We start from the raw sequence: 281,875 nt of genomic DNA on the forward strand, positions 1-281,875 counted from the left end.
CGGCAGGTCCGAAAGGGCTGGGAACGGTCGGAGGACTGTCCATCACCAACACACTACAAGTTGGTTCCAGAGGCATGCAGGGGGTTGGGCTGTCTCTCTCCACTCACGCTCACCTACCCTTGGCGCGGGGTCGTGCCAGGGGCCCAAGGGAACACTCTCTCTAAGGGGCACCGCTCTCCCAGCGCTTCTCCGTACCAACACCATGAGCTGGGAGACACTGTTACATTTACAGGGCTTTGATTTCTACTTTTACTGTGACCCAGAAGTTTCCTCCTGCTCCTCTGGGCTTCCAGCTCAGTTGGGACCAGCACGGAGATCCTGGCGCCAGGAGCCTTCAATCACAAATTACCGGGGACCTTTATCTCCCCTCCCAGCTTTCTTTACTCTGCATCACTGCAGTGTCAGACCTGGGCTGGGGGCCGTGCACCAGGGCTCCCTTCAGACCCCTGCAATCATGGGCCGCCCCCCATCCAAGCACGCGGTGTCACCCCTCTCCCCACACACAATTAGAAATGATGCATTTATAACACTTACGAGCACATGTATATTTACATGCACTGCTGTGGTGCCAACCAGAAGACCCTGCAAAACAGACGCTTGGAACCCATAGGGTAGTAGGCCTACGGCAGCGTGGTTAGGTGTATTTATTTATTTAAAAAATATTCATTACCCTCCGCTCCAATGATCGCAGCAGGGTACAGATAAAACATACCTAATAAACACAGGTAGGCTTGGCCCTCAGAAAGCCAGGAGTACACTGAATTACTATTACAATGTACTAAATGTCCCAGATCAACACACTCTCACATGCTCAGTTATCCACACACACACATCCATTCATAAGCTGCCCCTTACATGTTAAATCATAGACATACATATGCTTTCACATGTTCAATAACATACAGTCATACTCTGTCTCACATGCTTAATCCTATACACACAGACAGACACAGGTTGATCCCTGTCTCTCACATGATCAGCCACTCACACACATCCATTCATAAGCTGCCCCTTACATGTTAAATCATAGACATACATATGCTTTCACATGTTCAATAACATACAGTCATACTGTCTCACATGCTTAATCATATACACACAGACAGACACATGTCGATCCCTGTCTCTCACATGATCAGTCACTCACATCCATTCATATGCTGCCACTTACATGTTAAATCATACACCTACGTATGCTTTCACATGTTCAATAACATACAGTCATACTCTGTCTCACATGCTTAATCCTATACACACAGACAGACACAGGTTGATCCCTGTCTCTCACATGATCAGCCACTCACACACATCCATTCATAAGCTGCCCCTTACATGTTAAATCATAGACATACATATGCTTTCACATGTTCAATAACATACAGTCATACTGTCTCACATGCTTAATCATATACACACAGACAGACACATGTCGATCCCTGTCTCTCACATGATCAGTCACTCACATCCATTCATATGCTGCCCCTTACATGTTAAATCATACACATACATATGCTTTCACATGTTCAATAACATACAGTCATACTCTCTCACATGCTTAATCCTATACACACAGACAGACACAGGTTGATCCCTGTCTCTCACATGATCAGTCACTCACATCCATTCATATGCTGCCCCTTACATGTTAAATCATACACATACATATGCTTTCACATGTTCAATAACATACAGTCATACTCTCTCACATGCTTAATCCTATACACACAGACAGACAGACACAGGGTGATCCCTGTCTCTCATATGATCAGTCACTCACACAGGCTCTGGATTTCATCCTGCCCCCAGGTGTGCTGCAGCGTGGGGAAGGAGGCCTGTGCGTCTCGGTATGGGGTGGCCACGCTGCTACTCTTCATCGCTGCTCCTGTAGGCCCGGCTGGGCTGGGAAGGGATAGGGGGCCGGGGTGGAAGGGAGGAAAGGGGAGGAGAGCGATGTGTATTTTTGTGGCCCTGCTCTTCTTTGCCGGGGGCAGGGAGGGATCAGAAGTGTAGACTGCGCTTTTCTTCATTGCCGGGCCGCAGTTTTTGTGGCCCCCCCCCACAAACCGCGCTACTCTTTACTGTCAGGGCAGGAGGAGGAGGCCGATGGTTTTCCCTCGACGGCGCTCCTGGTGGATGGCGCCTATGGCTGAGGCTGGGCGCTTGTTGAGACGCAAGCAAGCTGCAAGGTTGAGCAGCAGCTGCCTGTAACCCCCGCTGTATGAACCCAGTGTCAGCCTTGCAAGGAAGCAAGTTACCTTGGAGCCAGCAGGCCTATCCCCGTGCACAGACAAATGCCACTGGTATTCATTTACAGTGCCAAGGAAATGAGCTCAGCAGGATATAACTGGAAAGTGAAATCATGCAAAGCCAGCAGCGCGCTCTATGCGCTATTTTGTGCCCATGGTGGTGCTAATCCCTGTACAATTATTTTAATGTGAAGTAAAAACTCATCCCTTGCAGTTCCCATGTTGTCCTGAATTCTTATTGCTACCGAATGCCTTAAAGCATTGCCTGCTCAGAAGTAGGAAAGGCGCAGGAGACAGGGTGCTGAGGAAAAGTTTGCAAACTCCAGTAAGCATTATACATCCCTTTTTTACGGAAACAAGCTTCTTCCTATGTAATGATAACTAACAGGGCTATAAATGAAACACTTCTGTGTTTCTTGAGCAGGGCAGTGCTTAAGCTATCAGGCAGACTAGGTGATCGCCTAGGGGGCTGTCGTCTGGGGGCGGCAAAAAGCAGCCGCAGTGCCAGCCGCATCAGCTCTCAGAGCCTCTGCCTTTCCATCTTTTGTGCGCTGAGATACAGGGGCCAGATCCAGTCCTGCAGCATCCGACGGAGGCAGCTCCTGCAGATCTGTCTTCTCCATATGCACGGAGAAAGACCCTGAGAACCAGACCTGTCTGTGACTCTTGAGGACAGGAATTGGTCACCCACCGGTCTAACAGGAGCTGATTTGTTCCCAGGGCTTAGCACCTGATTGGCGGCCTCCTCCTCCTGCTCAGGGAGGACCTGCTGAGGCTGTGGCCCTCTTTGTGTGTATATATACATTTTTTTTTTGTTTGAGTTGTGGGTGGTGTTACCAGTAACTTGGGCAATTTAGTTGAACCTGTTCAGTGGGAACTTGTTGGGTGAACTTCCAAATCGTTGTTCTTTCTGTGGTCCAGCATAGGGTTTCAGCCAGCTTGTGCAGCTTCAATTTGTATTTTTTATTTTTTTTTAACTTTTGAAGCACTGCACTGTGGGATTTGTAGGCCACACTTCCCTATCGCTGTCAGAGAAATCTCAATCCCAGCACTTCAGCGAGAAAGAAAAGCAGGCTTCTGGAATATACCGGAGTTCTTCGAACCCTGCCTCCCCACTGAAAGAGCTCCGAAGAGGCCCAGAGAAGAACCAGTTATGTGATCCTGTTTAAAAAAACAAGTTACCCCCTCCCCTTTAGCCTGTGCTGCAGGGAACCGGAGGGGAGGGGGTGAGGCTGGAGCAGACTGAGAGAGAAAAGAGCTGCTCTGCTTTCCAATACAGCCCCTCTCCTCCAGTTATTTCCCCTCCCCTCCCAGGCAGCTGCAGGGAACAGGAGGGGACGGGGTGAAGCTGGAATTGGATGGCTGAGCAAGGAAGCGTTCAGTTTCTGTCTGAAGAGTTCTGCTTTTAATTTGTGGTTCCTCAGACTGCATTTGGTGAGGGTCTGTGTGTGTGGGACAGTGTGGTCAATAGAAGACTTGCTACATGGGCGATGAGTGTGTGACAAGATAAAATGGTTCCCTTCTCCAGTGAACCTGCACCTATGAATCCACCTTTGAGACGCTAAATGCTTTCCCTCCTTCACCCCTCAATACTTTATTGTTCTTGAGCAGACTGTAGGTCCCTGCAAGAGTGGCTGCCTCGCCTGTGAGTCTGTACACGGAGCCTTGCGATGCACCCCATCGCTTCCGGATAACTGATTCTGGGGCGTCGCAAGGCTCAGAGTGTGCAGGGTTAAAGGACCGCCAGCGCTTCCAGCGCCAGGCACAGCAAATGGAGTGGCACGGCTCATTCCCATAGGATATTGTGGGGGGGTTCCTAGAATGGGACTTTTGTTGACGTGTGCATAAAGGGTTTGCGGATTCCCGCCGCCGGGTTCGCTTGCGATTGGCCAGGAATGCGGGGCCTGCGGGGAATACTCGCACGGCGAAGCAACCAAAGTCCCAGCTTCATTGGCCCTACTGCGCTGCTGATCAGAAGGGCACAAAGGATGGGAAAGCTGCGGCGGCAGAAAAAGTGAAATAAGCTTCCCGTCTCATCAGCTCCAGGCGCAATGCATAAGTCCTTCCTTGCAAGCCAGGACTAAAACCTGGAGGCCTTGCGCACCGGAGCTGATTGCTCTCCGTCTTGGGCTGGCAGGCCTGCAGTGTCAGGAGTAAGGCAGCTCACGGGATCCCCGTGTCGCATGCATGCAGCACCTTGTAGCACTAGATAACTGGGGTTCTAGGGCCTGGTGGAATATTTCCAGTGTTGCCTTCTCATAGATGAGCTGTTGCTATTTTTTTTTTTTTTTAACTCTTTATTCTGACAGAAACACCCAAATGCCAGACTCTGCACTTTTTTTTTTTTTAATTTTGCATTGAATCTTTCTGCCAAAACACTCCAGGCACTCCTGGAGCTTTCTTAGGTCACTTCTCATGCGGTCTTCTCCCTCAGGAGTGTCCGCTCCGATGCACATCTTAGGGTCATCCACAAAAAAACGTGTTTTCCTTCTAAGCCCTCCGCAGCATGGCTCCTGAAGGTATTAACAAGGATTGGCTCCGGAGGGGCCTCACCAGTCTCCACGGGGTGACGTCCATTTACCACCACTCAACCACTTCCCGAATTGAGGTCCACCACCTCCCAGGCTGCTGGGTTTAATTACAAAGTACAGTTATCAAGAGGTTTGAATGCCATATCCAGTGCCTCTGACCAGATATGTCTGACACAAGCTCCCTTTTCGTAAACCCAGTCCCAGATTTCTGTGTTTGAGAGAGGCGGAAGCAGACAGACAGAAGGTGAGAGGTGAACAGAGAATTGAGTTAAAAAAAAGCTAAGGGTGATGATGGAGTTTGGCCAGTGGATGTGATCAAGGAGGTATTTCAAATGAATTGGATGTGATTATATTTATTTATTTGTCATTAAGGTTTATAAAATCACATCTGCCACAAAAACTCAAAGCAACAATGCACAAAAAAAAGGAAGATACAAAGAAGATAGTAATGATGTTCATGAGGCAGCAGCTGAGATTCCTATTTCACATAATCGGATACTACAGAGTGAGAACGGATTTCCAAAACCACTGAATGCGTCCTGCATGAGTCTCACAAGTGCAGCCATAGAACAAGAACACAGGCTGAGCATTGCACTTCGATATATCACTCCGCAGTATTTACATGCGTGAAAACAATGACTCTTAACTAGTCACCTGAACGAGTATGAGCCAGGAGCTGCAGAGTAGACACACAGACACACACACACACATTATGTGAGGGGAGTCACAGAGCACACACACACATTATCTAAAGGGAGTCACAGAGCTCACACACACACACACACACATTATGTAAAGGGAGTCACAGAGCTCACACACACACACACATTATGTGAGGGGAGTCACAGAGCACACACACACATTATCTAAAGGGAGTCACAGAGCTCACACACACACACATTATGTAAAGGGAGTCACAGAGCTCACACACACACACACACACATGTGAGGGGAGTCACAGAGCACTCACACACACACACTATCTAAAGGGAGTCACAGAGCTCACACACACACACACACATTATGTGAGGGGAGTCACAGAGCACACACACACACATTATGTGAGGGGAGTCACAGAGCACACACACACACACACACACATTATCTAAAGGGAGTCACAGAGCACACACACACACACATTATGTGAGGGGAGTCACAGAGCACACACACACACACACACACACACACACACATTATGTGAGGGGAGTCACAGAGCAGACACACACACACACACACACACACACACACATTATGTGAGGGGAGTCACAGAGCAGACAAACACATGCACACTACAGCAGAAGGGATCCTTGTCATATGGTGACCTCTATCACTGGAGGAACATTTTAATAGCACAGAACACATTCTGAGCTTCTTCTTCCATTGCCACCCTGCAGCAGATGAGCAAAGAAGTGAAGAAATGCTTTGCTAGTTTGTAAATATAGCGCTTTATTATGGATATTAAACTACGAGAAAGCATCTCATTATCCCCAAATGATTCTGGAGAAACCAAACATTCTGGACAGACAGCAGCGAAAACTTAGGGAGAAGAACCAAGCTGAGAGAGCTGACGGGCTCAGAGCCAGGAAGCAGGAGCAGGTTTTACTTGTCTTGGGGTTGTCCTGAAGCTAATTGAATAATTATGAGGAAGGACCTTTTATTTTAAAAACAGAGCTAGAATAAAGGAAGAATTGCATAATTAGTTACTAATAATAAGGAATAAGAGGAGAAAAAGGGACTTACTGTGAAGTCAGAACACATGCAGAGTCACTGACAGAGGCAGGGATTAGAACTTGCATCCTCAGGGCTCCGAATTCTTATCCTCAGAGTTGCAGACAGCAAATCCTTGGTGGGGGGGTGAATGTGAGCAGCGCTTTATTAAACGTGCTGCCTGCCCTGGCGCAGGGAGGGGGGGAATGCCTCTGTGGATCATCCACACAGGAGAACGCTGAAGCTGACACTGGGGCTCCAGCTCTCGTGCATGCCTTGGACGGCCCCCAGTGTTCCAGGACAATGCTCATCTCTGAGTTCTTCTTGTGTGCACACCCTTCTCCAGCCTTTGCAGTAAACCTGTGCACACATCCAAACCCCCCCCCCCCCCCCCCCACCATCTCACCCGGAATCCTTTTAATCAAAACTAGTAAACAAATTCATTTATAACCCCAACACGCTGAGGTTCCCAGTCTTCTCCCCTTATGGTTGGGTAAACAACAATTAGAAACCACTAGAATTTTTTTTTTATCATCTTGAAAATTGGTAGTAAGGACCTACAAGGTCATGGACTTAGTGGGATAAAAAAAAAAAAAACAGAACGAGGACCATTGGAGGGATCAGGCCCCGGAGGGGTCTCCGGTGTCAGCTAGTTTTGCTCCCATTGCTTACAGAGATTTATAATGAATTTGTGTGTGGGGAGGGGAATAGGGTTAAACCTGTTCGGGTGGTCTCCCTCCTCAGCCCCTGTTGCTGAGTCATAAAAGAAGGGCAGAAAGTTGCAGTCACTGGACAGCAGCTCATATCCTTCCATGCATGTTTAAGGTGGACATCTAATTTAAGTCACCCACCCTGAGCAAATTACAGGAATCTCAGGTGTGATGGACGGGTGGTGTGCAGGTTAACCCTTTCCCCCCCCAGGCCCTGTCCTCCTCTGGTGGTACAGCAGTGCGCAGGTTTCCAGGAGCCATTTTGGGTGCGGCCTGGAAAAGCCCGGAGTCTTTACAGGCCGCGATGCCCGTCGTTCGGCCGACAGAAGAATTCTCCACAGGATGTGGCGGGACGCCAGTTTACAAGACCAAGTCACCAGCCCAGGGGGCGCCAGTCTGAGAAAGGGCCTGTGCATGGTCTCGGAAACCCGTGTTACCCCGACGTCTGGGGAGAATTCTTTCCAGCGGCCCAATAAAGGGGACTCCAGGCCCAGCCTGGCTACGGGAGCTCGGCACTCACAGAAGAAAAGCTCGTAATGCCTAAAGTCTTGCAGTACTAAATCCAATACCTTCCTGCACATAGGGTTACCACCTCACCCAGGTCAGTCCAAACAGGTCAATCCAGTCCTGCCCCACTGTATGTTTTGTGTTCTAGTTCTGATTTCCCTAAGAAAATCAAGAACTAAATCTACCTCCATGCCAGTTGTGGGCAAACCCACAACTAGAGCAGCTTGTTTGGGTTGCGGTGGCAATCCTACCTGCACAGGGTATACAGTAGACTCTGTAGCACCTAAGACAGGCTGGGCCAGTCCTGGCTTTACTACATCATATGCATGGAATGCATGACAGCTACACCTCCCAGCATTCAGTGGGGCAAAACCAAGACCAGCTGAGTCTGTCTCATATATCATAGCATCATTTGGTAACTCTATACTTGGAACTTATTTCCTCAATGCAGTCATGATCTTCTAGATGTTTACACCCAAGCTTTTAGCCACTGCAGGTAGCCCAGCCTTACCCATCCAGAACCTCTTGAGTCTCTTCCCTATCCTCACCTATGGCCTTACGCAGCCGGGCCCAGAACAAGGGCTGCTCCCCAATATTCTCTGTCCACTCCAGGTAGGTCTTCCTCTTGACAAACCGGGCCATCTGGTGGTAGCGGGAGAGCTTCTCCATAGAGAGCTTCTCCAGAAAGACCATGATGATTGTGTTCTCCCTCTCAACCATGAGACGGTAGGTAGCCATGCGCATCTCCATGGTACACCAGTGGCTTTGGAGATAATGATGGCTGACCAGGCAGATGGTTCGGCGGCTGCGGTAGATGCTGTCCACGATATTATCCAGAATGTCCTTTCCCAGTTCAAAGTCCCGGCCATGCAGGCAGACCTTGAAGAAAGGTGGTCCCTGCTCTTCCAGGTTGGGCAGGAACTCATGGACCACCCAGTGCTCATCATGGCTGTTATAGGAGACAAAGATGTCAAAGTCATAACGCTGGTGCCCATCCTGCCTACCTCGGTAATTCCACCAAGTCCTCAGGATATGCAGCAGGTAAAAGAGGTACCAGCGGACTTTATGATAAAAGAGGGTGGCCAGGATGAAGGCAGCTTGAATGGAGAATGTGCCAATGAATAAATAGTACTCATTCTGGGAAATGCAGTCCCTCTCAAGAAAGTAGAGCCAGTCCATCTTCAAAGTACCAAGAGAACAGCTAATGGCACCCATCTTAGGACTTCTCACTTTAGTGTGGGTGGCTAACCAGCTACCAAGCCAGGCTTGGCCACATGAGCATTCCAGATGGACATTTATCAGATAGAGGTATTTCAGTCTGTCCATGCTGTCAAACAATCCCTCCTGCAAGGTTTTCACCTCTTGGGATTTAAAGACCAGGACCTCCAGAGAGGTTAGGTCTTTGAACATAGAGGCTGTGAAGTGCTCAATGCCCGAGTCCTCCAGAATCAAGGTCCGGAGCCTGGTGAGGTTGCGGAAGAGCTGGTATGGGAAGAGGAAGTTTTTTTCAAAGTCCTTTCTCAGGTCCTTTAGGTGGAGATGCCGAAGTTTAGAGAGATAGGGTAGCGTGTCATTCAAGGGGCTGGAAACCTTGGTGAGGGGTATTTCTGCTGAGGAGCTGTAATATACCCTTTGCACGCTGGGGAAGGATCGGAGTCCCATCTTGAAGCTTTCAATTGATACTAATGGTAAGCAAATCACTTCATGATTGCCCTCCAGGCGGAGCTCCTTCACTGATTTAAAAGGAGATAGCTTGCAGGTGGAGATGACTATCTTAGGAGCCTTCACCTCTACCATCCCAATGGTGCTACAGTTCTGCACGCATCCAATCTCAATTTTGGAGCCCTCCAGTTGGAGCTTGGTCAGGTGAGGTTGTGAGACTTGGAAGATTCCTATTTTTTCAAAGCTTAAGGAAAGTTCCTCTAACAAGGTCAGAACCTTAAAGGAGTCATTGTGGTTCTTTAGCTTGTTGCCCTCCAGATCCAGGAGCTTCAGGACTGGCAGATGCTCAAAGTAGAAGTTCTCCAGAATAAAGAGGCCATTAGATTTCAGATTAAGGACCTCCAAATTGTCCAGACCCATGAACACACTGCTTTTGAAGTTCACGATGTGATTTGAGCTAAGGTCCAAATAAATCAGGGCAGGGAGGCAGGAAAGCTGCTGAGCACCGAGGTCCGTGATCCAATTGAGGGAGAGATCCAAGTGGGTGAGGTTTCTGAGAAGGATGGAACCTGATTCAGAAAGACACAAATCCAATGTCTTTATCTTGTTGTCCCACAGAACTAATATCCTAAGGCTTGGCAGCTTCCTCATCAAGGGGCCAGAAAAGCTTTTCAAGAAATTGCCTGACAAGTTGAGGGACAACAAGCCAGAACATCCTTCTAAGGACTCAGTATCAAGATGCCCAATGAAGTTTTGGGCTACAGTCAGGTTCCTCACCTTGAGATGTGCCACCACCTTGCAGATATCCATCAAACTCATATAGTCTTGGTTTTTCATGGCATTCAGAGATAAGACCTCAATTTCCTCAATCCCAGACTGGAGAAGCTCCTTAGCTTTCAAGAAGGTGGCATCTGCTTTAAGGACCTTGAGATGCTTGAAGTTGCATAAAGAATCATTCTCCACTTTCTTGAGGTCATTACTAGATAAGTCCAGGGTGGAAATGACTGGAGAGAATCCCATGGCCTGCAAGGGAACCCTGGTTTCAATACAGTCCAGTTCTCTAGTGGCAATGATGCCATTCCTCCTCACTTCCAGGATCTCCAACATTGTGAGGGATGCCAAAATGTTGGTTAAGAAGGACAACCTATGGAATTCATTCCCCGAGAAGGATGCAGCCTGCAGGGTCCTTAGTGGCTTTAAGATATTGGGCTGGAAAGCAATGTTAAGAAAGACATTCTCCAGCTTGAGATGGGTCAAGTTTTCCAACCCTTCAAAGACCCCATCTTCCAGCTGTATGTGCTTATGGATGTCCAGTCCTCCACGCATCTCCAAATATCTCAGGTGGACGAGTCCCTGGAAAGCTCCACTTAAAACAAGGAAGCTTCCTTGTAGATATAGGGCTGTGAGGTTGTCCATTCCTGAGAAGATGCCTTCAGAGATGTTCTTCACCAATAACTCAGTGAAACACAACGTTTCCACATTTCGCGGCACCTCCTTTAGGATGATCTCCCAGTGATTTACATTACTGCATCTAGCCAGGAGCCCCGAACCTGTGGTGGAGAAGCCGGGGCAGGAGATATCTAGAGTTTCATTCATGCCCTGCAGGCTCTGCTGGAAGATGTCACAGCTGGTGGTCACCAAAGCATCAGAGAATGCTACCAGGCTGAGAAGAAAGGCAGAAAGAAGAGCAGTCCACTCCATGGCCATCTCTTGAAGAGAGAAGACTGAGCTGTCAGCCTGAGCTACTTCAACTTCACAAGCTCCTAGTCTGTATATAATTATCTTCCCCAATCCCTGTTCCTTCATGCTCTTTGTGTAAATGTGGAAGTGAGAGAAGATGCGGAGTGTATAAAGGAAGGAAATAGGCTTGTGGTACAAGGAGGTGACTGTGTTAAACAGCTTTCATGTAACTGAGGTCTGGGTAAATGGTCAGACTACTGAAATGATTTAGGGTTTTGCACAGGCTGGCCAGCAATAGCTCATTCAAATGAAGGGTTTCCAACTCAGCCAAACAAGATCCAGGCCTGTTGTTGCGTCATTGAATACCTGGACTTGTAATTCTGACTGTCTCATTGATTTCCATGCATGCATGTTTGGTCAACCTTGTCTGAGTCGGTAACCCTAGAAGGGCCACCAAGTGACATTTAAATAAAAGGAAAAAGGCCCACACAGAGTGGGAAGAGGGGTCCACCTTAGAAAATGCAGGAGCAGCTGCAAATGGGCCCCCTCTTTCTTGGGTTCCTTGGGTAGAATTTATGCCCCTGTTGGGCAGCTATGTCCGACAGATGTGGGAGCCTAGGCAAGGCCGGTAAAAGGATATTAGGCGCCCGCCCCCGACCTCATTCACTCAGACAGGCCCCCCTCTCTTACACCCACTTAGGCTTCTTGTCTCATTCACACACACACCCCCTTACACAGTCTCTCTCTCACTCACCTCTCTCTCACTGCTCTCTCATACTCGCACAGTCCCTCTCACTCACACACACAAACAGAGGTGCCACTCACGGCCCACCGAGTCTCTGCCGCTCAAGGCCCACCATGGGCTGCGAGTGGGATAGACTACACTGACGGCGCCATATGGCTTCTCTTTTCCACCCCCTAATGACTGGCACCCTAAGCGGCCACCTAGTTCGCCTATTGGGAAGCGTGGGCCCTGGGTCTAGGGACTTTATTGCCCAGCAGTGCGCCTTCTGCACCACCAAACGGAGCCCCTCGGGGTCCTGACGTCCACACAAACGCAACAGCACCCCCAGCATTTCCGAACTGCTTCCCAGGCATCGTGTGCAAACAATGAAACAGCTGCACTAGGGATGGCCCTTCCTCGGGGGTTTGCTTCTTCTTTTTTTTTTATATTTTAGGCTTATCGATTTATTAGGCTGGTGACATTTTTTGGTTTGTTTGTTTTTCAAGTCATTAGTCTGCCAAGACTCTGGAGCTGGGGCACTTTCTGCATAAGATCTTCTCTGTTTCAACATCTCAGGGGTTGGGGAGCCAGGTTAAAATCCGCCCCGCCCCCTGCCTTTCCAGTAGGGGAGAGTGTAGAAGGAGTAGAGCTGCTAATTCGAAGGCTGATTTTTCTTCTTTTCCCTCCACTGGATTATCTTTAATATTCTTGATATACCGTAATTCCATAAAATATCATCAAGGCGGAAGGAGTGCTGTCCAGCCTTATGTAGCTGTCATGCGATTGTTCTGTATCTATGTATATGTTGACTGTGCAGTACTTCTAATAAAGAAATATTGGAAAAAAAAATATCATCAAAGCGGTTAACAAAATAATTAAATGCATACAAAAATCAATTCATATAGAGCAATAAATATAACATTTAAAAAAAAAGATAAAAACAAATAAAAAAAAAAATAACACTAAACAACTAAAACTAAAAAAATAAAAATAGAAATCTGTACATCATTATCAACCTGAGAAAACAGTCAAGCTTTAAGGCTTTCACGAAACTACTACCTGTAGTAGCCTTTTTCTTCTGCACGAAGAGGCTTTTTTAATATAATGTGCATGCGCTTGCCTCGCGATATAAAATGTATACGGATGTGGGCGCATCCCCCACGTGTGTGTGTATATGGGCCTCCACACGCTTGTTTCAAAGTTACAGTCCCTGGGTTTTAACTCTGAAATGCTTCCAGATAACTTTTAAAAGCATGATCACTCCGGTAAGAAGAAAAAGAAAAAGATTTCAGAGCTGCTTTGCTGTAATCCCAGATCCTGCAAACAATTGCATTGAGAACAACCAGTGAAGAGAATCGAATGCAGAAAACAGATCTAAAGAAATAATAATAGCTACTTGTCCAGCCTCGGCCTTTGTACAGATTTCATTAGCCAACGCCACCAGAGACATTTCCGTGCTAAAACCAGGCCTAAAATCAGACTGTCTTGGATGCAAAGCTTTCATTTTTTAAAATATAAAGTTCATAAATTGACTGTAGACCACTCTTTTGCAATACTTTGAATAGCCAGGGTTTTATTCTGGGGAAAAAAAATCAGCAAACTCATCAACTGTCAGATCCTCTGTTATGTAAGTGGGGTTGTTTTTTTTACTTTTAATTGATGCGTTGTTTTATTATGTTGGGCTTTGCTGAGATCCTTTTTGGCTTGGCGGAATTTAGATGACAGATAATAAATAAACTCAATTGTAGCTGTTTTAACATTCCCAGCTTCTTCTCCATCCTCCTCTTTTAACCTTTTTCTTTACAGTGACTCTCTAAGTACAATCCCCCTTCCCTCTTTCTGGCAGGGGTTGCATTTTTACCTCCATATGAAGCCTTGGGGATGGGGGGATAGGAAGCCTCAGGGACACAGACTGCTGCAGAGAGAGTTAGAAAGAGACAGCTAACCAAGGAGGCCTGGCAGAGGATGAGAGATGGCTCTGGACCAGAGGTGCTGAGGGGCAACAGCTAAGACTAGAGTTAGGGGCGGATGAGAGAGAGCCAGAGACTGGGGCTGGGAGAGGAGGAGAGAGAGCTGGAGACTAGGACTGGCAGGCTGTGGTGAGTGTCAGGCAGGCGACTGCTGCATGGACTTATCTGAAAGTTTATTTCAGCTGTATTACCCCAACCTGAGTGAATTTTCTATCAAGAATATGAGTAATATATTATTAGGAATAATAGTAATAGAGCACCTGTGAGCCACCCTGTGTGATAAAACAAGGACAGCAGACATACAATAGGCAACACCATTAGGAGGACTTCCTTGTCTTAAACCTAACCTCCATGCCCTCAACATCCTGAGAGACGTGAGGGCTCGGTTCTCTCGGTGATACCTCGGGGATGGAGCTGCAGTAGAATTTAATTATTTAGAGGAGATTCCCTACCATCTGTTGCACTGCCCCGAGTTAGGAAAAGTAACAGTAAAGAGTGGATTAGTTAAATTTGTGAACAGGAGATACAGAGCCTGTCACCTCTAGGGCACTGGGGATGGGAGGGCTCAGGGGATGGGCACAGGGATACAGAGCCTGTCACCTCTAGGGCACTGGGGACGGGAGGGCTCAGGGGATGGGCACAGGGATACAGAGCCTGTCACCTCTAGGGCACTGGGGACGGGAGGGCTCAGGGGATGGGCACAGGGATACAGAGCCTGTCACCTCTAGGGCACTGGGGACGGGAGGGCTCAGGGGATGGGCACAGGGATACAGAGCCTGTCACCTCTAGGGCACTGGGGACGGGAGGGCTCAGGGGATGGGCACAGGGATACAGAGCCTGTCACCTCTAGGGCACTGGGGACGGGAGGGCTCAGGGGATGGGCACAGGGATACAGAGCCTGTCACCTCTAGGGCACTGGGGACGGGAGGGCTCAGGGGATGGGCACAGGGATACAGAGCCTGTCACCTCTAGGGCACTGGGGACGGGAGGGCTCAGGGGATGGGCACAGGGATACAGAGCCTGTCACCTCTAGGGCACTGGGGACGGGAGGGCTCAGGGGATGGGCACAGGGATACAGAGCCTGTCACCTCTAGGGCACTGGGGACGGGAGGGCTCAGGGGATGGGCACAGGGATACAGAGCCTGTCACCTCTAGGGCACTGGAGACGGGAGGGCTCAGGGGATGGGCACAGGGACACAGAGCCTCTCACCTCTAGGGCACTGGGGACGGGAGGGCTCAGGGGATGGGCACAGGGATACAGAGCCTGTCACCTCTAGGGCACTGGGGACGGGAGGGCTCAGGGGATGGGCACAGGGATACAGAGCCTGTCACCTCTAGGGCACTGGGGACGGGGAGGGCTCAGGGGATGGGCACAGGGATACAGGGCCTGTCACCTCTAGGGCACTGGGGACGGGAGGGCTCAGGGGATGGGCACAGGGATACAGAGCCTGTCAGCTCTAGGGCACTGGGGACGGGGAGGGCTCAGGGGATGGGCACAGGGATACAGAGCCTCTCACCTCTAGGGCACTGGGGACGGGAGGGCTCAGGGGATGGGCACAGGGATACAGAGCCTGTCACCTCTAGGGCACTGGGGACGGGAGGGCTCAGGGGATGGGCACAGGGATACAGAGCCTGTCACCTCTAGGGCACTGGGGACGGGAGGGCTCAGGGGATGGGCACAGGGATACAGAGCTGTCACCTCTAGGGCACTGGGGACAGGAGGGCTCAGGGGATGGGCACAGGGATACAGAGCCTGTCACCTCTAGGGCACTGGGGACGGGAGGGCTCAGGGGATGGGCACAGGGACACAGAGCCTCTCACCTCTGGGGCATTGGGGACGGGAGGGCTCAGGGGATGGGCACAGGGATACAGAGCCTGTCACCTCTAGGGCACTGGGGACGGGAGGCTCAGGGGATGGGCACAGGGATACAGAGCCTGTCACCTCTAGGGCACTGGGGACGGGAGGGCTCAGGGGATGGGCACAGGGATACAGAGCCTGTCACCTCTAGGGCACTGGGGATGGGAGGGCTCAGGGGATGGGCACAGGGATACAGAGCCTGTCACCTCTAGGGCACTGGGGACGGGAGGGCTCAGGGGATGGGCACAGGGATACAGAGCCTCTCACCTCTAGGGCACTGGGGACGGGAGGGCTCAGGGGATGGGCACAGGGATACAGAGCCTGTCACCTCTAGGGCACTGGGGACGGGAGGCTCAGGGGATGGGCACAGGGATACAGAGCCTGTCACCTCTAGGGCACTGGGGACGGGAGGGCTCAGGGGATGGGCACAGGGATACAGAGCCTGTCACCTCTAGGGCACTGGGGACGGGAGGGCTCAGGGGATGGGCACAGGGATACAGAGCCTGTCACCTCTAGGGCACTGGGGATGGGAGGGTCAGGGAATGGGCACAGGGATTCAGAGCCTGTCACCTCTAGGGCACCGGGGATGGACTGGACAGAGGGACACAGAACCCTTCACCTCTAGGATCATGGCCGGCAGGTTGGTGGTGTCCAGGCTCTGTCCACTCTCCTCTGATATGTACCTTAGCAATGCTACCCTCCATAATCTAACTGTTTGCTGCAGTCTGCCCTACACAGCAAGAGATGAAAGGCTTGTTACGTTCATCCATCTGTGAGTAAGTGTCCCGTGGAAGATGCCAGTTCAATGTGTCACTTTTGTGTTTCTTGCAGGGCACTGCAGCCTCGGTGAATTCCATATCGAGAAGTAAGGCTTACTTACGCTTCTGTTCAGAGCTTCCGTATGTAAATACCACCTGTGATCCAAAAAGAGCAAATTACATAAGTCATAATTCCTTTGCCACCTTAATGATTGCAGTGTAGCTGATCTGCCCTCTTGTGGTACCTACAATGTGCCTTCATTATCTCTTTGTGCAATGTAAATTATCATTATTATTGTTTTTGGGTTTTTTACCGATAAAGCTGGCTTTGTTAGAAATTAAGAAATCTCTGCCGCTCCCCGGGTTGGGTTTTGTGATAGGACAGAGTCAGCACCCACAGCATGTAGTTGGGGGGGGGGGGGAGGGGGGGTGTCATTCATGGTCATTGCTCAAGGGTGACATCGAGTGTTCAGATTCAGGACTCGTGATTTGTAAGGCCCGGCGTGTGGCCCCTTGGACAAGAGGGTCTGTCTGTTGCTGTAATGACCAGTCTAGGCGCATTGGTGAAAGGCGGGGTTATAAAATGACCAGGGGAGGGGTGAATTCCCAGGAGGAAGCTGCGAATGAAGGCTGGTGGCCCGGGTTCCCACTGAGCTGGAAGTACAAAGGGAGGAAACTGCCAGGACAATTAAAAATAATAATAAAAAAATCACTTCCCTGCTTTCTCCACCAATAATGGGATTTCCCTTCCTCCCCTCCCTTTCTTGTAGACAAACCCCTCTGTCTCCCTGTGGTGGGGGGGAGGTAGGGCATACCTGGGGACATTTGATTTCCAAGTCACCCTGAGATTGTCCAGCATTGTGGGGGGGGGGGGGGGGCAGGGGTTATGCGCACAAACTTTCTCCCCTCTTAAACACACACACACACTCGTACACACTCCACACACACACACTCACACACCCTCCTTCACACTCACATACACACACTCCTTCACACATACACACACACACACACACTTGTACACACTCCACACACACACTCGTACACACTGTACACACTCCACACACACACACTCACACACACACACGCACACGCACACTCATTTTCACACGCCTTGCATTCCCATAATTACATGCATGCCAACTTCTCTCCCTCTTCCAAACACTTGCCCACTCACATACACTCACACACACTCGTACACACTCCACACACACACACTCACACACCCTCCTTCACACTCACATACACACACTTCTTCACATACACACACACACACACTCCTTCACACACACACACTCGTACACACTCACATACATTCCTTCACACACACACACTCACACACCCTCCTTCACACTCACATACACACACTTCTTCACACACACACACATACTCCTTCACACACACACACTCACACACGCAGTCGTACACACTCCACAAACACACACTCACACACCCTCCTTCACACTCACATACACACACGTCTTCACACATACACCCACTCACACTTCTTCACACACTCACACTCCTACATACTCCTTCACACGCACACACACATAACACGCTCCTTCACACACACTCACTTGTCCGCTCATGCTCACTTCTCCCTCTCACACCCATGCTCACTCACACTCTCACTTCTCTCATTTTCCTTCCCAGGCACACATTTTTCACACACATTCACTCATTCTCTTTTCCCACCCTGAACCCACCAGCAGGAGCCACCTCCTCCTTGGGACTTTATGGCTGATGAGTTGCCTTCTTCTTCCAGGCACAGGTTGATGCTGCCCCTCCCCCCTTCCCGCCGTTTAAGCCAAAGGGACTCTTCTCTTCTGCCTTGCCCACTCAAGCCTTTTTCTGCCTATGTGGGCCAACCCACAAGATCTTCTCTCCTGTCCCGCACAGGCCATTTTACAGGCAGCAGCAGGGCACCCACAGTTTTCCGCTATTGGCCCGGAGAGATGGAAATTCCTTTAGAATTCCAGCGTCTCCCGGTAAAATTCGGAGAGTTCCCAGGTACAGAGGTCAGGCAGGGAGAAAAAAACGCAAAGCTGATCACAGCCAAGAGGACTTTATTTTCTAGGCTAGGTAAGTCCAGAGAGCATCGTTTGTATTACTCTCCTCCTTCTGTTCCCCGAGCTCTCACTCTCTCTCTTTCCAGCTCAAACTCACAAATCTCCCCGAAGGGCAGGGAGAGCACAGAGATAATCCAGCCTAGGAGGTAAGGCCAGGTCTCCTTTAGCATCACCCACTCTCCCACTGCAGCCTGAGGTAAGGACAGGTCTCCTTTTAGCACTGCTCACACACTGCTTTCCGTCTCTGTTAACACCTCGCACTGGCTTCTGGGCGACCGGCAGGCAGTAGGATCCTGGGGGGGAGTTGGGATGGGGGAGCAGGGCTGTACCCCAGCCCCTGTCCCGGGTCCTTGATATTTGGAGAATGGCCTGCAGCAAAGACGGTGGGTGTGGGAGAAAGAGGCAGAACAAAGAGAGGGGGCAGAGAAGGGACAGACTCCTTTATCCAGGCACAGGATCAGAATTCTAATTGAGCACCTGCTCCAATAAATGGGGGATTAGCTGGGAGAAATGTCCGCTACTCTAAGACAGGGTGAGCCTTTGTGGACTCTTCTGTCACTGGACAAGCTATTGCCTTCTTTGGATATTATGGTGATTGTTCTTTCAAGCTGATTCTTGAAAGGATTTTAAAATATATAAACACATCATAAAGAAAAGCCTGGGCGAGAGAGAAAGAGAGAGATTTATACTTCCTGTCTTTATCTCTGTCTCCAGCTCTCAGCTGTCAGTTCAGGGGTGATCGCAGGTGCTGTGTAAAGGGGAGACCTGCCTCCAGCTCAAGCTGCGATCCTGTGTCCTGCTGTATAAAGGAGACCTGCCTTCTCAGGCTGAAGGTGAGAAGGATTTCGCTGTCGTCCCCCCCCGTTCACAGCTCCTGTGACAGGAGGAAGCAGGGATCCATGGTGTCTGCGAGCCCTCTCCAGGGACTCCCCTCTTTGACTGCCAGGGCCGAGCAATTGTGTTAGCTGAAGGTCATGCAAGGTCAGAGGTCGTGAGGAAAACGCGTAATCATTTACAATCAATGGGCTGACTTTTCCTCTCGGCGCCTTGACATTGGATTTTCGCCGTGTACGATCGATGATGGTGGGAGGTGTGGGGGACTCGCAGGGATTATTACAGGAGTACCTCGAGCTAATGCAAAGGATTTTTCAGCGGACTTGGCCAGATTATAACAGAATCATTCTCCCCTTTAATACCCCTATTCCAGTAGGGGACAGGGCGCTCAGGGTGTGCTATACACAGATATTCCCCAGAGAGGGAACTGCAATTAAATCTATGGAAGTGTTAAGCAGTAGTAGTAAATCTGTGTCATGGGAGAAGGACGTTCATAGGCTGGAAAGTTGAGAGATGGGGGGAGGGGAAGGGAGCTAAAGATAAATGTGTGAGTGCGTGCTGTGTATGTGGCTCTTTCGAGTGCTTTTCAGTAAGCTGGTGCTGCAAGTGTCTCTTATTGTGTAAGAGGTGCTGTGGTCTGCCTTTATCCTTGTGTATTAGTATGTGATGTTGTATGTGGGAGCTATCTCCTGTGTATGCTGTGCATGTCAGAGATGTGTGTGTGTGTGTGTGTGTGTGTGCGAGAAAGAAAGAGAGATGTGGCTCAGGAAAAAAATTAAATCTCTTTATGACTCAAACCTGCAATCTAAATAGTGGCCACCAGATGGTGCCACAGTCCTAAAGCTGAGGGTGTTTCCTTTTTTTTTTTTTTATATATATATATTGTGGTGACTGCATGGGCAACCCTGCCCTGGATGGGGTGCAATAATTATTACACAAGCTGAAATCCTGCAAAATATTTGCCCTACTCACCATCCTCCCCCTTCTCTTACCCTCTCTCCAAACCCTTTACCTTATTCCCCATGTCATTACCTCCTCCTCTCCCTCCCCTCTTACTCTTCTGTGCCCAGCTGCCAGCTTCTGCTTCTCGTCTTCAGCTGGTGAGGGGCTAGGGAGTCCCACCGGCTCTGCTGCTCTGCCACTTGCTCCTCCCTCCTCTCTTCAGTTTTTTGTTGTTTTTTTTGGGGGGGGGAGGCTCCTGGGGGACCTTTGCAGGGTTGTGAGGGAAAGGGAAAGAGGACTGAGGATCAAGAGTGGGGAGTGAGGGGGTGGAGAGAGGAGAGGAGCAGCAATCAGGTTGTGGTGGGAGAGGGGGGAAGGGGGGTTGTAAATAACACTTGCAAACCCTGGATGCTTTGTGCCCCATCCAGCTCTCCTAGTTACAGCCCTGTTCTGTCAGGCCATGACCGCCTAGGGGACCACAAGCACCCGTAGTGGGACACAAGGTGTCACTAGGGCAGCACTGGTGGTGGAGCGGCAGTGGGTGCTCCCCAGGACCGATCCGGGACGTTTTGTCTGGCGCCGATGGGATGCGCAGCCCTGTGCGGGGTGCAACGAATAGTTTATTCCGCTCTGTTCGTTCATGTGTTTCCCTGATGGGTTCTGGCTAAATGAAATGCCGGCTGCTTCCTTCCAGCTGCTCTCCTCTGCCTTGGTGCTGGGAGTCCCGGAACATGTGTTATGGGGGGGGGATGCAGGAGAGAGCCTTTAGGAATCGGAGGAACCACAGGAGCTCTGCCAAGGTATCACATAGGGGTGGGGAGGGAGAGTGTACTTAGTGCTTTGTTTGTTCCTGTGGTAATTGTTTGTGAACCTCTGTTAGTGCTTTGCTTGTATTAGTGAGGTTTTCGATGTGTGTGTGCCTGTGTTAGTTGTTTGTGAACCTCTGTTAGTGCTTTGCTTGTATTAGTGAGGTTTTCGATGTGTGTGTGCCTGTGTTAGTTTGTTTTCTAATTCACCACCTCCGAAGGCTTCAAAGGGGCATGGGATAAACCCTGTGGATCCCTAAAAGGCTTAAAGGGTGGGAATGAAGAAAAGAGCGCATGGGGGTAACTTGCTGGTGCGGCGGTTTCTACCCTTAGCAGAAGGCATGGAGATTACTCCCCTTAACCAATAAGCCTTGAGGCTTTTAATGCAAATGCAACATTGTTCCTCGCTTAGACAGCAGGGGGATAAGAGGAATTGGATTCAGACGACAACCGAGGGCCCCGACTTCCATAGTCTGGGATACTGTTACGCGGACATAAGGAAAAAGCACAGGACTGCTTCTACGGCCAAGTCCTACAGGAAACGAAGAAAGCGTGCATGGGGGTAAAGTGCTGGTGCGGTGGTTACTCCCCTTAACCAATAAACCTTCATAATGTTGATGCAACTCCAACCTTGTTCTCTGCTTCGAAGGAGGAGGGTGGGGGCTGAAAGGAAAGAGGAATTTGGATTCAGAGGCGACCAACACGAGCCCTGACTTTATTACAGTCTGGGGCACTGATACTCAGATATTAAGGAAAAAGCACACAGGACTGCTTCTAGGGCCAAGTCCATAAGCGAAGCAGGGCAAGCAGCACTGACCGATGCATGGGGGTAACCTGCACGGCACGGCAGACATTAGCAGGGGAAGCTTGCTGGGCAGACTGCACGGACCATGGGTCCTTTTCCGCCGTCACTTCTTTGTTTCTGTGCGTGTATGTGTCTGTGTCTGTGCGAGTGTGTGTGTGCGTGCTTATGGTTCCTCTCTGTGGGGATATTCGAAGCCTCCCCTCCCCCCTCCGCCGGGCCCTGTGTTATTGATGGTGGCAGGAGGCCCGGGGCTGGGGGTCTCAGCTGTCACACACCCTGCCTCTCTGCCCCTGCCACTCACTACTGAATTATTCACCAGGGCTGGCGCTGCTGTCCCATATATCACAGCCCATTCCCCACCCCTTGAATAATTTAACAACTTTAGCGCCATTAGGGGAGAAGCAGAGGAGTGGGGGGAGGGAGAAAGGGAGAATCTCTGATGGTGTCAGAAAACATCTTCTCTCTGATTCAGATCCAGGAGCCTTCCTCTGCATGACAATTTGCCCAAGTGTTGCTTAAAAGGAAGGGATTAGAAGGGACAATTCCCAGGTCCCGTGTCCTATCTTAGGTCAGATCACCGTTCTGGCCCACCTATTTTGCTATCCTGGCTGCTGTTTGTCTTCTCTGCACCCCCACCCACCCCTAGGATTTCTAAAGAGCTTCTCCTGCTCCTTCTTTTGTGGGAATTCTGGTTTTCTCTCTCAGCTCTGGGAGGAGGGCATCTTGCACCACACAGGAGGAAATGGGCTTCTTAGTCTCGTTTTCTGGCATTACACTGCATGCAGAGTCCAGCTTCTTGGTGTTTCCAGTTCACTTTCTTGTCTGCATTGGGTTTCTATTTCTGATCTCTGGTCTCTTTATTCTATATTTGCTGGGGGAGGGGGGGGATCTGGTGTGTAACTAAGATGCAGTATCCTTCTAGCATGTATTTTCTGTCTAGGGATCTGTAGCAGTCCAGTGTGTTCTGTTTTCCCCAGTAGGAGGTGTATTGGTGTTCTAGGGCATGTTGTAATATTTGCATTGCCATCTTTTCCTTTGCTGGGTTCTGGTGTGTAACTAAGATGCAGTATCCTTCTAGCATGTATTTTCTGTCTAGGTATCTGTGGCAGTCCAGTATGTTCTGTTTTCCCCCAGTAGGAGGTGTATTGGTGTTCTAGGGCATGTTGCAATATTTGCATTGCCATCTTTTCCTTTGCTGGGTTCTGGTGTGTAACTAAGATGCAGTATCCTTCTAGCATGTATTTCTGTCTAGAGATCTGTAGCAGTCCAGTGTGTTCTGTTTTCCCCAGTAGGAGGTGTATTGGTGTTCTAGGGCATGTTGCAATATTTGCATTGCCATCTTTTCCTTTGCTGGGTTCTGGGTATTAGTACTGGATTGGTGTGGCAGGTGCTGAGTGTGCTTCTTCTGGGCTTGTGAGTTACTTCACAGAGTTCCCGGTAATGGAGGGAGTTTGTGTCTTTGGGATTGAGAAGACACCAGAATCTGAATAGTCTTTTCTGCATGGTGAGTGGGAAGGGGAAGTGTCCCAGTTCTGCTCTGCATCCATTATTGGGAATGTTTCTGTGTGCATGGCGTGTCGGTTTGCAGAACTGGAGGGGCAGGGTTTCTACTGGGAGGGTCTGTCCCATTCTATGTAGTCTGGGACTAACGATAGACCCCAGACCTCATTCCCGTATAAAAGGATTGGTTGAATGCTAATATAAAAATACTTTTACTGGCCAGGGCTTTCTTTATTGAAAGCTTGACTCTCGCTCTCTCTTTCTTTGGTTTGAGGTGATTCTTGGAACCTGCAGTAGTGCATGAAAGGAGAAGTGTCGGGACTTGCCCCGGTCTTCTTTGGAGATTTTATGTACTCTGAGCAATACACAGATATCCTCCCATCAGCTCAGAAGACTTTAACAGTCACATCACAGGGGACCCTTGCGCCGAGGCGGAGTTGGCGTTACCTGCAGGTCCTCGCCGTCAGCAGGCGGACTCAGACGAGTCACAGGCCCAACTGGAGCTTCGCCTTTAGCAGCTCACATTCCCCTCTGGGTACTGGGGCTGGCAGGTCTTAGGTGGGGCCTCTGCTTGTGATGAGATCTATGGACGTAGCAGGGTCTGGCAGGTCCAAGAGTCAGGCCAAGATCAATATCAAGTATCCATCCAAAGGGACCAGGAGGGACTGAGTGGCAGGCGAGGAGCAGAACACTGAAGACGTGAAGAGGACAAGGGCTGACGAACAGACAAGGTCCATGGAGACTGAAGTCTGAAGACACAGGACGCTGGCGGGGACTGCGATCGAAGACGAGCTGAAACTGGAGGCAGAGGAATGAAGCTGCTGGCAACCCACAGCACTAGAAGCAGGGTGACCTGTCGCCGAGGCAAAGACTGCAGGCAGGCCTGGGCCTTTTGTAGGCCTGCCTTCATCTTCAGGGGCTGCGGTCCCTTTAAAACTCAGAGTGACACGCACACGCGGGCCTATGGAGGCAGCGGGGAGACAGTGCTGGAGCGGTGGCGTCGGCTGCGTGCTTGGGAGCGGCGGCAATATTCTCCGGCCAGGGGCTGGAGGTAAGAGCGGCGGTCCGCAGGAGTGGCCCGCTGACCACCAATTGCAACAGGGACACGGAACCTATCACCTTTAGGGCACCGGGGATGGGCGCTCAGGGAGGGAAGGGCTCAGGGATAGAGAACCTGTACAGAGGCCCCACTCTTTGTAATCCTTCTGGTCCTTTATAACAGGGAACAGCCGGTATCTGTCCCACACTGACCTGTGACATTTCACACTGTGGAGCAAGATCTGACAGAGCAGTATTCACTGCTTGGTGCAGGGGGGAATCAAGGCCCCTCTGTTCCAGGTTTCTGGCAAGAGGTGTTACAGGGGCACTCAGTCTCTGCTGTTTCATGGCAGCTGTCACAGGAACACTCAGCCCTTCTGCACAGTCCCTGCTGTTTATTGGCAGGATGTATTACAGGAACACTCAGCCCTTCTGCACAGTCCCTGCTGTTTATTGGCAGGATGTATTACAGGAACACTCAGCCCTTCTGCACAGTCCCTGCTCTTCCCTGGAGGGTTGTCTTACAGGAACACTCAGCCCTTCTGCACAGTCCCTGCTGTTTATTGGCAGGATGTATTACAGGAACACTCAGCCTTTCTGCACAGTCCCTGCTGTTTATTGGCAGGATGTATTACAGGAACACTCAGCCCTTCTGCACAGTCCCTGCTGTTTATTGGCAGGATGTATTACAGGAACACTCAGCCCTTCTGCACAGTCCCTGCTGTTTATTGGCAGGATGTATTACAGGAACACTCAGCCCTTCTGCACAGTCCCTGCTCTTCCCTGGAGGGTTGTCTTACAGGAACACTCAGCCCTTCTGCACAGTCCCTGCTGTTTATTGGCAGGATGTATTACAGGAACACTCAGCCCTTCTGCACAGTCCCTGCTCTTCCCTGGAGGGTTGTCTTACAGGAACACTCAGCCCTTCTGCACAGTCCCTGCTGTTTATTGGCAGGATGTATTACAGGAACACTCAGCCCTTCTGCACAGTCTCTGCTCCTTCAGAAGCTCATCATTTCTCATCAGCGTTTACATATGGCACGCTTTTCTGACCAGAGAGCTCTGCAACATGTCGCAGCCAGCATCCCAAATAAATAAAAGGCACGGTGAGGTGAGCCTAAAAACATCACAGAGATACATCACAAGTGCACCAGAAATGAGATAAAGCAGAGAAGGACATGGAGTAAAGGAATAGAGACTCGCAAGCTTTACGTCAATGATACTCAGGTTTTGTGTCCCTTTGGAAATCATTTTGGGAAGCCGCATTCGCACTCTGTCATCGGTCAAATGCTGGACGCTACGTAACAGGTTATTGAGACTGCACTCCTCATATTATCCAGGCAGTCTTTGAATACAACGTTTATATTCCACGGGTGCCCCTCGCTGATAAAATCATGCACCCACAATTCGGGAGATCTTTTAGAAGCCCTCTCAATGCTTGATCATATCAGTGCAGCCTTTTGGGTTGTTTTTTTTAAGATTTGCGTGTTGCGTAGATGAAGTCATTCCTATCACCTAATGCTTTCCCAGTCACTCTGCTGCAAGCATGGATTTTCCCCCACATTCGTCGGCCTCTCTGATGAATTCTGTTCCAGCTTTCCACATCCTCCAAAACTGCACCGCTTGCGTTCTAACCGATATCAACCCATGCCACTTCATTAAATTGCACTCAACTCACAATTCAGTTCTGGAATTCAATGCCAGAGGATGTGGTTAAGGCAGTGAGTGTAGCTGGGTTTAAAAAAGGTTTGGACAAGTTCCTGGAGAAGAAGCCCATAAACTGTTATTAACCAAGCAGACTTATAAGTACATTTTCAAAGGGCTGCGCACGCAAAAATCAAGGGTTACGCGTGTGACTGGGCCTTGCGCACGCCGCGCGCATTTTAGAACAGGCCCAGCCACGCGTGTAACCCCTGTTACACGCAGAATTGCTGGACCCTGAAAAAGGGGCGGGCCATGGGGGGGCGTGCTCTGGGCGGGGAGGGACGGAGGCCGGGAACCGCATGCACACGGACGTGTGTGTGCAGTTTTGAAAATCGACCCCTTAGGGAATCGCCACTACTTATCACTGAGCGATAGCAGCATGGGATCCAGGTACTGTTTGGATCTTGCCAGGTACTTGTGGCCTGATTTGGCCACTGTTGGAAGCAGGAGACTGGGTTTGATGGACCCTTGGCAACTTTTTGTGTTCTTATGTTATGTTATGGCTAATTAGAAATACCTTTGCTCAAGGTTGCTCATTTAATAGAAACTAGAAAATGAGCATTTTCTGAAGGAGAGACCTCTCCTCCGAACCTTGCTTCCAGCGCATATTTGTCTCATGGTAGATAAAGATGGCTTTGGGAATGTGCGATTCCAGCAGGCATTTTATGCGCTGTTGTAGGTTCTCTGTGCTTGGATGGAGTCCATCTTCACCCAGGCGTCCACCTGTGCTGATAAAAATGGGGCCACCTGTTTGTTGTTTGTTGCATTTCTAATTTTGTTGCTTGCACATTTTTTTATGGATGTTTTTACTGTAACCTGGCTCCAACATTGTACAGAGCGGGATAGAAATCTTTTATAAAAAGGGGGAATTGGATGCTCAGACATAACAGAAAAAGCACGGGACTGCTTCTATGGCCAAGTCCAAAAGCAAAGCAGGTCAGCTTTGGCAGAATTTTCCTGAAGGCTCCTCACCCAGCAAAAATGTTGCTAGCAGTGACTTTTTATGGGTTTGACAGCTGCTTGTTTTATGATTGTAGATATTTCTAACTTCATCCTAAGGATTATTTATTTATTTATTTATTTGAAGGTTTTTGTATACCGACATTCGTTAAGAAAACATCACATCGGTTTCCATAGAACAATAATTAGCCAACAGGGCTTTACAATGAACTTGATATGATAAACTGGGGAGGGGGAGAGCAGGGAAGGAGAGGGGAGGAGGGGGTGGGATTAAAGTGGGAGGGAGAAGACGGGTAGGCTGTACAAATATGTTAACATAAAACATGGTTAAATACAATTATAACTTAGGGATTAGGGTTAACTGCACGGACTACCCTTAAGAGAAACCTGGGGTGACCTACACGGCGCAGTAGATGTCACCATGAGAAGCTTGCTGGGCAGACTGGATGGGCCAGTTGGTCCTTTTCCGCCGTCATTACTATGCATGTTACTCCATTACTATAAATAAACAGGGCCACCGTGTTAGTGGAGAAATCCTCCCGTTTTTGCCGCAGGGTTACAATGACCAGGGAGCACAGCTTCCGAAGTAGGGGCCACCTCCAGGAGCTGGGTGTTCAGTAGCTTTCTGAAAATCTGGCAGACTGGGGGCTAGTCTGATGCTGGGCGGCAGAGCCGAGACCCAGCCAGAGAAGGCTTCCTGCCTGGCTGGTGGTCCTGAGGCACAAAATGGAATCGAGAAAAGCGTTTTTTACTCTCAATGGAGGGAACAGATCATCCCCTGTCCCCTCACCTCCTCCTCCCTGCGAGAAAGAAAAGCCAGTCTTATCATAGTAAGAGAGACACAGGGCTGTTAGTTTGTTTTGTGTGATGCCCATTACAACATCTAAAGGTTTCTCCTCTGAAGATTGCACCCCAAGCACAAAGGCATTCATTGTCTGCTTCTAAGTTTCCGGGAATCTATCTCCCATTAGGATCCCGGATGGTGAAAAAGGGAGAGCTGGGGACAGAAATGGACGGATCCCCTTCCCGCTGTGTCCCCTTCTGCTTGTGTGAAGGACAGCTCGGCCTGTGGGATGTGGCATTTAATATTCCTTCTTCCCCACGCCACCTCCAGCAAAAAAAAATAAAAAAAGGTTACAAATTAGATGTAAAATGAACTTCAGATGATTTATGGGTATGAGGTCATATTCCTTCGAACATAATCGTAAATCCAAAGTCCCGGCAAGAGCTGAATCATTTTATTTTGCCAGAATACAGAATATTAGAGCCTTCCCCAAAGCAGATCTGAGGTGGAGGCCGTCTCTGTCCTCGCCGTGGCCACCGCCTTTGAGCAGCGTCTGAACGCGGGTCGCCTTTCGAGGGTGGCCCGTCCCATAATCTTCTAAATGCGATGAAAGAAAACGCTTAGGCCGTCCGTCAAAACAGCGTCCTGCATGGAATGACGGCCCCCCCCCCCCCCCCCAGCAGCGTTTGTGGACGGCGCGCTCCCGGCGGCTACGGGGAACACAAAGGCCGCTTCGGAGACCGCTGCTACCCTAGAAAACAATAAACATTGGAAAAACAAAGCTTGCTGGGCAGACTGGATGGACCTTTCGGGTATTTATCTGCCATCATCCACTGCTTTGGGAAGTTCTGTTTTGGGGGATTATAAAGTTGCAGGTGCAAAAAATTGGACAAAACAACTCCAGAGCCAGAAAATCAGCGGTTGGCAGGGGAGGACTGACCATGACAGGAGAGCGCCCAAGGGCCCACAGCCCTCTCCCCGAGCTTCAGATGGGTGCTTGAGGGGCCAAAGACCTTTAGTGCCCAGGGGTCAGATCACTGTCAGTCTGTCCCTGCCTGATGCTCCTTTTACTTTCAGTTATCCCCCTTCTTTGTATTCTGAACTGCTCTGACTCCTCAGGTGGAACTCAGTGCTTCAGGATTTCTTGTGCTGCTTTTATTTTTTTTTTAATAAACCAATTACAGGAAGGCTAAGTTGGCAGAGAAGGGGCCATTTGTGCCAGCTTACGCCCATGAGCTGTTTCCTTGCCAGATTCCAGGATATGAAGAGTGACGTGCACGGGCAGAACATTCTGGCAACGTGGGAAGGCTTTCCCCCCATGTTCCTCCTTTGTGGTGAGGGCCTGGGGAGGGGAACCACTCCCACCCCCCCCTCAGTAGGGAGATCCGGGCGTGAGCCTCTCTCTTCGGTACCCGGGTAGGGGCCCCACTGCAGAAAGCCGAATCTTTGCGGGTCTCTTCTCCCCTTGCTGTGCCAGAGTCCTCGTCTCTCCTCCCGTAATCGCTCGATCCCAGGCCCGAGGCGGCTGGCGGCGAGTGGGAGACGAAGGTTCCCGATTCGGCCCCAGTCGGGAATCCCGGGGCCGGACCAGACCACACCGTGATCAAATCGTGCCTCGGCCATCCTGACAGAAAGGGGCACTGGCAAGGGCCTCCCGGGTGCTCCCGCCCGGGCCACCACGTGTGTGTGTGCTGGGAGGGGAACCTGGGATGGGATCCCAGGCCTGGGCTGCCGGCGCTGTTCGGACCTGCACAGCTCAGAGAGGATGAACAGCAGGCTTGCAAAGAGAATCTGGATGGGGATGCCCGCACCCCCTACCCGCTCCGATAGTAACAGTGGGTTCTTGAGGTTTATCAGGCCCTGGCTGTAGTTCTAGAAGTGTCAGCATAACATAGAAAAAAACCCCCAGCTTTTGTTCTTCACCACTCGTTGGTGCTGTCCCTGGCCCGGAGAGCTTAGACATTGAAGCGTCACTGCAACCGTTTATTGGTCAGATTTGAGACATTTCCAGCCCCGTGACCGCTGTTGCTGTCTCCTCCCGGCCTGTTCCCAGGCCTGGAAATGCTTCTGTGTCTAGGGAGACAGAGAGGTAGGTAATAGCAGGAAAGGGAATTATTAACTCCACCGCTGGTTTAATCAATGACCCAGACTTCTGGCCGCGTTCCTTTTGCCACTTGGTGTGGCAGGCTTCTTTTTTTTCATGCAGGTCAAGTGATTCCTGCATTATTGTTTGCAGAAGCCTACGGTAGTTGTATAAATGCATTTTTATTGTTTGGGTGCTTTATTGGTTACGTGTGTTTGAAACTGTAATCCGCTCTGAGGAAGCAGCGGACAATAAGAACTTTAATAAAACAAAATACAAGGAGCTCCGCGTGAACCCGAGAACCTATGGGGGCAGAGGCGGGAGCGGAACCCGGGCCGGTCAGCACAGTCCCAGCTGCTATGCCCAGGGCAGGACTGGAGCCTGAGCCCTAGGAGAGCTGGTGGGAGCAGTGGGATTGAAAGCTGGGTCTAGCCCAGCATCCCAGCTCTGGGCACTGTGAGCAGCGCCTGGCTCACCACCACCCATCAGCCAGCACCAGGCGCAGGGCCGGAGCGGCGGGGGAGGGGGCGGGGCTCCTGCCGCCCAGCCATTACCCAGGAGCCCTCTCCCGCATCTCATTATGCAAATGAGCCCGGGTGGCTGGGCAGCCTCGGCGCGGCTTCCCCCGGAGTCCTCGCCCTCGCCGGCTTTGCGCCTTCCGTCCTGGGGGGCCGCTGGACTTTGAGCTCGGGTAGGGCTCTCCTGCTTTGCGGGGTTTGCTGCAGCGCAGGCGGTAGCTGGCATGGGGTGAAATTGGCTTGGCTGATGAACTTTGGGAAGTTCTCGGCCGGGGATTGGGGCTCATTCGTAGGGGGGGGGGGGGTCTTGTTTGGAGCGTTGCATGCGCTTCGCTGACTCCGGAGCGGGGATCGGAAGGGCAGCGCTGGAAAGCAGGGGGGCAGATCCTCCTCCTCCCTACAGCATGATCGCCACTCTTGTAAGTCTGACTTTTCTCCCCCCCCCCCTTTCTCAGTTTATTGCCCCTGCTGCCCCTCTCTCGTTCAGAAGTTCCAAGTAGCTGGCTTTTGCCCCTGCTTTCCCCTCCTGCCCCCTCAGCGGTTCTTGTGTCTGATTTTTGCCCTGCTTTCCCCCGATGCCTCTTGTTGTTGCCCTGCTTTCCCCCGATGCCTCTTGTTGTTGCCCTGCTTTCCCCTCCTGCCCCGATGCCTCTTGTTGTTGCCCTGCTTTCCCCTCCTGCCCCGATGCCTCTTGTTGTTGCCCTGCTTTCCCCTCCTGCCCCGATGCCTCTTGTTGTTGCCCTGCTTTCCCCCGATGCCTCTTGTTGTTGCCCTGCTTTCCCCTCCTGCCCCGATGCCTCTTGTTGTTGCCCTGCTTTCCCCTCCTGCCCCGATGCCTCTTGTTGTTGCCCTGCTTTCCCCTCCTGCCCCGATGCCTCTTGTTGTTGCCCTGCTTTCCCCTCCTGCCCCGATGCCTCTTGTTGTTGCCCTGCTTTCCCCTCCTGCCCCGATGCCTCTTGTTGTTGCCCTGCTTTCCCCTCCTGCCCCGGTGTCTCTGGTTATTGCCCTGCTTTCCCCTCCTGCCCCGATGCCTCTTGTTGTTGCCCTGCTTTCCCCCGATGCCTCTTGTTGTTGCCCTGCTTTCCCCCGATGCCTCTTGTTGTTGCCCTGCTTTCCCCTCCTGCCCCGGTGTCTCTTGTTGTTGCCCTGCTTTCCCCTCCTGCCCCGGTGTCTCTGGTTATTGCCCTGCTTTCCCCTCCTGCCCCGATGCCTCTTGTTGTTGCCCTGCTTTCCCCCGATGCCTCTTGTTGTTGCCCTGCTTTCCCCCGATGCCTCTTGTTGTTGCCCTGCTTTCCCCTCCTGCCCCGGTGTCTCTTGTTGTTGCCCTGCTTTCCCCTCCTGCCCCGGTGTCTCTGGTTATTGCCCTGCTTTCCCCTCCTGCCCCGATGCCTCTTGTTGTTGCCCTGCTTTCCCCCGATGCCTCTTGTTGTTGCCCTGCTTTCCCCCGATGCCTCTTGTTGTTGCCCTGCTTTCCCCTCCTGCCCCGGTGTCTCTTGTTGTTGCCCTGCTTTCCCCTCCTGCCCCGGTGTCTCTGGTTATTGCCCTGCTTTCCCCTCCTGCCCCGGTGTCTCTGGTTTTTGCCCTGCTTTTCCCCTCCTGCCCCTCAGCAGTTCCCGTGTCTCTGGTTTTTGCCCTGCTTTTCCCCTCCTGCCCCTCAGCAGTTCCCGTGTCTCTGGTTATTGCCCTGCTTTCCCCTCCTGCCCCGGTGTCTCTTGTTGTTGCCCTGCTTTCCCCTCCTGCCCCGGTGTCTCTTGTTGTTGCCCTGCTTTTCCCCTCCTGCCCCTCCTCGCCCTCCTCAGCAGTTCCTTTGTCTCTGGTTATTGCCCTTGCGGGGCGCCCCCCCCCCCCCCCCCCCCCGCCTCTCCCTCTCTGGTCAGCAGTTGGGAAGTGAAGCTGGGGGGAAGGGGTATGGGGGGGCATAGGCACGTTTGGGAGTAGATCAGTTTTGAGGTGCGTTGAAGGGATGGTAAAAGGTGTGGGGGGCTCTAATGAGAGAGAAGTTCACAGGAGTCCCCCCCCATTTCATTCCATTTCTCTCCCGCTGGTGCAGAGCTCGGCTTCAGATTCCAACAGCAGCTCGATGCTCCCCAAGGCGCTGGGATAATGGCAGCAGCTTGGCCCTCCTGACTCTGAACGCAGCAGGTTGTTCCAGCATGTCTTCCCCCCACCCCCACCCCCTGCTCCAGGCAGGTAGCTGTTTACGTGGCTGGCAAGCCGGTGGCTCCGGATACCAAATCTCTTCCTCTTTCTTTCTCCCACTTCCCTGTCTTCTAGCTGTTGGGGCCCCTCCTCTCTCCTGGCGACGTAATCCGTCTCCTTGTCCTGGCACGTCGGATTTTGTTTTCTTTTTCCAACCTGGGCACCTGTGCGGCGCCAGTGGAACAGGAGGCCGAGGGGGGCGTTTCTATCCAGCAGCTGCCAGTGCGGTCGGGGGCCCACGGTGGCGGTTCGTGGGCATTCAGGGCCGATGCAAGAGTATTGGTGCCCTAGGTGACTCTTCGGTCATTCATACTCCAGCACAGTGCTCCCTCCTACCAGTGGCAGCGGCTCCAGCATGGCGCTCCCTTCTTTGGTGGCACAGTACCCCTCTGGGCCTCATGCTGGCGAGATTTGTGCCACCCCCCCCAAAACTTGGGCCCTCTAGGCAACTGCCCCCTTTGCGTAATGGAAGCACTGGCCCTGCAGGCGTTGGCTCCAGAAAAGCAGCCAGAGCTTTGTGCTCCAGTGCTGCTCTGCAGTATCTGGAGTGTAAACTGCAGCTGGATGTGGGCTGGGAGGTCCTGGGGGGCAGCTGAACGTGTGCAGGAAGTGCCCCAAGGGATAGCTTGTTCCCAGGGATATCGGCTGCAGGGGAAAAAAACCCACCCCAAAACAAAACACATCCTGCGCTTTGTGCTCCAGTGTCACCTTGCAGTAACTGAGTGCAAACTGTAGCAAGATCTGAGCTGGGAGTCCCAGAGGCGGCTTCACAGATAATTTATAGAGCAGAAATGTGATCGGGTGTTTCTAAAGCACCCCGCTGATTCCCTAAAACTGGCTGCTAGAGCTTCTGAAGGTGTTTCTAAGGCTCTCCCTGCGGTTTTTTAGGGCTGGCCCTTCCCCTGGAGGAGTTCTGCAAAATTCCACCTGGTTTGATTATCAAAATCATACCAATAGAATCACTGCCTTTGAGTGATGATTAATTTAAGCTGCAAGATGGGAAAAAGAGTTCTTACTCTCAAGAGGCAGAATAGTTTTCAGATTTCCCCCAGGAGGATGGTAATAGTGCGCCATAAGCAGGGCTTCAGAGTTTGGTGGATTTTCTTTGAGCGATGCGCGGTGTCCGGGCTTGTCGCTACGCACGCCAGCAGTGGAAGGAAGTCGTGCTGCTGCAGCTCTTCCTGGGGGTCCGCTGACTGCGAAATGCAAAGACCTGATTCCTTAAGCAAAAGGCAGTCCAGCACTCTCCCGGCCCCATGCCAACAAACATATCTTCTCTCTTCTCACTCCCCCAGCTATCACCACTCAGTACTCTCCCAAGTCGTTCCTGCCAATGCTATCGTGCCCTTTCCTCAGGATTCTCCTCCCCCAACATTTTCTTTACTCCTTACCTCAGCTTCATCTCCCCCCACTCTATCCTCTCCAACATTCTTCCCACCGACAAAAATCTCACTTCCCTACCCCCTCCCCAGCTCATCATCCTCAGAGATTCTGAGGCTACGTGATGGAGCTTTATAATGTGGGTCTAATGCTCTTCCTGAGGGTACCTGGGGCTGTAGGATGGAGCTTTATAATGTGGCTCTAATGTTCTCCTTGAGTGTACTTGGGGCTGTATGATGGAGCTTTATAATGTGGGTATAATGCTCTTCCTGAGGGTACCCGGCTCTGTATGATGGAGCTTTATAATGTGGATTAATGCTCTTCCTGATGGTCCCTGGCTCTGTATGATGGAGCTTTATAATGTGTATCTAAGGCTCTCCTGAGGGTCCCTGGCTCTGTATGATGGAGCTTTATAATGTGGGTATAATGCTCTTCCTGAGGGTCCCTGGCTCTGTATGATGGAGCTTTATAATGTGTATCTAAGGGTCCCTGGCTCTGTATGATGGAGCTTTATAATGTGGATTAATGCTCTTCCTGAGGGTACCCGGCTCTGTATGATGGAGCTTTATAATGTGTATCTAAGGCTCTCCTGAGGGTCCCTGGCTCTGTATGATGGAGCTTTATAATGTGTATCTAAGGGTCCCTGGCTCTGTATGATGGAGCTTTATAATGTGGATTAATGCTCTTCCTGAGGGTACCTGGGGCTGTATGATGGAGCTTTATAATGTGGATTAATGCTCTTCCTGAGGGTACCTGGGGCTGTATGATGGAGCTTTATAATGTGGATTAATGCTCTTCCTGAGGGTACCCGGCTCTGTATGATGGAGCTTTATAATGTGGATTAATGCTCTTCCTGAGGGTACCTGGCTCTGTATGATGGAGCTTTATAATTTATTTATTTATTTAGAATTATTATATACCGACATTCTTGAAAAAAATATCAAATCATATCGGTTTCCATTTTAACAGAACACTCGCGGCTAAGGCGTTACATTAAACAAGGCATCAGATAAATAGAAAGTAAATAATAAATCATAAATGGAACAGCGAACAGCATTAATAGGCGTAACATAAAATAGTAAATGGAACAGTGAACAACGTTAATAGGCGTAACATAAAATAAAGCGTCTACTAGGGTAACGTTAGAATAGGCGTAACATAAAATAAAGCGTCTACTGGGGTAATGCTAGAAACCTATGGATTAATGCTCTTCCTGAGGGTACCTGGGGCTGTATGATGGAGCTTTATAATGTGGATTAATGCTCTTCCTGAGGGTACCTGGCTCTGTATGATGGAGCTTTATAATGTGGATTAATGCTCTTCCTGAGGGTACCTGGGGCTGTATGATGGAGCTTTATAATGTGGATTAATGCTCTTCCTGAGGGTACCTGGGGCTGTATGATGGAGCTTTATAATGTGGATTAATGCTCTTCCTGAGGGTACCTGGCTCTGTAGGATGGAGCTTTATAATGTGGATTAATGCTCTTCCTGAGGGTCCCTGGCTCTGTATGATGGAGCTTTATAGTGTGTTTCTAAGGTTTTCCTGAGGATCCCTGGCTGTGTATGATGGAGCTTTATAGTGTGTTTCTAAGGTTTTCCTGAGGATCCCTGGCTGTGTATGATGGAGCTTTATAGTGTGTTTCTAAGGTTTTCCTGAGGATCCCTGGCTGTGTATGATGGAGCTTTATAATGTGTATCTAAGGCTCTCCTGAGGGTCCCTGGCTCTGTATGATGGAGCTTTATAATGTGTATCTAAGGCTCTCCTGAGGATCCCTGGCTCTGTATGATGGAGCTTTATAATGTGTTTCTAAGGCTCTCCTGAGGGTCCCTGGCTCTGTATGATGGAGCTTTATAATGTGTATCTAAGGTTCTCCTGAGGACCCCTGGCTCTGAATGATGGAGCTTTTGTAATGTATATTTTATTTATTTATTTTTATTTATTTGACATGTTTTGTATACTGACATTCGGTTTCACCATCAGAACGGTTTACAGTGCTCGTGAAATAACATTGGTTACAGAGGTCAAAGCATCAAAATGTCAACAAGAAGGAAAGTTTTGGGGTTTGGTTCTTAGTTGAATACATATAAAATAATTGTTATATTTTAGCAGTCTACTGTCACAGCAGTGTTCATACTTGTGGTAGTAAGTGAAATTAGTTCAGTTGCACATTGTCTTAGGTGTTCGGATGGTGGGAGTTAATTAGTTGATTGTGGTATGGAGCGTTTTTCTTGGTGTTGGGTTGCGTGGTTAATTGGTGGTCTTGTTGATTGAGTGAGTTTGAGTAGGCTCTGGTGAAAAGCCAGGTTTTCAAGTCTTTTTTGAAAGTTTTGATGTTTGGTTCATTTCTTTATTTAAAGCCATCCTGAGTGTCCCTGGGACTGTGTGAGAGGTTTATAATATGTATCTAAGGCTCTCCTGTAGGTCCCTGGAGCCGTGTGATGGAGCTTTATAATGTGTATCTAAGGTTTTCCTGAGGGCTCCTCGCTCTGTATAATGGAGCTTTATAATGTGTATCTAAGCCTCTCCTGAGGGCTCCTCTCTCTCTATGATGGAGCTTTTGTAATGTGTATTTAAGGCCATCCTGAGTGTCTCTGGGACTGTGTGAGAGTTTGATAATATGTATCTGAGGCTCTCCTGTAGGTCCCTGGAGCCGTGTGATGGAGCTTTATAATGTGTATCTAAGGTTCTCCTGAGGGCTCCTCGCTCTGTATGATGGAGCTTTTGTACTGTGTATTTAAGGCCATCCTGAGTGTCAGTTTGATAATATGTATCTAAGGCTCTCCTGTAGGTCCCTGGAGCTGTGTGATGGAGCTTTATAATGTGTATCTAAGGCTCTCCCGAGGGCTCCTTGCTGTCTATGATGGAGCTTTATAATGTGTATCTAAGGATCTCCTGAGGGCTCCTCGCTCTCTATGATGGAGCTTTTGTAATGTGTATTTAAGGCCATCCTGAGTGTCCCTGGGACTGTGTGAGAGTTTGATAATATGTATCTAAGGCTCTCCTGTAGGTCCCTGGAGCTGTGTGATGGAGCTTTATAATGTGTATCTAAGGCTCTCCTGAGGGCTCCTTGCTGTCTATGATGGAGCTTTATAATGTGTATCTAAGGATCTCCTGAGGGCTCCTCGCTCTCTATGATGGAGCTTTTGTAATGTGTATTTAAGGCCATCCTGAGTGTCTCTGGGACTGTGTGAGAGTTTGATAATATGTATCTGAGGCTCTCCTGTAGGTCCCTGGAGCCGTGTGATGGAGCTTTATAATGTGTATCTAAGGTTCTCCTGAGGGCTCCTCGCTCTGTATGATGGAGCTTTTGTACTGTGTATTTAAGGCCATCCTGAGTGTCAGTTTGATAATATGTATCTAAGGCTCTCCTGTAGGTCCCTGGAGCTGTGTGATGGAGCTTTATAATGTGTATCTAAGGCTCTCCTGAGGGCTCCTTGCTGTCTATGATGGAGCTTTATAATGTGTATCTAAGGATCTCCTGAGGGCTCCTCGCTCTCTATGATGGAGCTTTTGTAATGTGTATTTAAGGCCATCCTGAGTGTCTCTGGGACTGTGTGAGAGTTTGATAATATGTATCTGAGGCTCTCCTGTAGGTCCCTGGAGCCGTGTGATGGAGCTTTATAATGTGTATCTAAGGTTCTCCTGAGGGCTCCTCGCTCTGTATGATGGAGCTTTTGTACTGTGTATTTAAGGCCATCCTGAGTGTCAGTTTGATAATATGTATCTAAGGCTCTCCTGTAGGTCCCTGGAGCTGTGTGATGGAGCTTTATAATGTGTATCTAAGGCTCTCCTGAGGGCTCCTTGCTGTCTATGATGGAGCTTTATAATGTGTATCTAAGGATCTCCTGAGGGCTCCTCGCTCTCTATGATGGAGCTTTTGTAATGTGTATTTAAGGCCATCCTGAGTGTCCCTGGGACTGTGTGAGAGTTTGATAATATGTATCTAAGGCTCTCCTGTAGGTCCCTGGAGCTGTGTGATGGAGCTTTATAATGTGTATCTAAGGCTCTCCTGAGGTTCCATATAATTTGGTTATGGGACAGTGGGTGGTTCCTAATTGTAAACACATGTTACTGGCTTGGGGCATCCCTCTTTAGGCTATTCAGTGATAGCCTATAAATCATCTTTGGCAGCAGGACATATGCTACATCCGGGTCTGCAGTTGCTGTGATTTTAACAGGTGTCAGATGGAGAGGAGCCCTGGAGCAGGGGGCAGGGTCGGGCCGGCTCCTCCAAGTTCTGAGAGAGAAAAGGGGGACGTGTGTGTGTGTTTGTGCGGCAGAGCAGCTGTCCGCGCACAGCGGACTGGCGAGACGGCATGGGTTTATGTCTGTTTTCCTACGGGGTCCCTATCGGCGCGATGGTGGGGTTGTGCATCAGAAAACCCAGCCCGTGCCACCCTCTGCCGGGCCCCTATCCTATGCAAGCCCCTTAAACCAGCAGTGTAGTCCAGCGGTAACAGAGAGCTCCAGGTTCCAATCCCACCTCTAGCAGCAGTGGCACTGGGCTGCCTTGATCTATCCCTGTATGGCAACCTGAAGCTGTACGCCCTGCAGTCCTGAGATTTTTAAGGCTTTTGTGACCTGATCTCGCGAAGAGGCCACGAAGAAGGAGGTGAGTTGGACTCGGGCAGGCCTTTTTATATCCATGGAGGTGTGTGCTGGAGGGGAGGCGCGCAGCCGAGTTGCCGCCACGGTGCTAAAAATACTTCCGTAAATAAAGTGCCGCCTGACCTTTTGGAAGCTGCTGGCCGGGACTTGGTGGGGGGGGGGGTCCTGCGAATCGGGAGAATAAGATCTTTGTTTATTTTTAAATCCGCTCATAGCAGTCTTTGGTCTGATTGGACGGTAGACTTTCTTGGAGCCTTGTCACCCACGCTGTCAAAAAAACCATCCTAATGACCTTTTGCACTGGATTTAGAAGGCGAATTTGCTCCTTGCTGGGATCCACCCTGGGCCCCCTCTGTCACGTAGAGGTTTGAAGGACTTTTCCAGCAGGGAAAGGACAGCTAATCGTGAAGTGATGTGTATTGAAAAATAAGTATCTGGTTTTTTTAAAGGTTTTCTCCGCTGCATTTAAATAATAATGCTGAGCTACGTCAATGGCACATTCCTTAGCAAGCCGAGATAGCGGGCATGAACCGGGCCGAGACTTAAATGCAGGGCCGGTGCAAGAGGGTTTGGTGGCATTGGCTCTGGCACGGGCCCCCCCCTGCCGGCAGGGGTTTTTGCCGTCGCCCCATGGAAGCGCCGGCCCTGAGCAGATGGCCCTCGTCCTCCTCGGTTGCCATCGGGTTCTGGGTTCCCGCGACCCCTCTGCCGCATTCTTCGCTTGCTGACGAGGTCTGGCACGCACCTGTGCTAGGAGAGCCACGCGTGCAGGAGCGGCGTTCCCGTATTCCTGCCCCTCCCCCCCTCGTGGTGTGCTCCGTGCGCTGAAGATGTTTAAACGCGCACAGAAACCTTGCGGGGCGAGCCAACCAAACCAGTTGGCTCGCCCTCTTGAGACGAGAGTGGGGACATAAAAGAAATACCTCTCTCTGGGGGTTTTCAGTCATCCTGTGGAGGCCTTCAAAATACCTGGGAGCAGGAGGCCAGGGTCAGCATCTTTTCCCGCAGCCCCGCCAACGTGGGCCTGCTTCAGAGGCAGGCTCCCAGCTAGAAAAGATATGGCCGAAGACATAACAGAGAGGCGTCCCCTCCCGCCCAGTGCCTGTGAGGGTCATCGTCCGTCTGTCCCCCCCCCACACACACACATCTATGCCAGCTGCAGTGTTCTCTCTCTCTCTCTCTCCCTCTCTGCATCACCCGCTCTTATCGTTGCTGGCACATTTCTGGCATTCCTCAGTGCATCGCTGTAGGGATTCCTGCTGTCTGTGTGGGAGACGAGGCCTGCACGCACAGATCGGGCCCAGTGAGTGAAAAGCGCCAGTCTCGCTCGGTGGCAGAACGATGGGCCTGGTGGAGGGAGAGGCGGACGGCTGAGCGATTGCCTTGGCATGCTCCCCCCCCCTCCCCCCACCTGCAATGCCCCAAAAATAGTGACGAACATCCTGTAAGCGGGCCTCGTGCCATCTTGGAAGCAGGCCTGGATATGTCGCCCCGCTGCCCCTCCGGGGCTTCCAGTCCCTAAATTGTCTTAAAATAGCAGGAAAGGTGCATGAGAAGGGCCGTCCTGCTGGGTCAGACCCCAGGGTCCATCGAGCCCAGCATCGCCTGCCTCCGGCGAGTGCCCCGGCGGATCCCAGAAAGCGTCTCCAATTCTTCGTCCTGGCTCCCGGGGATAGCGATGGCTTTCGGTGGTCTGCCTGACCGATGTTAATGAGTCGCCTTCACCACTGGACTTATTAAACCGGCGCAGTATCCATTTCCCAAAGCTTCACCAGTTTTTTCCAAAAGAACTGATGGATTCCCCCTCACTCCACGCTCACCTCAGCACACGTTCCTCTCTTTTTTTTTTACAGTCCCTGCTACTTAACAAGATAGAGGTTACTAACCAGTTGGGTAGAGGTTAAGGATCAAATCCATTCAGATCTCAAGGTCACACTTGGTCCTACTTGTTCGTTATAAATATCCATCCTTTAAAATGCTAACGGTCTCCCAGTTTGTGGCGTCGAGCGCTGCGTACGGGGTGAGGTGCACGTTTTCTCTTGGCCGTAGCTGCATCAAAAGTCCTGTAAATGCAAGAGCAGGGGAAAATGCACTTTTACGGAAGGCAATGCCGCCACTGATAGACTATCGGGTGCCCTGGGCTTACAATTTAACCAACGCTCATCCCAACAAAAGTTTTAAAAACCCTTCTTGAAATGGCTACATTTTTAAAATGTTCTTGTATTTTTTTCTACCAATGTCTTTTTTTTTTTTGTTTGTTTGTTTTGGGTTTTTTTTTTTGTCACTTTCAGAAATGACTTCTTGAAAAGCAGCTGACGGTTGTTCTGATAACTGCGCACTTCCTGGGACTCTTCTTATTAAACTGTAGAGGTATTCCTTTCCCAAAACGTCCATCGGTAGTTCCCCTAAAGAGCTGGTGCCTTCCCCTTGACTCCGCGGGCCTTGCTCGAGAAGATTAACCCTACGCTGCCGGCAGTAGCCTGTAGCCACGCTGTGCTGGCAGGGCATTTTGCTTGGCACGGGCAGCGGATTCTGTCAGTATCCCAGATCGCCCCTGGAGCCCTTTTTAAAAATTGGCATTACCTTGGCCACGCTCTGAGACTGAATGTGTCGGGGTTAGGAGAACCTCAGCAGTCCATAGCGTGATGTAGTGCGTAACATGGCATGCGTTCTAGCGTTGCACTATCATCTGATCCAGTGTCTCACAGAGGGGTTCAGGTTTGGGAGGAGGTGCAATTCGGGCAAGAGGGAGTCGTGAGTTCTAATCCCTGACTCCGCCACTGATTCACTGTGTGTGACCTCGGGGGCAGAAATAACCCGGCCTGCAAGCTCTTTGCACCAGGAACCCCTTGGCATCAGTAAATGGTGCTGTAGGCCTTCCCCCTGCACCTGTTGTGGGCCTGGAGGCCCGGCCCAGCCGCTGCCAGACCAGGAACTGGAGCAGTGCCCGTAGTGTGGGGGTGGTTGGCTTCTTGTCCAGAGGATGACAGTACGGCTTGTTTAACACAGAAAGGCGCTTCTTCTCTCAGCCAGCGGCTGCGCACACCGTGCATCCGCTGCGTACGCAGAGGGTGCCAGGCCCCTGGTGGGGGGTTTTTTTGTGGTGGTGTTTGTTTGGCTGGGGGAGCATGAAAGGGAGGTTGGGGCAGCCCTCGTGTTCTCTGCCTTTCGGCTGCTGTTTGTCGACTTTTGGAAGGGAGCTGGGCACAGCTGTCGGGGGAGGAATGGATGGAGTTGGGGGGGTGGAGGGTGAGCGCTGCATTCCTGTAGAGCAGCCGAGGCGTGAATGCCAGGCATGACCTGTGCTCCACATCCTACAGTGACTGGGTGGCCCACGTCCTACGGCTCGCTCGCCTGCAGGCGCTGGAGGGGCTAGGGCGGCCCATGCTCTCCTCCCAGCCATGGACGTCTCCTTCCCTGCTTGGCGTTACAGAATTTGGAATGATAAATTCACAAATTTCCAGGGTGGAGGTTGGGACCCCAGAATTGGTTCAACCTATCTCCGAGGACCTGGAGCTGCCCGGGGAACCTACCGGAGAGACGGCGACAGGGTGGGGGCCCCCGCGTGTCTGCTCAGTGTCTCGGAGGAGCTGCCGGGGGGGGGGGGGGTGAGGTGGGGATAGAATTAGCCGCAGACAGGCCGCAGGCTCGTTTAAAAATGTAAAACCTTGTTATACTGTAGCCTATAGCCTGCCAAGGAGAGGGAAGTGACTTGGGTTTGGAGATGATGCATGAGTTGACCCGTATCATTTTCTATTTGGGATAAAACGCCGCCCCTCATTTAATGTTTGGGTACTTGCCAGGTTCTTATGGCCTGGATTGGCCTCTGTTTGAAGCAGGATGCTGGACCCTCGGTCTGACCCAGTATGGCAGGTTCTTATGTCCTTATGCTTCTCCTGTACACGAGTTAACCTCTATCACTTTATGTTAAGGATAAATTGCCCATTCCCCTCGCTTGCCCCCTTCACGGGTATGCTGTATCGCTTTATAATAAGAATAAAACGCCTGTTTCCCCTCACCACAAAGTAACCCCCCCTCCCCCAATGGATTGCCAGACTCTGATAAGTATCACTTGAGTCGCACCTCTCTGCTCCCACTTCCTTTCCCTCAGAAGCCTATTCCTCGCTGCAGGAAGCGTTAGTCAGCACTGAGGGGGCTTTCTCTTGCTTTCGCTTCCCCCTACACAATGTTGGCCTGTGATTGCATGGGAGCCAACAAAGCTTTCAAAACGCTTAAAAATTCCTCCGGTATGTGACCTGTACAATCCCTGCCTCTGTGTGCGCTTCCTCTGCCCTGAGTCACAAAACTCCAGTCAGGAACAAAAAAAAACTAAACCCATATGAGCCACTGAGTCAGGGAGAGAGGGGAAGGGGGTTCAGGTGTCATTCTATCCTGTTTAACCAGAAGTGCAGGTCATTCTCTCCCTAAAATCCTCCTTTCACTGTGTAGTGGGCCGTCACATAGTGAGAAATGGTGGAAGCGGTGGGATTTCCCCTCCTCCCCTAGCCCTGTCCCAGATTTTGCCTTTTCTGAGGATATAATTCACTCTTGATCTCAGCTAGTGACCTTTAGGGATCCACTGAGCTTCTGTTACGGCAGGGCAGCCGTGACGGAGCCTTGAACTGGAGGGGATTTCCGAGATTCCAGGCGATTCTCAAGGGGGGGGGGGGGTGTCCAGTGGCTGAAAATAACTTTTTTTTTTTTTTAAATGAGAGGAGCAAAGTGTTACTTACAGGTGCTGCTGCAGGGGGGAGAGTTTTAGAGCATTTTTGGAAGCCTTTCTCTGCACCTGGACATGGTAATGCAATGCCAAAGGCGGTGCAGCCGGAGAGTGGTAGGAAATGACCCCCTTCCTGGAGAGAGGGAGCTTTCCTGGTGGTAGTTTTCTCCCCCCAAAGAGGGATAAATGGCAAATCCCACAGCTCACTGGAGGATGAGGAGGGCTGTAGCACCCAGAATCAGGACCAGGTCCCAGGCCTCCCTCCAGTGCCTCCGGGTCAGTCCCGCGGTCTCTGGGAACTCCTCCCCTCCCCTCATCTTGCAGGCACTGGGTCCAGAGCCTCTGTATCCATGCTCATGTTAGTTGCCACTTCACCCCCCAGGCAACCTGAGCAGGCTTATCCAGTCCTGAATTCCCTTCTCCCCCCCCCCCCCCCCCATTGCATGCTGGGACTTGCAGTTCTGACTTTTCCCATTGATATCATTGAGTCCCAGCATGCAATGGGGGGGAACCAGGCCCAGAGCGGCCTGCTAATGTTGATCTAGGGTGAGGCGGCAGCTCTTTGTCTGCCCTTAAGGTATGTGGGCAATTTCCTGGAGAAGAGACTGGGGTGGGCTGCTCCTGATTTTGTCTCTTTGCATTCTTGTCCTGAGTCCTCTATGTACAGCGAGGCACTGGGAATTATAACCAGGACTGGTTCGGTCAGGGGGCGGCTAAGCAGGATGAACTTTCTAAAGTCTCTCCCCAGGCCTCCGTTCCATCTGATCTAGCTGAATTAACCAGCCCACATCTGTCTTTTTTGCTCACAGAGATGGTGGTGGTGCTGGCCCTCAGTCCTCACAGCCTCTGAGAGAGTTCTCGGACCCAGCATGCCAGCCTCCTGCTTCCTCCTCATCCTGTTTGTCTTCCTCATTCCTCTAAGAGTTGGCGGGGAGGAGCCAGAAGAGCCCCACTTTGATCCGGGTGAGTTGGTGTCAGCGGTGGGATCGGTTCCTGGGTCTGCACTAGGCTGTCACACAGTGAGAGCTGGAGGTTGGGTCTGTGGGGGTCACAGCTTTGGGCTGTAAGCTTTAGACTGTTGCATGCAGAGTGTTGCTGATAGCAGTGGGATTGGAGTCTGGGTCTGCAGGTTTCACAGCTCTGAGCTCTCAGCCCTACGCTGTCACACAGGGAAAGATGGTGGGAGCAGTGGGATTAGAAACCAGGTCTGTGATTTACTTTTCCTTGCCACTTCTACCCCTCACATGCTGCTTTGTTTCATCCTCAGGAATATTGTATGTAATGCTTCTGTATATATTTGGTAGGGGGCAGGAGTGTGTTTGTTTTGTGGATGGGGGAATAGCCCTATTCGTAGAAAGGCTGTGATGTCCCCCGCCCCTAATCCTGGTCCAGACACAGAGAGTCCCTTCAAGTCCCTGTCTGCAGCACTGCAGGGGTTAAGTTGATGGCCTCAGCTCGGAGGAATGCTCTCCATCCCGTCCCGTCCCCCCCTTTTGCCCAGCGCCTGGAGGGCAGCTGTAACAGGTGGGTGTGAGTCTGGAGCCCCCAGTCCTTTCTCAGCTGTGGGAAGAGGCTCTGGGGGGGGGGGGGGATCCCAACACCAGGCACAGGGCTGGTGATGGTGGGGGAGTGCACTGTATAACTGTGCAAAGGGTAGGATAGACAGGAGTGATGCACCCAGCTTTACACGTGCAGGGGAGATGGGGACACTGCTTCATGGTAAACTCGTGGACATCCCTTTCTCTTTCTGGCAGCCCTCTGCCGCTATGCCCTGGGGATGCAGGACAGGAAGATCCCGGACGAGGACCTCACAGCCTCTAGCGCCTGGTCCGACTCCACCGAGGCCAGGCACAGCAGGTAGGAGGAAGTGGTGGGGGAGAGGAGGGATCCCGGGCGTGGGGGATTATTAACGGGCCAGGTAACTCGCTTTTATGTTTAAATCTTTTTGTCTGTCCCTTCGTTCCAGGCTGGACAGCAGCGATGGGGATGGGGCCTGGTGCCCTGCAGGCCCTGTCTTCCCCCACAACACAGAGTTCCTGCAGATCGACCTGCGGAGCCTCCACTTCATCACCCTGGTGGGGACCCAGGGCCGGCATGCCGGGGGCCATGGCAAGGAGTTTGCCCACTCCTATCAGCTGCAGTACAGCCGGGACGGACTGAAGTGGATGAGCTGGAGGGACCGCTGGGGGAACGAGGTGAGGAGAGGAGAAAGAAGGGGAGAATCTGTTCTACCATAGACTAATGCCCACTTGGGAGCAGCAGGTGGGAAGTGACTTTTTTGTTGGGGAAATATCGCCACCTGGTGGTAACATGGAGCAGCGTCTGCACTGGTATTTGATGACCCTGGTTTGACAATACCGTGACTCTGGTCGCTGACCGTGGCTGGGAATCGTAGACTCAGTGTGATAGTACTGGGACTGTGGCCACCGACCATGGATAGGATGTGATGCACCCCAGGTCCAGTATGGCACTGCTGCTTTCTTGTGGCCTCAATGTATCTTATTGCTATAACGGAACCTTTCCCCAGGTCATCGCAGGCAATGACAACACACACGAGGTGGTGCTGAAGGACCTGGGCCCCCCCATGATTGCCCGCTATGTGCGTTTCTACCCCATGGCAGACCGGGTGATGAGTGTCTGCCTGCGGGTGGAGCTCTATGGCTGTTTGTGGAAAGGTGAGTGCCCCCTCCGGGCCTGCATGAACGCAGCTGGGGAACGTAGTCGGGGGTTTTTAGTTAAATGTTGCTAGCTTCCTGCCTTGGGGTACTTTGTCTCCGTCAGATCCTGACTTTGTTCTGACCATGGCTATTCCTGGGACATTGGAGTATTAAATCGCACACATACATATGTGCAATATTTCTATGGGAGAGGGAGGGAGAGTGAGAGAGAGAGAGGTTTTGGTCCCGTCTCCCTCCTCTCTGTGGTGTCTCTTGTTTCTTCTTGTGTCTTGATGCGCTGCCTGCCTGTTTCTTGCTCCCCTCTGGGCCCTAGATGGTCTGCAGGCATACACTTCCCCGCTGGGACAAATCATGCAACTCCCTTCTCAGTCAGTCAACCTGAACGATTCCATCTACGACGGATTCACAGTCTCCAGGTAAGAGCTGTCTTCCATTCTCACGCCTGCGCTATTTCTGTCTACGATGGGGGTAACACAATCTGTGGTTGACCCATTCTCCCACCACTTGTCTCCCTCTCTTTCCCCGTTGGTGATGACATGACCTGTGGCTGCTCCTCCAACCCCATCCTGTTCGTGGTGACATGACCTGTGGGTAACTCTCCCCCCACTCACCTCTCATCTGTCTGTCTCTCACTATTGATGTGACAGGCTGCAGTACGGGGGTCTGGGGCAGTTGACAGACGGGGTCCTGGGTGCCGACGACTTCACGCAGATGAAGGAGCAACGGGTATGGCCAGGGTACGACTATGTGGGCTGGAGGAATGACAGTTTCAGCCAGGGCTTCCTGGAGATGGAGTTTTCCTTTGACCACCTGAGGACTTTCACGTACATGAGGGTGAGTGGGTGTCTCTCTGTCCTGGTGTGGTTGTGGGTCTGTGTGCATCTTTCTCTGCTGTAATAGGGCTGTCTCAGGATAGCGTTACATGAGTTTGTTTTATCTGATAGTCTACCTTTCCCCCAAAGTTTGTCTCGAGGCGGATTACGACAAATCTGAAAGAACAGTGGCAATAGAACAGCTTTACATCTGAAACAAAGTTTGCACGTATAACCGCAGTCTCTCAACTTTACTGCTAATGTTCTAGTTAGTGCCAAAGGGAGCCACCTCCTGCAGTTCATGGGGTGTAATCTTTATAGACAACAGACCAAGATGCACTTGGAAAGTCTTCTTAATCAAGCTGGAGGGACCGCTTGTGATTTAACTACTCTGAATAATCTTGTATCATCTGCAAATTTGATAACCTCACTCGTCGTATTTCTTTCCAGATCATTTATAAATATATTGAAAAGCACCGGTCCAAGTACAGATCCCTGAGGCACTCCACTGTTTTCCCTTTTCCACTGAGAAAATTGCCCATTTAATCCTACTCTCTGTTTCCTGTCCTTTAACCAGTTTGTAATCCACGAAAGGACATCGCCTCCTGTCCCATGACTTTTTAGTTTTCTTAGAAGCCTCTCATGAGGGACTTTGTCAAACACTTTCTGAAAATCCAAATACACTACTGTTAGGACAGTGGTTCGCGGGAGGGCCCCGCAAGCTGCAGCATGTTCTCGTGTCTCTCTTCGTGTTTGTGTGGCTGTCTCTTTTTGTCGACCCCCAGCCTGTATTTCCTTTTTGGTAACCCGTTTCTCGGCTTGGCTCCTCCGCCCCACAGGTACACTGCAATAACATCCACACGCACGGCGTTCAGGCCTTCCGCCACGTGGACTGCTCCTTCCGACGCAGCCTGCGCCTGCCCTGGGAGCCCGAGCCCACGGGATTCTCGCTGGCGCTGGACACCCGGGACCCCAGCGCCCGCACCATCACCGTCCCGCTGCAGGGGAGGAGCGGCCGGTTCCTGCGCTGCCACTTCTACTTCTCCGACGCCTGGCTGCTCTTCAGCGAGATCTCCTTCCTGTCAGGTGACCTCTTTCTTCAGGCTGGAATCTGTGTGTGTGTTCGCGGTTAAAGGAGACCTGTCCTTATCCTTGGGCTTTTATTTCTTTGTTTTGTATGTTGACAGACGTGGCGGACTCCTCTGACGTGGCCGAGGCCAGCCAGTGGCCCCCGCTGCCAACCCACCGGGAAACACCGGGCGCTCCACAGCTGGAGGAACCCGGCTCCACGGGGGACATGGAGCTGGAGGCTCCTGCCGATGGCACAAACCTCACTGATCCTGGTAAGCGAAGGCCTGAGCGCTAACATTCGGGTGCTGTGGGTAGTTTCCCGCCCTTAGAGGGCTCACAATATTAGGGGGTTTATTTTCTAGCCCCTTTTTTTTCCTCATTTTATGTCTATGGAGGGGGATGTAGCTTGCCCCAGGTCACAAGGAGCGGCAGCAGGATTTGAACCCTGGCTTCCAGGCCTCCGCTCTAACCAGTGGGGACGTGTGATCTAAGGAGACCTGCCCGGGTGACCCTCCTGAGACCCCAGAAAAGGGGGGTGGGCTGGGGGTTATCTGGCCTCGCACAGATCTCAGTAGGAGGTGCCAAGCTGTGTCCGGGTCACTGTAACCTACGCTGTTAACCCCACTGTAGTGCAGACGAAGGGCACAGATGGTTCATAAGGGCCCGCCCAGGTCACCCGCACTGCACTGCTCAGAGCCGGGACCAGGGCTCCGGGCTGTCATCCTTCTGGAGAATTGAGGGGTGGAGGGGGGAGATTGCAGACCCTCTCGTCCTTATACTCTCCACCCGCCTCGATCTTCTCCACTTTCTCCCCCCCCAGATCTGGACCCGAAGGTTAACCTGCCCATAGCCAAGGATGAGAGCAGCAACGCTTCCATCCTGATCGGCTGCCTGGTGCTCATTATCCTGCTGCTGCTGGTGGTGATCGTCCTCATCCTCTGGAGGCAGTACTGGAGGAACCTGCTGAGGAAGGTGAAGCACCGATGGGGGAGGGGATCTCAGGGCTGGGAACAGCAGGGAGTGCTGCAGGGCAGGAGTGGGGTGCATTGGCACAGCTGAGTGGGGCTCGGTACAGTGACAGGAGGAAGGGTGCGGGTCGTCATCACGGCATGGCCGCCCCTCTCATTTCCCCCCCCCCCCCCTTCCCCTTCCTGCAGGCCCAGCATCGTATTTCCGATGAAGATTTGACCGTGCACCTTTCGGTCCCCGGGGACACCATCGTCATCAACAATACCAGAACTCCCTGGGCCACGCCCGACACGCCAACCGCTACGAGCGCATCAGCTGCGGGGAGACGGAGTACCAGGAGCCCAGCCGGGCCCGCATGAAGCTGCCGGATCTCCCCCCTGGCTCCGAGAATGCAGGTGAGGCAGGGCTGGGGGTGGGGGGAGGGGGAGAGAAGAGGCCAGTGCTGCTGACAAAAGCTGCAGGACAATACAGCGTGAGTAAAACCAGGACCGACTCGGCCTGCCTTGCGGACTTGGAGTCAACAGCTGACTTTACAAGTCTGTTTTCAACATCCAATCTCTCCACCCCATCCTCCTCATCCCATGGGTGTGTGTGTGTGTGTTTTGGTGAGTGCCTGTGCATCCATTCATCGTACGTGTGTGTGTGTGTGTGTGAGAACATACATGTTTACCTGGGTTGGTGTGTGCCGCTGTGCCTGGGTAGTCGGCATGTGCACCTGCACGTGTGGCGGTCTCACCCCATCTGTTTGTCTTCCCTCCTTTCCCCCCGACAGCTCTCCTGCTAACCAACCCAGCCTATCGGCTCTTCCTCACAGCATACTCTCAGCCAATGGGAGGCCTCGGCTGGCTGCGGGACCAAGCTAAGCCAATCAACACCCAGGGTAAGAGCGGCCCCCCGTCAGCAGAGAGAGAGAGAGAGAAATGGAAATCAGGAAAAACCCCGGCCTTCGGGATTCTTTCCCTGCTTAGCACCAAAAGCTGCCCCTCTGGTCTTTCCACTGAACCAGGTCCTCTGCGGGTGGCTTGGTCTAAGATCCCAATTCCGGTGCCGTGCCGGGATTTCTTCCGAGCCAAATTGGGCCCTGTCTGGGGGGATTTATTTTTGTTTTTTTCCACCCACAGAGGTACAGCTAAAGGAGTTTTGCCTGTTCCGAGCTCGGAGTAAAACCCGGAGCCTTATTAACCTTGTTCTCCACACTTTAAAAACCAAAAAAGAAAAGTCCTGATTTCAGTGGAGAGATTGAAAGACCATCCCCTCCCTCCCTTCCTCCCTCCGAGTCCCGGGCGTGCGAGCAGACGTGACCTATGATAGATTTCCGTAACGTTCTCCCATCTCTGATTTTTAACCCACGCTCTCCTCCTCTTCCTCTCTCCCTCTCTGTCTCTGATAAGACTGCTCTTCCTTGGCCCCCCCGCTACATTAAAAACTGTTCCTCTTTCTCTTATAACAGCACCTCTTTATGGGAAGGAAAAAATTGGCACCCGAGTAGGGATCCTCCTAAAGAGGGAGCAGGAACAGGTCCCTCTTGGCACAAATTTTCCCTCCGCCAGCTGCATCTGTATCCTCCCCCCCCCCCCCGGCTGCTTGCGACTTCCCCCTCCCTAAGTTCTTCCCACAGGGGGGGGGGGTCCTGCTTTCAGTCTCGTTTTGTTGCTGGATATCTCTTTGTATCTGCCCCTTCCTCCCTTTTTCCTGGTCCAGTACGTGGAGGCGATTACACGGAACCGGATCCCCTGAAGGTGGCGACGGCGGCCCCTCCCCTGCCGCCGCCGAACAACGTCCCGCACTATGCCGAGGCCGACATCATCAACCTGCAGGGGGTGACGGGGAACAACACGTACGCTGTGCCTGCCCTGGCCGTCGATGCCCTGGCCGGCAAAGACATCGCTGTGGGGGAATTCCCCCGTGCCCGGCTGGGGTTTAAGGAGAAGCTGGGGGAGGGGCAGTTTGGAGAGGTAAGCCATACCTGGGGGTGGAGGGAGCAGAGGGGGAGTGTGTGGATTTGGTGACGGCTGTCGTGGTCTCTGTTTCCCCGCTGACCTGTTTTGGGATCCGGGAGCTCTTAAAAGGGGGTGATGGGGCTGGGGGACGCGTTTTGATAGGGGATGAACTGAAGGAGTCTGCCTCCCCCCACCTGCGCTAGCTTTCCAGTCATGTTTAGCTTACTTGGCAGATGCTAAGGATCAGGGAGAACCAGCCCATGGTGATCCTACTATAAACTAATTACTTGATGATCAGACTGAATTAGAGAGGCAGAGAGAATGGGAACGGGTAACTTTCTGGCTGATTCTCCGACCTGCTGTTTTACTAAAGATCAGTGATGCGGGTGATTTACCCGGCTAGCGCTGAATATCAGCACCGCACCTCCTGTCTGCACCGCTCTCTCTTTTAATCGAGTGCATTTGTGTGCCTTGTGCTTTTCTCAGCAGGAGTTTAGCTGCTCAGAGGAGGGGATAGATTTATTCAGTTAAGCGGGTGAGTCTTTTGGAAACCTATCCCCAAGCAAATTCTGAGCCTACTGACTCGAGGAGGCGAGTAACACCGAAGAAAAACGTACGTGCCGGTCGGGAGGTGGGGGAGTCGAGCTTCAGAGTTTGTTACGAGCTTTGTGATGATTTGAGCCCAGGAATTCACTGATCCCAGGGAAGGATTTGGGGTGTGTGGGGCTTTGGGTGTCATCTCCTGGCCGTGCTGCAGGCTGCGGCTCAGTCTGTTTCTGACTGGACTGTGCTTTTCCTTGGACTATTTCTTCTAAAGGGCGAATAGCTCTCAGTCTTTAGATCTTTCAACCCTAGTTACCTGATATATGTTTTTCAAAAAGGGGTTAAGGCCTATGACGCAGTGCTGTCTCCTTCAATAAGATTTGTTTCCCTGCTTGCCTTCCGGTCCCACCACGCTCAGGTGCACCTGTGCGAGATCGACAACCCCCAGGACCTGCCGAGCCTGGAGTTCCCCTTCAACATTCGGAAGGGACGTCCGCTTATGGTGGCCGTGAAGATCCTGCGCTCCGACGCCACCAAAAATGCCAGGTGAGGAGACCCTCGGGAGCGAGAATCCCATGTCGCATAGATATAGTGAGTCCCCAAAGAGCTTACACTTAAAAAGGGGACTCGCCCCTGAAGTCCTGCACAGAGAGCCCAGGGCTTGGACTCCTAACCGCTGCTTCCCAGCCTGCTGCTCTTATCACTCGGCCTCTGTCTCCCAATCCCATTTTCTACACCTCCCCTGCTAAGGGATACTCCCACGCTGTGAAAAAATGACTTCTCTCAGTTTTAAGTGTGTTTGATCAGATTTAGCTTCTGCCTTCTGGTCCTCCCTGTATGTACTGTAATCATCCTCTTGTGCTATCAGACACTCAGTAACCCTCAGACTTCCTAATCTCTCTCCCCATATAATAAATGTTCCATTTCCTTCCTTGTAACCAAATTGCCCTGCTGCCTTTTGCCTTGGCTGGGATTCTTATCCCTGTCCCCATAGGAATGACTTTCTGAAAGAAGTGAAGGTCATGTCGCGTCTGAAGGACCCGAACATCATCCAGCTGCTGGGGGTCTGCGTGCGAGACGACCCTCTCTGCATGATCACCGAGTACATGGAGAACGGGGACCTCAACCAGTTCCTCAGCGGCCACGAGATGGAGGACAAGGTTGGCGGCACGGCCAGCAACGCTCAGGGCATCAGGTGAGTGCCAAAAGCATCTGGGGGGGGGGGGGGGGGCACTGCCGACAGGTGCCACCATGTTTAAGAACAAGATGAATTATTACCGTGTCCTTCCCCAGTGCAAAAGGCTGTCGGTCACATTATCGCTTCTGAGGTGGTAACATCCCTCCTTACAGAACCCGGCTATCGTACTTCTGTAGAGCAGGGTCACCAGATGGCTCCATGCTGCCTGGGACGAGCTCATCCGGCCCTGGTTATATCCTCCTTGCTTGCCTGGACTTACTTTCCCAGCATGCAGTTGGGGTGTGTGTGTGTGTGTGTGTATGTATATATATATGTATGTATATATATATATATAAAAGCAGGGTCAGTCCAGGCTGTGTTCTGGGTCCTGACCGGTGGGTTTATGGATTAGAAACAGGACCTTATCCTGAAACTGAGGTTACACCATGTCTCTACCATCGGTTGCTTTCTGTATTCTTTATTTTGCCAATGTTGTTGGAGGATTATCTTTAGTCATCTGAAAGGGCTTACTAGTGAGTGAGGTTGCAGGGCCAGATGGTTTCTTGCTCACGTGCTCCCGTCCAGATCAGCGGCCATCGAATTCTGGCCCGAATGTTGAAACCAGGCTTAAGTTAGGGGTGAAGCCGGGTTTGGAGAACGCCCTCCCGAGGATTTCATTTCCTGTGAATCTTGGAAGAGAACAAAAAGTCACAGGAGCGAACCGTGTGAGAGAGCGTGCCGGGGCAGAGGGGCTTTAAATTGACCCTTTAGGGGCAAACGTCCTCCCCCATCCCACGTGCGCTCTTCGTACTGCGCGGGTTTTCTTTATCCGCCGGTAATTCTGGCCTCTTCTGTGATTTTTTTCCGCCCTGGGGCGGGAGATGCGCCAGGACTGAATCTGAGGGGGGTGGGGGTGGGGTCCTGGCCATGCCGATGCTTGGAGGGGTGGGCGCAGACACTCCTGCCCTTAGAAAACTTACATAGGAAATAAACTAAAGCGCATTAGAGTTTTCTTTACAAGCAAATCAAAGAATTTTGTTAAAAAGCTGGCACAACAGTTAAAAAGGCTCGGCAGGGTCTCTGCCCATCAGCCTTAGCCAGCGCCCTCTCTTCCCATGTTCTGGCTTTCCGCTGAACTGGAGGTGACGGTGGCGCCTTTTTGAATCTTGTGGGGCTTGTTAGGCTGTGACGCCCAGAGCTGCTGTTTTTAGAGCCGGATCTCGGTCCTCCCCTATAGATAAGCTCTGTTCCTTAACCATGCATTTAACAATAATATATTTCCCTGCACAGCTACCCGAATCTGATCCACGTGGCGACTCAGATTGCCTCCGGAATGACCTACCTGGCTTCTCTGAACTTTGTGCACCGGGACCTGGCCACGAGGAACTGCCTGGTGGGGGAGAACTACACCATCAAGATCGCCGACTTCGGCATGAGCCGGAACCTGTACTCGGGGGACTACTACCGCATCCAGGGCCGGGCCGTGCTGCCCATCCGCTGGATGGCCTGGGAGTGTATCCTTATGGTGAGCAGCTGACCTCCTTTTAAAGCAGCAGAAAAATGGCTCCCAGCTACTCTTCCCTTGTTGATGAGGGTGGTGTCCCTTCGGAAGACCTCTGAGAGGGGAGGCAAGCACTGGGATGTAACCAGTGGTTAAATGAAGTGGTGTTTTCATTACTGCTTACAGTTAGCGGCTTACTGGTCCCTTAAAGGTTCAGCTTCAGAAACCATGGCGGGGAGGAGGGGGGGTAGAGCTCCCAGTGCCTCTGCCTCTGGATTCAGCAGAGTGAAGGACGGGGGCAGGAAGAAAACGGGGTAGATGCTGCGAAGGACCAGAGGGCATCGGAAGCCTTGGGAGGCTGTTTCCAAGTCCCGCCAGCAGACATCTCCCCGGGGACGCTTACCAAGTCACGCGAGCTGTAAAAGACAGTAACAGACATTGGGCTCAGTCTTCAAATTGCCTTCTGCGCCTAAAACTATGTTTGATGCAGAAACGTGGCATTTTCCAAACTCGGCGGAGGCCCCGTGTGCGTGCACGTAGGTTACCCGCCCCCCCCCCCCCCCGGCACGTGTTACACCCTGCTTGGAGCAGGCGTTCGTTTGTGCGATAACCCGAGGAGTTTCAGAAGGACCTTGGGTGTGAACGCTTTCTCTTTAACAAATCCTCGGTAGAATTAATCTGTAGTCTCCAATGTCCCTCCCGCAGATGGCACCCGCCCCTTATGGGCAGAATTAGGAGCACATTTTACCTGAGCTCAGTTGAAAAGCAATGCAAGCCAGCGTTTACACGGGGAGAAGATTAGCCTAGAAAGGAAAAGAAACCTGAATCCCCCCTCACCTGAGCCGAAAGAAGGTTTCCCTTCATTCGGAGAAGGTCCCGCCTCCTACCCATACACCAGCTCCGGGATTGGGAATTAACTTTCCTGAATGCGGTTTCAGGCAAGGCGTGGTCTGTTGGGGGTGCTATTATCATAACCTGTGGGCACCTTTAAACGGCCTGAAGAGTTCTTGGGGAAAAGAATCCATCGGCTTTGTTCATTTCCTGTAGTTTCTTACAGCCTTGAAGTACCACGCTGCGCTGTGTGGGCTCTGAAACGTCTTATGTGGTTGAGCCTGAGAAAGCTCATCCTTTCCGAGCTGGTTCCAGCTGCCGCTTGGTCCAGCCCAGCCCCCTCCTTCCAACCTCTGGAGGACTCATTGGCTGGTTGGGCTTTTGCCCATCGCTTTTAATTTACCCGGTCAAGTGATGAGACTGCACGGGAGCTAGGACTCCTCTCCTCCTTATACAGTTAAGTACTGTGTTCCATCTTTAACCCCAAATATCATTGGCAACCCAGCCACCATGAGCGGAAGGTACTTATTCTGCTAAGGGCAGGAGGTGGGTTCTCCATCACTGGAAGGTTTGATCCCTGCTTGGGAGACAGTTGCAAAGGCAATTGACTGACTGACTGTAGGGAACGTGCAGCTCTCCCCACATATACACGATATTACACGTGACGTTTCTCCAATTATCTGACCTATCCTCTCCTTGCAGGGAAAGTTCACCATGGCCAGCGACGTGTGGGCCTTCGGGGTGACGCTCTGGGAGATCCTGATGCTGTGCAAAGAGCAGCCGTACAGTCAGCTGACCGACGAACAAGTCATTGAGAATGCAGGAGAGTTCTTCAGAGACCAGGGCAAGCAGGTGAGCCTGGGAACCGCCTGTCTTATCATTCCTCCCCCTTCCCTTTCTAACAGCCTCAGAGACCCGGCATTGTAGCAGATGTACTGGGAGGAATTATAATAGCATGCAGATCCTAGCATTACACCAGCAAGCTGCTTTAGGAAAGGACTGAGGTGGACTGGCAGAGCTGTGCGTGTGGGGGAAATAACCCTGCCCATAGCACCCTCCCCGCTATGTGTGAGCAGAGTTCTCAGTAGTGGAAGAGCAGGAATGATGTGCATTGGCAGAGATGTGGGTCCGTGGGGGGGGATCTCACTGCCAGAACAGAGCTGTATCTGGGCATGGTTCTCAGTAGTGGAATAACAGGGGGTGCTGCATGGCAGGATTGAGGTGCATGTTTCGGGGACACTGAGCCTCTTCTCTCTTCATTGGCAGATCTACCTTGTCCGCCCGCCCGTGTGTCCTCAGGTGCTCTATGACGTAATGCAGCGTTGTTGGTGTCGAGATTCTAAGGACCGACCCTCCTTCCAGCACCTCCACCGCTTCCTGATAGAGGATGCATTAAACGTGGTGTAGCTGGGGGTCTCCTCCTCCTGGCGACGTGACCCAGATGACATTCAAGATCTGGTCTTCACTAATATTTTGGCGGGGTGGAGGCATAGAAGGGGAAGACCCTTCAACTTTGCTATGTCCTTTCCCTTGGGTGATTCCCGAAGGCTCAGGGGCGTTGTCTAAGATGGTGAGGGAGGAGATTCTTCCACTTGTGGCCCTCTTTTCTAAGGTCTTAAAGTAGTGATCTTTGGAGGAACAAGAACATTATTGTAGAATCAATGTACGTACTGGAGGTCTTCCAGGAATGTTTGAAGGTGCTTCAATCCCCCTGGGACAGTCAAGGGATGGAAGGTACTTGGCTGAAATATGAAGCTGGTGGGTGGGAAAGAGAGGGGAGAAAATGGAGATGTCATCCCACCAGATCCTTGGGGATTAACTGGAATTAAAACTACTGGATTCACACTGGGCATCACTGGATCATAGATTTGGAATCACTGGATCATGGGCTGAGAGTGCCTCTATCTCATTACCCATCAGCTTTAATCTCTCTTCCATCTCCTCTCCCTGGATTCCAGCTGCTGAACCTCTGTAATAATGACATCCTGAGATGCACTGAGCATGCTCAAACCCAGCCAATAGAAGGAAGGAGCCCCGGCAGTCCGCACTTCTGATTGGTTCCTTTGAGCTCACTGGGGGTCAGCATTCCTTCTTGATTAGCTCACTTATTTTGCTCTTGTGGTTTTTACACTTTTATCTCCTCCCCCTTCTGTTGTGTCCTGTGGCCCCGTAAAAACCTCATAAAACAAATTTAGTAATGAGGTCGGGGAGCCAGAGGAAAAAAAGTCCCATAACTTGTGTGGCATCTCTCAGGTGGGGGAGGGGGGGGGTCCTATCGCTGGCGATGGGGGTTGCACCGAGACCACAAGAACAGGAGGGGAGGGGAGCTGTTAAGACCTTTAACTAGTTTTTGCATTTTTATCACTGGGAACAAAATGGGATTGAATTATCACAACTGGTTGAGGTTATACTAGATAGTCTTTTTTTTTTTTTTTTTTTGTCTTCTGGATCACAATCAACTGATCGACTTTGGCAATCCTCAGACTTACTGTGTAACTACTGAATGTAACTCTAGTCCTATCAGGAATTGCAACGTTCACTGCACTAACATTGAGTGGTGATGTATCCTGCTCTAACACAGACTGGTGACCATCTCCCCTTGTCCCCCAGCATAGCCCACTTTGACCCTGCTCAATGACCCCCCTACACTAATCCTGACCGATGACTCCCCCGGCGTACTCTGCACTGACACTGGATAGCGTTCCCTTACTCTGGGAACTGCCTTAGCACTCCAATCCTCTCCAGCCATTTAACTGCACATATACAATAAATATTTGTAATGTAGATAGTTGATCTGATCGTCTGTAAAGAATGCAGGTTTTTAAGGGTAAATATTGTGCCGATTAGCTGTGTATATATTTAGGTGGTGTGCGTGTGCGTGTTTTTGGGTCACTGAGCCTGTATCTGACTTTGGTAATGGGTTTGGTGTCTTACACTGCCTTCCCTTCCCAGTTCTGTAATAATCTGAGATTTGTACATATTGGAGAAGATTTAGACAAAAACTGAGATTTTTACATTAATATATGAAACAGCTTTGTAGATGAATTGTCTTTTCCTTCTTAGGTTGTTAATAAAAGTCTGCATTTTCTCACTGTGGTCTCTCTGATTTTACTGTGTTTGCTTTATTTTTATTTCTCTTTATTCATGAATGTCAATGGGAAAACTACATAAATATTTGAATTTAGTATGTTTCTTGAGACATTCAATTTGCAATGTCTAATAGATTATCAGATTCTCTGCCTTGTTGACATTCTTTATACTGGTGTGGGGGGGGAAAATGTTTCGTTTTTCATTTCATTTTGTTTCATTTCTGTTGTAACTTGAGCTAAATATTTTTAGCTCACATAAGTTGGGCAATTTTTGAGCTTTGCATACAAGTGTCAAGCCAAAAAACAGGACAATGATCTGAAATTAAATTACCTATTCCTTCACTACTTCGATCATTAAATAATGATTCAGAGATGAAGATATAATCAATTCTAGATCTAGTTGGGTGAGTTTTGGCATAATGAGTGCAGTCTTGCTCTTCTGCATGGAGCACTCTCCAATTATCAATGAGTGAAAAAGTGTCACACAAAAAAGGAATACCATTCCCAGTTCCTATTTGCGAGCAGGCACCCTTACAGCATTTATCTAAATGATTGTGCGTAGAGTGTTTTTGACCCTCAAGCTCTGGAATTTGTTACCAGAGAATGTGGTTAAGGCCATTATTTGGATAAGTTCCTAGAGAAGAAGCCCATAAACTGTTGTTAATCAATAAGGAATAGCCACTACTAGGGTTCAAGTCCCACTGTCGCTCCTTGTAACCTTAGGCAAGTCACTTTATCCGCTGTTGCCTCAGGTATAAAATTACATTGTAAGCCCTGTGGCGATAGGGAAATACCTATAGTATCTGAATGTAATCCACTTTGATGTACACTTTGACGTGTCAAAAAGTGGAATGAAAAAATCTAAATAAATACTTGTTGCTGGTATTAGTTGCATGGATTCTCTTTAATGTTTGGGTACTTGCCAGCTACTTCTGACTTGGATTGGCTACTGTTGGAAATAGGATATTGGGCTTGATGGACCCTTGATCGACCTAGTATGGCATGTTCTTATGTAACTGCTGATGCCCTGCGAGGCACAGTGGTTTTCCACCAACTGGGCTCACCGCGGGGAGGGAGTGCCCCAATCACGGCTGCCCCAACAGGGACAATTAAGAGCATCTCGCAGAGGGTGGGAAACTACTGAACCCTATTATCTCCAGAGGGAACAATACATGAGAGTGCACCACCTGCAAAGCAAACACAGCGATCCCAACTACGGGGAGTACAGTTCCAGCACTGGGCAAGACACTTGCTCAGCTCATTGCCTCCATTCCCTTGAGCGAGACCCATTCCGACAAATCCTCTACTCAAGTAGCCATCCTGACAAAGATGTAAGCACTTTCTCCTGCTTATGTGCCCTTCTCTCCAGTTAGAAATTGTTTAACCTATCCTTTTCTAACAGCCTAGTTCCACTTTCCCTGTTATAATGTAACTTTTTGCTTTCTTTGTTAACTGGTTCCCCCTAGGTTATTGTAAACCGGTACGATAAGACCTTGTCTTGAGTATTGGTATATTAAAAGAATTTAAATAAATAAATAAATAAATAAATGTCGGGTGGGACATAGCCGGAATGAGAATCCCACCTAAAGAGGGAGGAGCCTCCAAAGGAGGTAAAAGGAAAGAAAAATTGAAAAATCATTTCCATAGCACTTTGGGAGATGAGATCCCCCCTCCCCGCCTCAATAACTGCCGCCTTGGTCCTGCCCTAACCAACTTATGGGTTGCTGGTGGCATTTCAAATGCAACAACCACGCCTGCACCCAGGAAGACCTCCCTCACTGGTCCTGGCCTCGGAATCGGGCTTTGATTCCTCCCATCTCATCCGCCATGGCAGAGCGGGTGAAAGAAAGCCCCCGGACCGGTCTCAGGCTCCTGTGGGGCCTGGCACCCCTCGCGCTCTCTTTACTGCACCGTCCTCGCTCACGTCCGCCCTATTTGGTTGGGTTTTGGGAACCTTTTCGCTATAACTAAGGACCCTTCCTAACTCCGACCCTTCAATGGTCCACTTTTGAAACCTATATTCTGGGGGGAAATACATAAGCCAGACGGCATGAAAAGAGGGTTGCGTTTCTTTAAATGTCCGACGATTCCCGTTAGAAATGGAAGTAAAGGGGGGGGGGGGGGGGGGGAGATCCCGCCCAGGCCGTTTCCTCTTCCCGCAGCCTCTGATTGGCTGCCTCCCCAACGCGTCATTACTCTGCGACTGCTGCCGAGAGACAAAAGGGGCCTCAACCGCCCCCTCCCGAGCCCCTAACCAGCAACGGGAAGTGGGCGCAGTCCCCTAGTTTGGCAGCCCTGAACCTTCCGTCTCTAATAAAGGAGGTTCGTCTGCTCCGGAGCTTTGCGGTGCTTTCTCGAGTATCTTCAAAACTGTAAAGAGCAGAAAAACCAACAAACTCAGTTTCCCAAGAAATCCCTGCAAGCCTCAGTCCCAGATCTGCAGAGGGAGAGCGGAGGGGCTTTATCCGAGATCACCCAGGAATCAGCCGCACCCCCTTCTCTCCTATTCATCTTTCTCAGCCTCTGAGCAGGAACAGGGAAATCTCCAGCCTGAATCCCTCCCCGCAGCTGCAGAATTTAGAGGGAAATGTCTGCCCTGCTCTCTGATCCGGTAAGAGATTCTTCTCTCTCCCCCTGTATACAGGACACCCGCACTTAAAGGGAAACTTATCCTGTGCAGCGCCTGCAGCCTCCCCTCCTCACAGCACAGGGCAAAGATCTTTACCTACAAGGGAAGGTTTGAGTTCTGCTCCATCTGAGATCAGCAAGAAATTAGGAGGGAGGGGGCAGCATGCAGACTTTCTCACATGTGCATGCACACATACACACTCATACATGCTGTTGCCTACTCATAAACACACTGGCTGATGTACAGAAACACAGACTCTTGCAAGCATAAGCACAGTCTGTTTCACCATTTCAAATCCACAGATGATCTCTCTCTCCCTTATCCATACACACTTTGTCAGTCACCTTTCCAAGCTCTGGCCCCAGCATTCCACTTTCCTGCCCTGACACACAACCCACCAATCTCTCCCTTCCACTTGTATAGCAGCTTCTGCTGTTGCTACCTCAGTCTTCATCTAGCCCACATTTTACTGATGCCTCCTCCTCCTGCTCAATCAATGAGCCCCTGAGATTTCCATTGTTTCTCTGGGGACCAAGTAATCTATTATAAAATATTGGAGATTTAAGAGAACAGAGCTGTCTTCATGCTATAATCTACTAGACAGCTGATCTCACCAACAGTTTATTTTTATGCACATGTAATAAATAGTCTTAATTCTGGAGCCATGAGCAAAGTCAAGGATGTAGCCCACATGCCCCCTTTATTCTTATCTAGGCCACTCTGAGCAAGGATAACGTGACCAGTTTTCACAATGCATGATCCTTCAATAATGCACCACAATAAAAGGTCTCAGGAAACCCAATACAATCCCACCCACAAAAATACCACTACCACAATCTGTGGGGGTTGGAAGACTAAACATAACACCTCTTGCCAGTTCTTCCCTTAAGCTTCATCAGGCAGGTAGTCTGCAGCTTCAGTGATGATGGTTCCCTGGGAAATTGCCCAAGTTATCCCATAGGTAAGACCCCTAATGATTATAATGAAGCTGGAGGCAGAGGGGCTGAGGGTGTCCTGTTTGCTGTTCCAGGCATTGGTCACGTTCAGGGACGTCGCTGCTTATTTCTGGGAAGTGGAGTGGGACATTCTGGGAGAATGGCAGAAGGAGCTGTACAAGAAGGTCATCAAGGAGATTCACAGCATCCTCATTTCGCAAGGTAAATCCTGCACTTACTCAGAAGTTGTGATTCTTGGCTAGGAATCAGAGAGGGAAATCCATCCTCCCGTTTTCCTGTGCCAGCTTTTGTTGTACAGAGAAGAGAGACAAACTCCAGCTAGGTTTGTACAAAGCAATAACACAGAGCAGCATCTCTTCTGAGGCCTGTAGCAGTGGTGTCTCTCATCCTGGGCCCTTGAGAACCACAGCAGCTCCTCTTGTACTTTGGATGGCTTCAGGAACCAGGTCCTAAAGTTTAGGTGGCCATGGGACTTGGCCCCAGGGATTTTTGCAGCCCTAATAAAACAGCAGCACCCTTCCTGCAATGGGTTATGGGTGTTAGATTGTAAACAAGGCATATATGTTAGCTCTGCACTAGATGCCCCTGCTGTACAACGTGTAACCCCCTTCAAGTTGTAATCAGACACTGCAGGTCAAATACCCCCTTTTTCCCTCTGACTGGCCTCTCTATCCCAGGACTTGGGTTTTCCTTTCTGGCTGGGATGACTCCTCTTCAGGAGGACATGTGCTGGCAAAGAAGAGTGGCAGCCGCATTGCCTCCAGCCAGGAGATTCATGAACAGAATTGACCGTACCATATTTAATCTTGATTCCGTGCGAGCCTGTACCTGTCTCACCTCACACAGCCTGTATAGGTAAATACACGCCCTGCTCACGCACGACAGTTCATATGAGACCACGCCCCCTTCAGGCGTTTTGGGGGGGGGGAGGGGTTGTAAACCTCTTTGAATTAACACGCATGGTCACGGTTTTACTTTGGGTACATCAAGCACTTGGTGAGTCTGAGACCACTTGTCCCTGGGATTTTTACACTTACTAGGTGGGGGGCGGGGGTCCTGCGATTGGCACGTATGGTGGAGCTTGCATGGGTGCCGCGTACACTGGTCAGAGCTCGCCTCCTGGCATTCTGCATGGGGTCTTTTTGGGGGGGGAAGGACTGTAGCGCACTAAGACTGAAAGGTCTATGCAGCGTCATCTCATCCAACCGTAGGTCAGTAACCCTGTGCCTCCAAGTGATGGCGCGATCCTCCACCATGCTTTTTCTGAGTTTAATATCGAACCTGAGCCACTCCCACCCACCAAAATTCTTGTGGCTGCGCGCGATAGTATCCTAGTAGTGAATCACACAGACTCGGCTCGGGTTGTTTTTTTCTCCCCAACACTTATCCTCATAAAGATACAAAAAGCAGAAACCCACTGATTCCTAGATTTAATGCTTGGTTTCTTTGCTTTTTCCTCCTCTCCCGAGGTCATCTTTGGTTTTGCCATTTTCCCCATCCTGATCTTAGATCAATGCATTTCTTGCTCCAGGTCTTTTTCTTTCATTTCTCTGGAACTCTCTGAGTGAAAGTGTTTACTCCACATGGTACTTTTTACATGGAGCTGACCCCCACCTGGTTATGCCTTGAAGGCCGTAGAAACTGATGGGAGTATTCCCTGTACGTACCTGGATCAGTCCAGACAGTGGGTTATGTCCCCAATCCAGCAGATGGAGTCAGCACAAGCTTTGAGGGGGCGTATCCATATATACTACTACCCCCTCTGCAGGAGTTCAGTATCTTCTGACTCCAGCAGATGTGAGTAGGGGAATCAGGCTTCCCCTCCTTTTCCTTTTTCTTCACTTTCTAGCTTGATTATGGCTTGTTGTTGTCTTTTTCTGTGGATCAAGTTTGTATTAAGTTTAAAAAAAAAAAAAAAAAAAAAAGGCAGAGTTCTTTCAACTTCTGGGGAGTGGCTTCTCTTCCTTGTCTCTTCTCTGCGGCCTTGCTGTTTATTTCTCGTTGCAGCCAGGGGTAAGTTTGTTTTTTTTTTTTTTTCCTTTGTACTTTTTACATGGAGCTGACCCCCACCTGGTTATGCCTTGAAGGCCGTAGAAACTGATGGGAGTAATAAATTACCTCTGAAAGGTAAAAATGAAAAATCTTATGAAAGATTCATGAAGTGTCACAGTTCGGGGAGGTGAGCCCTTGGGCCGCAGTAGGATTAGCACAGCTAGGTTCATGGATCAGGAGCCGACAGGCGGCAGCTGAGGTGTTACAGGCTACGGCCAGGGCGGATCAAGTCTAGGCAGAAATGGAAGGCAGGCTGAGGTGAGGGCAGGCAGAGCTCAGGCAGAGATGAGGAGATAGGCTGAGGGCAGGCAGAGACCAGGAGAGACGCTGAGGATCAGGCCAGGCAGGAGGCAAGGACTGCAACAGAAGTCAGGAACAGGAGGCAGGGTCAGAAGCAATGAAAACACCTTGGCAGAGGACTTTACAAAAGTGCCTGTTGCACTGAGCTTCCTTATAAGCCTGGGGGGTGCTGTTGTCATCAGCGGGTGCCACAGGAATTCCCGGCGGCTGGGCCTATAAGGCTAGAAGTCGCTGGCTTGTCGTAAGTCAGATCCGCAGAATGGAGCATGCTGCGGGAACCCTGTTGGAGCCGGCGAGGTATTTTGGTGAGCAGAGGATTACATGAAGCTTCTCTCAAACTTCCGCACATACCTAGCAGCCTTACTGTTAAGCAAGGAACTTAAACGCTGTGGCAGCTCATCTCTAGTCCCATGCCAATGATATTTCAGATTTATAGGAAAAGCAAATTGCTTTTTCATATTCAGATCTGCAAAATTATTTTTGTCTGACCAGATCTCAATAAACACACCGTAGTATAACATCTAAGATATGGGGAAACCCCTTTCCTCCCTCGTCATTAATTTGTAAGGTTGTAACCTGGCTCTTTTACATTGTCACAAAAACTTTATACACACATCATCCATAATTTTAAATAACGCCAGAGGCGACATCTGTAGCACATAGGACCTTCTTTATTTATTTATTTATTTATTTATTTATTTGAACATTTTTATATACCGGCATTAGTTGTGAACATCATGCCGGTTTACAGCAAACGGGTTAAGCTTGGAAATTACATTTTAACAGGGAAGTCAAAACTGGGAGAAAGGGTAACAAGAAGTAGATGAGAAGAGAAAGGATAACAAAACATGGTTCCTCAATGTGAGGCGACATGACAGCAATTCTACTTTACAGTGCTAGGGGGCGCTCCATGCAATGCAGACAGACAGCAAGGGGGAAACCTGAGCTGAGCAGCTCACTGGTCCTCCCCCTTCAGGACTTTTACAAGTATAGATTGGAATTGGAATTATATTATTTTTTATTGGCAGGATATTCAGTTCTGAACCCTGATGTGATATTCAGGATTAAGAAGGAAGATGAGAAATATTGCACTCAACCCTGTGAGCGGGAGGGAAAAGAAACCATGAAGGACCCCAGCGAGAGTAAGTAAATGTTCTGCATTTAAAGGCTTAGCGTTTTCAGATCCCAGGAGATGGGGCATTAACCTCATAAGATGTAAAATCCCGTTCCTAATATAACATTAGTAGGTCCTGGGTGACTCCTTCTAGCCAGGTTTGTTTTCTCATCCCAGGCCTTCCGGTCGTAACGTCTGTGTTCTCACTGAGCGTTAAACAAGAGGAAGATCTGCCCTCCATGGAGCCTCCTGAATCAGAGATTCCCCCTCCTGTAACAGGCGAGTATCCGACTCCTCCTTAGGTCACCCGGTGCCATTTTGTATTTCAGCGTTGGTGGGGCAAGAAGCTGTCATTCTCTCCCTGTTTCCCTACATTTGGATAAGGGGAGAGGGGCCACTCGATGGAGGTGAGGTTAGGCTGGCAAGGTTTTCATCCTGGTCTGCGGTGAGGTTGAAGGAATGGTGGGCGTGGAGGGGCGGTGTGGGAAAGAGGACACCGGTCACAGTAAGCAAGCTTGCTTTTCTATGCCTTTGAGAGTCTTCTGGAATTAGGCAATTTATAAATAGAACATAACAAATAAATACATTTTCCAACAGGCAGCCGAGCTTACAGTCCTAACCCTACCGTGGAGATTCTGAAAATGGAAGAGCCTCATGTCCGTGACCACTTGGGAAGAGCTGTAAGCAAAATATTCATTTTTTATGATAAAATCCTCCGTGCAGTTCCCCACGTGGCCCTGTGATCACCAGCTTTCCTCTCTCCTCAGATTCTTGGGGCTCAGTCTCAAATCTGTCTTGCTCAAATTGGATGAAAATGCCAGGATGGAAATTGCAGGAGTCTGTTATGGCGAAAATATGGTTAAAATGAGCTTTGCTGACCTCTGATAGCCGTCTGCACGTCATCCTGGAGGTCTGAGTTTCTTTGCTCCACCACTGGGTCCTGTTTGCTGATCACTGCCAACTTTATCCTCCAAAGCTGAGAGCACAGCGGCGATAAATTCGGTCGCTACTGCAGCGCTCAGCGGCCTGTTTTTGGCTTCTGTGCTGCTGTCTACCTCTTTGAATAAGACAACGCTCATTCTCTTTACATTTTTTTTCATGACTCCAGCAGTCATATTCTCATAAAAGTTCATCGATTGTTGAAGCCAAGGATCCTTATCTGGAACTATTCCCCTAGTATCCTAATTTACGGCTTAGATTGAGAGGGTTTAGGTGGCTGGGCCAGGGAGCAGAGAAGGTTCACATCTTTCTCTGTTTGCAACTTTTCAGTGCAGGTGAAACATAGTCCCTAGCTCCGAGGCCACGCCAAATGGTAAGAGTCCTGTTCTGCACCAATTGAAACGTCTTCATCGCGCCCCGAGGGAATCCAGATTATACAGAATTGCAATAATCCTAGCAGAGCTCAGCCACCAGCGCCTGTACCACCGATGATAGGTGAAAGAGCAGGATACTGTCTAAATATTAGACTTCAATAAGACGCTTGTCAGCACTTTTTCAAACAAAGATATGACTCAGAATTTAGTTAGAACAAATATAAATTTAATATTTCATATCTTTGGAAGCACAGATGCCAACCTTGCAAGACAGGCAGAGCAACACTGTGTCTTACAATCTCTTGTGAAAGCTGTTATTTTATACTTTCAACTATACATAGAAAATGCTTGTGAGAGGATCATTCACCAATTTGACAGTGTCATAACCTAACCTCCTCTTAACCTGAAAAACAACCTCCTCCCACCTTAAAAGTTCCTTTGTCTTAGCATTGCTTTGATGCACTATGTTTTCTTGTGATCTTCTGTGTTTTGTAAATAGATTGGTCTGTGTCCTGTTGTTGGTTCCAAGCCTTTAATTAGTCTTGACCTCCGGGAATCTCCAGTTCACCTGCAATCTTCAGTTCACCTGCTTCTTTCAATGAGATAGGAATCTGTGAGAACCAAGCTTGTATTATGGTTTAGATATTGCCATTGATAACCTCCTGGCCTTTAATTATAGGCTTTGCAGAGCCTACAGGTTTCTCAGATCTTTCCAAAGTCTTGAATCTGAGGTCAGTCAAAGGTTCACTGTATCCCAGCAGATTCAGTGTGAAGCAGACAGCTAAGGATTCTGGTACCAGCTGAATGAACCAAAGTTCTGAACCAAAATCTTCATTATATCAATGCTGGTGTACTAGATGTAGGTCGCCAGAAGTAAACTGCACCACGTCTGAAATTTGTCCAACCAGAGAATGGTCAAATATCCCTTGATCCCAAAGTTTTGGTCCGAGGAATACAGTGCAGTCTTAGATCCATTCATCTCGAATCTGGAAGTCCACATGGGGATCCACCAAGCTTCAGACTTGCCACTATTTTTTAAATTTTAGTCCTTTTTTTTTCCCCCCCAGCCAGCATGTCTTTGGTTCCTCTTCACCCTCTCCTAAAATTGGATAGACAGTCTGGATGTCATCTGCATAACCACATGCCCTTAATGACAGGACAGAAGGGGCCATATATAAATATGAAACTGGATCGAGCTCTGTGGTACCCGCTGCATCGTAGGTTCCAGGGGGCAGAGCCGTGCTGACCCGTGACCTCTCATTTATGATCTGCCTTGTGCAAAGTTAAATCATTCCAGCACTCTTCCCTGAATCCCCCTATCTTGAGTCGGTCTACTTCTAATTAATGGTTTACTGTATTAAATGGGTGGTCAGATCAAAGACAATAATCGCCATTCCTTGACCCTTACCTCCTGTCAAGTACAAATCATCTAATAAGGATACGGACACGTATTATAAAGAAGCTGCAGGGAGAGGGGCTGAGAGTGTCCTGTTTGCTGTTCCAGGCATTGGTCACATTCAGGGACGTCGCTGCTTATTTCTGGGAAGCGGAGTGGGGCATTTTGGGAGAATGGCAGAAGGAGCTGTACAAGAAGGTCATCCAGGAGATTCACGGCGTCCTCGTGTCAAGGGGTAAATCTGCCTTTTCTATCATCTCCCTCTAGACACGTTGCAGGATGGGTATTGCCATTTTATCAGGGCTGGACAAAAGCTCCTTTCCAGGTTCTGTGAGTACCTAAACTTTAGGACCTAGCATCTGATCTCATCCCAAATCCAAAAGGTGTTGATCTGGCTCTCCAGGGCCAACCTGGTGGGAATCTTATGAGGTCAACATTCAAAGCCATTTAGACATCTAACTCGCAGGTTATCCATTTAAATGGCATGGATTTGAATATGGAGCCACTTATCCAGCTAAAATCTAGCCAGATACAAAGATTTGGGGGAGGAAAGTTATCTGGCTAAGAGATCCAGCCTTGGGTGGCCGGATAACTCGCTACTGAATCAGATATTTTCAGAAGGGAGCCGGCTAAGTAGTGCAAAAATGTAAAAATTAAAAAGGAAGGAGCCTGCAGGAGCCTCTCCCTTCCCCCACCTAAATCAGTGTAAAGTATTGGGGAGGTTGGCCGGCCTGCATCGTCTCTGCGGCCTCCAGACCCGCCCCCCAATACCCAAACCAGCTGGATCGGGGAACTAAAGGAGAAGCCTAGGAGGCTCCTGAATAGAAAGGGCTCCACCAGAAATCCTCTGAGATTCAATTTTACTTGCGTCTCAGGCTGCAGCCGTCTCTTCTTGGCAATCATTGTCAGGCAAACCCCCCCCACCACCCCCCGGGGTTTCCCAAGTACAGTTCTGAAATGTAATTTTACTGTTCTTATTGCCAGGCTATTCAATTCTGAACCCTGATGTGATATTCAAGATTAAGAAGGAAGATGAGAAATATTGCACTCAACCCTGTGAGCGGGAGGGGAAAGAAACCATGAAGGACCCCAGCGACAGTAAGTAAATGCTCTGCATTTAAAGGGCTTTCAGTTTTCAGACCTAAAATCCCTTTCCTAATATAATATCAGCAGGTGCTGGGTGACTCCTCCTAGCCAGGTTTGTTTTCTCATCCCAGGCCTTCCCATCGTAACGTCTGTGTTCTCACTGAGCGTTAAACAAGAGGAAGATCTGCCCTCCACGGAGCCTCCTGAATCAGAGATTCCCCCTCCTGTGACAGGCGAGTATCAGATTCCTCCTGGGCGTCTTTACTAAGGTCAGCCGGAGCCTTTTAAGAGACCACTGTCCTCTCGCTTGCCACCATTGTCTGTTTCCCTGCTTTGGAAGGCTTGGGCTGGGACTGGGGCTGCTGCAGGGGCGGCCAGACGGGATCATGCGAGGTGAGAAATGATGGATTAGGGCAGATCAGTGCCCATTCCATGTTTCCCTTCCTGCTTTCCCCGTCCTCCCACGGAGCAGACCTCGCTGTACTTGACAGTGCTGACTGCGCCGGAGCTGAGCAGGAATCTGCTGTCATTAAAACATTGCACGGTTGTTCCTTTGAAGAGGTTTGAGCTCAGAAGCAGTCCTTAACGGATAGAAAGAAAAACCTGATTGCGCTGAGAGAGCTTTTTCTTCATCACAGATTCAAGCTGTAGGTTGAAGAACTGTTCAGAAATGTTTTGGAAGTTGACTACACCGTGTACCACAACTTAATTTTGTCAGTCTGCAAGGACAAATGTTTTGAATTGTGACACTTTTTTTTTTTTTTTTTTTAATGATTTATTTGACATCTAAAATTGCTGCTATTTCAGCTACATTTCCGGCCTTCCTAATTTGCCGGAGTCCAAGAAGATTTAGTGGTCTTGCTTTGACACGGCTTGCGAGATCCTGAATACAATCTCTGTGCTGAGCCCTGCCTTCTGTCCTGTGAAGGAGCAGCCCTGCACCCTCTCTTCAAGCTGTACGGGACCTGACATCTAGCTTGTTCCACCTTTTAAATCCCGTACAGGAAGTGAGCGTTCTGGGCAAGACCCTGCTGGCATCCAAAGTGTTCTGGCTCACGCCGCCAGCTGTGGAACGTGGGTATAATAGCGGGTGGGCGTCCTGGAGCAGGAGTCTTCACCTGAAGCAACCACAGTTCCCTCCGAGGTGAGCCCTTGTGTTCAGGTGGCCCGCCATGTCTTTTCAGGGGCTTTGCAGTCCAGAGGGCTGGAGCGTACTGGGCGTCCATGGCAGGACCACAGCAGGAAGGCAGAAGGCTAGAACAGGAAACCGGAACCAGGAAGGAAGCCAAGCAGCAAGATACACAGAGCGAACGCAACGCTGGGCTGTTGAGCCAGCAGAAGTGTGGCCAGTGGGGCTTCCTTAGATACTGCGTCTGTTAGGAGCCACACCTAATGCTGGTCCAATAAGTGCATGTTGAGGGGGAATGAGCTGCGTGGGCTGAGTGACCAGCACAGCAATTCCACTGCCTCCTGTTCGTTCTCGCTTTTTTTTCTTTAAACAAGCTTTAAAACTGCATCCACCGCTGTAACTAGCCCCGGAACAGAAATTCAATATTTCCCTGCATCCGAAATGCAGAGCTGCCAGCGGATCCAACACTGCCTTGTGGGTGATGAGGGATCTGGACCACCAGCCATACACCCGCACGGAATCTTGGAATGAGCTGCCATCAAGGATTACCAACCCCCCCTGCTTGTCTGCCTCAGGGCCTGGTGGGGCCACCCCCCCCCCCCCATTTATCTTCTCCCTTTCTTCCTTTTTATATCATCCAGACTGCAGGTTTTACACCATCTGCTGAGAGAGAGAAAAACTGAGGGACTGCTGGTGGCACACGTGGTTAAGTAGCAATGCCAGTGAAACTCTCTCTGTCTCCATCTGCTGGCAGGGAGGCAAAACTCCAGAGTCTGGACTGATCTGGGTACGTTCAGAGAACTGTCTGTTGCTTCTTCAAAAATTGCACCATTTACTTCTGTTTTATGGGGTCTGCGATTCCCCCCTGATATTCAGGGAAAGAATCTGAAGCTGCTTAACCATGAATACCTGGAGTATCGCATACAATACTCAGGAGCTTTCTAGTGTTCCCATCTAAACAGGCATCTCCCTTACCATTAAGACATAGATAAAATCTGTATAACTTAGGAAAAATGCAAGAGTATGTGGTTGGTTTTTACTAACCACTCCCCTCCCCAAAATCCATCCCAAAATAACCAACTCTGCAACTGCCAAGCTAAGCCCCAAAACAACCTGTAAAAAGCAAGATAAAAACTCAACTTCCCACAACCGGAAGCCCCTGTGAGAGGTTCCCAGGTACTGCGCCCGCACATTCCGTTGTGACCCTGAGCAAAGGACTCCCCTCCCCCACCTTTCCTGAACTGCCCCATTCCAGGGGCACCTCAGCCAAGCAAATGCAGACCGAACCACTTTCAAAATCAGCAGGTCCGCGCGTGGCCCTCGGCCTGCTGTAAATGGGGGCGTGCACATTTACGCTCATCCTTTCCAAACTCAAAAGTAGGCCTGTAAATGGTGTCTCCCCCCCCCCCCCCCCCCCCCCCCCCCCCCCCCGGGAATGCTTCTTTCCTATACCCTACATGTGCGCAGGAAATCACTTCCACATCTATTTTTACGTTCGCGAGCCCCAGGGCACTTTTTCTAAAAGCCCATTCCCACATGTAAAACTGGGATTTTACATAAGTAAGGCAGAACATAGTTTATGATCTGCTGCAGCTGGATGGAAAGCTTTCAGTTTGGGGGAAAGATCTTGCGACAGAAATTCTCAACACATTTATAGAGTAGCAATATCCACACCACATCTTTTTTGAGGATCATGCTCACTTCAGTGGTAAAATGATCAGAACACTTTTTTGTTAGATATCTGATGATGATCAGTACAGCAGCACCCCTCATTTAGTGCTTAGGATCACAGCATCATTCTGAACTCAATTGCATTGAGAGATGCTCTTGGGGTTTTCTTCTAAGCATATTGTAACAGGTTTTTTTTTCCTATTACAGGGTCCCCCAATGTGAAACCAGACATTTTAATTCGATTTAAGCAAGAGGAATTAAAGACTGAGCCCCAAGGTTCTGAGGATGGAGGAAACCTGAGGATCATAGGTGCATGGGAGGAGCTGCATGAAGCAGGTGATGTAACTTGGATTAAAGCTGGTGATGGGCTGAGCCAGACATTTCTCACGAGGATGCCTGCTCTACATCAGGCAAAGCAAGAAGGAGGCATTAAATTGAGGCTCCTGAATTCTAATCCCTGTTAGGTGGATAACTTGTCTGCTGTATTTTCATTATTTCTGCTTTTCTCCTTTCATTTTCCAATCTCCCTCTCATGCTCTGCCTCTTCCTCTATGCAGCAGTTCCTTTCCCTCTCTCTCGCCTTTTTTCTTGCCCTCCCTTCCCTTCATCTTCTTTCATCACTTGCTGTCTCTCCTCCCCATCCCATCCCTCACTATTTTTGACCTCGCTCAGAGCTGTTCCAAAATACCAACTCTTCCTCACTCCTGCCTTCCAGCCAAGATGGCCACCTAAGAAATGGCAGGATGGTGGAGCTCCTGGGCCCAACTACTTTTTGCCTGTTTCTCCACATTTCGCATCTTTTTTTTTTTTGTCGGACCTTTTGCTGGAGCACTCCGCTAGTGAAACGGCTGTGCTGCGTTGTGTCTGTTTACTTTACAATGTCAGTAAAGGTTACTCAGGGGCTGCATGAGAAAAGTTTAAGCCTGTGGAAACTAAGATGGTGACGGAACATGACCTTCCCTTAATGGCTTTCAAAGACGGCTTGCTTCAAGAAATTTCCAAGAACGTTTCTGCCACGATGGATGATCGATTGAATAAATGTCAGTGCGGAGCAGCGTACTAATAAAATCGACGTCACCGATTGGCTGCGTGGGACATAACGGCCACCCTCACCACATAAGTTGTCGAAATGAAGCAAGAAAATGTGCTTTTGGAAGCCCCTAGTGAAGACCAAGAAAACATTTACTGTGTGCAGTGGAGTATTTCAAATTTTCCATATAAAGGATGAAATTAATTATGCTTTGAGCGGACAGGTCTCCAGCAGGGCGTTGCACAGTTTGTGGTTAGAGACTCTAATCTGAGTAAAGAGACAGGAGGTGAGGATGAGATGCGCAGAACCAGCAGAAGAAGATCAGACATGGTCTGTTTCCCTTCTGTTCTTGCACTATGGCCCCCTGTTCCTGTCTGCTAGCAACACCACATCCTGTTATGTGTTATATGGAGCCTTTGCCAAGCAAAGGTATTTAAATAATCATATGGGGGATATTTTCCTTTATATGCCCTTCTCTAGTGCTGAAACATTAATGGTCTTGTTCATTTTTATCCAACAGATGATGGAATGAGGAACAAAAGTGAGAGGCAGAGTACGTGCGATGGGCAGCAAACGGAAGAATGGAAACATGAAGACGCCTCCAGAAACAGCCCAGATCCTTCAGCTGAGTGGAAAGGAGGTATCAATAGAGTGACACCATCCATGCTGAAAGAAGAAGCCCAAAAAGGAGAGACACAAAACTCATGTACTGAACAGGGGAGAAATTCCATTTACAGCCCAGATCTTGTACAAACTCAGAGACGTGATGGAGATAGACCATTTCACAGTGCTGATACCTGGGGAAACTTCACCACAAGCTCCCATTCCATTGATCACCAAGAAAAGATTGAATGTGAGAACAAGTTCACAGCAAGGTCAAGTCCCAAGTATATCCAGCAACTTCATAGAAGAGAGAAAAATTGTACAAGTACTGAACGTGAGAAGAGAGCTAAGGAAACAACATTTATAGCACATGGAACTGTTCACAGGCAAAAGAAACCTGTGAAATGTTTTGCCCACAGACCTGAGCTGGAAAGCTATGAAAGAATTCACTCAGCAGGAAGATCATTTCAATCTATTGCGTGTGAGGAAAGTTGTATAAAAAAGTCAAATCTGAGGAAACATAAAGAAATTCACAAACACGACAAGCCTTTTAAGTGTCCAGAATGTGAAAAAAGTTTTAGAAATAAGTCTTGGCTTACAATACATCAGAAAAGTCACAAAGGACCAAAGTCTTTTAAATGTTCTGCAGCGAATAAATATTTTACTAAGACACATGACCTACAACGACATGAAAGGAACCACATGCCCCATAAACTATTTACATGTTCTGAATGTGATAAATCTTTCAGTTGGAAAGCCAACCTGCAACAACATGAAAGGATCCACAGGAATGAGAAACCATATACGTGTTCTGAATGTCATAAATGTTTCAATCTGAAATCTAGTCTCAGAAAGCACGAAAAAATACACACTGGTGAGAAGCCATTTAAATGTTCTGAATGCGATAAATGTTTCAATCGGAAGGCTCATCTACAACGACATGAAACAGTCCACACAACTGAAAAACCATTTAAATGCTCTGAATGTGACAAATGCTTCAGTTGGAAAGCCAACCTCCAACACCATGCAAGGATCCACAGGAATGAGAAACCATATAAATGTTCCAAATGTGATAAGTGTTTCAGTCGGAAATCTAGTCTTAGAAATCACGAAACAAAACACACGGGGGAGAGGCCCTTTAAGTGTTCTGAATGTGATAAATGTTTTAATCTAAAATATATTCTTAGAAAGCATGAAAAAATACACACTGGTGAGAAACGATTTAAATGTTCTGGTGAGAAACGATTTAAATGTCCTGAATGTGATAAATATTTCAGTAGGAAATCCAATCTGCAACAGCATGAAAGGATCCACAGGAATGAGAAACCATATAAATGTTCTGAATGTGATAAATGTTTCAATGTGCTATCTAGTCTTACAAAGCACGAAAGAATACACACTGGTGAGAAACCATTTAAATGTTCTGAATGTGATAAATGTTTCAATGTGCTATCTAGTCTTAGACAGCACGAAAGAATACACACTGGTGAGAAACCATTTAAATGTTCTGAATGTGATAAATGTTTCAATGTGCTATCTAGTCTTAGACAGCACGAAAGAATACACACTGGTGAGAAACCATTTAAATGTTCTGAATGTAATAAATGTTTCAATTTGAAAAGTATTCTTAGAACCCATGAAAGAATACACACTGGTGAGAAGCCATTTAAATGTTCTGAATGTGATAAAAGTTTCACTCAGCGAACGGATCTCAAAAATCATGAAAGAATCCACACTGGTGAGAAACCATATAAATGTTTTGAATGTGATAAATGTTTTACTCGGAAATACTATCTACAAATGCATGCAGTGACGCACAGAAATGAGAAACTATTTAAATGTTCTGAATGTGATAAATGTTTCAGTCATAAAACACATATGCAGCAACATAAAAGAATCCATAAGAATGAGAAACCATTTAAATGTTCTCAATGTGATAAATGTTTTACACGGAAAGCCAATATGCAACAACATGCCATGACCCATGGGAATGAAAAACCATTTAAATGCTCTGAATGTGGTAAATGTTTCATTTGGAAAGCCAATCTGCATCAGCATCACAGAATCCACAAGAATGAGAAACCTTTTAAATGTTCTGAATGTGACAAGTGTTTCAGAGAGAACCGAAATCTTCAACGGCATGAAATGACTCACAGGAATGAGAAATTATTTAAATGTTCTGAGTGTGATAAATGTTTCAATCTGAAACATAATCTGAGAAAGCACAAAATTATTCATACTGATGATAAACCATTTAAATGTTTTGAATGTGATAAATGTTTTGTTCAGAAACACAACCTGCAAAAGCATGCAGAGACTCACGGGAATGAGAAGCCATTTAAATGTTCGGAATGTGATAAATGTTTCAATTTTAAATCTGATCTTAGAAAGCATGGAAGACTCCACATTCATGAGGGAAAGACTACCGAAATTAAATTTAATGGCCAAAGTTAGAATAAGTAAAATGAATTGGGCCATAATTCAAATTAAGGAGCCATCTATTGATATTATGGATACAAATCAGCCACAGTATTGTACAGTAAAAATTATCACTGAGAGAACCATGCCCGTAAGGATAAAAGGCCAGAAGAACAACAGAAAGATGAGAACTTCCACTTGCAAAAATGTAGAGAGGAGAAAATTAAATCATTGCATACAGAGGTATCCATTGTTAGACGTATACCTCAAAGGCTCTTGGATGATGAAGTACTGAGGAAAATCTAAGACATAATCCTAAAATATGCTGCATTAACAGAAGATCTTAGCTTCATATCATTTAATGATAAATTGAAAACACTGTGACGATATGAAGAAACCAGAAAGAGGAAACAGCAAAATGAAACATTTAAAGAGGATCCAAGAGTTCACTTGGGCAATGAGATAAAGTGGACTGTAAGAGGTGGCCTGAATGGGAGAGAGAGAGACACCCATTGTAAAAGCAAATTTTTGGTTTACTAAATCTGGTAAATATATGGTAAAAATCAGTCAAGACAAGTAGCATCACAGCATATATTACACAGATCAATAAAAGTAAATAGGGTTGCACAAATAAAGATAGGATTAAAGAGAGATATTGTACAAAGAAGATACAGGTTTATAAGAGATACCTCCTTCACAACTCTCGCTGTTGTGAGTCAACATATCTGTAAAGAAACTAAGAGCCAAAGCAGGCCAGTAGCCCCTACAAAATGGCTACTGGCGCTCTTCCATGGATCACTAAAGACACTTAACTGTACTTAATTTTATACACTCCTGTCTCGCTCTAATCCAGGGTTTGCAAGTTTAGTTGCTCTAATTAAAACTCACAGTTCAACAGGATTTATGGTTCTGCTATGGCTTGTTCGAGACATCCTGTGCCTAACTCCCAAAAGTTTAAGCACTGGCCTTATCAGTTAGAAAAACAGATGTCTCCTGTCTTAGCTCAGCTTGTTACTACTAGGCAGACTAGAGAAGAAAAACAAAAACAGGCTATGCAGCAGTTCAGTTGTGCACCATATATTGATCCAATTTATTAGTTTATTGATGATTGCTTTGTTTCACTATTAATCCCATCTTCATGTCATAAAATCTTCTGGTAATCTAAAATAACTCCCTAAATAATTTTATACATTCCACCCACCAATGCTTGGAACAAAGAAAGCACCCAAAAGCTTGTCAAGAAAAATGTGGATTTCTGTGATGCCTTACGTTATATTAGCAAAGCCAACTTAAATTAGTTTTTCTGTACTACTTGCATAAAAAAAATATCATGTATAGCAAATACATGCTCTCCTTCGTGTGAGTTCTCAGCCCTTGGTTTAAGTGGGGCTCTGTATATAGTAGTGGGCATAAGATGAACAACAATGCTTTTAAACTCATAATAATGAAGGCCACTCCAATGCAACATGCAAATCCTATGAGGAAATAGATTAGTACTTTTGTTTCTCATCCTTTAATCTGTTCCCATAAAGATAAAATAAAACATTTGCTACTCTGGTTCTGCTAGCCAGTCAGGGGCAGATTATAATTTTCTTCTAAGTGCTTGGTTAAATTTAAGAATTATAGGGGTACGATCAGTAACCTCTCCATCACACTGATGACCAAATGTGGTCTGGAGAGTATGACATAGGCCTCCTTGTGCCATTAACATCAAAACCAAAGCCAGTCTATGATCTTGGTAAGTATGTTATTGTAATTCCACTGTAAATTTTAAAAATAATTCTAAAATTATGGACACTTTGACCTCTAAGATTGTTCAACCTTCATAAAATACAGTAACACAGTATGTTTCTCAGTAAGTTAAGCATAAAGCTACATGCTAATAACTAACTCATTATAAACAAATCATAACTGTATGATGGTATTTTTCTCAAAAGACTCTTCCCACAAATGCAAACATGAGACATTTTTACGGGATGGAGTTTAGTATGATTCACTGATACTGAAGTACCTCAGTGATTTCTGGGTACTGCTGGAATACCTGGTTATGATATTGAATGGCACTAGCACAAATATTCGCAGTTGCAGCTTATAGGTCTAGCTTGTATGTACAGAGCAAAGAATCTGGGATTAGTATTACTATGTGTACAGATAGCCATTATGGCTAATGGTATGGAGGCATTCGATGATATATCAAACATGGGGTGGTATAATTAGAAATATTAAGAAAGGTAAATAATATCTCAAGAGTTAAATTCTGAAGGATTACTATTTCATGCTTACTACACATATGTATTTTACTATAATTATCATCACATGTGACATTTGTGAATGATTCTATGGCTAAGCATGTAAAATGAAATATAAAAAAAAAGTTAAAGCAAACAAACCAACCAGTTTCTTGTGTAGAATATTCATAACTATAACCATAGCAACAGTCCCAAAAAGTAGTAAGGCGAACACAAAATGTGCAGTACGGATAATCTTTTGTATCTGTGCTTGCATTAGGTCTTCTGGAGCAACAGATTCATTCTGATGACAAACAGGCAAGGAAACCCGCATAATGTCCCAATGTCTTTCAGCAGTGCCTCATGCCTAGTACAATGAGGGATAAAAGCACAGGGTAAGAAATCCAAGCTTTAACCCTATCAGTTTCTTTGTACACAGTACTGTTCCACATCTATTCAATAGTTTAAACACATATTCTAAACTTTTTCTCAGCATAACTATTATCAGACTAATTTACATTCCTGCACCATAAAGACAAAATCAATCTCTCTCTCTAGGCCAACATCCAGCGACAAATCTCTTCACATAAACATTTTCTTATTCTGCAACTTACAAGTTCCTTCACTAAATAAACAGTATCTATAATATTTCACTGCTATGCTATCAGCAGCACTTTGAGTTATTTTATTACAAGCTATTATTTCAACATCAGATACTTTGGTATTTAAATGATTGCACCAAGGATCAGGTAACGCATCCCGTAGATCAGTGGTTCTCAACCTTTTTTCGGCCGGGACACACCTGACAGATGGTTCTCACATGTGTGACACACTGAACATGTGACCATCACGGGGCAAAATGTAAATATACATTCTGCATCCTCAGGAACCCCCTCGACCCCCAAAAATGGGTGCAAAGCAGAACTAGGGCATTACCCATACAACTCACCATACAAAAAAAGATATTCTGGTTCTGATGACATCTCAGTAAAAGCAAAACAAACTCTCTTTACTGGCAGGCACAATACCCCGACCTTATGAAAAGACAGTAATTTACTACTACAAATATTTAACCAGGCCTTAAACACTAACACACCTACTATTAGGAAAACGGAGCAAGCCAAGCTGCTATAGATAGAAACCCACTTAGAAACAATTGTAAAACTATACTAATAAATGTTATAAAATAGCTGATGAACAAAATAACATCCAACAATTAAAAACTCATAAAAATGATTACACATTGTCCAAATATCAATAAAATATTTCAAAACAGCAGCCACATCCCATAATACCCAATAATTAAAATGGCAGTCAATCAAGAAAAATAAACTTTAAAAAGCCACTTTTACTTACCCTCTCCAGCAACTCTCCTCTCCTTTTCCTTGCAGGCCAAGGCCAAAGGCACTCACCAGAAGCAGCAGTGGCTGCTGAAGCTCTGACCTCACAGTCCTCTTCCTTATGGCCCACAACCAGTCACAACCTGTCTCACACAGACCAGTCACCTCCCTAACTCGTATCTCTTCCTCACACAGACACCAGTCACCTCCCTGACCAGTCTCTGTCTCTCTCACACAGACACCAGTCACCTCCCTGACCAGTCTCTGTCTCTCTCACACAGACCCAGTCACCTCCCTGACCAGTCTCTGTCTCTCTTTCACACACACCAATCACTTCGCTGACCAATCTCTGTCTCGCTCTCACAGAAACACATCACCTCTGACAGTCTCTCTCTCAATCACACACATGCTCTGTCACTTACATAGAAGCTCTCAATCACACACAAATGCTTTTGCTCCCATTCCACCACACACACACACAAAGCTGCCACTCACACACCCAGGCACCCATTCTACCACACACACACAAAACTGCCACTCACGCACTCAGGCACCCATTCTATCACACACACACACACACACACACACACACACACACAAAGCTGCCACTCACGCACCCAGGCACCCATTCTACCACACACACACAAAACTGCCACTCACGCACTCAGGCACCCATTCTACCACACACACACACAAAACTGCCACTCACGCACTCAGGCACCCATTCTATCACACACACACACACACACAAAACTGCCACTCATGCACCCAGGCACCCACTCCACCACACACACACACACACAAAGCTGCCACTCATGCACCCAGGCACCCATTGTACCACACACACACAAAGCTGCCACTCATGCACCCATTGTACCACACACACACAAAGCTGCCACTCATGCACCCATTGTACCAAACACACACAAAGCTGCCACTCATGCACCCATTGTACCACGCACACACACAAGCTCTCATTCATGCACCCAGGTACCATTCTACCACACACACACAGAGCTGCCATTCATGCACCCAGGCACCCATTCTACCACACACACTCATGCACCTATTCTACCACACACACACTCATGCACCCATTCTACCACACAAACAATCTACCACACACACACACACAAGCTCACATGGAGCCTCTTCTCATTGTTTGGCCCAATATGCCTGGCCTCCGCTTATCAGTCACTGCTGGCCTGACCTCCAGCGGCATGCAACGTCTCTCCAACCGCCTCTGGCGGTGTGCAGGGTCTCTCTGCTCTTCGTCCCGCCGGCCTGGCCTCTGGCGGTGGCGCACAGATCACTCTTCAGCTGCTGGTGGCGGCGCGCAGCGTCTCCATTCTTCGGCCCCGCCAGCGGTGCACAGGTCTCGCCAGTCTTCAGTCGGCGGCGTCACAAACCTTCCTCTTCCTCCTCCTGAGCCCATGGAATGTAAATCTGGGAATTCCCAGAAACTGGAGCTGATAATCCTGAGTGCGGTGCTCTCTCATCCTGCCTGGCACTGAGAGGATCCTCAGAGCTCTGTAAGTGCAGAAGAAAGGCTGGAGAGTGCTGGTGAAGGTGTATGGGTGAGATTTATCTGCATCGTAAAATGAAACTTCCCCTGCCTCATAGTCCAGGAGAATCTCTACTGCCTGGGGTCTCTCACTCCCAGCCTGGCACTGAGAGGATCCTCAGAGCTCTGTAAGTGCAGAAGAAAGGCCGGAGAGTGTGGGTGAAGGTGTACAGGTGAGATTTATCTGCATCGTAAAATGAAACTTCCCCCTTGCCTTGTAGCCCAGAAAATCCCCACTGCCCGGGGGTTCTCGCTCAGAGGGAGCCGGGTCTCAGAGGAGGTGAGGCCCCAGTGTTCCCCTCCAGTCCACTGAGGCCTCAGCTGCATTGCCAGTATCCCTCCCCAGGTGATGGTGTGATCCACCCCTTAATCCTCACGGAGCCTCTGCACACCCTCAGCTCCCAGAACACCAGGTTCCCCCCTCCCTATAATGTCTCCCTGTGCCCCAGGATACAGAAATAAATATCAAATCTCTGGGGCCAGTGGGACAGGTTCTGTCTTGTGTTTCCTTGTCTGACACTTTTCCCATACTGAGACAGAACGAGCCAGGGAGACATTAATAAACATGAGCGCACACTTCCCATTGGTTCCTCACACACCCAGCTTTCACTCTCATTTGTGCCTCACACAATTCTGACCCTCACTGATTCCCTGTACACCCCATCTCTAATCCCCATTGGTGCCTCATACTCCTGCCTCTAAACTTCATTGGCTGGCTTCTGAGTTACTTTGTGTATGAGAGGAGCTCTGTTATTGGCTGCCACTAAACTGACAAGTTCAGCCTTACCAACAATCCTATTGGCCAGCTGGCCTCCAGTAGACTCCATTCACCCTATTACGGGATAAGCTAGTTAAAGGCAGTTTCTGATTGGCTAATTGACTCCAGGGGCTTCCCGTAACACACAACCCTATTGGCCTCCCTGTGTCCTCACTAATGTTCTCTTGGGTTGAGCCCACCGGTTCTGGTGGCTGGCAGGACCTTTTTGGCTCGGTGAGATGGTGGAGGCGATAGACTGTGTTGGTGGCCGGACTGTGGTCAGGGCAGGCTGAGAGCAAGGTGAAGTCCAGCTCTGCTCCGAGGTCAAGGCAGGCAGAAGGCAAGCGAAATAGAGGCCTGGTCTGAGGTCAAAGCCAGTGGAAAGCAGAAGTGGGAGTCAGGGAACCAGGAGACAGACAAAGATGGACCAGGCAGGAGCAGAAGGGGAACTCACAAAACAGCCACCTGGACTAGGGCAGGAAGCAGGTTGGGCTGTGCTGAGCAAGTAGCACTGCTGCTAAGAGCAGGAGACCTGCCCTGGGGGTGCCGGCCTGCAGGAGCGATGAGGTTGAACTGCCCTGCCGCTGGTGATGGCGCCGCAGCCAGGATCCCAGCATGGATGACAGAGAGGCCAGGTAGGTGAGGCTGACTGAGGGCCGGCCCCACAGTCAGGAATTTCTTGTATCCTTGTTAGTTTTCAATATTGGATGCTCTTTGGTAATATTTTAGTGATTTTTGGGAACATTTAAAAAAAAAATTATGAGTTTCATAACTGAATGTTCTATTTGACTGCTGTTTTGAAATATTAATTTGTAAGTGATTTTTTTTTTAAACCTCCAGAGGACTTTGTATACCCTTTTTCATGTAAAGTATTATTATAAATACTTCATTTGTAAATGTGTGTGTGTGTGTGGGTGGGAAGGGTTGGGGTATGGGCACCAGACTGTAAGGTTCACCTATAGGGTGCTGGGTATCCTTGCACCAGCCCAGAGAGACTGTCACACACCCAGACCCACACCATTCCCCCATCCCTCACTTGGGAAGCAGGTGGGTAGGGTTATCGGGAATGTGACCGGGTTGCCAGCTTCCTAGAAATATTGCTCTATCTGCCCCGCCTCTGGGAAATCTGACCCTGCCTCCCCCTTCCCCAGGGCGAGACTCCAAGGGGCACTCACCCCCTTTGCCCTCTCACTGATTTGATCTGCATCGCACCTTCTCTTCCCTCACCTCAGGCAGCAGATCGCCTCGAGCCGCCCCCGAGTTTGAAGGCCCGCTCTCCAGAATTGTTCGCAGGTCTCTTATTCAGGGACAATATCACCTCCGTTTTTTTCTGCTGACTATTCCTCTCCCTATGCACCCAAGCAGTTTAATTCCCGGCTCTGCCACCCTCTGTGTGACCTAAATCAGGGACAGAGATGGCAGGGAGGATGCCGCTGGCTCTGAGGGGGAAGTAGACCAGCTAAATCCAGTTCAGAATATGGAAGAGGTCTCCGATCTACATCTACTCCACGGGTAGACCCAAAAACCAACAGCCCTGTCAGAGTTGTTAATGCCCCCTTAATAGACCTGAAAGTTGGGAGTGGATAGGACAGAAAATAAAGTTATTAGGGGTGAAACATAAACCCACACAGGCACACACACACACTTGGAAATTAAAAGCTAAAATATTTCAGGAGATACAGGACCCATTCTTTGAATAGCAGAATGCACTTTCATTACTGAGAGATGGTTGGGGAAGGAGGCAGAGTCTTCGAGATACATTTTCTGCATCCTCTTATTTGCCTTTTCTATGTGTCTGTTCCGGATGGGATTGTCTCTTATGTACATCAGGACAGCGCTGCATGCATCCAGTAGTGCCTCAGAAATTATTAGTAATTATAATAATATTTACAGTGCCCAGTGGGATTCAATCACAGTAATTCATGCTCTGCTTGCATTATTGTAATGCCTTTTATGTGGGGCGACCTAGGAGAAGCATTCACAAGCCCCAACCGGTGCATATGCTAGGGCCAAAATGAACCCTATTGTACAGGGTCTCCAAGGGATGCCCATACGTTTCATACACCGGTCAAAGTGCTGGATTTAGCTTTGCAGACCTAAATGGACTGGGCCTCCCTCATGTGCCTGTGTGGGTTTTGCAAGCAGCACGAGGGGTTTCCTTTCATCCTAACCTAGATGAGATTGATCAGACAGCAGGGAAAGGCTTCTGCCTTGTCGCTCCACACCCAGGGAATCCCGGCCTGCTGGAACTTGTAGGTCTCTGATGTATGTATTTATTGCGTATTTGGCTCATGCGTTTTCAGTGCTGGCAGAAAGCGAGTCACATTCAAGTACATTAAGTATGTTCCCTGTCCCAGGCGCTTCTAATCAGAGGCAATGGAGGCTGATGTGACCCACCCAAGCTCATAGGCAGTTTGAGGGGCGGTTGGCTGATCCTGTTCTGCTGTTGGCAGTAGTTTGGATTTAGTATGTTGGTAAATGTAATTTTAATGACCGTATTTGATTTTTAGTGAGCTTAAATGGGATGTTTCGATTGCTGTAGTTTTGATATAGGTACTTTCAGGCCGATGCAATAACGGTGCAGGGAAAACGGGTGCTCTGGTCCGGCGTTAATTTCTGAGGCTAAAAACGTGCACGGGGGGCGCTCATTTGTATTGAATCGGGAGAAAATAGCTAATAGTCTCAACATGCATTTGCACGTGATGAGTGCCATTAGCTTCGGGGGGAGGGAATGTGCGTTCTGCACACGTTAATCCCCTTAAGGCATAAGGGGTGGTGGACGCGTGTCTAAAACGCGCTTCCAACCACTGTGCTCGGCTGACCACACTGTATTACATCGGCCTGCTAATTAGGAGAAAGCCAGGCTATCTGAAAATCAAATGAAAAAACAGGAGATCTTGCAAGCCTGAAGCAAAAGATTGCGCCTTTAGCTGAAGGTGAAGGGCAATATATATTGAGAAACCTACTAGAGGCACAGGTATTTGATGCTTTGGTCTATAAAGAAGTTGTTTACTTGGTGAATACTTTGTTAATTAGTTTGCTGTGTTGTTCTTTCAAATGAATCGTATTGCCCATATACCACTTGTTAAAAAGATCCCCTAATAACCTTTCAAACCAAGCTTATAATATCACATATTATAATAAGATAAATTTTCGTTTTTTCCCGCTTCTATTATGTTCCAAGTTTTCCCCCACGTATTCTGTCCCAAGTTTTATGCCCTGTTCTATGTAATTAGCATTCTCATGCTTGTTTTTCAGTTACAATGTAAACCGAGACGATATGCAAATGTTGCATGAATCCCGGTATATAAAAATGTTAAATAAATAAATAATAAAACCTTTGAAAAAGCACAGGTGTACTGAGGTACTCTTGTGTGCATAAGACGCTGCTTGGTGCAGGAGTGCTTCTCATTGCAAGGTTAGGCCTCACTGGTGCGTGCTGAGCACAGACAGAGTCCTAGATCCAGTGTGAGGCTTGCTGCATTTATGCATAGGTCAGATCATAGGCAGCAAAACGGGGAAGCTGTCACAACTCTTTAAGTTGCTGTGCTGCGAGCCTCGGCAAGTACCATCTTCAGAAGGCATCACTGCACTCACGCTGCTGCCATTACAGGCCCTCCTTCTCAGCAGACGAGCACCCAGCTCAGAGCTGCTCAGTTCACTGCAGTAAGGTAACTTTTAACATGCTTTGCTACGGCAGAGGGACAATGGAATGGCAGGCGCGGGATGGGTTCTTCCAGTAGTTACGGCCTGGTCTGGGCTGCAGCAGCTCAGCAGAGAAAACATCTCGAGCTACTTCTGCCACTGTCACTCTTCAATAAAGGCACGTGTAGAAAAGCGACTTTGAAGCAGTAAACTAAACAGCTCTGAACTGGGAGTCAAAGCAGAAAGAGCGAGCGCTGGCCATTCCCGGAGCAGGGCCACAGATGCAGAGCCATGACCCAACGGGAGCAGCGTGAACTCCTTTACTGTTTCTGGATGCTGAAGAGGGTACAGCTGAGCCAAAAACATGAAATCAGGAGCAGAGGAAATGGATTGCTGCGGTCAGGATGTGTTTTACTCTGGAGCTGAGAGCAGAATACAGTTCTTCGTTTAATGATGTCAGCCTACTTGAATTAGTACCTCCCACCCTGGCTCCATGACCATATTTTCTTTAACAAATATGTTTCCCAAAGATCTTATTGGTCTGGACTGTAACCTCTATAGATCAGAGATGTACATCTAGTAGTGCTGTAGAAATAATAAGCAGCAGTAATCTGCTATCAGCTCCGAAAAGCACAGGAGAGAACGCCAGATAAAAATATTAAAATAGTTACAGCTCGACTGCTTGCTTAATTGGGTAGTACACTTCCACACGGAGCTGTTTTTTTTTTTTTGTAGTAAATCTCCACAAGATCAAACTAACTGCCTTCAAAAGATAATTTGTGTTAGAAACAACCAAATTCTGGTGTGGAGGAAGGAAACCAATTCTCTTTTCGCTGTGAACTGAATCTTATCTGTATCCAGAAAGTGCATTATCAGGAAGACGCACAGCATATTCAAACTCTAACCCCCTCCAAAAAATGACATTCCCTAACCTCCGGGAACAGAACAGGATTCAAAGCCCAGACAGAACCCTCGACTGTGTAATGAGTGGATCGGAGCTCAGGCACCAAAACATTACAGCTGGGTTCCCTCTACTCAGGCATTTGCTTTTCAAAACCCGAACAGTTAACAATTATCAGTTTAAAACAAAAACACAACCCATAATCTATTGAATATCTTTTTAATAAAATACATATTAAAATCCAGTTATAAAATGAACAAGGCCGTCACGGTGGCAAACACTGTAAAACAGAACAGTAGTATAAAAATAATTTTAAACCACATTATTAAGCACATACTATCACATTAATGCTTTCAGTTCTATAAGATCTGTTGTCTGCCACCTTCTGACACAAGATGGCCTAAAGTTATATCTGTAAATAATGCAGCTATCGTTTTTATCAAAATGTAAATAAGTCCTTTCAATGTCCATCACAGTCTGTTTAATCCACCTCCTCAATGGTGGGACCGGTGCTAGAGGTGCCTCGGCGGGCCTGAGCCCCACAGCTGGCTCCTGGCATCCCACCCTGGTAGAGTTTGCTGATGATGGGCGTACACACCTTCTCCAGCTCTTTCTGCTGGTGCTCATACTCCTCCTTCTCAGCCAGCTGGTTGCTCTCCAGCCAGGAGATGGTCTGGTTGCATTTCTCCAGGATGCTCTTCTTGTCTTCCTCACTGATTTTGCCTTTCAGGTTCTCATCCTCCACAGTACTCTTCAGATTGAAGGCATAGGATTCCAGGGAGTTCTTGGCAGAGATCTTCTCCCGCTGGGCACTGTCCTCAGCTTTGTACTTTTCTGCATCCTGCACCATCTTCTCTATCTCCTCTTTGCTCAGCCGGCCTTTGTCATTGGTGATGGTGATCTTGTTATTCCTGCCAGTGCTCTTGTCCATGGCAGAGACATTCAGGATGCCATTGGCATCAATATCAAAGGTGACTTCGATCTGTGGCACGCCACGAGGAGCAGGCGGGATTCCAGACAACTCAAACTTGCCCAATAGGTTGTTGTCCTTAGTCATGGCTCTTTCACCTTCATACACCTGGATCAGGACACCAGGCTGGTTATCCGAGTAGGTGGTGAAGGTCTGAGTTTGCTTGGTTGGAATGGTAGAGTTGCGTTTGATGAGGGTGGTCATCACTCCTCCTGCTGTCTCCAGACCCATGGACAATGGAGCCACATCCAGGAGCAACAGATCCTGCACATTTTCAGACTTGTCCCCCATCAGAATGGCTCCTTGCACGGCTGCACCGTAGGCCACGGCCTCATCTGGGTTGATGCTCTTGTTCAACTCACGGCCATTGAAGAAATCTTGGAGCAGCTTCTGGATTTTAGGAATGCGGGTAGATCCCCCAACCAGAACAATGTCGTGGATCTGAGCCTTGTCCATCTTAGCATCTCTCAAGGCTTTCTCCACCGGCTCAAGCGTTCCTCTGAAGAGGTCAGCACACAGCTCCTCAAAGCGAGCCCTGGTGATGGACGTGTAGAAGTCGATGCCCTCGTACAGGGAGTCAATTTCAATACTGGCCTGGGTACTGGACGACAGAGTCCTCTTGGCTCTCTCGCAGGCAGTCCTCAGCCTCCTGACTGCCCTCTTATTTTTGCTAATGTCCTTCTTTTGCTTCCTCTTGAACTCCTCCATGAAGTGGCTCACCATGCGGTTATCAAAGTCTTCCCCTCCCAGGTGGGTGTCCCCCGCTGTGGCTTTCACCTCAAAGATCCCATCATCAATGGTCAAGATGGAGACATCGAAGGTACCCCCGCCCAGGTCAAAGATGAGGACATTGCGCTCTCCCCGGCCACTCCTGTCCAGGCCATAGGCGATGGCAGCCGCTGTGGGCTCATTGATGATCCTCAGCACGTTCAGGCCGGCGATCACCCCGGCGTCCTTGGTGGCCTGGCGCTGGGAGTCATTGAAGTAAGCCGGCACCGTGATGACCGCATTGCTGACCGGGTGCCCCAGGTAAGCCTCCGCAGTCTCCCTCATTTTGGTCAGCACCATGGAGGAAACCTCCTCCGGGTAGAAGGTCTTCGCCTCCCCCTTGTGCTCCACCTGCACCTTGGGCTTGCCCCCTTCGCTCAGCACATGGAAAGGCCAGTGCTTCATGTCCGCCTGCACCACGGGGTCGTCAAACTTCCTTCCGATGAGCCTCTTGGCATCGAAGACGGTGTTCTGGGGGTTCATGGCCACCTGGTTCTTGGCGGCGTCTCCGATCAGCCTCTCGGTGTCCGTGAAAGCCACGTAGCTAGGGGTGGTCCTGTTGCCCTGGTCGTTGGCGATGATCTCCACCTTGCCGTGCTGGAACACCCCCACGCAGGAGTAGGTGGTGCCCAGGTCAATGCCGATAGCCACTCCTTTGGACGCAGACATCTCGGGTCTCTGCTCTGTGTCGGGATAGGCGACTGAAGACGATGCGATCTCAACAGCTGAAAGCTTTTCTCGGGCTTCTCTTGCTGACTGCTGCTTCCCCGGCCCCGTCGTCTGCTATATATAGAGCCGGCTCGTGCAAGGGGGCGGAGCACCGCTGACAGGGTTCCTCCTCCGCTCTCACCGGGGCTTAACCATCAAGCCGGCAGGGTTGGCCAATCAGAGCACAGCATTTCAGGACACCCAGCAACCATCGGGAACATTCGGGAAAGGTCTGCCCGCACAGGCCAATCAGAGCGGGGTAGAGGCGGGTACCTCCCACCCCCTTCTCGAATGTTCAGGAAGCGACTCTACCTCTTAGCCAATCAGAAGTTGGAGGGGGCGGCCACGTCCCGCCCCTTCTCGAAAGTTCAGGAAGCGTCTCTACCTTTAGCCATTCAGAGCTGGGAGGAGGCGGCTACCTTCCCGCCCCCTTCTCGAAAGTTCAGGAAGCGTCTCTACCTTTAGCCAATCAGAGCTGGGTGCAGGCGGCCACCTTCCCGAAAGTTCAGGAAGCGTCGCCCCTCTTTAACCAATCAGAGCTGGGAAGCTTCCGGCGTCTTCCGGGCGTGTGTGAAAAGAAACCGATGGCAGCCCTGAGGACCCACAGCGGGGGGGGGGTCTTCTGACCCTGCTTCCCGGCCGTGAGGAAGTTACACATCTATCCCGCTGCAGGCAGAGGCCGCCGGCGTGTAAAGGACAAATCAGTGGCACTGAATTTTCTCTGCTGCCTGCGAGAGCTGGGGGAGGGAGATAGGGAGTCGGAGCCGTAACATCCCCCAACCAGGCCTCTTACTGTGCATTCTGTCCCTCGAGCTTCCCAGGGGTGGGAATCCCCACTGATCTTCCCCCACCTCAGCGCTGCCCAGGGGATGAGGAGAGCCTTACCCCAGCACAGAACTGGGGTGTGTGAGGGATTGGGGGCTCATCTATTAAGTCTTAACCCCCATGGACACAGACTGGGAGAAAACCTTTAGGGAACAGGCCCACAGATTTGCTAACGAGACACTGTTGAGCCCAGCCTGGCCCATTTTCATTATGGGAATCTTGAAACCAGCAATGCAATTGCTCTCATTCTGTTGATTGCAAAGCCTCTCGTACACGGTTCTCCCTTGCCGGGGCTTTTTCTTCCAGAGAAGTTTCTGTTTTTGTCTCCTATCGCCTCCTCCAAGAATCTGTGCCACTCTTTTCTGTAAAGCAAGATTTTCCCATTTTTGCTTCTTCATCTATTCCCCTCGAACGTCGTAGCATGAGTGCTTGCACTAAACTGTTTTTTTTCTTGTGCATGATTTAAACCTTTTGAGGTATTTGAATGTCTCAATCCTCTGTCTCCTCTCCTAAATTCCTTAAATCTGCTAGAGATGCCAGTGCAGAACCCGTAGCCTACTGCTATGAGCTGGCTGGCCCACCTCCAGAAAAGCAGAGCCTGCTTCTCATACATATAGCTAACTAAAATTAACTTTGCAGATTTTGTTACTTTTGGGCCTAGTCTGTTATCATATGTTACAATACATTCTTGCTGAGTTTCTTTGATCTGGTGATCAGTTTTAGAGTTGAGCATTGCCAGAGGTCACGTGAACCTTTTTGGCTGGGGAAGGACAGGATAAGGAAGCAAAAAGAGCATGAAGAGAGGAAATAGTAAACGTGAGAAATCTAAACTCGCTCACACAGCGCTGCCACTGCACCGAATTCCTGCCTTGCAGCACCCTTCCTATTCCAGTACTGAGACCCATACGCAGAGGTTTGCCTGTACACCTCACCCCTAGGCTGCACCTGCCATTGCAGCACGAAACTATACCTTTGCAGCATCCCTGGTCCCCAAGCAACTCGGGGCCTGGAAGACCTGATTCAGGACTCATAGTAATGATTTTCCACAGTGCCACCAAGCACCTGGGCTGGCCCGACCACCCATACCTTTCTGCCCATTCACACCTACTGATCCACTACACCTCACTCCTGCCCTGCACCACTCCCTGCTAATCCAGAGACCATTCCCCCCACCCCCCTCAGCTTTGCCAGTGCATCTCAAACCACATAGTGGAGAGCTAGAGAGAGGAAAAGAGAAATCGCGGCTTGCAACTGTACATTAAAAATGCATGCAAGTAATAATAAAGTGCTACTAGACCTATAAAGGTTCTGCTGCTGTATCAAAATAAAAAAACAAACCTGGATATGACCCAACTGCTCTTATGTGCCACTTGGTGCATGCACTTGGGATGACAGAGATCATTCTGCTTTATGGTGTATGTTGACTGTAATCCCCGCAGCTGTTGGATCAATGGAACAGAAGTTGAGGTCTGTGATTATTCCACATCCCCCACCTCTGTCTAGACAGCTGAGGTCACCCTGCTGGCAGCCTGGGTGGACCTGATCTATTTGCAAAATGCCTAGAGCCCGGGCACCTGCTCAGGTTGTGATCCTGCCTGCCATGTAAAGGAGACCTGCCGTTCCCCCCCAGCCAGTGATCCTGTAAGCCATGTAAAGGAGACCTGCCATTTCCCCCAGCAGTGATCCTGTAAGCTGTGTAAAGGAGACCTGCCGTTTCCCCCAGGCAGTGATCCTGTAAGCCATGTAAAGGAGACCTGCCGTTTCCCCCAGGCAGTGATCCTGTAAGCCGAGTAAAGGAGACCTGCCGTTTCCCCCAGCAGTGATCCTGTAAGCCATGTAAAGGAGACCTGCCGTTTCCCCCAGGCAGTGATCCTGTAAGCCGAGTAAAGGAGACCTGCCGTTTGCCCCAGGCAGTGATCCTGTAAGCCATGTAAAGGAGACCTGCCGTTTGCCCCAGGCAGTGATCCTGTAAGCCATGTAAAGGAGACCTGCCGTTTCCCCCAGGCAGTGATCCTGTAAGCCGAGTAAAGGAGACCTGCCATTTCCCCCCCCAGCAGTGATCCTGTAAGCCGTGTAAAGGAGACCTGCCGTTTCCCCCAGCAGTGATCCTGTAAGCCGTGTAAAGGAGACCTGCCGTTTCCCCCAGCAGTGATCCTGTAAGCCATGTAAAGGAGACCTGCCGTTTGCCCCAGGCAGTGATCCTGTAAGCCATGTAAAGGAGACCTGCCGTTTCCCCCAGGCAGTGATCCTGTAAGCCGAGTAAAGGAGACCTGCCGTTTCCCCCAGCCAGTGATCCTGTAAGCCATGTAAAGGAGACCTGCCATTTCCCCCAGCAGTGATCCTGTAAGCCATGTAAAGGAGACCTGCCGTTTGCCCCAGGCAGTGATCCTGTAAGCCATGTAAAGGAGACCTGCCGTTTCCCCCAGGCAGTGATCCTGTAAGCCGAGTAAAGGAGACCTGCCATTTCCCCCCCCAGCAGTGATCCTGTAAGCCGTGTAAAGGAGACCTGCCGTTTCCCCCAGCAGTGATCCTGTAAGCCGTGTAAAGGAGACCTGCTGTTTCCCCCAGCAGTGATCCTGTAAGCCATGTAAAGGAGACCTGCCGTTTGCCCCAGGCAGTGATCCTGTAAGCCATGTAAAGGAGACCTGCCGTTTCCCCCAGGCAGTGATCCTGTAAGCCGAGTAAAGGAGACCTGCCGTTTCCCCCAGCAGTGATCCTGTAAGCCATGTAAAGGAGACCTGCCGTTTCCCCCAGGCAGTGATCCTGTAAGCCATGTAAAGGAGACCTGCCGTTTGCCCCAGCAGTGATCCTGTAAGCCATGTAAAGGAGACCTGCCGTTTCCCCCAGGCAGTGATCCTGTAAGCCGAGTAAAGGAGACCTGCCGTTTGCCCCCAGCCAGTGATCCTGTAAGCCATGTAAAGGAGACCTGCCGTTTCCCCCAGCAGTGATCCTGTAAGCCGTGTAAAGGAGACCTGCCATTTCCCCCCCCAGCAGTGATCCTGTAAGCCATGTAAAGGAGACCTGCCGTTTCCCCCAGCAGTGATCCTGTAAGCCGTGTAAAGGAGACCTGCCTTCTCTCTAGGGTGTAGTGCTGCATAAAGGAGACCTACCTTCCGCTCAGGCCATGCCACAGGGCTTTTTAAATATTACATTTATATTCCACATTATAATAAAAATGCACCCCAGCAATGAATTAAAGAGCTGTGGTCCAAGGTTTCTGCTTTATTTAACCCTTTTCAGATTTATTTACAAAAAACTCTGCCCTTGCTGGAGCATCAGGAGCAGGCCAGGCACAGCTGGAGGAAGGTTTCCCCACTCATGCCACAGCTCTTACCCTGTCATGGCCTCCTTGCTATCCGCCCCCCCCCCCACCACCACCTCTCTTCCTCCTTCTATGGAGGTTTCTCCTTTTTCTCAGATGTCCCTCGGCGAGACTGGGTGCTGTAGTTGCACAAGCAGCAGTGTTTGTGGGGGGGGGGGGGAATGCAGTCTCAGGAGCTGCGGCCAGTGTCCCCCCAGGCTCAGAAGTCCCCCCCTCCCATCACAGCAGACTCTCAGGAGCTTTGTTTCTGGCGCTTCCAGAAACGTTTGACATCGGCGTGGCCCCCGGGGGTCACCACCATCACCCTCTTGCTGGGGTTCTCAAAGACCAGGACCCCCAGGTCCCGGGCGTAGTTCCTCAGCAGTTCAAAATCCACCTGAGATAGGAACTGATTGTAGAGAACACCTGGAGGGCGAGGGGGAGAAAGCAGAGAGGTGAAGTTAGAAATAGTATAAAAGGGGAAAACCAACCCAGATATATCCTGCCGCCATCCCCCCCCCCAGCTTCAGCAAATCATATCCTGCCTTACGCACTCCCCCATCTGCTGTGCTTAAACAGAAACAAGGCTGACAGCAGGCAAAGACCAGGAGGTCCCGTTAACCGCATTCCTAAAGTTTACGGTAACATTCCCCCGCCTTCTGCCGCTCGCTCACCCTCCGAGAAGCGCAGCCGGTCCCTCTCCAGCTCCCACAGGCGGATCTGGTCCGTGACGGTGGGGGGCAGCACCGGGGTCTGACAAAAAAAAAAAGGACAAGACAGCTTCAGCTGAGCAGGCAGCACAGAGGGGGGGGTTAAATATCAGGGCAGGGAGGGAAACCAGGGAATGGGGGCAGAAAATGTAAACGACGGCTAAATAAATAAATAAATGCTAGGCAGCCCCTCCCCCCTGTGCATCAGGTAAATCCCAGGAGAGCAGAGTCCTGCGGCTCATCTCCAAAATCAAAACATCATGACAGATTACCAACAGGGCTCTTTTTCCATTCCTCAGATTGCATCATTAAATCGATCATCGACCAAGTCTAATTTCTTATGGAATCGTCCCTTCCCTCATCACCAGGGGCAGATAGGGTCCAACATTATGGAATGACCACAGAGAACGCCCAATCACCCCCCTAAACCCCAACAAGAACTGCTTACCCCCACCCTCCGCCCATGACCCCCCCCCCCGGCGCACAGCTTTTATCCGCTGGCGTCCTTCTGCAGCTCCGTTAAAAGAAGCCGCCTGCCCCTCACCTGCTTCAGCATCGCCGGGTGGGCTCGGGTCCTCAGGAAGTGGATCACCTGCAGGCGAAACCCAATGCACGAAAAGGTCACGGGGGTCGGTCACGCGTGCGAGCGAGCTCCAAACTCTTAAAATGAAACCACGCTGTTCAGATCCCGCTTCCCCTTCCGTACACCCGGCGCCGACGTCACCGGTTTGGCGGGGGAGGGGGGGCAAATAAATAAATCGACGTCCTCAGCCCGCGCTGGGTCGGCTGCTGGAAGGAGCTTAACATTTTGGGGGAACGCGCCGTCTTTCCCAGCATGTCCGAGGTTGCTCCTTTTAAGATTTTAGCGTAACAAGGCTCTTATTACGATAAGAAGCCCTCTCGCGCTTTCTAGAAAGGGCAATTGGTACCACGGCTAAACACATTTTTCTTGGACTATCTTAACATTTCGTTTTTTCAGAAGATTTCTAAAATGTCTGAACTCTGGGCCCTGGTTTCCAGCTCTGCTGCTGATCCCACCCCGCCCCGCTTATTTACCTGCTCGGCCGTGATCCCGTTGGCGATGGCTTGCTGGACGCTTTCCCGCGTCACGTGGGCCACCACCAGATTGGGGAAGCGATACAGCATCTCGGAGAAGAGGGCGATCAGTGCAATCTGCAGCTCCGACTCTGGGGGCGGGAGGAAGAGAGCGAGCCAGCCACAGCATGAACAGGCATGAAGAACCGCAGAGGGGCTCCCGGGACGGGAGACAGCAGCACCCCGTGTGAACCACCCCCCCAGATAGTCATGGCATGGAAACAGCACGGACGGCTGAAAACGGATCCCAGGGAGGAGGCAGCAGCAAGCCGAGGCACCCAGATTATGAATACAGCACAAAGAACTGAAGAGGGAGCCCAGGGGAGGAGATAAGAGAGCCCTGGAACCCTCAGTGAATGCTGAGGTAAGAACGCAGGGTGGCAGACACAACAAAAATGACCACTGACTTCTGACCTGTGTAGGCATAGATCCTGTAGTTGGTTTCCACGATTATGAAACCCTGGTTATGGGTGTCCACCGATGTGCCGGAGATGCCAGATGCAAGATTAATGGCCAATCGGGTGGGGTAGAACCGGCGAGACTTTCTCTAAGGGAGTAGGACAGGAACGTATTACAATACAAAGAACAGGCACAGCACAGGCAGCGGCGGTGCAACCTTACATATAGCACAGACCCGGCACAGCACAGGCAGCAGCGGTGCAACCTCCTCACGCATACCACAGCACAGGCAGAGCACAGGCACCTGCACAAGAGCTGGTGACAGCCGGCATCCTCACCCTCGGCTGCCTCTTTACCTTTCTCTGGAAGACCAGGCCGAATTCTCGGAGGTGCTGCAAAAAGGTGAGAAGAGAGTCTCCCATTCCTTCCACCGAGTAATCCTGTAAGGGAGGGGAGAGAAAACATTATTTTACACAAATAAGCGCTCACAGCCATCTCGCACCCTTCTGAGGAGACCTAAAGTATAAATAAACGAGTACGCACTGTGCGCCTGGCGGGTTATTACTGTTTATCGCGCACCCTAGGAGGGCAGCTCACCTTTCCCAGGGTGGAGAAGCTGAGCTGGAAGAGGAAGGAGAGAATTTCCACCAGGTCCATCCCCCGAGTCTGCAGCAAGGTGGGAGCAGGAGAGAAAGAATGGGTGAGAGATTAGAGCGGGGCTTCTGGAAGCTCTCCCTGCCAGCCCTACTGAGAGGAGGAGGAGGAAGCAGCGTTGATAGCCGAGGGGGGGGAGGGTCTGCTGTGCTTTCCCCAGGGCAGGCCTGAAGCAACTAAGTCTTTCGTCTGCAGCCTGCATTTTCTACAACTTTCAGGAGGAGAAAAAGTCACTGGGCGATGTCTGCCGATCCTTAAATTGTACTCTCCTTAGGCTCTCAGCCCCCTTCCCCTCCCTGTCTCAGCCCCCTTTCACGCTCCCCCCTGCCTCCCTTTTCTGTCTCTAACTGCTCCTCTTCCTTTCCCCCACTTTTCAGGAGTAAGCTGCCTCTGGCCGAGGTAGGAGGGAGGGCGGCCAGGAGAGGGGGCGCAGGGGGCCGGCAGGAGCCAGTCTCACCTCGGCAGACTTGAGGTACTGCAGCATGAAATACCAGAGCTGGGAGGACGTGTCCAGGAGCAGGAACTGGAAGCCGGCCGAGGAGATGCAGGGAGACTCCCCAGGCTCACTTTGGGGGGGGGGGGGGGGGGGGGGAGAGAAAGAGATCAGAAACCAGTAAATACCATGAGACCCCGCTCTGCCGTCGCGCAGCACAACCCTTTTACAGGGGGAACCCAGCACCATCTATCTGCACCCCCCACCCCCATAGCACCCGCCGAGCCGCCCCCGTCAGCCTGCCACAGCCAGTGAACTCCCAGCCCCCAAGGGACCCCCTCCCGCCCAGCGGGGCCACGTTACGAGAAGTCCCGCAAGAGCTCAAGAGATGCGTCCCAACGTGTTCATCGGTATCGGGGATGGCAAATAAGCCTCCAAGATTCTCAGGGCGGAGGGGAGGCCCTTGTCATCCCCGTCTCTGCAGGTCACTCACCTCTTCATAAGGCCGGCCTGGATCAGGAGCTGCGCTAGATCCTGGCTCACAGCAGCGCTGGGGGAGCCCACCATGAAATGCAGTATCACCTGGCATGGAGAGAAGACGACAGCGTGAGGAAGAGAGGGTGCGAGCGAGAGCGAGAGAGAGAGAGAGAGAGTCAGATCTGTTGGGGGGGGGTCAATGTGAGAAAACACGAGGGAAAAAAAAAGAACGGGCACCAAAACATTTTCTTTTCTCATGCACTGAAAATCAAGTTAATTCCCAAGGCAGCAAGTTAATAGTACGGTATGCAGATTTAATCGGGAGTTTAAAAAGAAAAAAAAAAAGGGTGCTAACCTGGAAAGGTGCTCGCCACCTTATTAGCAGGCAGAACCATGGTTTGTACGCACGAAGCTGGAAAGGTACATCAGATGGGCATAAAAGTGGCCTCAGCTGAGGCTAGGGGTGGGAGATAAGTTAGCAGGGGCCTGGGGCAGAGTCGCTCTGGCTCGGGGGCCCCCTCCCCCCTCCTGGAAGCACACGTAACCTGGCCTGGTTTTCAGGAGATCCATCACGAGCGTGCACGAGGAAGATTTGCAGGCACGGGAGCTGCTGCGCGTGCAGAGCGATCTGATGCACAGTGGCTGTGATCACCCTGAAAACCCGAGCGACCGGGTGTGCCTCCGGGAGCGGACTGGGAGAACGCTGGCTTTCGTCCACGGCTTTTCTGCGTCAGACGGAGCAACGGTTTAACTCGCACGTCTGGGGCTCGCTTTACGTCCACGGTGTCGTGCCAGCCTGTTCCCGGGTACGGGAAGAGCCGGGGTACAGGGCTCCCTGCGCCACGGGCTCCAGGTTCAGCCTCAAAGATTAACACTGGCTCCAGAAACCGTACTCCACCTCTGACCAGGAGTTAAGCCAGCGCATTCTCACTGCATCGGGGAGCAATAGCGAATGCCTCGAAGAACCTGGGATTTACACGGAGGAGCACTAAACTGGGTCCATATTTCTACGACCTAAGATCATATTAAATCACGAGTGCTAAAAGCAACATGACAATTATAGAAAGCCGTGGTATATTACATGAGTCCGAGTCCCTTCTTCAGAGGTCAACCGAGAGGGGAAAAGCACATGGGAGGTAGATACCGGTGGAGAGAAAGGAGGCAGATGGGGGGGGGGGGGGGGGGGGAGAGAGCAAGAGATGCCTAGAGGAATCGGAGGACGGAGCATCTTGTCCCGGTGATATATGGCTCTGGTACCTCCCACCTGTCCTCGGCGTACTTATCCAGCGAGGGTACATCTCGGGCGTGCTTGTCTGGCCCCAGCACACTGGTGTCGTCTGCCCAGGCCTTCCCCCTGTCAAGAAAGAGATCACAGCCAGGCTGGAAATCAGAGCTGGGAGCGGGCAGCACCTCCAGAAACGTCAGATTTCAGTGGGAACCGCTGCAAAACTGCTTCCATCGAGTCCACACTCGCACCCCGTAAGAGCAAAATATCACCCCCTTGGGAAAGGACACATGCCGAGCATTGCATTCCACTGCCTCTCTGCAGTAGCCACGTGGGTATTTAAATAAAAAGCCACAGCCCCATCACCTTTGCATTCCTCAAGAGAACATGCTCCTGGCTCTTTATAGCCTGGCAAGGGACCGTGCACAAGGTGTCATTCCGGAGGCATGAACAGGTCATACCTACCCTCCCAGCAGTGCCACACGCAGATTCTCTTTGAAGATGGGGTTCAGAATCAGGCCCTGCCGCCCCCCTGGGAGCTGCTGGGCGTGCCAGAGCCGCAGACCGGACAGGATGTGGGTGTTCTCCTCGTGCTCCCTGCAACGTCAACAAAAACAAGATCAGCAGGCATTGGAGGAGACCCGTCTCTTATGACATAAGAGCACCACTCTAACCCCGCTCGTCTGGGGAACCAAAGGAACATGCAATGACCTTCTTACCCCATACGGGATGCCCTGGCTGGCACCCTCTCCTCTCATACTCACTTCTGATTCTCTTTCTTTATCCACAGGTCCACAGTGGCCTGAGGGAGGGGCTGGTCCAGGAAGAGCATTCGCATAACATAATTCTTGGCCAATCCCGGCAGCTCCCTGCGAATAACCAAGGAGCAAAAGATCAGGAAGAGGAGAACAGGAGGCGGGCATCGCCGGCTTTTTAATAAACTGCTTTTCGGGAACTCGGAGAGCGTTTTTAAGCCGCAGGTCATCCGAGTGGATCCCCACAAGCTGTTTATTAACCCGACGCTGCCTAGTTGCAGTATCTCTTTTTAAACATTTTTCTCCCCATCGCTCACAGCCGACTCCACTCTACCTACCTCACTGTAGTGGGTGATAAGAAATCCTTATTTTAAGTTAGATGCCAAAGATTATATGCATAAAAAGCAGCAGCAAAAGATATTTACCGCGACACTTCCCTCACACGTTCCCAGGTGTACGACAGTATTACAAACAATGGGGGAACTCAGAACCGGAGATTCAGTCTCAGGTCTTCGTTGGGCAAATGGAACTCTCCTCACTGAATCTGATCTTCATCCCGATTCCCTCAGCTTTTATGCTTTATTTTGGGCTCCCTGCCCAACTATTCGGTGCGATGCTGCAGCTGACCTGTTCCTAACCTAACCTTTGTTATGTAGGAGAGTTCTGCTTCTAACCTAATCTCAGTTATGCAGGGAACGACCTTGTAGCTGGTCTGTGAGTTCAGCTTGTTCCACTACTCCCACCTTTGGCGTACATTTATGTCTTCACATCCACTAAAATGTACTGCCTGCAAAATGTCCACACACTACAGTCACTGCCCTGCTGTTAGCAGGGGCCACAGAGCCCTCCAGTCCCTCCGTGAATAAAAGGTATGAAAAGAACAAATGACGTCATCTATTTCAGCTTCTGCTCCAAGCCTTGGTACCAACCCTACAGTCACATAAATCTCAATCCTGAGCTCTCTTAGCCTTCTCCCCTCCCACCCCGCCCCAGAAACATATTCCAGCCACCGCAAGGGGATGGAGGTAAACTTATGCCTATAAGGGACTTAAAAATGCCATACTGGGTCAGAGCAAAGGTCCATCAAGCCCAGCATCTTATCTCCAACGATGACCAATGCAGGTCACAAGTACCGGCCAGGATCCGAAAGAATAGACCCAATCCTTTAGGCTCATAACCAGGAACCTGGATCTGTTCCTGGTTTCCAGCGGTATCCTACCTCACCATGAGCTGCTGTAGCCACGGCAGCCAGTGGAGAATTGGAGGCGTTGTGGCAGGTTAGCCACTCACCTGAAGACGGCCAGGCAGGTGGCTGGGTGATTGTAGAGCTTGTCGAGGATGGCTGGGCTCAGCTCCTGCAGGAACTCGTGCAGGTTCTTGCACTTCAGCTGCACCCGGTTCAGCTTCATTCTACCGACACCGAAGCTGGCGACAGAGGGGTAGCATGTCAGCAGCTAGAACAGACCTTTGGATCTTAGCCACCTGCAAGCATGAAGTTACAAAGGCAGGGAGGTGGCCCAGTTTCTGAAGGGGAACTTTTAGGCAGCTTCTTCCATGTGTATTCAAAACTACAGGGAACCAAATGCAACGGAGAGGGAGAACTAAGCTGAAGTCTCCCATTAGAAGCCAAATTTCATCACATTTATTTATTTATTTAAAACTTTTTATATACCGGCATTAGTAAGCATACATCATACTGGTTCACATTGTAACTGAAAGGCTGAAATTACAATCACATCCCATGCTACAAAGAAATGAGGCAGCAGAATGCAGGTGAAAGACATCTCCTGTTAGCCCAGTTAACAGATCCACATTGGAAGAAAAATCAAACTAGTGACGGGATTGGAAGTGAGATCACCTCCCTCTCCCTGGCTTAGAAAAACTGAGCAAAATACTTGGAAGTGTTGCAGAGAGTGGATGGAACTGCTCATGAAGAGAGGTTAGGTAAAGGGGGATAAAGCAGTTATGTGTCAGCGTGAAATACACTTATTAAGTTGGGTAGGTTTGCAAGGAATTCAAAATGAGCAACCAACCTAAAGGAGGCAAGGACCACTTACTAGCTCAGCAGTAACAGGACCTTTGGGCTGAGAGGTTTGCAAGTTCATATCCTGCGTAGAAAAAGACAAAAGCTTAAAAATGTGCAGATGACAAAAACTTTTGTAAGACCCCCCCCCCCCCCCCCCCCCCGGGCTATCCAGCTGGTCCCTTGTTACATTCCCTAGGCTAGGATTTTTGTAGTTTGCAGACCATCTCTGTAGGCACCTCCACAGAGGCTCTTCTGGATTGGTCAGAAGTGCACGAGGAGCAGTTTGGTTTTTCTGTAAGTTTTGTTTAGCTTGGAGCTGCAGTTTTGAAGCTTTCCCTATCTTTGGGGCCCACAGCCTGAAACAGGGGAAGTGGTTTCTGATTTTGGAGGAGTAGCGCGTGGTGGCCGATCCCTACTTTAGGCTTCACAGCCCAAGCTAAGGGAAGAGACTCTGCCCTGTGCCAGCCCCCCATGATCTGGAAGGAATCATCCTGGAAGAGTGAAGAGGAGTTCGGAACGCATTTGAGAAGAGCTGTTTTGTTTTTCTGAGACTTTTGCTTCTGGGATCCTGCTCAAGGAGGATTTTCCCCCTGCCTTGGGAGCTTAGGAAGGTGCTGCACCTCCCTCCGCCCAGCTAAGAAGGGACAGTGGTGATCTGACAAAGTTGTATTTTGACAAAGTTTTCGTTTTTGTGTTTTGAGAGGAATTCTTTTGGCCACTAGTCCATGAGGAGGAGATTTTTCAACACCTTTTGAGACTTTAACCACCAGAGGTCCAGCATTTACCACTGAGAAAGAGAGAGATCACAGCCCACTCGCCATTATTCAGGAACGGTGATGGTGGGAGAGGGGGATCCTGAGCCAGCCCTTTCCCGGGACCCCAACCAGAAAGAGCCGTTTCAGAGGCTCTCGGATCTACCGAATCCGGAGGCCGTGTACCGTGGGAAACCCCCGCTTCCTCCCAGCTCCCTCTCCCTAGTACCGCTTTCAGTCCCAGCACAGACCCGGAAGAGATCATGCATTCCAAGCCTCGCTCGCAGCGCCCACTACACAAAGGCCAAGCCAATTGGGCGTGAGCTGCGGGGGGGGGGGGGGAGGCGGGCCTAGCTCAAAGCGAGGCTTGAACCACGAAGCCCCGCCCTAACGAACGAAGCCAGCTCCCGGAGAATGGATTTCTTAGCCAGAGCGAGGCTTGGAACGAGGCACCGCCTTCGGCTCTGTGACGCCGCAAACCCCTGCTACCCCCCCCCCCCCCCCCCGGCTAGTGCTATAGAAATGGAGCGGAAGCCGGAAGTGAGTGAGTGAGCAGCGTGCGTTCTGGGATGCTTCGTAGCCTGGCTGTGCCTAGTCGGTGAGGGTGGAAGGAGGATTCTTTTGTCCCCAGACGTAATATTCCCAAGCCGGGAGGAATCCTGTATTTACCTTCATCCTGGCCAGAGCTTGGGAAAGATTGTTGTGCACATTGGGAGTTGTAGTGTTGCTCCTTCCCCACCCCAAAACTCCCAAGTTCCAAAATGCACTTTGGTGGGTGGTCAAACGGGCACAAATGTCAGGGGAGGGTGGGGGTTTTGGTCTTATAAAGTCTCTCTGGTTGAATAAACCCAAACTGGTCGCTGGGATGTGCTGGAGTAAATTTTTATAAACCCTTCCCCCCCCCCCCCCCAGCTCGGCCCAGCTATGGCAGTGACAGTGCACAGCTGGGCTGACACACCAGAGCTCCATGGCTAAGACCCATCAATAGTGACTAGCATATGTTGCCATTAAGCAATGTCTGAAACTTCCTAGCCCCTTCTTGTAGTCAGGATGTCCAGCTCTGGCTGGTCAGGGGGCAATGGAGGCCTGGCCTGAGAATCAGGCTCACATCATGGTGGTGCACAGTGGGGCTGACCCTAGGTTGCTGCAGTTTATACTCTGTTACTGCAGAGTGACATTGGAGCTCAAAGTTCAGAATGTCTTTCTGTAGCTGACTGTCCTTCTGGTGTGTGTATGGCTGCCCCTGGCACTATCATCTTATATATTGCAGTTTACATAGGGACATTCAGTTACAGAAAAAGCACATCCTGGGCTTTGTTCTCCAGTATCACTCTGCACTAACTAGATTTTTGGACTGGCCTCCTGTTGTTAATTCTGTTTTCTTTTTTTTGTTGTTGTCTGTCCTCAGGCTGCTGTCAGTGGTGACATTCAAAGATCCCCAAGATTGACACTCTTTGAAGCCTCAGTGTAGCAAGTTTGGAGATGAGTGAAGGAAATAGATCAGCAAGATGTTGTTTGTTTAAAAGCCTCTCTTTGGCATCCACCTAGAGATGTCTCGTTTAGTTTCTGGCCCTGCTGGAGTCTGGAGCTCGCTTCGGCTTCCCCTGCAAGGAAGGAGCTGCAGCTCGGGGGCCCCCAGGGATCAGGCTGGCTCCATAGGAGGTGTCGTTTTGCTGCAGCAGAAGAATAAAGCTGAGAAGGAGAAGCGACAGAGGGAGAAGCGGAAATCCCTAGAAGCCAAGATCGCCAGGAGTCAAGAGGTGAGAGAGAGTGTGATGGCTTCCAGATGAAAGCTGCATGGGGGAGAGTGATGCGATGACCCCCCCTTCCCTGGATGAGATCTGGATGTGGAAGGAGCGAGGAGAGAGTTTGCATGCAATGACTCTGTGATGAGAGCCATATGTGGGAAGGAGTGAGGAGAGAAGCTGTACATAATGGTTCCCTGATGAGAGTTAGACGAGGGGGGATGCGGGAAAGGTGAGAGGTTGTGCCTGATGGCTTTCTGGTGAGAACCAGTTTGGGTAAAAGGAGTGGGAAGGGAGGCTGTGCCTGATGGTTTCCATGGCTGGGGCAGATGAGGAACTCTTGGCCATGCCCTATCCCAGCATCCTCTCTGTTTCTTTCAGCAGTTGTCCGCGAGGCAGGGGAAGGCCTGGGCAGAGAAGGAGGTGGTGCTGTATGAGATCCCAACTGAGCCAGGGCAGAGGAAAGGTATTCTCCCCTCCCTTGAAATTCCCACTCCTCCCTCCCTCTCCCTCATTCCCTGGCCTAGGATGTTCAGATCCTAAAGACAAAGCCAGAAGCCAGAGTGTCGGATCCCCGTGACTCCAGAAGGAGGGAGGTGGTGCTCCCGTGTGACAGCATGTCTCTTTATCTCTCATGTTACACAGATACCTCGGCTCCCCTGCCCGCCTCGTACAGTCCCCGCTATGTTGAGGCAGCTTGGTACCCCTGGTGGGTGAAGCAGGGCTTCTTCAAACCTGAATATCAGGTACAGACATCTTCTCAAATAATCTTGACAACTCCTCTGTCTCCTATGGTAAACACCCCGATTTATAACTCCCCCTTGTTGGGTAACGTATGTATGTTTCTTCTCTGTGGTTCCCGACAGATCTGATAAGTTTACTCATTTAAACAAATCCTTTTTTTAAAATTTGCACTTTGGACACTGCACAGTGACACTGGAAGAGAAAGCTCCTACTGTGTTTTATATTTACTGCAGTTAACGCTAACAGAATAGAATCAGTGTATGTGTATGCGTGACAGCTGTTCCCCGTAAGTACCACGGATCAGTCCAGGACAGCTGGGTTTTGCCTCCCCTCCAGCAGACGGAGACAGACTCTGTCCTATACCCCTGAGGTGCCACCTAGAGTCTGTCAGTATTTCTCTGTCTCCAGCAGATGGTGGAGGTGCAAAACCTTTAGTCTGGACTAGCTGTTAGAATTTTGTTTGGTGGAAGTTGATTTTCTGGTAGAGAGGTAGTGAGAGTTGTGTTGGTAGAAGTTAACACCCCCCCCAAAAAAAAACCAAAACAGTGATCTCCAAGAACAGACAGGCGGGTGCCTGTTTAGCCTCCCAGGAGGTCGTTAGGTCCTGGTGGGACCATCCCCCCCTGGTAGTCGAGGCTTTTAGAGCAGAGGGTTGGGAACCCTGAAGCTGCTGGAGGGCTGAGAGTGATACTGGGGGGTCCCGGCTCACTCGCTCTCTGCAGGACCGCTCTGACAAGCCAAAAAAAAAAAAAATGCAGGTATTTCTTTTCACTTTCCCTGGCCTAGCGGTCACTCCAGGTGTTCTCCTTTCCGACACTGTTTTTCACCGTTTCGATCCTGGGGAAGCCGTTTGGCGCCACAGTTCTTTTTTTGGATTTGCAGCTAATCGAGGCCGGGGATCATGCCTCGTGGTGCGGCCTGCGGAAGCGCGGGCACGCGCCTTTCGCGTGCTGGAATCTGCACAGACTGCTTGTCAGGCCGAGAAGGGCCTTCAAAGCAGCCAATTCAGCACAAGCCGGCAGGAGATGGCTCCAGGTCGCGCCGGGAGCCTGAGAGGCCCGATCGGCAGCATCGGCCCCTGGATCTTTTTCGCCTCAGCGCCAGGACCGAGGCCTTGCTGCAGACTTTCAGGGATCAAGAGAAGGCAGTGCTGGAGGAAAGGATCTCCCCACCGCCTCTTTCCCCTAGGCCTGCTGCTCCTGGTGGGAGCGGATTGCTAGCGGGGCACGGCGATTCTTCAGAGGAGGGGCAGGAACAGGACTCTGATGGATCTTCCTCCTCATTCTCCTTGGAGTTTGTGTGGTTCATGCACAAGGTCTTTAAGGCCCTTAAGATTGTCAGGGGGCATCGTCACAAGGTCCCACGTCGGCCCCCATTGCCAGCAGGGGCCAGGAGCGGTCCTACTTCCCATAAGCCCTCCAAATCACCCGGCGGAATGGAGGGTCCCATGTCAAAGCGCCCTCTCCGGTCTCTTTCCTCTCCGGGGGACAGCTCAGAGCCAGACACTTCGGATGACGGACGTTCTTCTCCGCAGGCCCCGGGGGAGGGGCTGATATGGATCCAGATCCTCCTCTGCAACCAGCCAAGCAGGCGAGCTTGCCTATGGTAGAGGACGATGACCCAAAGGTGGTGCGCTTGTTCTGGAAGGATGAACTGGGTCCCCTTATCCCAGCTATTATGGAGGAGCCGGGCATCGACATGCCTCCAGAGGATTCGCGTTTGGGGCCATGGATCCGGTGATGGTGGGGCTCAGGGGCCCAGCTCGTTCCTTTCCTTTTCATATGTCAGTTACAGATCTCTTGTTCAAGGAATGGTTTGAAGGTGGGTCGAGCTATGGACAAACTGTACCCACTTCCGGAGGAGGCGCTGGAGATGCTCAAGGTCCCAAAGGTGGATGTCGCAGTTTCAGCTGTGACTAAGAAGACAACTATCCCAGTCACGGGAGCCACTGCCCTGAAAAATTTGCAGAATCGGAAATTGGAGTTGCAGCCGAAGAAGATATTCGAGGTGTCGGCTCTGGGAGTCCGAGCTGCTATATGCAGCAGTTTTGTGCTGCGAGCCAGTCTCATCCCTCTCCGACGCGGAAGCGGTGCGAGCCGGCCGTATAGAGGCGGCGGTGGCGTACAGTGCGGACGTGCTGTATGATCTGTTGCGGACTTCAGGGAGGACCATGGTTTTGGCTGTCTCCGCTCGCAGGATTCTCTGGCTTAGGCATTGGGCTGCAGTTGGGTTCCTTACTCTTCAAGGGCAAGCTGCTATTTGGGCAACAGCTGGAGGACATGATTAAGTCTCTGGGAGAGAACAAGGTCCATATGTTGCCGGAGGATAGACCCAGATCGAGAGGATCCTTCCCTCAGCGGTCGAGATTTCAGGGGAATTGCCATTTTCACGCCTCCCGGTCCACCGGATCTTCCTTTCGACAAGGTACCGGTCGCCAAACGTCTTGGAATCAGTCGTTTCGAGGACGTCGTCCCGCAAGAGATGGAGTTCCTCGTTCGCATGGGGGAACCAAGACCGCGCAATGAAGCGAGGCCGGTCCATTCTTCCTTTCCAAGGATAGGGGGAAGGTTATCCCTGTTCCTAGAGGAGTGTGCCAACGGATCAATGGGTCCTCAGCATAATAGAGCACGGCTACATTTTAGATTTTGCTCGCCTGGGCGGTGCAAAACACTCTGCAGCGCTTACAGGATCTGGGCGCCATAGTGCCAGTGCCCGATGGAGAGCTCAGGCGAGGATGATGCTCCACCTACTTCGTGATGCCCAAGAAGGAGGGAACTTTCCATCCCATCCTCGATTTAAAAAGAGTCAATCGCGTCCTAAAGGTGCCTCGGTTTCGGATGGAAACTCTTCGCTCAGTAATAGCATCAGTTCACAGGGGAGAGTTCTTGGTGTCCCTGGATCTGATGGAAACTTACCTGCACATACCGATACTGCTGGATCATCAGAAGTATCTGAGGTTCATGATCTTGGGGCACCATTTCCAGTTTTGCTCGCTTCCATTCGATCTGGCAACGGCGCCCAGGGTATTCACCAAAGTTGTGGTGGTGGCAGCGGCCCTGCACAAAGGTACATCCCTACTTGGAGGACGGGCTGATTTGGGCAAAATTGGAGCATCTCTGCCTGGCAGCGGTTCAAAGGGTGCTACAGTTGTTGAGCTCTCTGGGTTGGGTGGTCAACCTCGAGAAGAGTCACCTGGAACCTTCCCACTCATTGGAGTTTTTGGGCGCTCGGTTCGACACCGTCTTGGGGAAGGTTTTTCTAACAGAGTGGCTATCCAAGCTTATCTCTCAGGTGGAGTCATTGTGGGTCATGTCTTGTCCCAGGGCCTGGGATTATTTGCAGGTCCTGGGTTCGATGGCTTCCACTCTCGACCTGGTGCCGTGGGCCTTTGCACATATGCGTCCTCTTCAGTCAGCTTTGCTTTCTCGGCGGAACCCTCTTTCCCAGCGATTTCAGGTTCTCCTGCCACTGACGGATTTGGCATGTGCCAGTCTTTGGAGGCTTTCCCTGCATCACTTACGCCGGGGGGTCAATTTGGAAATTCCAGCATGGAAGGTGGTGACCACCGATGCCAGCCTCTCTGGCTGGGGAGCTGTTTGTCAAGGGACAGCGGTGCAGGGACAGTGGACGAGGACAGAGTTCTCTTGGTCTATCAATCGGCTAGAGACCAGAGCAGTCCAGTTGGCGCTCCACGCACTCCTTCCTTTAGTCGAGGGGAGATCTGTGAGGATCCTATCCGACAATGCGATGAAGGTGGTTTACATCAATCATCAGTGGGGAACCAGGAGTCGTCCAGTAGCGACAGAAGCTAGACTCTTAATCTCCTTGGGCAGATCACCATCTCTACCGTATAGTGGCATCCCACATTGCCAGAGTGGACAGTGTTCAAGTGGATTTTCTCAGCCACCACCAGTTGGATCCGGGGGAGTGGGAGCTCTCCGAAGAGACCTTTCATCTTCTGTGCGACCGGTGGTCCAGACCGGCCATGGATCTGATGGCGACTTACCGCAATGCCCCCAGCCGCTGAAGGGAGACGCTCTGGTTCTTCCCTGGCCAAGGGACATCCTGTTGTATGTCTTCCCGCTGTGGCTGTTGATCGGCAAGGTCCTTCACCCTGACAGGATGAACCTCTATTTGACGATTCTGGTGGCACCAAAGTGGCCGAGACGCCTGTGGTTTGCAGACTTCCTGAATCTAGTGGTGAACGGTCCGCTGCGGTTTCCTCCATCTCCGGATCTCCTACATCAGGGTCCCGTTTGTTTCAGAGAGGCAGATCGCTTTTGTCTAGTGGCATGGCTTTTGAAAGGCAGAGATTGAGGAGTAAGGGTTACTCAGATTCGGTGGTAACAATGCTCTTACAATCCCGTAAGATTTCTACTTCTAGGGCGGGTGTTGGAATTGGCGAGTATTTGAATCCTGGTGTATAGAGTGCAGAGTGCAGCCGACCAGGGCTTCGGTTCCGGACGTGCTGGATTTCTTGCAGGCCGGTTTGGCCAAGGGATTGGCATTTAACTCCCTGAGGGTCCAGGTGGCAGCCTTTGGCTCTTTTCGTGGAAAGGTGCAGGGGATGGCGCTAGCCTCTCATCCTGATGTGTCTTGGTTTCTGAAAGGAGCTAAGCATCTGCGTCCCCCGGTCCGGACTCCTTGCCCCTCGTGGAAGCTAAATTTGGTTCTCCGCGCCCTTGGTGGTGCTCCATTTGAGCCGTTGAAACGAGCGACCCTGAAGGATCTGACGTTGAAGGCTGTTTTTCTGGTGGCCATTTCATCCGCAAGGCGGGTTTCCGAACTGCAGGCCTTATTTATTTATTTATTTGGATATTTTTATATACCTCTTGTAGGAAGCCATTCTTACGGATTTCTGAAGCAGGAGTCTCCTTGAGAACAGTTCTCTCCTTTCTCCTGAAGGTAGTGTCCTCTTTTCATGTGAACCAGTCAGTGGGACTAGATTCTTCTACTCCAGAATCTAGAGAGTTGCGGAAGTTGGATGTAAAGAGGATATTGTTGCGGTACTTGGAGTTACAAATAGTTTCCATCTCTCAGACCATCTCTTCGTGCTGTGGAGTAGTCCCAGGAAGGGTCAGAAGGCTTCCAGAGCCACGATCGCTCGCTGGTTAAAGGACGCTATTGTCTCGGCATACCTGGTTCAGGGCCATCCACTTCCGTCTGGGCTTAAGGCTCATTCTACTCGGTCGCAAGCGGCTTCGTGGATGGAGTGTCAGCAGGTGTCGCCACAAGAAATTTGTAGGGCGGCTACCTGGCAGTCTCCGCATACCTTTGCCAGACATTATCGTCTGGATGTCCGGGCCCCAGAGCCCGGTTCCTTTGGGGCCAGTGTGCTCCGAGCGGGACTCTCTCAGTCCCACCCTGGATAAGAAAGCTTTGGTACATCCCAGCAGTCTGGACTGATTCGGGTACGTACAGGGAAAGGAAAATTAGTTTCTTACCTGATAATTTTCGTTCCTGTAGTACCACGGATCAGTCCAGACACCCGCCCGGGGGAATATGGAGAGTCCGCTCAGCCGGTAGCTGATCCCAACTTTTCTGGCAACTTTACGTAAATGCCCCCCTTTTCAGGGTCAGATTATGGGCATGATTTCATTCATTCATTGAGTTTCAGGTTTTTCATTCCCTCTGCTCTTCGGAGGGAGGTTATTGTTGTTGAAGTTATGGTTTATATATTTTCTGCTTAGGTACAGTGTAATACTGACAGGGGTATAGGATGGAGTCCGTAAAAACTTCTCTGTCTCCATCTGCTGGAGGGGAGGCAAAACGCAGCTGTCCTGGACTGATCCGTGGTACTACAGGAACGAAAATTAGCAGGTAAGAACCAATTTTCCTCTGTCAGTTTTGAAATCTGCCAAAACAAAAGAAATTCACAGCCAAGCAAGGAGGTGGCGTGAATTTTCCAGCTCTTTTCATATCTGATCCATTTGAAAATGACCTCTGACTAGTCGGCTCGAGGTCATTTTCAATAGAGTAAGTGTCAGGCCGCACTCCACGTTGCCCCCAGTCCCCACCTGATTGAATATTGGCAGACGGCGTTGTGCCCGCCAATAAACAGATGGTTGCATTGGCGCAGCCCCTGAGTTGAACAGCACAAAAAGTTCATAGTTAAATGAACTTCCTGTAAGGGTTCGTTCCAGGGGGTCTGACATGGCTTGCTCCTGCGTTACCCTCTCACGCTTCCCATCCCGGGCTGTGTTCTGTGGAAGGCCGAATTCAGAGGTGCATCAACCCCGATTGTGATCCCCGGTCGGCGGACTCTTAAAAGGATTTGCTAAGGAAATCAATTCGCTTTCTAGGCTGTGTTTTTCCTTCTCCCTCACAGAGCAGGCTCCCCCATGCACGCCACGGGACCTTTGCGCTGTGTATCCCGCCCCCGAATGTCACAGGGTCCCTGCACCTTGGCCACGCCCTCACTGTTGCTGTGGAGGATTCGCTGGTGCGCTGGTGAGCAAGGGGCGGGGGGGGAATGGGACGGTGCAGGCTTCCTGTGGGTTAATTCTTAGCTGGCGCCGGCAGGCACGAAACGAGGGTGGAGCTTTCCCGCTCCCTGGATTCCGCGTGCCCCAGTCAGGGTATTAATTTGATGACCGAAGGCAGACTTCGCTCTTTTCCGCAAGAAGGAGGGTGCAGCGTTGGCAGAGGGGAGGAGATGGTGACATGCTGTGTCCTGCTCCCCAACAGGAGGAGGATGCAGGGCTGGAAGGTGCTGTGGGTCCCGGGTTCCGACCACGCCGGGATTGCCACGCAGGTGAGTCGGCGGAAGAGAGCCTCACGCTCTGCCCAGGGCGGGGAGGGAGCGACGGGAAGGCACGTGAGGCTCTCGCCTGTCTTTGCGTGTGCTCTCTTCTCAGGCCGTGGTGGAGAAGCAGCTGTGGAGGGATCGCCGGATCCTGCGCTGGGACCTGGGCCGGGAGAGCTTCCTACATGAGGTCTGGAGATGGAAGGAGGAGTGAGTCGTATTTATAGTTTGTGTGTGGTGAGGAGGGGAAGTAACCCAGGAGTCTGGACTGATCTGGGGACGCGCGGGGAACTCTCTCTTCCTCCCCATCCCCATCTTTCCCTCTCTGATCTGTAACTCGTCTCTCTCTTTTGTTTCTCCGTGCTAAGGAAAGGTGAGGAGATCTTCCACCAGCTGCGGACCCTGGGGGCTTCCCTGGAGTGGGAGCGCGCCCGCTTCACCATGGACAGTGTAAGTGCCGGAGGGCTCAGCCCTCGCCCCTTTTATCCATAAAGGCTGCACCTGAACTTAGCGGTAAAAGTCCCTTGCAAGCTTTCGCACATTTTTTTTTTTTTTCTTCTTTCAGAAGTTGCGAGAGATTGAATCCTCTTTTTCAGAGCCGGGCCAGAAACGCCACCTGCGGGCTTGGCGCTCCTGTTTTCCGGCCCGGATCCGAAACCCGGGCTTCAGAATAATCGGCAGGGCTAGCCCGGAAGCCTCGCTTGACTCCCAATTTCCCCCTTCTCCCTCTCCTCTGCAGGGGTTCTCCACGGCAGTGACCGAGGCGTTCGTGCGACTGCACGAGGACGGACTGGTGTACCGGCGGCGGAGACTTGTGAACTGGTCCTGCACGCTGAGGTCGGCGATTTCAGACATCGAGGTGCGGGCTTGGGCCCCCGTTTTTTTTTGGGGGGGGGGGGGCGCTTTTGCCGGAGGCCTCGAGCTGCTGTCGCGAGTCTGGGGCGCTGTGCGTCTTGACGGGTTGGTCTCTCTCAACTGTCCTGCTCTCTCTCTCGCCTGTAGGTGGATAGCAAGCAGCTCAGCGGCAGGACCTACCTCTCGGTGCCGGGATACCAGGAGAAGATCCCTTTCGGAGAGCTGGTGACTTTCGCCTACAGAGTGGAAGGAGAGGAGGGTGAGTGCCTTTTTAAAATGGGCCTGCAGGGGCAATAACCAGAGATACAGGAACTGCCGAGGGAAGAGTAAACTGCAGCTCACATAATGACCACTAGGTGGTGCCAGTGCTCCAAAGAAGAGTGTGTGTGTTCTGGTCATGGGATCAATAAACCAGAAATTGGTTATAAGGGGTGGGGAACTGGGGTCCAGAAACAGACGGCGATTTAAAAAAAAAAAAAAAAGAGAGAGAGCAGGAAACCTATCCCTCAGAAACATCTTCTCTTCCTGGAAATGAGCCTGATCCCTCTTTTAGGATTTCTCTCTCTCTCTCTCTCTCACTCTGCATCCGTTCTAATGATTTCGTGCAGGCGCTGAGATCCCTGTGGCCACCACGCGCCCGGAGACCATGCTGGGAGACACGGCGGTGGCCGTTCACCCCGAGGACCCCCGCTATCTGGTAAGAGAGAACGCCGGCGTCCGACTGGCCCGGCCCAGCTCGGGGCTTCGGATTATCCGCCGGTTTCTTTTGGATCACCGCCTTAATTCTTTTTTTTTTTTTTTTTTTTCTTTTATTCCTCCCCCACATTTTGATAAGGCGCTGGTAGATTTCGCGGTGGACGTTTTCTCCTATCGCGGCGGGGGTTCCATTGACATGTCGTCATCTTATTTTACTTTTTGGTTTGTTTTTTTTTCTTTCTTTTCCCCCTGACCTGTTTTCTGTTTTGGCGTGTCCAGGCGTTCCACGGGAAGCGCCTCCAGCACCCGTTCTTGAACCGCCTGATGCCTGTGATCGCCGACCCTCGGGTGGATCCGAGCCTCGGAACCGGTAAGGGAAGCGTGCGGTTCGCCGGGCCCTCGGCCTCCAGGGGCGGTTCTCGTGGGGGGGCGAGGGGGGTGTCAGTTCGTCCTGTGCTCTCCGCACTCGGGTACTGCAGAGCGGCACCGGCAGCCGTCTCGTCTCCTGCCCACCCGCAACTCATTCTGCGTTCGTGTAGGAGTTCGGTCCGTGTTTCTCTCATTCGTGCTCCGAGCAAGCACGTTCCGCTGCGTCTTTCTGTGTTTCTCATCAGCCGCTGCTGGGTGGACGCCGCAGAACAGCAGGAAAGACGTAATGTTGGTTAATTACGTACTGAAAAAAAAAAAAGCACATCCTTAGCTTCGCAGTCTGTTGCCGCTCTGTTGTGGGCGTGCAAAGGATTCAGTTTCTAACCCGCAAGCTGCAAGTCTGTTTTCCAGGGATTTCTTCTGCAACCAGTGTGGGGATTTTTACTGAAAGTTTATGCCCGTCTCCCCCCTCCCCGCCCGCAGGTGCTGTGAAGGTCACCCCAGCACACAGCCCTGTGGACCATGAGCTGGGAGCCGCCCACGGCCTGCCGCTGGTCTCGGTGATCGGAGAGGACGGAGCAATGACGGAGGAGTGCGGGGAGTGGCTGCAGGTCAGAGCCGTCCCTTCAGGAGTTCGGACACGCCTTTCCCCCCCTCGCGTCCTCTACGCCTCTTTGCCCGTGCTGTCTGTCTTGCTGTCTGCCCCTTGATCGTCCCCCGTGTCTCACTCTTGTCTATTCTCGTTCCATGCCACCTCCTTTTGTAGGGTGTGAAGCGGTTCCTGGCCCGGGAGAAAGTGATTTCAGCGCTGAGGGAGAAGGGCCTGTATCGAGGGAGGCGAGACCACCCCATGCTGCTTCCCCTGTGCAGGTGACAGGAGACTCCTCCCCCCCCCCCTCGCAACCTCCAAAGCACCGCCAGCCTGCGAGCGCTCGTCATTCACTGCCGCCGTTCTCTCTCTCTTTTTTTTTCCCCCCGCAGCCGCTCTGGGGACGTGATTGAGTATCTGCTGAAGAGTCAGTGGTTTGTTCGCTGTGAGGGGATGGCCCGCAGAGCCCTGGAGGTGAGATGCTGGGGGGCTGAGAGTCCAAGCTCCAGCTGGCAGCATGTGATAGCCTGGAGCGTTCTGGGTTTTGTTTTTTTTTCATCACTAGTTTTCAGACAGATTAGTCACACGGATTGCGTTTTACAGTAATGCAGAAATTCCAAAGGGGCAGTTACCTGTATAAAAGACATCGGGGCTCGGATGCCTGCAGACCCAGGCTCTAATCCCATCTCTGCCACCAACACTCTGTGTGATCACAAATCCTATCCCAAGCCCCTATCAAGTATAATTTGCTTAAATTTTCCAGTGGCTTGTGGGAGGTACGGTTGGAAATCCTGTCTTTTTTCTCTTTAACCACTTGCAGGCTGTGGATTCTGGGAGGCTGAAGCTCGTGCCCAGCTTTCATGAGAAGACCTGGAGCGCCTGGCTTAGCAATATCAGGTGAGACCTGTCCTGCAGAGGAGCAGGTGTCCTAAATGTGCTCAGGAAATGCCGACCTTCGTTTGTGAGGTCTTCTTTTTTTAATAAACATATATATATATATATATATTTTTTTTTTTTCACTTCTTTTAGTGACTGGTGTGTCTCCCGACAGCTGTGGTGGGGTCACCGGATACCGGCCTATCGGGCCTTGACGCCGGCGTCATGCGGCCCAGAGATGGTGAGCGCCTCGCCGCTCGTTGTCCTGTCTTGCTGATTTTTTTGTCGCGGAGCTGCCGGTTTTTAATTTTCTCTCTCCTCTCTCCTGCGCCTCCAGGAAGAGAGCGAGGCGCTGTGGGTCGTGGGGAGGACGGAGGAGGAGGCCCGGAGGAAGGCCGCAGAGGCACAAGGGGTGTCGGAAGAGAAAGTCAGGCTGGTGAGAGGTGCGCGGAGGCCTGCGCGTGTTTACGTTCAGGATGAAACGCCAGCTTCTCTCTCTGTTCCTCCCGTGCAGGAGTTACAGCCTGTCACTTTATATAAAGGATGAAACGCCCATTCCCCTTGCTGTCCCTCATACACAAGCTGTGCTAAATCACTTTATACTAAGGACAAGACTCATGTTCCCCTTGCTGAATACCTGTAATACGCTGTCTCTCTCTCCTGTAATAGACACAGACGTTCTGGATACCTGGTTCTCCTCCGGGCTTTTCCCCTTCGCGATGCTTGGCTGGCCTCAGGCGGTGAGTATTCAGCAAGGTCTCCTCCTCCACCCCCCCTGGCTGTGTCCCGCTTAGAGACACCAGAACAAAAGATCCATCTGTGCAACCGTTACGACGACGACGAGATCTTGCTCGCTCTGTCCCTTGGGAACCATCCGCTAACCTTTCAAAAACCCCGCAGACGCCCCCAAATCCCATCCATTTTCTGAGGATCAAAGATCCGCGCTGCTTAGTAGCGCTTGTCTCACAAAGAGGGGAAGAGTAGTTGGCAGCGGTGGGATTGGGACTCGGATCTATCCCAGCTCTGTGCTTTCAGCATTAGGGTGTTGCGCAGCCAGAGTTGGTGGCAGCAGTGGGATTGGAGTCTGTGCCTTCAATAGGCTGTCATGTGATCGGAGGCGGGGCTGGGGGCCTGGGTCTGCAGCTGTCTCGGTCCGTAATGCTCCCTCTCACCTTCCTTCCCTCTGCAGACGCTCGACATGCGGGAGTTCTACCCCAACAGCCTGCTGGAAACAGGAAGTGACCTCATCTTTTTCTGGGTGGCCCGGATGGTGATGCTGGGGGAGCAGCTGACAGGGCGGTTACCCTTCACTCAGGTACAGAGAATGCTTTTTTTTTGATTAGGGAGAGCTGACTCATGGGGAGCCCTTCGGTGGTGGATCCAGCGTCGGGGGGAAAACGTAAATGCTGATATGTAAACACCACACACGCGGAGCTGGGCAGGCCTGCCCACCCCATCCCATCCCTTCCAGTGGGTCATAATTGTATAATCTTAGAACCCTGGGTGTAATCCTTCCTAAACCCGGAATGAGGGGCAGAAGCTTCAGTGCTCGGCCGCTTTTCTCCTTCCACCTCCCTCCTTCTCTCCCTCCAGGTGTTCCTGCACTCCATGGTCCGGGACTCCCACGGCAGGAAGATGAGCAAGTCGCTGGGGAATATCGTGGACCCCCTGGATGTGATCTCGGGGGTCTCCCTGCAGGTACACGCAGAGCCGGCCCGGGGCTCGGATTTATTTCCCCTTCGGAGTTGTAACGACGCGCCTTTCCGAGTCTGTGCCGCGGGATGAGTTTTACAGATTCGGGTACGACGGCAGGCGGGTCCGTGCCCCGATCATAGGGCCCCCTTTCGCAAAGCGTTGTGGTGTCCGTTCCCCCCGTCCCGTAGGCACAGAATGGAAGAAAAACCTTTTGATGCATGACCCCCTCCGAGGGGTACCCGAGACATTAGAGGGTGTGGAGTGACTTGTCCAAGGCACAAGGGGTGCCCGCCCGCTGCTCTAACCACTGCGCCGGCGCTCCCAAGAAAAAGCAGGAATTACAGCTCCGTGCACCCTGCGCTTTGTGGCAGGCAGGACCCACTTCACCCCCCTAATCTGTGTCTGGGCAGCTGCAGGAAGAGGACGCGCCCGGGCCTGTTTTGTTCTCGTTGCATCCACGGGGGGTGGGCTCATAATTCCGGTTTCTCGCACGAGCAGAAGCCAGGAACCGCAAGCCCGTGGATGCAGGGGGGACTTAAAAGCCGGGACTGGCGCAGCCGGTTTCTGTTGAGCCCCTGGGACCTCGGTGCGAGGAGTGTGCCACCTCCCCTGGCGCTGCGGGATGCGCCCCCGGAGGCTAGAGTCTGGGATCGGACGGCGTGTCTCGGGTGCGTGAGAGGCGTACAATCGAATGTCGTGCGCGCCGCCGACGCCACGCAGAGCTTTCCTTGACTGCAGAGACTGAACTCTGCTTTCTTTGCAGACTCTGCAGGAGAAGTTACGTGACGGGAACTTGGATCCGCGAGAAATCGCAGTGGCTGAAAAGGGACAAGTGGGTTTGCTTCTCTCTCTCTCTCTCTCTCTCTCTGTTTTCTCCCTCTTTTCTGCATAAATCCCCCTCCCCCCCCGAGCTCCATCCTTGGGGATTATCTGTAATGGGGGCTGCCTTCCTGACTTCTGCAGTAGGGTTTTCAGTGAGGTTAGGGGTAGGGTTAAGTTAAACCAAACCTTAAGAACAGCGCCAAATTACTCTCTAGAGTGACCAAGCAAGGTGAACAAAAAAAAAAAAAAAAAAAAATAATAATCATCGGTCGAAATTAGCAACTTTTATAAAGGAACTTCGCAAAACGCCTTTCAGTTCACGCGCTCCTTCTGCGCTTTGCCGTGTGCCGGTGTAATCCTAGTCCTTGGCTCTGTGATAAAATAAAGTGCACTCACTGGAATTCCTTGCGTTGCAGCGGAAGGATTTTCCAGCCGGGATACCGGAGTGTGGGGCGGACGCTCTGAGGTTTGCCCTCTGCACCTATAAGGTCCAAGGTAAGGGCGAGATCCGTTAGAGGCCGAAAACTTTCAAAATAAAAAGAATGTGTTTCCCGCTCTTTCCCCGTGTCTCCCCATCGCTGATTGTTTATTTCCCAAATTTATTAGACCGGGTGAGGGGGGGGGGTTGGAGGATTCTTTTTCCTGTTTTACAAAACCTTTCAGCAGTTTTCTTGCGCACAAAGATTTCTGTTAAATTCTGCCGGGGACGCGGAGATGAAGTTGGGAAGGTTTCCATGTGAAGAACCCAATGCTATGAAACCTTTTTTTTTTTTTTTATGTTCATTTTTATTTTTTTTGTGTGTTGTTTTCTTTGGGGTTTTTTTGTGTGTTGGTTTTTTTTGGGGGGTTTTTTTGTGTTTGTTTTGTTTTTTGTATCATCTTTAAGCAGCCATTGGCTATGCCATTAGAAAGTTAAAAGCCTGAAAGGCCTGGGGAAACGAAATCCTTTGCGACTTGTCCCTGTGCGTTCCTCTTCCAGGTGATGATGTCAACCTGGACGTGGCCAGGGTCCTGAGCGCCCGGCACTTCTGTAACAAGGTCTGGAATGCCCTGAGGTTCACCCTGGCGGCGCTGGAGGACGGGTTCTCCCCCCGGCCCCTGGAAAAGGTGAGACGTCCCTGCCACGATCGTGAGAGGCCGCTGTGCTAAACGCTTGCGTCTCCTGAGCACGCTCTCTCTTTTTTTTTTCCCCCCCTCCCCAGCTGTCCCCGGAGGCGCCCATGGAGCGCTGGGTGTGCAGTCGCCTGCACCGTGCCGTGGATGACTGTCGGCGAAACTTCGAGGGGTACGAGCTCCAGGCGGTCACCTCTGCCATCCATGGATTCTGGCTGCAGAGTTTCTGTGATGTGTACCTGGTGAGAATATTTGGCTTTGCATTTGGCTTTGCATTTGATTCCCCCCTGCCTTCTGCGGTTAGCATCAAGGCGGATTACGATAGAAGAGCAACATAACAACACGCAATCTAAATTTTAAAATTCAACAATCATAAAAAAAAAAATAAAATGAACAAACATAACTCAGAATTAGAAAAAAAAAATAGAAAAAGTGTGTGCATGAAATACCGTATTTTTCGCTCCATAAGACGCACCTGACCATAAGACGCACCTAGGATTCAGAGGGGGAAAATTGAAAAAAAAAAAAATTGTGCTAAACCTGCTCTGCGTTTGGGCGTCTTATGGAGCAAATTAGGGGAGTGCATAGTTTTTTTTTTTCTCCCCATTTTGTTTTCGGGTCTGGGGAGGGCCATTTCGGTCCACTCCCCAGATCAGAAAATTTTTCTTTCTGTGGGAACCCCCAAAACCCCCCCCCCCCCATCCCAACCCTTTAAATTAACAACCTCCACCCCCCTGACCCCCCCAAGACCTGCCGAATTAATTTCCTGCAACCCCCCACCCTCCTGACCCCCCCAAGACCTGCCGAATTAATTTCCTGCAACCCCCCACCCTCCTGACCCCCCCAAGACCTGCCAAACGTCCCTGGTGGTCCAGCGGGGGTCCAGGAGCGGTCCGGGAACGATCTCCTGGGCGTGAGCCGTCGGCTGCCAGTAAACAAAATGGCGCCGACGGCCCTATGCCCTCACTATGTCACTGAGACCGACCGCTGCTATTGGTCGGTCTCAGTGACATAGTGAGGGCATAAGGCCGTCGGCTGCCAGTAAACAAAATGGCGCCGACGGCCCTATGCCCTCACTATGTCACTGAGACCGACCAATAGCAGCGGTCGGTCTCAGTGACATAGTGAGGGCATAGGGCCGTCGGCGCCATTTTGTTTACTGGCAGCCGACGGCCCACGCCCAGGAGATCATTCCCGGACCCCCGCTGGACCACCAGGGACGTTTGGCAGGTCTTGGGGGGGTCAGGAGGGTGGGGGGTTGCAGGAAATTAATTTGTCAGGTCTTGGGGGGGGGTTGTAGGAAATTAAGTCGGCAGGTCTTGGGGGAGTCGGGGGGGGGGGTGTTTGTTAGATTTTTGTTTGGTTTTTTTTTTATATTCGCTCCATAAGACGCACATACATTTTCCCCCCACCTTTGGGGGAAAAAAAGTGCGTCTTATGGAGCGAAAAATACGGTAAATCCCAAAACAAGCCACCTACTAGTCCCGTCTTATCTTGGGGGGGGTTAAAGATGGTCAGAAAATCGGGCATCTTTCCCAAAAAGAGGGTCTAGAAGCCAGGCCTCGGCTAGATTTCTCTGACAGAAATAATTTAATGCAGGCCTTCTGAATCTAAAAGGACTGGGAGCACCCGGCAGGGGCAGGGGGAGTAACCGTGCAAGGCGCTCCGGGCATTTAGGGGGTAGCCCCGGGCCAAATTTAAAAATCGTACCAAAAAAACCAGACCAGTTAAAATGTCAGATCTCGCCTCGGCATAAAGTGCGCAGGGCGGGCGAGCAGTCGTGCGACACCTCTCTTACGCCGTCGAAAGGCCGGCCACCGCTACCCTTTTCAGTGCTGCGTTTGGGCCCTCCCCGATTTAAGGAATTTTTAAGTAGTCCGATTTGTTGGTTGCCTGTTCCCCTCCCCCCCCCCCCCCAAAAAAAAAACCCAACCCAGTAAAGCCTGCAACTGATGCAAGAGCCGAGCCACAGCTCCAGGGCTCGGAGAAAGCGGAGCGTCCTGGGCCGGACATGATAGATTTTAATAAGTCCAGTGTCGCTCCTAAGGTCTTCGGAAGAGGGGGATTATTTTTTCGAGGGGGGGGCGGGGGAGAGAGAGCCGCAGTGCCAGGGACTCCTCGGGATTTTAGCTGAAGGCTGTGCGGGGGGAAAAAGCCGTCGGGATTCGGCTTGGGCCGCAGCGGGGAGCTGATCCCGGTCTTTAACGTAAGCCACCGGCTGCCAGCGGGAGCCCAGGTGAGCATTAAACGGGGCTGGGGACGGGATAAAGCCCAGGATAACCGCTGAGGGGTTCGGAGCATCGTCTCTTCCAGCGGAAGGGACTGAGAAAGGGGGAGGTTAAGGAATGGGGAAAGGGGGGAAAAGAGGACGTGAGATCACAGGAAAGGGATTTCTCATTTTGTCTACCTCTTTTTATTTTTTGTGAAGCATCTGAAATGGGGTTTGATATCTTTCCTCTCTCCTTCCTTCCTCTCGCCGTCTCTGCTCCCAGGAATCGGTGAAGCCGGTGCTGCAGGGGGGCGACCTCTCGCGGGTGGAGGAGGCCCGGCAGGTCCTGTACTGGTGCGCGGAGCTCGGCCTGCGCCTGCTCTCCCCGTTCATGCCCTACCTCACGGAGGAGCTGTGGCAGCGCCTTCCCAGGCAGGGTGGGCCGCCGACCCCCAGCATCTGCGTGGCGCAGTACCCCAGCCCCGGCCAGCTGGTGAGTATCCCTGGAAGAGCCCATTCCCCTGTACGTACCCGGGGTCGGAACGAAAGTTAGCCGGTAAGAACCAATTTTTCCCATTGTGCTGCCGCGATTATGTACGCACAGAGAGAGACAGCGATTCCCTTGCCCCAAAGAGCTTACCGTCCTGCGTGAGTATCTGAGGCGCAGGGAGATAAACCTAGGCGCCTGGAGGTCATGCACAGAGTCGGGGATTGCAGCTGAGGCACAGGGAGTCAAGTGACCCTCGCCCTGAGGTCACGGGCGGAGAGAGAGAGAGAGAGAGGGGGTCAGCGGCAGGGCTGGGGAGCAGACGTGAGGGGGGGAAAGCAGCTTTAATTCCGGGTCCCGTGCCAGGCCTGGCTGAGCTGCAGCTCCCTCGTGGCTCTCTGTGCTGGGCAGTGGTTCAGAAAAGCGAACGCAGGGGGCGAACGTCTTTACTGTGCAAGGGCTGACGACGGTGGTGCCGGGAGTGCCTGACGATTTGTGTTTTGTGTTGGTGCAGGCCCATTGGTGCAGCCCCGAGTCGGAGGCCGACTTCCAGCTGGTACAGGAAGTGGTCTGCGCGGTGCGGTCACTGAGGGTCACCTTCCAGCTGACGAAGGCACGGCCACCGTGTGAGTATTTTATTTTACTTTTATTCTAATTTTAAGGGCGGTTCTTAGAATTTAGAGTTTCTTTTTTGTTTTTTTGTTTTTTTTAGAGTAAATGATATTAAGAATTTATTTTTTACCTAAAGTTGTTTGACATTATTTTAGTCCAAGTTTTTTTTTTAATTGTTGTAAATTGTATTTTTCCAATGGATTTTGTCTGTATTTTTGATTTGCCTTGTAAACCGATATGAAGTCAACACGCATGTCGGCATATAAAAGCGAATAAATAAAGTATTGAAAGGGGGCGCTCGGCTCTTTGCACGCAGTCCCTTGCCGTCTCCTGGCGGGACGCGTTACGGGGACACTCAGCCCCCCCTGCAGAGTCCATGCTGTCTCGTGTTGCAGGAACACTCGACCCTACTGCACAGTCTTTTTTATGTTTGTTTGTTTGTTTCGTGGCAGCACATGATACAGGGACCCTCAGCCCTACAACACAGTTCCTGTCGTTTCCTGGCAGGATGCATGCTTATTATTATTATTATTTATTTTACTTGTTAATCGCTTCTACAAAAAAAAAAAAATGCTCGAAGCGAAAATAGAAGAGATTAGGGCACAAAAGGAAGGAGACCGATGAATAAGACTGGAAGGGGCACAGGAGAGAGAACCAAGGAAAAAAAAAAGGCATCTTGAATAGCGAGAGAGACCCCTGCTACTGCCGCCGCTCCTATGGAAGAGTTACCGAAACGTGGCTGTGCCACTGGTGGGGCTGTCGCAGCGACACCCGTGGGTCAGCGGCGACATCGCCGGGCGCCAGCAACCAAAATGGCCGCCTCCGTCTCATTAACGGCGCAGGTTCCAGATGGCCTGCCCAGGGACCATGTCCACGGGGATTTTCCCATTGAAACTCGCCACACATTCAGCCGGGTGCTTCAATTTTTTTTTTTTTTTTTTGAAAACGCCACCTGCGTGTGTTTTACATTTTATTAAAAATGTATTAGTCGTCTAACACAGGAAAGGCCCGGGCGACGTACTGAAGGAAAAAAACCCCCCCACCAAAAAACATTCCTAAAATCAAGTGAGACAGACGAGGCGATGATAAAATAAAAATGGCTTACTGATGAGGGAAGGAGGCTGAAAAACCAACCCCATCAGAAACGAGCTCTCCTAAAGAGGGAAGGTTTTTAACGAGCTTTCTGCCGCCCCCTGGGGAAGGCGGCTAAACCTTTATGCCTGCTGTGGAAGGCCGCACGTGCTATTAGTCGCGTGGAGGGAAGGCGCGGGGTTCAGGCGAAGGTAAAACGTGCCGGGTTAAAGGGCTTTTGAAATTTTGGGATTCTCCGTAAGGCCGGGGATGACACAACTGCAAAAATATTTAAAAAAAATAAAAATGTATATGTTTTCCCAGTGTTTTTATGCCTGCTGCCTTCCATGTCCGGCGATGGCCGGGCGATGCTCCGGTTCAGGTTTTCGCGGCTCTGATGTCGGCTTCTCCTCTCGCCCCCTCCCCTCCCCCTACCCCCCCCCCCCTGCAGTGTTTGTGGTCTGCTCGGAGGAGAGCGCTCTCCGGGTGCTGCGGGAGTACCGGGAGCCCCTGCTGACGCTCTCGCTCTCGGGGGCCCTGGAGCTTCTCCGGGACGCGGCGGAGACGAAGGCGGCTGCTCTCGGGGGCTGCGCGGCTGGCGTGGTGAACGCCCACACACGGGTCTTCCTCGGCCTGCAGGTCAGTGTGTGGGTTTCCCCAGGAGAGAGAGGACCCCTCTCGTATGTTAGCTCTCGGCATCAGGCGCTCTCTTGTCTTGCTGCCGTTCTGTCTCTCTGTGCTTTGGGCGGTGCGTCTCTCTCGTCTTCTGTCTCTGTGTGTGTTTTTCTTTTTCACCACTGTGAATTAAAAAAAAAAAATTTCTGGCCACCTTCTGACGGCAGCCGTTTTGCCAAAAAGTCATGCCAAGGCCTCAGGCACTCTGGTATCTGATTGTTCCCTTTTGCCTGTTATATCACGAGAAGCTTTGCTTGCTGGAACCAATCAGAAACTTGTGTGTGTGTGTTAGTGTTAGTTAATTTGCAGCTCTGTTTCGAATATGGGCACCCGCAGCAGCTGGGGACGTCTGCAGGTTTACAGCCTTAAACATTAACCTTTTGGACTGGCGGGGGGCAAACGTCGCCTTTATCATCTGATGTCCCCTGTGTCTGCTGTGTCGTCCAACAGGGTCTGGTGGACCCTCGGCAGGAGCTCCCCCGGCTGCAGTCCCAGCGGCAGAGGGTGGAGCAGCAAGTGGCTGAAATGGTGGCGCGGACGCTGGCAGAAGGATACCGGGAGAAGACCTCGGCCGGGCTGCAGGCAGAGCATCAGCAGAGGGTGAGCGGGGGGGGGGGAGGGGAGGTGTGACGCCGGGGCACTTGGAGTATTGAAGGACTCCCAGGCGTGCGCTTTCACCCCCCACCCTGGCACAGATCCTCCTCGAAGGCCGAGCGACTGATAGGATGGGTAATTGTCTGCTTTCTCTACCTCTCCCCTAAGGTTTCGGCGCTGCGGGCGCAGCTGACGTGGCTGGATCGGGTCGTGCAGGATTTCGCCCGAATGGCAACCGAGGGCAGCGGAGAAGACGTGAGGTGCGGGGAGATACGCGGTCGCCCCTCCTCCCCCTGCCAATCTGCAGGAAGGGGGGATCTCCGAATCTCCCTGGAGGCAGCCACAGGCCAGGACCGTCACTGACCGCAGCTGTGTTAGACTTTAGTGTGAGGAGGGGAAGGGAAGAGGGCACTGCCCTACGCTAGAAGTGTGGGACGATTAGCAAAATTCAGGGGAAGCCAAACTGCTCCTGGTGTCGGCAGGGACACAAATGCAAAGCTGTTTGAATATATCTCTGTTCAGGCAGGAGATTCGGGGGGCAGAGGCAGAGGAAGAGCTCCAGCCTACCCATGGTCTCTCCCTGCTGAAGTAGCATGGCCTTTCCCATTAGTGTTTCCCCTGTCTCTGCTGTTAGCCTGGTTCATGCCCCCACCAGCCCTTTCTGTGAAATAATTCATTGGCCTGTTCCTCCTGCATCTGGTTCTGGAGCTTTCTTTCCGGTGACCCCGGGGACGATGGCAAGCCTTGTGTCCGGGTGACTGCCGCTGCTTCCCTTTAAATCTCTGGAAGATACCTAGCTGCAGTCCTTCGCCGTGGCCAGGAGGTGGTGCCAGCGCTGCAGAGCTAGCGGCAATGCAGAAAAATCCATTTTGCAGAGGAAAAAGCCGTGCAATCTTTTATCGGACTGACGGAACCGACACCGGGGTGGTGCACGTGAGGTTTCAAGGCTGCCCGGTGCTCCTTTTGACTCTGTTTGAAATACTTGCTGCATGTAAATTAAGAACCTGTGTGTAACTTGTTTTACAAATGGATGATGCTGTATGTGTAAAGCAGGGCCGTCTATACTGCTCTGCTAGGACATCAGTCTACCCAACGCCAAGAAATTGTGCCCCACCCCCCAAGACAAATCTTGCACAAATCCAGAAGAAGAGGAAATAAAGAAAAACAAACTTTATTAACAAAACATTGATGCAAACAAACATTTCTTATGACAGTGCCCCCCCCCCCCCTGGTAAGCACAGGGCAGGAGAGGGAAAGTCGTGCCATGGAATCAGCCGAGCCTGTGAGAGTAGGGGTCTGGGGGTCTAGCGGCTCCCGGCCAGAGTCTGAAAGCTGCCCGCTGCTGGAGCGATGAATTCAGAGAGCGTATGGCACGGCTATCTGTGTGCGTGGGTGGTTTGGAGGGATCACTGGCACCTCTCGGGGGGGGGGGGGGGGGGGGGGGGGGGGGGGGGGGTCTTGTGTAGACGCTGCCCAAGGCGGCTCCCCCTCACGGCACACCTTGCCACTGGCACACAACCTGCGTTGGCAGCAGCTCAGCCGGGCCACGGCACATTCACAGCCCTAACTCGTGGGTGTTTGGCGCGAAGGCCCGGAAGCAGATTTACAATACGGGCAACTGGCAAAAAAACGGAAGAATGCACCGTGACGAAAACGCGTCCGGGAGCCGTTCACCCCATTCCGCCGTCTCTCGCCGCGAAGCAAAGCTGCAGGGGAAGGCCTTCCGTGCCGTTCCTCCCGCGTGACGCGCAGCCCGGAGCTGGCCAGTTTCCGTCGTAAAGGTGAGGGGGCGGTGCATAGGCCCGACCTCCGGGATGGACAGAGGGGCATTCGTCCCTGAAACTTGAGTCTGAAATTCGGAGGGGGCTTGTGGGTGAGGAAAGTCGTGGGGGGGGGGGGGAGAGCGAAATTCTTTGAGCTATGGTGAAGTATTCATTTTTTTTGGATTTTCAGCCCCACGAAGATGCAGGATTCAGCTTGGTGGTGGGGACAGTGCATCTGCCAGGCAGGCAGCTCCCTCCAAAAAAAAAAAAAAAAAAGAAAGCAGCAACCAATCTTTTTGTCAAATTTGTCTTTGTCTTTTTTTTTTTTTTCCAGCTGGCTGCAATCTTCAAAGAGTTGGTTGCACGTAGTTGCTGGTGTGTTCAGGTTGGGAAGGGATAGGAGTGCGTCTGTCCATTCCTTCTGACTCCTTCCTTCAAAAAAAAAAAAAAAAGTTAGCAGCAGTGAAAGAAGATGCAAAAGCGCACCCTGCAGTCAGAGAGAGAGAGAATACACTGAGTGGCCTGTGGTCACCTGTCCCCTCTTTTATCCCGGCTGCGCGTTCTGGCTAAGAGGATGACCCCCCCACCCCCGGTCCCTGCTCTGCCTTCAGCGACTTCCCCTGCAGGCTCTTTGCTTAAACTAAAGCCGCGAACGTTCGACCCATCGGGTCCAGTTGTCCCAGGTCTTAGCTGAACCAGATGGGTCTTCCCTGTGTTGCATTTGTGCTCGGGGGGGAACTGATCTGGCCAAGTCCCGATTCCTGTTGACCTTGGTCAAAACTTTATGAAATAAAGTAATAGAATTTAGGGGCGGACCTGAGGCTGTGAAATATGGGCTGCGGCAGAGAGCGTTGTCTGGCTATTGTTTTGATTTCTAACTGATCACGGTTGGCGACCGGGGTCACAGGAGTCTCGCACTTCAGGTCAGCCGCTCGGAGCCACGGGCGGTGACCGCAGCCGCAGCATCGTCGCACTAGGGTCCGCGGTGCGGGCTTACGTATCGGATATTTTGAGTCTTGTTTTTGGCTGCATGTCATACCTTGGGTTCTGAAAGTCCGCGCTGGGGCCTGAGGTTGGCCTAAGGACGTTTTCCAAAAATGTGGATCTGGTTAGTTCCTGCGGACAGAGAGAGATACACAGCTTCGTTTATAGGCAGTTTCCTCAAACATTGCACCGCTCCCCCCCCTGCCATGAGGATTGAATGTGTGTGCGCGTTTGTGATGTTGTCCCCTCGTTCTTGATGGTGCATGAAAACCCTGGAATTCCTTGCTGGAGAATCCTTGAAACACATTATAATCTCTTTCATGCAGCCCCAGGGACCCTCGTGAAGCTTTAGAAACGCATTATAAAGCTCTGGTCATTCAGTTTGGGGGGGAATTGTATGGTTTCTGGAGACAGCACACACCTACGGCAAAGCCCAGTGCGGAAAAGTTTTCCCATTTACATTAAAATGAATGTTTGAGACCCGATTCATTCCAGAGGGTTACCTGAAGATCCACCAGAGGTTTGACTGGAACCAGAGGCTCCACCGGAAATTTGTACTGAGCTCGATCCACCAGAACTTTGACTGGAGCCTGATGATCCACCACTAATTTGTACAACACTGGAGCCGGAGGAAGAGCCTGCATAATGAGACGGAGAATTTGTAGTTGTACGGTTGTACGTCTGGTCCACACCCAGACGTCCACACCCAGACGGTTGTACGTCTGGGTGTGGACCAGGCTGGTTGATGGCTCCGTCACCGTGGCCATATGGTTGGAAGTCTGGTAGGACCAGCCCCATCGGTGACTTGGATTCCAGAAGCTTTCTGCCACTGACAAAGACTTTTTCCTCTGGGAGACCCATTATAGTTTCTTCTCGAATAATGCCTTAGGAATGCATTATCATTCAGTCCTAGGGAAACTCAGGGGCAAGCTCGGGGGGGAAATACGTGTATTGGGCAGGGACCAACAATGTGAAGACTATCACTGAACGGGCAGGGTCAGTTAGGCCCCCGAAGAATTGAACCACTGAATTAAGCTGTATAAATTGTGAAAAAAAAAAATATATATATATATTATATATATATATATTTATATTTAGGATTTGTTAAGCCTTTTGCCTTCTCTTTTCAGCCAAGCTCTCTGTCTTGTCTGGGGAAACTAAACCACTGACTTTTGTGTGCTGGTGCTGAATCTCTGAGGTCCTCGGGAACTCTGCATTACTGAGCTACCTTCTAGGTCACATCCCGCTGACCTTTTTGAGCCAATACCTAGCAAGGCCCCTCTAACCTAGGGCCGGAATGCATGGGAAAGGAAAGGGTGCACAGCCTGATTTATGGCCGAGTAGTGGTGGGAAAATCAGACAAAGAATGAAATATTCTTATATAAGACACCTCACAAGACCTCCGCCTTACTACTGGTGGTAACGCCAGGTATGTGTGTGTGTGTTCTCTGGTTTTGATTTACTTTTTCTAGGCATCTTATCTTCCTGTACATACTCAGATCGTTGTGTGCATTGCAGTTTTTATTAGTCCCAGATTATTATATAGTCTCAATTTACTGGGACAGTAAAAAGTTAAAATCAGCTGTGAAGGAGATATTTTCAGTTTATCTGTGGGAATTAAGAAAGAGCCACCGAGCAACCTTAACCACTCCCCGGCCATTGCAACATGATAAGGCTCTAGGCAGCAGCGCTAGGGGGAACCTTGGGGAAAGGCTTAGAGACAGGATACAGCCCGGCCCAGTGGCTGTGCTGGTGCCATACATTGCCAGGTGAAGGCTCCCAATTTCAGCTCTCTCCGCCTCCCTGCCCTGGGCTTGGGGACTCAGTAGCACTAGCTCCCCGCGGGGAAGGAGTCTGTCCTCGTGGCCGGATTCAGGGAACACGATGGCAGGGTTTCGAAAAGGATCCCTGATGAGGCATGGGCCCCCGGCCGAGGGCTCTTGCTGCAGTGGTTGGACTAAAGCAAGTTTTGGCTGGGCGGGAGGTGATGGAGGAAATGTGAAACGGAGGAAAAGCCCCTGGCTGCTTATGACTGAAGGCTCCTGGTGCCATTTCTGAGCCCTGGTTCTGACCGAGCCAAAAGCTCAAAGAAACAGGTGGAAACTACCAGATTCCCCCCCCCCCCCTCCAAAAAAAAACCCCAACCCCAAACCATTCTAAAGCTCTGTCTTTCAGTTTAGGGGCGTTGGGGGTAGGGATTGACCAGACAGCATTACATCTAAGTCCAAACCTGGGGGAGAAATATTTGCATTTTTGCATGGCAATCTATCCGAATTACCTGAGGAGCCACCGGAAATGTGACCGGAACCAGAGGAGCCACCGGAAGTTTGACCGGAACCAGAGGATGATCCGCCAGAGGAGCCTGAAGATCCTGCGTAACGAGACAGAGCGTTTTGCTGTCGTGGCAGAGGGAGGGAGGGGGTGGGGCAGTTTCTGAAATGCCCCTCATGGTTGCAAAGCAGCCGGGTCCTTTTTTTTTTACCCTGCGTACGCCGTCGCTCGGTTCCAGAGGGGAAATTAAGCGGGCACCTTCCGTTTGGAAACCAGAGCCGGCGGGGAGTTTGGTTTTTTTTTTTTGCGCTACGAGCCCTCACCCCTGCCCCACCGTCAACACAGTTGTCTTTGTTGTTTTATTTATTTCCCGCTTTTACAACTTTGCGGCGGGGGTTAAAGAGGCAGGTGCTTTTGGAAATGCCACGTAGCTGCGATGTCCTACTTCCCCCGACCTGGCAGATACTGCCACGGGAAGCTTGCTGGGCAGACCAGATGGACCGTTGGTCCTTTTCTGCCGTCATTTCTATGGTTGTGGTGGACTCTTCTCCTTCTTCTTAGGAAGGGAGACCTTTATTGAAGGGGCCAGGGCTATTTCATTGGTCAAGGTAGGTACCTCCAGCTCCTGCGGAGGAGCCTGATCCCCCGGCAGCCACATTTGCCAGGCACTTAGGAGTCCCCGCGCTTCCAGAAGATCCTCCAGAGGAGCCTGCGGGAAGGAGAATACTGGTTATTAATGGGATCTCGTCAGCCAGCACCGCCACGATCACGGTGTTGGCGCGCCGTGCTCAGCCCCTCCCAGCCATCATCAGTGACCGCATTCACAATATTCTCCTCCTCCTGGCCAGCTGTTCCCATCCATGGGTCAGTGACTGCAATCTCAATCTTAGCATTCCTGCAGCTAGCCATTCGCACCCACAGTCCTTATTTTGTCACATCACGGTCAGCCATTTCCAGCCGTAGTTGGTGACTGCGGTCGCTATATATTGTAAAAGTGTGCTCCACCATTCCCAGCCACGGAGGCAACCGTAGTCACAGGACTAGGGTCAGCCGTTCCCATTCATGGTCAGTGGCCACAGTGACAGTGTTGCCACGGTCGGTGAGATCACGGTCACAGCCGTGCCCAATCAGAAAGGTACCTGCACTCGCGGCGTTTTGGTTCGTTTTCTTTATTTTATCGCACCCTGGAGAGACGGGGACATCTTCCAATCTCACGGAGCCTGCGGGGAAAGAGCGAATCACGTGGAATTATTTGTACATTGGAAAGGCCCCTCCCGCTGGCGCTGTCCTGTTTTTCAGGGAGGCTGGCCTAGCTCCACCACCCCTTCTCACGCACACCTCCAACCCTGATTATCGCTGCGTGAAACTCTTAGTGTTTGCCAATTTTCTCCCACAGAAGACCCTAGTTGGCTATTGTTGGGGTCTCCCTTGTGCTGGCTGGTATTTGGGGGGGGGGGTGTCTCCCTTTTTTTCTTCAGGACTTCCACCAACATGATCACTTGGCTTCTTGAAGGAAATGCCCATTCCTCTAGCATTCCCTTCCATTTCCTCCCTTCTCAATCTCCAGGCACCTGATACCTGCCCAGAGAGGATACAACGCTATTTGCTTCTGTGAAAATAGTGTAAATACTCAAGATGGTTTACTCATAGTTTTATCAAGAGCAATTGACTGGCTAGCACTGGAGATAATTCCTGTAGAATGCATTGGTTATCATCTACGTATATTTTCCTTTGGACGGATCTTTCAACTTTTTATCTGTCACCCTTAACTGGGAGCAGTAAAGCCATCTTACCTGGTCCCTGCACTCGTTTTCCACTGTCCAAGACTTTTCTATGCTTACTCTACCTATTCACCCCTCAGCCCCTCCTTGCCTCGTCACCAAACGCTTCTACAAGTGAGAGATTCCCCCTTCAGAATCGCATGCCAATGAAGAAAGTGTACATGATGTGCTTCTGTGTGTCTTCATGACTTCTGACAATGCTTACCTAAGTTTATTGAAATCCCATCAAATCCAGGGAACTGTGCAGAGCCCAAGAACCCGCCTTGCATTCCAGAGGATCCACCACTGCTCTGAATATAATGTGAGGAGCCGGAGGGTCTTCCACCAGAGCCAGGGAACTGGGCAGAGCCCGAGGCTCCTCCACCGAATCCGGGGAACTGTGCAGAGCCGGAGGGTCTTCCACCAGAGCCAGGGAACTGGGCAGAGCCCGAGGCTCCTCCACCGAATCCAGGGAACTGGGCAGAGCCCGAGGCTCCTCCACCACCTCCAGAGGAACTAGAAGATCCACCGCTGATCTGAATATAATGTGAGGAGCCCGAGGCTCCTCCACCGAATCCGGGGAACTGGGCAGAGCCGGAGGGTCTTCCACCAGAGCCAGGGAACTGGGCAGAGCCCGAGGCTCCTCCACCGAATCCAGGGAACTGGGCAGAGCCTGAGGCTCCTCCACCGAATCCAGGGAACTGGGCAGAGCCCGAGGCTCCTCCACTGGGGAACTGTGCAGAGCCCGAGGCTCCTCCACTGGGGAACTGGGCAGAGCCCGAAGCTCCTCCACCGAATCCAGGGAACTGTGCAGAGCCCGAGGCTCCTCCACTGGGGAACTGTGCAGAGCCGGAGGCTCCTCCAGAGGCACTAGAAGATCCACTGCTGATCTGCACGGACTGGGAAGAACTCCAAGATCCTCCACTGCTTCCACCAAAGGATCCACCACCGTTGCCAGACACCTGCCCAGAGCCAGCAGAACCTCCCGCGGAGCCTGTGAAGAAAGGGTGAGCATTACAAAGAGGACTTTGGGTAAACTTGACCATAAACGTACGGTTCCAGCTCATTACAGAATTTACTCAGCACCGTGTCCTTCCTTAGGGGGACTAGTCCTGCCCAAGCCTGGTCGTTTCTCTTTGACTATCCTTCTCCAACCTTTACCATTCACTCTCACAGAAACTGTGAAGGCTCCTACAACTGTGGGCCTAGGGACAAATGTTGACCATTCGTAGTCACTCTGTCGTTCGTTTTTAGTTGTAACAAACTGAAAGGAAACCTGAAGAAATCCTTATCTGCTTCGAAGGTGAGCTCCTGCAGATATTGTTGAAACCGATGCTGTGACAGAATTTATACATGGGGACAGGGGGTGAGAAAAGATAGTTGGGGGGGAGGAGCCGCTGCTGGTTTCAGGAAGGGGGGATGCTTGCGTGCTCGTTTGCCCAGAACGGGACTTAAATAGGGAAGACGACAAGAGCCGGCTCGCATATAAGGCGAGATATCCTGCAGGCGGTCAAGCTCGTACGGCGCCCAGCTGGGAGATATCCTTGGCCAGGGCAGGGTAGATGGGAGCGGCTGGGCAGACTGGTTGGGCCGCTGTCAGCAACCTGCCCTCTTCCCTCCCACGGGCGGGGGCCTTCGCCTGGGCACCTGCCTCAGGAAGGGCGGCGAGCTTCTGCGCGCGTTTAACAAAAAGGCCTCTAATCTGCCGCTGGCGATTTAATTGGGTTCCTAGTATTAAAAGAAAAAGTCATTTTGACAGCCTGTGGGGGGAGTCCTCCTCTAGTATTTAATGCCTGAAGAACTAAGGACCAGATTTGAGGAATTGGAAGCCACCGGGCCTGTTCCTTGCATTAGGGAGCAATTCTGCCGGCGTGAGCGGTGCTCAGAAAAGCATTCACAGGGGGGGGGGGGGAGCAAAATCAGAGGAAATAGCGGATGTGGAACTAGTTATAAAAAATAATTAAGCCATTAAACTCCTCCTGGGAGGGGGAGAGAAGCAAACGATCCCCTTTGCACCCCTCCCCCCTCCCCCGCACGGTCTTGCTTCCCAGCCCTGCACCTCTTCTTCCATTCCCTCACCCTCCCGCCCGATCCCAGTCCCCCCCGCAGTCCCAGAAAAAGGCCCACCTGAAGCGCCGGAGCCGTGGAGCTGGATCATCTGGACGCTGTCGCACAGTGGCAGGCTCATGTCCGTGCTCCCCCCTGCAAGGAAAGCCGGAGAATCACGAGCAGTGAAAAACCCATTCTCCCCTCGCACCGGGAGCTCCAGAAAGCTCTCGCAGGAGGCAGAATTAAGGGGGGGGATTGGGAACAATTTTTTATTGCAGAAACAGGAGGCTCTCCTGCCTGGGGAGAACTGGCAACCCTGTGTTGTCTGCCTGACTGAGGGGATGTTTCCCCCCTCCCCAGCAGCCAAGACTGTGACCGGTGACTTCTTTACCCCCCCCCCCCCCCCTTCCGAGGGAGCAATGCTTCATTCAGATCTGACAAGAGTCCCTTCCCGCCAGAGGCTTTACGAAGCCCCCCCTTCCCTTACTTTTCATGTCCTAACGTTTTATAACGTTGCTCAGCATTTGTAGAGTCTCCCTCCCGGTCGGGAATCTGAGGGACTCCGGAAGGTGCTGCTGTGCTGATGGTCATCAGAGCAACCCCCGCCTGTGCAGGTATCACAAAACAAGCGAACAGTAAAATGGGGCGAATTAATTCATCTACATGGGCAGGTACATTATAAAGGACAAAAGGGAGAATTACCGGCGACTCTGGGCCAATAAATAAGGTGACCAGATGGATCTAGGACATCCAGGACAGTCTGAGCCAGTCCTGGGGTTTTTTTTTTATCCTCGTTGCACCTGTGCACTTGTAGTTCCAGTTTTGCCACACACAAAAAAAAACCCCAAACCCTCAAATCCCAGCATGCAATGTTTTTTTTTTGGGGGGGGGGGGAACAAACCAAAGCCAGGAGTGGCTCAGCCCGTCCCTGCCAACGGAGAGGCATCTGGGTGACCGACTCCCCCGGGACCCTTCCTCAGGGAGGGGGGAGCCAAAGCGTCTCGTGGCTCACTGCGCCGCCTGAGAGTCACGCCGCGGCCGCTGCCCTCTCCTGGCTCCGGGGGAACCGAAACCTTGCCCGGCGGCGGCAGCACACGCGTGAGCTGGTGTTCCTCTCTCGTCACGTTAAAGGGGGATTACGAAAGGGCGGCAGGAGCCGGGCGCGCTCCCCTAACGATGCGTGACACCTTGTCATCTCTCCCGCCCCCTTTCCCCCTGCCCTGTAAGAGCGGTCGCTCACCTCTGGGGTCCCGGCACAGCAACTTGGACCCAACTGGAATCGAGCCTGCGGGGACGGAAAGGAGAGGGACAAAAGCATTAAGGTAAGCAAGCGACGCCAAATGCCACCACTTAAGCACTCATCAATAAAGGATAAAAGTACAATGATAAAGCTAATCTCGTATCCAAAAGTGATACAATGAGAACTGGACAAGATTTATTACACTTACCAATTAATATTGTTTACAGGCTATGTTACCGAACCTTAATGGCAGCTGTGTAACTTGACATATTTTAGCATCATTTTTATGTGCCGTACTGTAAACCTTTGTGGCGGTATCCACTGAACGACGGTATAGAAAAAAGTTTAAATAAATTAAATCACAGCCTAGGAGTCAAACACTGTATAAGAGAGCCCACGCAGATTGCCTGTCACCTTAGCCTAAAAGTGCCTCTGACCAAACCATCACGTCTTATACCATAAGAGACATCCCTTACGGCACCCATGAGCCAGCCAGGGTGAGGCGACGCCTCTTACAACGTAAGAGAGGTCGCTGGCCCTACCTCCGCCGTATCTTAAAGACGGCTTACCGGAGAGCTGGAAGCAGGGGATTAGGAGTAAGAGGCTGAGGGAGATCATCTTGAAAGCAGGGGCTCGTGCTGTCCGTTCTCTGAATGCTCTGCGTGAATCCTCTCTTCTGCTCCTCTCTCTGCACTGTGTGCGGAGCCTTCCTCTCTCTCTCTGAGGCTGTCTCTCGGCGAGGACCTTTTATAATCACGAGAGAGCACCCCGGGCGTGGCACGGATCCCGGGATCCGGGTGAGCCCTCGCCGTGCCTCATCGGTGGGTGGGGAAGCGTTTCGGGAGGTAGGCACGCCATGGTGGGGGTAACACCCCTGGCACCTTGTGCTAATGCTTCCAGTTTTGGAAGCCTGGGACTTGTTTTTCCAGGCGTCTCTGGTCCAACTGGGAGGAGCAGAAATGAGCGATTAATGCTCCGAGGAAAAGAGGAGGGAGTGGAAAAGAGATGGGGAATGATGGAGACCAGTTGGGGGGGAGGGTAAGAGAGAGAAGGAGACAACAATCTAAAACTTTAATGAAGATCCAATCTTCAGCTGTCTGTGCTGTATTCATGCTTTACATGCATCAGTGTGACCCCTGTATGGAGCTCTGATGATGATCAGCTCCTCAGCTGTCCATGCTGTATTCATGCTTTACGTGTATCAGTGTGACGCCTGCATGGGGCTCTGATGAAGATCTGCTCTTCAGCTGTCTGTGCTGTATTCATGCTTTACGTGTATCAGTGTGACGCCTGCATGGGGCTCTGATGAAGATCTGCTCTTCAGCTGTCTGTGCTGTATTCATGCTTTACGTGTATCAGTGTGACGCCTGCATGGGGCTCTGATGAAGATCTGCTCTTCAGCTGTCTGTGCTGTGTGCATGCTTTACGTGTATCAGTGTGACGCCTGCATGGGGCTCTGATGAAGATCTGCTCTTCAGCTGTCTGTGCTGTGTGCATGCTTTACGTGTATCAGTGTGATGCCTGCCTGGAGCTTTTCTGGCGATGATCAGCACAGCAGCGCGCCTGATCTATGCTTTCATTGTGGTAGGAGCAGCTGTGGAATAGGAGGGGCTTTCAAAAACTATGCATTTGGGGTTTTTTTGGGGTTTTTTTGCCATTTCCAAGTCTCCAGTACCAAAATCTAAAACGCAGGGCCAGTCCGGCGGCTCAGAAGGTTAAGCTCTGCTCACTGCCAGGCAAAAGGTCTGCGGTTCGCCCCCTCTGAGTCAGGTCTCCCCGCTCCCCGGTCGGTCGGCCCAGGGCTGGGGGTGCAGAGGGGGGGCAGCGTTCACAGCGGGGTGGGGAGCTGAGAGTTGCAGGCCTTGCTCGAGGGCGATGCCTATTGCTGGGATCCAGGGCCCGTGACCCCACCAGCACTGCTCTACTCTGCCCAGCCCAGGGTCCTCGCTGCAGTGACCCAGCCGGGTGGGGAGGGTATAACTGAGGATGACCATCCCCATGCGGCTGGGAATGCAGGCTCCCAGCCCTGGCTCTGGCTGAGATGGAGGAAGCGCCGCCCTGCTGGGGAGGGTTCTCATCATTTCCCAGGGGTGGATTTTAGTCTCATTTCGGGGCCTGGAAAGAAGGCAGAGGCGTTTTCCTGTTGGTACACACCTAGGCCCATCTGTTCTGCTTAAAATTAATCGCAGGTTACGCTCCCAGCCGGGGGGAGGGCCGGGTCCCCGCCCGCCCCCGGCGTTTCATCACACTGGCCGGGGGCCCCCGGGGGCCGGCGGTCTCAGCAGGTCCGGGAGTTGACAGGCCCCGGCGGCAGGCCGGACCGGGCCTGGCACTCCCTCCCAGCCTAGGCCTGGCGAGAGCGAGATTTTAATCTGCGCGGAAGAGACGCCCCGAGGGGGAGCCCTCCTGCCCGGGGGCCGAAACGTCTCCAGGTGTTTTTTGTCATTGCAGCATTCCTTGGGGTGCCTGAGCCCCTTTTGTTTTCAGAGAGGTTGGGGGGGGGGGGGTGACATTTCCTTCTCATCAAGGATTTCAGGTGAGGTTTGGGCGTCAGAACGGGGTGGGCCACGGGGGGGAGGGGGGGGGGGGGCCATGGCCATGGCCATGGCCCGATCAAGGTCTGGTCCATCCCGCAGAATCGGGGCCGGCTTGAGATATTTCTAAGGTCACCTCCCCCACGTCGGAGGTTAAGCGACCTTGCTGAAGGTCATGCAGTGAGGATGGGAGGGGGGGGGTTAGGCGTTAATTTCTGAGCGTAAAAATGTGTGGAGGGTCTGGGGTGAATAGCTCATAGCCTCACGGACGTGCATTTGCATGTGATGAGCGCTATTCGTTTCGCGGGGGGCGTTGGACGCGCGAAACCCCTTACAGCACGGGGGGATGTGGACGCGGGTGCCGCCACGGGTTAAAGAGTGCGCCCCTCTGTGCCGTTTGGGCAACCCATGGAACCAGGAAGCGTCTTGAAGCTCAGTCTGGGAGAGACTCGGAGAGGGAACGAGAGAGAGACCCGCAGCGAGCGGCGGCGGCGGCCTCATGACTCGGGTTGTGCTGTTGAGGCTTGTAAGGAGCCATCGCCGCCCTCTCCCCCTGGCAGCTCTGGTTCGGTGAGAGAGTGAGAGAGAGAGACCTGGGTTTCTATGGACTCGGGGGGGGGGGGGGGGGGGGGGGGGGAGGACGCTGCCAGACGCAGCTGTGCCCGTGCTTGCCCAAGACAGTAATCAATTACAGAAACCTGCCTACGGCTCCTCGCCTCCCAAAACCGTGCGTCGATGAGCTCCGCCATGTTCAGTGCATCGGAGGCGAGCGGCCACCCCCTGGGGTTGCGAGGCTCGGGCTGCGCCTATCCTGGCGCTTGGCCGACCTCAGAAACTCCCCCAAGGAGGGGAAGAGGGAGAACGTGATGCACGGGAGGGGGCGACCTGAGGCACAGGGGCGCCGTGGGGGGGAGGGGCCCTCACAGCGCCGAGAGGGGCACCACCGTGCTCGGTCGGCGCCTGCTTTGTCCCCGGGCATCCAGATGTCAGAGCGGCAACATAAGAAATGCCTGCCTGGGTCAGAGCAAGGGTCCATCAAGCCCGGCGTCCTGTTTCCAACAGTGGCCAAAACCAGGCCACTAGTGTCTGGCAGGTACCCAAACATTAAATAGATCCCAAGCTAATATCGCTTCTTAATTACCATAATAGCAATTTATGGATTTATCCCTCTAGGAATTTATCCAAACCTTTTTTTAAACCCAGTAACACTAACTGCTGTAACCACATCCTCTGGCAATGAATTCCAGAGCTTAACTATGCGCTGAGAGAGAGAATTTTCTTCGGTTTTAAATGTGCTACTTGCTAACTTCATGGAGTGACCCTGGTCCTTCTATTATCTGAGAGAGCAAACAACCGATTTACTCTCTCAGATAATCTGGAGCCAACTGGCTCCAGATTTTCAGGACAGGTTGATCCGGTCCTGGTTTTACTCCCCCCCTCCCCCCCCCCCCCCCCCCGCATGCAGGGAGCTACAGGGGTAGATTTTATAATCCGGGCGACAGCCTTGCTTTTCTTAGGGATTGCAATAGGGAAATCGGAATAAGACCCGGCATTCAATGGGGTCAAACCAGGACCGGATCAACCTGTCCTGAAAATCTGGAGCCGGTTGGCAGCCCTAGTCCCACCGAGTGCCACGGGGATGGAGCAGGCGCCAACAAGCGTTGGCCACCCACCTTCGAACTGGCAGAGCCCCTTTCGGCCTGCAGTTAGGGGGGAGAGGGGGAGATCCGACTTCTCCACTCTTCACATGGGGTGAGTGATCGGGGGGGGGGGGGGGGGGGGTGCAAAGTTGGCAGTTTTCCCATAAGAGCTGCGTGGGGCGGGCACCGAGGTTCGCCGGAGCTCGCCCTCCCTACGGCCTAGGAGTTTCCCTGGCTTGAGTTTTCTGCCTCTGCTTAGTATTCTGTGTTTTGGCTTTGCCCAGGGTGTGCCGGGGTACACCCTGCAAGCAGGGGCGAGAGCTGCCGGGAGGAAGTCACCGGCTAAATATATTCTGCGAGGCGGGCGAGGGCTGCTGGCGGCCACCTGAGCAGGAGGAGAAATGGAAGTCACGCATCCTGCAGGACCTGCCTTCTGCCCAGGCTGGGATCCCGTGCGCTGTGTGAAGGAGACCTGCCTTCTGCCCAGGCTGGGATCCCGTGCGCTGTGTAAAGGAGACCTGCCTTCTGCCCAGGCTGGGATCCCGTGCGCTGTGTAAAGGAGACCTGCCTTCTGCCCAGGCTGGGATCCCGTGCGCTGTGTAAAGGAGACCTGCCTTCTGCCCAGGCTGGGATCCCGTGCGCTGTGTGAAGGAGACCTGCCTTCTGCCCAGGCTGGGATCCCGTGCGCTGTGTGAAGGAGACCTGCCTTCTGCCCAGGCTGGGATCCCGTGCGCTGTGTGAAGGAGACCTGCCTTCTGCCCAGGCTGGGATCCCGTGCGCTGTGTAAAGGAGACCTGCCTTCTGCCCAGGCTGGGATCCCGTGCGCTGTGTGAAGGAGACCTGCCTTCTGCCCAGGCTGGGATCCCGTGCGCTGTGTGAAGGAGACCTGCCTTCTGCCCAGGCTGGGATCCCGTGCGCTGTGTGAAGGAGACCTGCCTTCTGCCCAGGCTGGGATCCCGTGCGCTGTGTAAAGGAGACCTGCCTTCTGCCCAGGCTGGGATCCCGTGCGCTGTGTGAAGGAGACCTGCCCTCTGCCCAGGCTGGGATCCCGTGCGCTGTGTGAAGGAGACCTGCCTTCTGCCCATGCTGGGATCCCGTGCGCTGTGTAAAGGAGACCTGCCCTCTGCCCAGGCTGGGATCCCGTGCGCTGTGTGAAGGAGACCTGCCTTCTGCCCGGGCTGGGATCCCGTGCGCTGTGTGAAGGAGACCTGCCTTCTGCCCATGCTGGGATCCCGTGCGCTGTGTAAAGGAGACCTGCCTTCTGTCCAGGCTGGGATCCCGTGCGCTGTGTAAAGGAGACCTGCCTTCTGCCCAGGCTGGGATCTCGTGCGCTGTGTGAAGGAGACCTGCCTTCTGTCCAGGCTGGGATCCCGTGCGCTGTGTGAAGGAGACCTGCCTTCTGTCCAGGTTGGGATCCCGTGCGCTGTGTGAAGGAGACCTGCCCTCTGCCCAGGCTGGGATCCCGTGCGCTGTGTGAAGGAGACCTGCCCTCTGCCCAGGCTGGGATCCCGTGCGCTGTGTGAAGGAGACCTGCCTTCTGCCCAGGCTGGGATCCCGTGCGCTGTGTGAAGGAGACCTGCCCTCTGCCCAGGCTGGGATCTCGTGCGCTGTGTGAAGGAGACCTGCCTTCTGCCCAGGCTGGGATCCCGTGCGCTGTGTGAAGGAGACCTGCCTTCTGCCCAGGCTGGGATCTCGTGCGCTGTGTGAAGGAGACCTGCCTTCTGCCCAGGCTGGGATCCCGTGCGCTGTGTGAAGGAGACCTGCCTTCTGCCCAGGCTGGGATCCCGTGCGCTGTGTGAAGGAGACCTGCCCTCTGCCCAGGCTGGGATCCCGTGCGCTGTGTAAAGGAGACCTGCCTTCTGTCCAGGCTGGGATCCCGTGCGCTGTGTAAAGGAGACCTGCCTTCTGCCCATGCTGGGATCCCGTGCGCTGTGTAAAGGAGACCTGCCTTCTGTCCAGGCTGGGATCTCGTGCGCTGTGTGAAGGAGACCTGCCCTCTGCCCAGGCTGGGATCCCGTGCGCTGTGTGAAGGAGACCTGCCTTCTGTCCAGGTTGGGATCCCGTGCGCTGTATAAAGGAGACCTGCCTTCTGCCCAGGCTGGGATCCCGTGCGCTGTGTGAAGGAGACCTGCCTTCTGCCCAGGCTGGGATCCCGTGCGCTGTGTAAAGGAGACCTGCCTTCTGCCCAGGCTGGGATCCCGTGCGCTGTGTGAAGGAGACCTGCCCTCTGCCCAGGCTGGGATCCCGTGCGCTGTGTGAAGGAGACCTGCCCTCTGCCCAGGCTGGGATCCCGTGCGCTGTGTGAAGGAGACCTGCCTTCTGCCCAGGCTGGGATCCCGTGCGCTGTGTGAAGGAGACCTGCCTTCTGCCCAGGCTGGGATCCCGTGCGCTGTGTGAAGGAGACCTGCCTTCTGCCCAGGCTGGGATCCCGTGCGCTGTATAAAGGAGACCTGCCCTCTGCCCAGGCTGGGATCCCGTGCGCTGTGTGAAGGAGACCTGCCTTCTGCCCAGGCTGGGATCCCGTGCGCTGTGTAAAGGAGACCTGCCTTCTGCCCAGGCTGGCATCCCGTGCGCTGTATAAAGGAGACCTGCCCTCTGCCCAGGCTGGGATCCCGTGCGCTGTGTGAAGGAGACCTGCCTTCTGCCCAGGCTGGGATCCCGTGCGCTGTGTGAAGGAGACCTGCCCTCTGCCCAGGCTGGGATCCCGTGCGCTGTGTGAAGGAGACCTGCCCTCTGCCCAGGCTGGGATCCCGTGCGCTGTGTAAAGGAGACCTGCCTTCTGCCCAGGCTGGGATCCCGTGCGCTGTGTGAAGGAGACCTGCCTTCTGCCCAGGCTGGGATCCCGTGCGCTGTGTGAAGGAGACCTGCCTTCTGCCCAGGCTGGGATCCCGTGCGCTGTGTAAAGGAGACCTGCCTTCTGCCCAGGCTGGGATCCCGTGCGCTGTGTGAAGGAGACCTGCCTTCTGTCCAGGCTGGGATCCCGTGCACTGTGTAAAGGAGACCTGCCTTCTGCCCATGCTGGGATCCCGTGCGCTGTGTAAAGGAGACCTGCCTTCTGCCCATGCTGGGATCCCGTGCACTGTGTAAAGGAGACCTGCCTTCTGCCCAGGCTGGGATCCCGTGCGCTGTGTGAAGGAGACCTGCCTTCAGGCTGTGATCTTATCTTGTCTGTAAAGGAGATCTGCGTTCCACTCGGACTGTGATCCTGCATGCTGTGTAAAGGAGACCTGCCTTTTGCTTGGGGTGTAATCTCGTGAGGTCTGTCAGTCAGCTCTGCCTTCCCCTTGGGATTGTGAATTTGTGGGCCATGGAAGAAAAGAGCTACACAAGATTGCAGACAGATAAAATATTCGTTTTCAGGTGAATCAGAGATGGTTTTCAAAGTCCCCCAGGACACCAGCTTTTTGCTAATTTGCTATCACATAACTAACTTTCAAAGGAAGTGACATGAGACAGAACAGGCAGGCAGGTCAGCCAAAGCAAATACTAAAAGTCAAATCAGAGGCGTTGCTGTACTGTTTTCCATCAGAGCCCTCAAGCATGATGCACAGAAGGCACAAATACAGCACGGACAGCTGAAGAGGAGCGCTTAGGGAATGTGGTCCAGTACATTTTTTTTTGCCTCCCAGTGAATGCAGGGAGTTGTAGTTCTTCAGGAAACGAGAGACTCCAAACTGTAACTTCTTGCATGCAGTAAGGCAAATCCAGGACCGGATCAGCGTGTCTGGCTGACCTGGAATGAGGTGGCAACCCTGGTAACTTGTGTTTCATATTTTTGGAAAGTACATGAGTGTTTCAGGCCCATCCTGTATTTAAACGAGGGGGTCGCACTAACGAGGAGGCGCAAGGGACAATGGCGCGTCCCTTGCGCTGCCTCGTTAGCGGTAGAGGCGGCTATCAGCGGGTCCGACAACAGAGGCTCTGTTTTACCGGTGACAGCCACGGGTTAGGGAAACGGATGCCGGTGAAACTGAGCGTCCGTTTTGCTAACCTACTGACCGGCGGGCAGATTTTTAAAATGTATTTATTTATTTTAAATTTTTGGTGCCTCCGTACACTTTTTCGGGCTACCCTCAGGCAGGCGTTAATTTCTGAGCGTAAAATGTGCGGCTTCAGCACCCCAGGCGACCAATGGAACTCGTCAACATGCATTTGCACGTGATGAGCGCTATTAGTTTCTGGGGGGGGGGGGGGGGGGGTGTTGGCCGCGCGTTTTCGACGCGTTGAACCCCTTACCGTATAAGGGGTTAATAGACGCCTGTCGAAAACGCACGTGCAAACGCTTGCGGAACGGTGCGCACGGCGGAGCGCACCTTACGGTACGGGCCTGATTGTGAATGGTTATTGAGGGGAACCCTGGTCTCGTCTGTGGCAGCGCTGCTACCCTGTGGCCAAGACTGGTACTGAAGGCAAGTTCCTTTGGTGCTTTCGTGTTCTGCTCAAAGGAATTTGGCAAATACATTTTGCTAGTCATAAATCAAATTCTGCTACTTCGGTCTGGAAGCCCCACCGTATTAAGAGCACAGCTTTCCCCAATCATTTTGTGTGTGTGTATCTGCCTCTGGGACCCCCAGCTCAGAGCACGCTGCTGCTTGCACGCAGTTCCTGCAGAGTGGCACTGTATTACAAAGTTCAGGATGTGTTTTGTTTTCTGTCCCTGGTTATAAATGATCTCTTCGGGCACTGCCTGTATGTGTGTGTGTGTGTGTGTGTGTGTGTGTATATCTGCCTCTGGGACCCCCAGCTCAGAGCACGCTGCTGCTTGCACGCAGTTCCTGCAGAGTGGCACTGTATTACAAAGTTCAGGATGTGTTTTGTTTTCTGTCCCTGGTTATAAATGATCTCTTCGGGCACTGCCTGTGTGTGTCTGCCTCTGGGACCCCCAGCTCAGAGCTTACTGCTGATAACCCTCTTTTTCTATTTCCCCCTGCTCAGATAATGCACAACAGCAATGGAATGCAAAAACCGGGATGAGAACCGAATGTATCGGAGCGGAGAAGCCACAGCCAAGGCCTGAGCTGAGTTTCTTAAGCACACGAGAGGAGATGCAGAATGAGAGACAGCACATCGAGTTTAGAGGCAAGTGGGTTTATTACATCTGGATATGTACACATCTGGATAGAGATCATGCCTGCGAGGTGCCAGAGTATCTCAGCCCGTGCCATGGGAGGCTGTCAGTCACCTCACTTCAAAGAGGGAATGATTCTTCTAAATGAGGGGTAAAAAAACAAAAAAAACAACAACACATCTCATCAACCATCACCGCGATGAACCTCAGATCCTGCTGAGGTCGGGCCAGGATTTGGATCCTGTGCTAAATAAAGTCTGCTGGGGCTGATACAGTAAGCTGAGCGCCAAAACTGCGCGATGAAATTCAGCACACGGTGTCATGGTGCACATCCTAACGGTTTTGTTAACCCCCGATGCAGTGGGACTTACAAAAAAAAAACAAGCAACCCCAATAATGTGCTTACAGGAAGTGCCGGGTACACACAAAACATGATTTTCTGCCGTAACGTGAGCCCTGGAAACTTTACCCCTCCTAGAGCTGGGAGTTAAGTTTCCAGCGCTAAGAAAACACAAGGTAGGGCCAGGGCTCCTCTCTGCATTGGGGGAGGGGGGGGGGTAATAGCTAACGCCTTCGATAGCATGGGATCTGCACGCAGGGGGCGCTAACTTAAGCGCGCCTTTCTTTTTTTTGTGCGCTAAACTCTCTGCGTCGGCAGCGAGGTTTGCGCACGAAAAAAAAACGTGGGCGCAGCCGAGGGTTAAACCTCGCGCTCCGTCAAATGCGCCTTGTTCCCTCGGCCCCCCTCCGAGAGCCGGCGGTTCCATTTTGAAAGGGGCCTCTCGGACCTTTGGCCTGAAATCTGCCAGCTCGACCCAGCTCTTTGTGTAAAGTCATTACTGGCCACGGCTGACCACAGCGAGGGTTACACCGTGACCCTGGTCGGTCGCTGACAGTGATCGGGGAGCGGCCGACCAGGAGCGGTTAGAGAGCGACTGGACCGTGATCCTCCCGTCATCAAGACGCTGCCGACACTGGACCAGCACCGCCGGGTGGCGGGTGGCTCAGGGCAGCGATGATGCTGGCTCTCGGACGCCATCAGCCGTCGTCGGGGGCAGAGCCGGCCGTGGGGATCGACTCATGAGTTGATCTTCTTTTTCCAGTTGCCGTAGACAGCTCCCTCGGGATCCCAGCGCCGAGAGGAGGGCTTCTGTCGAGCGGAAGTCCGGAAGTGCCCGAGGAGGGCAGAGGGTGGGGGGAAACGTGACCACGGAGGCGGAAGGTTTTGCGCCGGAGGCCTGCCCCCGGATCACCACGGGGAGGGGCCCTCGGCATCTTGGCGGGAGAGCGGCCGTCGCCCGTCTCGGGTCCCAGCCTCGGGGGAATACTTGCAAGCACTTCCACTACGCAAACGGTGGTAGGCCCAGAATCTGCAGCGAAAGAGAAGTCGAGGGCAGTTGAGAAAGTCTGGCCGGAAATCACAGGGCGCAAGCACGCTTGCTTCGACCGTGCTCGAAGAAACCGGCAAGAGGTTTTGTACACAAGTCGTGAACATAAATGTTATTGCAGAAGTCTGTGCGGAGTGGAGAAGCCCCTCAAATATGCCCCCCCCCCCCGGCACCCGCTAAAGATATGCGGCAGGGATGCAGCCCCTTCCCAGAATGAAAGCCCCCCCCCTCCCCCCCTGGGATTATACTGAGCCTCCCAGAGCAAAGGGTCCATCTTCCCAGGAATTACGGAGACTCCAGGAGCCACAGAAGCAGACACAGAGACGCAGCACGCTATCCCCCCAAAAAAAGAAATCAGAGGAAAGCTACCTACACGCACATCACCCGATGGAAGTCGCAGAGCAGAGATGCACGTAGGCGTCAGCCAAAGGCAGTCATGCAACAGACACACACACACATACATACACACAAACACAAGCAAGCAGTGCCCAAAGAGAGACATGGACACAGAGATGCACGTAGGCGTCAGCCAAAGGCAGTCATGCAACAGACACACACACACATACATACAAACACAAGCAAGCAGTACCCAAAGAGAGACATGAACACAGAGATGCACGTAGGCGTCAGCCAAAGGCAGTCATGCAACAGACACACACACACATACATACAAACACAAGCAAGCAGTGCCCAAAGAGAGACATGGACACAGAGATGCACGTAGGCGTCAGCCAAAGGCAGTCATGCAACAGACACACACACACACATACAAACACAAGCAAGCAGTACCCAAAGAGAGACATGGACACATAGAGGCATCGCCCAGAGGGGATGAATGGAGAGGCTGCCACGAACTGGTGGCCAGACCGCCCAGAGCGAGGACAGAACCAGCTTTGACCTACCTGTACGGCTCAAGCCCCAGCCACGGTGGTCTTAGTTGGATTTGGAGGATCCTGAACCTGAGGCAGAGACATGAATTGGTTTAGTAAACCTTTCGTAAGGAAGAGAGATCGTTACGTTGCCGGGGCAGGACCAGGGGGCGCATCCCATCCCAGCAGGGCCACCGGGACTACCATCACGTCACCTCCTGTGAGGATCCGGTCGGGACGATCTCGCTGCGTGCTTCTGGTGGGCAGAGAGGGAAGGGGAGGGTGGCAGGGAAATCCGCAGGCCAGGGCGTTCCCGGGTCCTTGCGGGTCAACACGGATGGCCTGAGCCAGCCCTAACTGTGACTTAGTCTGCGTTCTTTGAGGACTACAGAAGGCTTGATGGGGGCAACCTCAGGCATGGACTAGCTTGTCCCTGCTTCTCTTCATTAGGTAGGCACAAGGGCGCTTGGGGTCAGTGTTCATAAGGTTTAGGCACCTAAATCAGCCCTTTCTGAAAACTGACCTCCTAAACAGTGGTGGCTGTGGGGGTGGAGTTAAGGAGTGACTTCAAAGTGATCAGCCTTACCGGTACCAGAGAGGCTCAGCACTCAACCAAGGATGGGTGAAGTCTCACCAGTGGGGAGGCTCCTGAACAGCACGAGGTCAGGACCAGGGTCAACCCAAGTGAAATTGCAACGGGGACCACTGGTGGCCCAGCCATGCTCCTCCTGCTGGGGAGGCCTCTGGTCAACCGTACTTTACCCGGAAGTGTTGCTATCCACCCTCCTCGCCCCAAAGGGAGGGCGATCCCACCTACCCTACCCTACCCTACCCTACCCTCGCGGCTATGCCTACCTGGGTTTGAATCCTGCTGAGCATCTTCTGAGTACCCACAAAGAGGGAAGAGTGAGCCTGCAAGAAAACGACCGTGAAACGTCATAGCCACAGACCTTTTTCGCCTATTTCTATTGAAGTCACAAGAATGGTTTTGGTACAGTTACCAGTTAGTCAACATAACCTTAATTTATCCAGGAGAATACCGCTACCATATGGTACAATATCGTTTATGTAATGGTGAAAAAAAAGGTTGCAATGATAGCGCCTGGAACAATAAAGATCTATAGGCTTCCAGATTTACTGATAGTTTTGTAAATTTTAATTTTTCGGTTGCAGCAGCTTCCCATATATCCAGCAAACATAACATACACCAAGTGTGTGCCTCTAGGAAAACCTTATCCTTCCAGGTATAAGTAACGTCCCAATTTCTTATCAGAGGCAGAAAGTATCTTCCAGAATTGCAACCTATCACCGCATGAAAGTGGGGATAAACGGACATCCCTGCCCAGTACCTCTCTCTAGAGCCAAGGAATCTGATTGAGTCTTATTTACTCATAGTTTTGGTCCAGAGGCCCCCATGGAGCGTGCATATCCTTTGCTCAAAGGACTCTCCCAAAACAAAACAATCTAAAAGCCTAAATGAATACCCCCGATCCGTTGGATCGAAAGCCCTTTCAGCATCTACAGCTGGAGCCTGCACCTCTTCAGCTTTGTGCAGGACATTACAAGATAGCCCGGCATATTATCTGCAGGATAACGACCCTATAATAATAATAATAATAATAATGGAAAAAAAAATACTATCCCAACCGATCCATGTGGATTATCCTCCCACCCTTCCTTTTTCTCTTTGGGCCAATGTGAGCTGAGTGGATAACACATTTTAATAAATTCAAATGGTGAACCAGCAGTGGATCTCTGCCTGGCTCCTGCAATACTGTCATTCAGGCAGGAGCAAAGGTACCCACTGCCCTCTGGGAAATCAAATTTGGATAAAAGTCGTTTAAGAAGTTTGGGAGTCAGCTTGCCGGTAAGGCTTGATAAAATCCCACCAAGAGAAACCATCCAGTCCAGGCGATTTTTTACAGCTTCTTGAATTTTCTTCTCTGTTCACTCCAGATTTAATGTATTAAGAAATACTAGAATGGGCTTAATATTGCATTTAGATTCTGATCAGTATAAGTCAGAATAGCCCTCAAGAAACTGCTGGGTAATCTCATTATACTTATAAATGATCTTATCATGCGATGCTTGCACAGCTTCAATTCTCTCCTTATTCCTTTTGGCTTTTCAAAAGTGCATTATATTATCCTCTGAATAAGACCTCATTGTCTGTTAAGTAAATCTGATTTGCCTGCTTTGTTTACTGCAAATGGGGCTGCAGGTCTCCTTTAACACCCCCCACACACACATTGCAATCTGTGGAAAGTAGAGGACTCCCGCAGTGCTCACCTGTGTTGGAAGAGGAAGACCCTGTTCCCTTGGGTCGGTGGCGGCAGAGTGGGGGAATCAGGAGGCCTTTGATCCCAGAGGGTCGGGTTTTTACAGGGCCTGTGGGGAGGCAAGGTCACATTTACAGGCAGGTTAGCACAGTATATTGAAAGAGGACTTAGGGACTCTCGGCAGCATTTGAGCATGTGAAAGTTGTCCCAGTCGCTAACACTCTAACATATTTTAACCGTGCACAGGATGAGCGAGAAGAGGCCTTCTGCATCACTTCCATGCTTTACTAAAACCCTTATCTGTGAAACTAAGCTGGCCTCCCTCAGATTCCCCTTTTCTCTTTTCTCCTGTTGGCCCTTACCTTTGATTCCAAATGCTGAGCCGGAGCTCTGCTGAGATGTGCCTCCAGATGTGGCAGCGGAGCCCTGTTGAGCCGCATCTCCAGATTTGGAATCAGACACTTGCTGAGATTGGTCTCCAGATTTGGAATCGGAGACCTGCTGAGATTGGTTTCCAGATATGGCGGTGGAGCTCTGTTGAGATGCATCTCCAGATTTGGAATCATAGTCTTGCTGAGATTGGTTTCCAGATATGGAATCAGAGACCTGTTGAGATTGGTTTCCAGATATGGCGGTGGAGCTCTGTTGAGATGCATCTCCAGATTTGGAATCATAGACTTGCTGAGATTGGTCTCCAGATTTGGAAAAAGAGACCTGCTGAGATTGGTTTCCAGATTTGGAATAAGAGACCTGCTGAGATTGGTCTCCAGATTTGGAATCAGACACTTGCTGAGATTGGTCTCCAGATTTGGAATAAGAGACCTGCTGAGATTGGTCTCCAGATTTGGAATCAGACACTTGCTGAGATTGGTCTCCAGATTTGGAAAAAGAGACCTGCTGAGATTGGTCTCCAGATTTGGAATAAGAGACCTGCTGAGATTGGTTTCCAGATTTGGAATAAGAGACCTGCTGAGATTGGTCTCCAGATTTGGAATCAGACACTTGCTGAGATTGGTCTCCAGATTTGGAATAAGAGACCTGCTGAGATTGGTCTCCAGATTTGGAATCAGACACTTGCTGAGATTGGTCTCCAGATTTGGAATAAGAGACCTGCTGAGATTGGTCTCCAGATTTGGAATCAGACACTTGCTGAGATTGGTCTCCAGATTTGGAATCAGACACTTGCTGAGATTGGTCTCCAGATTTGGAATAAGAGACCTGCTGAGATTGGTTTCCAGATTTGGAATAAGAGACCTGCTGAGATTGGTCTCCAGATTTGGAATCAGACACTTGCTGAGATTGGTCTCCAGATTTGGAATCAGACACTTGCTGAGATTGGTCTCCAGATTTGGAATAAGAGACCTGCTGAGATTGGTTTCCAGATTTGGAATAAGAGACCTGCTGAGATTGGTTTCCAGATTTGGAATCGGAGACCTGCTGAGATTGGTCTCCAGATTTGGAATCAGACACTTGCTGAGATTGGTCTCCAGATTTGGAATAAGAGACCTGCTGAGATTGGTTTCCAGATTTGGAATAAGAGACCTGCTGAGATTGGTCTCCAGATTTGGAATAAGAGACCTGCTGAGATTGGTCTCCAGATTTGGAATCAGACACTTGCTGAGATTGGTCTCCAGATTTGGAATAAGAGACCTGCTGAGATTGGTTTCCAGAATTGGAATAAGAGACCTGCTGAGATTGGTCTCCAGATTTGGAATAAGAGACCTGCTGAGATTGGTCTCCAGATTTGGAATAAGAGACCTGCTGAGATTGGTTTCCAGATTTGGAATAAGAGACCTGCTGAGATTGGTCTCCAGATTTGGAATAAGAGACCTGCTGAGATTGGTTTCCAGATTTGGAATAAGAGACCTGCTGAGATTGGTCTCCAGATTTGGAATCAGACACTTGCTGAGATTGGTCTCCAGATTTGGAATAAGAGACCTGCTGAGATTGGTTTCCAGAATTGGAATAAGAGACCTGCTGAGATTGGTCTCCAGATTTGGAATAAGAGACCTGCTGAGATTGGTCTCCAGATTTGGAATCAGAGACCTGCTGAGATTGGTCTCCAGATTTGGAATCAGACACTTGCTGAGATTGGTCTCCAGATTTGGAATAAGAGACCTGCTGAGAATGGTCTCCAGATTTGGAATAAGAGACCTGCTGAGATTGGTTTCCAGAATTGGAATAAGAGACCTGCTGAGATTGGTCTCCAGATTTGGAATAAGAGACCTGCTGAGATTGGTCTCCAGATTTGGAATCAGAGACCTGCTGAGATTGGTCTCCAGATTTGGAATAAGAGACCTGTTGAGATTGGTCTCCAGATTTGGAATAAGAGTCCTGCTGAGATTGGTTTCCAGATTTGGAATCAGAGACCTGCTGAGATTGGTCTCCAGATTTGGAATAAGAGACCTGCTGAGATTGGTCTCCAGATTTGGAGTAAGAGACTTGCTGAGATTGGTCTCCAGATTTGGAATCAGAGACCTGCTGAGATTGGTCTCCATATATGGCGTTGGAGCTCTGTTGAGATGTATCTCCAGATGTGTTAGTGGAGTCCTGTTGAGATGCATCTCCAGATGTGTTAGTGGAACCCTGTTGAGATGCGTCTCCAGATGTAGAGTTGGAGCCACAGTCCATCTCAGGAAAGCTGCCATCAGTGGCACAAGGAACATTCTCTTTCTCAACCACCACAAGAATTAAAATTTCCGTGGAGTTGTCAGTGTCTGCCGATGTATTGCCTGCGGCTTCCCACTGGTCAGGAAAGGTCGAGGCAACAGGAGTGGTGGTTAAGCCTGCAGGAAAGGGAAGAGACACATCAACAGCCTTTCAGACAGGTGTTCTACCTTGAAGGAAACATCTTAGCCTGATAAGAGAAAGACCAACTCTAACTTTCAATATTACATGCAAGGCTTGATTTACTAAAGCTTTTTTCCCATTCTGTGTCTATAGGATGAAAGCTACTAAGTTCCCAAAGACTCAGTGTTCCCAAAAGGGAATCGATTTCTGCTTTTGGGGAGGTTTGTTATAAAAATAGGACTGTAAACATCTGGCCAAGCCTTGTCCCCACAAGTATCTGCTGCCATCTGATGGCTCTTACTTGCATCAGCAGATGTCCTATTGGAGGCCAGCTGTGAGACAGTTCCAGATGTGGAGCCAGAACTGTGAGTTGAATTTCCAGACATGCTGCTGTTATTACCCTGCTGAAGTGTGCTTCCAGATGTGCTGCTGTTACCCGGCTGACGTGTGCTTCCAGATGTGTTACCATTGTTCTGAGGAGTTACACTGCTACTAGCAAGTGAAGAAAGAAGGGAGGAACCAGAGGAGGTCACCGCAGGCGAGGCCGTCCCGGAGCCTGTAAGGAATGGGAAAATAATATGCATCGGCATTGTAATAAACTCTCCCTCTCTGCCCCAGGGCAGTCGTTAGATAAAATGGCACCCCAGGAAAGGGCTGATTTCCTCCCTTTTTGGGTTTGCATGCTCACAGTCTCACAGACACACGCACACACACACACACACATACTGGCTTAGTGTCGAGGGTCCCATTGCTCTCTGATAAGGCAGAGAGGTCGCGTATAGATTAGGCCTTAGAAATCCTCCCTAATCTAGTGCTATCCTCAGTATTAAGTATTAATTTCATTTGTTTTGTTCCTTCTAGACCCCTTTTTTTTTATCATAGTTAGCTTTGATCCCCTGTTATGTATCCTGGATATGTGATACTGTGCATTTCTAGTTTCTTGCTATCTTGAAGAGCTTAGTATTTATTTGTAACCTTGATCCCAGTTACATATATCCCTTGTTTGATGTAATGCATTCGTTAGCTTTTATCGTTTCACTGTAAACCGATGTGATTTGTAATTTTGCACATGAATGTCGGTATATAAAAGTTCCAAATAAATAAGTGAGGCGGCATAACTCATGTACAGGGGCCATAACTCGTGTATGAGGGACAGTGAGGGGAGGAGGAGTTTTATCCTTAATATAAAGAGATAGGGTGTGACTCGTGTATGAGGGACAGCGAGGGGAGGGGGAGTTTTATCCTTAAAATAAAGTGATAGGGTGTGACTCGTGTATGAGGGACAGTGAGGGGAGGGGGAGTTTTATCCTTAATATAAAGTGATAGGGTGTGACTCGTGTATGAGGGACAGCGAGGGGAGGGGGGAGTTTTATCCTTAATATAAAGAGATAGGGTGTGACTCGTGTATGAGGGACAGTGAGGGGAGGGGGAGTTTTATCCTTAATATTAAGTGATAGGGTGTGACTCGTGTATGAGGGACAGTGAGGGGAGGGGGAGTTTTATACTTAATATAAAGTGATAGGGTGTGACTCGTGTATGAGGGACAGTGAGGGGAGGGATGCTTTATCCTTAATATAAAGTGATAGGGTGTGACTCGTGTATGAGGGACAATGAGGGGAGGGGGAGTTTTATCCTTAATATAAAGTGATAGGGTGTGACTCGTGTATGAGGGACAGTGAGGGGAGGGGGAGTTTTATCCTTAATATAAAGGGATAGGGTGTAACTCGTGTATGAGGGACAGTGAGGGGAGGGGGAGTTTTATCCTTAATATAAAGTGATAGGGTGTGACTCGTGTATGAGGGACAGTGAGGGGAGGGGGAGTTTTATCCTTAATATAAGAGATAGGGTGTGACTCGTGTATGAGGGACAGCGAGGGGAAGGGGAGTTTTATCCTTAATATAAAGTGATAGGGTGTGACTCGTGTATGAGGGACAGTGAGGGGAGGGGATGCTTTATCCTTAATATAAAGTGATAGGGTGTGACTCGTGTATGAGGGACAGCAAGGGGAGGGGGAGTTTTATCCTTAATATAAAGTGATGGGGTGTGACTCGTGTATGAGGGACAGCGAGGGGAGGGGGAGTTTTATCCTTAATATAAAGTGATGGGGTGTGACTCGTGTATGAGGGACAGCGAGGGGAGGGGGAGTTTTATCCTTAATATAAAGTGATAGGGTGTGACTCGTGTATGAGGGACAGCGAGGGGAGGGGGAGTTTTATCCTTAATATAAAGTGATAGGGTGTGACTCGTGTATGAGGGACAGCGAGGGGAGGGGGAGTTTTATCCTTAATATAAAGGGATAGGGTGTGACTCGTGTATGAGGGACAGCGAGGGGAGGGGGAGTTTTATCCTTAATATAAAGGGATAGGGTGTGACTCGTGTATGAGGGACAGCGAGGGGAGGGGGAGTTTTATCCTTAATATAAAGTGATAGGGTGTGACTCGTGTATGAGGGACAGTGAGGGGAGGGGGAGTTTTATCCTTAATATAAAGTGATAGGGTGTGACTCGTGTATGAGGGACAGTGAGGGGAGGGGGAGTTTTATCCTTAATATAAAGGGATAGGGTGTAACTCGTGTATGAGGGACAGTGAGGGGAGGGGGAGTTTTATCCTTAATTTAAAGTGATAGGGTGTAACCTGTGTTTGAGGGACAGTGAGGGGAGGGGGAGTTTTATCCTTAATATAAAGTGATGGGGTGTAACTCGTGTACGGGGGGCCAGCGAGGGGCATTTTGTCTTTAATATAAAGTGATGGGGTGTAACTCGTGTACGGGGGGCCAGCGAGGGGCATTTTGTCCTTAATATAAAGTGATAGGGTGTGACTCGTGTACGGGGGACAGCGAGGGGCATTTTGTCCTTAAATACAAAGTATTATGGTGCAGCTTGTATACAGGAGAGGCAGTGGTGGGGGGGAAGGGGGCACACGCTGCAGGCCTTTCATCCCTCTCTAGTCCCTTGGGCTTCACACGTATGAAAACTGCTGAGGGAACGCACCAGAGTTTCCGGAGGAGGCTTGTGGGAGGCGTTTGGAGTCCTGGAGAGAGTCGCAGGGCGGAAGATGAGGGTCACCCTTGATTCCAGATGATCCTGTGAGAGAAGGCGAGGAGAATAACTATCAGAGGAGAGGCATTTCTTCCAGGATTACAACCCCAGGAAAGTTCGACCCCCAGGTACCTTGCCAAAGCTGGTAATCCCAGTGTCTAGAGATGAAGCATGGCTGACCAGCATTAAACCTGCATCTGCCAATCACCACATTAGGGCTGAGGCCTACGGCGGCAAACATCTGGCTGACTGAAGATTTATGGCTTCCCAGCTGCTCTGAATCTCACTCTGCAGAGAACGGTCCTCTGCTTCCTCTTCCAGATTACCCCCTGCCCCAGGCAGCACACAGGGAATAGGAGAGGAGGGGGTGAGGCCAGAGCAGGCAGCAAAGTCCAGCCGCTCTGCTCCTTAATCCAGCTCCTCCCCTCCTGTCATGTGCACAGGAAGGGGGGGGGTGACAGCAGGAACAGTGCCCCCCCCCCAAAAAAAATCCATCACTGCTGCGGTCACAGTATTGTCCCACCCCCGTGGCCCAGCCGTTCCCAGCCGCCGTGGCAGGACTGGTCCCAGGGTGGTCAGCCCGCTCCCTGGTCACGGTCAGTGACCCGGGCCTCCAGGGAGGTCACCGCGGCGAGACGCAGCGTACCCGGGCTCTGCGGTGTTCTCTGCGCATCGTAGCAGGGTCTTCCTTTCACTCCTGAGGCACCTGTCGGAGGCGATGAGATTATATTACAACCTTTGCAGTTACTAATTAATTCAGCTGCTAGACTTGTTTGTAACATTAAAGCGATTTGAGCTTATTACACCAATTCTTTCTAATTTAAAACGGTTATCTGTCTCTGAGCGGATATGGTACAAGATTGCTATGACAGTTTTCCTGACTCTCCCCCTTGGACCAGCACTTTGCTAAGAATCTGTAAACCTACTCGTGGGTTGAGATCTTCACGACTTGGTCTGCTTGACGTATACCCTCCCTCTGCTTGTCTTTCCTCAACTCGTGAAGCATCTTTATCTATAGCTGTTCCTGCCTCATGGAATTCCCTTCCATATGAGTTACGCACACAAGATAATGGCAAAAAAATCCAGGCGTCAATTAAAAAGCTCTCTGCTTTGGTATGCTTTAGACTGAAGATGGATAATTGTTATTGGTGAAAACAATGTGAACTTCCTCTGGCAAATGCGTTCTGTTTTGTGCTTTGTCATTTATTTTTGTTGTTAATTGTATGACTGCTGTTGTATTCTATGTTTTCAGATTATTTTATGTATGTTTTATTGTAAATCGCCTAGATCTATTTGTGACGGGCGATTAATAAATGAAATGAAATGACAGTTACGACTCAAAAAAAAAAGAAATATGGAGGCCGAAGGCGCTTCCCTCCCCCTAAAGTTTGGGTCCCGCCCCAGTTTAGTCGCACGAGGTGTTCTGGGTGGAGGGAAGCCTGGGATTGTCAGGTCCCGTTGCAATCTGTAATAATACCGAGGTGGCCGCTGGATGTGGCGCTGAGCAAGGTCGATCATGGTGATATTCGTTTTGTGAGAGGGGTTTGGTGGGGGCTGATTGCGGTCACCGGTCCCGGCGAGGTGGAAGAACCGGCTGTGGTCTGGCGGGAGTTTCTAGGTTGGTGTTTTGGGACGAGAAGGGACCTCCGGGACTCGGGGGAGCCTGCACTAGCAGCCAGCTCGCCAGCCGGTGAGGCCTGGGAACCACCCTCCAATAAGGGAGAGGGCCCCCCTGCAGGGTCGGGAGAAGGAGCCGAGGCCAGGGATGCAGAATGAGGATGGGTCCGAGGATCCGAGGCGATCCCGCAACCTGAGGAAAAGGCCGGAGGTGGGGCCGGGAGTCCTACCCCGCTGCTGGAAGGGATGGAGGTCGGCGGGACCGTGGAGGTCTTGGGTAAAGATGCTGGGGTTGGGAGCGAGAAGGCCCAGTGAGTCCGACACGGCGAGCAGGTGTTTAAAAGGAAGAAGAGGACTCTGCGAGTGAGATCCCCTGCTTGCTGGGACGGGCGTGCACAATGGGGCAGAGGGAAATGTCGGGGGTTCAGGAGTATGGAGAGATGTGAGCTCTGCGGAAAGCTTACGAGAGACGGCCCTGCGAGGAGGGGATTGATGAAAGGTTTAACTGGCGTTCAGATCCCTTAAGGTTTATTTTGCTGAATGTGGAATTCTGGCCCGGGCATCCCCTGAACTCTGATTATTCAGCACTTGAGCGCCCTTAGAGTAGATAAGGCCAGGAGTTTTGGTCAAACCTGCGCGTGGTGGCACCTTTTATACAGGGGAAATTAAAAGCTTCTTAGGCTTTCGATCCGCTCAATAATCGGAGGAAGGCCGTCCCATCTCATCATGGAGGGTCCTCTAGACATTTTATGGGCCCTGAAGATGGGCTTTACCGCTCCACGGGAAGATTTTGGAGGGTGAGGTTGGGATACCTGGCCGTGCTGGGAAGGAACAAGTTGTTATGCCACGTGCACTCGTTCGGAGATGTCTCTGCTTCACTGCTGCTGCTGCCGGTGCTGTATTTGTTCTGTGGTGGGGCTTTGTGTGTGTGAGTGTCTGGTTTGCACTGATGCTGCCTGTGTTGTACTTTTTCTGTAGTGAGGGGGCGCTGTGTGTGTGTGTGTGTGTGTGTGTGTATGCAATGCACGTGAAGCTTGCACTGCTGTTGTCCATGCTGTATCTGTTGTGTGGTGGAGCGGTGTGTGTGTGTGTGTGTTAATTCTGCACTGTTGCTGCCCATTTTTTATTTGTTCTGTGTGTGTGTGTGTGTGTGATGCACTGCCACTACCTGTGCTGAACCTACCCTGTGGTTGGGCTCTGTGTGTGTGTGTGAGTGTAAAGCTTGCACTGCTGCTCTACCTCTGCTCTCCCTGTTCTGTGGTTTTCACACAGCATCGAATAAAACCCCCCATAAAAATCACCACAAAAAAACCCCAGGACTTACCGGACTGGTGTCCGCCAAGGAGGAGGATGAGGAGACAGTACGACGAGCCAAGAAAGACTTTTTCACTGCCCATTCTGAGAGGTTGACTTTCTCTCTCTGTCGCGGTCCGTGTGTCCGTACAACCTTTGCCTGTCCGTGGGCCGAACCTCTTCTCTCAGTGCCTCAGACCAGGGTTTTATAATCTGGCTGGGTTTCTGACATCTGGCCACACCTGCTGTGCCCAAAATAGAGGGTACCCAGGTCCGGTCCCTGGAGGTGGAGGGAGGTGCGGTCGAGACGTGTCAGGGCTAATTGTTCTTTGGAAATCTGGCATTATTATGGTTTTTGGTCCCTGTGCTCAGTGCCAGGTTTCTCCACATGAGGAGGAGGAGAGATGGCAGCGGGTGACTGTGAGCAGCGGGTGAAGGACTGATTCATGGGTGACGTCATCACCAGAGAAAGCCCGTGGCATTTTCAGCCCTTCCATTCATTGCATCATATGCAGTGCAGAGGATCACAGCCAGGGCAGAGAGGCAGGTCTCCTTCACACAGTGCACCGGCTGAGCAGAGAGCAGGTCTCCTTCACACAGCGCACACACACACGACATGAGCAGGTCTCCTTCACACAGTGCACACACACGACATGAGCAGGTCTCCTTTACACGGCCCACAGGATCAGATGCTGGGCAGAAGGCAGGTCTCCTTCACACAGACACACACACGACATGAGCAGGTCTCCTTTACACGGCCCACAGGATCAGATGCTGGGCAGAAGGCAGGTCTCCTTCACACAGCCACACACACAACATGAGCAGGTCTCCTTCACACAGCGCACACACACACGACATGAGCAGGTCTCCTTCACACAGTGCACACACACGGCATGAGCAGGTCTCCTTTACACAGCGCACACACACACAACATGAGCAGGTCTCCTTTACACAGCGCACACACACACAACATGAGCAGGTCTCCTTTACACGGCCCGGAGGATCAGATGCTGGGCAGAAGGCAGGTCTCCTTCACACCTTGATCGAAGGATGAGCAGAAGGCTTTAGTCACTTTTGTTTATTTATATATTTTTAATGCTTTGTCAAAGCCCAGCACAGAGAACAAAACGTTGATGAATGCAATCAAAACAGACAACGTAAATACACATTCCACCAGATACCATGGAAATAGCGAGTGCTACTGCATAAAGCCGTAGATATCAACGATAAATATAAAAAGATCATTGCTAAAGCAGCCACCTTTTCCTTGTACCCTATGTAACCATTTCTGTAACGCTACCAGGGAGTAGGCAGTGCCGTACAGCGATGCGTAAGAGATGGTCCCTGCTCCACAGAGCTTACCATCCCGCTAAGGCTTGGGTAGTAGAAATTTGAACAGGGCCGAGATTGCAGAGGACCAGTACCGTATCCCTCCACCCCCCCCTCCCTCCCCGACTTATCTGCGTCTTCGATGCCTCTTCTCCCCGACCGCCTGTTTCATAATGAGCTCTTCGTGGAACGCTATATAAATAAACATGACAAGCAAGCCATGATATTATTAATTATCCCTCTCCGGGCAACGCCCTGTGATACCGCATGTCCTGGAGTATCCTGTTATTAAAACAGAAAATTGAAAAAAAAAATCCAGATACCGCTCGGATTCCTTTCCCCTCACAAATCCGTCCGGCACTGTCCCCTCGGATCGCCTGAGCCATTTTTTTTTGTGGGGGGGGGGGGGGGGGGGGGGGTGGTGGAGAGGAGCTTTCTTTAAATTATTTTTTAACAGGCATGATAGACAACGGGAGGACCAATTTTCACAGCAAACAGGCAGGAATAAGTAAGTGCTTTTATCCAGGTGATCTGGCAGGGCTAAAATGTGCTCTCCTCAGAGCCAATAAACCTTGGATTTTCAAAAGCCCTCGCCAATAAAACTCGGCCGGGATTTGTGTGCACTCTTGTATCTGTCTGGCTGTCTCTCACTCTTTTTTGTCCCATTTCCATGAACTTTTCTTGGCTTGAGAATTTCCGAGCCGCCACCGCCAAGTTACCCAGGTCCCAGGAGGGAGATTTTAGGCCAGCTCTGGATCTCCCCCGTCCTGAAAAATTAGGGCCTACATGTACCATCCATACTGTGGGATGTAAGTTTAGAACCAGGACTGGCCAAAAACCCTCCTGCACCCCCGGGCAACTAGGCAGGCTTTGCAGTTAGCCCCCTTTTTGCCCAAGTAATATTTAAAAGGGGGGAATTTTATTTTTTTTATTTTTTAGAGCAGCGCTCGGCGACGAGATAGCTTGCAAGGTTATGTGGCCAGCCTTCCTGAGGCAGATCTTCAGCCACAGCCTGGCTGGTTCGGGTTGTGGGCTGGGAGTTTCAGCTAAATCCAGCGAGCTGAAAACTAGTGCTAGCCGGTTACATTGTTCCCCTGACTCAACCGTGCCGCCCCGGAAGCACCCACAATCTGAGTAGCTAAAGTATGGATACCTATGGAGTGAAACTAGCTGGCTGCATATTCAGCTGCTGTGCAGGGACCAGCTTAGATCTGCTTGAAAATCAATCCAAAAGTGGTGAAATGAAATAAATCCCGGGTCCTGGTGCTCCTCACTCTCACCGCTGCTTACAATTACGGTTCTGGCCTAGTGGCGGGGAGGCGGCAGAATTTATTTTGCTTATTATTTCATTTATGTTCCCTTACATGGTCCTGCTCTAGTGGCTGTCTCTCCTCTTTCCCCCAGGATCAGACGGAGTCTCTCCGGCTCCTTATTTGGTGGGGAGTCCCTGGTTTTCTCTCTCAGCTTTGGGAAATGTGCGACTCTGATGTCTTTGGATTTTGCGCAGCACGGGAAGGCAATGCATTTCTTTTTCTCTTTTTCTCTTTCTCCAGAGTTGTACTGGGCATTTCCTCTTCAGTTTTTGACTGTACATTTCTGTTCCTAATTTGGGGTCTCTTATTCTGCATTAGGTATAGGTGAAATATATTGCTAATGTTTCTGTGTAGGAATCTGTAGCAATCTGTTTTCCCAGTTGGAGGTGTACTGTTGTACTAGGGCCTGGTATAATATTTGCAGTGCTGCCTTTTTATAGGTAGGATTCTTGTTGTGTGAGTCCTGGGAGTTAGTGCTGTTATGGTATGGTGAGCAATTGCAGCTTAGGGAACGGCAAACTGGGTGACCATCCCGGGGCCCCTTTTGAAACACCAATATGGTGTAATCCTGGCCCAAATCTGGAGGCTGCAGGTATAGCTTAATCTCACTTAACCTCTGCTGCTCAACCTCTATCATTATTCTTTATGGTGGTTCTGCAGCACAGGCTAGAACTTGATTGGCTATGTCTTTAAGTACCTGTATTGTGAGAGAGATCCTCTAGAGAAGGTATGGAGATGGATATATAATTCTGAGTGTCTGTAATTGGAAAGAGTGTCTAATGGAGTCCAAGGGAACTGGACCTGTCCTTGGGTTGTGGGTATATCCCTTAAGACCTTCTGGTTCTTCCAGTCCAGAAGTGGCCTCTCTCTTACCATAGATGCTGGCATGACAAAGGACTCCTCCAAGGTACTGATGCCTAGCCTCGCATCAAGAGCCCTAGGAGGAAGAATGGACACAGGCTAGCTGCAAGAGCAATTTCCTGCTAGCAGTAATCCCATGTCGATGGACTCAGGGCCAATGAATGAGAAATGCCTGCTTTATCATAGGGTGCCAACTGGAGGATTTTTATCTAGAGTTGAAGGAGCTCTAATTGCTACCCCTGCTATCAAGTTTTGTGATCTGTATATCCAAGGCTATCTGTTAGTACCTCTGCTGTTATAATCATTTTACTGCTTGTACCTCAGAAGAGTAAATCAAGTTGATAACTTGGAACAATTAAGCCACTGTTTGAGACTCTTCTGTTGGATCCCAGATCGTGGATTCAGTGAAGCAGAGGCCACCTAATGAATGTCCAAAGAGGAGAGCAGGAGTTCCATTTTGTGGGGGTAGTTAAATAATGACAGAGAGGAAAAATGCTTTTCTGTCTTTTCTCTGTCCAGCCGGAGATCCCCATTCTGTATATCTCTGAGCCTGGTCCAATCCAGTATCACACCCTACCACTTTTTGAACTCACAGACTTGGTGCCAGAACAGAAACTCCATGGTGTCATGCCATGCACCCCTAACAGGGTTTGCATGAAATTGGCACCCAATGTGTGGGGCTCGAGGCATTTTTGAGGGTGTGGTTTAAGTAGCAGCCGCCTTTAGGAGCACTTTTTTGATGTTTTTGGGTGGGAAATATTGAGGGCGGGGTCAGGGCCTATCCCGAAAGCGGTGACAGCCATGGACCTGGTGATTTTGCAGCCTGCCATTCACGTTTGCGAAGAACGGGTAGACTAGGCCTAAGAAAAGATCTAGGCCTAGTCCGAGCACTGGTGCGGATGGAGAAGTAGTAGTGCGGATGAAATTCGGGGACACCACTGAAGTTGTTGACAGTCAACCTCTTGTGGGGGGGACCTGCCTAGATCTAGCATTTCAGTGGCCTTAGTGAGCGGCTTGCCTGAAGCAAAGACGTGCGGTGGGACAGAAGCCTTGAATGCTGTACAGAGTAAGCTGAAGGAGCTACTTCAGACTTTACCAGGACTGTTAATGTATATATATGACATTGCAGTGGTTCAGTTATGGTCACGATCAGTCTGCATTGTTTATGGTGGAATCTACTCCCCAAGGAAGCAGAATGTCACCTGAGCCCGAGGTGCCCTCTAGGGAAGTTCCCCAAATGAATCTTTCACCTGATATGCCATTCAGAGGGGGGAAAAGTCCAGTGGCGAGTAGTGCCTTATTTTCTAGATGCAATTTCCCTGGGAGAGCCGTTTGAGATTTTTCTACCTTGAAAAGTCTAGAAGGGAAGAGAGCCTCACTCGGTGGGGATGACCACGGTGAAACTGGTGACGGCCAGGAAACTGCCCATCTCTCTTGTAAAGAGTCACTTAGTGACGCATGGGGCAAATCACAGCAGGGGTCATTCCTGGACAGCTTCCCGGGTACAAGCCGATCGCTGCAACCACCATGGCTGAGCGCATAGTGAGGAGAAAGGTTGGAGATCGGCGAACCCCCTATGCGCCCGCCCGGCTTATGGCCATAGTACAAAGGGTTCGTGATGACCGGGTGCGAGAAGAAGCCTTCCCCCTAGTCAACAAGTCATCGAGGACGTCATTAAAAGAAATGGACATCTGTCAAGAGCTTCAGGATGCATTGCCTTGAGTAAGGTCACCCAACCCTAGGAAGAAAACGTTACTCAGTGACAGTTAAGCATTTGTCAGGTGAATCAGTTCGGAAGCCTGATCGTGGTCGTCATCCGTAATTGTTTTAGGAATACTTTGCCAGCTGTTTATGCAGTTTTGCTGCAACCTAGTGAGGTCAGAAGTCTGGCCTAGTGCTGTCTGTTGAGACCCCCAAGGGCTACGAGCTTGCAGGGGCCTGATGGGTTACATCGGGGCACTGCCAGCCACCTCGTCTGGGCTGAAGCCTGTAAAATCTCATGACCTGTGTTCCCCTTTCAGCTGTTTTCTTTTTTTTTTTTGCCCGATTCTGAGCGAGTTCTTCCTCAGAAGCCTACGACATTATGCACCCTGCTTTGGAGAGCCAAGACATTTTCGGACTTGCTCTCTAATGTATCTGGAAGCAGAAGGGAATTAACAGTCCTGACACCCCCCCCCACCACCACCACCACCACCTTCAGTTCCTAAGGCCCGGAAACATCAGCATAATTCTTCTAGTTGGTACTGAGCACAATCTGGATCACTTCGGGCTTATTCCACTTGGGTTCACAGTGCTTCAGTGGAAATCTGGACTGCAGCCCCTGACAGACCTGTAGTGGGGGGGGGGGGGGGGTGGATGAAAGAAAGGAGACCCAGTATCAATATATTCTGCTTCATGCTGGTGGTGAGAGAAAAAACTCAGAGTGATGGTGGTCCAATGGTGATCATTAAAGCACTTGCAATGGTTTCAGTAAACACCCAGCGGTACTCATTACACAATCAGAAATGCTCCAGGGGGTATCTAGTATTCCTCTTGAAACCACTGGGAATAGTGGAATAGAGCAGTGTTTCCCATCCCTCTCCTGGAGGCGCACCTATCTGGCTGGGATTTCAGGCTTGCCACAAGGAAGATGCATGAGATAAATTTGCACACACTGGGCTTCCAATGTATACAGATGTCTTATATGCCTATTTATTACAGTATCCTGAAAACCCAACTTGTTCAGTGTGGCACCAGCAGAGGGTCGGGAAACACTGGGATACAGGACTAATGGAGATCATTATACCACTGGGAATGGTAGTGTGGAGGCTACTTATTCTCTTTAAACCATTGAGAACACTACAGCAAGGGACCAGTGGAGATCAATCAACCACAGAGAACACTGTGGGGGAGAAGCCCAATTGTATTCATTAAACCAAGGGTGCTCAAACCAATCCTTGGGACAGTAGAGGCCCAACACAGATCATGAAACCATGGATAATTCTACAAGAGAGGCCTATTGGAGCTCATTAAATCACTGGAAACACTAGAGTAAGCGCTCAGTGGTACTCATTAAATCATTGGGAACTGCAGAGTTAGAGGCACAATAGAAACCATTAAACTCTTAGGTATCCTAGAGGGCTAATGGTGCTCACTAATCTTGTGAATATTTGCTACCAGTGATTACTTTCTTCAGGTGAATTTACTCTTGGTGAAGATTATGCTGCTGATGCTCTGGTAGTGATGTTGGTGATACTGCCTACTGGGTGAGGGGACCTTACCCAAGCTGCCACTAGCAATTATAGTGTAGTGGGCGCATGGTGGTGGGAGACATGCAGCACCGAAGAAAGAGAGCCAGATGAAACATCCCCTGCCTGCACCCAGATACTGAAACAAGACAGAGGCAACACGTCCGTGAAAAGAGAGCTGTCGTGATAAGAATTCCCTGTGGCATCTCTGAAATATGGAGAAGAAAGGCATGAGCCTGTCATGGAAGGAAGATGCTCGTAAGCACTCAGCTGATTGTGCATCACCTCCTCCCCTATCCCCCTCTCCCTCCAAAGAAGATCCTTCCACTACCGAGGTCACAGTGATCAAAGGCAGCCGGGGTAAGTTCTCTTTCAGAGAATGTCTGTTTTCCCTCTATGTTAGTAGTGGATATGAGCAGAGGGACTGGGTCAGGGCTTGCTGTGGGAACTGGATGACAAGGATGAGCAGGATGAGACAAGTCAAGCTGGGCTTTGCTCTGGAGCAGTGGTTCTCAACCATGGTGTCGGGACACCCTGATGCATCACCAGGGGTCGGAAGGCATGTCACCAGAAATTTGGCATAGCAGGCCTGTGCTTTCTACAACAGCCACGCATGCTTGCTGCTTGAGGAGAGTGCAGAGTAAGGAGCCTGGTGCTTAAAATTCCTCCTCACTGCTCCCTGTTGCTGTTTTTCCCTCAACCCTGGCAATCATTGCCACCACCATTCCAAGCCAGAAATGTTGCAGGCATGCCGTATCCTATCCTGCCCCACCTCCCCCTCCTTGGAGTTTCAGATTTTCTCTGCATGCTTGTTTATAATGTTTGGTCTTTTATTCTGTGGTAGATAAGGGTCAGTCTGCAGGCTGCATGTCTGACAGAGGTGAGGGATTCTGCTAACTAGGATGTAGATTCTGTGTAGGAATCTAGAGCAGTCTGGCTTGCTTTGTTTCTCTAATAGTAAGTGTACCTTGTTCTACCTTTGCAGTCTTGCTTTCTCATAGGTAAGGTTGTTGCTGTTCAAGCCCTGGATGTTAGTGCTCTTATGGTATGGCAGGTGTGCTATATCATTTCTAAATGGCTTTTTAGCAGGTTTTCATGTTAGTTCACAGAGTGGCTGGCAGGGAAGGGATTTTGAAGTACTATTACTGAGGGGATATCAGAATTTGAATATATTTTTTTGTATGGTGAGTTGAAAGGGGAAATCTCCTAACTCTTGCTCTGTATAAACTCCAGAATAGGTCAGAACTTTCCGAGGTTGACAGCGAAATGCATGAGAGTTTGTCTGTATCCAAAAACTGTGCGCTGCATATGAGTCCCAGATTTCTCACTGATGCAGTAAGCAAAGATTAACATCTTTGTGACAAACTGACATTTAATAATGATATTTTATAAGCAGTTACTGAAATGAAAGCATGTTATCTTTCTCCTGCATCATTTTCAACAATAAAATATCTAGGATTTTTTTTTTTTTTCGTATAGCCGTTAAATGTAGCGTGCAGTGTGTCACACACACGTGAGCATCATTTGTCAGGTGTGCTATGATGAGGAAAAAGGTTGAGAACCACCGCTCTGGAACATGAATAAGGTGTGCAGTCATTCCCAGACAGAAAAACGGGGGTTCCTCGTCACCTTTTCCAGGAGCACCTCGATGTCTTCGAAGTCGTCCGTCTCTAGTGAGCTGAAGGTTGTGATCTTTGTCCTTAGCACTTGCGTAGCTGGAAAGGGGGGAGAGAGAGAGAGCACATGAGAGTACGGTACGATAACAGCCATGATCAGTATTGCCAGGCCCTGGTCAGCCATTTCCAGCCACAGGGGTGACAGGGTGGAAACCCCATGTTAGAGAGCGCGAAACCCCAGGTTCCACTAACCCGGGGTTGGCCGGTGCCTTTTCAAAAAGCAAAGCTGCGCCCACCTGCATGAGGTTCCTCCCGCTCCTGGCGCGCCGTGGCCTGTTCAAAAAAAGCGAACGTACGCGCCTACGCCTCTGAACGCCATCGTCTCCCTCCCTCCCCCCCCCCCGGAACGTCTCTTTTCTGCGCGCGCCAAAGGACCCACGTGCTGATGTTTCCGACGCGCCGTGGGCGACCGCGAAACCGCGTCCGATGCACGGTACCGGGATCTGAAAATTTGGCCCTTTGAGCAGAAGCACAGTGACGTTTGGGAGCCGGAGGCAATGTTTGTGCAAATGTATGTATGTATATATATATCTATCTGCTCCGTATTTATAATCTGCGTGCGCTGTTTATTATGGGAAGGTTGAGGGCCGGATCCCTTTCCTTCTCTCGTCTTCAGCCCCCGCTCTTTGCCTGTGCCTTTCGCAATCCCTGCGTGATCCCGCCCTCGAGATGTTATCCTTGCTTTTGAGTCACACCGAGTCCTTTGTTGTTGTTAATCATAACCCTGTAAATGTACTGGGCACTTGCCAACCAAACCAGAATCTCCCGTCTCGTATTCCAAAATAAATTTTATCATGTTTATTACTTGCTAGCTGATACCCGCTGAAATTTCATCATATAATGTAGTAGAAAAAGAAACGGGGAGGTTGGTTTGGAAGAAGGAGTGGAAGAGTTTGTTTTGTTGTAAGAGGTGTGTGTTGTCTGTGAGAAGGTAGGAATGCTGTGTAGTGAAGGTATAAATGTTGGATAAATATTTTTTACATGGTGTTGAAGGAGATTAATCGAGTTGACTTAGGGAATGGCCACTGCTATTATTGGCATCAGTAGCTTGAGATTTATTTAACGTTTGGGTACTTGGATTGGCCACCGTTGGAGCCAGGGTGCTGGGCTCCATGGACCCTCGGTCTGACCCAGCATGGCATATTCTTATGGAATGTTTAGTGAGGTAGTGGATGGCAGGAGAGGGTGTGAGAAGGAGCACACGACTGTATAGCGAGGGAGAGAACATGTGTGGAGGATGGGAGCTGGAGTGTTGAAATTGTGTGCGTATGTGTGGAGGGGGGAAGGATGGGAGACTGTAGGGTGTGCGTGTATGTGGAGGGGGAAGGATGGGAGACTGAAGGGTGTGCGTGTGTGTGGAGGGGGAAGGATGGGAGACTGTAGGGTGTGCATGTGTGTGGAGGGGGAAGGATGGGAGACTGTAGGGTGTGCGGGTGTGTGTGTGGAGGGGGAAGGATGGGAGACTGTAGGGTGTGCGGGTGTGTGTGTGGAGGGGGAAGGATGGGAGACTGTAGGGTGTGCGTGAGTGTGGAGGGGGAAGGATGGGAGACTGTAGGGTGTGCATGTGTGTGGAGGGGGAAAGGATGGGAGACTGTAGGGTGTGCGTGTGTGTGTGGAGGGGAAGGATGGGAGACTGTAGGGTGTGCGTGTGTGTGTGGAGGGGGAAGGATGGGGAGACTGTAGGGTGTGCGTGTGTGTGGAGGGGGAAGGATGGGAGACTGTAGGGTGTGCGTGAGTGTGGAGGGGGAAGGATGGGAGACTGTAGGGGGTGGGGGTGTGTGTGGAGGGGGAAGGATGAGAGATTGTAGTGTGTGTGTGTGTGGAGGGGGAAGGATGGGAGACTGTAGGGTGTGCGTGTGTGTGTGGAGGGGGAAGGATGGGAGACTGTAGGGTGTGCGTGAGTGTGGAGGGGGAAGGATGAGAGACTGTAGGGGGTGGGGGTGTGTGTGGAGGGGGAAGGATGGGAGACTGTAGGGTGTGCGTGAGTGTGGAGGGGGAAGGATGGGAGACTGTAGGGGGTGGGTGTGTGTGTGGAGGGGGAAGGATGAGAGACTGTAGGGTGTGTGTGTGGAGGGGGAAGGATGGGAGACTGTAGGGTGTGCGTGAGTGTGGAGGGGGAAGGATGGGAGACTGTAGGGGGTGGGGGTGTGTGTGGAGGGGGAAGGATGAGAGATTGTAGTGTGTGTGTGTGTGTGGAGGGCTGGAGCAGAAGTCTGGCGAGTGAGTGTACATGAGGAGCGGGGGAGGAGGGATCCATAGGGGTATGACTGTGTGAGTGTATCTGAGGGGTGGGGGAGTCAGGAGGAAGGGGTGTGCGTGTGTAGGTGGAGAGGGATAACAGGAGTCGGGTGGGTATGGAGGGGGTGCATGTGGAGGGTGGAGGGTGGAGAAGAGTAGGAGTATCTGTGCGGGTGCACAGAGGGGATGAGCAGGAGTCAGGTGGGTGCGTGTGATACTATTTTAGCCTCCCCTGAAAGGCTGATCTTTATATCCATTACCCTTTCTGTCCTTACTCCTGGAAAAATGCTTCCTGCTCCATTATGTATTATCTGTGAGAGGGTTGTTTGTTTTTTTAATGCCTCTCTCACCCCCGCCCCCCCCCCCCCCATCTCCTTTATTCTAGTGCAGGGGTCCTCAGGACACACCCAGCCAGTCAGGTTTTCAGGATCGCCACAATGAATATGCATGAGACAGATCTGCATACAATGGAGGCAGTGCATGCAAATATCCTGAAAATAAGGTTTGTTTGTGCCTCTTGAGGCCCGCAGTTGGTTACCCCCTGCTCTAGGGTGTATAGATTCAGGCCCTTACGTTTCACCTCGTAGGGCTTCTGGTGCAGACAGGACTGAGTAATGTAAACAACGCTAATCTCTACCCATTCCCTTAACGTTATACTCAGCCATTAGGTAGGGTCACCGGTTGGCTCCTTTTATTTCAGGACAGACTGGTCCAAACCTGGTTTGCTTCCGCTGCAGGCAAGAAGATAGCAGTTCTTGCTTTTCGTAGGGAAATCAGAACCTCAAATGCACGCTCGCAACAGAGATAGAACCGAGTTTGAATCAGCCTGCCCTGAAAAGAAAGGATCCAGTTGGCCAGTCTTGCCATGTGAGCATCCACCAGCCAGAGCTGAGAGTTTGGTACTTACTCACTACTTGGTCTTTGGCAGCAAGAGTATAGGGCGGTCTGGTTGCCTGGGTGTTTTTGGTCCCGGGGACAAGTGCCATGGAGATCTTGGAGGCTTCTGAAGGTATCTCAGGCGCGGATCGAGAGCTGACACTTCTGCTCCCTGTGATCTCCTGAGATGTCATCCCGTCACTTGTACTTCCTGGTGGCTTTGTTCTTGGCAAGATGGCCGCCTTCACGTCTTCACTCATGGCCTTTACTGATATGAAATGGGCGGCGGTGCCTGTGGGCCTCAGAGATGCTTCCTGAGGTGAAAGGGTCAACTGAATTGCCTTTGAGACTGGTGAGGGGGTGGCCCTTTCAGCAGCCTTCATGTCTGCCTCCGCTGGGCGAGAGAGGGATGTGGGAACACTCTGCAAAGTGTTGATGGCTTCCGGAATAGAGGAGGTTTTCTCCAAACGCGGGGAGGGAGGGATTATCCGCTTAGCTGGCATGGATAGTGGGGTGGGGGATGTGGCAGGCGGAGGAAGGGAGTAGTTCCTTGTCCCTGTGGTCAGACTGGGGTTAGCTGTTCCCGTCTTTGCAAAGGAGGAGGTGGCGGTGGTCACGGAAGGTGACGCAGGGCCGTGGCAGTTGGCCTCTGTGGCATTCTTGAACAATAAAGTGGTAGCCGTGTCTTCAGCTTCTTTCACTGGAGCGTCAGTGGCTAAAACTAAAAGCAAGGTACGCTGTCAGTAACAATAAGGCATTCCTAAAAGGTTGGGGGTGGTGTATGTTTTCAGAGAGGTGGGAGAATTAGGAATTGTACTTTCCAGAAAACGGAATGAGGAGGCGGGGGAGCCTTTGACGGCACAAAATGGCTACTCCAAGTAACAGCTAGGAGCCCTCTTCAAAGGGAAGGCAGTTTGTGTCCAAAGCCTGCAGCCCCCATCCTGGAGGGCAAGTTCTCCTGAGCACTGAGCCTCCTATGGCAACAGACGCTATTACCTGAAGGAGAAGCCTTGGAGGCTACGGGCCCCATACTGCGCGCTGGTGGTGCATAACTCGACGTGCAGGGAGAGCGCGAGGCAGTGGGGCGAAACGCACCAGGCGGAAAATACACATCTAAAGTGATCTGGAAGAAAGCACAAGAGTAAAGGGAGAACAGTGCGGAAAATACACATCTAAAGTGATCTGGAAGAAAGCACAAGAGTAAAGGGAGAACAGTGCGGAAAATACACATCTAAAGTGATCTGGAAGAAAGCACAAGAGTAAAGGGAGAACAGTGCTTCGGAAAATACACATCTAAAGTGATCTGGAAGAAAGCACAAGAGTAAAGGGAGAACAGTGCGGAAAATACACATCTAAAGTGATCTGGAAGAAAGCACAAGAGTAAAGGGAGAACAGTGCGGAAAATACACATCTAAAGTGATCTGGAAGAAAGCACAAGAGTAAAGGGAGAACAGTGCGGAAAATACACATCTAAAGTGATCTGGAAGAAAGCACAAGAGGAAAGGGAGGACAGTGCGGAAAATACACATCTAAAGTGATCTGGAAGAAAGCACAAGAGTAAAGGGAGAACAGTGCGGAAAATACACATCTAAAGTGATCTGGAAGAAAGCACAAGAGTAAAGGGAGAACAGTGCTTCGGAAAATACACATCTAAAGTGATCTGGAAGAAAGCACAAGAGTAAAGGGAGAACAGTGCGGAAAATTCACATCTAAAGTGATCTGGAAGAAAGCACAAGAGTAAAGGGAGAACAGTGCGGAAAATACACATCTAAAGTGATCTGGAAGAAAGCACAAGAGTAAAGTGAGAACAGTGCGGAAAATACACATCTAAAGTGATCTGGAAGAAAGCACAAGAGTAAAGGGAGAACAGTGCTTCGGAAAATACACATCTAAAGTGATCTGGAAGAAAGCACAAGAGTAAAGGGAGAACAGTGCGGAAAATTCACATCTAAAGTGATCTGGAAGAAAGCACAAGAGTAAAGGGAGAACAGTGCGGAAAATACACATCTAAAGTGATCTGGAAGAAAGCACAAGAGTAAAGTGAGAACAGTGCGGAAAATTCACATCTAAAGTGATCTGGAAGAAAGCACAAGAGTAAAGGGAGAACAGTGCGGAAAATACACATCTAAAGTGATCTGGAAGAAAGCACAAGAGTAAAGGGAGAACAGTGCGGAAAATACACATCTAAAGTGATCTGGAAGAAAGCACAAGAGTAAAGGGAGAACAGTGCGGAAAATACACATCTAAAGTGATCTGGAAGAAAGCACAAGAGTAAAGGGAGAACAGTGCGGAAAATACACATCTAAAGTGATCTGGAAGAAAGCACAAGAGTAAAGGGAGAACAGTGCGGAAAATACACATCTAAAGTGATCTGGAAGAAAGCACAAGAGTAAAGGGAGAACAGTGCGGAAAATACACATCTAAAGTGAGCTGGAAGAAAGCACAAGAGTAAAGGGAGAACAGTGCTTCGGAAAAGCCGGGGCGAGACATCCGCCAAGCATCGAGGCAAAGGGGAGGAAAGCTACGTTGACATCCTGCTGATACAGGGGACAGGAGAAAGGAAAGAGGCCATGTGTGATGGGTCTTGGATGAGAAATGGGGAAGCAGAGATAGGAGAGGAATATGTGAGAGGTCCCTGATGAGAGCTGAGTGGGAGAAGAAATGAGAAGGGCAACCATGTATGATGGATCCCTGAGGACAGCCTGATGGGGGGAGGGGAAGGAGTACATGATGAGTCGCTGATAAGAGTCATAAGAGGAAGGGGTAAAGAGAGAGGCCCTGTGTGATGGGTCCCTGATGAGAACTGGATGGGGAAGGGATGAGGGAAGAGAAATGTTATGGGTCCTTAATGAGACCAACATGAGAAAAGGGTGAGGAGAGAGGCTGTGTGTGGTGGTGGTGGTGGTGGTTCTCTGGTGAGAGCAGGACAGGGGGAAGGGATGAGGAGAGAGGCTGTATGTGATGGGTCCCTGATGAGAGCTGGATGGGGAAGGGATGAGGGAAGAGAAATGTGTTATGAGTCCCTAATGAGACCCACATGAGAAAAAGGTGAGGAGAGAGGCTGTGTGTGGTGGTTCTCTGATGAGAGCAGGACATGGGTAGGGATGAGGGGAGAGGCTGTATGTGATGGGTCCCTGATGAGAGCTGGATAGGGAAGAGAAATGTGTTATGGGTCCTTAATGAGACCCACATGAGAAAAGGGTGAGAGAGGCTGTGTGTGGTGGTGGTTCTCTGATGAGAGCAGGACAGGGGGAAGGGATGAGGAAGAGAGGATGTATGTGATGGGTGCCTGATGAGAACTGGATGGGGAAGGGAAGAAGGTAGAGGGATGTGCAATGGGTCCCTGATGTGAGACAGTCGGGGACAGAGGTGAAGAGAGAATATCAAACCCTACCTGACAGATGGAGAGAAGCAGCCAGGAAGAAGATATCAGGGACCCTGATCCTGAGGTCCAGGAACTGACTGTCCATGGTGGTGAGGGGAGAGAGAGCAGCAGGAGGGTTGCTCAGGAGCACCTTGAGCCCAGCTTTCTCAATCCTGGATCTGACAGAGATGTAGAGAAAGAGACCGTCTGCCCCCACCTGACACCCTCTTCGTCCCCCTCACCACCCTGTGGGCAGAGCAGGCCACGCCTCCTGGGCAGAAGCAGCAGAGTCCCAGGGCTCTGCGCCAGGTCCCAGCACACAGCACACAGCCCTCCCTGCCAGCCCGGGAGGGGGAGGGTGTGTGTCCAAATCCACCCCCCCCCCTCCCTCGGCAAGAAACACCTGAGGCCGGCGAAGTTGAGGCTCAGCTGGGGTGGTCTGCCGGCATCGATTTCCCCATCCTCCAAACTCAGCTCAGCTCAGTAGGATTTTTTCTGAAATAATTTTAAAAAATCAACAATGCCACCTGTTTGTAATCTTTGGCTGCTGACAACTTTCCTGAGCCTCTGTGGCTTGTCCCTGGCGCCAAGCCCCAGAAGCCAACAACGCCCTGATAAAATTCTCTTTTTAACTGGTCAGGGGCGCCCTCTCCGTCTCTCTTCCCACCAGGAGAGAGGGAGGCGCTGCCAGCGCTGCTCGAGAGTGCAGATCTATTAGCAAAAATTTGTAACCTATCATTAAATTCATCCATTGTACCTGAAGACTGGAAGGTGGCTAATGAAACCCCAATATTTAAAAAGGGCTCCAGGGACGATCCGGGAAACTACAGACCAGTGAACCTGACTTCAGTGCCAGGATAAATAGTGGAAACTATTCTAAAAATCAAAATTACAGAACATATAGAAAGACATGGTTTAATGGAACACAGTCAACATGGATTTACCCAAGGGAAGTCTTGCCTAAGAAATCTGCTTCATTTTTTGAAGGGGTTAATAAACATGTGGATAAAGGTGAACCGATGGATGTAGTGTATTTGGATTTTCAGAAGGCGCTTGACAAAGTCCCTCATGAGAGGCTTCTTTCTAAGAAAACTAAAAAGTCATGGGATAGGAGGCGATGTCCTTTCGTGGATTACAAGCTGGTTAAAAGACAGGAAACAGAGAGTAGGATTAAATGGTCAATTTTCTTAGTGGAAAAGGGTAAACAGTGGAGTGCCTCAGGGATCTGTACTTGGACCGGTGCTTTTCAATATATATATAAATGATCTGGAAAGGAATACGACGAGTGAGGTTATCAAATTTGCAGATGATACAAAATTATTCAGAGTAGTTAAATCACAAGCAGACTGTGATACATTACAGGAGGACCTTGCAAGGCTGGAAGATTGGGCATCCAAATGGCAGATTAAATTTAATGTGGACAAGTGCAAGGTGTTGCATATAGGGAAAAATAGCCCTTGCTGAAGTTATACGATGTTAGGTTCCATATTAGGAGCTACCACCCAGGAAAGAGAGCTAGGCATCATAGTGAATAATACTTTAAAATCGTCGGCTCAGTGTGCTGCAGCAGTCAAAAAACCAAACAGAACGTTAGGAATTATTAGGAAGGGAATGGTGAATAAAACAGAAAATGTCATAGGTTACAAATTTTAACTTCAGAACCCTAGGATGCATACCATCCAGTCCAGGTGATTTGGTACTCTTTAGTTTGTCAATCTGGCCAACTACATCTTCCAGGTTCACAGTGATTTGGATCAGTTCGTCTGACTCATCACCCTTGAAAACCATCTCCAGATCTGGTATCTCCCCAACATTCTCATTAGTAAGCACAGAAGCAAAGAATTAATTTAGTCTTTCTATAATGGCCTTTTTCCTAGCGTGTAGCAGATGGACTCAGGTCCAATGGGTATAGGGTACTCCTGATAGCAGTTGGAGACGGATCAGATTTCAATCTGACGTCAGCCCTAGTACATATACCCCTGCAGGAAGTGCAGCTCTTCAGTATTTTCCGTCTCCATAGCAGTTAGGGACTCTATGCATGCTCGCACAGTGTTAGAGTAATTTACCAAAGAAAACCAAAAATAAGAAGAAATCTTACCTCTACAGACGAGCCCCGCTCTCCTGCAGTGACACCCATTGGGTCCCTCCCCCAGTTGAGATATCCCGAGGTGATTTCCACAATCCCTCGGAGGCGAGCCTCGGTTCAGCGGCGACCCTCGGCGGGGACCTAGCCCCCGATATCGGGTGAGGCTGAGAGGCAGCGGGTGCAACCTCGAGCGCGGCAGTGAAGGTATTTTCCCTCCCCCCCCCCCCCCCCCCCACAGCCAGAGACCGCCCGGAACGAAACCGGGAAGCGCCGAGACAAGGTAAGGTAGAAATCTATTTAAAAGTCTCTGGTCTCTGAAGCTCGAGGAGCTGCACAGGTCACCATCCGGGTCCAGTGCCACCGGGTCGATCTGCCCTAGCAGGGCTAGACCCCGCTCAGATCCGAGGGTCCTCCCACGTGGAGACCCTCCGAGATGGTCGCCATATTGTCCGCGTGGTCGGCGTCACCATTTTGCTCTGTCCGTTGCCCTGTCCGCCGTTTCGATCCGTGCGCACAGAGGCGAGTCGTGCGCACAACGTCACGCGCCCAGGTACCGGGCGCACAAGCGACGCGCATAGCCATGCGCTTACTGTGCCGGGCGCATAACTTCGACCTGTGCGCACAACAGCGCGCACATCTCCCTGAGCGCACACCAAACCTATGCGCAGAACTTCGACGCACACCGGAGCGCACGACTGTGTTTTACGCGCACAAGCCATGGCACCACCGGAAAATAAACTCAAAGCTCTGGGCCTTTGCCCAGCATGAGGAGGCCACGGTCCTGTGTATACAGTGCGAGGAGGCCCTGGGGGATCCAACTCATGGCCCTCCCCAGCCGGTACCGGGCTCCAGCCTCTCGAGCAGTACGCCGGACTTAGCATTGCACAGTGGGACCCCCTCTCAAACAGGGCTCCCCAGGGACACGGCACCCCCTAGTCTAGACCCAGCTTCTATCTCCTGGGTGGAATTCTTCAAAGGTCTGCATAACCTTCGTCCACATGCAACCGGGGCCCCCTATAATACGGCCTCAGGCTCCACCAGAGGACCTCAACATGCCGGGACCCTCTATGCCCAGGGAAGTGATCCCACCGCCCAGAAGCCCCACCTTCGGGGACACGGACAACTCAGATGAGGATTCAGAACCCCTGGAGGAAGGGGAACTCCCTTCAGGGACAGAACCCCATCGAACCATGAGACGCTTCTTCACCAAGGACGAACTTCCAGACCTGGTCACGCACAGCTTGAAAGAGCTCGCTATCCCGGGCACAAGTGCCTCGGGGGAACCTAAGACAAACCCACTGTTAGAGGGACTCCGTCAGACCTCCTGCCATTTCCCACTATTACAAGCCATCCAGCAACTAATTGACCTGAAATGGGAGGCCCCAGAAACTACATTCAAAGGGGGCCGGTCTCTGGCAGCTATGTACCCTCTGGACCCTGCCGCAAAAGATCTCCTGGCATGTCCGAAAGTGGATGCCATGGTCTCGAAGCGCACTACTATCCCAGTGGAGGGAGGAGCAGCACTCAAGGATGCTCAAAACAGACGTCGGGAATCCATCCTCACAGTCCTTTGACGTCTCCGCTATGTCTTTACAAATCGCGGCCTGCTGTGCCGTGGTGACACGCGCCTGCTTAGCACAGACCAGGAACAACACTCCCGGGGAAGCCCTGGAACCAGTCGTATCATTCCTCACGGACGCCGCTTCTGATCTGGTGCGCACCGCAGCTAGAGGAGTCTCATCCGCCGTGGCAGCCAGAAGACAAATCTGGCTCCGAAACTGGTCAGCTGATGCATCCTCCAAAACGAGACTCACAAGGATGCCTTTCAAGGGATCCCTCCTGTTCAGAAGCGAACTAGAGAAACTTGCTAACAAATGGGGCGAGTCCCCACTGCCGCAGCTATGGAGGACAGGAATAAGAGAAACCAGCGACCCTTCCCTCGAACCTCCAGGTGCAGAGGATCACAGCGCTTCAAGCCATATAGAAGTACATATCAAGCGGCCTGTCCCGCAGGCCGGAGCCAGTCCTTTCGGAACAAGCATAAACGTTGGCAAGTTAAATGTAAGACATTGATAAGACAGGCTAAGAGAGAATTTGAAAAGAAATTGGTCGTAGAGGCAAAAACTCACAGTAAAACCTTTTTTAAATATATCCGAAGCAGAAAGCCTGTGAGGGAGTCAGTTGGACCGTTAGATGATCGAGGGGTTAAAGGGGCACTTAGAGAAGATAAGGCCATCGCGGAAAGATTAAATGATTTCTTTGCTTCGGTGTTTACAGAAGAGGATGTTGGGGAGGTACCCGTAATGGAGAAGGTTTTCATGGGTAATGATTCAGATGGACTGAATCAAATCACAGTGAACCTAGAAGGTGTGGTAGACCTGATTGACAAACTGAAGAGTAGTAAATCACCTGGACCGGATGGTATACACCCCAGAGTTCTGAAGGAACTAAAAAATGAAATTTCAGACCTATTAGTAAAAGTTTGAACCTAACATTAAAATCATCCATTGTACCTGAAGACTGGAGGATAGCAAATGTAACCCCAATATTTAGAAAGGGCTCCAGGGGCGATCCTGGAAACTACAGACCGGTTAGCCTGACTTCAGTGCCAGGAAAAATAGTGGAAAGTGTTCTAAACATCAAAATCACAGAACATATAGAAAGACATGGTTTAATGGATACAGCTCCATCATTGCTTTCTGCTTCAACGGCAGGGGGAAAAGAGGAATTAGATTCAGACAACAACCAACAAGGACATTGTATGGTCTGGGAAAACAAATAAGCATGGGAGGAACTTGCTGGTGTGGCAGTAACTACCCTTAACCAATAAGCCTGATACTTCAGATGCAACTCTGCTTCAACAGCAAGAGGTAACTGGGAACTGAATTCAGACAGCAACCAACAAGGGCTCTGACTTTTACGGTCTGGGAAATTGATAAGTAAGAGGGTGACCTGCACATTGCAGCAGATAGTACCGTAAGTTTGCTGGGCAGACTGGCTGGACCATTTGGTCCTTTTCTGTCATCATTTATCTACCTTATAAATGGCCTGTGACCGACGGCCCGCACATGCGCAGTAGAGCGCAGCTCTACTGCGCATGTGCGGGCAAGGACGTCGGTCAGAAAAAAAAAATGGCGGTGGGGCCGCAGGAGCGGGAGGAGAAGCAGCGGCGCCGCGCACGCGGTGTGCCGCTGCTTCTCCTCCTCAGATCTGCCGGCAGATCTCGGGGGGGGGGGGTGTCACTCCCGCGCCCCCCCCCCCCCCCGAGATCTGCCGGCAGGAGCGGGAGGAGTTAATGGAGCCGGGTGAGGGTTGCGGGAAGTCGCGCTTACGGCGCCGGGAGGAAATGGAGGTGGGTGAAGGGAGGGACTGAGTGGGAGGGAGGGAGAGGGGGACTGAGTGAGTGGGAGGGAGAGGGGGGACTGAGTGAGTGGGAGGGAGGGAGAGGGGGGGACTGAGTGTGAGGGAGAGGAGGGAGTGAGGGAGAGGGGGGACTGAGTGAGAGGAGAGGGAGGGTGGAGAGGAGTGGGTGGGGGAGGGGGGGTGGTGAAGAGTGAGGGGAGAGAGAATGAGGGGGAGGTGAGAGACAGAGGGATGTAGCCCGTTTTAACGGGCTTTACGGCTTGTATATATATATATAAGTGTATGTTAGACCCTCCTTAAAAGTCCAGGCTAAAATATGAGCTTAAGAGCCCTTTGGAGCACAGAAAGTCTAAATACCATCATAAAAAAAAGATCACGCCACTGCAAAGTCCAGGCCTGGTCCACCTTAACACAGCCCACAAGGGAATCCTGGTTGCAGGACTTCTCCCCTGTGGGGAGGGATAAGGAGTTAAAATTGATGACGAGCCTTATCTTGACGAGATAGTATAGTATGAGTTTGTGCTATTATGAAATGGGCACGGGGAAAATATGAAATCGTTACAACTCTGTAATTGTTTTCAGTGACCTTGTTACATTTAATAAACAAGATTTGAAATAAAGCATCTTTAACAAACAAGGGTACGATGCATTTGAAAAAAAAAAAAAAAACCAATTTCAGAGGCATTGCAAGACATCTCAGTAGGGAATATCACCTGCAGTTCCTTTCACTGTTCCCTTTCTACAAGAGATCTGAAGGTACTGATACTTTTTCTGATTACAAGTCTTAAACACCCAGAGCCACAGCATGAAAAAGCAGGTTTGTCACAAAGAACAAGGAAACATTTATTTATTTATTTATTTAAAGTTTTTTCTATACCGACTTTCCAATAACAGAATTATTGATCAATTCGGTTTACATTTTGAACAATAACAGTGACAAGCAAATGTCTTACAGAGAACAGGAAGAATAACTTGGAAATGAATATATGGGGTTAAACAAAGAAATACAATATACATAGCCTAATATAGGCAGAGGCAGATAACTTCTGTGTGGGGTTGATTATAGCTTTTAAGACTGTCAGGAGGTTGGGAATTGCATTTTGTACTTTTGGGCTGCCAAGGAGTTAAAGTTGAAGAATTCTTTGGGGAATTCTTTGTGATGATCTATGGAGTTCTTTGTGTTGTTCTATGGGGTATTGAATAGGGGTTCAAAGAGTTTTTAGAACTGAACTTGTCTAGTTCTTGTGTAGTTCTCTTATAGGTTGTTGACAATAGCTGATGTTCTTATATAGTTCTCTTATGGTTTGATAGAAAATGATTTAAAGGGGGACCTTGGCAGAGAAGCTTGCGCTGTCTGATGTTATGGAAAAGCTTGGTGGAAGAGCCAAGTTTTAAGCCTTTTTTTGAAAATAATGGGGCATAATGGAAAATAATGGGGCATAATCTCTCTATCAGCCACCAGGTGTCACTGCTGCACCATAAAGACTCACTGCTGCAACTTCTCCATTGGCCACCAGGTGTCACTGCAGCGCCATAAGGACTCACTGCTGCAACCTCTCCGTCGGCCACCGGGTGTCACCATTGCACCATGAAATGAAAACTCACTGCTGCAACCTCTCCAACGGCCACCGGGTGTCACCATTGCACCATGAAATGAAAATTCATTGCTGCAACCTCTCCGTTGGCCACCGGGTGTCACCATTGCACCATGAAATGAAAACTCACTGCTGCAACCTCTCCGTCGGCCACCGGGTGTCACCATTGCACCATGAAATAAAATTTCAGTGCTGCAACTTCTCCTTTGGCCACCAGGTGTCACTGCTGCACCTCTTATCATATAATTGTTTCATTACAGGGCCCTTTCTTGCCCTGATAATTTGTCTATTAGCCAAATAATGCATACAGGCAAAAGGGAAAGGGAAGCTCCCCAAAATGTTTCCCTTTCAGAACAAAATTACTTCCTCACATGCACTTTCCCAGCCTTTTCTTGCCCCCTTTTCCAGCTGTAGATAAAAGCTCACAGCACTGCGTACCTGGGGGAGGGCAGGGAACACAACCTTTACGCTCTCTGCATGTTTTCTCTGTGTAATTTGAGGCCCCTCAGTCTGTTTTTTTTATTCTGTGCTTGGGACCAAGGCACGGGATTTTGCTAGGGTGCGATTTCTCTGCAGGGATCTGCAGCAGTCCAGCTTGATCTTTTTTTTTTTTTTTTCCCAAAATTGATGTTCTGGAGCCTGGGGTATTTTGCATTGCAGCCTTTTCCTAGGCAGGGTTGTTGCTGTTTGTGGTCCTGAGAGTTATGGCTGTGATGGAAGGACAGGTTTGCTCTTTAGGTGCAGGGGGGTCCTTACATAGAGGTGTTTGTCCCGCTAACTTTTAGTCTTCACTGACCAGTCTAGATTCCTCCTCTCTGGTTCTCGACCGCTTAAACCCAACACTCCTCCCTTCCATTTGTCGTTTACTCGCCCTTACCACTGCCCTCCAGATCTGTCCCAGGCATCTCCAAATTCTATTAACGGCGCTGGCCTCCGCCCTCTCTGCGAGCAGATCACATCGGGCCCTCTAACAAGACTAATATTTGATCCAGCACCTCGGCCTTCTACCGTATCTACCCCCCGAGTTTTGTAACGATCCACACAGAGGCAGATTGTCCAGAAGCATCCGGCCTACCCCTGCTCGTTGATATTCAGGGTTATATCTACTGCCCCCCCAGCCTTCCTTGAAGCCCAGTGCAGCTTGCAGCACTGCTAGGTCGCTGTTTACAAGGCGACACCAGAATCCGGACTTCTGGATCCCAAACCATTCTGGATCTCTGCCACCATTGTCGGGGGACTTTCTGTGGATGCAGAAACTGGAGGTGCAGGGTTTCGAGCTGGGATCTGTTCCATCCTGTATATTTTCGGGTCAGTGGTAGAACTCAGACCTCACTCCAATATAAGAGCATTGGTCAAATGATGCTATTGAACAATTTTATTAGTAATGCGACACTAGAGCCAGTGAGGGGTTGGGTCTCTATGGCTGGCTGCGTTCTCTGTAATAATTAACTAGGAAACCCAGGCGCTCACATAGCCAGGTCGGGTTGATGAGCTCGGGGGAGTGGGTTGGTTGTGAGGTGCCATCTGGAAAGTCCATGTTAGGATTTTGCCTGTTTTCATGACACTTCCCCCACCAGCGGAGGCCCTCAGTAAGACTCTCCACTAGCCTTGTCAAGTTCTTCCTCATTGCCCTTGTCTCAGCCTATGTATCCCTGTCCTGCCAGAAGCTCCTTGGCTTCTCATGGTCTCTCCTGGCTTTTGTGACTTGCCCCTCGTCTTCTGGCCTGCGGGCCTTTTGCTTTGCTTTAGCCTTGTCTTGTGGCCTGCGGACTCACCATTACCATGTACTGCCGCTGCAGAGACCTACCGACCCCCAGAACCCAAGAGCCCAACCTGCGGGGGAGGGGGTTGGATAGGCGGAAGACCGGCCCATGTCTTGATCACAATCCTGCCTCGCAGTCCCGTCCCGCTCCCCAGGTGGGTTTCCTGGACTCTGGGAGCCATAACAGTCCAAAGACCAAATGTACAGGCAGTGGTAACGCTGGTGCCGGAGGCTGTGCGGATTATTGTGTGTGTGTGTGTGGGGGGGGGGGGGGTGTGTGTCTCGTGATGTGACATTACGGGCAGTGTGGTCACCGACTGTAGCTGGGAATGGCTGATCCTGGTGTGACAGTATTGTGACCGTGGTCGCTGACCGTGGCTGGGAGCAGCAGAGTCTCCCTTAACATAGAAACATAGAAATGACGGCAGAAGAAGACCAAACGGCCCATCCAGTCTGCCCAGCAAGCTTCACACATTTTTTTCTCTCATACTTATCTGTTTCTCTTAGCTCTTGGTTCTATTTCCCTTCCACCCCCACCATTAATGTAGAGAGCAGTGATGGAGCTGCATCCAAGTGAAATATCAAGCTTGATTAGTTAGGGGTAGTAGGGGAAGTAACCGCCGCAATAAGCAAGCTACACCCATGCTTATTTGCTTTACCCAGACTGTGTTATTCAGCCCTTATTGGTTGTTTTTCTTCTCCCCTGCCGTTGAAGCAGGGAACTATGCTGGATATGCGTGAAGTATCAGTTTTTCTTCTCCCCTGCTGTTGAAGCAGGGAGCTATGCTGGATATGCGTGAAGTATCAGTTTTTCTTCTCCCCTGCTGTTGAAGCAGGGAGCTATGCTGGATATGCGTGAAGTATCAGTTTTTCTTCTCCCCTGCCGTTGAAGCAGAGAGCTCTGCTGGATGTGTGAAGTATCAGTTTTTCTTCTCCCCTGCCGTTGAAGCAGAGAACTATGCTGGATATGCATTGAAAGTGAAGTATCAGGCTTATTTGATTTGGGGTAGTAACCGCCGTAACAAGCCAGCTACTCCCCGCTTTGTGAGTGTGAATCCTTTTTTCCACATTTCCTCTTGCTGTTGAAGCTAGAATGATGTTGGAGTCATAGTAAGCATGTGTACGTTTAATGAATATGGGTATTATCTCCAGGCAGTAGCCGTCATTCTGGCGAGCCACCCACTCTTCATTGGCGGCCTCTTGACTTTATGGATCCACAGTGTTTATCCCACGCCCCTTTGAAGTCCTTCACAGTTCTGGTCTTCACCACATCCTTCGGAAGGGCATTCCAGGCATCCACCACCCTCTCCCGTCTGAAGTGTGAGGTCCTCCTTTACCACAAGTTGCCAGCGTCCGTTTTTGTTTGAGACAAGACTCATCACCGAGTGGCCGCCCGCCTGTCCCGGCGTTTTTTACGTGAGCTCTCTGATTGTTACAGCGCCTAACCCCTTTTTAATAAGACATAAGGAGTGATGGGATAATTACTCTCATGCAACACAATTGCTGTGAACTGATGCATTTAAAGCTGAGCGCTGAACGTAAACAGTTATTAAGTTAATGAGCTTTTGTTTTGCTTACAGATTTCTTGTCACTGACCTAGTGCCTGCGATTCCTCATAGCTGAAAAGTGGAGCAAATATTTTACATAGAGAGGAGGGTTTTCCCATGGCCTTTGACCCCTTTCATCCAGGGCACCGACTTGTCAGCGACTGCCCCGAACAGCAGGGGTTACCTGCTGAGGGCATTAACTGCCAGCAAAAAATGCCCCTGTGCAGAAGGGACAGGTCCTGCCAGCATCAGACTCCATTCAAATCTTCCAGGCCGATCCATAGCCCTGAAAAAAAATGACATCGGCGACAAAACAAAAACACGTTTTTGAACAGGACCCCCCCAGAAACCTCAGGGGGGGGGCCCGTCCTCTCCAGCTGTGCCTGGAGCGTGGATTTGTGCCGGGCTGGCGCGCGGGCAGAGGATCAGGACGGAAGGATGGAGGAAGCTGTCAAGGGAGCAGGGCAGCGTCCCAAGGAAAATAACTGTGTAGGAGGTGGGAAGCCTGGCATCCTTTCATTATACAATAAGCAAACATCCCCGGAGCGTGCTCGCTCTTCACCTAACTGGAAAAGTACTTTCTAAACGCAGCCAGGAAGAGGCAGGCAATATTTATCTTTCCTATGTAATTCAATCGCTTTCCACCCGGCTGCACCGTGCGCGTGGACTGCGCTCCCCGAGCCGGCGCGTCGGGGACGGGGTCCTGGGCGCTGCCTGCGCCGAGCAGCGCCACGGAGACGCTTAGCGGCGCTCCGGGTAGTGCCGTCGGGTCCTTTCTATCTTTCCACAGACCCTGGGTATGAAATGCCCCTCTCGCCCTCTGCCTCACCACCGATGTGGTTACGACGAGCCACCACGCGTCCCATCTGCGCCGACGGGCGACGCCGGTCCCGCCAGCGCCAGAAGGAAGGCCCGTCCGAGCCATCTTTGCCTAATAAAAGGGCTGTGGCTCCCCGGTATCACCTTCAAAGGGCTAGTGACAGATCCAAAGATTAAATCTGAGGCCCGGCACAGACAGAAGGGGAAGGGGGGGGGAACGACAGTATCGCATTGTTGGCTGTCCTTGGGGACGTTTTGCCTTTCGTCTTCCAGCCCCAGCGGTGCCGCTGCCCTGTCTCCGACCCGGCACAGCTCTGGGCTTCCCTCCCCTCGGAGCCTGCATTCCAGCTGTGCTCTCTCACCGGGACAGCGCTGCAGGGGAAGATCAGTCACTGGGGGAGGGTGAGTCAAGCCATGAGGGCAGTGCCGGGGAACGGGACGGTGACTGGCACTGCAAGTCATGCCTACGTACAAAAGCTTTCACGGGAATTTAAATTGCACGCGTTTTGAAAAGGTCACCCTTACTGGGCGAGGGCCTTGCGTGTCTGGAGCTGCACAGGCTCGAGTCCCGATGATCCCACTACTGTCACCAACTCTCCCTACCGGCACCTTGGGCCAGTCTCTTCTTCTCCTTGTGCTCACGTTTTACACGTTATCCCTCTGGAGCAGGGGACCCTGCGGTTTCATTCTGTGTGCTGTGATGCTGTACCTGGGAACGGCAGTGATTTGAATGTTTAGGGACGATCTAAGAGTGATGCTCTCTCACTGGAGTGAATTTAAGGGATGATGATCGCTGGCAGTTCCTAGGGGGATAATATAAGGGAGGAGTCGTGCCTTTACCAATCTTATCACATTTTTTTTTAAGGTGTGGTTAGAGGCGGGCCAGCTGATAGTGTATCTGGATTTTCAGAAGGCATCTGAGAGACTCCTCAGGAAATTAAAAAGTCCTGCGCTAGGAGGCAGTGGTTAAAAGACAGGAAATAGAACTGAATGGTCAGCTCTCCTTATGGTGAAAGGTCATTAGTGGAGCATCACACGGATTGGTACCGAGACCCGTGCTGCGTAACACATTCATATTAATGATCTGAAAAAAGGGGCGCGCCGAGTGAGGTGAACAGATGTGTGGGTGGGTGAGGGGGGTGACACAAAATTATTCCAAGCTGTTAAAAGAGCAGCGGATCGCGAGGAGCAGCGGAAGGACCTTGCGAGGCTGGGGGGGGGGAACCCGGGCAACTGAACAACAGATGTCGTTTTAATGCGGAAGAGTGCAAGGCGATGCACGTGGGGGAGAAATAGCGCAAACTGAAAAGGCGCGCGATGCTGAGTTTCCGACAGCACCCGAGGTCGAGGGCCACCTGTTCCTCGTGGCCAACGCCTTGAAACCTTTGGCTCAGTGCGCGGCAGCGGACAAAAGAAAAAAAAAAAAAGCAAGAAGAACGCAGGAATTATCTGGAAAGGATCAGAGAAGTGAAACTGAGCATATCATAATGCCCTGGTATAGCTCCATGGTGCGGTCGCTCCAGCGCGTAAGAGACACACGGCCGAACTGGAAAAGGTACAGAGAAGGGCAAGAAAAATGACAAAGGGGATGGAAGGACTCCCTTATAAAGAGAGGCTGAACAGGCGAGGAGGGATCTTCACCCTGGAAAAGAGAGGGCTGAGAGGGGGGATATGGTAATTGTGAGTGGGGGGCGGAATGGGTGAATAGGAAGCAGTTATTTACCCTTTCAAACAATGCCGAAAGTAACAACCAGAAGATTTGGAACAAATCTTAGAAAATATGTATTTTTGTTCATTCAATGCACAACCAGGCTGTGGAATCCGTTGCCGGAGGGCGTAATGGATGCAGCTAACATGGTGGGCAGGGTCCTGGAGGAAACGTCCATAGCAGGTAGACGTGGGAAGGCCATCAGCAGTCCTGGGAGTGAGTAACCAGAACTTGGTAAGACTGCTTTCTGGGATCCACTCAGCTCTTGTGACCACTGTTGGAGGCAGGATGTCGGGGCTTGGTGGGTCCGAGTCTGACCCAATATGGCACTTCTTATAGTTTCAACTCTAATACAGGGAACTGTTAAAACTGATAAATGGCAGAGGGCTGAGGATGCCTCTGCTGGTGGCACCGCCACACCTAGGGCCACTGCTTTGGGCAGGAGGCAGAGCGAAAGGATATGGCCGTGAGCCACATGCGTTGGGGGGGGGGGGGGGGGGGGGAAGGACGGGAAGGACCAAAGGTCCAAATGAGTCCAAATTATAGGGCACCAGTGCAGTCACCTGACACGGTTTGAGACCCACTGTATGACCAATGTCGGAAGGTTCTTGAGAGGAAAGTTTCATGAAAGAGAAGCAGACACCTTAGACAGGGCTGGAAGGGACCTCCAGGAGATCATCTAGAATCATAAATTATAGGACTGGAAAGAACCTCAAAAGATAATCTAGGATCATAGAAAGGGCTGGAAGGTCACCTGGAATCACAGGAAGTCTGGACCAGGCAGGGCCTACGGAGGTCATATAGAGTTGTTAAAGAACTGGCCTGGACGGGTCCTCATCTAGTGTATTCCCTACTTCTTGAAAAGATCCCCCTACAGCTAAACCATCCCAGACAGATGTCTGCCTGATCTGCTCTTTTTGACCCTCCAGAGATGGGGATCCCTCCAACTCGTTGGGTATATTCTAGTGCCAGGCTCCCCCCACAGTCCGAGAGATCTCCCCCGCCCCCCCCCCCCCCCTCTCTGTCCTGGCCCCAGTGGAGATGGAGAACAGTTGGCCACCATCCTCTTTATGTGTGGAGAACCCTGTGGGTTCCCGCTAAGAGTTAGAGTCCAGCAGTTTGGGGGGGCAGAGATGGTGCTATTGTCGGATTTCCTTCCCCCGCGTGGTGAGCTCTCTCACGGGATATGAACCCCGGCCACCATCTTAGCTTGTGGATTTTTCAGTTACCCTGGCAGGGGAGCCTGGCGCTCTGCTGCTCCTGCTTTACTCACCTAGAAAAGGGCCTATGGGGTCTCTAAGGAGGAGACCTGGGTAGAATACACAGGAAAGGGGGCCTTTAACCTGATTTACCATGTGGGGTTTGTTTTTTTTAAACTTTGTGGTTGGAGGAGGCAGTTTTTCCATCCTTCCTTCCTCCGGTTATGGTTTCCTTCTTTTTACCATCCCTCTGTGTCCCTAGCGCCCAGGGACTCGGTTTCTTTTACCATCTTGAGGAGGGGTGATGTCTCTCACAGAGAGAGAACCGGTGGACCTTCAGCATCCTTGGGTGGAGGTGGGGGGGGGGGGAATGAGTTTTCATTAAGTCCCGGGACTCGTCTCGTGGAGGAACCATCCAGGTACAAAACAGGGACGTGAGGAGAATTCTGCATTAAAAGTCTGAAAAGCGGGGACATTTCGGTAACACCACCAAGTGGTGATATTTTCCTATTCACCAGCTATCGGGAAGTAGCTCAGAAACTAGACACCGGACTTTAAATGTTGACTTCATTTTGAAACAAACGCTCAGAGCCTGGAAGATAATCTCTCGCCCCCACCGACAGGGAACCGTGGACATCAGATTGACTTAACGTCAAGAAAAGACTTGAATAACTGAAACCCTTTTTCGAGGTGTGGTCTTTGAGGGTCCTGGGAAGGGTCGCCAGCCCAGGGGCGACAACGTGCGAAGAACCCGCAGCCTGGCTTCCCTTCCGTCTTTTATTTCCCAGGCTAAGTAAACTCAACTCCTTCACTCTCTCCTCGGAGGTGACATTATCCAAGCATCTTAACCGGTATTGTTTCTCTCCTCTGGACTTCCTCCAAAACCAACTTCGCCACCCTGCTGCACAGAAAGCACCTGCCAGTCAAGACCCAGCCTTGCCGCACGGAGCGCGCCCCTTGTCCCGTGGCACATGTAAGAGTTATTTATGCCGCTGTAAACAACATGGGCGTTGCCCCCCAGTCTGCAAATGACGCGCTCATGTTTTCGGCTGCTCAGTCAACTATGTTTGGCATCGTGGCTCATCGCCCTTGCTTTTCTGTTTTGTAACTGCTCGATTCGGTACGGTGACACAACCTGGCCGGCAGCTGCATTCCACGGCAAGTGCCAGGCCCTTAATGGGGGCATGCCGGGCATTCCAGAGGATGCGTTTAATGCATCACCTCCGGGGAGGCGGCCATCATCCTGGCCCGAGAGTTGAGCCTCTGGAGTGATGTAACTACACGTCAATGGAGCTATTATTATCATTGGTCGATCAGTAACCTCACATTTCCTGTTCAGCTCTTTCCTAGTCTTGTCCTTCATGTCGTTTTGAAGTGGCACGTAAAGATTTAGAGAGGGGGGGGGGGTTTGCCTGGTTCTCTTGGCTGAAAGAGGTCATGCACGATTGAAAGTCACATGGGTGGGGGAGGTCAGGCTCAGTGAGCTGGATACAATATAGAAATCATGGCTGGGAATGGCTGGCTGCGCCTGTATTCGCTGGCCACGGTCACTGACCATAACTAGTAACGGCTGACTGTGGTGTAACCATGGTCACTGGCTGCGGCTGTGAATAGCTGACCACGGTGTGACAATACTGTGACTGCTCACGGACTGTGGCTGGGCTTGGCTGATCGTGGCAGGGCCGTACAGTTTCTGGGAATGACTGACCATGGTTGCTGACCGTGGTGTGACAGCTCAGTGGCCATGATCACCGACCGTGGCTGGAAATGGTTGACTATGGCAATTAAGGGGCTGCCCAGAGGATCCACAGCTATAAAGTTCTGTTAATTACCCCATGCAGTGGGACTGCTGATATTGAACAGAATTGTATAAATTACGTAAAACGTATGAGAGCACTTCCTATTCACACCACTTCAACTTTTTAAGCATCTGGATTTCTTGCTGCGCCCACCCTCCCCTGGGTCCTGGATACCACCTCCTGGCAGGCATCCCACTGCGATACAGGAGTGCAGCATGGACAATCGAAGAGTGAATCTTCATGCAGGTGGAATGTGGCCCGAGATTTAATATCCTGCTCCGTCTCAGTGGGGTTACCCTCGCTCTTGGGAGGGGGGGGGGGCAGGAAAGAGCATGGGAACGCTGCAGGCGTGGGGGCCGTGAGGTTCACCGTGGTACGTATGGAGCGACATTGGCTCTTCCCTTTGGAGCCAGGCAGGGGCCGGTGCGTCCATCAGACAAACCAGGCAGTTGCCTGGAGCGTCAAAAGTTAAATAATGCAGGATGGTTCCGTCTGCAGCAGCGTTGTGGGGAGGAAGGAGGAGGTACAGATGAATACCTGTCCTTTCATAATGTAACAGAGAACGCAAAGGGGCGTGCAAGGGAAAATCTTTTGTTTCGTTTAATTTTGCTATTTTGTTTCGTTTCGGTCAAGGGTGGACTTGTCCATTCGTGCAGTAGGGCAGTGCCTGAGGGCCCTCAGCACTCTCTCGTAGCCTTGGATGGGTAACGAGGGCCCAATGACCCTTATTGCATGGGGGCCCAGATCACTGTCAGTCTGCCCCAGTTTCAATCCACATTAGAAAGCCTGCAAAGTCCCTACATTAAGGCCGCTGGGCACACAGAATCGTGCGGAAAGCATGCAGCGTACACGCAGACAGCAAGCAAGAATGCATTTGGCCACCCTTACGGGAGCCTGTCTGGTTTGTTTTTTTTTGACACGTTGCAGCAATGTCTTCACGGAGTCGGGCTCCCAGCTGAAAACAGGGCAGGCAGGCAGGCGATGGCGCGTCCCAGCTCTGAGGCAGAAATCCTTCCCCATTCCCTCTGCCCCCGCAGCAGGAGTTTCATGCAGAAAGAGAGGATAATTCTCTACGGCTCCACTCTGTGGCGCTAGCAGCCAACCAGCCCTGCTTTCACACCGCTGCATTTGCCTGGAGTCTCCCTCAGCGTTCACACAAACTCTCTGCTTTTTAGATTTTGCTGTTCCATGGGGGGTGCAGATGTGGGAATCACGGATGCGCCCCGTAGGGAATGAGGACCCTTTCTTTGGTTCCTATCTCAGAGATGATTAAGTAGGGTTATACCGCATTCCACTTATTAAAGGGACATTGCCTCTGTTCTCCCATGGAATAAAAGCTGTAATTACAATTTACAAAAGCCCACCCGCTTCCTCCCAAGCTAGGCACTAGGGCACTGGCATTCACTCCCAGCCCTAGAGGGCCGCGAGCAGGTTGGGCTGCCAGGCTATCCCTAATGAATATGCAGGAGATAATATTTGCATGCACGCTTCCTCCATTGGATGCCAGTCTACCTCCTGCGTATGCGTTAGGGATTAGCCTGAAATCCTGACTTGTCTGCTGTCCTTGAGGGCTGGCAGTGAATACCCCACCACGAGGGCGCCATTTCAAAGTCTTCCCACTGGGTTTCCACATCGGTCATTGGAAGAACATAAGATGCGCCATACTGGGTCAGACCAAGGGTCCATCAAGCCCTGCATCCTGTTTCCAACAGAGGCCAATCCAAGTCACAAGCACCTGGCAAGTACCCAAACATTAGATAGATCCCAAGCTACTATTGCTTATTGATTACCGTAATAGCATTTTATGGATTTATCCTCTAGGAACTTATCCAAACCTTTTACACTAACTGCTGTACCCACATCCTCTGGCAATGAATTCCAGAGCTTAACTATGCGCTGAGTGAAAAAGAATTTTCTTCCATTTGGTTTAAATGAGCTACTTGCTAACTTCATGGAGTGCCCCCTAGTCCTATTATCTGATGGAGTAAATAAACGATTTACATTTACCTGTTCAAGTCCTTTCATGATTTTACAGATTTCTATCATATCCTTCCTCAATCGTCTCTTCTCCAAACTGTACAGCCCTAACTTCCTTAGCCTTACCTCATAAGGCAGCCATTTCATGCCCCTTATTTTGTTCCATCCCCTTTATAATTTTGGTTGCCCTTCTCTGTACCTTCTCCAGTGCAACTATATCTTTTTTGAGATGCGGCGACCAGAATTGTACACAGTATTCAAGGTGCGGTCTCACCATGGAGCGATACAGAGGCATTAGGACATTTTCCGTTTTATTCACTATTCCCTTCCTAATAATTCCTAACATTGTTTGTTTGATTTTTTGACCACCACAGCACACTGAGCCGACGATTTCAATGCACTATGACGCCTAGATCTCTTTCTTGGGTGGTAGCTCCTAATATGGAACCTAACATCATATATGCAACATCTTGCACTTGTCCACATTAAAATCTCATCTGCCATTTGGATGCCCAATTTTCCAGTCTCGCAATGTCCTCCTGCAATTTATCGCAATCCACTTGTGATTTAACTACTCTTAATAATTTTATATCATCTGCAAATTTGATAACCTCACTCGTCGTATTCCTTTCCAGATCATTTATATATATATATTGAAAAGCACTGGTCCAAGTACAGATCCTTGAGGCACACCACTGTTTACCCTTTTCCACTGAGAAAATTGTCCATTTAATCCTACTCTCTGTTTCCTGTCTTTTAACCAATTTGTAATCCACGAAAGGACATCGCCGCCTATCCCATGACGTTTTAGTTTCCTTAGATGCCTCTCATGAGGGACTTTTTCGAACGCCTTCTGGAAATCCAAATTTTTATGTACTCCTAAATTTCCCTTTACGTACCTGAATCGCGAATTCTGTGACTGCTACAAGAAACGCTTTCCAAGTCAAAACATTTCATTGACAAGTTACCTATGGGCTTAAAAGATTGTCTCATTAAATGAGTGAGTGCAACACTGAGATCCTAGGAAAGTGCAGTTGGTTTTATGGAAGGCTTTAAATGGAGTCAACCTTTAATGAGGCGAATAACTAAAGGATGAGAAGAAATTGGAATTCCTTCAACTTAGCCACGGTAACTGCCAACTCTGCTAAGAGACCCCCAGACTGAACTTTAATCCGGATTTGGAATGATGAAGAAAACACCCCAGTAAATATTTTGGTGAACAGGCAAAGGGATTTATGCACTTGGCTGTACACCACATGGTAAATATCTTCTACTCTTGAAAACATAAGAAGTTCTGGACGAAGTTTTCCTGGATGCTAGTAGTCCCTACGAAACAGTCTCTTAACATCCACATGAAGAAACTAATTTCCTTTTCAACCTCCAAGATGTTCGAGCAAAGGACTGAATGTTTGGATGATACAAGGGTTAGTAGAGGATTCAGTTGACTTGGCTCTCTTATCGATAAGTGAAGAAGGAGAGCAAAATCATACTTGCTTTAGGTTATAAAAGAGCCCCATGATTTTGCCTTAGCTTTGTTAGGGCTCTTCGTTATGAGTGGAAAAAGAGGGTAGGCATAGAGGAGGTAGAAGGCATCAGGCACTCGATTGTGCCAGGATCCTGTCCCGGAGCAGAAGACTTGAACTTTGATGTTGAGGTTGGCGGGAAACAGGTCTATCTCCAAGAAGAAACTGGTGAGTACAGACTTATTATTCACTCTGTACAACTAAATCAAGCAAATGTTCAATGCATGCTAAAATTTAAAAAAAAAGCCCAACCTAGACCTTCAAGATTTATCACATTATCAACGAGTCTCTTCTTTATCATTTCTACTGAAAGTTGTAAATGGAATGGCCCTAAACTAACTGTAGGAATATCTTACAAATCATGAGATTCTCGATCACCACCAATGTGTTTCCTGTCAAGGCCACAGCACGGAAACATTACTTTTGTCAAGCCTTGATGCTTTCCATTCTGGCTTCGATGCTGGCAATTGCTGTGTGTTAATGTCACTGGATATTTCTTCAGCTTTTGATGCTCTGGACCACTCGATCCCAGTCTCGCTTAGCTGCTCTTGGCAATAAATGCACCTAATTGGTTTAGAATTTGGTCATATTTGTCAGATCAGGTACAACAGGTCAGGGTCAATGATCTCGTTTCCTCCTGCTACCCTTTGGAGGCAGGTGCAATTGGCAATATTATTTAAAGCCTTTTCTTGATTACGATGAGTTCCTCAGGGTCTTGCAAGTTATGATTCTCATAGGAATAGACTATTGCAATATAGTGCACTTAGGTTTATCAAACTCCCTCCTAGTCATGCTGTGGGCGGTTATTAACAGGCACATGTCGTCGTGACCATATTACACCCATCCTGTTTTCGCTGCGTTGGATTCCAATTGTATGGCGTGTAAAATTCAAGACCTTAATGTTGATTCATAAGGTGATCCATAACAGCAGTCCAGTCTGTCTTGCTTCCCGCACTGAAGAGTTTACCTTCTATCAACGGATTTATATATTTTTGTTATCTGTTTCTTCTATAAATAAAAAAAAATTAAGAATTTCTTGATGATCCCCTCAGCTCATATATGGGCATTTGTGGAGCCTTTATGATAGCAGGTCCAGTTTTCAGGGAATGTGCTGTCAGCTGAACTCAGGGTCGAGGCATGTCTGTAACCTTTTAGGAAACAAGTCAAAGGTGTTTTATTTCAGGCAATGTTTGGAAACACAAGCATTGTTGTGATTTAGGCTATTATGTCATGCAGCATGACTGATTAACTTTTATTGACGTCTATGGCAGATATGTATGCACTCAGGCATGGGAAGCCATTGTTTGCTTTGGCATGTGTGGTTGTTATTAATAAATATTTATGAATGTTTTCTTTGCAAGCTGTCTAGAATGGTTCTAGGAAGGTACTGGCTTGGCGAATGGATCTGTAAGCTATTGCCTATTTCCATATCTGGATGGTGTCCTTGATTAGAAGCAAAGAACTAGCTCTCTCTTGCTAGTTGAGGTAGAACATAGACGCTTGATTACTGGTATGAACCAAGATACTTTAATCAGATTGGAGGTGCTGGAAATCAATGAGAGCATGTCACATTGCTCATAATTCTTGGAGAGTGATTCCCATAGGGACCTGAAACAATGTCTTTGAAGACCTTGACTGTGTGCACCCCCATCCTGGGAGAGATGCATTTGTAGTTAGGATACCTCCTTTAACCTGCTGCAAAACTGTCCCTTTCGAGCCACCACGACAGGGGAGTTTTTGATCTCCTTTCGTGCTCTGCATCTTCACGTTACACGCTCATGAGAACAAGGATTCACCTGGAATTTCAACAGCCATTGGGACTGCCTCTTGCATATTGTGCTTGTGGATTCTGGCCTCAAGCACAATATGCAACATATGGATAGCATGTAACCCAGCATGCTCAGAGCACTGCAAGCTATGGTTACTCGACCGTGGAATATTGCATGCATTCTGTTGGGGACCAATATCGAACAGGGCTCCTATCAACTCCAACGGAAGAGACTGGATTTAAGATAATTTATGACTAACTCCAGCTGTTCCAGTCGTTGCTGCTAGCTCTGTGAATCATGAATTGCTCTTGATCACACAGTTGGAGACGTGCATTCTGTCTCTTCTGTCAGTTGCTCCTACGAGTATCTGAGCCAAGTGTGAGCAACTCTTATTTTAAAAACTCACGCATGCGCGAGCAACAGAACTCGTGAAAAAAGGGGCGGATTTAGAGTGGGTCGGGGCGTTCTGGAGCAGGGCCAACATTTACGCATGTAAATCCCAATTTTAAAATCGGCGAACACGGCGCACAGTCGGGCTGTTACTTCTGCTCTTTATCTGCCTGGGTGAGGGATCTGGGTAAACAGGTTTTCAAGCATGGAGTTTGGGAATCTCTGTCTTCCCTTTCCAAGATCCAACAGAGGAATGACTGAACAAAATGATCACTGGCTGCTCATTTCACTTAAAAAAAAAAAATTATGATGAGGATGTCAATCCCTGCCGCTGCCACCTGGGATAGGCTGGTTGAAAAAACATGGATGTGCAATAAAGAGACAACTCTGGCAGAGGTCCTCCAGTGGTGGGAAGATATCTTCAGTGTCCGCAAGATGCTAAACTCGTCTTTTAAACTCCCAAGAAAAGGTCGCCACCCAACTTTGATGTTACGAAAACAAAACTTATTACGAAAGCTTCAATTACTGCGACGCTTCTTCAAAACAAAATAATCTAGCAGGTGGTGCGCTTTGCCCTTGATGCAAGCCTCACACACTGTGACAGCTCCTTAGATGAGCTCCCGGCACCGGATTGGTACCTCTGGGGTATCCGCTGGGCTTAGCTGACAATCACCTCCCTTCATCTTTTATTTATTTATGTATTCGTTTTTACACACCGGTGTTCAATATATAATATCACATCGGTTTACATTGTAACTGTGTTCAAGAAGAAGGAACTTCTTGTTTTACATTATAACTTCTTCTAGTTTTACATTATAACATTCTCTAGATCACATCACATAAAAAAAAAATCTCAAATTCCTTGCCGGTGGCCAAGTTCTCATCAAATGCAGAATAAAGAGATCATAAAATATAATCTGAAACGTGCAGACAAAACCTGAACTGGAAATCACAAGAAGCCAAACTCTTGGGCCGATACAATAAAAGTTGCGGGAGAGCGGGCCCGCTCTCCTGTGCGTGCGATTCGGTATTCAAATGAGGGCCCGCAGCAAAAAAAGGCGCTAGGGACACTAGCGCGTCCCTAGCGCCTCTTTTTGGACCGGAGCGGCAGCTTTCAGCGGGTTTGACAGTCGATGCTCAATTTTGCTGGCGTCGGTTCTCGAGCCCGCTGACAGCCACGGGTTCGGAAACCAGAAACCGGCAAAATTGAGCGTCCGGTTTTCGAGCCGCGGGCCGACTTCAATTTTTTTTTTTTTTTTTTACTTTTTGTAACTTTCGGGTACTCTGACTTAATATCGCCATGATATTAAGTCGGAGGGTGCACAGAAAAGCAGTGTTTACTCCTTCTGTGCACTTTCCCGGTGCCTGGAGATATTAGCGCCTACCTTTGGGTAGGCGCAAATTTCTGAAAGTAAAATGTGCATTTTACTTACTGTACCGCGCGGGAATGACTAATAGGGCCATCAACATGCATTTGCACGTTGCGGGCGCTATTAGGTTCGGGGGAGGGGGGGGGTTGGACGCGCATTTTCGACCCCTTACTGAATAAGGGGTAACGCTAGCTTGTCAATAACGCGCGTCCAATCGCGGGTTAACAGTGCGCTCCACCAGAGCGCACTGTACTGTATCGGCCTGTCTGTAAGCAATGCAGACACAATCAAGAAATATAAAACATTAAACATAGCAATAAAAAGAATGTCAAATCTGCCGAGAAATTCAGCCAATTAAAAACAGGTATAAAAATGATTCGGATATTACCAAACACTAATAAAACATTTCAAAACAGCAGATACATCACATCCAATAATTAAAACTAACAAGGATAAAAAAAAAAAAAAATCTCCCACTCTCCATACCTGGGAACTTTAGATTTCCAGCCCTCCTGAGATTGTCGTAGATTGGAGGAGGGTGCACAGACTCTAACCTCTCTCACACACATATACAGGTACTCACACACGTGCAAGGCACTCTCCCTCATAGACACACACACACACACACACAAAACCCCTCTCATATACACACATATACACACCCCACCCTCTCATACACACACCCCACCCTCTCATATATACACAAACCCACACCCCACCCTCTCATACACATACACACACACACCCCACCATCTCATATACACACACACCCCACCCTCTCATATACACAAACACACACCCCACCCTCTCATACACACACACACAACACACACACCCCACCCTCTCATACACAACACACCCCACCCTCTCATACACACACACACCCCACCCTCTCATATACACACACACACACACACACACACACACACCCCACCCTCTCATACACACACACACACAAAAACCCTCTTATATATATATACACACACACACACACACCCCCCACCCTCTCATACACACACACACACACACACACACATACACCCCTCCCACCTCGATCCCCTGAACTCTGGGCTGCAGCCACCACTGCCCCGCGCTCTTTCACCTGCACCGGCACTGCCGTGGGACCTGTCTTTCGCTGACGGGGAGTGGAAACCCCGCCAGCCTATCGCTGCTCCATGCCGCCAGTCCTGCCGCCAGAGTTGGCCTGCATTGAAGGATTGAGGCGGCTGTGGCAGGAAGGTTTCAGGGGACAATTCTGCTGCCTGGGAATCTTGCCACCCGAAGCGGCCGCCTCACCCTGCCTCATTCTAGAACCGTCCCTGGCAGAAGCATCACTACCACAACTCCCCCCCCCCCCCCCCGACCCTCAAAATGAGCTCGTGACATGCAGAAAACACGACTGCAGTCGGAGTCAGAAAGACGGCATTGCTTAGCCCCTAACAAGACAAATATGCTCGGCTGACTCTTCTCGAAACAAAGTTAAGGGCTTTTAGGAGTCAATTTCTAGAATTCTGACTGGAAAGTGACTTAGAATATGGAGCACTCTTTCTGTAATAAGATGTATGCTTAGGCGGGGGAGGGACTTTACAGAATGAACCCTGCAGCTTTATCACACAGGAACAGACAACGGGGAGGGGTAGGGTTTTATTTATTTATTTATTTAAAAAATTTTCTATACCGTCGTTTAGTAATGCACCATCACAACGGTTTACATTTCGGCACGAAATAGGTTAGTTTGGTTTCTAAGTTATCCATGGTGTGCCAATATTTTACGGTTACATAGTTCAGTAATATACTCTAAATGAGAGATGGGTTGGGGTTACCATTTATATGATTTTGGGATAATCATATATGTGTATAAAGTTTCAATTTAATATTTAATAATGGGTAACAAATAATAAAATTGTCAATTTTCTGTTTGTTGGTGACTTTCAGCTGTATGTATTGTTAGTCATCGCTCTCATTGTGAAATGCTTTTTTGAAAAGTTTTAATTCTTTCATTAATCTCAGTTCAAGTGGTAATGTGTTCCACAATAATGGTCCTGCCAAAGATAGAGCTCTCTCTCTCTCACCTGGGTCAACTTTGCTGTTTTTACTGAGGGTATGGCTAGCAGTGCTTTATTGGCCGACCTGAGATTTCTTTGAGGGACATGTAATCGTAAAGCGGTGTTTAGCCAGTCGGCGTTTTCGTCATTTATTAATTTATGAATTGTGCAAAGTGTTTTGAATTGTACTCTCTGTTCTATTGGGAGCCAGTGTAAATCCGCAAGTGTTTGGGTGATATGATCTCTTCTGCCTTTACCAGTAAGTATTCTGGCAGCTGAGTTTTGTAGTATTTGCAGTGGTCTGATAGTGGTGTATGGTAAACCTAGGAAGAGTGTGTTGCAGTAGTCTGTGCTGGCAAATATTAAAGCTTGTAGTACTGTACGAAAGTGTTCCTGGGTTAATAATGGTTTTAGTCTTCTAAGGACCATTAATTTGGCGAAGCCTTCTCTTACTTTTATTGATATGTGTTGTTTAAGGCTGATTTTGGTGTCCATAATAACTCCTAGGTTTCTAACCTTATCGTTTAACTCCACTAATTTATCATTTTTAAGTTTGATGGGATTTTGAATTCTTGAAGAATATACTCTTTTCAAAATCCCATCAAACTTAAAAATCCCATCAAACTTAAAAATGATAAATTAGTGGAGTTAAACGATAAGGTTAGAAACCTAGGAGTTATTATGGACACCGAAATCAGCCTCGCCCAGGTCACCCAAGCAAATTCATCCAGTCCTGGCTTTGCCCCCATTGCAGGCCTGGAATCTGCAGTTCCTGCTTTTCTTGGATAGATTTAAACTACAAGTTCATGCCTGCGACGTGCAGTTGCCCGGAGGTGAGGTGGCGACCTTGTCTGGGGGAATCTGAATAAATTGTCTTCCTGTCGGACACGCCTGGTCCTGCCTCTCCCCCTGAGAGGGGGAGACACCCCTTACACATGCCAGAGGCAAGGTGGCAGCGTGCGAACCTCTGACAGCGAGAGAGGCTGTGGAAACAGGCTATGTTACACATCGGTTAACAATCCTATCCCTCTGACCAACTCCCCGCAGGAGGGCACAGAGCTGTGAACACTGGAGATTCCGGTTTCAGTCCCAGCTCTTTCCATGGGACAGAGCAGACCCATTTTCTAATCCCACTGCACCCACCATCTCTTTTTGCATGTTGACACCTGTAGATTTAAGCTTTATGTATTATCAGCAGTGCAGCTGGGCACAAGTTATTGTCATGGTTCATACATCTCTCTACGTTCCCCATCAGACATTTTTCCAAGTCTGTGTTTACAAATGGTCACACATTGTTTTCGATTTCTGAAAGCAATATCCTCCCACAACCTACAGTTAACTTCAGTGCGATTTGTTCCTCCCGATGAAGCTTCAGCGAAACACGGTTCTGTGTCGGGAGGCAGAGGAGCACTGAGACGTATTGCTGATTGTGTTTTACCCACCGTTGCCTTTCATGAAATCTTTGAAACCATCACTACACATATTCTGGTCCTCATATGAGCTTTCAGACCGTAAAACCACCTGCAACACACCCTCGCTATTTTTAATGGCACAGGTTATAACCACGGCAAATCCTTAGCAGTGGCAAAGGCAGGAGGCAAGGTCCCCGCTTCTAGGGTGAGAAAATTCCGTGGCGCGGTTTCCGGGATCCTGCGGCGATTCCGCAGCGTGAAATTACACGCAAGCATGTGCAGCAATACCACAAGTCTGTATTTCTGTTGGAATGATTTGTTTGGGGATTTATTTATTTAGTTTTTTTAATACCGTTTGCTAGCGGTAAGGGGTTTCCTGCCTCCCACAGTTCCGCAAGGGAGCAGCAAATTCCGTGGCGGGAGGTCTACTTCTGTGGCCAGCTGCCCGCGCCGCTGGATGCTGTTTATACCCGATGTCCCGGCAAGGACCAGCCGTTATTCGCGGAAGAGTCGGGCATGGGTCATGCCCACGGTCGGGGCGGAGCACAGCGGCGGTTTACTACCTTTCTTTTTTTTTTTTTTGTGGGTAGTGGTGGTTACAGCCGTGGTCGGCCGCTTAACCGCGGCAGAGACGAGCACGACTTACTGCCGTGGTAACCATTTTACAATGACAGTGCCGGGTCTGGGTTGTCATAACCGCGGTCGCCCGTTGCCGTTGGCAGAGCCGGGTCTGGGCTATCACCATGGCCCAGCCTTCATCAGTGCGAGTTATGGGCCCACCCTCTGCGTTTCTCGTAAGGTCCTCTGACGGTTTCCCCACGGTCAGCAGCCCTCCCTTTTTTTTTTTATTTTTGTACCGAGCGCCCTTTACATAAACTGACTTGGGTGGAAAAAGTCACACTGACTTCTCTGCCCCTTCTGCCAAGCGATGGCAGGCACTCCCAGCTCAGAACAATGGGAGCCAGAGAGGCGTGCTGGCCGAGTCGCACCGCAGCAGGGTGTAAAACGTCCTCCCTCCCTCACCCCGGGGGGGGAGAGGGTGCCGATGCCCGGGTTCCTCTCCTGGTGGCCGAGAGAGTCCATGCCTGGGTGGCTCTCTCCCCCACTCTCTGAGGCAGCGCCGGGCGGCATGGCGTGGAGGGCCACCACTCCCGGAGACCACCTAACCATTAAGCTGGTTTTCGTAAGCAGCTGCCTTGCTGTAGCAGGTAAGGGCCGTATTTATCTAGCGGCAGTAGAATGAATCACTTTATGCTTACAGGGGCACGATTCTAATACATTTATATGCATCAGTGGCACGTTGAGGGCCCATATAGGCTGCAAAAATGATTATTTATATGGTGCTGATGGCCATGCCCGGTCCTATACGGGTTATGATTATTGTTGCATATTTAAATGTTGCTGGTTGAATGCGCAGCCCTGTAAGGGATGTAATTATTAATATCGTATATTTATAGATGGGCGCCGGTGTGCGCGGCCCCATGTGGGACGTAATTATAGATTTATATAGCGCCGACGGCGTGGGTAGCCCTATGCCGGGAGAGAGGGGGGGTGGGTGATTATTATTATTACTCTACGTTTATACATCCCCGATGGCACGCTGGGCCCCCCCCCCCCCCCCCGATCAGGCGTAATTATCGCAAAAGTCATTTTCAGCAGGGTGCAAAAGGCTTAAGGCGCCGCAGAATTTTCAGAGCGGACTCGGGCGCGTTAGGTCTGAAGGCGAAAGGTTCCCCCAGCTCGGCCCGGCGCGCGTCACGTCCGCCCCTGAGCAGGCATAGCTTACCTCGTGCACGTCTACGCGAGAAAACTACAAGCACGCGTATAAAAGTTTTTTTTCCCCCGCGCCGAGTCCGCCTTCCTCACCACTGCCCCCCCGGAACGCCCTAGTTCTGTGCGAACTCTCCCCCCCCCCCCTCCGGATTGCCAGCCGGGTGATTTTCAAAAGCAGCTTTACGTGCGCAGACAGGGGGTTTATATCTGCACGGCACCGACGACGCGCCTGGACACATATATATATATGGAGCGCTGTCAATTGCAGGATCAAAACTGTGGAACACGTTACTGATTCAATTAAGGTTGCAGCAGGAAAGAAACAAGTTTTAAAGCTGAACTTAAAACATGGCCACTTGTACTGAAAATGAGAAATAGGCATGCATTTAAGTTTTTTAATATCCACAGCTGAATTTATTTTAATCTTTTAAAATGCTGGAAGCACTTTTCTATGCTTTTAGTATTTTACTGATTTAATAATTGTTTTTTATTATATTCTATTCTAACTGCTAATGTGTTTTTTTAACTTTTACTTCTTTTAATTATTTTAGCTGTTTAATTCTTTTATGACTGATTGTATTTTCTTACTTTTTATATATTTATTGAAATGTTAACCGCTGTGAAGGCTATGCTGAGACAACGGTATATAAATGATAATAAACCTTAGTCTATGTGTTTACGGCACTGACTGCGTATGCCTGGCCCCATATGAGGTGTAATAATTATTTTACATTTATGTAGTGATGGTGGAGTGTGCAGCCCCCTGCGAAGTGTAAGAATTGTATTTGTTTTAATTAAATCTGTGGCGTCTGCCTTGTGGCATTACAGATCCCTTTACTGGCAGGCAATCCCCGGGAAATACCCCTCCACCTTTTCCTTTGCCCCTGAAAGCTCACAAGCGCATGCTGTGAACCTGCAGACAATTATGCACAATGGCTGATGAGACGTCACTATAATTCCCCCTTTCTCTAGAATGTCCCTTCTCCATAAAGACTTGCCCTAGATGATGAAAGCTTGCACCAAAGTTTTTGTCCCCCCATTTTATATCGTTTGGTGACCTTGCCGAAGGTCACAGTGAGTATCCTTGGTTGGGGCAGGATTTGAACTGGGGTTCCCAGGTTACCCGCTGCATTACTCTATCCACCAAGCTACACCCTCTCTCTAAAAGTGCCTCTTGACACATTAATGCATTACGCTTTAAGCCACAGAGTACATATAAATGCGGGATAAGTCACTGGTCCAGGTATGCAGCAGGCACGCCACACGGGCAGCTGATTTTGTTACACAGCTCATGTTAACTCAGAGTCCATCCTGTCTCCTGAATTAATAACCTCTTAGGACTCATAGCCACTCAGCTCTGGAAATCGACCCACTCTGCCTTCGTGGGTAAGTGTAACGGGCATCCTCTTTCCCTCCTCCTGGTTCCAGAATACCCCTTCCCTACCACCCCACCACTCCTCCCTCCCACGAGTTTGGGGAGAGGGACGTAAAATGGCTGATGGAAACATCTCGGTGCGCTTGAAATGCTAACCGATATCAAAAGGGGGGCCGTATCAGTAAGGCACCAAATATCCTTTGATTTCATTTGACAGCCTCCCAAACACTGAAAAAGCCCCTAGCAAGTCCCCAGTGATATATTACGTGGTCAGCACGAGGCAATACATGGCTGTTCAGTGTGCATGCCCTCTCTTGAAATGGGTGTGTCACCGCACCGCATGGCTTCACTGTATATTTATCTATTATTTCATTTCAAAAATGTCTAGATCATTACCCCAGCCTTTCTAGTCTGTCCAAAGAGGTGTATAGAATTATAATAAAAATAAAACATAATTACAAAGCTCACCTATCACCAATCTCCTGCTACTTCACTGATGTCCCAGGCACCGTGATGATGATAGAAAAGCTGTCCAGAGTTTTTCTACTAAAGACAACAACAACTGATATTTCTTTGCGTCTTATTGTCCACAGCTTGTACAACAATTTCTGGTTTCACCGGAAACCAAGCTGTCATGTTCTCAGCTGAAGATAATTCCACAACATCTCCTGCTAACTCCACCTCAGCTGAGAAAAGATCCAAAGCATCTCATCTCCTCGTGTTTTCAACTGGAGAAGGATCCCCTGGTATCACCGCTCCTCCTCCAAACAGCACCACGATAGTTTCTAGTGTCAATAATAAAACAGCTTCTCCTGCTATCAACACCTCAACTAAAGAAAGTTTCACATCACCTCCTATCAGCTTTTCAACTGGAAGAAGTATCAAGGAACTGCCTTACATAACCTCAAATAAAGGAAGTTCCAAGGGATCCCCTGATATCACCACCTCAACTGCAGGAAGTTCCTCATTATCTCCTGCTAACACCTCCTTAATACAAGAAAACTCTTCAGCAACCCACGGCGTCACCATTTCTCCTTCATACAGCATCGCAAACATTTCCAATGTCACTGACACAACAGTATCTCCTGCTGCTAACACCTCTTTAACACATGAAAACTCAACAACCCACGGTGTCAATGCCAATGTCACTGAGACAACAGTATCTACTACTAACACCTCCTTAGCACATGAAAACTCTTCAACAACCCATGGTGTCGTCATTTCTCCTCCATACAGCACAACAAATGCTTCCAATGTCACTGACACAACAGTATTTCCTGCTGCTAACACCTCTTTAACACATGAAAACTCTTCAACAACCCATGGTGTCAATGCCAATGTCACTGACACAACAGTATTTCCTGCTGCTAACACCTCTTTAACACATGAAAACTCTTCAACAACCCATGGTGTCAATGCCAATGTCACTGAGACAGCAGTATCTCCAGATAACACCTCCTTAACACAAGAAAACTCAACAACCCACGGTGTCAATGTCACTGACACAACATTATCTCCTGCTAAGACTTCCTTAACACATGAAAACTCTTCAACAACGCATGGTGTAATCATTTCTCCTCCATACAGCACAACAAATGCTTCCAATGTCACTGACACAACAGTATCTCCAGCTAACACCTCCTTAATGCATGAAAACTCTTCAACAACCCATGGTGTCAATGCCAATGTCACTGACACAACAGTATCTCCTGCTAACACCTCCTTAACACATGAAAACTCTTCAACAACCCACGATGTCAATGCCACTGACACAACAGTATCTCCTGCTAACACCTCCTTAACACATGAAAACTCTTCAACAACCCACGGTGGCAATGCCAATCTCACTGAGACAACAGTATCTCCTGCTAACACCTCCTTAACACATGAAAACTCAACAACCCACGGTGTCAATGTCACTGAGACAACAGTATCTCCTGCTAACACCTCCTTAACACATGAATACTCTTCAACAACCCACAGTGTCAATGCCAATGCCACTGAGACAACAGTATCTCCTGCTAACACATCCTTAACGCATGAAAACTCTTCCACAACCCACGGTGTCAATGCCACTGACACAACAGTATCTCCTGCTAACACCTCCTTAACACATGAAAACTCTTCAACAACCCACGGTGGCAATGCCAATCTCACTGAGACAACAGTATCTCCTGCTAACACCTCCTTAACACATGAAAACTCAACAACCCATGGTGTCAATGTCACTGACACAACAGTATTTCCTGCTAACACCTCCTTAACCCACGATGTCAATGTCACTGACACAACAGTATCTCCTGCTAACACCTTCTTAACACATGAAAACTCTTCAACAACCCACGGTGTCAATGCCAATGCCACTGAGACAACAGTATCTCCTGCTAACACCTCCTTAACACATGAAAACTCTTCAACAACCCATGGTGTCAATGCCACTGACACAACAGTATCTCCTGCTAACACATCCTTAACGCATGAAAACTCTTCAACAACCCAAGGTGTCAATGCAAATGTCACTGAGACAACAGTATCTCCTGCTAACACCTCCTTAACACATGAAAACTCAACAACCCATGGTGTCAATGTAACTGACACAACAGTATTTCCTGCTAACACCTCCTTAACCCACGATGTCAATGTCACTGACACAACAGTATCTCCTGCTAACACCTCCTTAACGCATGAAAACTCTTCAACAACCCACGGTGTCAATGCCAATGCCACTGAGACAACAGTATCTCCTGCTAACACCTCCTTAACACATGAAAACTCAACAACCCACGGTGTCAATGTCACTGACACAACAGTATCTCCTGCTAACACATCCTTAACGCATGAAAACTCTTCAACAACCCACGGTGTCAATGCCACTGACACAACAGTATCTCCTGCTAACACCTCCTTAACAAATGAAAACTCAACAACCCACGGTGTCAATGTCACTGACACAACAGTATCTCCTGCTAACACCTCCTTAACACATGAAAACTCTTCAACAATCCATGGTGTCAATGACAATGTCACTGAGACAACAGTATCTCCTGCTAACACCTCCTTAATGCAAGAAACCTCTTCAACAACACACGGTGTCAATGCCAATATCACTGAGACAACAGTATCTCCTGCTAACACCTCCTTAATGCATGAAAACTCTTCAGCAACTGATGATGTCACCATTTCTCCTCCATACAGCATCACAAATGCTTCCAATGTCACTGGCACAACAGTATCTCCTGCTAACACCTCCTTAACACATGAAAACTCTTCAACAACCCATGGTATCACCACTTCTCCATACAGCACCACAAATGCTTCCAATGTCACTGATACAACAGTATCTCCTCCTAACACCTCCTTAACGCAAGAAAACTCTTCAACAACCCACGGTGTCACCACTTCTCCATTCAGCACTACAAATGCTTCCAATGTCACAGACACAATAGTTTCTCCTGCTATCAACCCCTCAACTGGAGAAAATTCCACAGTATCTCCTATCAGCATTTCAAATGGAAGAAGTACCAAAGAATCTCCTTATAGTGCAGCCTCAACTGGAGAAAGTTCCACGGGATCTTTTCATATCACCACTTCAATGGGAGGAAGTTCCACAAAATCTTCTGCTATTAACTCCTCAATTCAAGAAAGTTCTTCAACAGCCCCGGGTGTCACTACCTTTCCTCCAGACAGCTCTACTAAAGATTATAATGTCACTGAAGCAACAGTATCTCCTGCTATCAACATCTCAATTGGGGAAAATTTCACAGCATCTTCTCTCGGCACTTCAACTGGAAGAAATGCTACAGAATCTCCACCTATCACCAGCTCAAGTGGAGGAATTTTCACAGCCTCTTCTATTAACATTACAACTGGAAGAATTAATAAAGAATCTCCTTATATCACAACTTCAACTGGAGGAAGCTCCTCAGGATCTCCTGATATCACCACTTTAACTGGAAGAAGTTCCACAACATCTACTGTTTACACTTCCTCAACTGTAGAAAGTTCCACAAAATCTCAAATCACCAATGCAACTGAGAAAAGAACTGCAGGATCACCACCTACCACTAGTTCAACTGGAGAAAGTTCCACAGTGTCTCCTCTAAGCACGTCAGCTAGAAGAAGTGCCATAGGTTCTCCTTCTATCACCATGACAACTGGAGGACATTTTGCAGCATCAAGTGCTATCCCCTCTTTAACTCAAGAAAGTTCTATAACAACCCCTCCTGGTATCACCACTTCTTCTACAGAAAATACCACAGTAACATCTGACATCAATGGTAGAAATGCAGAAAATTACACAGCATCTTCTGCTTTCACCTCAACTGGAGAAGTTGCCTCCATATCGAATAAAGACAATTCTTCAACAACTCCTGGGGTCACCACGTCTCCTATAAATGGTACTGTAATAGCCACTAGTGTTACTGATTCAACTGCATCTTCTGATATCACAGCCTCAATGGGAGAAAGAATCACAGATTCTTCTATCAGCACTTCAAATAGAGGAAGCACCACAGGATCTTCTTTCATAACCTCAACTGGAAGAAGTTCCATAAGATCTCCTGATATCAGCACTTCAATTGGAGGAAGTTCCACAGCATCTTCTATTATCACTGCCTCAGCTGGGGAAAGTTCTACAGTATCTCCAAACGCCAACTCAACTGGAAGAAGTACGACAGAATTTCCATCTATCACCAGGTCAACTGGAGAGAGTTTCATAGCATCTCCTAGCACAATAACCTCTAACGTTACTGATGCAAAAGCAACTTCTGCTATCTCAGCCTCGACTGGAGAAAGTCCCACAGCATCTCCTATCACAATAATTTCTAATGTTACTGGTGCAAAAACATCTGCTGCTATCTCAGCCTCAACTGGAGAAAGTCCCACAGCATCTCCTATCAGCACTTCAGTTGAAAAAAATTCCACGGGATCTCCTTTTATCACAACCTCAACTGAAGGAAGTTCATCAGAGTCCCCTAATATCATTACCTCAGCTGGAGGACATTTCATGGGATTTTCTGATATCATCTCCTCAACTGGAAGAAGTTCCACAGCCTCTCCAATCACAAGCTCAACTGGCAGAGGTATTATAGGATCTCCAATTATCACCAGCTCACCTGGGGAAATTTCCACATTATCTCCTATCAGTACTGAAAATGGAAGAGATACCACAAGAATTTCTATCATAACCTCAACTGGAAGAAGTTCCACAACATTTCCTGCTGTCAACACTTCAAGACCTAGTGTCCCCATCTCAACTAAAGAAAGCTCTTCAAAAACCCCCGGTGTCACCATTTCTCCTGCAGACATCACTACAATAGCTTCTAGTATTACTAATACAAAAACCTCTTCTGCTATGATAACCTCATCTGGAGAAAATCCCACAGCATTTCCAATCACCAGCTCAGCTGGAAAAAGTATGATGGAATCTCCAGCCATCACCAGCTCAAACGGAGAAAGTCTGACAATGTCTCCTGCTATCACATCTTCAACTGGAGAAAGTTCCACCACTCTTCCTGACACTGCATCAAAAATCACAGGTAAGCTAAGACTTACCTGTATGGGAGAAGGTGCTGATTACTCCTGATTACTCTTCTCCCCTCTTTATTTCTCACCCTTCCTTCGACTTTTTCTGTCTCTTCCCTGTCCCTCCTTTCCTGTGTCTATGCAATGAATGATGAAGACAAGTCATACAGGTAGCGTAGGCCAAAGGGAGTTTGCTGTCATTTAGTGCCTACAGAAGAAGATAGAAGATACATGCAATTGGAGAGTGGGGGCAATTGCAGGAATTTTGTTACAGTAGATCTTGGTAGAAGGGGTGAGTTTAACGGAGGCCTGGTGGACCATTTCTCTGAGCTACTGCAAAGTCAGGTGGGTCATGAGGAAGGGAGGGGAGAGCGAGTGGGTTGCCTGGAAGATGAGTAGAGTGAGGGTAAGAAAGATAAGAGAAGCACTTTACAATGCCACAAAAATGTGAGGCCTGAGAGGCAAACGATATGGAAGAAAATATGTTCCAGATGTTTCTAATCTCACCACTGACTGGCTGGTTTGCAAAAAGATTCTAGTTTTCCCCTCATGGGACTAATAAATTATTAGATTTCATTCTTTTAAATTATGCACCGACAAATTAGAACGAAGAAAAAGATGCCAATATTTATCCAGCTGAAAAGGGCAACTGTTTTTGAATCAGGGAAGTGGTTAACAAGAAAGAATGCCGAGGTACGAATTGTATCCAGATAAGCCATTAACCAGATAAAATTCATCCGGACAGCTTGCAGGTGTTCTGGGGTGGAGCCAGCTTAGCCGAATAACTTATTTGGCCAAGTCTAGATATGCCTTAGAGCAAGGCAAAGTTATCCAGGAACATAATATTTCTGGATAACTTTACCTTGACCAGGTATATTCAAATGATATGGCCGGTTAAGTAGGGACTCCTAACGGGCTGCCAACCCAATTCTCCACCCCATGATCCCAGGGAAGCAACTGTTAGGCACTGCGCCCCCTCTCAAAAATATACCATATGCATAGGGGGCCTACAGGCCTGAAAACCCTCCCCTCATCCCTTCCTCCCGAATTCACAAGATAGATCTTGAATGTAGGGCCCTCGTGGAAACCCACCCTCTCTTCCCCCCCCCCCCCCGTAAGCCCGGCCCCAACCCATCCGTTCCACCTGGACCCTCCCAAATATCTTATTGCTCCTGAGAGCCAGTTAGAAGCATCCAGCCAGCGATGCTTTGTCAGCAATGCTGGTAGCCCGGCATTCCCAGCAGGGTAAATGGGCAGGGAATGCTGCTAACTTACACTTCACAAGAGGGACAGCACTCAGGATCTGTTCTGTGAATTCAGGAGGAGGCGGCTACATTTCTGGTCTGTTTTGGGTGGGAGGGGGGTGGGTTATCAGGTCAGCAGGCCCACTAGTCTTTTGTTTCTGGGGTCACCGTTTAAGCAGCTCCAGTGTAATCCTTCGAAGATAGCCAGTTACGGCAAAGCTATGCGGGAACATGTACTCAATAACTCTGAGACCTAACCAGCGATATTCAAACATAGCCAGTTAGGTTTCAAAGTTATCCGGCTACGCATACTCAGATAACTTTATTCAAGGATATTCTGTGGGATGGTAAACTGCAAAATATCCCTGATAACTTATCTGGCTAACTTTAGTTGGATAAGTTATCCATGTTCTGATTTTTTTTTAAGTATTGGCCTCTATATATATTATTATCATCACTAGAAAAACTGACCTTTTAAGATGACCTGTGCATATATATATATTTTTTTTTTTTTTTTCTCCCTTTCTCTTCTGTGACAGGTACAACAGGCGTTGCAGAGACGGATCTTCCACCTTTGACCATTATCCTCATTGGCCTGGCCCCTGTTCTCCTGCTGATAGTGTCGCTGTTCGTTTGCTTTTCGGTAAGAATGCACTCTATCTTGCAGTTGTGTCAGTCACCGGTAATATCCCTCCCATATGGATCAGTTTCCTCCTTGGGTTCTTGTAGGTGAGAGTCTCTGTTACTCACTTCTGGTGCCCTGGGGAGGGGGAGAGGCGTCTGCATTCAGGATCAGCATCGCAGATTACCGTCACCTCCTCCCATTGGATCTGACTGGTCCTTGATGCTTCTGATGGCACACAAAACACACACTACATGAGCCCATACACAACTGGCATGATGTTTTGCACACCTTCAAATGTTGTAGAGTTAAGTGGAATCAGGAAAGAGTGTAACGTTTACTTTTAAAAGGAAACAATGGGTGGTAGCTAGACTAGAAGAGAGAGGATTCTAGTCTATAAAGTCTTGAAAAAGGTCAATGAGAGGATCATCGGCCTTTTGATGGGCTGTGATACTTTTTATTAGACCAATGTACGAATTATCCAAAGATGATACAATCCATGAGTTTTCAAGGCCAAGATATAACTATTTTCCAGCTGTGACCATGGCAGGTTGCATCTTCCCATCTCACATTGGTCTGAAAAGCAAGGGCACTACCATGTCTTTGGATCATTGTTCTGTGAGTCTAATAAAAAGTAGGAGAGCCCTCAGTTTCTTGCTGAGTCACTGCAGACCATCTGAAGAAGGTGCACAGAGCTGGCTTCCGTTTTTAGCAGTCGTCATCCAAGAAAAGGATCTTGGTGTTACTGCGGAAGAAACACTGCAGTCCTCTGCTGTGTGCGGTGCAGTGGCTGAACAGCAAATCAAATAACACAGCTCGATATTTAGTGACACTGAGCTGGATAAGTAAGGACTTAGCCAGCTAAGTGATGGTGGCTGAACATCTGGCAGCGTTTAGCGGCCGGCATTCATCTGGATAAGTACTTATCCGGCTGCGTGGTGGGCGGGAAATGGGCGTTTTGGGGTGGAGTTACTTATCCGGTTAACGTAGCCACATAAGTGCCAATATTCGGAATTATCTGGTTAAGTTAGCAGGTTTAAAGTCAGCCGGATAAGACTTATCCGGCTAACTAGCGATTTTTTTTACGGGGATATTCAACGGCAACAGCCGTGCTGATGAATATCTCTTGTAATTTAGACGGATAAGTCTTATCCGGATAACTTACCTAGCAGTCTAATTCTGAATATCTACCTCTTAGAGGTTATTTGGAAAGGAACAGAGAATAAAACTGAGAATATAATGCCTTGGCATAGGTCCATGATGCGACTGCATCTTAATTTACTTCCGGTTGTCCCTTCTGAACGGTACAAACGAGAGTGACAAAACTGATAAAGGGGATGGAGTGGTTTCCCTTCTGAAGAGAGGGCTACACAGGATAGTACGGTTCAGCCTGGGAGAGAGACGGCTGAGAGAGAATATATACAAAAAAAAAGTTTATAAAACCCTGAGTGGGGCGGAGGAGGTAAACGGGGGATGGTTGTTTACTCATTCAAACAGTATTAGTACGAGGGGAACGCGCCATGAAACGAACAAGCGGCAGATCTTAGAAAAACTTGGAAGTTGTTTTGTTTTTGTTTTTTTTCACTCGGTGCACAATTAAAAGCTGCGGAATCTGTTGCTGGAGGCCAATAAGAAAGCCGAGCTTAGAAAGGGTTTGGACCGAGCTCCTGAGAAGGCCATAAACAAGGCAGAGGTGGCAACGACAAACGGACCTACTCTTACTTCCACTGTTGGAAGCGGGGGCGCTAGGCCTTGGTCTGACCCAGCACGCTGCTTACTGTAATGAAGGTACCCGTATGGTCTCAAAGGCTTAGGCACCGCAACACCTTTGTTTTTGGGTTGGCCACAGTCTGCTGGGACTCCACTCTGTGGATCAATGAGACGGTATTAGATCTGACGACGGTTTTGCCGGGGGGATCACCCAGATGCTAAAATCTTCTCCTCGGCCTGTAAAATTGTACCCAGCTGGGTAACGGAAGGCCTTGTCTTTCTTTTGTCGTTTTACAGATCGCGTACTGTGTGAAGTCATCCAGGTCAGGCTCCGCCACCTTCGAACCTTACAGCCCACACCTGGAGCTCCGGGACAGGATCCGAGGGGGCCTGCCGACGGCCTGAAGCCCAGGAGAGTCCAACCGCACCTGAAGGGGAAAGGGGGGGTGTGTGCCGGCTGTGCCTCTCCTGTCAGCGCACGTTCCTGAATAGCCTTACGCAGCCCTAGTGTTTAACTGCAGTCTTTTGCGGCGAAAGGAACCGTACCGTGCGTTCCCGCTCCCCTGCCCCCAGAGAGCTCCTGACTGCGGTTGACTCACCAGGGCTGAGAATGGCCGACCGTGACCTGACCATACCCGTGACTGTGGCCACGGACCACGGCTGATTACAGTGTGACAGGACCGTAAACTGCCGTACCACGCCGGCGTTTCACATCCTCTGAAAACAGCCGTAGGCTGGTCTGTAAAAATGAACGAGAGAACGAGAAATGACCCTCGGCGGGCTCTGTGGTATCGTTCTCAGATTCCAGAAAACGGTTTCACAGACAGTGCGTGTTTCCTATAGGGGACCTGACCTCCGCGTCGTCAGGAAACCTCGCAGCGAGCGAGGATTCAGTCCTGTGAAGGCCTCGTCTTCACTCCTCCAGGGCCCGACCAACCCTGCCACCCAGTACTCAGAGCCCCAGAGAGGCAGAGGGTCTCTTTAACCCGTCCCGGGAGGCAAGATTGGCCGGCAGCTGTGAATCCCGTCCTGTGGCGGGAAGCCAGAGGAGGAAAGGACCGCCCTCTGCTCATCCGCCCCCTGCACACACGAGAGACAGGAAGCCACGGCGCTGAAATGGGATCACAGGCGGGCTGTGGAGCCAAAGCCAGGAAATCCTGGAGCTTCTAAAACAGCAAGAAAAAAAAAATTAAAAGGAGGACCTAAGGCTGCTGGAAACGCTCGGCGCTACCTGTGCCTTGCTTACCCGCCAATAAATTATCGATGGTGGCTGGGCCCGGTGTCGTTTTCCTGCGCGAAGAGCTTTCCAATAATTGTGTTTCCTCTTCCTGGGCTGTCCTTCCGTGTCAGCGGCTTCCTGCTCTCTTCCCTGGCCCCAGGCTCTTAGGCTGGCGCTTTCAGGCCGATACAGTACGGTGCGCTCGGCCGTGCGCACCGTTTAGCACGCGATTGGCCGCACGTTTTCGATGCGCGTCTATTACCCCTTATACTGTAAGGGGTTTAGCGCCTGGAAAACGCGCGGCCAAACCCCCCGAAAACTAATAGCGCTCATCACATGCAAACGCACGTTGATGAGGCTTTTAGTTGGTCGCCCAGGCTACCGAAAGTAAAATGGGCGGCCAAGCTGCACATTTTACGCTCAGAAATTAACGCTTACCCAAGGGCAGCCCGAAAAAGTGTACAGAAAAGCAGAAAAAACTGCTTTTCTGTACACCCTCTGACTTAATATTTTAGCGTAGAAACCAAAAATTAAAAAAACAATAAATAAAAAAATATATAAAAATCTGCCCGCCGGTCAGCGGGATAGAAAAGCGGATGCTCAGTTTTGCCGGCGTCCGTTTTCCTAACCCGGGGCTGTCAGCGGGTTCGAGAACAGACGCCGGTAACATAGAAAGTCGGTTTTTTCGGACCCTCTGAAAGCCGCCTCTACCGCCAATAAGGAGGCGCTAGGGGCGCGCCATTCTCCCCAGCGCCTCCTTATTAGCGCGAGCCCCCTCATTTAAATACTGAACCGCGCGCCCAGGAGAGGTGGCTGGGCGCGCCCGCTCTCCCGCGACTCTTACAGTATGGGCCTGTTTGTTCGTGTATCGTCCCAAGCAGCCCAAAAAAAAATGACAAGAGGAAAGGGTTATAACGTATGGAAGAGGAATTGCCGAGGACGGTTCTTGGCTGCTGCTCGGTCTCGACTGGGGTCAGAGGGCAGTTCTGGCCTGGGGGGGGGGGCAGAAGACGGTGGGGGTTTTTTCCCGCTCCTGCTGCAGATTTTCCTCCGTCCCGCGACTTTAGACATTCCTGCGGGGGGGTGGGGGGTGGGGGGGAAGTCTCTGCTTTTCTCTCGCGGCTCCGGGACGCACGCGTCCCTTCTGTGCTTGGGATTCTCTGGGGCTGCGCTGCAGGCAGAATCTTGGTGTTTTTTGGTGTTTTTTCGGGGAGGGGTGGGGATTTCCAATTCGGTTTGTGGTTCCTCAGCCTGATTTTGGCGAGGCTCCGTCTGTGTCCTGCGCGTGCCATGGAGGTGAGGGATTCCTCCAGCCCAGAGGGCTTCCCAATCTGTGTGGGTCAGGACCCTGAATGGGGGAGTGGGGGTCACGAATGCCTCAGATGGGCAGGCGCCGTTCAGCTGCTGGCAGCAGCATTGGCGGTGGCAGGGGTTAAGGAGAGGAAGATGACACTGCAAGAAGCTGCAAGAGGGGGAGGAAAGCAGAAGGGGGAAACGTGTTTAGGCATGAAAGAAATCAGAACATCGTTGCTCTGTCTCTCTTTTGCTCTCAGTTCAGACTCACTGTCTCTCTTTCTGTTCTTCTGCTTTCCATTTCTCTCTCTTTATTTATCTTGTTATAATAAGGGTCAGCAGACAAGTTGTAGGACATCCTAACATGAGACAGCAATGAACTGTGCAGAAGGGTTATGCGACCCTGGACCCTTCCCCTTGGGACACAGCAATGAACTGTGCAAAAGGGTTGTGCGAGCCTGAAACCCTTCCCCTTGGGACACAGCAATGAACTGTGCAGAAGGGTTATGCGACCCTGGACCCTTCCCCTTGGGACACAGCAATGAACTGTGCAGAAGGGTTGTGCGACCCTGGACCCTTCCCCTTGGGACACAGCAATGAACTGTGCAGAAGGGTTGTGCGAGCCTGAAACCCTTCCCCTTGGGACACAGCAATGAACTGTGCAGAAGGGTTGTGCGATCCTGGACCCTTCCCCTTGGGACACAGCAATGAACTGTGCAGAAGGGTTATGCGACCCTGGACCCTTCCCCTTGGGACACAGCAATGAACTGTGCAGAAGGGTTATGCGACCCTGGACCCTTCCCCTTGGGACACAGCAATGAACTGTGCAGAAGGGTTGTGCGAGCCTGAAACCCTTCCCCTTGGGACACAGCAATGAACTGTGCAGAAGGGTTATGCGACCCTGGACCCTTCCCCTTGGGACACAGCAATGAACTGTGCAGAAGGGTTGTGCGAGCCTGAAACCCTTCCCCTTGGAGACAGCAATGAACTGTGCAGAAGGGTTGTGCGAGCCTATACCCTTCCCCTTGGGAAACAGCAATTAACTGTGCAGAAGGGTTGAGCGACCCTGGAAGCCTTTCCTTTGGAGACAGCAATGAACTATGCAGAAGGGTTGTGTGACCCTGTAACCCTTCCCCTTGGGAAACAGCAATTAACTGTGCAGAAGGGTTGTGCGACCCAGTAATGTTTCCCCTTGGAAGACAACAATGAACTGTGCAGAAGGGTTGAGCGACCCTGGAAGCCTTTCCTTTGGGGACAGCAATGAACTGTGTAGAAGGGTTGTGCAATCCTGGACCCTTCCCCTTGGGAGACAGCAATGAACTGTGTAGAAGGGTTGAGCGACCCTGGAAGCCTTTCCTTTGGGGACAGCAATGAACTGTGTAGAAGGGTTGAGCGACCCTGGAAGCCTTTCCTTTGGGGACAGCAATGAACTGTGTAGAAGGGTTGAGCGACCCTGGAAGCCTTTCCTTTGGGGACAGCAATGAACTGTGTAGAAGGGTTGAGCGACCCTGGAAGCCTTTCCTTTGGGGACAGCAATGAACTGTGTAGAAGGGTTGTGCAATCCTGGACCCTTCCCCTTGGGAGACAGCAATGAACTGTGTAGAAGGGTTGTGCAATCCTGGACCCTTCCCCTTGGAAGACAACAATGAACTGTGTAGAAGGGTTGTGCAATCCTGGACCCTTCCCCTTGGAAGACAACAATGAACTGTGTAGAAGGGTTGTGCAATCCTGGACCCTTCCCCTTGGGAGACAGCAATGAACTGTGTAGAAGGGTTGAGCGACCCTGGAAGCCTTTCCTTTGGGGACAGCAATGAACTGTGCAGAAGGGTTGTGCGAGCCTATACCCTTCCCCTTGGAGACAGCAATGAACTGTGTAGAAGGGTTGTGCGAGCCTATACCCTTCCCCTTGGGACACAGCAATGAACTGTGCAGAAGGGTTGTGCGAGCCTATACCCTTCCCCTTGGGACACAGCAATGAACTGTGCAGAAGGGTTGTGCGAGCCTATACCCTTCCCCTTGGGACACAGCAATGAACTGTGCAGAAGGGTTGTGCGAGCCTATACCCTTCCCCTTGGGACACAGCAATGAACTGTGCAGAAGGGTTGTGCGAGCCTATACCCTTCCCCTTGGAGACAGCAATGAACTGTGTAGAAGGGTTGTGCGAGCCTATACCCTTCCCCTTGGGACACAGCAATGAACTGTGCAGAAGGGTTGTGCGAGCCTATACCCTTCCCCTTGGGACACAGCAATGAACTGTGCAGAAGGGTTGTGCGAGCCTATACCCTTCCCCTTGGGACACAGCAATGAACTGTGCAGAAGGGTTGTGCGAGCCTATACCCTTCCCCTTGGGACACAGCAATGAACTGTGCAGAAGGGTTGTGCGAGCCTGAAACCCTTCCCCTTGGGACACAGCAATGAACTGTGCAGAAGGGTTGTGCGAGCCTATACCCTTCCCCTTGGAGACAGCAATGAACTGTGTAGAAGGGTTGTGCGAGCCTATACCCTTCCCCCCTGGGACACAGCAATGAGCTGTGCAGAAGGGTTGTGCGAGCCTATACCCTTCCCCTTGGGACACAGCAATGAACTGTGCAGAAGGGTTGTGCGAGCCTATACCCTTCCCCTTGGGACACAGCAATGAACTGTGCAGAAGGGTTGTGCGAGGCCTATACCCTTCCCCTTGGGACACAGCAATGAACTGTGCAGAAGGGTTGTGCGAGCCTATACCCTTCCCCTTGGGACACAGCAATGAACTGTGCAGAAGGGTTGTGCGAGCCTATACCCTTCCCCTTGGGACACAGCAATGAACTGTGCAGAAGGGTGTGCGAGCCTGAAACCCTTCCCCTTGGAGACAGCAATGAACTGTGCAGAAGGGTTGTGCGAGCCTGAAACCCTTCCCCTTGGGACACAGCAATGAACTGTGCAGAAGGGTTGTGCGAGCCTATACCCTTCCCCTTGGGACACAGCAATGAACTGTGCAGAAGGGTTGTGCGAGCCTGAAACCCTTCCCCTTGGAGACAGCAATGAACTGTGCAGAAGGGTTGTGCGAGCCTGAAACCCTTCCCCTTGGACACAGCAATGAACTGTGCAGAAGGGTTGTGCGAGCCTATACCCTTCCCCTTGGGACACAGCAATGAACTGTGCAGAAGGGTTGTGCGAGCCTATACCCTTCCCCTTGGGACACAGCAATGAACTGTGCAGAAGGGTTGTGCGAGCCTGAAACCCTTCCCCTTGGAGACAGCAATGAACTGTGCAGAAGGGTTGTGCGAGCCTGAAACCCTTCCCCTTGGGACACAGCAATGAACTGTGCAGAAGGGTTGTGCGAGCCTATACCCTTCCCCTTGGAGACAGCAATGAACTGTGCAGAAGGGTTGTGCGAGCCTGAAACCCTTCCCCTTGGAGACAGCAATGAACTGTGCAGAAGGGTTGTGCGAGCCTATACCCTTCCCCTTGGGACACAGCAATGAACTGTGCAGAAGGGTTGTGCGAGCCTATACCCTTCCCCTTGGGACACAGCAATGAACTGTGCAGAAGGGTTGTGCGAGCCTGAAACCCTTCCCCTTGGGACACAGCAATGAACTGTGCAGAAGGGTTGTGCGAGCCTATACCCTTCCCCTTGGAGACAGCAATGAACTGTGTAGAAGGGTTGTGCGAGCCTATACCCTTCCCCTTGGGACACAGCAATGAACTGTGCAGAAGGGTTGTGCGAGCCTATACCCTTCCCCTTGGGACACAGCAATGAACTGTGCAGAAGGGTTGTGCGAGCCTGAAACCCTTCCCCTTGGGACACAGCAATGAACTGTGCAGAAGGGTTGTGCGAGCCTGAAACCCTTCCCCTTGGGACACAGCAATGAACTGTGCAGAAGGGTTGTGCGAGCCTGAAACCCTTCCCCTTGGAGACAGCAATGAACTGTGCAGAAGGGTTGTGCGAGCCTGAAACCCTTCCCCTTGGGACACAGCAATGAACTGTGCAGAAGGGTTGTGCGAGCCTATACCCTTCCCCTTGGGACACAGCAATGAACTGTGCAGAAGGGTTGTGCGAGCCTATACCCTTCCCCTTGGGAGACAGAAGGGACTGCATAGAAGGACAGAGTGGATCACTCAGACTTTTGGGTTTTTTCTTAATCTCACCGTGCATCCAAGGAGCTCCAAATAAAGCCCAAGGAAACATGACAAGACAACCATAAGCCACTCCCTGACTGGTTCTTAATTTCGTGACCTAACCTAATTGAATATAGCATCATGACACTCTAATTATAACCCAAGAGAGAGGTGACTTGACCGTGAGACATGCACAGGAATAATTTGGGGCTGTATAATAATTTTAATTTTTCAGTGTGGCGCATTAAGAGTCGGAGGTTCTATTGAGTAAACAGATTCGCGACTTAGGGCCAGATTCATAAGGCTTCCTCGCATTTTGTGTCTATGGGAAAACCCCTTTAGTGAATCAGGTACCCGGCACATGCGAAAATGGCAAGCAGCAAACATTACTGCATTTGCAAAAACTAGCGTGTGCTATTTGGCAGGTTTGTGGCCACAATTTTCTTCTGTGACACAGTCACACACCCCCCCCCCCCCATTTGTAAAACTTATGCTAAATCGCGAATGAGCTGAGATATCAGGCAAATGAGCTCATTAGCCGTTCCATATAAGTTAATTTTGGCAATGGAAAATGGCGCAAACGGGCGATGTCCTGCAAAACTTAGCTACACCTGAGGGGGAGGTGTGTAGTTACGTTTCTTTGCAGAAACGAGCCAGTGTATCTCTTGCTTCTTCACGGGGGACTTGCCTCTGGAGCCATTCGCATACATTTGCAAATGGCCTGCCAATGCGAGAAAACTATCCTGCGGCTTTGCGCCCTTCCGACTTCGATTTCAGTCTGAAGGGCGGTGTATCAAATAAAACTAACTTTATTACATTAAGAGCAGGAGAACCTTGGCCTGTCTCTTGGCCATCACCAGGAAGTGGCATTAACAGAGAAACCCAGAATCGGATGGTAGGTAACGTCCGTAAGGACCATCTCGTCTGCCCAGTTGACTTGCCTCCGCCATGTCTGTGTCTTTCGGTGGTACTGCTTCTATTCCCGGTGAGGCCTCTGCTGATTCTGCCTCTCTCCCTCTGCACCCCAGCATCCCACTGCAAAGAAATAAGCAACATTAAAAACAAAAAAAAAAACCCCAACCCACATTGAAACCCAAAAAGGTCTGTGCACACCGTTACAAATCATCCAGCTCATATCCAGAACTTCACATACTCTACACATAATGGACCAAGGCAAAACATCAAATGAATAATGTGAAATACAAAGTCAGGCCAAAAACTAAATGAAATCATAACAGTCTTACCTCAGCCAGACACAAGTTTTATTCACCTGCCGAAACATCAAATCATTCATACAAGAGCCTGATATTCTTTGGAAGAGAGTTCCAAGGCACGGCCCTACTTCTCGTTCGGAGCAAACGAAATTCCGTCAGTGGTATCAGGCCCTCATTTGCAGCAGGTAAGGCTCTTCCGAGAGCATTGCGCTTTGATGGTTTCTCGGAATATACAGGGCCCATGCAGGGCTTTGAACGCTAGACAAAGCGTTTTCAAATGGACAGCGAAAAAATGCTAAAGCCCCCAAAGAAATCCATATAATCCCAGGACTGATGCTCTGTGTGCTTGGATTAATGACCAACCTAACAAAGTTCCTCTGCCTTGTGTTGGTCATCCAGTGAACGTTTTGCATCATGAAATCTGAGTTGGAAAATTCTCCTCGGGCCTTCAGAATATTTATGAAAGGGTAAGGGGGATTGTTTGGGTGAAATTGTTAGGCTGTGCTGTCCACAAAATTCACGCTCTTCCAGCTGTTTTCGATTGTCAAGAATTCGGTGCCTTTCGAATTGCTGTGAATTTTTGTTTCTTTTTTTTTTTAATTTAAAAGAGGGAGGAAAGGCGAGTGCCTTTAAACATGGCTCAGTGAAACATGAGGCTGTGTTTCCTTGATCCCTCTTCTGCTTCCTCGTCCCAGGAAATGGGAGCCATTTTGAAAAAAATATATAACATTTTTGCAATTATTATAGAAGTTTTGCAGGCTTTTATTGTGTAGAAATTCAAGTCAATGGTTGGTAACTTTTGTCCTCTTTTTTTCCTAAATGAATCTTTAATATTCTTGTAGTGAATATTTTATGGGAAAAAATATATATTTTTTGCAAACATATTCACATTGCTTAAGAGATTTACAAACGTTTGTTATAGAATAACACACATTCCTCTTTTTCCAGAGACCTGTAGGCGCTATATTTATTTATTTTATTTGCACACCTTCACTCTGAACACAATCGTGGCGGTTCACAACAGCATTAAAATACATCAACATAATCACAGTAATTCAAAAACATCCTATAAAATCTGTATAATCATTGTATCTAAATTACAGACTCCAATATATTCCTGCTTATTTATTGCTGAATTGCCTTCCAGGAACGAACATCAAGCCCTCGGTCACTGAATATTTATTGTCCTAAGCCATTTTGAGTTCTTTCCTGAATGACTTCAGATCCTTCTGCAATCGTAATCCACGTGGTAGTGAATTCCACATGGAAATGGTCCCCCTCTCATACCTCCCTATAGTATGGAAGGAACAAAAGGCATCCTATGGAAATATATTTCTTCCCATACTTCGTAACTATTCTGGCGCAGTCCTTGATTCAAACATCTCCCAGGTAGCTATTATTCGACCTGGATGAGAAAAGAAGAAGCAATGCTTATTTAGGAAGTCAGGGTGTTGTACAGAGAGGAAACCGATCCCAGTTTCCACCTTCAGGAACCATTAAAAAAAAAAAAAAATTTGTCTAAACAGAGGCTAACACGAGGCGGGGGCCTAACGCAAGGTTTGGCAGCTGCTTGGAGGTCGGCCGGCAAACCCGCAGAGCAAAGTTTCGTTTTAGCTTCTTCGCGTAATCCAAAGAGCTTACTGGCCGTTTGGAATCAGTCGCTAGATGTAACCTTGACGTGCAAACGGCCGATGCCGCGCCACGCCACCTCCCCCAGGGGGTACGCAGCCTCCGGTCCCCCCCTGGGTTTTCCAGGTATCCCTAACGAATGTGCACGAGCTAGATTTGCACACAACGAAAGCAGTGCGCACGCTAATTAGTTCCCCCACATTCATTACCGATCTCCTGAAAACCTGAGCAGACTGGGGGTCCAGAGGGGGGGGACTGGAGGTAGCCCCCAACCCTGCCCTCCCCCACACAAAGCAAGGTTCTCCCAAAGGGGGGGAGGGGGAAGCATTTAAGCTGGCATGTGCTAAGACATTTCTCATGCATCATTTTTCGACAATCAGTCAGCAGCAAGACTGGACAGCACGTGAAGGAAGGGTGCATTTAAAGTGAATTGCCTTCTTGTGGAATGCACCGGATTGTCATAATCTCGCCATTTTTCGATGGGCAGGGCTCCCCTGCAGTGCAATAATTGTGTTAATTGTGAAACGTCACAGCTCAAAGCGAGCTGGCTCGACTGACTCAGTGGGCTGGGCTAGCAGGTGACTGATTCCTTTCGACCCAACTCTCGGAAAAAACAAAGGGTTCAGTTAAAAGTCTCATTGGATGTAGCTGCAACATGCAAATCGGTATTCTTAAATTCTTTTTTTTTTTTTTGTCAGTTACAAGGGAAAAAAAAATCCAGATTCCCCTTTCTTTTATAGAAAATGTTATCAGTGTTTGAAATCTCCTCTTGCATGCCAAATTAAATTTAATTTCCATCCAGTTATAATTAGGAGTAAATCAGAGGGTGCTGCTGTGCTGATCATCATCAGAGAAAAGCCCAGGGAGAAGTCCCGCGGATACATGTAAAGCATGAGGCTGGCTCAGTGGCAGTACTGCACACCGCCATACGCAAAATCCACGGTTCGATCCCCAAATTGAGTCTTTTGCTTCCTGAGTTGACTGGGATCAGGGATGCTGCAGATGCGCTCAGAGAGAGAGAGAGAGTCAGAACTATCACTCAAAGGTGACAACCAGTGATCAGATTCAGGGCCCCATGACTGCAGGGTTCCTGGAACGAGCCCTGGTGCATGGCCTCCGGTCAAATGACTGCCACTTTAATGGACAGACCTAGTACATCCAAGGGAGCCGCAAGGCTCATCATGGCACCAGGATCTCAAGCCTATTTCCATTTGAGATAGAGGTCCAAAAGGACAGAAGGAAACTGCTGAATAAAAAAAAATAAAAAGACTAAAAAAACACCAAAAAATAAAAATATAAAGGATGCATACAGCACGGGCAGCTGAAAAGAGGATTTTCATCCATCTTCATCGGAGCCCCCATGCAGGTGTCATGCAGATACACGTAGTGAATATAGAGAAAGCGCAGACTCGGGGAAGGAGATTTAAAAAAAAAAAAAAACCCTCACTCTGTGTGATTATAATAAAATGTGCACATAAACAAAAAACCATACATATAAGCTCTTTCATTTGTTAAAATAACAAATAAAGTTCATTAGAGGGAAAGGAGATCCAGGAGTAAGACCAGACAGTTCAGCATTTCCAGGGCTCTAGATTATACATGCTTAAGCTCACAATTTAAGGCAAGTAATTGTGTGATCACAGGAAAATAAATCCTAGCTGTCAGCGATAGGTTTTAGCGCCGAGCGAGTCCTGAGCTAGTTTACCTTGAAAGTGGCTCTGTTAGAACAACTAATGGTGGCCATTTATTTTTTTCACAGAGCATTTGTGATGTCACTTCCTCTCCCACTCACTACCCTCTTTCTGCTGCAGAAAATGGCTGCTCCCAGGGGCGACAGTAAGCCCCCTTCTCTTGGAGGGGTCGGGTCTCAAACTTCCCTTCCAGCTGAGTCTCAATAGACAATGTGGAACAAGAAAATGGATTAGGAGTTATTTTTTGTTTAGGAAAGAGATGTAAAGGTTCCGTCTTCTGTACGATTGGTCCGATGACTCAGGAAATCCGTACTACCTCTTGAACATAAGACGTGCCATGCTGGGTCAAGCCAAGGTCCATCGAGCCCAGCATCCTGCCTAGGAAAGTACCCAGCAGATCCCCAAACAGCTGATCCATTTCCTGTACCTCACTCCCCAGGGATAAGCGCTGGCTTTTCCAAGTCTTTTTAGGGCCATTTCCTTCAGGAACTTGTCCAATCCTCTTTTGTACCCCTACTATGGTAGTTGCGTTGATTACGTCCTCTGGCAACAGATTCCACAGCCTGGTTGTGCATGAAGTGAAAAAATGCTTCCTACGTGTTGTTTTACATTTTCCAGCTTCTAGTTTCACGGAGCGTCCCCTAGTCCTGGTGTTATTTGAAAAGGTAAATCTTTCCCTAACCTAATCTGTTCAGGTTCTCTCCATAAGGGAGCTTTTCCATCCCCTCCATAATTTGTGTCGCCCTTCTCTATGCTCGCTGAGTCTTTCTTGAGAAGAGGGTGGCCGGAGCTGTACACAGTGCTCAAAGAGCGGTCACACTGTGGATTTATTATACAAGGGCATAACGATATTCTCAGCTTTGTTCTCTGTTCCTTTCCCCATGATTCCCGGCGTTCTGTTTGCCTTTGGACCCGCCGCTGCACACTGAGCCGAAGATTTCCAAGGTATTCTCCACCATCCTGGGCGGTGGTGCCTAACATGGAGCCCAGCATGGTGCACCTGGAGATGGGGTTATTTTTCCCACGTGCATTACTTTGCCCTCGTCCACGTTAAATAGCGCCTGCCATTCGGAAGCCCAGCCTCCTAGTCTCACAGCGTTCTTCTGCAGTTCCTCCCAATCCGCTGCCGTTTTAACAAATGTGAATAATTTTATGGTATCTGCAAACCCGGTCACCTCACTCATTGTTCCTTTCTCCAGATCCCTTCTGGCACCAGTACAGGCCGCCGGGGCGCCCCTCTAACGACCTTTCTCCGTCCGGAGAAAGCTGACCGTTTAGTCCTCTCCATTTCCCGTCTTTAATCCGGATACCAAGCCACGATGGGAGACGGCCTCCGTTCCCATGGCCTTCCAGTTTCCTGAGGAGTCTCTCGTGGGGGACTTTTGTCAAACGCCTCCGAATGCCTTTATCCGCCTGCGTCTTTTCACCCTCAAGCAAAAATCGTGTTGACTTTTCCCCGTTAAACCACATCTATCTGTATAAAGTTTTTTGTCTTACTAATTTGCTATACATAAACATAGGTCTGGCACTGTTTCATTTATTGATCCGTTTTCTATTCCATTTCTCGGGCGCTTCGAGGCAGATTACATTCAGGCACTCTGTAGCCCTTTGGGATACAGAAGGTTTGATTCGGCACTGCATAAGCTGATGGCGGTTCTACGAATGACAACATCGAAAAGGCGTACGCCGAGGAATATACAAAATTTACGAAGGCATTTTTTTACATCGGGCACGCGTGTGTACGTGGGAGAGGATAGGTTAGTTGGGTGCGCTTAATCCTCCTGCATCCCCTCGAGGACCTCACTCGCATCCTCCGGTTCCCCTCCTGACTCTCTCTTGCCCTCCAGCGTCACCTCTTTCGCCGCCTCTGATCTGAGCGTGGTAGGCCTTTGTGGCCTCCATGGGTCCCACGGGGAGGAAGGGAGGCACCAGCAGCTAAAACGTTTGCCCCCCCCGTGGGTTAGGGAGGGAAGGGGGAAGCACCCAAAGGTTAATTTTTCTCAAGGAAAAAAAAATGCCATTCAGAACAGTCGGCGCCGTGCCTTCTCCGCCGGTGGCAATTCCGGGGCATCCTCCACGTATTTCCTCACACTTTCCCTGAGCCGCTCTCCCTCCAACGTCATAGCACGTCGTACCACGGCCTCCTGTGCTGGAGCTTTCCCCATTGAATGGAAAACCGTAACCTCTACGAATTTATTACCTCCTGTTTTACCAAGGCATCATCCAGGGTTACACTCGCAAACAAACTGCGGGAGGAACTACAATTCTGGATTTCCTAAACTTGACTATCAAAATGAAAACACGAGGGGGGAAGGTGCTAAGACGGCGACATGAGTAGCCACAGAGTTCGGCTGGGCTGCGTTCCCTCTTCTCTTTACCCGTTTTCCCCCTTGTTGATGCCTTCTGAGCAGAAGGGGAAGATGCAAGGTTTTCCCACGGCCAGCATTCCAGTTTCCGCTTTGTGGCTTTAGTTCCAAAATAAAGGGGACATGAACACCCCGCTGTCACTAGCAGTGGAGGAGCACTGGTATCCCATGGGGAAGAGGCATCGTTAAGTCCCTTGGATCTTCACCGCATGCCGAAAGGTGTTGTTTCACCGCCAGCGTTGCCGCGGCGCAGACCGATGAGGTCATTAGGGCCGCGGAGGGCTCTGGCTTGCATCTTTCTCCCGCGGAGTCCGCGCGTCCTGGCGTGATGCCTACGAGTCCAACCGCAGCAGATCCCGGGGCGCAGAGGTGAGGGGAAGGCTTCTGAAGCTATGGGTTTTTGGTGGTTGGTTTTTTTTTCAGTCTCTGAGTTATCCGCTTGCTGGCGAGGGTTCCTGCTCCTTGATTAAGCCGGCTGTCATGAGCCCTGACTCTTTATGGGCGCTTACGGTTAGATTTGGTGTGGCACTTTGATTCCTGGAAGACTGGAAACCCTAACTCGGTGCCATGATAGGCAATGTGCAGGATCGATCCAGGAAGATCGGAGGTCGGGAGAGTGGAAAGGGTTGGTAAAAGGATTCAGTCTGTTAAGGCAGCGATTATTGGGGAATACGGGGTTCTTACGAGGAGAGTGGAATATTCTGAAAATCGTTTTAAGGCCTTTTGAATTTTCCAAGAGCGATTGGGGAACTGCCACGTGCGACTTTGAGAAAATTCTTGACGGAAGTGTTATGCCTTTCCTCTGAGGCCATCCCTCCTTTTGATAAAGTGTATTTTTTTTTTTTTTTGCCTGCGGGTGCAGGTTTGAGGAGGTTACGGGATGGGACTGTGCAATCCCCCGGCAGATACGATGAGTTTTGGCTGCTTTCCTGGGAGCGTGCACTCCTCAGCTATCTGCTAGTTCCTTTTGCCTCTGGATGAGATTTAAGTCTTCGTGAGCGATCTTACTGTAGGAATGTGCCCGTCAGTTTCTTGGTTCAAGCAGGGAGAACAGTTCCAGATCTTGCTAGGACTACTCGGGAGAGGAGGCAGGGTATCCTGGGCCTTGTGTCAGGAGGAGCATGGGGGGGGCTCTTGTTTTTGCTAAGATACCCCTGTAAATGTATTGTCAATATAATGATTGTTGCAGAATTTTTATGCATTCGAGAAAGTTAATCACTTCATCAGCCGTCTCTAATATGGGTGAAGAATGCAGGATCCTTATTTGATGTACATGTACTGTTGTTGTTTTTTTATTTATCTCCTATGTACTTTTTTCTAGCCCCATTGATATTGTGGGGTAAAGAGATTGGATTTCCTATGTTTTGTTTCAGCGGGATTTGAGTTCTATAGAATTCTCGTTTGTGTTTCTCTGCAAAGTTGTTGTTTTTTTTGCTTTCTATTATGTGATATAATTACTATATATATATATTTGTACATATATAAACACTCGCCTCCTTGGATGCCGGTCACCTCTACCCTCTCCTTTTTAGGAAGTTTCATTCTAACCGGAGATCATTTAAGATGCAGGAATGACACCTCCCCCTTTCAAAAAATATATTGAGGCCATTTTAAAGGCAATTAGTGAAACTATTAATCAGTCTGCACTCTTTCACTGTAGATTTTTTTGACGTTCGTCTCTCTCTCTCTCTCTCTCAGTTCCATTACCAGTTTAATTTACTTAATTTAGCTAATTATGTCAGGTGGAAAAAAATGATCCCGTGAGTTGCTGCCTCATACCTCTGCAAAAATGAGTATGTTTTGGGCTAAAGGTGAGTCAGGCGGCACGGGCCAGGAAGGAGGGGACAGGTGCCTGTGCCGACCCGGGGATAAAAGGACCGGCTTCAGGAGGAGGCATTTTCACTCGCCAGCCGTTGTTAATAAAACATATTCCTCGGGTGGGAGGCTGGAAATAGGAATTATCTGCTGAGGACGGGACGCAGAATGGCCACACCAAAGCTCCTGAGGAGTGCAGTCATCCTGGCGCTTCTGTGTTTCTACAGAGCAGGTGAGTGCGGCTTACAGCTTCGGCCACGAAACCTGCTCAAGCGCGCTGCCCTTTCCACGCTATCTCGTTAGAAACCTCTGCAAGTTTATTTATTTTTCTAGGGGTGAATGGCGAATTGGCTCCAGGGCCGGACACTATTCTGCCTGAATTTCTGAACGTGTGATGGTTTCCCGGATAGGTCGGGAAATAGTTCTAGCTGGTTTTATTGCTCTTTCGGTTATTATTATTGTAATATTTATGACAATGAGAGTGACAGCCAGTCCACTTATTGCTTTTCGTCACATTTGATTTCTCTTGCTAAATAAGAGGAGAGGCCTGGATGATAAGACTCCTGGGGCCGGACTCCGGTGCCGTTAGAAAATCCTTTCTAATACCAAACTTGACTGTCAATCTCTCTCTCTCTCTCTGCTGTCCTCGTAAGCGCACGACTTCCTCTCCTGTCCCAGATGGAGAAGATTCTGTGACAACACCCCCCCCCCCCCCCCTTTATGTATCTCCAGTTTCCTGACCGGTCACCCCTCGGCTTCGTGACCTTTTTCCTCATCAAGCTCAACTTCCAGGCCTCTCCTCCCCGTGCCCGAGCCTGTCATCCAGACTTTCTCCGCTTTCTGGAGGCGGTGGGGGTGCCAGAACCGGTGCTGAGTATCAGGGGAGAGTGGCTTCCCTGGTCCCATCCCGTCTGCAGGGCGCTCCTGGGACTTCCCTGGTCTCCTCTCTTGCTGGACATCAGGGGGCCGATAAAGCCACCCTTAACGTTCAGAACTTATAGCGGCCCCCATCGCCCCTCGCACCTGTAAATAACTACTTACAATGCTCGGCCAATTTTTTTTTTTTAAGCCATGCACTGAAGCAGGGACACCCAGCAAATATTTTCTGGGGGAACGGGCAGCTTAAAAGACATTGGCCCCCCCCGAAACCTGACGGCACTAACTAAGGACATCAGAAGTGCCCTGCTGGGTCAGACTCGAGGGTCCCTGTCTCCGGCAGTAGTGGGGGCTCCCAGATAAGACGGGGGGGGGGGGGTGGCGTTCTCCATCGCCTGTCACAGGGATGCTGCCGGACCCGGGTATAACATCCCCGACTGATACCGGAACCGGCACGAACGGCTCTCCCCATACCTTCTCCTGCTTACTCTTTCTTACAGCTAAAGTACTTTTCGTGCAAAGCAGCATTTTCCTTTTCCAGGAGGGCAGTTTTAATTCAAGCACGGGAACGTTTGGCTGACTCTGATTTCCTGCCTGAAGAAAGCGAGGGGCGAGTGAGAAGTCTCTCTCCGTGCATCCTAGACCCACTTCAAATCTATTGTCGCCGGCAAGGCAGACAGGCAAAAACTGAAGGTTTACAGGAGTAACCCGCAGAGCTGAGATTGCTGGAATTCACATTAGCTTAAGTGCAAACAGAGTCAGCGGTCTGCGCAGTTGTGAGAAAAGATCAAAATATTGTGATAAGGTAGAGGAAAGCCTCTCGTGATAGCGAGGGCTGCTTCTGTGGCAAAGCGCGCCGCTATTCTATTCTACGGCCCGGAGCCCGGGGGGGGGGGAAACGCGCTGATCCGCGCGGGTGATGGAAGAACGCGCTTATCGGTTCCGCAGTGCAGACACGCATCGCTTCGCGCGACGACTTAAAAAAAAAATATCTATTTTCAGATGTAAACTTCTTCATGTAAGTACTCACCCAGCGAACTCTGCAAACCTCCGCACACAGCGCATGAAAGTGGCAGTCTCTGAGAGGCGAGGATTCACTTCCCCTGATTATAGCCCTGGGGACAGGAGGTGCCCGCGTGCTGCGGCGGGGACAGGGAGGGACTGATTTGCTCCAGCTGAGTTTTGTTTTGTTTTTAATAAGCATGCGGGGGTTCCTGCACTTATCATTAAGGCTCTCCCTCAGAGCGCCTTGCGGCTCCCAGCTCAGGTTTATTGGCAAAAAGGCCACATTTTTTTACATCCCTGGCCACTGCAGATTGGCGATGGAGTGGTGAGGGTGGCGTGTGTTTCCTTCCCTGGCACGCATGCGGTTAGACGAGGCCAGGAGCCAGTGAGTGAAGATTATTCCCTGATAAGAAATGCTCGGGAGGGAGGGAGGCTGCCTGCGAAGGGCTGGGGCTTTCTGAGAAGGAGACAGGAGAGATGCTGCCCTGTTTGATGGCTCCCTTTCAGCTTGGAGAAGAGACGACTGAGGGGGGATATGATAGAGGTGTTTAAGATCATGAGAGGTCTAGAACGGGTAGATGTGAACCGGTTATTTACTCGTTCGGATAGTAGAAAGACTAGGGGGCACTCCATGAAGTTAGCATGGGGCACATTTAAAACTAATCGGAGAAAGTTCTTTTTCACTCAACGCACAATTAAACTCTGGAATTTGTTGCCAGAGAATGTGGTTCATGCAGTTAGTGTAGCTGGGTTTAAAAAAGGATTGGATAAGTTCTTGGAGGAGAAGTCCATTACCTGCTATTAATCAAGTTCACTTAGAGAATAGCCACTGCCATTAGCAATGGTTACATGGAATAGACTTAGTTTTTGGGTACTTGCCAGGTTCTTATGGCTTGGATTGGCCACTGTTGGAAACAGGAAGCTGGGCTTGATGGCCCCTTGGTCTGACCCAGCATGGCAGGTTCTTATGTTCAAAAACATACAAAGCTGAAATGAAACTGTATAAATAATCAATTAATATGACCACAATGCATTCTGAAAACAAATACATTCTAAACTAACCAGAATCCAAGTCCAAATCGTGGCTTGAAAGGTGGAATAAATAGGCAAGACTCGAATCTAAAGTTATTTTGGAGCTCACTGAGAAAAACGGCCCTTTTTCTTGCTTTTAACCGAACGAAAATTCTGAAAGCCTGGGGATTTCCCTCCCTGGGCTTCCCGTGCAGCCCCCTCTGTTTCCTGCGATAACCCGGGCCAGGCCTCTCCCAGGTTTTTTTGTTTTTTTAGTGCAGGGAAACTTCCCTTGCTGGCTGCACAGCTCTGCACCGACCCCCGAACAGAGAAGTAACATTGCCCCCCATGTCACTTTATTAGAACTGTTATTAGCCTGGGGCTTTCCCAGGTTACTGTGCAATCCCAGGCAACAGCTGTAGCTTTCTTAGCCCCCCCCCCCCCGGGAGGTTCGCCTCCATCCAGTGGAAAATCCTCTAAGTCAGATGCAGCCCTGTTAAACAACCGATCGGCTTCTGTCAGGCTCTCCCGGACATCTTTCCCTATTTAAGCTCATCTGTGTACAAAACGTTTCTTCCTGACGCTAATGTATTTGCTGGTGTACCTGACTACTGTAAATACCATTTGCTTGCACCCTGCCTAAAGATTGTTTTGACAGAAAGGTGGAAAACTGAATATGAATAATTAAAAAAATAAAAAGTATGGGAAATAAAAGCTGATATTAGAAGGTATGATATCCAAAGATGTGTGACTGCAGGACTGTTCTGCCAGCAGTTAGTGGGTGAGGTGGGGGGGGGGGGGGGCTAATGATGTTTGATTATCCAAACCTCAGAGCCTGAAAAATAACTTGGGAGGAGGGCGGGCTCACCGAGGACCTCCTACTGCCCTTGCACTGGCCCTGCACTCATTTCAGCCCACGTGGGCCAGAAGCCGGGCCAGGTGTGACTGACCCGGCCTAAGGAGGATTGGGGGGGGGTCATGCGGTCACCTTCCCGTCCGCTGGCGCAAAGGGAGCGGTAACCTCAGCGGAACAGGGGTCAGGCAGGGAGAGGGAAAGTGGTGGTCAATACGGAAAAAACGTAAGGAAGTCCCCACTACAGAAATGCGCCCAGGGCCCCTTGCACAGCCCCGGCCACTCGGTCCAACACCCTGGGGCTCATCCCTAGACTGCTTACGCTTATTTACCATCTTCCTATGCCGGGCAATATCAAAAGCTTCGCTGAAATCCAAGCACATCCAGCACACCCCCCGATCCAGTGCTCTGGTCACCCAGTCAGTGAAATTAACCAGATTTGATTTACATTATTGCCCTCTGATAAAATATAGGAATGCCGAGTTGGAAATGTGAAACATGGTAATTTGAATTTAATGAGTGAATAGTCATATAACTGCATGGTAAATGTCTCCTTACGTCCACAGATGGACAAACTACAATCACCACCGCAGCACCCACGACCACTGCAGCACCTACAACCACCACAGCACCCACGACCACTGCAGCAGCCACGACCACTGCAGCACCTACAACCACCGCAGCACCCACGACCACCGCAGCAGCTACAACTACCACTGCAGCAGCCACGACCACCCCAGCAGCTACTACGACTGCAGCACCCACGACCACTGCAGCAACCACGACTACCGCTGCAGCTACTACCACCACAGCAGCCACGACCACCTCAGCAGCTACGACAACTGCAGCAGCCACAACTACCACTGCAGCCACAACCACCACAGCAGCTACGACCACCACAGCAGCCACAACTACCACTGCAGCAGCCACAACCACAGCAGCCACAACCACTTCAGCAGCCACAACCACCACAGCAGCCACAACCACCACAGCAGCTACGACCACCTCAGCAGCCACAACCACCGCAGCATCTACGACCACTGCCGCAACTACGGGCACTGGAACCACTGGTACTGGGACTACTGGCACAGGAACAACTGGCACTGGAACAACTGGTACTGGAACCACTGGTACTGGGACTACTGGCGCAGGAACAACTGGTACTGGAACCACTGGTACTGGGACCACTGGCACTGGAACCACTGGCACTGGAACAACTGGTACTGGGACTACTGGCACTGGAACAACTGGTACTGGAACAACTGGTACTGGAACCACTGGTACTGGGACTACTGGCACTGGAACAACTGGTACTGGAACCACTGGTACTGGGACTACTGGCACTGGAACCACTGGTACTGGGACCACTGGCACAGGAACAACTGGTACTGGGACCACTGGCACTGGGACAACGGGTACTGGAACCACTGGCACTGGAACAACGGGTACTGGGACAACTGGCACTGGAACCACTGGCACTGGAACTACTCGTACTGGGACTACTGGTACTGGGACCACTGGCACTGGGACAACTGGTACTGGGACCACTGGCACTGGGACAACTGGCACGGGAACAACTGGTACTGGGACCACTGGCACTGGGACAACTAGCACGGGAACTACTTCCAGAGGGACAACTTCTAGAAGTAGCAGTAAGTTGCCACCCTACTTCTTGTTTCCTATTTACCATGCCTGGCTCCTGTCACTGATACCAGTGGTTAACAGTGATACCATCTGGGTGTCATTACTTAAACAGGTCTCAGCCAATAGCATAAGAAGAGCTGAGCATGGCTGCCCTAAACATGATAGGGAAATGGCCGAGGGAAGGAGATTGAGATTTCGGCCTCACTGCTGCCACTGGGGTAGCCAGGTTACCATGGGTCCACCATAGAAAACTCCAAACACCGATGGTATTGATCGTGGCCTATGAAATCTTTTAAACAAATATATAAACTAAGATTCGGGTGTAATGGAGCCTCCCCCATGGCAACAGGCTAGATGTTTATGTTATAATGAGAGCCTTGTATGCTCACAGGATTCCCCAGTCACAGCCGGCAGAGCTCAAATGCATTCTAGTCTCGGGTTGGTATTACCCTACCATTTTGTATTGCCAGGCACAGTCTCAAATTAAACTTCGGCAGGACTGTTGTACTGCAGGATTATTGCCCTAATTATGATTATCATCTTTTCATTGCAGCTCCAGGAGGATCTTCTACTAGAAAAGAACTGGAACCCTGGAAAATTATTCTGATTTCCTTGGGGGCAATACTGGCTTTAGTCCTGTTACTCTGCTGCTGTTTCTGGGTAAGTACCGAGGTGGGCAGGGTGTGCTGAAGGGGTGAGCGCAGTAAAGGAGTCACCAAATAATTCTGGGAGACCGAGGGCAAGTCAACTGATCCTCTTGAGTATAGCCTGAAAATTCTGGAGTAAAACACAGAGAGCGCAGGGGCTGAAAATACCAGGGGAGACTCCGGCAAAGTGCAGAGCTGAAAATACCAGAGGAGACTCTGGCAAAATGCAGAGAGCGCAGAGGCTGGAAATACCAGGGAGAGACTCCGGCAAAACGCAGAGAGCGCAGTGGCTGGAAATACCAGGGGGAGACTCCGGCAAAATGCAGAGAGCGCAGGGGCTGAAAATACCAGAGGGGGACTCCAGAAAAATGCAGAGAGAAGGGTAAAACGTAGCCAGCACAGGGGAGAAAATGCCCGAGGAGACACAAGGCTGTTACGTGAATGACAGATGATTTTTCTGATGTTTCAGTTTCTAGGTGGTAAATGTGCAGGTCAGAGCACATCTTTCTCAGGACTGGGCATAAGGCGGGGTAGCAGCAGGAGACCCTCCGTACCCACCTACTCCTCTGACTGCGGGCGGATGTCTGGAATGACATTGGATGAGATGGGGGGGACCTCACGGCCCAGACAGTCTCACTGTGGAAACCTGCCCAGGACCACGTGCAGTGGTTTTTAGGCACTGTCCATCACCAAGGAAGGATGTCAGAATCCACAGACACAGAGGACACGCTAAGACTTTCTGGAAAAGGACAAGGCTCTTAGATTTCTGTAAAAAAACCCCATTAGATGAAGTCCTTTCTTTCTGTACAGTATTATATTTATTTAATAGTGTGTGAAGAGGGGTGCAGCTGGGAAATTATCACATGGAGAAGGAAGAGGCTGGGTCTGATTTCTAGAGCAGAGAATTATGAGTCAGGAGAAATTATGGAAAGTGAAAGGTAATCTCTGTGGTCAGCCATTCCCAGCCAAGGTCAGTGACCACAGGCTCAATATTCTCACACCACATTCAACCATTCCCAGCCACGGCCAGTGACCACAGACTCAGTATTCTCACACCACGGTAAACCATTCCCAGCCACGGCCAGTGACCACAGACTCAGTATTCTCACACCACGGTCAGCCATTCCCAGTCATGGTCAGTGACCACAGACTCAGTTTTGTCCCACCATGGTCAGCCATTCCCAGCCAAGGTCAGTGACTACAGCCTCAGTATTCTCTCACCACGGTCAGCCATTCCCAGACAGGGTCAGTGACCACAGACTCAGTATTGTCACACCATGGTCAGCCATTCCCAGCCAAGGTCAGTGAACACAGCCTCAGTATTCTCACACCATGTTCAACCATTCCCAGCCACGGTCAGTGACCACAGACTCAGTATTGTCACAACACTCTCAGCCATTCCCAGACAGGGTTAGCGACCACAGTCTCCGTATTCTCTCACCATGGTCAGCCATTCCCAGTCAAGGTCAGTGACCACAGACTCAGTATTGTCACACCACGTTCAACCATTCCCAGCCACGGTCAGTGACCACAGACTCAGTATTGTCACACCACGTTCAACCATTCCCAGACAGGGTCAGTGACCACAGACTCAGTATTGTCACACCACGTTCAACCATTCCCAGCCACGGTCAGTGACCACAGACTCAGTATTGTCCCACCATGGTCAGCTATTCCCAGCCTAGGTCAGTGACCACAGACTCAGTATTGTCACATCACGGTCAGCCATTCCCAGACAGGGTCAGTGACCACAGACTCAGGATTGTCCCACCATGGTCAGCTATTCCCAGCCTAGGTCAGTGACCACAGACTCAGTATTGTCACATCACGGTCAGCCATTCCCAGACAGGGTCAGTGACCACAGACTCAGGATTGTCACACCACGTTCAACCATTCCCAGACAGGGTCAGTGACCACAGCATCACCCCATGATTAGCCCTTCCCAGTCCTTCTCCCCATCCCTGGCAGGAATACCAGATGTACAACGGTCAGGTTACACTCTTTTATTCTTTGCAATATTTGACTGAAACTACAAATCCCAGCATGCAACTGGGGCAAAACCAGGCCTGGAGCAGCCTGTTTGGTTGACATCAGCTGAAGGAGAAACCTTCATAGTATGTGTATGGGGGACAAACCCTCCGGGAGCAGAAAAGCTCCAGCAAAATATCTAGAGACGTTTCTAAAAAGTTCGTAATTCATGAAAACCTCTGAGTCTTTTGCAAACATAATTTATGCTTTTTACCTTGCATATGATTTGTTTTCATTTGCTGACATATTTATTTGTGTTTACATTATCATTTTTAAACACTTGCTTTGAGCAAACAGTAAGAATGTATTATGAATGTAATAACATAAAAAGAAGTACCGTGTAACTGAAAACCCAATAAAAAACCAGATTACGAAAATAAGAAATAACCTAACAGCAAAAGCAAGGTACTTTCAGCGGCGACTTACCTTTCGCTCTCTGTGTAGGGGATAAGCCCCCAGGTATGATCCCAGTAATTGTGTGTGTGTTATATGAGGTTAGCCCCCCAGGTCAGAGCCCCTGGGCAGGATACCAGTGTGCACGGTCTGAACCCGTAGCGCACGGTCAGCCATTCCCAGCCACGGTCAGTGACTGCAGGCTCAGTGTTGTCACACCACGGTCAGCGATTTAGCACCCATCTGCCTGTGAGGATGGCTGAGCAATGCTGGAGTCAGGAGGCACACTAATTCCAGCTTTTTTTTTCTTGCAACTTAACTTTTATTCACATAAACAGCAAATAACAAACCAACACACTGCCTATCTGTGCAGTGTACTTACAACTCCTTCAGGTTAGGTCAGAGATATTACAGGAGCTGCCTTCTCCTTGGAGCTGCAGGGGCCTCCTGAACCCAGCCGGGCTCACAAACTTATTCCCGTCCCAGCAGGGTCCCACCCACAGAGATATCTCCTCCCTCCGTAGGAGTTAAGGTGGATAGGCCAAATGCCTGGTCCTGCTCATGCAAAAAGGGGACGACAGGGTCACTTCAGCACCCAGCCACGCACGGTCAGTGACCACAGCGTCACCCCACGGACAGCCATAACCGCCACAGTATGACCACTCCATGGGCAGCCCCTGCAGGGGCGCCAGACAGATAAATGGCCAGAATACACCCACCTACTTATCCTCCTTTATTCTTCCCAATGGTTGATTGAAACTACAAATCCCAGCATGCAACTGAGGCAAAACAGGACTGGAGCAGCCTGTTCGGTTGACATCAGGTGAGGTAGAAGCCTTCGTAGTACATGTGGAGGGCGAATCCTCAGCAAGTGGAAATGCTCCAGCAAACGATCTAGGTGAGTTTAAGAAAACTTCACAATCCATGAAAAGTTCAGGTTTCTTTGGTAGACATGGGACCCTCTTTAATGAGCATTTTCCCCATTGACATAAAATGGGAGAGAAGTTGTAGCAAGCAGGCCCCTTGCTTTGCATGGCAGGTACGCTTCTCACTTTACGTGCACTTGCTCTTGTTTGCTGATATACTTCTTTACGTTTATCTAGTATTATACCTTGCACAGGGATCCAATAGCCCTCGCCCCTCCCGTGGTTATAATGAAAGCAGCAGGGGCGTTGCTAATTACTTAAGAGAGCTGGGGCTTGTGCATCTTCCCCCTCACCCAAAATGTTGCACTAGAGCAATAAAGTAATAAGTTTCCAAAATAAACTGAATCACACCACACGCCCAAGAGCAATCCTGTACAAACACATCATCACAGTTTTAAATATTAAAATGAACATTCAACTACAAATTCTGTGTCGCCCCCGGTAACAGCAACACAAGCTCCTCCACTATTAGGGGCACGGTGAAGCAATGCCATCACCTTGCAGAAATGGTAGTCAGACCCTATAGAGCCAACCTGCCAGCCCAGAACATCACTAAATGCCAGGCTCAAACACCCGAGAACCCTACTCATGTAAAAGCGGCACTGCAAATATTACACCAGGACCTAGAACACCAATACACCTCCTACTGATAAAACAGGCTAATAACCTCGGAGCTTTTGATTTCCAGCCACCCTGAGATTCTCGTGGTTTAGGAATAGATGGGGGCTCATAATCTTTTTCCTCTCTCTCTCATGCACACACATGTTCATTCTCTCTCACACAACTCTAACTCTAATTAGAGTTGAGGAGTGAGTTAGCAAGGATAGAAAGAGAGTGATCCCAATTGGAAAATTTAATGAGGATGTTTGTAGAGCCATTTGGAAGACCATCAACTGTAAATACCTGATGAATGCACAAAGAGACTTAGCATGGTGTGCAGTACATGACTGTTTGCCAACATGAAGCTTTCTCTATAAAAGGAGACTGTCGAATACAGTGGGGTGCATAAGGGAGAGGTGTGAGAGGGCGAGGAGTCGCCAGCACACATCCTCTGGAGATGAGCAGCAGCAAAAGAGGTAGGGAGAAAAGCTGAGTTGTGGATGGAGGCAATGAACCCAGATGTGATGATAACAGAAAAAACCAGTGATGTACAGACTATTTGAGTCTGCATGGCCATGTGCAAGACTATGGATTTGGATGGGGTGCATGAAAGAGGCCCCTCTGGAGGGCAAGGAATCTGTTGCACCTAAAGAACGTGGAACTGGATGACAATATGATATATCAAACTGGAAAAAAGTTGGTAAAGGACTACAGCCTGAGAGAAGCTAAAAAAAAAATGCAACGCAAGAAGAAGTGATGAAAGCCTGGAAGTGGTGAATTACAGAAATTGTGGCTCCAACAGATACTAGAAGAGCCAGAATAGGAGTAGCTCGGAGGTTAGAGCATAGGACTAGGAGTCAAGAGACCAGGGTTTGAGTCCTGCTGTCACTCCTTGTGACCTTGGGTAAGTCACTTTACTCTCCATTGCCTCAGGTACAAAACTTAGATTATGGGGATAGGGAAATACCTGAATGTAATCCACTTTAAAGACAAATATTATTAAAAAAAAAAAAAAGGATGAGGCTCCATCAATAGAGTGGAGAGAAAGTAACCAATGCTAATAACGAGAAAGAAGTGAACAAAGGGGGAAATTTTGAGATGAGTAGAGGTAAATGAAAACATGCTAAAGTTAATCTTTGCAATGATGTGAGAAATAGTTTACATTTACAATGTATTTATTTATTTAACATTTTTTATATACCGATAGCCATATACACATCATACCGGTAATGGTAAAGACAATTAAAGATGAACTATAAGTCAAAATCTGAAGGTTGTAAATATCTTTTGATTAACTTATTTTACTTTATGTATGTTTTACTGTAAATCACTTAGAGCTATTTTGCATTAAGCAATTAATAAATTTTAATAAATGAAATGAAATGAAAAAAACTTGTGCTTATATGATGTGGGAATACAATTTAAAAAAAAAAAAAAAAGCAATGTTCACTTTCATACGTACTTCCTCTCTCTCTCACACATACATACAGATTCTCACTTACACTCATGCAGAAACTGGTTCTGTCTCACACACTCAATGGCTCACACATACACGTACATACAGGCTCTCTGACGCTCACTGGCTCTCTCCCCCCCACCCACACATGCTCACTGGCTGTCTCTCAATCCAGGCCTCTTCAGCCGCTGGCAGGGAGAGGACCCACCAGTGGCCCCGATGGGCCTTTTCTTTGGCTGCAGGCAGGAAAGGACATGTGGTGGGTCCTGCTGGGCCAGCGAGAGGCGCTGGGGTGCTGCTAGGCCCCCTTCAGTGGCCACGGGTGAGGAGGAAGTGTTGGGGGTCCCTGCCGGGGCTTTTTCTTCAGCTGCGGGCGAGGGGGAAGTGCCAGGTCCCTTTAGACCTGGCAACAGAGGAAGGGCTGGCAGACCCACCAGGCACCTTCTTCAGCCACAGGTGGGAGAGGACCTGCTGGTGCCCCACTGGAACTCATCCTCCGCTGTGGACGGGAGGGGGAAGTTTTGGCAGCCCCGCTGGGCCTATTTCGTGGCCACTGGTGGGAGAGGATGGGCCGGTGGACCCGCTGGGCCTGTTCTTTGGCCGCTGGCAGGGTGCAGTCTGCTGGCGGCGGCCAGGCTCGCTCTCTTCTTGCATTGCAGTGGGGAAGCAATGCTCCTCCCCCAAACTCTGCCCATGACCTTGAGAAACAGCAGGGACAACTCAGATTTCTGCCTGAGGCTTGAACCCTGGGTGGCAAACTACTCTCTTGCACTTTCCTGCCCCATTCTAGCCAGAGGAGGTCTCACTCTTGCACTTTTCTGCCCCATTCTAGCCAGAGGAGGTCTCACTCTCTTGCACTTTCCTGCCCCATTCTAGCCAGAGGAGGTCTCACTCTCTTGCACTTTTCTGTCTCCACTCTAGCCAGAGGAGGTCTCACTCTCTTGCACTTTTCTGTCTCCACTCTAGCCAGAGGAGGTCTCACTCTCTTGCACTTATCTGTCTCCACTCTAGCCAGAGGAGGTCTCACTCTATTGCACCTTTCTGCCTCCATTTTAGCCAGAGGAGGTCTCACTCTCTTGCACTTTTCTGTCTCCAATTTAGCCAGAGGAGGTCCCACTCTCTTGCACTTTGCTGTCTCCATTTTAGCCAGAGGAGGTCTCACTCCTCTCTTGCACTTTTCTGCTTCCAGACTTGCTCCATAGGTAGGGAGCTGCTGATGGACAGGCCTTGCGCATTTGGGGGTGAATACTGTGCATTTTGCACAGAGCGGCACACTCAGGGAGGCGGCGGACTGGCGGCCGCAGGAAACGCCACAGGCCGCCGGCAGAGCTTAACCAGCCAGTGGCCGAAGAAGGAAAGAGCGATGGAAGGAGAGGCCCACCTTCTGTGTCTGAGCATGCGGGCGCGCACAGATTCCCGCTCCCTGCCCCCTCCCCCGAGCAGGAAGATTGGTGGGCCATACGGCCTGAAGACAGCAGGAGGCCCGCGGGGCCTTGGTTGAGCTCATCCCACCACATCCTGAAGACAGCAGGAGGCCCGAGACCGTGCTGGAGCTCATCCCACCGTGGCCTGATGATAACAGGAGACCATGTGTGTGAGCTTGTTTGTATATGTGAATGAGTGGGAGTCTGCGTGTGTGTGTGAGAGCCTGTTTGTGTCTCCATGTGTGTGTGTCTGTGTGAGAACCTGAGTGCCTGTGAATGTGTCTGAGTGAGAGCTTGTGTATTTGTGTATGGTTTGTGCCTGTGGGAGTCTGTGTGTCACATATAGGCTCACACAGGCATGCGCACGCACACACAATCAGGCCGATACTATAAGGTGCGCTCGGTGGAGCGCACGGTTTAACACGCGCTTGGACGCGCATTTCGACGGGCATCCGCTACCCCTTATACAGTAAGGGGTTTAGCGTGTCGAAAACGCGTGGCCAACCCCTGCCCCCCCAGAAACTAATAGCGCTCATCACATGCAAATGCACGTTGATGAGGCTATTAGTTATTCATCCGGGATTCTGTAAGTAAAACATGTGGCCAATTCGCACATTTGACGCTCATTTGACTCCTCTCATGCAAACCTTGGGTAAAGCTGCCCAAGGGCAGCTTTACCCAAGGTTTGCATGAGAGGAGTGAGGCAGACGTTAATTTCTGAGAAGCCCAAAAAAGTGTACAGAAAAGCAGAAAGATGTTAAAAATTTTTTTTAAAGAAAATAATTTAAAAAATGTGGCAAACGGTCAGGTTAGGAGAACGGACCCTCAATTATACTGGCGTTCATTTTCCTAACCTATTGCTATCAGCATCGGTTTCCCGAACCCGCTGACAGCCACCTCTCCTGGGTTGCTGCCAGTAAGGAGGCGCAAGGGACGCTTTATCGACCCTAGCGCCGCCTTTTTAGCACGACTCCTCGTTTAAATACAGGATCGCGCACCCAGGAGAGGTGGCTGGGCGCATGTTGGTAGAGCGGGCGCCCGTCCTCCCGCGCTTCTTATTGAATTGGCCTGAATGTACCTGTGAGGGAGAGGCAGCCTGCGTATGTTAGAGAGAGGGGGTGCGTGAGAGAATGAATGTGCTATTGCGCATGTGTGTGTGTGAGAGAGAAGGTAAAATGTGTGCGGCCCTGCCAGCCCCAATCCACGACGATCTCAGGGTGCCTGGAAATCAGAAGATCACAGGTAGGGAGAACAGATTTTTTTAAATCCTTATTAATTTTAATTATTGGGTGTAATTTGATGATTCTGCACTTTTGAAATATTTCATTTTTTTGGGGGGGGATAGAACATTTTTTAATTATTGGATTTTTTGTTCATCAGATATTCTGAAATATTTTCTTGATGTTTGTGAAATTTTTGATATTCTATTCATTAACTGGTTTGAAATATTATTTTTTAAATATGACTTTACTATTATGATTAATGTTTTATGTTTCATGATTTTATTATGTAATGTTTTATGAAGAATGGTGATATTTGTTTTTCCATTGCTGCTCTGCTGGCTTGTGGGTTCCATGTCAGTTCTTCTCAGCCGGTTTCTGTTTGTACTTTCTGATCTCTTTATTCTGCATTTGGTCAGGGTCTCTCTGGGTTCTCCATATGTGACGGAGGTGAGGTATCTTGCTGGCATGTAATTTCTGTGCAGGGATCTATAGCAGCCTGGTTTCCTAATAAGAGTTTTATTGGTGTCCTAGGGCCTGGTGTAATATGTGCAGCATTGCCTTTTCATAGATAAGGTTGTTAGGGGTGTTTTGGTATAGGAGGTTTACCATATTGTAATGCTAATTCTGTTTATTTGTGGCTTTCTGAGGGCCAAGCTCACACCCAATACGCATTTCGAAAAGTCTAATTCCAAGTGTCTTTTTTGCAGTTTTCTGGTTGACACCACAGAAGTGCATGTAAATATAATATGCATGTTGTGTTATTTTTGCCTCAGCAGACTGTACTAAAATGTAATTGTATCTATCTGTAAAGGATGGTGGGTGGGTGGGGTTGGTTATGGGGTGGCATGTGTGCAAGGCTGTAAGCTTTGCCTAGGGTACCTAATACACTTACCTATCTATGGGTTCTTCTGGGGGTGGGGGTTGGGTTTATTAGTTTTTAAAAATATAGATTGCAGGACAGAGCTGGCCTTTATTTGCTGGGCCCTGAATGAAGGGAGGGGGGGGGAAGCACAGTCATTTTTGGCACAGGGCAGCAAAAAAACTAGCACAGATCCTGCTTATGGAAATGTTAGAGCTGTGAGGAAGTCGCTCCATCCGAGGCCAAATTATCCAGAAGTAGCTAAGCGACCTCTCACTCACAGCGCTAACGTCTCCATTTTGCTTCCAAACGTCGCCAGGATGGCAGCAGGGCCCTGGGTTGTCTTGTCAATAAAGTTACTTGAATCAGTACATTTGCATACCCATGATGCTGTGCGGAAGCTGCTGCCTTCCAGGCTTGTTAAAGGCGCGTGGCGATTTCAGTTCCTGCCCGTTGCCTTGACCGGGCAGTGTGAGTTTAAGTTCTGATTGTACCGTGCGCTGTGCAGCTGTGTGTGAGCCTTCCACCCCCCACGTGTTCCACCCGGATATGATTAGGGGTTGCTTTGTGTCCCCTGTGCATCGTGCTAGTAATGGCACTAATTTTACCTACCAGCAGATGGATTCGGATGAATCAAAACAATTTTTGAAGGTCCAATTCGCGGTGGACTGATAATTCTTGTACAAAAAATAGATTACAAATTGAAATTAAATAACTTAAAGTGCGTAGTACGTATATGAATTTTTTTATATGAGCTGGCGACAGATACACTACTGCTTTAGTAAGATGTGGTTTTTTGCGCCTGGGAGAAAGTGTGTTTTTACTCTAAGTCTGCTAAGCATGTTTTGTGGATAATTGCCAAACACCATCCTCCTGTTTTGTTCTCTTGCTACAGTAGTGAATTTTGTATCCAATAGGGAGAATCTGATCTAAAATAAGAGCCTTCAGTATATTAGCCAGGTTTCTACAATGAAGACCAGGGTAGTAGAGTTGTCGGGAGGCTCTGAATGATAAAAGTTTTCTTTAGTAGGGAAGCACTTTATAGGTAGTTCAGGAGTTCCAGCTTTAATGCGGATCATACACTCAATGCACATGCTAGAAAGGCGACTATTATGGAACCGTTGAATAGAAGTCTGAACATTTTCTGGAAGAAAAATCCAGGAAACAGCCATGTAGACTAAAGACAGCTATTTCTATCCTTGGGAGTCACTAACAGGGACCAGGAAGGTCTCACTTTCCTGCCTCTTGCACTTTTCTGCTTCCAGACGTGCTCCGTAGGTAGGGAGTCCCCGATGAGCTGTGAGAAAGTCGCTCGATCCGAAGCCAAATTGTCCAGAAATCGTTAAGCCTCTCACTCACAGCTCTAAAGTCTCCCATTTGCTTCTAAAAGTCGCCAGATCGAGCTACAAAATCGCTCAACTGGCAGCAGGGCCGTGGGTTGTCTTGTCAATAAAGTTACTTGAATCAATGGACATTTGCATACCCATAATTCTGTGCCGAACCTTGCTGGCTTCCAGGCTTCTTAAAGGCGTGTGGCGATTTCAGTTCTTGCCCGTTCCCTCGACGGGGCAATGTGAGCTTAAATTCTGATTGTACCGTGCGCTGTGCAGCTGTGTGTGAGCCTTCCCCCACGTGTTCCACCCTGATACGTTAAGGGGTTGCACGGTGTCCCCTGTGCATCGTGCGGAAGAGTGCCCTAAGTTTACCTACCAGCAGATGGATTCGGATGAATCAAAACAATTTTTGAAGGTCCAGTTCGCGGTGGACTGATAATTCTTGTACAAAAAATAGATTTATGGCAAACTGAAAGTAAAACACTTTACTTACTTATGTAACGTAAGTGAGTGTGATCTCTTACAGGAGCCACAGCTCACATTATCATAATTCCTATGGCAGAAACCATGTGTGGGGAGCTCACATTATCATTATTCCTATACTATGTGCTGTATCTAGGCAGCACCGTATGGAGAGTCAAAAAGATTTATAGCAAGCGCGCAACGCTCCGGGGGGGGGGGGAGGGGTTTGCGGCTGGGAGCGAATGTGCTTTCATTCTAAGCCTGCTATGCACTTTTTGTGGATAACTGTGGATTTTGTATCCAAGAGGGAGAATCTGATCTAAAATAGAGCCTTCAGTATATTAGCCAGGTTTCTACAATGAAGACTTAGGGTAGTAGCGTTGTCGGGAGGCTCTGGATGATCAGGGTTTTCTTTAGTAGGGAGTTCCAGCTTTAATACGGATCATACACTCAATGTACATGCTAGAAAGGCGACTATTATGGAACCGTTGAATAGAAGTCTGAACATTTTCTGGAAGAAAAATCCAGGAAACCTCCAGGTAGACTAAAGACAGCTATTTCTATCCCTGGGAGTGAGTAACAGGAAATAGATCTTCTTTATGGGAGCTTCCGGGGAACTTGTGGCCATGGGTGGCCACAGCCTGAGGCAGGATGCTGGGCTCCATGGACCTTTGAGTTTTGCTCACCTTCTTTCTTCTTAATTTCTATTCTCAGACAAAAATAATTTCCAACCTTTGGTGCCGCTGGCTTGAGTTTCTGGCTCAGCCTCTTTTTTCTTATTCCTTTCTTTGTTTTCTGCTTCTCTCTCTGATTCTTATTTATATTCCACTTTTCAGCGGATTACGTTCAGGTACTGCGGGTATTTCCCTGTCCCCAAAGGGGCTTACAATCTGTGCGTACCTGAGGCAACAGGGTAAAGTGACTTGCCCAAGGTCACAGTGGGGTTTGACCCCTGCTCATTAGCCCTCTGCTCTAGTTACCAGGCTCCTCCTCCACTCTCTGATGGCCTCCTTCCTTTTCCTGTTTCAATTCTCTCTCTTCTCTTCTTTCTCTCTTTCCTTCAGCAGCAGAGACTTTCTCTTCCTGCTTATTCCCTCTCCTTCCTTTTACTTGTTCACCCTGGATTCTTCCCCCAACCCTGGGTCCTCTCCTTCTCCTGCTATCCCTGGTCCTTACTCTCTCCTCTTACTTCTCCCCTTTCCCCATCTTTTCTCATCCCCTCCCAACTTCTCCCCTTCTCTCTTTCTCCCACGATCTTGCTCTGTCTTCTGGCTGTCCCCTCTCACTCCTGTCACTTTCCTTGCTTGGCCCCTCACTCTCTTCTCTCATTGCCCCTTTGCTCTCTCCTCTCACTGCAGCCTCACACTCATTCTTGCTTTCTCTTCTCCCTGATCTCTCCCCCCCCCCCTCCTCCCTGCCATGCATGTGGACACAAGCACTCTCCCTCCCTCCTTTGACCTCTCCCTCATACATGCACAGTCTGGTTTACCCTCCTCTCGTCCTCTTCTTTACCAAGATCCCTGCAGGAGTGGAGAGGAGGACAGTGCTTCCCTGCCTCTGCTGATTGGTTACGGCTATGACAATGAACCAATCAGATGTGGGTGGCAGAGACTTTAGCAGCAGATCTTGTTCCTGCCTCCTGCCTCGGACTCCAGCCTGGTGCCTGTGGCCTCCTCAGCACAGAGGGGGGTAAGAGGACGTTTGGCTGAGAGACAGGCAGGTGATTTCTGTGATCCGGAGACACAGATACGCCGACACACACTTTCTCTGTTTCTAACACACACGCACACTTCTGCTGCTGCTCATGTGCCCACTTTGCGAGTATTCCCTTCCCCTGGACTGACTAACCAAGGACACTACAGCATCATCATGCAAAGTTCTGCACCTGCTGCCAGCCCTTACCCAGCCTGCAGTAACCACCTTTAACCTTCCTCCTCCCTGTGCCCATGGCCCACTGCACTGCCCTTCTCTTAGATCAGCCCGGCCAGCTCACACAGAGACCTGACCAGCACGGCACAGAACTTTCCTCCTCTACCAGCAGCACAGCAAAAAATTGCTCACTCTCTTGTTCTTTCCTGCCCCATAACTTGGGCATGACATCCCATTCCCCACCCTTGCCAACAGTGATGCAATATAATGTCTATAATGCTCCTTTATTGAGTGGATAAAACCGCCACAGCCATACAAGCATGAACTTAAACATCAACAAACAGAAATACTTTGCAAACTTAACATTAAACTTTTTTTTTTAATAACTCTTTATTAGACAGGTTTTCACCATAGTAAATAGTGATAACAGCATACACCATTCTCTGGTTCAAAAACTAAAACAGACATGAGAGATTATGAATGTTAGAGAAACCAAAAATCAAAATCAGCAGATTAGGAAACCAAAGCATATACGTGTAAATTTGTAACGAGCAATTTTTGGATCAAAATATAAACGCTCAATATCAGCAGTATCTTGAACTTGGGTGTACCAATAATCCAGATTTGAACTGGTCTTCCAGAATTTAGCAATCGTGAATCGACTAACAGCCTGAGCTTGACAGGTATCGAAGAGCCACACCATCTGCCCAGTAGCCCAAGACCTGTTCCAATAAAAACGAGATACCCAAAAACATCAGCCAAACACTAATCTTTTATAAGACTGGCCTACATCCCCACCGGCAAAGACAACGTGCTGTTACCCCCTCCCACCCCCCCCCCCCCACCCCCCCACTTGCTGGCGCTGTCCCAGTGAGGCGGCAGCCCTCCAACCTTCCGCGCCATGAAGGTGGCACCCACTGGCATCCCGCTCCGTGAATGCCGCCATGGCCACTGCCGCTCCGTGCAGTGTGCTGCCGCCTCACCCACCCCTGGCCGTTCTTGCAGGCCAGGCTTATTTATTTATGCCAGGCCTCCATTTTGCCCCCCCCCCCCCCCCCCCCCCGGACCGGCCACCATCTCGGTCTGCGCCATGCATTGCCTAGATCCATCACCCTCTGCCAATTAATAGTCTAATAGCAGCCCGCTTCATGCGCCCCCCCCCCAAGCTTCTCCCTATTCATTATCTTTGGTGCCCTCCTCCACACACCAAAGCATCCCCCTATGCGCCCTAGCGCTGTGGGGTGGTGGGAGGGTTGTTTTCTCATCCTATGTGGGCTGCTAATGTGCTAACACTCCCTCTCCCATCCCATATTGTTTCTGAGCCCTTGCTACCCCTCCCTTTCTCATTGGCTCCTGGCTTGGTTTCAAATCAGCCAGGGAACCCTATTGGCTGCATTTTCCCCACTTCCCCCCTCGAGCTGGCTGAAACACGCCTGCCCAGTTACGAGGCCCCTGCCTCAATTGGCTGGGCCTCCTTTCTAGCCAGAGTAGGTCCCACTCTCTTGCAATTTTCTATCCGTTCTAACCAGAGCAGGTCTCAGTCTCTTGTATTTTCCTGCCCCGTTCTAACCAGAGGTCCCACTTTCATGCACTTTTCTGCCCCATTCTAGGCAGAGGAGGTCTCACTCTCTTGTATTTTCCTGCCCCGTTCTAACCAGAGGTCCCACTTTCATGCACTTTTCTGCCCCATTCTAGGCAGAGGAGGTCTCACTCTCTTGTAATTTCCTGCTCCATTCTAACCAGAGGTCCCACTTTCATGCACTTTTCTGCCCCATTCTAGGCAGAGGAGGTCTCACTCTCTTGTATTTTCCTGCCCCGTTCTAACCAGAGGTCCCACTTTCATGCACTTTTCTGCCCCATTCTAGGCAGAGTAGGTCTCACTCTCTTGTATTTTCCTGCCCCGTTCTAACCAGAGGTCTCACTCTCTTGCACTTTTTTGCCCCATTCTAGGCAGAGGAGGTCTCACTCTCTTGTATTTTCCTGCCCCGTTCTAACCAGAGGTCCCACTTTCATGCACTTTTCTGCCCCATTCTAGGCAGAGGTCTCACTCTCTTGCACATTCATAGGGCACTCTAGCCAGAGTAGGTCTCACTCTGTTGCACTTTTCTGCCCCATTCTAGGCAGAAGAGGTCTGGCTCTCTTATACTCTCCTGGCAGAGGTCTCATTCTCTTGCACAGTGCTGGGGCACTCTAGCCAGAGGAGGGCTCACTCTCTTGTACATTCCTGCCCCACTCTAGCCAGAGGAGGTCTCACTCCTCTCTTGCACTTTTTTGTTCCCAGACGTGCTCCGTAGGTAGGGAGCCCCCGATGGAAACGCGAGAGCTGTGAGGAAGTCGCTCCATCCGAGTCCAAATTGTCTAGAAGTAGCTAAGCGACCTCCCTCCTCTCACTCACAGATCTAACGTCTCCATTTACTTGTAAAAGTCGCCAGACCCAGCTACAAAACCGCTAAACCGGCAGCAGGGCCGTGGGTTGTCTTGTCAATAAAGTTACTTGAATCAGAGTACATTTGCATACCCATGGTGCTGTGCGGAAGCTGCTGCCTTCCAGGCTTGTTAAAGGCGTGCGGCGATTTCAGTTCCTGCCCGTTCCCTTGACCGGGCAGTGCGAGTTTAAGTTCTGATTGTACCGTGCGCTGTGCAGCTGTGTGTTTATGCGATTGCTCAATCGGTTCCACCGTCACGTGATAAGGGGTTGCACCGTTTCCCCTCTGCAGCTTGAGGCTGCTGAAAACAATTTTTGTACCCTATACAGGTTATGCCCTCTACCAGCAGATGGAGACAAATATATTTTCAATTTTTGAAGGTCCTATTCGCGGTGGGACTGATCATACTTGTGCAAAAATAGACTTCATAACAAGAGGAGAGCTTTCTCTCTACGTTCAAGGCTCTAGGAAATTCATTTTAGGGTCATTCGCGATGCTTTTCATCTGTATAGAAAGGGTTTATGCGGTGGGGATTTCTTAAGTAGTTGTGCATCTGATCTGTTACGGGAGTCCGAGCTCACATTATCACGGTTCCTATAAATAGCTTGTGCCATATGTGGGAAGCACCGTAGAGAGACACAGTGCAGAATCCCTGCTCCTTAGCATCAGGTACAGACACAGAAACATACGAAGATTTATAGTAAGCGCTTACAGGTGGGATTGGGGTAGGGGTGAGGAGCAGTACACTAGCAGGAGGCCTGTTCCAGTAAGATGTGTATTTTTGCAGCTGGGAGTGAATGTGCTTTCACTCTAAGCCTGCTATGGCGATGACAATGAACCAATCGGAGGAGGCGGCCACAGGCACTCGGACTCCATCCAAGTGCCTGTGGCCTCCTCAGCACAGAGGGGGGAAGAGGACGTTTGGCTGAGAGACAGGCAGGTGATTTCTGTGATCCGGAGACCAAGAGAACGGGCTCTAAACCCAGACTCTCTCCTGGTCAGATCCAGAGAGTTCCCGAGTATGAACATGCCGGACTGTTGTGGCTTCCTACACAGAAACTGCAGTCACACATGCAGAGGGCAGACAGAGGCTCATCAAATACATAATCTCTTTTCTGTCTCTCCCCACTCCTCCTCCACTTCTCCAGCGCTCAGTCTCCCTCTTTTCGCCTCTCATCCCAGCTCACCTCTCCCACTCCTTCCGCACTCTCTCTTATACCCACTCACTCCCTATTCCCCCCTGTCCACCATCTGTTCTTAGCCCCAGCTTTGTTTCACTCATTCTGTTTTATTTAAAAAATATATATTCCACTAGGTCCAAAGTGCAAAGCAGCTTACTTAAGAACATTCATAACAGATAAATAAAGCATTGGTAAAATAATAAACCCCCCCCCAAAAAAAAACATTAAAATAGACAAAGACAAATCAAAAGTAATAAAGCCATCCCCCGGTACACAGTTATACAGCTACCTTCTGACATAGCACTGTCCCCCAGTCTGGAGAAGGACGCCTGGGTGGACTCTATGTCAACCACTGCGGAGCGTAAACGGCGTCCGTCATTGCAGTCACCAGTCTTTTCCTTCCTTCCCCAGGTCATTGACACCCTCCTGGTTCTTCAGCCTGAAGTGGACCCCAGTCCACCCACCCGGTCAATAGTTCACAATTAACAAGCTTGATATCAGTTCTGCAAGGTGCTTAGCAGGTGTACAGTTATGCAAGTAAGATGCCAAAGGTATCTTTTTGTCTTTCATTTTTCTTTTCAAATGCTGCTTCAAGTCTCCTCTCTTCCCTTCGTGGGAGTTGTTGGGACATCAGAAGATGTCTGGGCTTGAAGGAACTTTTACCAACCATATTCTGTGTGTTTCTCAAAGGCACTACAGGATTATTGCCTTAATTATGATTATCATCCTTTCATTGTAGCTACAGGAGGATCTGGGGGGGGGGGACTAAAAGCCTGGAAAATTATTCTGATTTCCTTGGGCACGATACTGGCTTTCCCCCTATTATTTTGCTGCTGTTTCCGCGAACGTACTGAGGTGGGCAGGGCGTGCTAAAGGCATGAGCGCGGTGAAGGAGTCACTAAATAATTCTGGGAGACCGAAGGGCAAGTCAACTGATCATGTTGAGGACAGGCTGAAAATTCTGGAGTAAAACACAGAGAGCGCAGGGGCTGAAAATACCAGGGGAAGACTCCGGCAAAGTGCAGGGCTGAAAATACCAGAGGAGACTCCAGTAAAATGCAGAGCGAAGGGGCTGAAAATACCAGAGGAGACTCCGGCAAAGTGCAGAGCTGAAAATACCAGAGGAGACTCCTGCAAAATGCAGAGCGCAGGGGCTGAAAATACCAGGGGGAGACTCCGGCAAAATGCAGGGCTGAAAATACCAGAGGAGACTCCTGCAAAATGCAGAGCGAAGTGGCTGAAAATACCAGAGGAGACTCCGGCAAAGTGCAGGGCTGAAAATAACAGAGGAGACTCCCGCAAAATGCAGAGCGAAGGGGCTGAAAATACAAGAGGAGACTCCAGTAAAATGCAGAGAGTGCAGGGGCTGAAAATACCAGGGAGAGATTCTGGCAAAATGCAGAGGGGCCGATTTTAAATGTTATGCTCTCGGGGTACATTTGTGCGCACTACCCGGCGCGCACAAATGTACACCCAATTTTATAACATGCGCGCAGCAGTGCGCGCAAGGAGGTGCACACTTCTGCACCTTGCGCGCGCCGAGCCCAAGTGGAGACCCGATGGCTTTCCCCGTTCGCTCCAAGGCCGCTCCGAAATCGAAGCGGCTTTGGAGGGAACTTTTTTTTGGCTCCCCCCTACCCTCCCTTCCCCTATCTAACCCACCCCCCAGCCCTACCTAAATCCCCCCCTACCTTATTTCGCTGAGATTCGCCTGCCGGCCAGCTGCCAGCACATGAACCTCCGGCACGGCTGGTGTGCAGGAGGACTTGGGAACGCCCCCAGACCGCCCATTTTTTAAAGCCCCGGCACATACGCGCGTCCCGGGGATTGTGCACGCGCTGAGCCTATGCAAAATAGGCTCGGCGCGCGTGGGGGTAGGTTTTCAGGGGTTGCGCGCGTATCCCTTTGAAAATCTACCCCAGAGAGCGCAGAGGCTGAAAATACCAGAGGAGACTCCGGCAAAATGCAGAGAGCGCAGGGGCTGGAAATACCAGGGAGAGAATCCGGCAAAATGCAGAGAGTGCAGGGGCTGGAAATACCAGGGAGAGAATTCGGCAAAATGCAGAGAGCGCAGGGGCTGGAAATACCAGGGAGAGAATTTGGCAAAATGCAGAGAGCGCAGGAGTTGAAAATACCAGGGAGAGATTCTGGCAAAATGCAGAAAGCGCAGGGGTAGAAATACCAGGAGGGAGACTCCGGCAAAATGCAGAGAGCGCAGGGGCTGAAAATACCAGGGGGAGACTCCAGGAAAATGCAGAGAGCGCAGGGGCTGAAACTACCAGGGAGAGATTCTGACAAAATGCAGAGAGCGCAGGGACTGGAAATACCAGGGAGAGAATTCGGCAAAATGCAGAGAGCGCAGGGGCTGAAAATACTGGAGGAGACTCCAGCAAAATGCAGAGAGCGCAGGGGCTAAAAATAACAGAGAGAAGGGTAAAACGTAGCCAGCACAGGGGAGAAAATGCCCGAGGAGACACAAGGCCGTTACGTGAATGACAGATGATCTTTCTGATGTTTCAGTTTCTAGGTGGTAAATGTACAGGTCAGAGCACATCTTTCTCAGGACTGGGCTTAAGGAGGGGTAGCAGCAGGAGACCCTCCGTACCCACCTACTCCTCTGACTGCGGGCGGATGTCTGGAATGACATTGGATGAGATGGGGGGGACCTCACGGCCCAGACAGTCTCACTGTGGAAACCTGCCCAGGACCACATGCAGTGGTTTTTAGGCACTGTCCATCACCAAGGAAGGATGTCAGAATCCACAGACACAGAGGACACGCTAAGATTTTCTGGAAAAGGACAAGGCTCTTAGATTTCTGTAAAAAAAAAACCCCATTAGATGAAGTCCTTTCTTTCTGTACAGTATTATATTTATTTAATAGTGTGTGAAGAGGGGTGCAGCTGGGAAATTATCACATGGAGAAGGAAGAGGCTGGGTCTGATTTCTAGAGCAGAGAATTATGAGTCAGGAGAAATCATGGAAAGCGAAAGCTAATCTCTGTGGTCAGCCATTCCCACACAGGGTCAGCGAACAAAGCCTCCGTATTGTCCCACCACTGTCAGCCATTCCATGTCACGGTCAGCAATAACCGTCACAGTATTACCCCTCCATGGTCAGCTCTTCCCAGCCCCTACAGGGGCACCAGACAGATAAAAGATCAGAATATACCCACTTATTTATATTCCTTTATTCTTTGTAATGGTTGATTCAAACTACAAATCCCAGCATGCAACTAAGGCAAAACAGGACCGGAGCAGCCTCTTTACATAAGGACATAAGAACATGCCATACTGGGTCAGGACCAAGGGTCCATCAAGCCCAGCATCCTGTGTCCAAAGGTGGCCAATCCAAGTCACAAGTACCTGGGAAGTACCCAAGCATTAAGGGATAGATTTTCAAAGGCCTGACCTGCGTCCCTGTGCACGCGATTCCCTGCGCGCGCACATGAGCCTAGTGATTTTATAACATATGGACGGCGCTGCGAGCATGTTATAAAATACGATTCCCGCGCACACATGCACGCTTGGTTTTAATATCAGCCTGTGTATGAGCGGGTGAGTGGAGTCTCGTGCAAGCAAGGGGGAGGATTTTAAAAAAATAACACGATGTGACGCGATCCGGCCTACACTTGTTCCCTCCCAATCCCCCTACCTAGCCTTCCTCCCTTTTCCCCTCTCCTCTCTGACCCCTAAACCTACACTATCTTAATTTTTTTTTTTTTTTTTTACAACTTACCCGCTGCTCCATGCAGGAGTAAGTTCTGGGCGCCGGCCAGCTGTCAGTGCGCGCTTCCCTGGGACAGGGCCTAATGGCTGCTGTCCTGGTCGGTCCCCACCACACCACCACTAGCCAGCCCGTCCCTTTGAAGGAGCCAGGCACTTCTGCGTGTATCAGGAGACACGCGTGTGGCCGGGCAGTTTTAAAAATGCGCTCGAGGTGCGCAAGCCCCAGCCACGCGCATATCCCCTGGTTTTCGTGCGCGCCGGGCGTTGAAAATTTGGGCTTACATGAATAGATCCTAAGCTTCTAAACCTTATTGATTAATAGCAGTTAATGGACTTCTGCTCTAGAATCTTATCCAAACCTTTTTTAAACCCAGCTACACTAACTGCCCTAACCACATCCTCTGGCAATGAATTTCAGAGCTTAATTCTACATTGAGTGAAAACGAATTTTCTTCGGGTTCCCTCTCTTCTTGCATTGCGGAGGGGGAAGCAATGCCTCTTCCCCCAGACTCTGCCCATGACCTTGAGCAACAGCAGGGATAACTCAAACTTCTGGCAGAGCCGATGTCTGAAACTGGGGTGGCAAACTGCACTCTTGCACTTTCCTGCCCCATTCTAACCAGAGCCAGAGGAGGTCTCACTCCTGTCTTACACTTGAAGTCGCTGGATCCGAGGTCAGATTGTCCAGAAATAGCTAAGCTAGCTCCCCGTCTCTCTGACATCTCTAAAGTATCCATTTGCTTCCAAAAGTCGCCAGACCCAGCTACAAAATAAACCGGCAGCAGGGCCCTGGCTTGTCTTGTCAATAAAGTTACTTGAATCAGAGAACATTTGCATACCCATGATGCTGTGCGGAAGCTGCTGCCTTCCAGGCTTGTTAAAGGCGCGCGGCGATTTCAGTTCCTGCCCGTTGCCTTGACCGGGCAGTGTGAGTTTAAGTTCTGATTGTACTGTGCGCTGTGCAGCTGTGTGTGAGCCTTCCCCCACGTGGTCCACCCTGATATGTTTAGGGGTTGCACCATTTCCGCTCTGCCGTGTGAGCGGCTTAAAAGCAATTTTTATACCCTATACAGGTTATGCCCTCTACCAGCAGATGGAGACAAATATATTTTCAATTTTTGTAGGTCCTATTCGCGGTGGGACTGATTATACTTGTGCAAAAACAGATTCGTTGCTAACTTACTATGCAAAAAAAATGTTTGCTCCGTTTTTTCCAAAATGGTTTTTTCTGAATACGAAGGGTTTTTAAACAATTCTCTTCATTAAATCGGAGTTCACGTTTTTTTTTAATTCCAATAGCATGTATTTTATTTCTACCATATTTAAGGAAATACAGAATTTCACTAAACTTCTTAAACTATTTAGATCAAGTTTCACTCAGAGACCCAATGGTAATTTTAAATTTATGATGTGTGGCAAAATTGCATTGAGCACAGGGGCTGGAAATACCAGGGAGAGAGTCTGGCAGGGGCTGGAAATACCAGGGAGAGAGTCTGGCTAAAATGCAGAGAGCGCAGGGGCTGAAAATACCAGGGAAAGATTCCGGCAAAATGCAGAGAGCGCAGGGGCTGGAAATACCAGGCAGAGATTCCGGCAAAATGCAGAGAGCGCAAGGGCTGGAAATACCAGGGAGAGAATTCGGCAAAATGCAGAGAGCGCAGGGGCTGGAAATACCAGGGGGGAGACTCCGGCAAAATGCAGAGAGCGCAGGGGCTGGAAATACCAGGGAGAGAATTCTGGCAAAATGCAGAGAACGCAGGGGCTGGAAATACCAGGGAGAGATTCCGGCAAAATGCAGAGAGCGCAGGGGCTGGAAATACCAGGGAGAGAATACGGCAAAATGCAGAGAGCGCAGGGGCTGGAAATACCAGGGAGAGATTCCGGCAAAATGCAGAGAGCGCAGTGGCTGGAAATACCAGGGGGGAGACTCCGGCAAAATGCAGAGAGCGCAGGGGCTGGAAATACGAGGGGGGGGGGGGAGACTCTGGCAAAATGCAGAGAGCGCAGGGACTGGAAATTCCAGGGAGAGATTCTGGGAAAATGCAGAGAGCGCAGGGGCTGGAAATACCAGGGAGAGATTCCGGCAAAATGCAGAGAGCGCAGGGGCTGGAAATACCAGGGAGAGAATACGGCAAAATGCAGAGAGCGCAGGGGCTGGAAATACCAGGGAGAGATTCCGGCAAAATGCAGAGAGCGCAGGGGCTGGAAATACCAGGGGGGAGACTCCGGCAAAATGCAGAGAGCGCAGGGGCTGGAAATACCAGGGGGGGGGGGGGGGGAGACTCTGGCAAAATGCAGAGAGCGCAGGGGCTGGAAATACCAGGGAGAGATTCCGGCAAAATGCAGAGAGCGCAGGGGCTGGAAATACCAGGGAGAGATTCTGGCAAAATGCAGAGAGCGCAGGGCCTGAAAATACCAGGGAGAGATTCTGGCAAAATGCAGAGAGCGCAGGGGCTGGAAATACTGGAGGAGACTCCAGCAAAATGCAGAGAGAGCAGGGGCTAAAAATAACTGAGAGAAGGGCAAAACGTAGCAGCACAGGGGAGAAAATGCCCGAGGAGACACAAGGCCGTTACGTGAATGACAGATGATCTTTCTGATGTTTCAGTTTCTAGGTGGTAAATGTGCAGGTCAGAGCACATCTTTCTCAGGACTGGGCATAAGGCGGGGTAGCAGCAGGAGACCCTCCGTACCCACCTACTCCTCTGACTGCGGGCGGATGTCTGGAATGACATTGGATGAAATGGGGGGGACCTCACGGCCCAGACTCTCTCACTGTGGAAACCTGCCCAGGACCACGTGCAGTGGTTTTTAGGCACTGTCCATCACCAAGGAAGGATGTCAGAATCCACAGTCACAGAGGACACGCTAAGACTTTCTGGAAAAGGACAAGGCTCTTAGATTTCTGTAAAAAACAAAAAAAACCCCATTAGATGAAGTCCTTTCTTTCTGTACAGTATTATATTTATTTAATAGTGTGTGAAGAGGGGTGCAGCTGAGAAATTATCACATGGAGAAGGAAGAGGCTGGGTCTGATTTCTAGAGCAGAGAATTATGAGTCAGGAGAAATCATGGAAAGCGAAAGCTAATCTCTGTGGTCAGCCATTCCCACACAGGGTCAGCGAACAAAGCCTCCGTATTGTCCCACCACGGTCAGCCATTCCATGTCACGGTCAGCAATAACCGTCACAGTATTACTACTCCATGGTCAGCCATTCCCAGCCAAGGTCAGTGACCACAGCCTCCGTATTGTCCCACCATGGTCAGCCATCCCCAGCCAAGGTCAGTGACCACAGCCTCAGTATTCTCACACCACGGTCAGCCATCCCCAGCCAAGGTCAGTGACCACAGACTCAGTATTCTCACACCACGGTCAGCCATTCCCAGCCACGGTCAGTGACCACAGACTCAGTATTCTCACACCACAGTCAGCCATTCCCAGCCAAGGCCAGGGGTCAGCCATTCCCAGGCAGGGTCAGTGACCACAGACTCAGTATTCTCTCACCACGGTCAGCCAAGGCCAGTGACCACAGTCTCAGTATTCTCACACCACGGTCAGCCATTCCCAGGCAGGGTCAGTGACCACAGACTCAGTATTCTCTCACCACGGTCAGCCAAGGCCAGTGACCACAGTCTCAGTATTCTCACACCACGGTCAGCCATTCCCAGCCACGGTCAGTGACCACAGACTCAGTATTCTCACACCACGGTCAGCCATTCCCAGCCAAGGTCAGTGACCACAGTCTCAGTATTCTCACACCACGGTCAGCCATCCCCAGCCATGGTTAGTGACCACAGTCTCAGTATTCTCACACCACGGTCAGCCATTCCCAGCCACGGTCAGTGACCACAGACAGTATTCTCACACCACGGTCAGCCATTCTCAGCCAAGGTCAGTGACCACAGACTCAGTATTCTCACACCAAGGTCAGCCATCCCCAGCCAAGGTCAGTGACCACAGACTCAGTATTCTCGCACCACAGTCAGCCATTCCCAGCCAAGGCCAGGGGTCAGCCATTCCCAGCCAAGGTCAGTGACCACAGACTCAGTATTCTCACACCACGGTCAGCCATCCCCAGCCAAGGTCAGTGACCACAGCCTCAGTATTCTCACACCACGGTCAGCCATCCCCAGCCAAGGTCAGTGACCACAGCCTCAGTATTCTCACACCACGGTCAGCCATTCCCAGCCAAGGCCAGGGGTCAGCCATTCCCAGACAGGGTCAGTGACCACAGACTCAGTATTCTCTCACCACGGTCTGCCATTCCCAGCGAAGGCCAGGGGTCAGCCATTCCCAGACAGGGTCAGTGACCACAGACTCAGTATTCTCTCACTACGGTCAGCCATTCCCAGCCAAGGTCAGTGACCACAGTCTCAGTATTCTCACACCATGGTCAGCCATTCCCAGCCAAGGTCAGTGACCACAGTCTCAGTATTCTCACACTACGGTCAGCCATCCCCAGCCAAGGTCAGTGACCATAGCCTCAGTATTCTCACACTGCAGTCAGCCATCCCCAGCCAAGGTCAGTGACCACAGTCTCAGTATTCTCACCCCACGGTCAGCCATTCCCAGCCACGGTCAGTGACCACAGCCTCAGTATTGTCACACCACGGTCAGCCATTCCCAGCCAAGGTCAGTGACCACAGACTCAGTATTCTCACACCATGGTCAGCCATTCCCAGACAGGGTCAGTGACCACAGCCTCAGTATTGTTCCACTATGGTCAGCTATTCCCAGCCAAGGTCAGCGACCACAGACTCAGTATTCTCACACCACAGTCAGCCATTCCCAGCCACGGTCAGTGACCACAGCCTCAGTATTGTCACACCATGGTCAGCTATTCCCAGCCACGGTCAATGAGCACAGCCTCAGTACATTAGTCATCTGTACATAGTATCCCTCTTTTCTGCTTTATTCTCTCCCTTTACCTCTGTTAACTTTACCTCTCCCCCCTTCCCCCCCCTTCCCCACCCACCTCCTATCCCTTCCCCTCCCTCCCCCCCCCTCGCCCTGCCCCTCAGCCTACCCTCCCTCCCCTACCCTCCTTCAAATCTCTATTCCTTGGTTTCATTTATTGTTTATTTTGTTGTATTTTGTTGTTTTTGTTTTTGCTCTTGCGTTAGTAATATCATACTGTTTTATTGTCATATTGTTATACTGTATCTCCCACCTGAGTTCATTGTAAACCGGCATGATGTGCTTCACGAATGTCGGTAAATAAAAGTTAATAAATAAATAAATAAATATTGTCCCACCATGTTCAGCCATTCTCAGTCATAGTCAGTGAGCACAGCCTCAGTACTTTCCTACCACGGTCAGCCATTCACTGCCATGGTTAGAAATTAGTACCAGAGTATTATCACTCCACCATCAGCCATTCCAAGCCATGGTCAGTGAGCACAGCCTCAGTATTGTTTCACCACGGTGAGCCCTTCTTAGGCATGGTCAGTGACTACAGCATCAGCCATTTCCAGCCACGGTCAGTGACCACAGTGTCACCCTATGGTCAGCTATTACCAGCCACGGTCAGCATTAACCACCACAGGATTACTACTCCACAGTCAGCTTTTCTCACGCGCTCTCCCCAGCCCCTGCAGGGGCACCAGACAGATAAATGTACAGAATATACCAACCTATTTATATTCCTTTATTCTTCATAATGGTTGATTAAAACTACAAATCCCAGCATGCAACTAGGGCAAAACAGGACTGGAGCAGCCTCTTTACATAAGAACATAAGGTATGCCATACTGGGGCAGACCAAGGGTCCATCAAGCCCAGTATCCTGTGTCCAACAGTGGCCAATCCAAGTCACAAGTACCTGGCAAGTACCCAAACATTAAATAGATCCTAAGCTACTAATCCTTATTGATTAATAGCAGTTTATGGACTTCTGCTCTAGTAACTTATCCAAACCTTTTTTAAACCCAGCTACACTAACTTCCCTAAGCATGTCCTCTGGCAATGAATTCCAGAGCTTAATTTTGCATTGAGTGAAAAGGAATTTTCTTCGGGTTCCCTCTCTTCTTGCATTGCGGTGGGGAAGCAATGCCCCTTCCCCAAACTCTGCCCATGACCTTGAGCAACAGCAGGGATAACTCAAACTTCTGGCAGAGCCGACGTCTGAAACTGGGGTAGCAAATCATTTTTTGGGTTGCACTAGAAGCTCCCTCCTGATCAGAGGTAAACACCACACTGGGCTGTACAAGGGAACTGCAGGATTTTAACAGCTCAAGCTTCCTCTTTCCACTCCAGCCATTTGGTGATCAACTCTCTTTTATGGCTTTCAACTGACCAGAGCTCTTATAATAGCAGACACTTTTCTAACTCCAAGTAACAGTAAATAAGGATGAAGATGTTTCACTAGGAGCTGTCTCCACCCAGTAAAGAGAAGGGAACGGCATGGCACAGTGATGTCAGCAGCATTCAGTGTGACCAACTCCTACATGAAGAAAGTCACTAGTTCCACTGTGAAAAGTCTCCAGATTGGGTAAAAGGTAGCTAGAACCCTTGTTGTTATGCAGCAGATTTAGCATAGCTAGACTGGTGAGGGGAAAGAGGGGTGGATCACACACACATTTTCTTGCTCTCTGAGAAACTGACACACACATACTTGCATTCTCTCAGTCACACACGCTTAGACACTGACACGCTCTCTCACAGACACACACACTTTCTCAGATACTGGGACATACACGCAGATGCTCACTAACAGGATAAATTTAAAATGAACACGCATACACTCATACACGTGTGTATTGGTGCGCGAGCAAAGATACACTGGAATTTTAAATAGTTTGTGCCCTTGTGTGCATATGTTTTCAAATATACCCACCATGCGTATGTATGCTCCTAATTTTAAGCAGGAGTAAAGTTAGGGAGATAACAAGCCAATGCACGCTGCAGCCTCTGGTTTTAAAATATGAAGTTACGCACGTAACTGTTGGCCCTGATCCAGAACACCCATGTTCCGCCCATACCCCATCCCTTTCCCACCCTATTTTTGATGCACGTACTTCAGCGGCTTATTAAAATCTGTGTAGCGCATATGTGAGCATTTTTGTGCAAGCAATACTTTTAAAATTGACCTCTTAGCGAGTATTCCCTTCCCCTGGACTGACTAACCAAGGACACTACTGCATCATCATGCAAAGTTCTGCACCTGCCGCCAGCCCTTACCCAGCCTGCAGTAGCCACCTTTAACCTTCCTCCTCCCTCCTCACTGTGCCCATGGCCCACTGCACTGCCCTTCTCTGAGATCAGCTTGGCCAGATCACATAAAGACCTGACCAGCATGGCACAGAACTTCCCCCCTCTACCAGCAGCACAGCAAAAAATTACTGGGGAGAAAACATTGTCCTCTTCATGCCTTTTGTTCTGCTGCTGTCTGTCAGGGGGTGACAGCGCCTGTTTGTTTGTTTGTTTGTTTATTTATTTATTTATTGCTGGCTGTGATTTGTTTTTTCTCCTGGTGGCAGGCAGCGTGTCCCTGACTCCATCAGATAGGGATAGGGGAGAGACTGAATCACCAGTGCCTGTTCTGAAGAGTGAGGGGCTGGAGAGAGGGCAGGACCATCACTATGGCACTCTAGCCAGAGGAGGTCTCACTCTCTTGTCCATTCCTGCTCCACTCTAGCCAGAGGAGGTCTCACTCTCTTGCACTTTTCTGCCCCACTCTAGCCAGAGCAGGTCTCACTCTCTTGTCCATTCCTGCCCCACTCTAGCCAGAGGAGGTCTCACTCTCTTGCACTTGTCTGCTTCCAGAGGTAGGTAGGGAGCCCCCGATGGAAATGCGAGAGCTGTGAGGAAGTCGCTCCTTCCGAGGCCAAATTGTCCAGAAATAGCTAAGCGACCTCCCTCCTCTCACTCACTCACAGCTCCAACGTCTCCATTTGTTTGTAAAAGTCGCCAGACCCAGCTACAAATTCGCTAAACTGGCAGCAAGGCCGTGGGTTGTCATTTCAATAAAGTTTCTTGAATCAGAGAACATTTGCATACCCATGATGCTCAGCGGACCTTTGCTGCGTTCCACGCGTGTTAAATGCGTGTGCCGGTCACAGTTCCTGCCCGTTCCCTTGGCCGGACCATGTGCGCACAAATTCCGGTTCTACTGTGCACCGTACCGTTGCGTGTGCGTGCACTTTCTCAATGGGTTCCACCGTCATCTGTTAAGGGTCTGCATTGTGTCCCCTCTGCAGCCTGAGCCTAGGTAAAGTAATTTTTGTCCCCTTTATACAGGTTATGTTCCTCCTACCAGCAGATGGAGACGAAAGTATTCTTTCAATTTTTGAAAGTCCTACTGGGACTGATATATTTGTGAAATAATAGAGTTGTTCTAACTTAGAAGTTGAGAAGGGAGCTTTTATCACTTAACTACAGCTAAGTGCTCAGAAATTTTGAGCTGGTCAGGGAGTTGGGGGGGGTAGAGTCTGAAATCCCTTGGAGCGTGTCCAGTGGTTTAGAGAGAAGACGTGATAGGAGTTGGAAAAAAAAAAAAAAGAGATGCACCTTCTCTGTTTCTCAAGTGAGGGGCTCCAGAAAAGTAGAATAGGAGTTTGCCTGTTGCATCTTTTCCTCATCCCTGGGAAGGTTCTTGGATTTGAGAACAGAGAGAATTTTTTTTTTTTTTTTTTGGAAGCAAAAAAAAAAAAGTCTGGGTAGAAAAGACTCCTTGCTCTTGTTTTGGACATCAGCCAGCTGGTTTGTGAGTTTGTGTACTCGAGAGGGAACGACTCTGCCAGGGTCCCGTAAAATTAACTCCCCCCCCCCCCCCCCAGTCAGACTTGAAATCTGGAAACCCGCGGCACCCCCTGGATGAGGTAACCGGCACAAACAAGGGACCGGCTGCACGCTTTTGGCAACCCTCCCTAGCATCAATGATGTAAGCATGGCAGCAGGAATAAGCAGCCAGTTGTGTTCTGCAAACTTTAACAGCCTACTCCTGCTTACTCTCCATCTCCATCTCTTTTTGGCTAGAGTTCTTTGTTCTCAAGGCCAGCGGGGGGGTGGGGGTGGTAAGAGCGGCCTTCGAAGCCTAGGCACAGTGTTATGATTCAGTGCCTTGCCCTGGGGGTCTAGGCCTGTGCAATTCTGCACGCTAGAAGCCCAAGGAAGGCTCACGTAAACATCACAGACAACCGCGGTCCACTCCCTGCCCAGTTCTTGATTCGTGACTTAACCTAATTATTCCCTGAATAGAGTACGAGAGCGCTATAATTATCAGGGCTGTGCTTTGGACATTTTTTTTTTGTTCATGTTCTTAGTTTCATTTCATTAATATACGGCAGGAGGTGTTTTTGTGTTGTGCACTGGACAGTATCTTCAATAAAACTATGATGTGCGAAACAGCTGCCACGGAGGACCTGTAGCCTTGCTCTGTCCTTGCCCATTACTGAGAAGTCATATTAAGACTGCTGCTCCGTGCAGGTTCCCTTGAGGAGTACGAGACACCCCCCCTCCTCTCCCTGTCCCAGCCGACAGCCATAAAAGCAGTAAAGGCGTTTGTCCGGATAACGTTTGATTATCTGGATTAACGCTAACTTTTGGATATCACCCCCACTTATCCCACATTTGGAGTTAGGTGAATAAGCTATTCGGCTGCCTCTAGATGTAGGCAGCAGCAGGGTTAATGTGTTCCCGGATAACTTTAATGGCTATATTCAAAGGCTATAGCCGCTTACGTGCCACCACCGTAAGCAGAAAAAAATGCCTGATCCTGCAGCCCCACACCCAGTAAACATTAGGCAAAAGTGAAGGCTGGCCCCTAATGGCCACCCCTTCGCTCAACCTCTCTCCCTCCCCCCGAAACCCCAGCTGGGAGCAAGGTGGCAGCCAGGAGTGGGTAAGGCCCTACCGCTCTCCCAGCACAGGTTTCAGGGAGCATGAGGGGAGTTAGGCAGCTCTGCAATTTTGGCACGAATATCCTAGAAGGAGGGAGGCTGGGATCGCAGTCTTATGGTCACTTTGCTTGTTGTTAGAAATTTATCGGGTCGGGTTGGAGGTGGAAGTTCTCACTTTTTCCTAATATTTTCCGGAGTGGGGGGTGGGGGTGACCTCTGAAAGTGCAACGTACACATGCATTTTTCCTCCCCTGACCTGGAAGCATCCCCCCGCCCCAATGCAACTAATAGTGAAGGCATCATGGGACAATGTATAGACTTCTAGCCACGGTGAGGAAAGGCAAATAGTACACAGCAGATTAATGCCAAGTCAGACACCCTTTAACCCAGGTCCATGCCTTTGAATATTGCCCTCAGAGAGGATAAGGCTGCCCGGCGACTTTCTGAAAAACCTGCACTCAGATATCCAGATCCCCAGGGTAATCTGATGTAATTATGTGGGCGATCTGCAACAGTAAGCCCAGCAATAATAAGTACAATGTAAAACGGAAGCATAACAAACATTAAACAAACACAGAAAGCTGAGATGCTGAGCAAATAACAGTTGCACAATAACTGGATTATCACATCCACAGATCTTTCTAATCGCTGGCTCAGTAGTATTTGTAACCCTGCGCTCGGGGACAACTTTCAGATCCACAGAGTCGGTCACAAGAGATATCGGGGACTTACGTCGCATCCCCAGGTCACAGTCCGCTCTCCTCGGGTGAGGGGGAGGAAGAGGGAGAATATCTTCTGGGACCCATGGTGTTAGTGCAACTGGAGCCTCCAGCTACAATTCAGGGGCCCACCTGAGCTCTGCAACGGACACTCCCTCCAGTCTGTAAATGGGACCTGAGTAACGCTGCAGCTCTGGTCAAACCCTTTCCTTCACTTCCACGCCGCTGTTTCCCTTTTGTACTGGTTAGGCCCCTCTCTGGATATATATGTGGAAGCCACTTCTCTTTCCTGCTTCCCCTGGATACTGGGTCGTATCCTCACCTTCTCCAGGATTTTCTGCAGCGTGGGCACTCACTCAACCGGCTAAGTTACGACGTATATTCAGCGGCACTGCTAATCTTGCGACAGCAAACAATGCACCGGCCCTAAAGCTTGGTGTGTGAGCAGGCATTATACACTTTCTGCGGGTCCACGGGAAAAAGTGCCCTTTTCCAATCCTCCCATTTCTACCAGCAGAAATCTCACAGGTGAATCGCAACCTTTAAGTGTCCACACTGCTGGTACTCGCAGATCAGGCGTGGCCTGTTAGTGATGGGTCAGCCAGGACGTCAGGCACAGTTTGTCTTGCCCATCACACAGGTAAACCAGAAGCAGCGTCCGGTGCATTTTTGGGCCTAGCATATTCCCTGTGTCAGGGCTGAAAAATGTATATCTCTGGAGGACCTACTGCAGAGCAGTCAGGAACTTGCACATTCAGACCACGAGGTAGAGGTTTTTCTGCTAGGACAGTGTGGCAGCTCTGATGTACTGCTTTATGGTTTGATGCCTGCTACGAACGAGTAGCCTTAGCTTGGTTGTGAGGGGCTGCCACACGTGATTTGGTGGAATCCTCAGGCACAGTTTATTAGTCTGAAAGATGTGCCCTAGATTCAGCTAACACTATACTGGTCATATAGTGTTCCAGAAAAAGGTGGCATGCACTTAGGGCACGGAAATAGGCTTTTAAGGCTGAGGCTAAGCTACAGGCTAGCTTCTACTGTCTTACAGCACGCAGTGCTTTGGCAGCCAGATCTCAAAGTGACTGTGGTGTGATGGATGCCCCCATTCTGTCTTTGCTGCAGGAGATTGGGGATACGGTTGCAGGTCCTGGCTTCTTACCCCCGTTGCTATTTCCAACACACCAGCAGAGACGAGGTACAACGAGACCTTATGTTCTACCCGTTATGTCATAGAACACACCTTCGGAGTTCTCAAAACTAGATTTGGCTGTTTGGACAAAACAGGTGGAGCTTTAATGTATGCCCCACCCAAAGTAGCAGATATGGTGCTGCTCTGCTGTGTCCTCCTTAATCTTGCTCTACTCCATGGCATACCAATGGAGATTCTTCCAGATCTACCCCCGGATCCCCCATGACCACCTCCACAAGATAAGGACACCACGCTGAGTGGCAGCCAGCTTCGACAAAGCCTCATAGAATGCTACTTTGCCTGTTAGGCCTCAACTACCCCTTCCCCTTCCATGGAAGGGAGGCCAGTAGAGTGCTCCTCTCTATCACCTTTCTTTCACTCACTGCTCCTCTGTCTGGGTCATTGTGAAACAGAAAACACATATGCCTACTTAGGCTTCATCTCGCAATGGAGCAGTGGGCTGTACCTGAAAGATTGTAGCAAATTAAAGATATGACCAAATACATGTGGCTGGCCTAATGTTATCTGATTGATAGGCATGTTTTGCTTGGCCTAGCTTGCGGCGTTTGGCTTGGTGGGCCTCCCCGTAGGACCCTGTCCTAGCCCTCACATGTGGATGAGATAGTGGCATAAGTGTGATGGGACTCCATCTGGGCCTTGAACATGGAGAGCAACCACTCTAGAATTCCTGTAAATCACAAGTAGTTCAGATGCTTAAAGGCACAGCCTAAAGCTACAGGTAGTCAGTTTAAGGTATCAATCACAGAGTTCCCATTTTACTGCCTTATCCCAGAGTTGACAAATGTTGAGTTTGCACCTGTACTTGGGATGTTTTCTGTTTCATGGGCTTGCAAAGACACTGCTGACAGCACTGCCTCAACTGTTTCAGAGCCACTGCTGACATCAGAGTGCTCACCTAGCAGGCCTTCACTTATAGCCTTTAGAAAAGCACCTGTCCAACATTGTGGCATCCCCACAATTCTCACAGGTCATTCCAAGCTAGCATACCTCTTTGTGGTTGCATGCACCCATTCACAGAAGCTCCATGTTACACTTACCTGGGCAAATTGTCAACTGTCATGTCCAGATGGTGAGGGCCTTGGCCGTTGGGATGTCATGTTGGTGAGGTAAGCTTCTGAGGGAGGCGACACAAGGATGTTGGTCAGTCTGTGTGAAGGCAGGATTGGGAATCAGATGGCGTCATGCCTTCACTTGTATTTACAAGTCACCTCAGAAATGTCAACATCATGGTATATTTTCTAATGACTCTAAGAGCACCCAGAAGTCTCCTAAGAAAAGGTTCACGTCACTGAACTCAACGAAAAGGTGTGTTAGAAGCTATTTGCCTCGCCTGACCCATCACAGATAGCCTTAGTCAGATTTGGAGATGTCACGGTGCTGCAAGGCCCTTGGCCGGTCGAGCTCAGGGCTGGTCATTTTATGCTGCTGTATGTGTGCGTGTATGTACCTAGAAAATATGCAGGGTACTTTGCTTATTGTGATAGCTAGTATCAGTTACCATCCTTATGCTATCTGTGGCCACCCTTAAAGTGCATAGGCTGAGGACTCCTGGGGCGAAGAGCTTACAGGATGGTCCTTTTCCAAGGTCAGTCACCACCTTTCAGGGGTTTTATGGTTGCAGGCCCTTGCTGCTCCACATGGCTGGCAGGACTTGTGGCCACGCTGGAAGAGTTGCTGTCCTATAGGCTGTGCCTCATGTGGTGTTTGCCACTTTTACAGTTAGTGGTGAGCAGAGCAGGTGTGCTGATAGACTCTCAAGCATCAGCTCTGTGTACAGCATAAAGGCTGGAGAAGCTGATGAGCTCAAGGGCCTACAACCTGTCTCATTGGGAAATCTGTCACTGTGCTGAATGTGTGGGGCAAATGCTCCCATTGGGGTCATGTGGTTGGCATGATGGCTTTTGCACGTTCTGTGCTGGTCTCTTGCAAGACAAGCATTTCATGCCCTCTGAGGGCCCCATGTCAGTATCTCTCTGACCAAGTGCTTACCATGTATGCTTCTCACAGATGTCTGCCATCTCTGTGTACTTTGGACTCTGACTCCCTCATTATCACTTAGGGATAAGGCAGCCAGAGACATCAGTGATGTAGGAATACGGCCATGCCAGGAGCATGCTCATTGGCCATGTGTAGATGCACAAACTGCTGGAGGTAATCTGGCCCCCAAAAAGGGGCCAACACATATGTGTGACTGTGTGCGTCTGGGTGAGTGACGTGCTGTGTTAGGCTTGGTCGCCATCTGTTTGCCTCGTAGTTATCTCCCTTACCACACCTCCCTTACCACCCCAGAACAGGCAGTGTGTGCGCATCCATTTTGCCCAGACTCTTTCGACTCAAGAGATTTTATGCTCCCACTGTTTACAGCAGAGATATGACTGTGTCGTAGAGGGAGTCAATGGCCTCATGCGTACTCAAAGACCATTCCACTTGTAGCTCACCCTGTTTATTCCTTGTGTTGAGTGTCGGGGGGCAGGGATGTGAAACTTGACAGTGTCCGACCTCAGATGTGGTGTGACAGATGTTAAACAGACATTCTGCTTAGTGTGGCACTGCCATTAGCAATGGTTACATGGAATAGACTTAGTTTTTGGGTTCTTGCCAGGTTCTTGTGGCCTGGTTTGGTCTCTGTTGGAAACAGGATGCAGGGCTTGATGGACCCTTGGTCTGACCCAGTATGGCATTTTCTTATGTTCTTATGTCACATTTCTGGATGAGTAGATATCTGCCTGCACCCTTTCCATCCCCGAACCCTGATGCTCCTCCGGCTAATGCTTGAAGTGGCCCTAGTGTGCATAGTTCCAAGAGCTTCGGCTGCCAGAGAGGGTTTGCTGGGGGGTTTTTTTGAGGGGGGGGGGGGGTTGCTTGAGGCATGCTAGCAATCCTATTAGAGGTTCCCTTTTTCGAGACCATTGCCCCCTACCCTCCTCTCTGTAGAACAGATCCTGGACACTCCACTTAGAGGCTGCCACACCAGGCCACACCTTTTCACCTTACTCTGCTGGATATATATGCTGGCAGGTTAACGTCTACAAAGATGTTGCCATATGTAGCTTGATATGCTTTGTGTATGTACATAAAAGCGGTGTCACATTTCCGCTGTAGAGTTTAGGGGACAGATTCAGCAGTTGATTTTCCCCGCATCTCTTGTCCTCTACAAAACCTGTGGATTATGCACCTCTGTCTACTTGCAAGCTGCCTAACACTGTGTCAGCAGCAGCAGCTGTGTGACAAGTGAGGAGGAGTGAGGGAGTTGTGTAGGCTATACAGACACCACAGCCCAAGAGCAGACAGATAGGAGGCCTGCAGTTGCTTGGGAGCAGGCCGAGCTCCACAAACTGGCTACCTCTCCTGTCTGGCCTGGCATGTGGATCGCTATAATACCTGTTCGTTAACTATCAGCAGTAGCGAACAGATATTATACAGACATTCTGCTTAGTGTGGCACCTAAAAGGGATTTTGTCCAGCTTGCCTTTTAGGTGGAGCGAGGACCCAATGTAAAGCCTTGTGGGGTGATTCATGTAACTTCCCCTTAACACCTCACAAGCTTTACATGGACACTGTGTACTCTCTGTCTTAGACACCTGCAGCTGCACATTGATGTTCCCTAGAGATAAAACACACCTAGGGCTTTATGTCATTTTCAAATAGCCCTCTGACTGAAGACTTATCATTTCTTTCGGTGCCAGAGCCAGAGAGAAGGATCATTGTTTGGACAGAGGGGATACATCTTCACAATGTTAGAGGCCAATGGTTTTGTAAGAAGTGCACTATGACCTTTGCATACCTAGACAACTGATTGATCCCCAACAGAGTGAAGAAATAGCTACTGCACCTCTACCTCTAGCCAAACATTTCTACATCTATTCCACCAGACTGTACATGGAGGCAAGCACTAGCTAGCTAATGCCCATCTCACATATATGCCCATGTACCCAACAGCTAAGAGTATGCTCTCTGGAGAAGGCAACTGGAGCCAATACTGAAGTTCCACAGTAAGGAGCTTCCTGTTTAGCTCTGGCTGACTTCCTTGGGAACAAACAATCTGCTTTTGGTTGTATGATTTGGCCATAAAGTCTTGCCTGCCAGAAAATTGCCTACTTGGAATGGCCACTGGCACTCTAGCATGCAAAGTCATGTGAATCCCAAAGCACACAATAAAAACAGACAAGCAGAAAGTGTTCTTTCAAACCTGTGGCCACTTTATTATACAATGAATGTCAGCAGATTAAAAGCAAGCCAGTATCTTTGGTAATCACATTCTGCAAGGACAAGACATATAACTGCACATCACATTGCAACTGAAATGAAAAGTACGTTCCGTGTGGACCTCTACATTCATTGTTCCAAATGACATCATTACATATACAGTATAAGCATCTTATCCTTTTGCACAATCACAAGCAAAGAACATAGAAAGCAGAAGTAGCATCCCAATAGCTACAGTACAGCTCTAATGTTAGAGCTAATAGCAGCACAACTATGTGATGTAAACCACAAGGCCCTCAGACAGTCCATGTTGAAAGATCACACTCAAAGGGGGGACAGCCTAAGGGCCAAGCAGCAGAGTTCAAGTAATGGTCCCAGACAGTCCATGTTGAAAGATTGCTTTCAAAGGGGAGACAGCGTAAGGGTCAAGGTAGCAGAGTTCAAGTGAAGGCCGCTTTCAAAGTGGGGGGCAGCCTAAGGGCCAAGGCAGCAGAGTTCAAGTGAAGACCCCAGATAGTCCATGTTGGAAGATCATTCTCAAAGGGGGGATAGCCTAAGGGCCAAGGCAGCAGAGTTCAAGTGAAGACCCCAGATAGTCCATGTTGAAAGAGCGCTCTCTAAAGTGGGTGGCATCCTTAGGGCTAAGGCAGCAGAGTTCAAGTGAAGACCCCAGATAGCCCATATTGGAAGATCATTCTCAAAGGGGGGATAGCCTAAGGGACACGGCAGCAGAGTTCAAATGAAAGCCCCAGATAGTCCATGTTTAAAGATCACTCTAAAAGGAAGGACAGCCTAAGGGCCAAGGCAGAAGAGTTCAAATGAAGGCCCCAGACAGTCCCTATTCAAAGAATGCACTCAAAGGGGGGAGAGGGACAGCTTAAGGGCCAAGGCAGCAGAGTTCAAATGAAGGCCCCAGACAGTCCCTATTCAAAGAATGCACTCAAAGGGGGGAGAGGGACAGCTTAAGGGCCAAGGCAGCAGAGTTCAAGTGAAAACCCCAGAAAGTCCATGTTGAAAGAGTGTACTCAAAGGGAGGGCAGCTTAAGGGCCAAGGGAGCAGAGTTCAAATGAAGGCACCAGATAGTCCATGTTGAAAGAGTGCTTTTAAAGGGGGGACAGCCTAAGGGCCAAGGCAGCAAAGGTTAAGTAGCAGGTAGCAGGACCAGGACTGGAGAGTACAGCATGGAGCCAAGGACTAGGCAAAGACACCATAGCATGGAGCTATAAGCACCAGGAGAAGACACAGCAGCACGGAGGCAGCAGCAGCATGAGATGAGATGAGACACAGCAGCATGGAGGCAGCAGCAGGATGAAATGAGATGAGATGAAACAGACACCAGGAGCAGGAGATGAGACATGATGAGAAGAGGCAGCAGCTGGACCTTGACTGGAGACTGCATCAAAGAGGCTCGAGTATGGGCAGAGCATTGAGGAGGGCTTTAGAGCTAGGCAGCAGGACAACAGTGGCAGACAGTAGATCATCCCCTTCAGCAAGCCGGCACAGGATCTCTGTAGTGAGGACAGGCACAGCAGTCTTCTTCCATCTAGCTGGCATAGGAACTCTCTCCAGGGGCCTGGCCAGGCTTGTCCAACAAGTCTTGCTTCTAGGGGTTACGAGGTATCAGTTGCCAACATTCATGGCCCTTTGCCACATTGTGGCTTGCAATTTGGGGATGGCATGTCTTTGGGGGGGCCTACCTCTGGGTCGTCTGTCGGGCCAGGGACTGCTATGCGGCGTAGATTCTTGGGATGCTGGGGAGGGCACTGGTGGAGGCTCCAGCATTCTTTGGAGAATCTGGGTGAGGACGCAGTTAAGGTTATTTATTGACGTGGCCACTGCGGTGAGCGCTTGTATGTGGGCTGCCGTCTAGTTACACAGGGCCTAGGTCTGCCCGTTGACAGCCCTCCTGAGGCGCACTACATCTGCCCATATGTGGTGGGGGTGGACACCATGGCTTCCTTCCAGCCAGTCCAGCTGCTCGTGCATTGAGGTCTTGCTCAGTGCCGGTGATGGTGCCGGAGTTGGTGCTGGTCGTGGGCGGAATGGAGGTTTGGGCCTTCAGAAGTGGCCTGAGGGGGCTGGTGGGCTGCTCTGGCTCAGTGTGTGCTGCCTCGCGCTGGCCATGAGGTTGCGCTGGCCATGAGGTTGCGCTGGCTCAATTCTGTGCCACTGCAGGCTGGGTTCCTCCATGAAGCTGGAAAGATTTAGGCTCACATTCAGTGGCCTTGCAGGATCCGGCTGTGCTCAGGAGGCTGCTTCCCCTCCTTCTCGCTGAACTGTGTCTGAGCGTCCATAAGCAAGGAGACACAGAAAAGTGCTGCGGCACGGCCGGTCCCTGGCTCTTCACTGCTTGTCCCTGGGGCTGCACGGCTGGTACTGGCAGAGTCCTGGGTGAGAGCTGTGGAAACAAATAAGTGCCAAAGCCAAGAGTTACACACATGGATCGTTTGGCTTGAGATGCGCACTGTGCATGTAAATCAATGTGAGCATCTTATGCCAAATGCACAACTGTAGCAGCCTTGCCATTTACAAGTGAGCTGAACTCACCGGTTCCGGCTCGCGTGCACGCAAACAACTTACGTGTCTGGGTGCGCGTCCAGGCCTAGTGCTGTGTAACTTTACTTCTGCTCTGGAGAAGGTGTGACTTAAACAACAACAACAAAAGCCATTTCTGACAGGTTTAAAGGGTCTGGGGTAAAGGGGGGGAGTGCAGGCTATCAAACCAGGGAGGTTTTAAGGACCTAACTCTCAACCGGTGGACGAACTGGTGAAACCGGCAATGGCGTGGACAGGCGCAGATTATAAAATACCCTGACTTACGCTGTAGAAACCCAACTTACGCAGCTCGGTGCGCGCACACTTAAAATTGTGCGCGCGGCCAGGCTGTTTTACAACGTGTGCGCGCGCGAGTTATAAGATGGCCGCGACCCTCGGCACGTGCCGACACACGTGCGCCTGCTCACTGGTTTGAAAGTTCCCATCCTTGATGTTTGCAGATCTTTTAAAATCTCCTCTAGCCGGTCTCGAGGCCTTGCACACCTGTAGGATCATTCAGGGGGGAGGCCGGCGCTTACCCGATTAAGTTTCTATTTTAAAAGATAGTTGCGTGCCGACATTTGCCCACTCGCTCGCGTATTTTTACTCCTGCTGATTATCTGGCGCAAGTGACACTAAACGTGTTTTTTTCTGTATCACTGACTGGATGGGGGAACTGGGGCTGACGGCCTCGCTGTCTTAAAACTGGCCGACTTACGTACGTAAATCAGGACACGGGCGAGTAAGTCCTACTTTACCTTTGCAACTGAAATGTACGCAGGCGTATTTTTGAAAGAGATAGGCACAGCGTGCGCTTCCAGTGCGTTCAACGCACGTGGTTTCGGTGCATTGCATATATTTGCCCCTTACGCATACACACGCGCGTAGAGGCAAAATTTAAAAGCTCTACGTGCGCAGAAGTTGGGCCAGCACGCGCCGCGCGGATTTTAAAAAGTGTGCGAGTACGTACGTGTCTCCCAGCAAGCACACAAACATTTTTAAAATGAACTGCGGAAACTGGTAATTGTGTTGGTGCACATATGTGCGCAGCAGGGGTGGTATTTGTGCGCACGCGCGTACGGACTATTTTATATCCTGGGCCCATGTTCGCCTGCATGTTATAAAATGGCCGCGCCCATTAGCGCGGGCCGGCATGCTCGCGGACGTGTGCGCCCGCGCAGCTGTTTAAAAGTTACCGTCGTACGTTGAGGGTAGAGATGCCCGTGTTTTATAAAAGCACAGGGCTTATACAATACTTGCCTAGGTCTGCTTTGGGGCTGTGCGTGCTGCGGCCTGAATTTGTTTGAAAGTTGTCCTCCCTGAAGGTATCTCAGTACAGTATTTAACTCAGACTTCTCTGGGGAGGCTGTTATTCCAGCAGGATAAGCTGGGTAAGAGCGGAGGAGGTCAGGATGCGCCGAGAAGTAGCCCATGAGAGAAAAGGTAGCAATAAATACATTCGGACAAAATGCGTATTTTATTTTTACATGTCAAAGGGTAACGTTAGCCAAGCAGCGGTGGACAAAACCGTTGTAGGACCAAGCAAAGTAGGAAAAAAAACCCTGAAGAGTAATGTTTCAGCTCATTAACATAATAAACAAAAACAAAGCATACAAAAGCAGAAGTGGAATGATGGGCTAATTGAAACCACGGGGCAGGGGGAATTTTCAAAAGGGTTTGCACGCTTAAAGCTGGGTTTTTACACGCGTACTCGTGTAAGGGGGCTTTCGGCTATCGCTGCAGTTGGGAAGTTAACGTTCACCCCCGGAGCTGCTTTGAACATGACCTCCTTTACCTGTGAATTTAAACCAGATCTAACTGCAACACGCAAATTAGCCACGCAGACTGGAGGCAGGGGGGGGAGAAGCATTTACCCGGCATGTGCACTCGAAGACGTTTCTCATGCCAGCTCTCTCAGCGTTTTAGTCAGCGGGACTGACAGCACGTGAAGGAAGGGTGGCATTTAAGAGATTTGCTGCCTTGTGGAATGCACCGGATTGTCATGATCTCGCCGTTTTTCGATGGGCAGGGCTCCCCTTGCAGTGCAATAATTGTGCTTAATTGTGAAACGCCACAGCTCAGAGTGCGCTGGCCAAGTTGACTCAAGGGGCTGGGCTAGCAAAGGTGACTGAGTCCTCACAGCCGCATTCTTGGAGGAAAATGAACGTTTTGCTGGGAGCCACTACGGCATCCTAAATAGTGACTCTGAGGGTGCTGCTGTACTTATCATCATCGGGCTGCCACCCCGACGCAGGTAAAGTGGGAATACAGCACAGACAGCTGAAGAGCGGCCCTTCATCAAAGCCCCATGCAGGTGTGAATACAGCATGAACTCAGAGAAGATTAAAAAAATAAAACAAACGGTGAATATCAGTATAATAAAAGGCGCACACCGTTAAAATACCCACATATAAGATTTCTTATAAACATATTACAGTATGTAAATATAAATAGTAGAATTCATTAAGGGGGAAACCATGAAAGAAGGTCCTGGAAGAAGATTAGGCCACAACTAGACAAGTCAACATTTTCAATGATCTGTATACCGCTTAATTCCTTTCGAAATTTCTCAAGTTCAAAATTCAAGACAACTTACAGCGCAATCAGAGGAAACTATCCCCTGATTACTATAATATTTATTTATTTTATTTATTTGCTTTTATATACCGACATTCGATCGAGATATCACATCAGTTTACATAAAACTGGGTGAATAGGGCAAGGTATGCCTTATTTTACAATGTAACATGGTAACTTGTCAATTAACAAAAGAGAATAATATATATTTTAACATTAATAGGTTGTAGACCTAAATAGGTTGTAGACCTAAGGGAGTTCTGAGCTAATCTATTTTGAAAGTAGGGGGTGGCCATTTTTTTTTTTTTTTGCCAACAGATCATTCAGTGATGTCACTTCCTCTCCCTCTCACCTGCTCCTGCAGCACAAAATGGCTGCTGAAAGTAGTGAGCCCTCCTCAAGATAAGCCGGCGGAGTGCCTGTAGAGAGCACTGAGTAAGAAATTGATTAGGAGCCATGTTTATTTTGTTTAAATATAGGATGTAAATGTACACCGCCATCTGTCCATGTTTGGGGACGGCAGCTCAAGGATCTCTACCCCTTCTGGAAAATGCAATTTATAACCACTCTTTTGGAATATACTGAATATTTTCCTTCAAAATCTGTTATGAACCATTAACTATTATGATGGAGAAATGCTACCCAAAATGATTATTATAGTGAGCCAATAGCTAGCTAAAGCTCATTCAGATGGGACTACTTATGGTGAATTTGTAATGACATATTGCTGTGTACTAAATTTGTTAGATGCACTAAACCTTTTTTCTATTAAAAATTTTTTTATATTAAAATTAAAAAAAAAATCATGATTTCTACCTCTCATAGTACCAAAGCTGAGAATTTACTCTGAAATAAAATGCTTTTAGTGTATATTTTTATAATAAACTATTTTTTATTAAACATTTGAATTCACCATATTTTTTATTATACAATATAGTAATCATATATACGATATAGAATACATATGTTTCTTTTTATATCTGTCTTCTCAAAGAAACAATCTAGAAATCTTAAATGTATCCGAAATATATATTTAAAAAAATTCTCATAATTAAAAAAAAATAAGATAGCAAATCAAAACAGGGCTAAAATCTGTAGAAAGAATTAACATAGTGATATTAAGGAAAATCAAGCACCCCAACATAAATTATGTATAACTGAATATTTTTATTACATATCAAAAAAGCTTTTGGTACCTAATATAAATATCTAACGAGAGAATACAGAAAATATAATTGTAAGTTATACTAAAAACATCAAATAAAATCTGTACAATATAAATGTGCTCTTAGTAAAGCACGTATTTTGTTAAAAAAAAAAAAATCACAAATGTGAAAGCTATGCTTATATTCAGGACGATTTACCACAGTTATCAGGCTCTCTGAGCAGCAAACTGACCGTTAATCAAGGTTCACCCCTTTACATTGCTAATTGCCCAGTAAATGTGGTTGGATTTTGCATTTTTACCTCTGGGCTGTAGCACCCAGCACTGCGGCGCCTTCTCTTCTGGTGGTTATTCCAGGTATCCACCGCCCTCTCAATCCAAGAACGTTTCACCGCACGGGTCCTAAACCGTCCTCCATCCAACTTCATTATCATGACCTTCCTCCCCTTCCCACTGTATGGAAAAATGTTATCCTCCAGTTCTTTGCTGCCCATGGTTATAGGCATCCGAACGAACCCTTGTAAAGCACTCTCGACATAGCTCGCAGAATTAAGATTCCGGGCTCTCTATACTGAAGACACCAAAATATAACAAAATCACCGTCGCGACTCCTTCCACTCTCTCCTGTGTGAAAATGTTCACAAGCAGTTCAACCAGCAGGTCGTTTAGGACACGTGCAGCAGGGAAACTCTCACCGCCCTCCCGCGCACAGACAATATGAAAAAATGTGCAAAAAATTATGGAGACTGTTTTATGGGTGACTCGGGAAATTATTAACGTGGCTTACACGGTTTCTCACTATGGATTATTTTACTATTTGTCATCCAGTCATCTGCCTTCCTCTCGCTCTCTCCCAGTAAAATTAATTTACTTAATTTAGCTAATTAAGACAGACGGAGAAAAAATGATCCCGTGAGTTGCTGCCTCATACCTCTGCAAAAATGAGTATATTATGGCTAAAGGTGAATCAGCCGGCACGGGCCAGGAAGGAGGGGACAGGTGCCTGTGCTGGCCCGGGGATAAAAGGACCGGCTTCAGGAGGAGGCATTTTCACTCGCCAGCCGTTGTTAATAAAACATATTCCTCGGGTGGGAGGCTGGAAATAGGAATTATCTGCTGAGGACGGGACGCAGAATGGCCACACCAAAGCTCCTGAGGAGTGCAGTCATCCTGGCGCTTCTGTGCTTCTACAGAGCAGGTGAGTGCGGCTTACAGCTTCGGCCACGAAACCTGCTCAAGTCCGCTGCCCTTTCCACGCTATCTCGTTAGATACCTCTGCGAGTTTATTCCTCTCGAAGGAATGCCTGGTGCATTAGCTGCAGAGCCGGACACTATTCTGCTAGAGTTGCTTAATGTCTGATCGTTTCACTCAACGAAGAGGGAAGAATTCTAGGTGATTTCATTCTCTTTTTACTGCTGTTTAAATGTTTTTATATAACCCATAGAAATAATTATGCATCCCATTTCTCTTGCCAAAGTTAGTGTAGGCGGTGCTTTACAAGATAAGCGGCTTGGATAATATGGGCCCCTGAGGAGAGGTTCCAGGGCCTGGCTCCCTTCAAAGTTAAAAAACAATTACAGTCCATGGGGGTTACCCTGCTGGAATTCGGGGGGGGGGGGGGAGAGGATGAAATCCAGGGGCAGTTTGCAAGTTAATCCCAAGACGGAGACTTTGCAAAATTGATGTAAAATTGTATTATTGTTAATATTCTTATTGCTGTTGGTGCCGTCTGTATAGTGCTACCAAGCGCATGCAGTGCTTTATACAGACAAGAGACGGCTCCCGTTCCTTGGAGCTTACAATCTAGTCAAAAGAGATGGACCTGAACACAGAAAGAAGAGACTTTGAGTTAAAACAGTGAGGCCATGACTGGGAAGACATGAACCAGGTGGGGTTTATGGCTAGGTCTTAACAGCTGAGGACGTGGCAACTTTGATTAGGTGATGCCGCAAGGAATGAGGGGGGTCTCTGTAACAAAAAAACAGCCAGCGGTAGGTGCGTAGGACTCTTGGGTTCTTCCCCCAAAAGTCTCGGACTGATCGGGATTTCAAGTTAGAATCAAAATATTAGAGATCAGCGCTGTTAAACCAGCAAGTAAGACGCACGTTGCTGCCGGCTGAGAATGGCACCCGGCAACGAGACTAAGAAGTCGGTGTCTTCATCTGGAAAACAGGACGGTCTGTCTGTCAGGGGAAAGGCCGCCACCATTCACAAAGGAGGGCGATCGGATGTGGTTCAGCAGAGGTCAGGGACCAATTTATTCGGGTAAAGCTGCAAGAAATCGGGACTCTACGCCCAGGCCTGTAAAAGAACGCTGGAAATGGGGTGGGTGGGAGAGGGGCAGGGACGGAGGGATCGGCCTTTTAAAGGTCACTCAGACCCCGGTGCAAATTCAACAGCTTTCTTCGCTCCCCTCCCCCCCGAAAGGTCGTTTAAATTTACGTTTCGCAGCAGGCGCCGTGCCGTCCGTCGTTAAGATCTGGCGGTTTCCCTTTGGGAAGCAGGTAAGCGTCCCAGGCCGCCGTGAACAGACAGTGTACACCTTTCTGGAAACGTGTCTTAATTTCCCGTGCAGATTGCTTGGTCCAATTTTCTTTTTGTAGCCTAAACACAATTACCAGCAGTTCTTATTTTTTTCTTTTTAAATCCCCCCCCCCCCCCCCCCCCCAGAATAGAGGAGATATGTTGGAGGCCATACGGTTTCTGTTCAGGATATTCATGCCAGACACAGATATATGGCTTGTTGGTGCTGGCCGATTTTTTTTCCCCCGTTTCTGTGTTGCTTTCCTTTATTTGTGCCATGTCTCCCTGTGTTCTCCCTCACCTTGGACTCAGGCCCTGCCCCCCAGCAGCAGGATCATGTCCCGCAGGAGTCAGAGGGCCTGGAGGCACTGGAGCCACTGACTTCCCCTTCCTCTCTGAGGGAAGCTTGGCCTGAACGCAAAACACCCACTGCCCTCGATCTAGACAGGGAAAAGCTGGAGACCATCCGTTCACTCCTATTCCTTCTCCCGGCTGCCTCAAAAGCTCAGGTAATGCCTGGGCTGGGTGGAAGGGCTATTTATATAATTGCATGCTGAGAGGTTAAACGCTTGTACAAAATAATTGCCTTAAACACAGAGGGAGAGGGAGAAACAGCAGAGACAGATTAAGGACATAGAGGATTGCCAGAAATCAAAAGAGTTTTTTCCAGCCACTGCTGTGAAAACCTACACAGGATGAGCATGGGGGCTGAGCACAGTTCCTACCCAGGTTAACTTTGGCCCTCCCCAAAAAATTTGGTCTTGGCTATGACTTTGAGAGCTTATTTCTTTTTTGGTGGACACTATATTAAGGCCTCAGAATATGACGGATACAGGGCTTGGCTTGTATTTCTTTTTTTGGCATGACTTTGAGAGCTCCAATCCCACTGTGACCCCATGTCAGACTTTCTCCAGTTTCTGGAGGCCTAAGGCCCAGAACTGGGACACGGCTTTCTCAACGAATGGCCTCGCCAGGGCCGAATATCACGGGAGAACGGCTCCCCTTGCCCCGTCCCATCTGCAGGGGATTCCTGGGACATTCGGCTCCTGTCAGGGTGTAGCCATCCCTACATTAACCCCCCTAGTTCCCCCTTACGCTAGTGGAGGACGATCTTCAGAGCCAATTTCCACACGTGAAACCGGCTGTCCTGGAATCGTATCCAACCCTGATCTTCAAATCGATCGACGGCGAGCTGCTCTCCAGAAATCACGTCAACAGCTTCCATCATCCTACTTATTCCTTCTTAAAGCAAAAAAAACAAAAAACAAAAACTTTCTGTACAAAAAAAAAAGAATTACAAAAGGAAACTGTTCGTTTAAGCACTCCCAAAAGACCATGAAAGTGAAGGACGGCGGGCACGTCTGAAGTACCTTGGCTTGCTCGCTCATGTCCGAAGGACACTAAAATGTTATCATGACGGTTTGGTGTTTGCTGTGACAAAAAAAAAAAAAACGACGGTGACGAGGATGAGTGAGGATGGTGTGGATGCACGCTGGACCTTTTCATATCACCTCCCGAAAAGCTGGCAAGCATGACAGCGACCCGGAGAGCTGAAAGTCATGGTAGCAACCTGGAAAGCGTAGATTGCTCTACTTTATATTGCTTAGTTCCCAAGGCTAGAGTTAAGCGTATGAGGGATGACATGGGAAAAAAGTAAAAAAAAAAAAACCAACCCGAAATACGATACCATCGAAACCTTTTAGAACGGTAAGCTTTTGCTTCTATAATAAAACAGGCCTCTATTCTATTCTACAGCACAGACGCCATGAGAAACGCACCGATCAGTGCCAGTGGTCACATAACCCTCTAATCCATGCCACAATACATAGGTGCATCGCCTCGCACTGCCACTTTTACAGTTTTAGACGCATTTATTCAGATATTAGTTTTGCATTGCTACTCACCCCGTGAACTTCCAAGCCTCCATCCACAGAATGTGAAACTGACAGAGCAGAAGATTAAGCACTTAATAGCAGGAACAATAGCCGTAGGGGCAGGAGGTGCTTGCGTGCGGCGCGGCAGTGACAGGGAGTGGTGACCTCTGCTCTCCAGCTGCTATAAGAGAAGCACGCCAGACTGTCTGTGCCTGTGTCTCCTGCCCAAGAACGAGGCGGCTCAGCTTTAAGCGTGTAGAGTTGCTGCGTAGAGCAACAACTGCCCTTATTAATGCTCATCTGGAACTGCTCTGTGGCTCCCGGCTCAGGTTCTTGGCAAAAGGACGCTGTTTTATTTTTGTTTGCACTCATGCACTGAGAGGAGTAACGAGAGAGGCAATAGGTAATGGATCCTGATGAGACCATGCTGCTAAGGCAATAAGGAGGAAGGCTGCATGTGGGGAGCTGATGGCAGGACCCTATGTACTTCAGTCACAATGCTCCTATGCATTCTCCTATTGTCCCACCCTGACACACACCCCCCCCCCCCTTCCTAATCATCTCTATCTAGGATGGCCAACCCCCTCCCCAAGGATTGACCTGCGGTGAAGATCAGCCCTCCAGGAGACTGCTGTGAGCAATCCTGGATGAAACCCAGCAGACAGAATGTCAGCTGCTGAATGGGATTGAGCCGCTTCAGATTCACCTCACATTTTTGGCAATAGTCAAGTCAAATCACAGGTTGTGGTAGAGAATTCTTGGAGACTAGAGTCCAGCCAGTGTTTGCAGTGTGAACAGGACCAGGTTTTGACCCTTCACATTAGTATATCTTGTCCACTGGACTGTTAGCAAAATGCTTTTGCTCTAAAACTGCCTCGCCTCCTGGGATATATTTGTACCGGGAATGAAGGCACATTTTCTCTATGTCTGCTCCCTTACATCTTTTCAGTCTATGACCTTCTCCTCTATCATATTTTGTGATTGTTGGTATGCCTGGCAATTCGATCTAAATCGACAAGAGGAGGAAAGCAAACAAGCCAAGATCCTCAATTACCAGAGACCCACACTTTCTAAAATAAGAACAATTTGTGAATTTGTTTTCATAGCGGAAAGAATAAATTATGAATGCATGCGTCGTTTTGTGATAGTATTCTGTTTTGGAAGAACTCGGTGGCGTTAGCTCATACTAAGACACACACACACACATACGCACACAGACAGACAGACAGACAGACACACACACACACACACCCCCCACTATAGCATGCCTGGGAAGATATAGAAAGAACAGATGCGGTCCAGAGAGGGGCTACCAGAATGCTTCAGGGAGGATCTGTGCCAAAAGCCCTGTTAGATGAGACTTAAGGATCTCAATATCTATACCCTAAAGGAGAAGAGAGACAGAAAGGAGATGGCAGAGACATCCAGACACCTATCTTTTGGCCCAGCAATTTCCTTCTGTTCCCATGGGCTTCTAACTCAGTTGTAACTGGCTTCTGTTGGGCTACTGGACCATGAGGCTTTATTCACAACTGCCTGGGGATTTCCCAACTTACTTTTAGACCAGTCAAAGCAAGAATAATTATCCGACTCATCTACAGGGTTAAAACGAGTTTTACCCGCCCAAATCAACTATAAATTCCCTGCCCCTAGTAATGCTGAAAGTCTGCACGTCCTTCCATAAGGAATGCACTTTTAGCCACGCTGAGCAGAGGCGTTCCTTAGGTTGTGGGGGCGAGTAGACATGGAGGGCCTGATATCAAAAGCATTCACGCGCCTACTTTCAGTCTTCCAGTAGTGTACGTGTAAAAGTACGCCTACACATCTGCTCCCTGGCAGGCGGAAGCGCTCGGATGCGGCGGCAGGGGTACGCGCACTCCCACTGCTTTTCAAAGTGGACGTAATGCATGAAGCTCCACTTTGGAAACTCAGGCACAAGTCCGCGGGAATTTTCTAACAGGTGGCCTTCAGCCTTAGGCTTTGCACCAATGCAGGCAGTGTGGAAGTTGCCCGCTGCTGTGACAGTCCTCGGGCCAGGGTGCGGGGCCAGATTTCCCATTAACATAGTTAACATGCATAGTAATGATGGCAGAAAAGGATCAAATGGTCCATCCAGTCTGCCCAGCAAGCTTCTCATGGTAACATCTACTGCGCCGTGTAGGTCACCCCAGGTTTCTCTTAAGGGTAGTCCGTGCAGTTAACTCTAATCCTTATGATAAAGTTAGAAATATTTACAGTCATAAAACAAGCAACTGTCAAACCCAAAAAAAATCACTGCTAACAACATTTTTACTGAGTGAAGAGCCTTCCTGAAAATTCCAGCAATGCTGACCTGCTTTGCTTTTGGACTTGGCCATAGAAGCAGTCCTGTGCTTTTCCCCTTATGCCTGCATATCAGTACCCCCAGAGCGTAAAAACCAGGGCCCGTGTCGGTTGCTGTATGAATCCGATTCCTCTTTATTCCCCCCTCCCCTGCCATCAAAGCAGAAAGTTATGTTACAGTTTATTTATTTATTTAGACATTTTATATACCGTCGTTCCATGTAAAAGATCACAACGGTTTACAAAAGTAACATTAATAGTTATAAATCAACAAGTACTAACGGGTAACAGAGACAGCTTTCATAAATATGCATGGACATCTATCAGTCGAATTGTTCCTATACATTTGACTCAAGGTTTAATCATGGTCAAGGAGTAAAGAAAGTTAAAATAGAATAAAATAAAATAATATAACGGATTTCACATTTTAGTTATTACGTTGTATTGACTCCTTCCTTCTCTTCGTGCTTCAGTTAGTGTCTTTTGATTTTCTTGTTATTGTTTCTTTCTACATTCAGGTGTTTTAAGTTAGGTTATATGCATTTTTTAATAGCCATGTTTTTAGCTCAGTTTTAAATCTCTTTCTGTCTGTAATTAACATTAGTGTCTCAGGTAGAGAGTGTTCCATAGCTTTGGACCCGTTATGGAAAACACACAATGTCTTACTTGCATTGGGTGTGTGCTTTGTATTGTGGGAACAGTCAATAGTCCTTTATTTTGAGATCTTAGTGTTCGCTGAGGTGTGTATGGTTGTATCGTCACTCCTATCATACCAGTGTTACTGGAATTCATGATTTTGAATATTAGCGTTAATACCTTAAAATGTATTCGAGCTTGTACTGGCAGCCAGTACAGCGAGATCAGCGAGGGTGTAATGTGATCAAATTTCCTCGTTCCTAACAAAAGTCATGCTGAGGCATTTTGTAATAATTGTAACGGTTTTAATAGATATGTTGGAAGGCCGAGTAATAATGAGTTACAGTAGTCTAGGTTGAGGAAATTAGGGTTTGCAAGACAGTACAAAAGTCCTCGAATGTTAATAAAGGTTTCAATCGTTGTAATATTCGCAACTTGGCGTAACCTGTAGTAACTAATTTATTGATGTGCTTTTTCATCATAAGGTTCTCGTCAAGTTGGATACCTAGATCCCATACTTGATTTGATGGAGTAATTTGGAAATTGCCCAGGTCTAGAATCGGTGCTTTCACTTTCGAAGTGTTTTTGCTTAACAAATTGATTTCAGTCTTTTTGGTGTTTAATGTTAGTTTAGGTTGTGTTAGTTCCTGTTGTATTGCTTTCATATATGTTGAAAGTGTTGATACTGTATTTTCAATTGATTTGGAGAATGAAAAGTAAAACCGTATGTCATCAGCATATAAGAAGATGGTAATTCCTATTTCCACCAGTAATTTACACAGTGGGATCATATAGATATTGAATAGTGTTGCCGAGAGAGCTGAGCCTTGAGGGACACCTGTATCAATACTGAAAATATCAGAATCATGATGCAGTAGTGTTCTGGCTCAGGTAAAAATTCCATGTTTTATTATCCAGGCAGCTAAATCTTTTCCCCAATCAGTCCACATGACAAAGATTCTGTAAGTTTGAAATTATTTATTGTACAAGTAAATTCTACTTACAATTGTTGCATTTCAAACGCGAGCCCCAGGCAAGAATCTTAGGTAACTGGAGACAAGGTAGGAGAAGGGAGAATGGAATTTCTTGGGTTGCAAGGGTGAGAAGGTAAGAGGAATCTGAGGCTGATTTAGTCCTTAGAAGAAGGCGATAAAGGAAAGGTGAAACCCAATCCGTTTCAAGGGGTCACACAGAGCACTGCTACTTGGATGCAAGCATGGAGCAAAACTGAACTCTCGTCAAGAGCTGCTAAAGGAAACGCCCCCACAAGCTAGAGGCAGAGGTCAGGGTCCAATGGCAGCGAGCCTAAGAACCATGTAACACAGGGGGAGCACGAAGGGCAGTCCTTTGAAACTGTAAAGCACCCTGGAAAACTTAAGTTAGATTGAGTGGAATTCAAGCTCTCCTGATGGCGTGAGAACGTGGAGGGGGGAGAGGGCTTCTCTTAAAGGCAAAGGCTCACAGATTTTTATCATAGGTTACAAACAGTGCTTCAGTATTAAGAATCCTCAGAAAGGAGGACTGCACTAAACACAGTTAAGCTACAATATAGACAGATACAAACATGTACCCACTGCTGGGGACAGAACACTCCCCATCTGATATCGCAAGATACCACTATATCAGGTTTTATATCCTTATGCAACAGTGCAAAGATCACTATAACTGGGTCCTTCGAAGTTTGGGGAGGTTCACGATCATCTCGATCTCTCAGTCATCCAGGCGATGTCTTCTTCAAAGGGTTTCACCAAGCTGAAATGAGAAACAAACAACACAAAGAGAGAGTCTCTGAAGTGGACAACGGTCCACGGAATTCAAGACTCTTCATATGGCATGAGGAACACCACCTCATTGATGGGCCTGTAGAAGATCTTC

The 281,875-nt window shown here is 49.8% G+C and overlaps 11 protein-coding genes and 1 long non-coding RNA gene across 32 annotated transcripts; 6 read left to right on the forward strand and 6 right to left on the reverse strand.

Annotated features, from left to right (window-relative positions):
- Nucleotides 1-7,075: 7,075 nt before the first annotated feature.
- LOC115080364 (toll-like receptor 13) lies at nucleotides 7,076-11,063 on the reverse strand. The gene has a single exon (XM_029584509.1). It carries the CDS (start codon nucleotides 10,957-10,959, stop codon nucleotides 8,209-8,211), a length of 2,751 nt encoding a protein of 916 aa, XP_029440369.1. The 5' UTR covers nucleotides 10,960-11,063; the 3' UTR covers nucleotides 7,076-8,208.
- Nucleotides 11,064-30,662: 19,599 nt separating this feature from the next.
- DDR1 (discoidin domain receptor tyrosine kinase 1) lies at nucleotides 30,663-57,925 on the forward strand. Its single transcript, XM_029584399.1, is given in 19 exon segments — nucleotides 30,663-30,818; nucleotides 44,117-44,270; nucleotides 45,062-45,164; nucleotides 45,274-45,502; nucleotides 45,835-45,982; nucleotides 46,299-46,401; nucleotides 46,633-46,819; nucleotides 47,637-47,883; nucleotides 47,985-48,140; nucleotides 48,689-48,840; nucleotides 49,026-49,101; nucleotides 49,104-49,232; nucleotides 49,610-49,717; nucleotides 50,539-50,792; nucleotides 51,739-51,866; nucleotides 52,315-52,515; nucleotides 53,788-54,022; nucleotides 55,532-55,681; nucleotides 56,096-57,925. Coding segments are annotated over 19 exon segments (2,997 nt in total). The 5' UTR covers nucleotides 30,663-30,722; the 3' UTR covers nucleotides 56,237-57,925.
- Nucleotides 57,926-60,127: 2,202 nt separating this feature from the next.
- On the forward strand, nucleotides 60,128-78,339 carry LOC115080718 (zinc finger protein 665-like). Of its 4 annotated transcripts, XM_029585091.1 has the most exons (10): nucleotides 60,128-60,529; nucleotides 61,578-61,704; nucleotides 64,884-64,997; nucleotides 65,147-65,248; nucleotides 65,567-65,649; nucleotides 67,787-67,913; nucleotides 68,663-68,776; nucleotides 68,896-68,997; nucleotides 71,772-71,900; nucleotides 73,115-78,328. In XM_029585091.1, the coding sequence occupies exons 1-10, from the start codon at nucleotides 60,506-60,508 to the stop codon at nucleotides 75,649-75,651; spliced, it is 3,459 nt and encodes a 1,152-aa protein (XP_029440951.1). In that variant the 5' UTR covers nucleotides 60,128-60,505; the 3' UTR covers nucleotides 75,652-78,328. The 4 variants fall into 4 exon arrangements, with proteins under 4 accessions (XP_029440951.1, XP_029440952.1, XP_029440953.1 ...); XM_029585092.1 differs by lacking the exon at nucleotides 61,578-61,704 and having other exon boundaries at nucleotides 73,115-78,333; XM_029585093.1 differs by lacking the exons at nucleotides 65,147-65,248; nucleotides 65,567-65,649; nucleotides 67,787-67,913; nucleotides 68,663-68,776 and having other exon boundaries at nucleotides 73,115-78,339.
- Nucleotides 78,340-81,735: 3,396 nt separating this feature from the next.
- VARS2 (valyl-tRNA synthetase 2, mitochondrial) lies at nucleotides 81,736-124,216 on the forward strand. 7 transcript variants are annotated; one of them, XM_029585211.1, is made up of 30 exons: nucleotides 81,736-82,139; nucleotides 102,557-102,908; nucleotides 103,275-103,359; nucleotides 103,539-103,639; nucleotides 109,966-110,087; nucleotides 110,325-110,391; nucleotides 110,495-110,592; nucleotides 110,751-110,832; nucleotides 111,122-111,241; nucleotides 111,385-111,496; nucleotides 111,846-111,934; nucleotides 112,213-112,303; nucleotides 112,786-112,913; nucleotides 113,069-113,172; nucleotides 113,284-113,365; nucleotides 113,712-113,788; nucleotides 113,921-114,008; nucleotides 114,105-114,210; nucleotides 114,437-114,507; nucleotides 114,957-115,082; nucleotides 115,361-115,465; nucleotides 116,226-116,294; nucleotides 116,701-116,779; nucleotides 117,264-117,391; nucleotides 117,487-117,639; nucleotides 119,890-120,099; nucleotides 120,608-120,719; nucleotides 122,228-122,415; nucleotides 122,902-123,051; nucleotides 123,214-124,216. In XM_029585211.1, the coding sequence occupies exons 2-30, from the start codon at nucleotides 102,699-102,701 to the stop codon at nucleotides 123,406-123,408; spliced, it is 3,348 nt and encodes a 1,115-aa protein (XP_029441071.1). In that variant the 5' UTR covers nucleotides 81,736-82,139; nucleotides 102,557-102,698; the 3' UTR covers nucleotides 123,409-124,216. The 7 variants fall into 7 exon arrangements, with proteins under 7 accessions (XP_029441071.1, XP_029441070.1, XP_029441069.1 ...); XM_029585210.1 differs by lacking the exon at nucleotides 81,736-82,139 and adding an exon at nucleotides 101,569-101,692; XM_029585209.1 differs by lacking the exon at nucleotides 81,736-82,139 and adding an exon at nucleotides 101,597-101,688.
- LOC115080798 (heat shock 70 kDa protein) lies at nucleotides 86,245-88,683 on the reverse strand. The gene has a single exon (XM_029585215.1). The coding sequence runs from the start codon at nucleotides 88,455-88,457 to the stop codon at nucleotides 86,532-86,534; it is 1,926 nt and encodes a 641-aa protein (XP_029441075.1). The 5' UTR covers nucleotides 88,458-88,683; the 3' UTR covers nucleotides 86,245-86,531.
- GTF2H4 (general transcription factor IIH subunit 4) lies at nucleotides 92,515-101,478 on the reverse strand. 6 transcript variants are annotated; one of them, XM_029585223.1, is made up of 15 exons: nucleotides 101,182-101,414; nucleotides 100,428-100,478; nucleotides 99,661-99,795; nucleotides 98,380-98,484; nucleotides 98,081-98,212; nucleotides 97,648-97,744; nucleotides 96,407-96,495; nucleotides 95,938-96,046; nucleotides 95,424-95,492; nucleotides 95,183-95,266; nucleotides 94,842-94,974; nucleotides 94,389-94,519; nucleotides 93,877-93,924; nucleotides 93,297-93,375; nucleotides 92,515-93,048 (listed from the first exon to the last, which is right to left on the reverse strand). In XM_029585223.1, exons 3-15 carry the CDS (start codon nucleotides 99,777-99,779, stop codon nucleotides 92,876-92,878), a joined length of 1,368 nt encoding a protein of 455 aa, XP_029441083.1. In that variant the 5' UTR covers nucleotides 99,780-99,795; nucleotides 100,428-100,478; nucleotides 101,182-101,414; the 3' UTR covers nucleotides 92,515-92,875. The 6 variants fall into 6 exon arrangements, with proteins under 6 accessions (XP_029441083.1, XP_029441084.1, XP_029441085.1 ...); XM_029585222.1 differs by having other exon boundaries at nucleotides 92,876-93,048; nucleotides 101,378-101,478; XM_029585221.1 differs by having other exon boundaries at nucleotides 92,876-93,048; nucleotides 101,215-101,414.
- On the reverse strand, nucleotides 124,201-134,002 carry CDSN (corneodesmosin). 3 transcript variants are annotated; one of them, XM_029585219.1, is made up of 11 exons: nucleotides 133,682-134,002; nucleotides 133,113-133,157; nucleotides 131,951-132,025; nucleotides 130,320-130,817; nucleotides 130,050-130,202; nucleotides 129,203-129,283; nucleotides 128,680-128,772; nucleotides 128,071-128,163; nucleotides 126,296-126,430; nucleotides 125,848-125,924; nucleotides 125,140-125,240 (listed from the first exon to the last, which is right to left on the reverse strand). In XM_029585219.1, exons 1-10 carry the CDS (start codon nucleotides 133,728-133,730, stop codon nucleotides 125,887-125,889), a joined length of 1,260 nt encoding a protein of 419 aa, XP_029441079.1. In that variant the 5' UTR covers nucleotides 133,731-134,002; the 3' UTR covers nucleotides 125,140-125,240; nucleotides 125,848-125,886. The 3 variants fall into 3 exon arrangements, with proteins under 3 accessions (XP_029441078.1, XP_029441079.1, XP_029441077.1); XM_029585218.1 differs by having other exon boundaries at nucleotides 124,201-125,236; nucleotides 130,050-130,817; XM_029585217.1 differs by having other exon boundaries at nucleotides 130,050-130,817; nucleotides 133,682-134,001.
- An 8,367-nt stretch (nucleotides 134,003-142,369) lies between these two features.
- Nucleotides 142,370-156,455, reverse strand: LOC115080967 (serine-rich adhesin for platelets-like). Of its 3 annotated transcripts, XM_029585457.1 has the most exons (9): nucleotides 155,659-156,455; nucleotides 153,364-153,423; nucleotides 152,670-152,762; nucleotides 149,982-150,236; nucleotides 147,253-149,676; nucleotides 146,901-146,999; nucleotides 145,467-145,523; nucleotides 144,645-144,701; nucleotides 142,370-143,724 (listed from the first exon to the last, which is right to left on the reverse strand). In XM_029585457.1, exons 1-8 carry the CDS (start codon nucleotides 155,729-155,731, stop codon nucleotides 144,676-144,678), a joined length of 3,087 nt encoding a protein of 1,028 aa, XP_029441317.1. In that variant the 5' UTR covers nucleotides 155,732-156,455; the 3' UTR covers nucleotides 142,370-143,724; nucleotides 144,645-144,675. The 3 variants fall into 3 exon arrangements, with proteins under 3 accessions (XP_029441317.1, XP_029441318.1, XP_029441316.1); XM_029585458.1 differs by lacking the exon at nucleotides 155,659-156,455 and having other exon boundaries at nucleotides 150,081-150,236; nucleotides 153,364-153,560; XM_029585456.1 differs by lacking the exon at nucleotides 155,659-156,455 and having other exon boundaries at nucleotides 153,364-153,560.
- A 911-nt stretch (nucleotides 156,456-157,366) lies between these two features.
- On the reverse strand, nucleotides 157,367-170,800 carry LOC115080911 (endochitinase A-like). Of its 2 annotated transcripts, XM_029585373.1 has the most exons (5): nucleotides 170,542-170,800; nucleotides 168,144-168,270; nucleotides 167,179-167,868; nucleotides 163,987-164,072; nucleotides 157,367-161,459 (listed from the first exon to the last, which is right to left on the reverse strand). In XM_029585373.1, exons 2-5 carry the CDS (start codon nucleotides 168,175-168,177, stop codon nucleotides 161,364-161,366), a joined length of 906 nt encoding a protein of 301 aa, XP_029441233.1. In that variant the 5' UTR covers nucleotides 168,178-168,270; nucleotides 170,542-170,800; the 3' UTR covers nucleotides 157,367-161,363. The 2 variants fall into 2 exon arrangements, with proteins under 2 accessions (XP_029441233.1, XP_029441231.1); XM_029585371.1 differs by lacking the exon at nucleotides 168,144-168,270 and having other exon boundaries at nucleotides 170,542-170,798.
- A 27,056-nt stretch (nucleotides 170,801-197,856) lies between these two features.
- LOC115080522 (mucin-12-like) lies at nucleotides 197,857-228,849 on the forward strand. Of its 2 annotated transcripts, XM_029584727.1 has the most exons (5): nucleotides 197,857-198,083; nucleotides 200,617-205,560; nucleotides 207,330-207,433; nucleotides 209,420-209,568; nucleotides 228,759-228,849. In XM_029584727.1, the coding sequence occupies exons 1-4, from the start codon at nucleotides 197,921-197,923 to the stop codon at nucleotides 209,525-209,527; spliced, it is 5,319 nt and encodes a 1,772-aa protein (XP_029440587.1). In that variant the 5' UTR covers nucleotides 197,857-197,920; the 3' UTR covers nucleotides 209,528-209,568; nucleotides 228,759-228,849. The 2 variants fall into 2 exon arrangements, with proteins under 2 accessions (XP_029440587.1, XP_029440586.1); XM_029584726.1 differs by lacking the exon at nucleotides 228,759-228,849 and having other exon boundaries at nucleotides 209,420-210,852.
- On the forward strand, nucleotides 228,734-231,290 carry LOC115080365 (putative per-hexamer repeat protein 5; the record flags this gene model as incomplete). Its single annotated transcript, XM_029584510.1, has 3 exons — nucleotides 228,734-229,844; nucleotides 230,390-230,496; nucleotides 230,953-231,290. Coding segments are annotated over 3 exons (1,425 nt in total), but the record flags the coding sequence as incomplete, so codon positions are not given.
- A 588-nt stretch (nucleotides 231,291-231,878) lies between these two features.
- On the forward strand, nucleotides 231,879-253,923 carry LOC115080523. The gene is made up of 3 exons (XR_003853588.1): nucleotides 231,879-231,893; nucleotides 232,279-232,388; nucleotides 253,729-253,923. It is a non-coding gene; the product is annotated as an uncharacterized LOC115080523 (long non-coding RNA).
- Nucleotides 253,924-281,875: the final 27,952 nt, after the last annotated feature.

This window comes from Rhinatrema bivittatum, chromosome 19 (genome assembly GCF_901001135.1).
Source record: "Rhinatrema bivittatum chromosome 19, aRhiBiv1.1, whole genome shotgun sequence".
Classification (NCBI taxonomy): Eukaryota; Metazoa; Chordata; class Amphibia; order Gymnophiona; family Rhinatrematidae; genus Rhinatrema; species Rhinatrema bivittatum.

Coding starts and splice junctions, on each gene's coding strand:
- CDSN (XM_029585218.1), bottom strand. CDS start 133,730: ATGATCTCCCTCAGCCTCTTACTCCTAATCCCCTGCTTCCAGCTCTCC. Junction 130,818..131,950: donor CCACGGCTCCGGCGCTTCAG/GTGGGCCTTTTT, acceptor CTTTCTTCACAG/GCTCCGCGGGAGGTTCTGCT. Junction 128,773..129,202: donor CCAAAACGCCGCGAGTGCAG/GTACCTTTCTGA, acceptor TCCTTCCCGCAG/GCTCCTCTGGAGGATCTTCT.
- GTF2H4 (XM_029585223.1), bottom strand. CDS start 99,779: ATGAAGCTGAACCGGGTGCAGCTGAAGTGCAAGAACCTGCACGAGTTC. Junction 96,496..97,647: donor ACGCCGAGGACAGGTGGGAG/GTACCAGAGCCA, acceptor TCTCCATGCCAG/GTGATACTGCATTTCATGGT. Junction 93,049..93,296: donor CCGGCTGCGCTTCTCGGAGG/GTGAGCGAGCGG, acceptor CTCGCCCTCCAG/GTGTTCTCTACAATCAGTTC.
- LOC115080967 (XM_029585456.1), bottom strand. CDS start 153,499: ATGTTACAAACAAGTCTAGCAGCTGAATTAATTAGTAACTGCAAAGGT. Junction 150,237..152,669: donor AGCCTCCTCCGGAAACTCTG/GTGCGTTCCCTC, acceptor CATTCCTTACAG/GCTCCGGGACGGCCTCGCCT. Junction 145,524..146,900: donor GTCTTCCTCTTCCAACACAG/GTGAGCACTGCG, acceptor GTTTTCTTGCAG/GCTCACTCTTCCCTCTTTGT.
- LOC115080522 (XM_029584727.1), top strand. CDS start 197,921: ATGCCCGGGTTCCTCTCCTGGTGGCCGAGAGAGTCCATGCCTGGGTGG. Junction 198,084..200,616: donor CAGCTGCCTTGCTGTAGCAG/GTAAGGGCCGTA, acceptor TATTGTCCACAG/CTTGTACAACAATTTCTGGT. Junction 205,561..207,329: donor CACTGCATCAAAAATCACAG/GTAAGCTAAGAC, acceptor CTTCTGTGACAG/GTACAACAGGCGTTGCAGAG.
- LOC115080911 (XM_029585371.1), bottom strand. CDS start 170,617: ATGGACAGTCAGTTCCTGGACCTCAGGATCAGGGTCCCTGATATCTTC. Junction 164,073..167,178: donor TGCCAAAGACCAAGTAGTGA/GTAAGTACCAAA, acceptor CCCCCTTTCCAG/CTACGCAAGTGCTAAGGACA. Junction 161,460..163,986: donor TCGAGGTGCTCCTGGAAAAG/GTGACGAGGAAC, acceptor CCCCCACTACAG/GTCTGTCAGGGGCTGCAGTC.
- LOC115080364 (XM_029584509.1), bottom strand. CDS start 10,959: ATGAATGAAACTCTAGATATCTCCTGCCCCGGCTTCTCCACCACAGGT.
- LOC115080718 (XM_029585091.1), top strand. CDS start 60,506: ATGTCTGCCCTGCTCTCTGATCCG. Junction 65,249..65,566: donor GATTCCCCCTCCTGTAACAG/GCGAGTATCCGA, acceptor ATTTTCCAACAG/GCAGCCGAGCTTACAGTCCT. Junction 71,901..73,114: donor GGAGGAGCTGCATGAAGCAG/GTGATGTAACTT, acceptor TTTATCCAACAG/ATGATGGAATGAGGAACAAA.
- VARS2 (XM_029585211.1), top strand. CDS start 102,699: ATGTCTCGTTTAGTTTCTGGCCCTGCTGGAGTCTGGAGCTCGCTTCGG. Junction 110,392..110,494: donor ACGCCGGGATTGCCACGCAG/GTGAGTCGGCGG, acceptor CTCTCTTCTCAG/GCCGTGGTGGAGAAGCAGCT. Junction 112,914..113,068: donor AGTGCGGGGAGTGGCTGCAG/GTCAGAGCCGTC, acceptor CTCCTTTTGTAG/GGTGTGAAGCGGTTCCTGGC.
- LOC115080798 (XM_029585215.1), bottom strand. CDS start 88,457: ATGTCTGCGTCCAAAGGAGTGGCTATCGGCATTGACCTGGGCACCACC.